This window comes from Rhamphochromis longiceps, linkage group LG9 (assembly GCF_057381845.1).
Source record: "Rhamphochromis longiceps isolate RC_006_pf linkage group LG9, R_longiceps_female_GT1.1, whole genome shotgun sequence".
NCBI lineage: Eukaryota > Metazoa > Chordata > Actinopteri > Cichliformes > Cichlidae > Rhamphochromis > Rhamphochromis longiceps.
The window spans coordinates 21070004-21341332 of NC_140565.1; the positions used below are offsets into that span (position 1 = coordinate 21070004).

The 271329-nt window shown below is 41.5% G+C and overlaps 10 protein-coding genes across 18 annotated transcripts; 8 read left to right on the plus strand and 2 right to left on the minus strand.

Annotated features, from left to right (window-relative positions):
- Positions 1 to 3812: 3812 nt before the first annotated feature.
- dlec1 (DLEC1 cilia and flagella associated protein) lies at positions 3813 to 14945 on the plus strand. Of its 2 annotated transcripts, none has more exons than XM_085418800.1 (38): positions 3813 to 4042; positions 4140 to 4280; positions 4378 to 4534; positions 5221 to 5334; positions 5415 to 5599; positions 5821 to 6038; positions 6570 to 6654; positions 6756 to 6843; positions 7134 to 7307; positions 7409 to 7545; positions 7649 to 7741; positions 7895 to 7985; positions 8068 to 8230; positions 8497 to 8689; positions 8801 to 8877; positions 9006 to 9168; positions 9262 to 9358; positions 9466 to 9596; positions 9679 to 9822; positions 9915 to 10045; positions 10175 to 10325; positions 10479 to 10595; positions 10672 to 10790; positions 10885 to 11064; positions 11144 to 11211; positions 11287 to 11438; positions 11782 to 11897; positions 12000 to 12070; positions 12461 to 12678; positions 12806 to 12967; positions 13049 to 13171; positions 13272 to 13366; positions 13527 to 13614; positions 13730 to 13927; positions 14016 to 14177; positions 14262 to 14412; positions 14528 to 14645; positions 14755 to 14945. In XM_085418800.1, the coding sequence occupies exons 1-38, from the start codon at positions 3926 to 3928 to the stop codon at positions 14867 to 14869; spliced, it is 5103 nt and encodes a 1700-aa protein (XP_085274926.1). In that variant the 5' UTR covers positions 3813 to 3925; the 3' UTR covers positions 14870 to 14945. The 2 variants fall into 2 exon arrangements, with proteins under 2 accessions (XP_085274926.1, XP_085274927.1); XM_085418801.1 differs by having other exon boundaries at positions 3905 to 4042; positions 4222 to 4280.
- A 3329-nt stretch (positions 14946 to 18274) lies between these two features.
- On the plus strand, positions 18275 to 60108 carry map3k22 (mitogen-activated protein kinase kinase kinase 22). 2 transcript variants are annotated; one of them, XM_085418804.1, is made up of 18 exons: positions 18275 to 18689; positions 32145 to 32228; positions 34201 to 34245; positions 39859 to 39968; positions 42451 to 42488; positions 46351 to 46450; positions 46729 to 46845; positions 47056 to 47170; positions 48608 to 48726; positions 49282 to 49355; positions 50944 to 51005; positions 52419 to 52490; positions 53017 to 53169; positions 54337 to 54485; positions 54591 to 54722; positions 55696 to 55825; positions 57081 to 57258; positions 57875 to 60108. In XM_085418804.1, exons 2-18 carry the CDS (start codon positions 32210 to 32212, stop codon positions 58101 to 58103), a joined length of 1842 nt encoding a protein of 613 aa, XP_085274930.1. In that variant the 5' UTR covers positions 18275 to 18689; positions 32145 to 32209; the 3' UTR covers positions 58104 to 60108. The 2 variants fall into 2 exon arrangements, with proteins under 2 accessions (XP_085274930.1, XP_085274928.1); XM_085418802.1 differs by having other exon boundaries at positions 48593 to 48726; positions 57875 to 60107.
- Positions 60109 to 61840: 1732 nt separating this feature from the next.
- cry-dash (cryptochrome DASH) lies at positions 61841 to 67393 on the plus strand. The gene is made up of 14 exons (XM_085418805.1): positions 61841 to 62064; positions 63268 to 63440; positions 63810 to 63903; positions 63988 to 64118; positions 64212 to 64360; positions 64471 to 64559; positions 64664 to 64737; positions 64851 to 64940; positions 65030 to 65109; positions 65203 to 65262; positions 65366 to 65523; positions 65636 to 65755; positions 65945 to 66121; positions 66748 to 67393. Exons 1-14 carry the CDS (start codon positions 62002 to 62004, stop codon positions 66853 to 66855), a joined length of 1566 nt encoding a protein of 521 aa, XP_085274931.1. The 5' UTR covers positions 61841 to 62001; the 3' UTR covers positions 66856 to 67393.
- Positions 67394 to 67540: 147 nt separating this feature from the next.
- Positions 67541 to 70932, plus strand: myd88 (MYD88 innate immune signal transduction adaptor). The gene is made up of 5 exons (XM_085418806.1): positions 67541 to 68000; positions 68413 to 68544; positions 69267 to 69444; positions 69993 to 70084; positions 70193 to 70932. Exons 1-5 carry the CDS (start codon positions 67691 to 67693, stop codon positions 70345 to 70347), a joined length of 867 nt encoding a protein of 288 aa, XP_085274932.1. The 5' UTR covers positions 67541 to 67690; the 3' UTR covers positions 70348 to 70932.
- A 546-nt stretch (positions 70933 to 71478) lies between these two features.
- On the plus strand, positions 71479 to 113190 carry oxsr1b (oxidative stress responsive kinase 1b). Its single transcript, XM_085418807.1, has 18 exons — positions 71479 to 71814; positions 80384 to 80496; positions 86655 to 86763; positions 93380 to 93521; positions 100666 to 100721; positions 100949 to 101058; positions 101412 to 101513; positions 101605 to 101738; positions 102039 to 102087; positions 103409 to 103474; positions 103553 to 103675; positions 106465 to 106500; positions 110035 to 110211; positions 110377 to 110432; positions 110522 to 110574; positions 110956 to 111024; positions 111928 to 111992; positions 112545 to 113190. Exons 1-18 carry the CDS (start codon positions 71745 to 71747, stop codon positions 112617 to 112619), a joined length of 1605 nt encoding a protein of 534 aa, XP_085274933.1. The 5' UTR covers positions 71479 to 71744; the 3' UTR covers positions 112620 to 113190.
- A 3023-nt stretch (positions 113191 to 116213) lies between these two features.
- slc22a13b (solute carrier family 22 member 13b) lies at positions 116214 to 120130 on the plus strand. The gene is made up of 10 exons (XM_085417790.1): positions 116214 to 116923; positions 117140 to 117243; positions 117679 to 117833; positions 118307 to 118478; positions 118571 to 118691; positions 118773 to 118867; positions 118955 to 119169; positions 119316 to 119424; positions 119514 to 119708; positions 119787 to 120130. The coding sequence occupies exons 1-10, from the start codon at positions 116549 to 116551 to the stop codon at positions 119860 to 119862; spliced, it is 1617 nt and encodes a 538-aa protein (XP_085273916.1). The 5' UTR covers positions 116214 to 116548; the 3' UTR covers positions 119863 to 120130.
- Positions 120131 to 128787: 8657 nt separating this feature from the next.
- Positions 128788 to 142755, minus strand: LOC146662278 (xin actin-binding repeat-containing protein 1). 4 transcript variants are annotated; one of them, XM_085418809.1, is made up of 8 exons: positions 142667 to 142755; positions 140032 to 140196; positions 139835 to 139922; positions 139358 to 139711; positions 138257 to 138335; positions 136589 to 136734; positions 136216 to 136263; positions 131118 to 135839 (listed from the first exon to the last, which is right to left on the minus strand). In XM_085418809.1, exons 2-8 carry the CDS (start codon positions 140157 to 140159, stop codon positions 131538 to 131540), a joined length of 5145 nt encoding a protein of 1714 aa, XP_085274935.1. In that variant the 5' UTR covers positions 140160 to 140196; positions 142667 to 142755; the 3' UTR covers positions 131118 to 131537. The 4 variants fall into 4 exon arrangements, 2 of the variants coding, with proteins under 2 accessions (XP_085274935.1, XP_085274934.1); XR_014913333.1 differs by lacking the exons at positions 131118 to 135839; positions 138257 to 138335; positions 139358 to 139711; ... (1 more) ...; positions 140032 to 140196; positions 142667 to 142755 and adding exons at positions 128788 to 129274; positions 129365 to 129548; positions 130978 to 131108; positions 137407 to 137555; XR_014913334.1 differs by lacking the exons at positions 131118 to 135839; positions 138257 to 138335; positions 139358 to 139711; ... (1 more) ...; positions 140032 to 140196; positions 142667 to 142755 and adding exons at positions 128788 to 129274; positions 129365 to 129548; positions 137407 to 137555.
- A 74028-nt stretch (positions 142756 to 216783) lies between these two features.
- On the plus strand, positions 216784 to 229486 carry csrnp1b (cysteine-serine-rich nuclear protein 1b). Its single transcript, XM_085418811.1, has 5 exons — positions 216784 to 217356; positions 223534 to 223732; positions 225484 to 225743; positions 225839 to 226135; positions 226240 to 229486. Exons 2-5 carry the CDS (start codon positions 223552 to 223554, stop codon positions 227230 to 227232), a joined length of 1731 nt encoding a protein of 576 aa, XP_085274937.1. The 5' UTR covers positions 216784 to 217356; positions 223534 to 223551; the 3' UTR covers positions 227233 to 229486.
- A 1950-nt stretch (positions 229487 to 231436) lies between these two features.
- LOC146662280 (elastase-1-like) lies at positions 231437 to 233111 on the minus strand. Its single transcript, XM_085417791.1, has 8 exons — positions 233078 to 233111; positions 232893 to 232987; positions 232645 to 232751; positions 232370 to 232498; positions 232111 to 232247; positions 231876 to 232018; positions 231616 to 231765; positions 231437 to 231528 (listed from the first exon to the last, which is right to left on the minus strand). Exons 1-8 carry the CDS (start codon positions 233109 to 233111, stop codon positions 231511 to 231513), a joined length of 813 nt encoding a protein of 270 aa, XP_085273917.1. The 3' UTR covers positions 231437 to 231510.
- Positions 233112 to 234606: 1495 nt separating this feature from the next.
- On the plus strand, positions 234607 to 240771 carry LOC146662281 (Golgi reassembly-stacking protein 1-like). 4 transcript variants are annotated; one of them, XM_085418812.1, is made up of 9 exons: positions 234607 to 234821; positions 235363 to 235443; positions 236206 to 236409; positions 237174 to 237260; positions 237373 to 237503; positions 237599 to 237743; positions 238097 to 238208; positions 238300 to 238422; positions 239787 to 240771. In XM_085418812.1, the coding sequence occupies exons 1-9, from the start codon at positions 234756 to 234758 to the stop codon at positions 240053 to 240055; spliced, it is 1218 nt and encodes a 405-aa protein (XP_085274938.1). In that variant the 5' UTR covers positions 234607 to 234755; the 3' UTR covers positions 240056 to 240771. The 4 variants fall into 4 exon arrangements, with proteins under 4 accessions (XP_085274938.1, XP_085274941.1, XP_085274939.1 ...); XM_085418815.1 differs by having other exon boundaries at positions 239823 to 240771; XM_085418813.1 differs by having other exon boundaries at positions 237599 to 237737.
- Positions 240772 to 271329: the final 30558 nt, after the last annotated feature.

Sequence of the window (271329 nt, forward strand, 5' to 3'; positions counted from 1 at the left end):
GTTGAGCAGTGGAAAAAGAAAAACAAGCAGGACCAGATTTTCATTCTCACAGAGTCAATCTCTTGTGCACGCAAGAATGCTCCTGATCAATTGTGTGTGGGGGTTTGGGTGTGTGTGTCACTTAATGTGGATGCTTTGCTTTGAAACATAGGTAAATAGTGTTTGCTTGTTGCACAGACTCCTTTTAGTTGTTGACAGATCTCTCTTTGTGCCGCTTTATTATGAGAGTCTCCCTGTTTTCTCTGGCCTGTGAGCCCTTGTGTTCGAGCATGTCTTGTGGGCAAAAAAAAAATGCCTGACAAACCACAAGGAGGTACAAAGCCAGCCTCACAATTGGCCCTTTGACAATCCCACTTGAGCACCATATGAGCTGATCGACACAGTGAAAGATTTTGTTCTGGAATCGTTGGCCTCTTCAACACAAACGACTTTCAAATGTGTTTAAATAACACTGCTTGGTGCAGCAGCTATTTCGAGTGACACAGACGCATGCCCACACTTTAATGCTTTGAAATGCAGCTTGCATTACACAAACAGCTAAAACCTGTTTGTTTTTTATCTGCCCACGTTGTACAATGACAGACAGCTTTTTTTTCCTGCGAAGTTTCTTGGAAAACTAATTGCATGTGTACAGAAGAGACAATATGATAGTGTGGTATGTGCTTGTTGTGTTTTGGGTATATCTGGTTTCATCGGGTGGTTTATTGTCTCAGACTGTTCACTGTATCAGAGCCAACTGAAAATAAGAGGGATTTTATCAAATTCATTCAACTTTATCAAACGCTGAAAGAGTCCTGTCATCTGGAAACTACTGCTTAGACTCTTTGAGTTTAAAAATGATGAGCTTCACACTTTAAGTTGCTTCGGTCAGCCATCCAAAGCAACTGACATTGCTCAAGAGAGGTGGAGAAGAAAATGTAGCCAGGGTGGAGTGAGTGATTGTCAGGGGTGATTTGAAACAGAAGTGAAAGGGCAGGTTTACAAGATGGATGTAGTGAAGACACCTGACACCTGACGCAGGTTCAGGTGTCACAGAGGAAGATGCTAAGGATAGGGCGAGATGGAGGCAGATAATATGCTCTGGCATCCCCTAAAGGGACTGTGGTCAAGTGAGCCTTCATATGCAAAGTCACCGTCAAGCTAGCCGCACCCCCAGCCACAAACACAATGTTGTTGCACTTTTCTTACGCATGTTACGGTACGGGTGCCAACTCCTGCCATTTTCACTATTTTACCTCTCAATCCAACTTCAAGTTTTGAAGTATTAGCAGTTGATATATATATAATATTAATTAATTTCTAATTCCTGCACTATGCATTGAAAATTAAAAAAAAAACACGTTTATATATCCTGTAAGAGTTGATAATATATTTCCAAAGCAATATCTTCTCACTATACTGTACATTCCTGTTCACCCTGACCTGATCCCCAACTAAGTAAAATTGCTGCACTGTATTTTTGATTATGTGTGGGGTTTTTGTTTGTTTGTTTGTTTGTTTGTTTGTTTGTTTGTTTGTTTGTTTGTTTGTTTTTTTATTACAGGAAAACTGTTAAAGGTGACACAAATATTTCACTGGATTCTTACTCTGGATCACCCTCACTCTTCCTCCTCTGGCTCACAGCCCAAAGAACTGTATGATTTCTGAGAAAATTACAGTACTGTGCTTTGAATATTCTCAACTTTGAACTGATATTAATAATAATGAAGTATATTTTATTGATCCCTGTGGGGAAATTACTCTCTCTGCATTTAATCCATTCACTCAGTGAAGCGGTGGGCAGCCACTAACCAGGCGTCCGGGGAGCAGTGTGTAGGGATGGTACCTTCCTCGGGGGTACCTCAGCGTAGCTGTTCAGTGGAACCGAATCCCCGTCCTTCAGATCGTGGGGCGACCATGCTATCTACTGAGCAATCCCGGTCCCGGCTTTAAACTAAAACTGCAAAGGGTGGCACAAATATTTCACTGGATTCTTACTGTAGTTTACCCTCACTCCTACCCTTCCAGCTCACAGCCCAATGAATTGGATGGTTTCAGAGAAATTTAATAGTAAACTCTATCCCAATTACATTGGACAGAGTTTACTATCCTGAAGTGTTGTTCGTGGCTGAAAGGGTGAATCAGTTAGAGGCAGAAGGAGCTCTGCTGCTTTACAAGTGTGGAATGAAGCAACTGTGATGAGTTGTCACCTTTTGTGGCATGCTCCACTCCCACTGGTAAGCAAACTGAAGAGGATCAACACTGATGCAGGGGCGGATCTAGAGAGGTGGCATGGGGTGGCATGTGCTGCCCTAAAATGATCTCTTAATACTCCTAATGCCACTTTAGCTTTGCATATGACAGTGTTCTTTATTAAAATAAGATAACATTAACACTTTGAGCCCAGCAACAATTACAGCTGAATATACATTCTAAAATTGAATATATTGCATAATTGTACCCCCCTTCCACCATTAACAAATGGTGTTATGAGTGTTGTGAGTGAGTGTTATTAACCCTCTGTGTGCTGCAACTCCAAATCACATGACCGACATGTGAAGCTGACATAGCAACAAGCTGCAGCCACCCTGAGTCTCTATTTTATCTCATGTTGAAAGTTCTTACTTCAAAGTACATCAGTTTTAAAATTTTAATGACAAGCCACTAAATCCAGAGCAATGATTAATTTTTTTTTTTATAAGCGGTTAAAAAAAAGTAAAGAAAGAAAAAAAGCCACCTCTTTCCTATTGGTGGAAAAATGTACCATGTCGACCTGTTAAAAAAATGGCAACATGCGGGATTTGGTTGTTGAGGAAGAGGGGAAAGTTTGGGGAGTTTGGGCAACAAGAGCTAACGAGTGAGAGAGTTTTGAAATGATAGATAGCTGTGGAGTTGTGTTGGGAGTGTGTAGTTAGTACATTGTGTTGTCTTATGTAGTCAGTGTGTAGTCTAAGGAGCTTCTTTAAGTTGCTTGAAGACTGGATGACTGAGAACCTTCACAGACATAGTCAGTGTGTAATGTATTTGCTGTTTTGTTGTGTGCCAGTGAGGTTATTAATGAAATAAGACAATTTGCAGGTGCAAAAGACCTCAGCCCAGCAAATGATGAAAAACATTTGTTCATGACAGTGCAGATTTCTGACATTTTGTGTAAATGTAAGCAACAATTTGAATTTTTCTAACAGAAAACAGTGTGAAACCCAAGTTAGACTTGTGTTTGTAAATGAATCGCCCCATGTTGTGTAGCTTTCTGGATTTTATACTTATTGGGATACATATTTATTTATTATTTTTTGTAACTGAGATGTTTAATTATGTGGGATACAGAAAATAATTAAGTTATAGATTACATTATGTGCTTAAAAAACGCTTTGATTTTTCCACCTCATTTGATTTCCATGGCACCACAAGAAAATTTCTCTAGATCCGCCCCTGCACTGACGACACTGCATTGGTTGGGCGTATTGCAAATATTTCAAAACTGGAAGTGGATCGAGTAGCAAAATAGTGATAAATGGCAGGATACAGAAGACTCAGGTGTTTTTAAGCCAGTCAGCACCCATACCGTAATACGCGTAAGAGGTACGGCTGGCTTGACCGTTACTTCACATGTCAGTGCTGCTCACTTGACCGCAGTCTAAAGGGAGCAGAGAAGAAGAAGATACTTAGAAGTGATTTGAACCGATTTCAATAAAACTAAACTAAACTGTCGTCCTAATATTAACACGAATTAGTACTACTACTACCAATAATATATAATTTAAATTTACATATAAAAATGCTAAAACGTAATTTCCTGTCTAGAAGGAAGTTTGGTTGTTGCTATAGCAACCCCATGTAAGAAAACATGGCTGACAAATTATGAAGTCGTCGCACCAGTTTATAAATTACTTAATCTAAGCTACGAATATATCTCTTTCTTACTAACACCTCTGTAACATTTGGCATGATCCATTTAGCTACAGTAGACGTGTCAGCTATGGAAGAGGAGCCGGAGACCAGAGGAAAGCTGCGGGCTGACCCTTCTGTGAACACTCACAGACCCGCGTGTGGAAAATCCCAGGTAAGATCCACCTGACACCTTTAAATGTCTAGGGAACATCAAAACTAATGATAATAATACTAATGAAAAAGCTAACTTCTCTTTCGTTGTATCCCAGAATATTTCTCATGTACTAGCAAGCATCTTTAAGCATCTTTACACAAACGACATAATTAGAAAAGACACTGTGTCCAACCTAGTTCAAACAAAACGTGTACGAGGCAGCTATCATGACAGATACGTTGAAGAACTCCAACAGGTAATCATATACACTCATCTACAACTTGTAAAAAAAATCACTGTCAAAAGTCAGCTGAAGAATAATACAGTGTTATTTTTCCCCTATTGCCACACAGGTTCATTCGGAGTATGAACAGCGTATTAAGCAGGTTGACATGCTGGACAATCACATGATTCAGGCCAGTGCATGTGCTGCAGCCAAAGAAAACCAGGCCTATGAGAGAATGAAGGCGACAGCAGGAGATGTCTGTGATCATCAGGAACTGCTTACAGGTGAGATACTTTTAAAAACTTTAAAAACTTTTAAAAATATAACTGTGTTATATTGCTGTAATATACTAGTGTTTCTGTCCCTAAATGTATGGCTCAAAGGAACCTAACATATAAGATGTCATGACGCTGGTGGCATTCAACAAGATTTCAATCATGAAATTACAAACAAGAGGTGGGAGCTCCGGCTAAAACAAAAGAAGAAGAAGTCTGTGAACCAACCACACAGCGGGCTATTGGATTCAGGCTTCTCTCCTAGTAGTTTTTGTAAACTAGAGTAATAGAAACGCAACAGAAAACAGGTCTGCTGGTAACTCCAAACTCAACTATACTTAGTAAACAAAGCTGATAACAGAAAGATAAAGTCAGTGCTCATGGAGTTGAGGGATGAGGAATGAGGGACCAAGACACTAGTTGCTGACCACCACTGCGTTGTCTAGGTTTATATGTGTGTGGTGAGCCTTCTGCAACCAATCGGCACTAAGAATAAATCAGAGAAGTGAGAGAGTAGTAATGAAGGTGAGAATAAGAACACAAAAAGATGATGAGGGTACTGATGCACTGAGATTGTATGTATCTCTGCACTCATGTACCAAAGAGCTCATCATGCTTGCTTAATCCCACCATCTACATGTGTTTATTTGTTTTCAGAATGCCTCATTTGATTCGATTTTTATACCTATTTTCAGTCAAATCAGCCTTTTCCTGGTGTGTGGATGAAGATCTTCTTGAAATGAATAATCTGATTTCCCCAAAGGATTACTTGGCTACACAAAAACCACATGTACGAGCACCAGCAGCAGGTATCTGACCCTCTTTAACATTTATCTTAAATTTATTAGTTGCCAGTGATTCGGTGCTACAAACTTTCTTTTCTTGTCAGAAAAGTGGAATCCTGCCAAACCGACCATTGCCTTCACCATGCATGTGTCCCGAAAGCCTCAGGATGATGGTTACACAGTCATTCGCCGCCCAGAAAAAACGGGCTTTGTAGACATCCAGTTAGACCACAGTGTGACCTTTGAGTCCTGCTCAGACACCCCAAGGAGGAAGGAAACTCAAAGGGAGGTGAGGAGATTGATAAGATCTTTATATATCGCTGCTGATCCCTTTTTCCTGGGCAAAGGTCGAGTAGGTATTTTAATTCAATTTTTGTGTTTCTTCTCCAAATACAATCAAAAATAATAATGATTGGATAAAAAGGTTGTTAAACAATAGCAAAAAAAGACAACCTGGGAACAACGTGCATTCAAATTCAAAATGTAATTCCATCAAAATCATCTTCCAAGCCAAACCAGACCAAGACTAAGCCAAAATGGAAGGGTGAGCCAAGTGTGAAGGATCGAGCGGATGGCTGGGAGAAACTTCTGAAGCTGAAAGATCGACAGAGCTTCCTTCGCAATCCGCGCTTCCTTCCCCTAAATTCACAGCAGGGCGGCACGTCCCTCATCAGGCCCAGAACCAAAGGGAAGGCAGAGCCTGAGAGCAAAGGCGCTAAAAAGAAAAGGTAATTAAAGAGAATAAAAGGCTTTTTAATAATTTCAAGGAACATCCTTATCATTTTGTGATAAGGAAGCATGTACAGTTAAGGCACATTGCTGATAGGACATTTTTGCATGGGAAATGCAGGAAGCTCAGGCAAGACAATCCCCTTCAATATCCACAGCAAACACGAGTATCATTTACCTCAGTGGAAAACAGCTGTACCCCCTTTGTGCCATAGCAGAGATGTGTAAGTTGATACTCTGAACATGATGTAGTCTCACATAATGCAGTCAGGCTGTTTACATCAAATGCACGTCCCCACACTCTACTAGACACACACAGAATCAATATGTACTGTACATAGATAAACTCTGCTGGTACAGCCAAGCGTCTCTAAAAAAAAGACAAGCTGACTATTATGTGTGTTGTGTATTGTAGTGTGACTGAAAGCCACAACTGATTGTTTCCTATCTTTCACTTCCCGTGAGCCTGTCTTTATTGTGAATACACACAATGCTCAGGTGCGGTTGTGTTTGTACTCTTACTTTGAAAGCCCCGCCGAGGAGCCGATTCCAGTCTTCCTAGCAAAACCTTCAGTGGTGGTTTTCACCGACTATAGTGTGGGAAACATCTATGAGGTGTGTTTCAGAGCTTTTATAACCAGACAAAAACGGAATCCTCCTTTTTCTGTGAATTGGTGCACTGTAACAAGCCCTTGCCCTGCCCTTTCCTGTCTCAGACTACACTGGAGCTTAAAAACGTGACTTCTTCAAGCCGCCACATCCGAGTGATCCCTCCTACCACTCCTTACTTCTCTATTGGCTTGGGTGAGCTCCTTTTGGTTCTGATTGGATGGTGCATATTTTCTTGTTGTTGATGTGGTGAGGAAATAAGCAAGTGTGTCAAAGTGTAAGTGACTGCATTAAACAGGAATGCCACAGAGCTTTAACCACAAAAAAAAGTTTTCATTTTGGACTACAGTTTTAGCATTCCTGTGGAGACAGCAGCTCCTCTGTATGCCAATATTAACCTCACGTTTTAACTTACACTAAGCTATCTGAAGATAAGCAGTACCACACAAAATTCAGATTGTTGTCATTGTGATACGTTTTGGCAGGGAGATTCCCAGGTGAAGGGGGCGTTGTTGCCCCGGGGATGAGCTGTAAGTACACGCTGCGTTTTGCTCCAGACTCCTTGGGAGACTACAAGGACTTTATAGTGGTGGAGACCCAGGCGGAGGGCCCATTTGTGGTACCGATTGAGGCATGGAGACCTCCTCCTATTCTCACCTGTATGTTTTCACTGCAATCTGCCCCACCAATTTTGTTGTTATTCACATTAGTTACTTCATTTGCCGATGTACTGCTGATATGCTTCCCTCTTATTCTTCAGTACCAAGAGTCCTGGACTGTGGTTACTGTCTCATTGGAGGAGTCAAGTTTGTTGAGTTTCTGTGCCAAAATGTGGGCCTCAGCACTGGGACCTTTTGCATTATTCCCAAGGACGAGTGGCCAGCTTCAAATTTTAGGGTAAAAAAACTGACACATATAAATATATCAATGTTTTAATTCAGTTTTTCTGCAACCAAACAGCTCAGTCTCATTCTCATTAGCTCCAATTTTCTTTATATAGTCTTTGGCCAGAACATACTTTTCTGAGCAGCCACCCTTTGCTGTCAGTCCCTCCCTTTTTGTACTGGAGCCAGGAGAGGCCACTGTTGTTGAGGTGAGTCTGGATTTAAAATCAGGTAGAGTAATATGTTAATTCAATTCTTCTTTGTTTTTTCCTTTCAGTTCCCCCACCTCTGACTTCTAATCAGCTGACTGTATCTATGGAAACTGAGCATGTAAAAAAAAAAGTGTTAATGTGGATTTACAGGTGGTTTTCTTTCCAACCACCGCTGAGAAGAGCTGCCAGGTTTTCACTGTTGTGTGTGACAACTGCCAGGTGAAAGACATTTCCATTGAAGGTAAATCCCAACAAGAGGCATTGCTAAGAGCTATGCTCCGCAATAAATTATGCATTGTGTGTAATGTGCGTTTGCTTCTCAGGTGAGGGCCAGCTGATCGCACTGGAGCTGGTGTCTGTGTCTGGGGGGGAGGAGCCTCCTGTGGTTGGAGAGGTGCATGACCTTACTGCAGAGCACTTTATCCGTTTCAGCCCATGCAACCCTCACTCTGTGCAACAGAAGAAGCTTGTCATCAGAAACAATGTGTAAGAGTCGCACGTCTCATGTGTTTTATAAGCAAATCTCTTCCTTTTCAAATTTTTGGCCACAGGGTAACATAAGATAGGGTTCAAGCACCCGTACTAGCTGTATTAACATTGCTGAAGTTTCCCGGATGGAATAATGAAATGCTAATAAACTCTGTTTCTGACTCTGTGTTGTTGTTTTTTGCAACAGCAAAATTCCTTTCAGAGATCAGTAAATAACACATTTTATGTCTGTTTCTTTCTCCTTTCTTCATCTCGGAATAAAGCCACTTGGAGCTTCCTTTTCACTGGCAGATCATGAAGCCCAACTTGCATCCTCTGCTTCCACGGGAAAGCCCTGATGCCTCACATATCCAGTTCCACTTGGCCACAGACGAGGTTTTCCATGTCAGCCCCTCAACAGGCATCCTGGCTCCCTGCCAGGACCAAGAGTATCTGCTCATCTTTTGTCCTAAAGAGGTAAAGAGGACTCGGGATAAATAGCTGAAAAAAATAAATAAATCCAGCAATCATTGTATCATTGTGGTAAACAATGTTGCATTTCTTGAATGAAGAATGTGTTTTCTCAAGTTAAAGGATTATCACAGTGTCTGCCACTTAGTCCTGAGAGACATCCCCCAGCTGCCACCAGAGCCTTCCGACAGCAGGTTGATAAATGTTAATATAACAAAATAAAATCACAAGCTCTCACACATGATGCTTACTAAACAATGCCTGCCTTGTTCATTTTTTATTTTTTTGTATCTAACAAATTGTATAATTTGGGGAGATATAGCGTCCTTCAGCCCGTGCAGCCTGGCTCCAAGGTAACAAGCGTCATCATCATGGAGATAGAGGTCAAGGGGTCAACGGAGCCTTATCAGATCTTGCTGGAGCCTTACGCCATTGTGATCCCCGGAGAGATTTTTATTTGCACACCCACTTCAAGGCAGTTCAAGGTTAGTTTCTAATAGTGGAGTTAAATCACTTCATTCTGCTCCCACATCGCTATTATTAATGAATTTATTGTTTCTGTGTTGTACGTGCACCAGATGTGGAACCACAGCAAAACCTTCATCTGTTTTCAATGGGAGAGAATTAACAGCAGCTGTCATGTAATAGAAGTGGAGCCATCGTCTGGCAGAATAGGTGCATTACAGAGTTGATCTGCTTAATGGTGCAAAAAAGTATAATTTTTAAATGTTTATATCTTTTTTGTTTTTTGGCTTGACAATTCTTTACTGGGCCGTATCCAGAGGAGAATGAATGTTTTGACTTCAGTCTTACTGTGACGGGAGGGAAAGCAGAGAATATTGTGACTAGTTTGGTTTGCCACATACAGCACCACCATGAGCCGGTCACTCTGGCTGTAGAAGTCTCCTTCAAAGTAAGATTGAACCACACAGCATAAATGCATTACTGTAGCGTCTATTTTTGTGACATTACTATCATTTGGTGGTGTTAAACAGGGCCCCACAGTGACTCTCAATGTGCCCAGCATTGACTTTGGACCCATAAGACCCAGAGAACAGACTCAGACTACCCTGCTCCTTACCAATACCACCCAGCTGGAAGCCTCTTGGATCCTGGAGAGAAAGCATCAAGACTCACAGGTACATAGGAAACACGATAAAATGAAAGCTAGGCTGACTGTTCATTCTGTTCATGAAGTGACTCCATATAAACAATCTGTGTTGCTGCTTAGATCTCAGTTGAACCCAGCAGGGGTCTCTTGCCTCCCTTGGCCTCTTGCAATGTGGACGTGCTCTTTAAGCCACATTCCTGCCAGCTGTTTGAAACTGAGCTGGAACTGACTGTGGAAAATGGGACAGGATGGTAAGGAAGCACAGTCACATAAAACAATGTGATTCCTCCTTTTAGTCTAGAATACAATCCACAAAAACCATATTAACCATATTAATAAGATGTGAGTAAGTAACAGCACTACCTGTGTGTTCCCTACAGTCACCTGTCAGTGCGAGCAGACGTGCAGTCGTCCCACGTCTGTCTTCTGAACTGCACGCTGTCCTTCCCTGAACTTTATGTTGGAGCTTCTGCCACAGGCACCGTAACTCTTTTCAATCAGACCCTGCTGCCATCACAGTTCAGTTGGCTGGTATGCAACACAACATTCACTGTATTAAGTTGCACTAGCGTATGCAGGAAAAGGTTGTTTCAGTACATATTATTAATGGGAAATAGATCTTTCTCCATGGACATGTGGGCTATATCAAGCTTGTCTTTTAATAGTTATTGTTGCTTTGAACAGGCCGAGCTGCAGGGCAAACAAGCTTCACTGTGTTCAGCCACCTTTGACCCCTCCTCTGGTACTCTGGGACCTAAAGTCAGCATGGAGATCACAGTGACTTTTACTGCTCACACAGACGTAAGTGCTAGTTTGCAGCATTTTTTTGAACACACCTAAAGTTTGAAAGAAAAAAGTCTCACCTTTTTTCTTCTAGCTCGAGCTGACCGAGGTTGCTGCTGTCTGTGAAGTCCAGGGAATGAACTCCCCTCTTGTTGTTGGAATTGTGGCCAAACCCAAGAAACTCAGTGTGTCTTACAGTGTGCCCGGTGTCTGGTAGTGAACTTGCCTTAAAGTCTTGCATCTAAAAATCCACTGCATCAAATAACTCCGTTTCAGATACTGAAAAAACTGTTTTTTCTCGTTCTAGTCCAAATGGTCAGAGTCCTTCAACACCAGTACTTGAGTTTGGAGATGGTGTCATTTTGAAGAGTGCTGTTAGCAAGCAGTTACTGATAACCAATCAAACTGCTATCCCGGCTCCTTTTACCGTAGAGGCAGAATATTTCACCTGCCATGCCTTGAAGCCAAATAAGCAGCCAGAGAAAAGGTGAAGGGAGCTGAATTATTGATCAAAGTATAACTCTGCTTTGACAGAAAATCTGACACTGGCTGCATCTTAATCGCAGATTTGCATACGTCACGAATCCGCTCCACTCTCTTCAAGCTAAGAAAGCAGAGGAAAAAGCACACGAGGGTATGCATCATCTTCAGATTGTGCTTTTGATATAAAGAAACAAGGAACTGACTCTGTTTGTTTGCTCGTTGCCAGAGTTTGTGAGTAGCCTGCTGGCTCATGGAAAAGGCGCCGCTTTTTTTGTCACGCCACACACGGGGACACTCGGAGCGTTTGAGAGTCGGGCTGTGGACGTGACTGCCTACACTGACATGTGGGGGGAGTACACAGACCACCTCATATGCAAAGTATGTTGCCACAGTTTAAGCTAATAAATGTGATGTAACTGATGTAATAAACTGGATATAAAACATGGATGTAGCTACTAAGTCTTAAAAGGTAAAGCCATTGTAGAACTACCTTAAATCTGCATTTCTTTTAATGGCCAGCAGGTGGCGACACCTGTTTTCTGCTCTACGATCTCAGAAAACATGTTCCTGATGAGTTTATGGTGTCATTTAGTACACACTGATGTTCATTTTGTAAACTGTGGATAAAGCAGGGAGTGATTGTGCAGTGTGTCTTGAGTTCTATGGTGAATCTAAATGGCCTCTTTCTTTATTTTAATTCAGTACTTTATTTTTGATCCAGGTGGGGGATCTCAAGCCTGTGCTTATTCCCATCCATATGACAGTGAAAGGCTGCCCCCTCTACTTCCAGATGACGGGCCCACGAGCACAGGATCAGAACCAGGGACCAATCATACAGTCTGTTCCACAGTCCTTTTCCCCAGCTATTTATACCTATATTTGTGTATTTTTAATGAGCGGCTATCTCATTTAATGAGAAATACCTCTCCTCATCATTAGGTTTGGCACTCATGTATCGGGTGGTGACACCGTTTCTCGTTCTCTTCGCATCAACAATCCCACCATGTTTGGTAAGTGTTCTCAGTAAACACTGTGTGCTGGAAAAGGACTTAATGACCCTGTCGTTTCCTGTCTGAGGGACTAACTGCATTCCAGCTTATTACTGGAATAAAAAATATCAAATGGGATTTATAATAGAGCTTAATAGATCAATATATATATATAATATATGTATATAAACAGAGCTTCGGCTTTACTGGTAGCTGCTGTTTTGGCGCTTTTAGGTGTTTTCGAGTGGCTTTCGGTGCTTTTGAGAGTGCTGTCCTTGCCATTGTGAAATCCTATTATCTGCTCATCAGTCAACTGGAAAGCACTTTGAATTGCACTTGCCCGTAGGACATAAATACAGCTTGAAGAAATAAGTTCTAAATGATATAATGTAAATGTCGGCTCGGTGACAGATATTCGTTTGGACTGGGAGACTTACAACGTAGATCAGAACGACGGTAAACTGCTGGACTTTGTGGTGGTGTTTGGAGACGCTTTCCCCCTTAAAGATGCTGATGGCAACGAGGTGCTGAGCAGCGCGCTGAGGCTTTCTAGCTTCAATGAAACAGCATGGGAAAAAACACGCACCACAGTTTCTGAGGAAACAAGTGCTTCTCTCCAAAGCTTGACTGTGAGTATATATTGAACACCATGATGCAGATGCTTAAAGATTTTACCACACATCCTGTGGGAAAACCTCATAAACGCACATTTTCTTCTTTGAATGGCTCGACCTAGCTTTCCTGTATTGATTTCAGGATGTGGAAGAGGAAGAATATATGTCTGAAGATGAGCGTGGGGAAGAAGAGGAGACTTGTCTTTATCCCTCTCTTGGAAAGAAAAAACTCATATCTGTCCACATCAGGCCTCACATGGGCAACCTCTCAGATTACCCCTTCTGCATCACACCGCAACAAATAGTACGGTCGGAGGATTTTAGCCACGTGCTTGTTGTCTGTTATTTCATCTGAGTAATGATGCTTTTCTTTGTAAATCTCAAGGTGATTCCAGCAAAGAGCAGCAGAGCCATCCATGTGTCTTTTACTCCTTTGACCCTTTCTGGGGCTGCTCGTAAGTCCAGATGTGTTGGCTTGGCTCTGGGTTTTATGAACCTAGACTCCGAGGTAAGCTGTTGTGATTCGATGTTAAATCCTGGGAAATGCAAACAGTAGATAACTGTGATCCAGCCTAAATCCTTATACTTTATTGTTGTGTGTAATTCAGCTGGCTGCTTGTGTTCCCGGTAAAGTTGGGAGGGCTCAGGGTTTGGATTTAGAGCCCGTCAGAGTGGATCTACTAGCAGCCGTTCAGACTGCAGCGTAAGCAATTATATTCCTGCTATTTATCCCCACCCGGACACGTAATGCATCCTGCTCGATTTATGTTTCTTAAATTAAAATAAGCTGAGGTTAGGTAAAAGCAGCTCAGAGGTGGTCTGATTAAGTTGCATATCTTCCTCTTGACTTCCTGTCGCTGCAGGCTTTTAGTGCAGGCGGAGGAGGACGATGGGGTGCTGGAGTTTTGTGCTTCGGCCGGTGATTTACTGATGGCAAACTCAAACAACGAGGTAGGTCTGAGAAGTGTACAACACTAATCACCAGTGCTCTGACATGCAAGTGCACACATGAGATGTTTGTCCCAAGTTAATTTTGAACAGTCTATTTTTCTTTTTTTTTTTGCAGATAGTAGTGCGTGAATTTGACATCACACAAAGCTTCCAGCTGAAAAACACTTCAGAGATGCCCCTGCACTTCAGCCTGGGGACTCAGCCTCCGTTTTCAGTGGTCAAACCAAAACCCAGAGGCCCGACCAGCACCTCCAGGAATCCTCCGTCTGGGGACAATCAGTCTTTAGTGCTTAAGCCACAACACAGCATGCGGGTGAGATGAGTCATGGATGCAGCAGCATCATTAGAATTTGATTTACACAATTATTTGTAAGTGTTGCCCTCTTTTGTTTAAATACTAGGTGAAAGTGGCCTTCCACTGTTCCCTGCCTCTTCTGGACCATGTGGAACAGACAGATGAGGAAATCCCTCCTGGGGTGAAGCTGATCCACGGTGCAAACGGGCAGATGAAGCTGAGGTTCGAGCAGAATCTCCTGATTCACTACAGCAACAACACCCTGCAGGTTAGGGACATCTGTTCAATGCGTGTATAACAGCTCGGTTGGGAGCTGCTATATGACCTCACATAGTCTATTTGCTCTGTGCAGACGGTGCCACTCTGCGCTCATCTGGATCTTCCAACACTGCGTTTATCTGCTGTCAGCGTCGACTTTGGGCTCTGCTATGTGGGCCAGACGCAAACCAGAGAAGTAAATCTGTACAGCTGTGGAGCCCACATGTTCTGGAAATCTATTACAAGTAATCACAAATCAATCAGTGACCTCTATGTTGCCTAGAAATCTATCTTTCTATGTGAAGCCCAAATTGCTTTGCATAGCATGTCAGCCTTACTCGTGTCATTCACCCTGTACAGAGTCAGTTGAAGGGGACTCCCATGTGTTCGGAGTAACACCTGACTTTGGACTGCTCGGGTCCAAGGAGCACCGCGTCACCAGCAGCAGCCAGTGTCTTCAGATCAGCTTCACTCCCGGGTAATGCAGCAAACCATTGAAAGAATTTTTACTATTGAAATCGTAAACAGTAAAAAATACCCAGCTAGCTTTATGTAACGCGTTCAAAGTGTGGTTATGTGTGTTTCAGTGACGACAGAGAGTTCAGCACTCTCCTGGTTATCCGGTCTCCTCTCATAAAGACGTCTGTCACGCTGCAGCTCCGGGGAACAGGATCCTTTGATGAAATGTCCAGGTCGAGCTAAATAAGCTAAAGGTGTTGAATCTCTTTATTTATAGTTGATCTGTAAGAATATAAATAAATATAAAAGGTCATTTCTGCTCTTCTTTTATTCTTTATGTACAGCGGCATTAAAGTGCTTGCAGCGAACACTAAGTCATGACTGTTTTCATAAAGACATTTAATTACGAAAAGATACAGACAGAAAGATGCAGCATGTTAAGACTCGCAGTAGCAAACTCCAACTTCCTGTGTTTAAATATTAATTAGTGATTTATCCAGTAAAACAGCAATGTGGCTTCTGTTGGCACATAGCCTTGAGGCCACTTCATTGTGAAATAGCTATATAATAGCTACATTCACATGTATCATACAACTCCAATTTTAAAAAAAAGTTAGTAAACTTCAAAATCTAAATAAAAGGAGAATTCAGTAGTTTGCAAATGTTCGAACCCATATTTTAATCACAACAGATCATAGAACAGTTATGAAATGTTTAAAACTGCAGCAATCCACAATTTTAAGAAAAATATTGGCTCATTTTGAATCTGATGTTAGCGACACACCTCCAAAAAGCTTGGACAGTGCCGACAAAAGGCTGAAGAATTAAGTGATTCTAAAAAGAAACAGCTGGAGAAACATTTTACAGTTAATTCGGTTCATTTACAGCAGGTCAGTATCGTGACTGGGTATAAAAAGAACATTTCCCAAAAGCCTTTCAAGAAAAACCACTAAACAAATTGCATCTACAAATTCTGAACACATTTCAGAATAATGTTGCTCAACTTAAAATTGTGAAAATTTTGAAAATCTCATCATCTACAGTAACATAATATCATCAAAAGATTAAGAGAATCTGAAGAAATCTCTTCTGTGTTTTTTTTAGATGTCTTATGCAGTCTGGAAAATTTGAGGCAGCAGCTAACCCTCCATTTTAGTCCCAGTGGACCTAAAAACCATGCAAAATGCCCAAGAGACAGTAGCCAGAGCAGAAAACTGCCAAAGACACTAGAAAAGCTTTGAACATTGCTTTAAAAAAAGACTTTCCCAGTATTTTAAGGGTTCCCTGAGGTGCTCCTCTTACTGACAGAGAGGCCTCATTGATTCCCAACAAATCGATATCAGCCACAGTTTGCATGTGCATTTTTTCCATTTTTCTAGGAGACCACTTAGCAAAATGTAAAAGCTAGAAGGATAAGCGCCAGTATGTAAACATGTTCATTAAACATATACTCTATTCTAACTGGTTTTCCCAGCACTCGTAAAGGCAAAGGTTCAATACTCAGCAATCAGTTTAAAATTCATTCTGCATGGTTTTTTACACATGAGACACATGAATATTAGTATGATTTTAATATTTCTGCAGATGGCCAATAGACAAAGGTTATGTTATATACTATGACCTATATGTAAGCGTATATGACTCAAGTATATAATGGTATAGTATGTGGTTTGTCTCTGGGGAACCCTCCTGATCTCCAAAATTCTCTCAGGTGATGCTAGAAAAAACCCCAAAACAAATAAAAAACATGTGAACTCCCCCACACTCACAGGCTGTGAGTGTTCATAACAGCTGCATGCCGTGTTCATCTGCAGCACAGTTTAGCATCTACAAGCACTCAAATCCATAGAGAGATGCAAATGTCCAATTGATATTCATTGCACTGAAGCAGTCTTACAGAGAGCAAGGGCATGTCTGATCACAATAAAACACTGCTGTTTGGAACTAATCTGATGCTGGGCCCAAGGTCAGTTAAGCATTCGTCATTCTGATTGTCTCCCTCCGGGTTTTGTTTTTATGCCCATTGTAAATAATTTTTGGTACACAGGTAGCCTTTTTCCCCCCAAGATACAAATGAAATGCACAATGCAAATGCTCAGCAATCAAATGAGAGGCAAACATAGTCAGTGATGTGTGGTTAAGTAGAGCATTTGATCATTTAGTGAGGTGTAATACTTATAATACAGTTAGCAATGTGCTGCCATGTGTGTGTGCTCCTATTAGCTGACATGCAGGGAAAAGATACAGATTATTATTCATGCTAATGGTAAAATAGTATCACAGTGTTTGCAGATGCAAGTGTTCGTGCTCTTTATCTGACAATTTAAAATGCTCAAATGGAGCTATGATGACAGTCAACAGGCACTGTCAACCCACTGAGATCAAGTGAGGGGAGTTAGAAACACTTCAGCTGCACTGATGAAGCAGGCATGTGTGGAGAACTGATCACTGCCCCACCACCACCAAAAAAACAAAAAAAACAAAACCAAACCTTTGCCAGATTGATCTTGAAAATGAGTGTTTTATTCTCAGTGGGATTTTTACCTGGATATGAAATAGTTCATATCATCCCAAATATCAGTGTTTTCCAAGTCTGGATGGATAGAAAAAAAGACTTCTAACAGCTTAGTATGGATACAATGAGACAAACACTGCTGGCCTGTCTGCACACCAGATGTGGAGTCCTGACAGAGCAGCATGATATGAAAATTTGACATATATCTAATCAGACTCATGCTTGCTCATCTTGCATAACCTTTAAAGTGGCAATCCTCAACCCATCAACAGCTGTGTCACGATTTTTGTCCTTTCTACCGCATGCTATGTATCGACATACGGATACAATTAAAATCACACACTGTAGTTAATTAAAGGAAACAAACAGGAGGGAAAAAAGCATAAATACTTCCCCCAAAAAACAATGACATTTGGATTTTAGCTCGTCTTCCTTTGGTTGGGATGGTTGAAGTTTGTCCAATCTGATTATGCCTAATGCCAACTTCATAACCTGCTATGTCCACCATATTGCTCACTACATGTATGAATCAATACCAAGGCTGGTATTGGTATCTGACTCAGTAGGATTGATACTTTGTTTCTATCGTCTAAGTTCAGCATGTAGCTTTAATTATGTCACAGTTATAGCGCAACAACACACAGCAACAGAAGAGGACCCACAGTGCTTTAGAGACAGGCAAAATTTAAAAACTATGTAAAATTCAGTGTTTTAGTGGTAATTAAAAATGTCTCAATTTGCAAATCGATGATGATTAATCTCACAAGTCATAAACACTGCCCTCCCCTACACAAGCTGCTTTTATACGTTAGGTTGGTATCAGATCAATACCAAAAACTTGCAGTATCTCCCAGCATTAATGTAAGGTCAGCTGCCTTTATAAGTTAAAAGTATTGAGATTGCTATCATCACTGTAAATGTGTTTACTTGGCATTGGATCGATAGTAGTATTTGCAGTATAGCACAGCACCTCCGTCCACCTGAACTTTGCGACACAGAGCGTAGGAGCACAGGAAAATACGTATTTGCCCCTGATGTCCACGGTGTGGCGGTACTCTCTGAGGTTTGAAGCCGCTGCCGTGGAAACGCACCACCGGACAGCGTCACCACTTCCTGGAGCTCACGTTGTTGCTGACATCAGAGGCGCAGCTCCGGGGTGAAACTCGGCTCTCTCGCTCCTCTCCGTAGTGTGTGTTGAGACAAGCAAAGCGCAGGGCGAAGAAGAAGAAGAAAAAAAACTTTACTCTGAAACACATCGGCCACTGCAGGTTATTCCCCTCTGTCCACTCCACTCTGGATTTATGCACCTCTGAAAGAAGAAGAATATCTTTGCGCCTGAGTGCAGCTTGTTCTTGTTGTTATTTCTGCGCTTAGTCCAGAGCGCAGTTTCCGGATATCAGCTCACTGCTTTTGGAAGATTTTCTCCGCATCTGTTAGGATTTTTCCGCTCTTCCTGTCGCGTGTCTGTGATAACTTACAGCCCACAATCAGTTCATTTTCAAAAATCCTGCAGCCGCAACTGGATCATGGACACACACAGATAACAAGGTAAGAACCACTGTGGGGTTTTCCCCCTTATTTGGGAGCACCGCTTGTTACTATTATTTCTCATTTATAGGAAATAAAACTCCACGACAGTACAGTAAACTTGCAGATATTAATTATGTTATTATGGGTTCTTTTTAAGTGAGTGCTCGTAACACAAATCACGTGCAGTGCATTTACAGGTAGGCCTTCCTGCAAGTGGAAAGTGTTAGTTGGAGAGCCTTCAGGTGATTTCAGTGCGGCTGTTATGATGCTGAATTTGGATTTGGACAAGGAAAGAGACACGATAAAGTTTTAAAGACACAACAAACTGTTTCTGTTGCAACAAAAAGAAAATAGTGGGGAGGGGGGAAGTTTGCTTTTTGCTAAGTGGTCGTTTCCAGTGCACAGCACAGCATCTAAAGACATCTAAATTGCATGTCTTTAGATGTGACTGATTGCTGGAAAGTCAGTGCCATCATATGTGATTGTAGAGTCATTCATAGCCCGTGTCCTTCCCCTCTCTCTGCTGTCAGTTTTCCAGTCCTCTGTGATTCACTGTGGTTACTTTAGCTGGTGTTTTTCTTGAAAAGAGGAAACCTCAGTGTTCTTGTCCTGAAAAGTCCTTCGTGTGTTACTTTTTTTTGTTTCCTGTCCTTTTGTTTTCGGTTTCGAAGAGATTTTTCTGCCTTCCTGAGGCGGTGAGAAAGCGACGAGGATGCAGGTGAGCTTCATCCAGAGATGGCAGAGCTCTGAGATGATGCGCTAAATTAGATCTAATGAGGCCACCGTCTTCATCAAATCAAATCAATTGGAAGTGCACTCACGAGAAGGAGCCTGAGCGGCACCCTGATGGATGAGTTCATCATCGCTGTGGCGTGCCCTGGAGCTCAGGAATAGCCTTAAACTGAGAGTCAAACTGTCAAGTGGAAACCACCCACAGATATGGCTGGCGTGCCTCTAGCAAAACAAACCACTGTGCTGATAAGAGGACAGAATCCCACAGTGAATGGTGCCAGACACAAACGTGCTGGGTTATTAATTGCATTTTGATGGGACTAATGAGGACAAAGGTCAGGGAGGAGGAAAAAAAACAGGTAGAAAGTCTGTTAAGCAGAGTTTCACAGCGTCCCATTTAATCTGAAAAACCTTTGAGAACTGCATGGGAGTATGTCATGTGCAACAGAGTTTGCTCATGCAGATTGTATTATTATTAATATTAAGACCCCCCCCCCCCCCCTGCAGTTTACTTATGAGAAAGTTATGTTCACTCCTTTTAACATCATGGTGTCACCTCTTAGTGTCACACGGGAGGCTTTGCCGGTCATTAGTTCAGCATCACGGCCTCCTTTACCCTACGCTGTCCGCTCCACGATGACCATAAACCCGTGCTATCATGCTAAATTCACGGGAGCTTCACTGCTTTCCAGATGCCCACTGAGGAAAAGCTGGCCTTTCAAAGATTACTGTGAGAGAGATGACAGAGTACAGAGAGATGGGAGGATTGGTTTCTCTTGAATCCTTGTTTTTTTAATATATTTTTTAATATTGCTTGATTACCAGCTGTGATAATATGGCTGCTGTTGTTTTCACCGAGTGTTCATGCATGTGCTATCGAGGCAATGTTGTCCCAGTGGCACCGAGTGTGGCGGGAACCTACTTAGAGCAAAATGGCCTGTCAGGGATTTATTGGTATTTTCTTAGGTGTTTCTAACAAGACAACTTTTCCCTTTGCAGACCATAATGCAGAAACTGATGCTTGTCGTGACAATCACATAGTTTATCCAGCAGAGCTGCTCAGAATCCTGTGTCAGTAATACTCTACAGTAGGGCTGTTCGATATAACGATACATATCGGATCAGTTTACGCTATCGTTTGTTTCGTTGTGTCGCAAAATAAACTGTTTACAGCAACATTTTTTCATCGTTTTGATGGTCACTGTAGTGGCTATATTCATTTCTTAAAGTTCTCTCTTTCTCTTATATTTAATATAACCACACTAAGGACGGACAAGCGCCTGTTTTTATGCGTAGCAACAACGACGGTAAAACCATCACGTGTCCGCTTGTTTATTTTCCACATAAACCTTTCACAATAAAGCTCAAGATCCTGTTGAGACTTTTCAAAATAAACTGAATCACGTGAAAGAGTATGTAGATTATTTATGGATGAAAAGCAAAAAAGAGCCGTCAGGTGCTAAAAAATAAACCTTAGACTCAAACGTTAGAACAGGCTTTTCCCCGCAGCACGCCTTGTAATAAATACTCACAAAGAAACGGCGGCCGTTACAACTTATGTCTAAAATGTATCGTTTCATGCATCGGTTAAAACACTTGACTCCAGGTACACGACGCCCAGCTGGAAACACTTCACACAAGTCGAGCTGCCAGAGGTTCACAGAATTTACAGAAAATGTTAAATTTTTGTGATTTATATCGTTATCGGGACAGTAGATGTCTTCTATCGGGATATGATATTTTGGTCATATCGCACAGCCCTACTCTGCAGTGAGTCCTGCAGCACATGTTGCAGAGTAGCGTCACAGCTGAGCAGACAGTGCAAAGTCAAACTGTCTTCATAGTGAATCGCAATCTATTTTGTGAAGTGCAGTGCTGCAAAGTTAATAGACAATAACTCCATTATTTGTTCCTATTTCTATACAACTCTTTTATACTGTATGTACAGTACTGTGCAAAAATCTTGAGCTACCCCTAATTTCTTGATATTTTGCAATGAAAGTGCGGCGGGGCAGCAATCTATTAAAATGCGCAAACATGCAAAAAAGTACTGTAAATAGTCACTGTTGTACCTGTGTCCTGGCCCCCTCTCTACATCTTGACAGTTTGAACCAGAGCTTTCAAATTTGGATTCATCACTCCATCAGACCTGTTGCCACTGATTTTTCAGTCCATTTCTTGTGTAACATAGCCTCTCCTCTCCGTTTACCTTCCTTAAGAATGGTTTCTTGACAGCCAGTCTTCCACTGAGGCCATTTCTGATGAGGCTTCAGCAAACCGTAGATGGATCTGCTCAAGGTCCAGATGCATCTCTGAGGTCACGCGTCAGGTTCTTTGATGGATTTGTTAAAGACGTGACTTCCCGGTCATGTTCATCTGCTGTAGATTGTTTTTACTTCTGCCGCTTCTTGTTTTGTCCTCTTGTTGTCCAGTTTTGTCAAAAATGTTTAAGAACAAACTGCGCAACATCCTGAATTATGCCAAGTTTTCAGCAAATGACTCATTTGGAATCATTTTCTTGGTGCCAAAATACTATTTTACGCCTGTCACACTGTGTTATCTTTGGCATTTTATTGTGAATTCAGCTAAAGAAAGGGGAACAAATTATGTTTTTCCAGTGTGCTGGTAGTAACAAAGTAACAGAAGATACCATTTTAAAATGTTTTTCAGTTATCTGTTATACTGCATGTATACAGAGTGATTCATAGGTCAGCGTTAAGTGATGTAACAAACAAAAAAAAATCTTCAAGTACAAGGACTGGACTGAAAATCTGTGAAAAAGCACCAATGTCGAAAGAAAAACTTTAAAAAGGCCTCCAGAAAGCCTGGAGAACTGTTGCTCAAGACCACTTAAAAATTACAAGAAAGCCTTCAAAGCAAAATATAAAGAAATAAGGGGTATTTTGTGCAGCACTGTTTAAATCTATAAACACCAGATGTAAACAGATCAGTTTCAGATGTGTTTCTCAAAAATCTGGTTTGACTACAAAAACCAACCTTTGGTTTGGCAGCTTTTATAATATACATTTAAACTTTGAATGTATGAAGTCAGAGTTTGACGAAGGTTGTAGTCTAAGACATGGATACTGTGTGAAGACTGATGGACCAAAAGAGAAGACAAAGAAAACCTTTTTCAGTTCAGTTAATGGAAAGGTGCAGTTTAAAAATGTGGAATTGAGCTTCGGCTATAGTTTTGTCCTTTTGATTTCCATCATTCTTTAATAGACTCCCCATAAAATCTGAGCTGAGTCCATGTCTGTCAGATTCACTTGAAAGCCAAAATCCTGGCTTTGATGCGCAGAGCAGAGAGAAAGTTTTCAGGAGCACTGCAGTTTTTATTTAAGGCTCATAATAAAAATGTTTAAATACCAACACTGTGACTCTTTCTAAAGAAGTTTAAGTGAACTTGTTGGTCATGTTGGTGCTGTGAAGTGCAAGTCACCATGCTCTGCCAGGTCTTTCTAGTAGATTGGTGAAAGACATCATTCAAAAGTAAAAGACTCATAAAAGCGTTTCAGGCTTTGATGAATCAGTCTGAGGTTGAATGAAACAGACTGTGTCGTCTGGTGTGACTAAAAAAGGGCATTGGCCTGATTTCTATGTACTGTATTTGCAAAGTGAAATAAAAGCCACATGGATTTCGCCAACTCTACGGCAAAGCCTGATAGTGGCAGTAACATATTTCCACAGCAGGAACTCGGAAGCAGATCCAAACCAAAGCAGCATATATTCAAATATACAAAGAGATCATGCTTAAGGAAAAATATACAGCCTCAGTGGAAAGATTGACTAAAAATGCTTTAGTGGTTTTGAGACTATTTTCTGTCTTTACCCAGCCAAACCCAGACATCCATGAAAAATCTGTAAATCGACTTCAAGATAACAGTTGTTGCACAGCTCGTGTTAACACGTCATGTTTAAAGAACACAGATTGACGCTGGACAAATACAGGTGTGTAGTGCTTCCTTTGCCACACATTGCTAAGAGTAGCATTACCATTACGTGCTGCTAGTTTGCATAGATAAATTTAAGCCTCTTTTCATTCATCTCGGACACAGTTGCAACATGTTAGGACATGTTCTGTCACGATGTAGTTGCGCGGGGGGGGGGCAAAAATACGACTCTGATCGAATGTAAAGTGAGCCTACGACAAGCAGATATATGGACAAAGTGGAAGGACTTAGTCTGGGTCAGCTTACTTTATCTGTGAAAGTGCAGTAAGGTCCGGCCCCCGCTGCTCCAGAAACCAAGAGGAAGTTGTCGTGATTGAGCTTTGTCTGCACGGCTTTTTTGACCGTAAGGACGATGCCGTCAGCAGCAGCAGAGCCCGAAGCTGCAAGGACAGGCGGCCAGAGAGCAGAAAGTCTACATACTAAGTCATACATGTTGAGGCTTGTGTGTACACAGTTATATAAAATGCTACACAAGGCAGGTGTCATTCTTTTCCATGTGTAATGGTTTATCCCTATAAACAGAAGTGAGGCCAGTTTGCAGTTTGTTGCAGAGACTTTAAATAAAAATGACTCGGGAGACTCTTGGAACTTAATTATCACTTTGCTTTTGGATTCTTCACTGTCGCACTTATTTAGCCTCTGTGAGCATCAAATGCCCAGAACCGAGACGCTCTTCATGGATAAACAGCTTGCTGGCAAAGCCGAAACGCTTCCTTTAGTCTTCCTGAACCACAGCTGTTTGACATTCTGTCTCGTGAAAGTCCACGAGCTGTCTCTGCATGACTGCCTGTGGGTGGAGAAACACAATGAATCAATGTGCTTGTAACAGCATGCCACCTCGTAACGGAAAATACAGCTTACTTTACAGATCGTACAGATTTCTCTCGGGTGGTGAGTAGGGGTCTGGTGATCCAGGGAGTGGATGCATTGTGGATGGCAGGAGAAACCACTCTTTCTTTTGGCTATTTTTAGCCACTGCTGTGCGGTTGATGATAATGGAGGGCAGATCTACTTATCTCCTAGCTAACAGAGCCATCACTATCAATGAGGAAGATCATCTTACGCTGGAATCTGATTGGTAGCACTGGACTGAGTGAAGATAAAACACTGAGCTCCAGTTCATACACCTCTTTAGGTTCTGGTTACACGCCTTTCTCCCAACATTTGTACCGTCTTCTCAGATTGCCGCAAACAGAAGTGATGAAATGAAAGTTTAAACTTTCAAGCCAGCGTTCGACCCGGCAAACATGCTAAACCTTGATTGGTTCCAGATTTATAAAGCCTGACGTTTGCTGGTAATGTCTCTTTTATACCATTGGAAACTGACAGTGTTAAGAAATTTGACTTCAGGAAATTGATATAATGTTGACCTTGCATGCTGAAAATGGTATGCTAGCTTTCGGTGGTTAACCGATCATTTTAACCATGCACATCATCTGTTACCTGTTGCGTTACATCAGTTTTCCCCAAGTTGAATGTTCCAAGATGGTGTGATAAAGAGCTGCATGACTTTAGAACAGTGATATTCATTCATACAATGAAAATCTATTGGTTCTTCTGGAACAAAGTGAGCCATTGCATAACTGAAGTAGAATAAACAAAGATGACGATATCAACGTTGGCTGTTGGCCAGATTTCTATTTTTAAGCTTCGGTGTTTGCCTAGAATTTCGCAATCAGTGCATTCCTATGTAGGATGAAGGGAAAGCTGTTGGGTTTTGCAGCTTAAATGAAACTTTTAAATGGTTGTGCTGCATAAAATCTGCTTGTTTTGGACGTCCTTTTTTATAGTGTCGATGTAAACGTTTCAGTCTCCATCTTAGTTGCTTAAAATCGTGTGCAATATGAAGCAGTGGGTCTGAATGTGAGACTACAAGCTCCTTGGCTAAGCACTTAAGTTAGGCTTAAGTTAGCCACCGATCATTTGGTTTCACACCATAATAATCCTTCGTTTTATAGTCATATGGTATGACCAAGATTTATTAAAAAAAACAACTTTTTGACCCAAAATGAGCAACTGGTAAGGTTCATACTTGGTGATTTCCCCCTACATTTTCCCTCTTAATAAACCTTCTATCGCACTCATTTGTGCAAAGAGATAAGTTTAGTCATTGACCTTCTAGTGCAGCGTCTCTAACTGAACATGCATTTGACGTAGAGCTGGGCGATATGAGATTTTTTCATATCACGATATGTTTTTTTCATTTCAGGCGATAACTATATCTATCACGATATAAGCCAAATAACTATATTTGTAAGATTTAAATGTGCCGTTGCTCACAAGTAAAATGTGAAATAATCAGCAGCTTGTTTTTATTTAAATATTTATTTCCCATAATAAGTTCAACAGGGTAGATGTACTTAAGGAACATGAGACTTTTTCAGATAAATAAAGGCAAATATTGCAAACTACACAAAAGGCAGCCGCTAAAGCGTTTAAGTTTCAAAATAGAACAAACGAAACAGACTAAATTGTCAATTCCACTTAGAAACAAAATATTAATTCTAAAAATAAATCTTAGTTTGTTTTACAGAAGAACAGACAAAACTGACTAACTTTTGTCAATATCAAATAAACTGAGAACTAAAAGGAAATTCTCAATCTCTCCTTGTTGTATAGCTGAGCTTTTCAAACAGTTTTAACAGTTACTTTAGTCTGACAAAAGCCGAATGACGAATTAGCGCTTCCAGTCAGAGACTGAGGCTACGTCCACACGTACACGAGTATTTTTGAAAACGGAGATTTTCCGTTTCCGTTTTAAAAAATAATCCCGTCCACACATAAAGGCAGAAATGAAGGAAAACGCTGCTATGAACATGCCAAAGCAGCAGGTGGCGCTAGATTCCTAACCGTGCAGAAATGTTGGCCAATCAGAAGTCTAGAAGCCTCGGTGGGAAAAAGTAAACAAAGCTGGGGCACAGAAGCAGAACCGAGTCGTATGTGTGGAGGGACAGTAACTGTGTGTATATGTAAGCATTTAAACACTGCAGAGAGTAGAATTAACAGTAACAGTCTTGTAGAAATTCATTTCACCGAAACAATAACGTGGCGCACAGTGTGACGCATGCACCAGTTTATTGTATTTCCAGACTTGCTTTCGGCACAATTTACAGTGCACGCTACTCTGTTTTTTGTCAGACTTGAAATAGCCGAAACACCTTCACACTACGGAACTTCTATGGCTCTTCCGTTCGACAATCTCTCCGGCATTGGAACCATCATCTGTTTTCTCTTCGGTCACGCTCGGTTGATTTTTCTAGTCGGCACACTCATTTCCTCCATTATGCGCTGGCTCCATTACCCGCTGGCTGCTTCCCAAACAAACACACGTGCGGCTTGGCACTTGTGCTGTACGTAACAAGTCACGCGACGTGACGCTGCGGCTGTGATTGGTTCGGCTCTGCGCTACTTAATTTGGATTGGCTGACCTTTTTTTTTTTTTTTTTTTTTTTTTTTTTTTTTTAAGAGGACAAGAGCGGCGAGGTCTATCGCGATAGAGAAATTAAGCTATCGAGTAAAAGTTATATCGCGATACTTATCGTTCTATCGCCCAGCTCTAATTTGACGTATAAATAATGGCTTCACATCCAACGGGAAATTTCCTTTATTTGAAATACACTGTAGATTTAGTGCTGGAGGACAGGAAAAATCCTCTTCATGTGCTGTAGGACACAATCATTAAGCCTGTTGTTCCACTAAAGGGCTTAGATCTCTTCTCAGCAATAACTCTCCTGAGACAAAGAAAGGGGAACCAAGGTTATGATAAAGCGCTTAGGCCCCACACAGAATGACATTCTCCCACCCACACGCGTCTTCCACCACCCAGAGGTCCTCAACTGTGTCCCTGCATAGAAATCCCTCAGTGGGCTTATTGAGCAATAGGACATAAGGTATTGTCTTACTTCCCAGAATCAGCAAGCATAACCCTCTGACTCATGCGGGGTGGCCACAACACAATCTTGGCAAGCGTTTAGCAGACAGGACACCCCTGCTGCTGACCTTTTTTAAAAAGCGTAAGTCACCTAAATAACCACGTCTCGCTTAATCACCCTGCACTTCCTGCGGGAGTTGCAATTCAGACAGTCCACCGGGTATTATGATGTCAGGCTTGCGATGCATTGTGCGGTTTCATTAACAGTAAAAGATGTTTGTTTTAACCTTATTTTGGATACAGCGATCTCCATTACGACCTTTGCTTTTGTTATAACAGGTAGTACTGTTGCTACACTGTAACAGGACCTTGGATGTATTTTGTCCACTGTTGCAGATCTGTTGGCTTCCAATAACTCCCACATGATTTGGAAATCATTTAGCAGACTCCTGAAACTTGAATGTGTAATTCATCACTGCCTGTAACATCTTGCCTGGATTAGCTGGTGTCACTTTGATTACTTGCACAACATAGGCGGTTTCACGTGTTTTATATCAAGCGTTGTTGGAACTGAAGGAAAAAAAACGGAAACTGTGGAGGTATTTGGGTTTAACGGTGTGTGTGTTATCGTTGGATGTCTCTTTCTCCCTGTTTCCATTCTTCAATCTGAACTGAGATGACCGTATGATGAGAAATATTACAGGAAGAATAAAAGGGACCAGAATAGCCTGGTGCTTTGCATATCTTCCACAGGTATACTGCCACAACATTCCTTTATCTCATCACTGATCACTTCCTCTTCTGATGTCTGTGGATCAATTTCTTGTTCTGTGATTGTTGGAGAGGGGAAACCCAGCACCCAACCCCGTCAAATAAGAAAAAAAAATATCTAGAGGTTGACCTCTGAAATGGTGATTTCTCTGGGACTCCATGTCAAGAGTGATGTCACATATGAGATCATGCTGCTTTGGCTATCAGGCAGCTGGAGGACAGACCTCCCACTTTCTCTAGTCTAAATTAGGAGGGTGTTTCCCTCAGAGATGTGGCCCACTTAGTTACTTAGTTGGAGAGTGATGTATAGACCTGTAGAAGGTTAGTGTACAGGCGTGCGGTTGAAGAGTTTAGCTCTCCTTTGTTATTTCTCTATAAAGCGCCGTTCTCTTATGTAGTGACAAAGGAGAGGTATCTAACAGTGAAACATTAGCCTGCCTGACTGCTGACTTTTCCCTCCATATCTTGACGGTGGAGTGCGTCACAGTGTTTCAGACACTTCTGGAGCATTTGCAGGCTCAATGCATGCTTTTCCTCATAGACCATCTAGCGCACAGACTTGACAGTCCCCTCTCGTAAGACACGTGGCTGCTGAGCAACAAGAGCGAGCGGCGATTAGCATTTGATCTTCAACAAGCGGGGCTGTCACATTACCCGCCTGCCAAGAAGTGTGTGGAGAACTGGGCTTGCGATCAGTGGGTACCACTAGCCTGGCATCATGCTGGGCAGAGGAGGGAAGCAGATGGCCCATCTGGTGACTTGCTGGCATAAAACAGAGGCTGTTCTGTTCCTGTGTGCGTGCGTGCATTTGTGTGTGGCATCAACAGACTGGGCGACGTGGTGTTAGGAGACCACCTGTCTCGTGGCTCATCGTCTCTTTCATGTGTGGTCAACGGCACCGTACAGGCGGAGCTTTGCTCGTATTCCCTTTCCTAATAACGTCCTGGTCTTTACACCAGATGTACCGAACACACTGAATTAGAGCTGGGCGATATGAGATTTTTTCATATCACGATATGTTTTTTTCATTTCAGGCGATAACGATATCTATCACGATATAAGCCAAATAACTATATTTGTAAGATTTAAATGTGCCGTTGCTCACAAGTAAAATGTGAAATAATCAGCAGCTTGTTTTTATTTAAATATTTATTTCCCATAATAAGTTCAACAGGGTAGATGTACTTAAGGAACATGAGACTTTTTCAGATAAATAAAGGCAAATATTGCAAACTACACAAAAGGCAGCCGCTAAAGCGTTTAAGTTTCAAAATAGAACAAATGAAACAAACTACTAAATTGTCAATTCCACTTAGAAACAAAATATTAATTCTAAAAATAAATCTTAGTTTGTTTTACAGAAGAACAGACAAAACTGACTAACTTTTGTCAATATCAAATAAACTGAGAACTAAAAGGAAATTCTCAATCTCTCCTTGTTGTATAGCTTAGCTTTTCAAACAGTTTTAACAGTTACTTTAGTCTGACAAAAGCCGAATGACGAATTAGCGCTTCCAGTCAGAGACTGAGGCTACTTCCACGCGTACACGGGTATTTTTGAAAACGGAGATTTTCCGTTTCCGTTTTAAAAAATAATCCCGTCCACACATAAAGGCAGAAATGAAGGAAAACGCTGCTATGAACATGCCAAAGCAGCAGGTGGCGCTAGATTCCTAACCGTGCAGAAATGTTGGCCAATCAGAAGTCTAGAAGCCTCGGTGGGAAAAAGTAAACAAAGCTGGGGCATAGAAGCAGAACCGAGTCGTATGTGTGGAGGGACAGTAACTGTGTGTATATGTAAGCATTTAAACACTGCAGAGAGTAGAATTAACAGTAACAGTATTGTAGAAATTCATTTCACCGAAACAATAACGTGGCGCACAGTGTGACGCATGCACCAGTTTATTGTATTTCCAGACTTGCTTTCGGCACAATTTACAGTGCACGCTACTCTGTTTTTTGTCAGACTTGAAATAGCCGAAATACCTTCACACTACGGAACTTCTATGGCTCTTCCGTTCGACAATCTCTCCGGCATTGGAACCATCGTCTGTTTTCTCTTCGGTCACGCTCGGTTGATTTTTCTAGTCGGCACACTCATTTCCTCCATTACGCGCTGGCTCCATTACCCGCTGGCTGCTTCCCAAACAAACACACGTGCGGCTTGGCACTTGTGCTGTAAGTAACAAGTCGCGCGACGTGACGCTGCGGCTGTGATTGGTTCGGCTCTGTGCTACTTAATTTGGATTGGCTGACCTTTTTTTCGAGGACAAGAGCGGCGAGGTCTATCGCGATAGCTTAATTTCTCTATCGAGTAAAAGTTATATCGCGATACATATCGTTATCGTTCTATCGCCCAGCTCTACACTGAATATATTAGTTCTTTGCAATCGTATTATCTGGTGAATTCAGCCAAATTTAACGCTGGTATCATGACACATTTAGAGCACCCTTGCTCTTCCACATTTCCTTTAAGTTTCAGCTTTCCAGCTTTTTAGCTCGTGTGATGCCAGTGCACTGACAGCAGTACCCTGTCTGTTCCCTTGTTCAAACTCTGTTGGCACTCTGTGACTCTACCCCTCAGGCTGTAAATTGCTCCAGTGGCCGCTTTTTATTGCTTTTATGAAAAGTTTTCTGGCTGACACAAAGAGAAAGTGTTTGTGTCTCTGCAGGCACGCCGGAGCATTTATCTGGGCTCAGTGGGGTAACACAGACTTTGGCGTAGGTGAAAACACACAAACTGGATTTCTTTTGTGTTTTAATTTCCTTTTGTGGCTTGCGTTTGCTATTTTGTTTTCCGTATTAGCTCTTCTCTTCACTGTGGTGTTCTGACTTTGAGCTGGACCGTCCAGTTAACCATGCGATTGCGGAGTTTACGGCAAGGAATTAGAGCAGCATTACTCAGGGATTTTAGCCAAAACTGACATCAAGTGTGTCACCGGTGACTCTGCTAGTGTCAGACTGTAGCCACTGACAACAGTAGCTGTGATTTTTGTGTTGTCTGTGTGTAGCAACGAGCAGCCATTAGCAGCTAGGCCTCTGATTGCTCAGCCAAAAGAACCTTTTAACCCTCTACTGCAAGAAGAACTTGTGTAACTAAAATGTAGTTTTGCTTCATCTAAATACCCAGAGCTGCTAGGTAATATATGGCTAACATTAGCAATCTGAGCTTCAATTAAGATTGAATTTCCCATGTAGCTAGCAATCACTCATAGCTAGAAGTGTATTTTAGCATTTACTAAAAATAATATCGCGTTACGTTTGAGCTCAATTGCTTTTCTTCAAGCTGCTTCAAGCTGTCTTTAAATGGATGTAAACATAGGTTTAAAAAGGTCTTGACCTTTTTTGGATTTCTGAAGTGTGCACAATACCTTCTATGGCTCTGTGATTGATGCTGTAATGGGGAACACACTGAAGTCCCAACCACTGCAAATATTCAAATACCACAACACCGTTTGGAGCAGCTGAGGCACTAGTTCTTGTTCCTCTTTTTTTTTTTGTTGTTGTTGCATAGACTGCATTCAAAGAACAAACAAATGCTTCCTGCAGTCTTTGCGTGAGAAATATGTGCACGTTGGCCTGTTTAAGGGGAACGCTTCAGTGGCCGTAAGCATGAAGTGGTGATGCACGAATACTGTGAGATGGATGTATTTGGCTTGAGATCTACCATAAGCATGCATTTTCACTCACTGTGCTGACTGCAACACAAAATACGGATGCGAGTACAGATTCTCCGCTACTTTGTTTTGGAAATTCTCATGGTCTTTACTTGCGGCAGGTGTTCGGGCAAACCCCCACGCCCGCCTTCACTGATGCCGTCTTGCGGTTTTTGTGGTGGCAGTAAACACACACCGGGGGCATTCACGGGACTATGACTAATGGCTTTCATGCTATTTTTCAGAGTAGAGGATATGTCAATCTCAGGAGACTAGTTTAAATTAAAAAAAAAAAAAAAAAAAAGAACAAATAAAAAACACAAGCAGTCACACCGTTGTGGAAAAATAACGCGCTGTGTTGATACTACCACCTGCGTCCTGTTTTGTCTTTGTTTTTGTGCACTCTCAGAAATAATGCTCGCCTCGCTGAAAGAAAATGGCACAGTTCTTGGATGTTGAAACCTTGTTGTTTTTTTTGCCTCACTCTCAGGGTGAAGTCTTCAGCAGCAGAGAGAAGTTGAGCTCCGTGCTCTAGTTCAACAGGGCCACTTCCTGATGATGACAGTAAACATGGGTGAGTAGCGTTTGAAAGCCAGTTGCTTTAGGCTGCACTGTGTACGTACAGAAACATGCTTGCTTACTGGGAATATACACACCTCTCGCTCTTCCTCTGGCAGGAACAGTGCAGAGAAAAACAACACATGTAAAAGCACAGTGTTAAAAAAAAAAAAAAAAAGAGGGAAAGAAAAGACAGTTATTTTCAGATTTTGCATTGTTTTTTTTTTTTTCTGTTGTTCCTCATTTTTAAACCTTTCCTCAGATATGAAGTCTTGATTTTGGCAACTTGAAGGTTGTAGAAGAGAAAAATAACGCCTTAAAACCTTTAACAACAGTGTGCATGTTTCCAGTGTACTGTGTTTATTTATCTCCTGCAAAATAAACTGTATAAGAATGTCTCTGAATGCACTCATGCATGCCTAAATTATGCAAAAAAAAAAATTGCTAGCTGTGGACGCAGTGCTGTAAAAAAGTATCCGCACCCTTCCTGATTTTTTTTAGTTATTTTGCATATTTGTCACAATCGCATGTTTCAGACAAAGTAAATTTCATGTAAATAATATTAGACATGAATAAATACAACATGCAGTTAATGAAGAAATGAAATGACCATTTTATTTACTAAGGGAAATAAGTCATCCAAACCTATCTGACCCTGTGTGGAAAAAGTAATTGTCCCCACAACCTGAGGAGTGTTTGTGCCACCCTTGGCAGCAAGAACTGCAATCAAGTGTTTGCGATAACTGGAATGAAGTGTTTTACATCATAGAGGAGGAACTTTGGCCCACTATTCTTGGGTTCCTGCTTCCAGAACAAAATGCTTGGATGTGCATTAGAAGTTAGTGAGGGTGATCTCTGCCTATGCAGCTTACTAGGGCTACCCTTGGAAAAAAACCCTGATCTGGTGGTTGTCACACCACATCCTTTTTGACACACATTGAGGTCTCAAAACACATTACAGGAGGTTTTCAAATGCTATCATTATGGGGGAGAAATTAAGGTTCAGCAAAAGCATTGCAATCAAATTTGAGTCTGGACTTTGACTAGGCCACTCCAAAACCTTTATGCTGGTTTTTTATTGTTGTTTTTTTAATTGTTTTTTTTTTGCGTCATTCAGAGGTGGACTTGCTGGTGTTTTTTGGATCATTGTCCTTCTGCATAACCCAACTTGAGCTTTAGAACACAAACTGATCGCCCGACAGTCTCGTTCAGGATTTTCTGGTAGAGAGACGAATTCATGGTTCCATCAATTACGACAAGTCGTCCAGGTCCTGACGCAGCAAAGCAGCCACAGACCATCGCACTACCATCATTATGTTTGACTGTTGGCTTGATGTTCTTTGGTCAGCAGTGTTTTTTTCCTTTGAACTCTCCCATGGAGGCCATTTTTGCCCATTGTCTTTCTTGTTGTTGAATCCTGAACTTTGACCTTAACTGATGCGAGGCTTTCAGTTCCTTAGATGTTGTTCTGAATTGTTTTATGACAACCTGGATGAGTCATTGATCTGCTCTGGGGAGTAATTTGGTAGGTTGGCCACTCACCACTGTGCCAAGTTTTCTTCATTTGTGGATAATGGCTCTCACCGTGGTTCACTGGAATCCCAAAGCCTTAGAAATGGCTTTGTAACACTTAACAGACTGACAGATGTCCATGACGTTGTTACTCAGCTGGTTCTTTAGCTCAAGATCTTTTAGCTTACTTCACTTTTGTCACACGGGTTCTTTTGGGGTTATAGGGTTTTTTTCCCCCAAAAAATGAAATCATCATTTAAAAATTTATTTTTTTTAATTTGCATTTACACATAAGTGTGACAAATATGCAAAAAATGTGGATGGGGATGAATGCTTTTCACAGCACTGCATGTTGTTGTTTCTCAACAGTAGATTCTCTGAACTCAAAGTATCAGCAGCCAGCATATGCTGTCAATTGTTTTATTTTGGACCTGCTTTCACTGTGATCCAAAATGATGATGTTTTTTTTTCCACAGATGACGGTCTCCAAAATGGATCTGGACAGCACAGAAACTCACAAGGTAAACACCCAGCCTTGATGGAGCTACAGGAATTGTATGACATACTAGGCCTGTTCTGTAAATGTATGTAATGCTTTCTGGACAAAAGAAGAAATCAGCCCCACAGTCACGTCAGTGTGTTACGTAAGGTTTTCCACCTGACATAAATGTTGCTGCATGTGGTTGTTCTTGGCATTGGGCTTGGCGTGTCCATGCATCAGTGCAACAACGCGAATGGCTGGAAGCGTTTCCTGATCCAGGTGTTATAAAGATGATTTAAGTTTTGGAAACGGGAGCAGGAATTGTGCGATGCAACCTCTACCCTCTGGCATTATGGAATTCTCCTGTAGATTTTTTCCTGCTCTTTTAGACGGTGTGCGTCTCTTATTTTAGCGTGGCTTCGTATGAAGTCTTTCAGCTCTGTCGAGAGTTCAGTAAATAGAGCTGCAGCAAATTTCCTAGCTGATTGTGAGCTTTGAAAAAAAAAGAACTCTGAAATTCTGAATTTTGCAAAATGTACATAATGCTAAAAACTACTCCCCATATTCAACACACATTAGACTGCTATTAATAGCTCTCCTCAAATAATTGCTTAACAGATCTTTCCAGATCTGTAACAGTAGTGGTGACACGGCTAAGCCAAGCTGACGCAGGCTGAGAGAGGAATGCCACGGCCTGCAGATACTGAATGGGCATATTTGCAAACATTGTCCAGTGAAAAGCCTTTAGCACAGACCTTGTACAAACATTAATTGCACAACCACTGTTGCACACCCACCTACATTACATCAGGGTCATTATTCTTGGTGAAAGATTAACTTCTGAGGTTTAAACATTACATCCATTAGGTGTCCAATTATATCTGCCACGGTTTCGATAAACAGCGAGGTGAGAGCTGGGAAGCCCGCCTTGCTTGTTATGGCTGACTTGTGTGTGTGTGCATGTGCTTGTGTGCTTGTTGTGCGTCAGAGCTCGAACCGTAGTGCTGCAGAGTGAGGACACGTTTGGCTCCAGCCGCTAATCCTGCCGGACGCCTTTGGCATGATGCGTCTCTCGGCACCAGGAAATCCCCTCAATGTCTTCATTCAGGCAGCCTGCATCTCTCACTCTCACACACACGCACACAGACGCTCTGCCTCGCTGGTCCTTAAATACTTTTGGCTTGCAGAAGTCATATCCTCTCGTAGCTTGTTCTATTTTGTAAGCAACTTTAGGGTTTGGGGGAGTTGTCTTGCTCTACCTTCATCTCCCAGCTTCTGCTCTGCTTTCATAAAACACTCAGCTCGAGCAGCAGTTACGAGAAGACGTCTCCTTTTTATTGTCACCCATCCTGAAGCAAAGTTCTTGCTTTATTTCGTCCACTGCCACTTTCGCAGTTCCCAGAGTTAGCCCGTGACGAGACGAAAGATGCTGGGCGATGATGCAATGGGCAGCAACCGGTCGACATTGTGTAATGTTGCTCGCTCTGCCCGGCTTCCTGGAATTCCCCCTTTTTCTTATGCGTGTCACATTTTGCGCAACACACAATGAGAGCAGATGGGGGGGAGCTGAAGGTAGCCCAATTTATCAACCCTCCCCTCCTCTTCTCAAAACATTTGCAACTATTCTGGGTCACATGTTGCCATGGGGTTCCTGAAGCAGTCACTGAGGCTACTTCTGGCGGTGATGTGTGTTTGGTGTATGTGGCAGTTGCTTTCCACTGTGCTGGTGGTTAGCCTTGGCTGGCCTCAGCCTGGCAGTGGCCGTGGATCAGTTGGGAGTGATGTAATAACTTCACTTATAGGCAGCCATCAGAGCCAGCTCTGTGCACCACCACACATTTCTCACATGCTCTCACTGCCCCCACCCCTGTTCCAATGAACCCTCTCACACTCGTTTCTCCGCTATTATCCATAGGCTACAGAGAGCACAAACACACACACATATGCGCACACACACACACACACACACACACACACACACATACACATACACATGCTGGCCTCTGTTTGTTTTGTATCCTTGACTGCAAGTGCACAGGGTAGTCTGGAGCTGTAAGCCTGTAGAGGCTGGACTCAAACAGCAGATTTCACAAGAGAGAAGCAGTGCAAATGAGAAACAATGACAGAGGTAATATTTGCAAGAGTTAGATTGTGAGATTAGTATTTGGATATTTAACAGTTTACATATTTATTTATGTATTGTGACTCATTTTCTCTATTTTAACAGAATATTGTTGGATTTGAGGGATTTTGTGCAAAAATTAGCTTATTCAGCAAATTAATTGATAATGGAAAACATTATCACGAGCTGCAGCCTTGCTCTCATGTAAAATCCTGTCACTACAGAAGGAAAAATAAATATTTTTGCATGCTTAATTTATTTTTTTGTCATATTCAGAGTTTTTTCCCTTGTGAGTCAGTCAAAAAATACATGAATATCCTGATGTGGAACAACATGGTTAGCACAGCTCCGCGTTCAGAACTTAAGACAGTGATTCAGTTCCTTCCTGTTCCGAGAGGACATGCCTGGTCGAACGGTTAGTCAGCCACCGCTGCTGACAGCATACGTCATAAGTACCCGGGTCTCCTATCGTCTTCTCAGGGCAGTTTACAGCACTTTGTGTGCGTTTGTGTGATGGTGGCAGGACACATTGTGTTGTTTTACAAGGTTATTTACATAAATAGGTGTTATTTCATCTGTCTTATCTCTAGAATCTCCTTAAGGGAGAAAACTACCAGAAATGACTCAGCTGCCTCATAGTTACTGTCCTTTTCTCAAAAAATAAATAAATAAATAAATTCACCCACACAGGTATTCATAAAGTTGTTAGAACATAAAGGAATATATATTTTTGCCTGATTTCCTGTTGGATATACTGACTTTGCAGTCATTTTAGTGCTTTCAGACACTACGCGATCCAATGTGCAGTCTGGACCATGCAAGAGTACTTCTTATACTGTTGTTGTTGTTTGCTCTGTGGGCGCAGTTTTTTTTGTAGGTGGAATTTTTCTTATCAGTTGACATTATTTAGTTTCTTTTTAAGTGGAGGGACTGGACCACACAGCAAAGAAGAGAAACATGTCATTCACACTTCGCTCATGTGGCTAATTTGGAAGTGTCCGCTGAAACTTAATGCAACTAAGTGGCAGATGATGGACTAGGGGTAAACATAAGTGGATAATGAGAGAGCTGCTGGAGCAAATGAGCTCTGGTTGAAATGAAGAATACTTTAAATTCAGGTCAGTTTTGTTTACATAGCGCCTAATCACAACAACAGCTGTCTTAAGGCGCTTTAGATTATAAGGTAAAGACCCTTGACGTCCTGTGAGCAAGCAACAGTGGGAATAAAAAAACCCCTCTCTTTTAGCGGGAAGAAACCTCTAGCAGAACCAGGCTCCGGGAGCGGCAGCCATCTTTTCAGACCAGCTAGGGCAGGGGTGTCAAACTCAAATACACAGTGGGCCAAAATTCAAAACTGGAACAAATTCGCGGACTAACTTTAATATTTATTGAAATATATTTATTCCTCCAGATATAAGAATGAATCTTTTCTTATGGACTCAAACACATTTTGCTAAAAAACTGAATATGGAACAAGCAAAGCTTAATACTAAACAATATATATATTAGCTGTATAATACCAGTAGGCCAGCTCTGATAGTAATTTGGTATGGTATGGCCCGCGGGCCAAATTTGGCCCGCAGCCTAATTACATTTGGCCCGCGGGCCAGAGTTTGACACCTATGAGCTAGGGTAAAGAGATGGAAGAAAATAGTCAAATTGAGAGAAAATAAAAAAAAAAAATGAGATAAAACACACTTTTAATACATTCTTAACTCTGATATTTGGTTGATACAGACTGTGTCATCTGTTTTCACCATTAGCTTTTCCTGGCTAACATTAGCTAAAATTAGCTAGCTGCGTGTTTAGCGTCAATGAGCCCAGTTTGTGATTGAATATCTTGTCTACTTGGTTTGCATTTTAATAATATCCCACTACTGTTACCTTGTTTCATTTTAAAGGGCTGGTTGGTCGATACATCTTCCCTGTTCTCTCCCACTTGTCCAGGAGTCAGTAGGCGAGCTTCGTGCCATTGGGGTTTGTGTAGGTTTTATTGGTTAGTCTCTGTGAGCAACTACCTATGCAAATAGATACAACTGCAGCACCACAAAACCAGCATTAGTCAGTAGAGTTGGTCTGTCACGCTTCATAACTGACACTACAAGCCATAGGAGAAATAAATAGGCCCGTATATGTTGGGAAAGATAGCATGTCATTAAAGGTGCCATTAGTATTAATGGCTGTTGCTTTGTACTCATGTAATATGAACCATGAGAAAATTTACCGTACAGTAAGGTATACCAATTTGAATAAGAGTTACAGAGCGCTCGGTATGAGAGGAAAAACGAAAGGTAGTCTGACAGTGACGTGTAAACTGATGTTTATGCATGAGTGCATCCTGACCTCTGAGTGAACCTGGTGTACTGGCCTACTGTCTGAGAACAGCTGGCCACAAGAGCCGTACAGTAGGAGCAAGATCAAATGCCATCCCAGACCCCATCTGCTCCGTGTGTTACTATGACTCTAGCTTTCATTCCCTGTGGTCTTTTACACACACATATAGACATCTATTCTATTAAAGAATGCGGTTTTTCCTGCAGGTGCTGTTTGTATTGCACTGCACACACCCAGCACAGGTGTGTGTGTGTGCCTGCGTGTGCATTTTTTAAAAATTATTATCATGACTAGACCTTGGATATATCTGAGAGACAGGAAGAAGCTGAGGTCAGCGACCTCTTTCTTATACTGTAATCACCCAACTCGGATTCCATTAAAGGCTTTTAATGGTAAAAGATGACCGGATGCCCTTTTTTGTGAGCACATCAAAAAAGGTGAAGTGAGGAGTAGAAAACTGAGAATTGTTGGCTTTAATACCTTAAAGGTTATTTTAATGACACAAACGGATGTGGCACTTTAGTCCCAAAATATTTCATATTGAAACGTTTTCGACTTTCTCTTTTACCGCGCAGTCGCTTTTTTATAACATTTGTAACTGAAGAAAGGCAGCCTTTATCTGAATTATGCTCCTGAAATATCTCCACTGATATATATGTATTAGACTGCTTAATAAACAAGCTGCAGGTGACCACGTCGCCCTTTTTGACAGGCGTGCATGAAGCCCATACACGTGTTCCATTATTAAAACAACTTTATTTTTTGTGGCTTTTCTATGCTTAAGTATAGCATTAAAGAATGGCCTGCATTGTTATGTTTACCCATATCATCAAAGCGAAAGACTTGAGTCACACATATCTCAGAGAAATATTAGGCAATATTTTTGTTTGTTTGTTTGTTTTATAGAGAGATAATTCTACCCTTATTAGGTATGTACCGAACATAAACTAGATTCTTCTCCATTAATGGAAACTCACACATGAAAACAGGAAGAGGCATGCCAGATGTTGCCTCACTGGCTCTTCTGAGCCGGTACAAACTAAAAACTAAGGTCATGCTAAATGTCAAAGAGCACTCGTGTGTGGCCAGTAAAGTCACCAATAAAGTGAGGTCATTTGAAACAGATAAGGTATTTCTGCTGTACTTCCTACATTTAAGCGCAGAGTGTAGCTGACACATTTCTTCTTTCTTCCTTAGACGACGAGGAGGCACTTAACTCCATCATGAAGGACTTAGCAGCCTTGGGCCGTTGTTACACCCAGCACAACAGCCACAAGCCCAAGAACCGAACCTTACTCTACAAACAGGTACTCGTCGCATCCACATGTGCTGTTTCTCCTTTTATACATTCAAAATTGTTGAAGTGCTGATTTGAATCTATAAGAACTTTTAAAATTGGCTGTAAAATGTGTCTAAATATCAATTTTTTTGTTTTTATTTTGATTGCTCTGTTGCCTGTGTAGTATGGGAATCAGTTTGCTTAGCCATATTTTAGTTAAAGAGCTGAGAGGATGTATAATGCTGCAGTATTTCTTTGGTTTAAAGCTGCCACACATCCTGCTTAGTTACACTACTTTAACCTTATCTGTCACTCTGTTTTTACTCAATACCTCAGCCCTGCTTCCTTTTTTTATTTTATTCACTGGAGTTTGAAGGTTGTGATCTAGTTTTGGAGATGATGAAACAAAAAAGCAGCATATTCACCGCCACAGCATGGTGCAAAAGTCTCGAGCCACTCCTCATTTCTTCATATTTTGCTTCCAAGGAGCCAGTCTTTGGATATCAGCTGCTTATTAAAAAAAAACCAAAAAAAAACCACAACTCCTTTTCAGTCCAGTGCATGACACTTTTCAGAGATTTGTTGTTTGTTTGTTCAGATATTAAACGCTGACCTATGAGTCATTCAAGCATAAAAAAAACGGAAGTGACGTCATTTTCCCGGAAATGTAGTCTTTTTTACTATCAGGCCCTCAGAGCCTATACTCGTCTTTTTAAAAGTTATCTTTGACTTTATGACTTTCTGTGTCGTTTTTGGGATGCTTAGGACTCATATTGCACTGCTGGAAATAGTTTATTTTGATGCATATGCTGCTTTTTTGCAAATTTGCAGTATAATATTTATTTTTGTTTTTCCTGCAGTGTATAAAAATTGGTGTATTTCAAAAATAAAACTATGAAGACACTCAAAATAAATTTCCTGTGGTGGGAAACTATTTTGTGCAACTTTTTTGTATTTACAGTTTTGAGGGATAAGCCTCTTAAATTTCTCTAACTAGAAATATATGTTAAAAAAGCAAAAACGATTTTCAATTTTTTTGTAGTTTATTGCACTTTTTTGCAATTTATGTAATTACTATGCACTTAATGAATACATATTATTAAAATCTGGGCTATAATGGTTGTATTGATGTATAGCAACTTGAAATGCTCCCAAAAATGGCTCCACAGCAGGTAAAAATATAATATAAGCTCTGGCGGACTTGGTTCTATGGTAGGTCTTAAAGGGTTAATTTCACTGTTAATTTTTCACAGTTTTTATTATTTTTCTAGTCTGATTTCTTCTGGCCCCTCCCTTCTTTGTTCTTAGTTAAAAGCATACCTGGATAGAAAAAACACACAACAAATAAGAGTCATGGATTGGCCTCCCCAGAGCCTATACGTCAACATTATTGAAGCACTGTGGGATGATATTGAGAGAGGCAGCAAACATCCAAACAAGAGCTTTAAATGTCCTTCAAGAAGCCTGGAGAACTATTCCTGAAAACTACTTCAAGAAATTATATCAAAACTTGACTAAGAGAGTTCAGGCTGTGTTGAAGAATAAATGAGGTCGTACCAAATATTGATTTTTAAGCCCATTAGAAATGTATAAACTCTTATTTTTGCCTCATATAATATATTTCCATATATGCTGACATGTGAATAATGAAATTGCTGGACTAATCACGTTTTCCTAGCAGAACAAAAAGAAAGGAGGTTTGGCTCAAGACTTGTGCACAGCATTGTCTTTCAAGCGTCTTACAGACACCGTCCGTCAGATTGACAAAATCCTTTCTTGATGCTTGGTGGGCTTTTTATATATCTATCTATCTCTCTATCTCTCTATCTATATATATCTATATAGAGATAGAGATAGTATTCCGTATTGGAGTATTCCATTCCAATAGTTTCCGGTATTATGTACATTTATGGCAGTTTAGAAACTAAACCAACACATTTTGGACAGCTTATCGTTCCCTTCAGTCACCTTGTGCCTCTCTGAAGTCGTTTCCTCGTGTATCTTTGCGTGTCTGTGGAATGATAATTGGCGAATCCTCTTAAAGCAGCAATGTTTATGATGAGACATAAACAAACAGCGAGGAGCAGAGAGGGTTTCCGGCCGTCACGGTGCTGCTTTCCTCTGCGAGTTGTTGGGGTAAACCCTTACGTTTTTTCTTCCGCACCGATGTGATGACAGCGTTAGTGTAACACCGTTACCTCATGCAGACATGCAGGCTCCTCCAGATTCCTGCTCCCATTGGCAATGACTACGAATAGAAAACAAAGATTTGTCGGGCCATCGTCAGTGTTGAAGGATAATGTTGTCTTTGTGCTGTAGAACAAAATCCGCAGCAAATCCAGCAACGTGGATATAAAACATGTATCATCATAATGCTTTTTGTCACCTCAATTCCTGGTCCAGCTTATCGTTTTCATTTATTAGGCAGGCCAAATCCCACAGACAACTATGAATCATTTTAACTTTCCACTTCCATAACTCCCCTCTGTTGTTATTTTTCCTCTCAACAGGATTTAAGAGTCAAGCTGGAGCATGAGAGAGAAAAACGGTATGTTTGAACCTCTGTATTGTTTTTTCTGCTCTTCTGTCCAAGCCTTTACTCTGTGCTTCGGATCTTTTTTGTGTGTTATGCTTTGCCATGCCTGGGACTTTGTGTCTAGAGGAAATCACAGTTACATGCCAGAGGAGCATAAAGAGAGGGAAAATTTCTACTTTGACATTTAGCCGAGGCCTTATGTTTCAGGCTCGGATGGGCTGTTTAAGAGGGAGGAGAGGGGGGAAAAAAGAGAAGAGGGTCAGAGAGAGAGGGAGATCAAAAAGATGCAGCGAGAGCCAAACGTTTGAGTACAATGCGCAGACTTCCAGGCACACCCCAAATTAATGCTTCATCTTGCGCGTTTTCTCCTGCTTTCCCTCCACATTTTTCAGTCACGAGACATTTGTACTCGCTCACACGGCCAGCTTTTCACTTACTCAAGAGGCAGAGCTGGTTACTCAAACTATTTGGAGACAGTCTAGCAAGCAGTTTTTTGTTTTTTTGCCTCATAGTTTGTTTACCCAATGGGATGTTTAAAAAAGAGAGAGAGAGAATTTCTGACACTTAACTTGGTGTTGGTCTTCATTTTGTCCGCACTGGGATCCCAGCTCTGTCATGCCACGCACGGATGCTAAGTTGGGTCTCGCAGCTCTGGAGGAGGTCCACTGGTTCCACTGGCAGACTCTGACACTCTAAAACAGGGGTCCCCAATCCCAGTCCACGAGGGCTGGTGTCCCTGCAGGTTTTAGATGTGTTCTTGATCCATCACAGCTGATTTAAATGGATAAATTACCGTCTCAACTGTCTTGAAGTTCTCCAGAAGCCTGGTAATGAACTAATCATGTGATTCAGGTGTGTTGACATCTAAAACCTGCAGGGACACCGGCCCTCGTGGACTGGGATTGGGGACCCCTGGTCTAAAACTTTACTCAGGAGCCCGCAGAGACTGAACTGAAGTGACAAACACGATATGTTCTGTTAACACTGGAGGGAAACTGACCAGAACCTACTGCAATAATTGCCTCGATTCATCAGAATATAGACGAGGGGAACGGGCATCGGTTCAGCGATACTGTGATAAGAAAGCCACAGGCTCAGAGGAGTGGGAAAGAGAAGGAAAGCGGCGTGCTCGGCCAGCAGAGCACTGCTTCACACTGGGCCTTTTCACTTTTTCACAGCCCTAATTGGCTACTGCTGAGGAAGAGACGAGTTTTTCATGTTCCTGTCTCTGTGTTTCTGCGCCCCCCCCTCCGCCTCGTCTCGCAGTCTTCCCTTTCTCACGAGCTCCCTTCACTCCACACTGCTCTCTCAGAAAAGACAGCCAACAGCTCACTTTAGAAGATGCCATTCATAGACTTGAAAGGAAAATCTCTTTTTTATTTAATGATTTTTTTCTTTCATCCGCTTTGTCGATTCACACCCTCGTCGACCTCTTTCCAGAACAGAAAAGGATCGAAATCACATTAAAACCTGTGTAACTTAAATATTTATTTAACGCAGCTTTAATCAATATTTCTGTATATTAACAGGGGATCGGGTAACTCGAGGTATGCGACAGTGAAAAGGGTCACTCGGAGAGACAAACCCTCTGAGAATTATTAACAGGCTACAGTCAACACCAGCTCTGCAGAGCGTTGCAGGATCTTTCAGCTCACTGTTTTGGTTTTCCACATCAGGTGGTCTTAAAAGCATGACTCGATGAAAGCTAATGTTGCGTTTATGACTAATAGCTGTGGGTTTTTTATTTAAATAAAATAAAAAAGCAGTTTTGCGATTGTGAACTGATTATTTAAAGTAGGGATGTCAAAGTCATTTTACATTGTAATTCATGTACATCCTACTTTGATTTTAAGAGGGCGGGATCAATGAAACAAAGTGATAAATGTGTGATAAAACTGTCTCTGGAGTCACTGTAAAAAAATATATATATAAAAGCTGTAAATATTTTTTTTTCATTTAATTGCTACTTAATTATTGTGGTGTAATATGAATTGCAGTAGGAGATTTGTATTATAAGAGTAGGTGTAAAACTGTTAAAAGTTCTTATATTCCAGAAGGACGGATTGAAGTCTCTTTTTGGAACGATTGTGGCCCTCGGGCCTCATGTTGAATACCCCTGGTTTAGAGTTAGCAAAACCTTTTTTTCCTTAGTTTAAGCCTCTAAACGGGGCTTAAACTGCAAATACTCTCAGCTAAGTAAGAAAGCAAAGCCTAAAAAAAAATATAACCCTCATAAAAAATTCAGTGAATGGAAACTGAACTGCATTTCTTCGATCTCGATCTAAAATCTCTTTCAGCACAGACCCTACGAGCCGGCTTATTAGATTAGAAGAAGAAAGAAAATAATCTGAACTTCCTTTCATACTCGAGCAGCTACTATCAAGACGATCTGACTGCACAGATCTAATCCCAGGCTGTGCGGTGAATAGCATTATATTTGAGGGTCCTCTACCTAACTCGAGGTATCAGGAGTCCCTGAGTCAGGATGATCGTGTTGTCCGTCCACAGTGGAATCGGATCCGATGGTCTCTCTCTCTCTTTTCATTGGCAAGCACTGAAGGTTTGGGGCAGGAAATAAGAGCTGTAGAGCGACTCGCTCTCCCCCCTACCTCAAGGTCTACAGCCAGAGAGAGAGAGCGGGAACAGAGCCAAACCTTTTTTTTCTCTTAGTGTTTATATTATTGTGATTTTTTTTTTTTTTTTTTTTTTTTTTTTTTTCCCTCCACGAGACAAAAGGGAAAGAGAGTGCGCTGGGACGTGTGAAAGCATTCTTCCAACTCTGCAAACCTCTGCGACTGAGTGTGTCCGCATGCAGAGGAAGAAAAGCCATATCTTTTGGAGCCGCATCCTTGTACAAGCCCCCCAAACCCCCGTCCCCACATCCCTCCAGCTCTTTATCGCACACATCATCACCAAATCTAAACAGAGACGAGGAGTGTTTAGCTGTGCCGCCGCTTGCCTCTGATCTGCAGCCTCCCCCCTTTTCCCAGAATCCATCCAAATGAGGGAACCAATGAGCGGTCATTAAGATAGGCAAAGCTTTGGCCTCTGATGAGGAAGTGATGGGATAAAAACAAGTCCCTTTTATCAGGATACTATAAAGAGATAGTAGCGCTGCAGATTCTTCAGAAGCAGAGAGTGAGGTGGGGGTAGATGGTGGTGTTGGGGGGAGGACAGGACAGGAGTCTCTCTGCTTCTCTCTCTGCTTTATTTTCTCAGGCTGCCTCCCCCTTTATTTTCTCTCACAGACGTCTGTAAATATCTCCATGTCTCTGTATCTTTCACTCTGTCACTCTTTAAAAGACGAGGGAAAGACACACATCCTGCTGCTTTTGCTGCCGCTCCAGATTTTTCCCCCCCTTTCCTCTCAGGAAGTTTCCCATCTGCCTTTGTGCTGGCTTAGCGGAGAGGCCCAATGGTGTTGAAACAGTGGCCGATGCACACACTGATTGGGAAGCACACTCATGCATGTAAAGTTTTACAAACACACATGCGTCTCATATACACACTCACAACAAGACTTTTGCTGATAAGGTCGGTCTCGGACGGGAATACACGTAAGCATACAGTAGATAAGCACAGACATGCAAGTGGAGAGTATGTCTGCACTTTCTGTTTTCACTGCACTGATTAATGCCCTCTTAGCATCTCGGTGGCTCGGCTCACTCCTCTCCTCGACCTTGCTGACCCCCCGTCCGTTTATCTTCTGTTTCCCGCTGCTGTAAAGTAAATGAAAACGGGTTCTTAGAGATTTATCAGGTGCAAGCTAATGCTACAAACCAGTAGCCAGCAGGCTGTCAGCTCAGCTGCAGCCAGACACAACATGACCGTCTTTCTCCCACCTCTGACCCGGCTGGCCTTCTCCTTTTTCCAGAATCATCCTGTTTCAGAGGCCGCTGAAGATCAAAGAGCTGCTGCAGAAAGTGACCGAGGCCTTTGGCCAGCAGATGGACATGTTCTTCATGGAGAAAGAGGTAAGAGAATGACTCGTGTAGCTGGCGTGTTACAGTTTTATCTGTTGTTTTTCGTGACAATCCTTCAGTATGCACTGCAGTACGCGTGTCCTCGAAGTGGCGTTACGTTTGTTTTCTCAAGCTGTCAAGATCCAAGAAAAGCTTTGTTTATTTACATGTTTTTTGTTTTTTATTGTGAAACCCTTGATGTCATACATGTGCTGCTGCATTCACGTGCTCGTGTTGCTGAACAATAGAGAATTGAAGCTCATGTGCTGTGTGCTTTCTTGTCCTATCAGCTGCTGCTGCCCCTGAAGACGCAGGAGGACCTGGATCAGGCGGTGCTGACGCTGGGCTGCAGTTCGGGGACCAATGGGCTGCTCAGGATACTGCTAAAGACTCCTAAAAACAACCATGTGAGTTTTTAAGATGCTCACTTTTGTGCAGTTAGTGGGAACAAAGGTGAATGAAGTCATCCTTTTTAGTTTTTTGGTTTTTTTGCAAAATGAGGAAACAAACTGCTTCCACACACGGTGATGTAACTGAACAATGAGGTAATGCTGTCCTCCCTTCCTCTGCTGAGCCGATTCCCTTTTTTCACTCTCTCCTACTTCCTGTGTTTCCAGTACCTACAGGTGAACAGCAGGGACAAACAGAGCGAGATGAAGTCATCGAGGTCACTGGGAGATTTGAAGGGCTCCTTGCTAAAGGGCTCAGAGAGGGTGCGCAAACACTCAACAGGTGAGCTTCCATGTTTTAAAAAAAGTGTTTTTATGCTGTTTTTATTAGTTGTTAAATGTGAGAGGAGGCAGAAAAGCACTCTGCTGATGCAAAGGTTTCTCAGTCATGTGCTAAAGCCTCAAGGATGACGTATCAGTGTCACCTGACGATGCAGACGGCCGTCAAAGTCGCAGGAATGTTAATGGAAAAGATGGGGCGCATGCTTTATCGGAGTAGAAAATGCAAACCGGAGGTGAAAGCAGCCAAGGACTTGTCATGTCAAAGCAAGGACAAACTCCTGCACTCATGCTAAGCAACTGTCTGGCCGCTGTCTTTGGCCTGTTAGCTTTTTGTCATGTTAACTGTGACCATACTTGGATGTAATATGTATAAATATATAGTAGCTTTAGTATTCAAAGCACATGCATGAGAGCAGTTTCTGTCTTCTCATCTAAAACTGTGCACAAAAAAAAACCTTTTCTTGTCACGTCACACTTTGTAGTCCCCCCCCTCCTCGTCCCCAGGCATGTTTGGTTTATTTTAATATCAGCTCTGTCCAGAAAGGTCAGCGTCTCGGTCGTATCTCGGCCTCAGACACGCTCAGAATCAAACCGGTGCTCGCTCCTGCCATCACGTTTGCATCTTTGCATAGCAGCTGTGATCGCTCTTGCGAGCCTATCTTCGTCATGTGGCCGCAAGCGCATAAATCGTCCAGAATTATCGGCCCTCCATCAGTTTTTCTCCCTGCCAGCAAGGCACGAGTGCGAGACGAGGCGAGCGGGCCGAGATAGGAGCGCGGGGAGTAGCGGCAGATGAGAGGTGACGGGAGAACGGTCACGGTGTACGGCTGAGTGAAGACGAGATGTGAACCCGGGTACCTCGATGACGTATGGGAGCAGACTGTGGCGTCAGGGGGAAAGAGGCAGAAAAGCTGAACAGTCGAGACAAAGCGGTTGTAATTTGCAGCCTTCAGTCAAACAACAAGACTTTGATCGTATTTCCAACGCTTCTATTCGTCTTAGTGCCTTTTAGCCTCTCTGCGCTGTTTCAGTATTCCTGTCAGCCCAGTCTGCGATAGTTTCAGTAGATCTTTTTACCGTGACAAGGACGAGCGCTCAGTCTCCGCCGCAGCTCAGCCAGGAGAGCATTCGTCACAGTAATTGAGGTTAGAGGTGGCGGCAGTGTAGTTTAGTAAATCATTTCTCGCAGTCCTGGCACTGCTGAACTCGTACCCATGAATAACACTGTGACGCCGTTTTCTCCCCTCTGTCCCTCGTTCCCATCTCTTCATCTTCCCGCACTCCCTCCACTTCTCAATTTCTCCTCTCGCTCTCATTTACCTCCCCCCTTCCACCTTTTGCATTACTCATCCGCTCAACTTTAATTGTTTCATTCCCCTCTCTTTTATTGGCCGCCCCTGGTGCTTCTTTTCGTCACTTTCAGGTTCCCTCCACACAGGTCGGACGTCCCCGCCGCCAGGCAGCGTCCCTGAGGAGCAGCAGCAGATCGCCCGCCAGGGCTCCTACACCAGCATCCACAGTGAAGGGGAGTTCATCCCAGAAAACCCAGACCAAAGTGTAAGAGTCCATCAGCCGAATAAATGCTTTATGCATTGTTGCTTCTTGAAAAAGTTTGAATAGACTTCAGAAAAAAGATCTTTTTGATGTCTTTGGCAGGTTGACATTTATTCAACCAAATGTAGTTAATTTATTGTAGTTAATGCACTGAAATGGCCAATATTGGCTGTTTTCATAGATTCTTTTCCCATATAATATTTTGAGTTCTTGACTGGAAGGCTGAACTCTTGGGCAGAACTGTGTTTTTGTCGAGATTTAATCATCTGAACAGTCTTCGGTGATTCATTGTTTACTCTGCTCGTATACTGGATTGCCCTGTATTGTTAGCAGCAGCAGAAGTACTAGCACTAATTTGATTTTACAAGGCTATATAGCCACATATAACATTTCTGTGCAGTATTTAAAGAGGATGTCAGACATTATTCAAACCCCTTCAAATTCTTAAGACGTGAGACAGTAACAAGCACAACTCCACCCGCACTGCTTGGTATGCTCTCTCCTGTATGATTGCATGCTCCGTGACCCTCGGTCTCCTTGTGTTATTGTATCTGTCAGATGTTGGATCCCTTTGGGAGTGCAGACAACTCGCTGTCGAGCAGCTGTCAGTCAATAGATCAAGCACTGGACAGGTGAGTCATCATGGAGCGGGTGATTTATAGCCCTCGTCGTTGTGGATTTATACAGTGGCTACTCAAGAACGTGCACTGTTTTCAGCCGATATAGCTGATAGCAGGCTTGAATTCTTTCTTCTTCTTTAATTTTTTTTGTTTGTTTTAAACCAGTGTGCTCAAAGTTTACTGCAGCTTTTTTTTTTCTCATGTGGTTTGTCATCCATGTGCATTACTAGAGTCACACATTTAAGAAAATGCATGACTAGTCATGCACATTGGGGAGTGTGTGTGATAAAGGTTATTTTCTGTAGCAGCACTAAACATTTATTGTTACGATAAACACCTCATTTGTGGGTTATGTGTTGATGTCAGAGGCTTAAAAGTGTTCCCCAGATGTCTGCAGAAAGTCGGTAGATTCTTTAAGTTCCTGCTGTTCCCTAAACGTCTTAAGTTCAGGCTATCAGTAGGAGCTGCAATTTATTGATGTTGCCTAAATGGCTCACATGCTGGTGATTGGTGTGATCAGCTGTTAAGTAGATGGGACGAGGTTGTCAGCCACACATAAACTGACAGATACGGATTCCTTCATTAATCTGTAATATATATATATGTGTACACGTCCTTGTGAGACATGGTTTGTATCACAGAGTGCTTGTGTACACACTTGGATGTGAGCGCCTGTGTTGCAACAGCCAGAGGCTTTTAGCAAAGTTTGTAAATGTGCTAAAGACCAGCGTAGCTTCCCTGCGACCCTTCCTCCGCTTGTCTGTGTGGAAAAGGAATCGGGTCACTTTGCTGTTGCCATAGCGACAGAACTCTTATCTGGACGCCTGGATTCCTCCGTTATCACGAGAGAGAGTGCGTGAGAGACAGACAGAAACAGAGACTGAGTGGGAGATGTGAGAGAGTGAGCAAGCAACATGCTGGAAAAACTGAGCCAGAAAATGAAAAGTGGCGAACGAGTGAGAGTAGAGTGGGAAAGGCTGAGGAAAGAAAAGAGTGAATTTGAATCAAAGGGAGAATAAAAGCGAGCAAGCGTGGAGCTGACAGAGAGAGAGCAGGACGGAAACAGTTCTACCTGCACGAGGCTTATCAGGGCTCCAGGCTGCAGAACAATGGCAGGAAACGAGTGCATGGAACTTTTCCCTGCGAACGGGCATGCGTGCCCCTTATCCAGGGGTCTCGTGGCCCCGCGCCGCCCTGCGGTCAACAGAGACGTCACTCTCTGTCGGTTCGTCGGGACGGGGCTTGTTGGAAATGTCCAGGGAGGGAGAGAGGTTGGATGCACATACAGACATTTAGTGACATATGTTATATTGCTGCTAGTTCAGTGGCGAGCAGTTTGACTTTGTGAGTCCACAAATCTTCCTAGAGCTCAACTTTTCAAATTTTGCCACTTTGTTGTTTTACATCAGCTGTGAGTGACAGGAAGATAGTTTGAATACTAAAGCCATTCCTTGCGTTTTGTGCCGCTTTGCAGTCGAGCCCCATTCTGATGTATCAGGCCAGCAGCTGTAGCCAGACTTTGTTTGAAGATAAGGGGAAATTAGCAACTAAAAGAGCAAAAAAATTTTCAACTTTCCCTTCATGCTTTCTGTCATTTCAGCCCTCCTTACTCACAGAACACCCGTGACAATAATTACCTGAACCTTAACTTCGAATACAAAGGTAAGAGGGGACAAATCTTGCAGCAGTTTCTCTCCAATTCTAAAAATGTCTTTTTCTCAGCCCCCAGCTGCCAAACAAAGAGAGGTGTAAAAAGCGTGTTCGTTATTTGGAGGCTTTGTCTGTTCTTACTTTTTGCTGTGGTTCTTATAGCTCCACATTCAGTTTTACAGGAGAGGCTCTTGCTTATCTAGAGTGTTTCCCCTTGAAGAGAATGCTAATGAAAGTGGAGATTATATTATTTTAGGGCTGTATCTGTAAAATGAACAATGGGTTGTGGTGAATCTCGGCTGTGTTTCTTAAGTTTGATGAGGCGGTGAAGTAAGATAGTACTGCGTCTCTTCCTTTGCTATCTTCCATACACTCCCCCTGTACAGACCCCTTTATTCACTGCCTTTTTCTGTTTTACCTCATCCCATCTTAATAGATGTTGCTGCCCTGCCGCAGCATGATCACTTCCCCTCTCTTCTCAATGGCCCCCTGCTCATCTCGTCTCTGTCCCTGGGGTCCCGGTCTGTCCTCTTTTCCTTCAGAAGGCAGATCAAATGAAGCAGGATGAGAGATAAAGCCAAACTAGCCTCCGTGAACAGAGAAGCTGCATTGGCTCTCTCAATCTGGCCATTTCTCTTTCCCCTTTCAGCTCCCCCCATGCTGTAAATGAAAAAAAGAGAGTTCTGCACATTGTCTGTGCCGATGAGGGAACGTCATACTGTAGCTGCAGCAGAACTTGAAGACCCACTTGGGTACACAAGCACGTGCTTGCACACACACGCACCACCCTCCCAGATGTAAAGCTGTGTGGCCCTTCTGCTGAGGGCTACAGTATTTGTTTACCATTCCCTGTGAGTAGATTTTTCCTCTCCATCCCACTCTGCCAAACACAAAAAATAAGTCCGGTATCCATGGGATACAGCCACAAAAACAGCATGAGGGGAGGCAGTCATCTGACAGAACAGCTGCTTTCAATTCCAAGTGGCTCCGCTCCTCTCCGTTTATTGTGTGTTTGCTGTGTGAGGGGGGAGAGTGTCAGTGCTCTCATGCGTCAGCCCCCCCACACCCCGCCTTTAGTTACTGCTCCACTGTTCAGAGCTAATGCTAAGCTAGCGCACGCAAGCTGCTTTCAGTTTCCGCATTGGCTGCAGGGAGGCGGCCCCGTTCAGCGTGCAAAGAGCCGCGTTCCATTCTGCTGCTTCACAGCTGGATTTGACACATCAGGGATGAGCAAAAATGGGAATGCAGTGTCTTGAGTGCCCGTCCAAGCATTTAAACCGCCATTATTAGACTTAAAAAGTGGATAAACGCATAACTGTGAATCCAGAAGCATTGTTTCTGTCATTTGGGTGCAATGCGAGACTAATTGTTGAGGCTTTATTTTACTTGCTGACACCTCTCTCTGCCTCAATCCTCTCTTTTCAGGTCGTCATGGAAAAGGAGGGACTTTCCCACGCCAGTTCCAATTGCCAAATCGCAGCAAGGATTACGGAGATAGTAAGAAACCAGCTTTGCTTAAACAATTACAACAGCGCTGTTACACAGAAATAACAACAGAACATGTCTATAGAACAACACGGACACAGACCACTCTTTGTCCTGCAGTGTGGTCACAGTCTTCTAACTTCAGATGCATATTTCTTACTTTCAAACAAGATATTTTGAAATATTATCCTCTTTTAGAGAGTTTCTTTGCACCTCGTGGAGATTTATTACACTGCTGGCTCGCTGTTTCAGGCAGCTGCTAGTAATTGCTTACTCAGAGGCTAACCTTGGCTAGCAGTGATTTACGTTTCCCTGCGGTGAACCCAAGCTTGTATAAAAACACAGCGCCCTGCTTCCTGTCTGAAGGGAAGTGGGATGGAGTGGCGAAAGGCAGTCTGCTCTGGCTGGCCTCACGTTTCGGCCAAGAGCAGACTTTATGCACTGCACCTGTGAAGTTAACTGTGTGAAAACAGATTCACAATGCAATCAAGAGTAAAGTGTATGACAAGTCTGATTATGTTCATTTATGTGTTTTCAGGACGTAGGACACTTCCGCGGAGCTTCATGCCGCAGGAGAATCTTTTTCAGCTGGTTCCCTCCAGCCGCACTCGAAGCTATAATGGAGACAGCACGCTGCAGTACAGCGATCTGCGCTCACTGGGCAAAAGCTCCCAGCGAGGTACAGCCAAGTGTAAGTGATTCACTTGAAATCTTTTGAAACAGGGGGAACGTGTGCTCGACACTGTAAAATAATCTGTAATAGTTGTGTGTTTGGCTCATGTGACCAATTGCTATCGATGACCTCAATATAAATACAAAAAATGGACACGGGCAATCCAACTGTTAGTGGACATGTGCTGATCATTCGCTTGATTAAATATTAGGCATTTAATCTTTGAAAACTAAGCAGCTACTTAAAAAAAAAAATACTGTACTTGCATTCTCGATCGCATAAAACAGAGAAAAGCAGAAACTCCTCACAGCAGAGAGGCTGAAACTGGAGTATTTTAGTGTGAAAGTGACTGAAAAATGTGAGAAAAATAGCTTCCACATAATTATGTGTTGACTAAACTGTTGATTTGCGGTGTTGTTCACTTCCACTTTGATCAGATGGTTCCTAATTTAAACAGAGGAATGACTGATTTCAATTATTCAAGATAAAACTTTTGCAGTTCCACTATTTCAGGGTTGTATCTTCCTTCTACAGATGCATTGTAATGTATAATATATATCAATGAGGATAGATGTAATGCACAGTCGTACTGTATGTCACAGGCAGAATTCCCCCCTCATCGTCCAAATTAAGCCGTTTTACGGGCTCACTAATCACATCTGTCCTCATTTAGTCTATACATCCTGCCCAGAAACTGTCTTCATCATAATACCAAAGCTTGGCTCATAAGTCTGTGGTCGATGTGTCCGTCTCTGGTGTCCGTCTCACCCACGCGCGACCAAACAGTCTAACGCAGCCACAGAGAAGCCTGCTGGTTCCAAAACAAAGTCCCGGAGTCTGAGCCTGAGAACGTGGGAGCCGCGCAGATGAGCTTTCTAGGCTTTCACAGTTTGTGTGTCTGTTGGTGGGTTGCGGTTCCACTGCTTGACTGTGATATCTGGGGTTTCCCCAGTCTAAGAAGGGTCTGCAGTGGGAGTGATTTAACAAATTGCGGTGCGCTTAACGTCTGGTCTCGGTGAAGTTGATGTGTGATCAGTGGAGTTTGACGTTTGCTTTAGTTTTTTTTATTTTTATAAACATGCTCTCAGATCCGTATATCATAGAGAAGCTGGCTGTCATAGGAGGCTTAGCAACACAATTAATTACTGAGGGGGGGACTCATAGTCTGGCGTTTCATTTCTGCAGCACCACGGGCGCCAGTCAACTGGAGACAGGGAAAGCTGCTGGGACGAGGAGCGTTCGGGGAGGTCTACCTCTGCTACGATGCCGACACAGGCCGCGAGCTGGCCGCCAAGCAGGTGCCGTTTGATCCCGACTGTCAAGAAACCAGCAAGGTGAGGGGAAATATATCAAAACTGTTTGGATTTGCATGAAGTTGATGGCATACGATGGGCTTTTTTAATAAATTGAAGACTCTAACTTTGGTTTTTCTGCTGCAGGAAGTGAATGCTCTGGAGTGTGAGATTCAGCTGCTGAAGAATCTGCGTCACGAGAGGATTGTGCAGTACTACGGCTGCCTTCGAGACCTCGACCAGAGAAAACTCACCATTTTTGTCGAGTTCATGCCCGGGGTGTGTATTCTGCGGGACATTTTAAGTAAATTTAATCACACTCGAGCAGCCCTTAAATTTCGAAAGAACAATTAACGTCTGAGAATGTGCGCGCCGGACTTGGTTTGGCTATAAAGATAGGTACTGAGACATTTTAACACAAACATTAAAATCAAACCCTTACCAGCCACATCTGCTAGAATCTATTTAGAAATGTCACCAGCTGTCAACAAACATGTCCTCCACGCAGTTGATGTCAGCAGAACAGCTCATTTTATGAGATCATATTCTCCCTAAATGAGCAACTTTAATGAGCTACTGTCGCCTGCGGACCCTGTCCCCGAGCCTGCTTTTAATATTTCCTGAGCTATTTTTTTTTTAAATTTCCCAGAGACGCTGAGTGTCTTAGTCACACATTGTCTGGAAATTGGAAATGTTTACGTTTCGCCAGAGTTGGCAGAAGCAAGACAGGAGGTGACAGAGCCAAGCTTTTGTGTGGCTGCGTGGCACGGCTTCACTGCTGCGCCTGACCGATAACACTTTAATGGCCCGAGGGAGGGAGGGCCGTGTGTCCCTCGGAGAGACCCCGAGAGCTCCTAAGGTGTCCCGTTGACAGCTGAAAGTGAGGAGGCAGAGGTTTTGTTTTCACCGCAAGTCCTAAAGTGCGTCACAGGTGTTACAGGATCAGGTCTTAGCTCCTGCCGTGTCCCCAGGAGGAGCGGAAAACAGGAAATTGAAGGAAATGCAGCTCACTGGTGCAGTTTGGACTCAAAGTCAGTCAACAGGCTTCTGTCAGCACGTTATATGCTTACATTCTTGGTTTTTGGCCTTGAGAATTGGCTTAGAGGCTGCTTTCACAAATAAACCCCAAACAAATTAGCTGGAACACCCACGTTTTCCAGAAAAATAAGTGTATGTAGATTTTTCTCTAATTTCGCATGCGTGTCCGTCCCATCCATTCATTCGCTCACAGGCTTTCTGTTTGTCTCTGTAGGGCTCGATAAAAGACCAGCTAAAAGCCTACGGAGCCCTGACGGAGAAGGTGACGAAGAGATACACCAGGCAGATCCTCCAAGGAGTCTCCTACCTGCACAGCAACATGATTGTACACCGGGACATCAAAGGTAAATGAAGCCGCAAGCTCGAAAAAGGCCAAGGTTGGATTTTAATTGGATTTGTAACCGGCAAACACTCACACTTGGAAATGCTTTTTTCAATGGGGTCCTATAGCAGTAGCTGCTGCAATAGGCGGGGGGTCAAAACTACAGATTCATTCATTTTCATTCGGGTTGACATTTCCTCATTTGGTCATTCGTCGTCTGCAGAACGTGCCTGGAAAAATGTGCTATTTTCAACTCCCCTTTGAGATATATTAGGCTTCGTGCTGGTGAAACTGGCTGTTCTAAAAATGCTCAGCACCGGACGGAAAGGTTTTGGTTTGGCTGCCCACAGCTTTGGGAGTTACTGGGTCGTTAAGCGGCGGCCAAGAAAGAGGGGAATATACTGTCTGGTGGGGGAAAAAGATAGTCGGTCTCACAGGACCAGGCAGGGCTCTATGAAGAGCACATGTGGGTGTGATCTTTCCACTCAAAAAGGCTCTGCACGTGTAATATACGGTGTGTTCATCTCACCACAGAACATTTCTGTTTTTGCAGTAAAAAAAAAAGGGACTTAAGCTTGGCACCACACGCACGTTCACATTCACTCCGGACCAGCTGGAAGTTTCTCTGAATTTATTTGCAAAGGCTGGAATTATCAGAGAACCTGTTGTCCTACGTACAGGAAACGTGCAGGCAGTGGAAGAAGCAGCTCGGGGCAGTAAAAAGTAAAGGTTATAGTTTGAGCCTCCAAGTTTCTTCTTTTGCAGCCTGCCAGTTCTTTGGTGGGGGTGGAGGGTGAGTGGCAAGTGGTGCACATTAGTCACTGATCAAACAAGCGGCGTGGCTGAAGGAAATGGGATAGACAGAGCTACATTCGGAAAATTACTAAGATAGGAGGAGAAAGGGTGTTGAGGTTCGACGTGTCTCTTGTGGAGCAGACAGTTTATTTAGTATTTCATTTTCTGAACCCAACGAGGCTTTTTCCTCAGTGTGAGAAAAGTGAAAGAAAGATAAACTTCCCTGTTTGGCGTAGCTGACTAAGCGCAGGATTTGTATAAAGACTGCTGAAAGATATGCTTTTTAAAAATAAGTCTGCCAGTATTCAGTTACCCAAACAGTCAAGACCTTTTGCCTTCTTCCGTCAGCTTGAATTGCTGGCACCAATCACTTTTTGCCCATAACAATAATTGCAACTCCAAATTGTCAGCGTCCCTTTGCGTCTGACAGCTCTCGGGAGAGTCCTGAATACTTTCAAGCTCGTTTTGTTTCGATCCACCAGGTGCTAACATCCTGAGAGACTCCTCGGGAAACGTGAAGCTGGGAGACTTTGGAGCCAGCAAACGTATCCAGACCATCTGCATGTCTGGTACAGGCATCAAGTCTGTCACTGGCACCCCCTACTGGATGAGCCCTGAAGTCATCAACGGGGAGGGATATGGGAGGAAAGCTGATGTGTGGTAAGGAAATTATTAGATAGAACTGTATTGATTGAAGGGGCGAACAATATCAGATTGCTGCCGTCGCTGTAAAAGCAAAAGCAATAAAATGACCTTGAGCAATAAATGATATTGTTATCAGTTGCTGCGATATGCACTCTGTTTACTAATACTGTTGATATTTAACACACTGAGGCGTTGAAATTAGAAATGCAGTCGAGTAATAAATGGAATAAATGAACTTTTTTAGTTACACGCTACTTCAGAAACTCACATAAATATGAACTTTAAATAAGGGCTGTATGTGCCGATAGATTAGAGCACTTTTAAGAGAGCGCGCTTACTTAAAGACTTGATAAGAAGCCAGATATACTAACGTATCATTGCATTGCCAAACAGTGTTAACTGTAGATTTTTGTGAGATTCAGCAGTTTTTGGGCCCATTGTTCTAGGGCGTAATTGGTTGCTCCAAGCTTTAGAGAAAGAGTACAATACTGGAATAAGTTTGTTTGGATTTGCGCTCGTGTCATAGGGTTAACTCTGGTATTTGACACAACAGTTGGAGGTGCAAGGTAGACAATAGACACAAGCCGAGCTCCATTCAAATCATTTTTCCTGTTGTGCTGTTTTCCTTCAGGAGTGTCGCCTGCACCGTTGTTGAGATGTTGACCCAGAAACCCCCGTGGGCCGAGTACGAAGCCATGGCAGCCATTTTTAAGATCGCCACCCAGCCTACAAAGCCCGCGCTTCCCGAGGGTGTGTCCGACGCTTGCAGGGACTTCCTGCGGCAGGTGTTTGTGGAGGAGAAGTGGAGGCCCACTGCAGACTTTCTGCTCAGCCACCCATTCGTTCAGGGCAGCTTCTGAGCTCCTGTGGATCCCCTTCCCCTTCCCTGCCTGTGAGGCCTCCGTGGCCCCGGTGCATCCCCTCCTCTCCGGCCCGTCCCATCCCCAGGGCCCCCTCCCCTCGTCACCAAGCTCCAGGGCTCAGTACCACTCCCAACTTCCTGTTATCCACCACTAGTGTCTGCCTTGTCGAGACTCCTGCATCCTACTAGCTCCACCTGGACTATTCCCTGAGAGGGAAGGGTGACTGCTGTTAAGACCTCCAGAGTCCTCTGAGGTTTTGCATGGTGTTCCCTCAGGAGGGCACTAACAAGAAGGCAGTCTCACAAGCTCCAGACTGCTGTCCTTTTAACAAGCGCAGGAAAAGTGACCAAGGTTAGAGCAAAGTGTCGCGTCTCAACCTTTAGGTATCACTTTACACCCACTTACTGCTGCAGAACAGCGTCTCGGGATCGAGGAGACGTAATTGTGATTACATTGATCACACGTGACCGTACTGTAAGTTTCTTATCAGCCTAAAGAAAGCTGTGGGCAGAATTTAAGATGGTAAAATATTTTTCTATGATGCATATAAAGTCATCCTAGCAGATGAGATGTCTATTGTCATTCTAGAAAAACAAAATGTAAATGTATTTTTTGCCAACGCCTTACAATAAGAATTTGTAAGTAAGAATGTCTTTTATAACGTCTGCGAGGGTCACCAGTACCCTGCTTTCATAAGCACTCACAAAAACAAGCCCATTTTAGGAAGGATTGTCAATGTTGCACTTTTTGATATCATGCATTGAAACATTTCCGACGTGCAGGATAATCAGCCGAGTAGATATTTTTCTATTTGATGCATTTTTTTTTTTATATATTATTGAGAATTGTGTTTCAGTGTAAAAGAAGAAAAAGAAAAAGCGAACTGTTTTTGCGCATTCGTGTGCAATGTCTCTTAAGCAATACCAACACTACTGTTGTCATTCCATCCTCCCATGCAGCGAGCCTTGTTCCATTCAGAAGTGGCCAAAGAAACGTTGCAGAGACTGAAACCTTTCGATAACTTTTAGAAAACGTGCAGTATTAGTCATGTCTGACTTTTTTTGCCACCTCAGAGCCCCATATAGCCTTTCCTGTGTTATGGCAGCTTTGTGCACAGACCAAATCGGACGCATTAACGTCACTTTTTTTTTTTTATAATTTTTTTTAAAGATTGTGAAATTAGACCGAAGGAAGCGTCTTGTTTATATTTTTGCTGTAACTTCACCCCACGCCTTTATTTAGCTTTCCACGCCATCTCGAATGGGTCTCTTAATGACTTTGACGGCACACCGTGGTCTCTGTGACGTCATGTGAGGCGGAGCTTATTATTACAAGTTGCCAAAAAAAACAAAACATTGAGTTGGAAGGATGGAGTGGAATGATGTGTTCTTTAAAGTGGAGATGAAATGAAAGTTTAACTGTGGGGTGGGGGGGGTCGATGTCGGAGGTGTCGTGACTTGCTGTAACACACAGGCACTTAAAAGAATGACGATCCAATCTTTTCAACCCTTAGTGCCTTACCTGAGTGTGCTTGCAAACACAAACGTTCACTGCCAAAGCAGAGAGCTTCCTTGTAAGGCGAGCGGCTGTTTAGTAGAAAACACACGCAGGATTAGCTGAAAATCTTTTATATGGAAAAACCAACAAAAGATTATACTGTACATACATATTGTTCTGCACTTTTGTATGAAATTTCTTTTTACATTATAAACAAAATCTATTTGAAATAGCTACGTTATACAGTAGATTGTACTGTGATTTAGACAGGAGAATGAATGGTTGCCTCTTTTAAGAGAAGGTAGGCAGGATGAACAGACTGGGAGGCTTTCGAATGGGACGGAGTTTGTTTGGTCTGAATGACAAAGCCTTGAAACATGAAATGTATCAAGTCATTGAACTTTTGTACATTTAACTTAATAAATTGAAGGTCTTAAGACTATGTTTCACAATGATTTTTTTATAATTTGCAAATTGAATTAAAAGTTGACTTTTATGACACTTTTTTCCCCCATTAATGTATGTATTTATAGTTGTGATCTCATGATTGATAGATGGATGGTTGAATGCTGAAATTGATATTTTCTTTTGGACTCTACCAACAACTTTCTTATTGGGCTTATGATTTGGCAGCTGTACCTCCATGGTGGGAATCTCCTGTTTCACCACATCCCAAAGGTGCTCTATTGGATTGTGATATGATGATTGTGGAGGCCATTTGGGTACAGTGAACTCATTGTCATGTTAGAGAAACCAGGCTGAGATGATCTGAGGTTTGTGACATGCTGTGTTATCCTGTTGGAAGCAGCCATCAGAAGATGAGTACACTGTGGTCATAAAGGCATGGACATGGTCAGCAGTAATACTCTGGTATCTAAACAATTCTTAAAAAGGCCAAAAGTGTATCAAAAAAAATCCCCCACACCATTACACCACGACTGCGCTTAACTGCTGGGCAGGTTCGATCCATGTTTTCATGCTGTTTACACCAAATTGTGACCCTGTCATCAAAATATCAACAGAAATTGAGGCACATAAGACCAAGAAATATTTTTCTAATCTGTTCTGTTTCAGTGTGCCTGTGTGAACTGCAGGTTCAATTTGCTGTTCTTTTTCGACAAGAGTAGCACTCAGCATGGTCTTCCATAACTGTAAACAGTAGGGATGGTTGTGTGGAAAAATCCCAGTAGATTAGCAGTTTCTGAAATACTCAGACCAGCTTGTCGGGCACCAACAACCATGCCACGTTCAAATAATTTAAACAGCCTTTCTTCCCCATTCTGATGCTCAGTTTGAACTCCTGCAGGTATTCTTGACCATCCTTAAATGAATAACAGCCACATAGCTGATTATATGTTTCCATTCCAAGCAGCTGGACAGGAATAAAGTGGCCATGAGTGTGCATTTTATTTCACCCACTTGCTTAATTCTTTTCTATTTAGATCACAGGTTCTCAAATTTTTCTGAATCTCTTACAGAGAAGAAAATTCTCCATGGATCCCTTCATAATCGTAACGTTAAGGGTATTACGCTTATTACTATTTGTGCTGTTTACATAGGTATTCTTACTGGGCACATGTGATGTGACCTATCAAAATCAAAAGTTTCTTTTGGCACCAAGATAAAGTGGATGGGAGTAAAGGACACAGCATGATTGTTTTTGTCATAGATTATCTCCAGCTGTTGATATGTACTTTTATATATTACAGAACAGCTTTATAAATTATTTTGTGGACCTAATGGCTATGGGTGTAGACACATGGGGGTTTTGTGACGTCATTTGTAAGAGGCTCGGTTAAATGACTGAACCTTTTGTAATTGTGCCTTACGTTTTTATTACTTTGTTGTTTTTATATGTCAGTCTAACTGAATAATAGTTAATAGTTATAACAGACACATCCCTATTACATGGTAACTCTGTTTTAAAGAAAAAATGGGATGTAATTTAAAATTGTGTATGTATATTCAATTCAATTAAGACTCAATAAAATAGCTTTTCTTCAACTCTGCAAACTCATGGTTAGGACCATATTTTCATAAGACGGTATAAGAAAAGGCAACACACAAACACACTACTTAGTTATCCAAAGACAATACGAAATATGATTTATTTTTTTAAATGCCAGTATAAAGCCTAATTTGAAAATAACACAATATAAATAGTTAGATAATTTTGACTAAAAACGATTAACACCAACACTGTCGGAGCAGCTGTTAGAAAACCACCTTACAAAACCTGCCGTTTTGTAACGTCGTGTCTGAAAACGTGACTGCCAGAGAGGAGCCGCCGAAGAGACAACTGACGCTAACCCGGGAGGTACAACTCTCTGACACCGAGGTCTCTCTTCCTCAGTGCTTAAAACAAGACTATTGCTGCTGTGGTGGAAACAAAGCAAACATGTCTTCCTCCCGTACAGTAATATGTTTGCTAAGAAACGACTTGCGTCTCCACGACAACGAGGTAAGAACATGAGTTTGTAGAAAAAAGTGCGACGTTGTTAAACTTAAATGTTTTAAAAAAACACGATTACTTCGCATGTTAATTATTTGATTTGTTGACGACATTAAAGAAATTGTTTAAACATGTTAACGTCGACATTAAAATTACAATAACTCCAATATAGCCTGCAGCCACGTTACAGCGGTATTACTACCGGTACAAGACCTCCAGAATAAAAGCATGTTCCCCAAAACTAATGATTACACACTTTTAATTTTTAAACTGGACTGCTTTTTAACCCCTATCCTGTTTTAAGTATCTAACACAGTGGTTCTTAACCTTTTTGGAGGTACCGAACCCCACCAGTTTCATATGCGCATTCACTGAACCCCTCTTTAGTGAAAATAAAATAAGATTTTTTTCAAATTCAAGACATACATATTTACTGGTGCACAAAATGAGCCGTGCATGTCACGGCGGAGGCTCTGCCGAACCCCTGAGACCGACTCACCGAACCCCTAGAGTTCGATCGAACCCAGGTTAAGAACCACTGATCTAACACTATCGAAGGTTATTTTCGTAGCTGCAAAAATTGCATAAATAAATCAAAATTTCGAGTTAGTATCTTGACTTAATAGCTTAAAAATTCGAGTTACGTATCTCGAAACTTCGACTTACTCGAAAATAAATTCCAAATTTTGACTCTGCCCAATGACTGTAGAAAACATTGGTTCTGCCTGGCATTCCCCCCCCGGTGGTGGAAACAAGCTTCCACAAACTTGTGACATCTAGTTAGAATTTAAAAAAAGAAAAAAAAAAAAGAAATATATATAAAACTGAACCAACCCCCCCCCCCCCAAAACAAAAGCATTGAGCATGCTTGCTAACTTTCAGGGAATTTTAAATATTAAATTCAATTTTCGTTTATTAGGTTTTCTTTTCTTTTCTTTTTTTTTTTTTTATAAAGTAAACCATATCTAGGGTGGTACTGAGTGGTTAAATGTACAGCAACTTAAGAAAGCAACAGCAAATAGAAAAACAATTCAAAAGCACACAAAATGTATTTATTTAACACAATTCAGTGAGTCACATACTCTACTCGGAGGACAGAAACAAGCCCACCTCTACCATCCATATCAATAGTCAAAGGTGTTTCTATCGTAAAATCAAATGTGCTGTTTCACATAATTGCTGCAGTATGTTTATTGTATGCTCGATATGCAGCTTTTCCACTGGGCCCAAAGAAACGCTGAACACATAGTCCCGCTGTACTGCTTCGACCCCAGACACTATGTGGGCACTTACAACTACAGCTTACCAAAGACTGGGCCTTTCCGTCTGCGCTTCTTACTGGAGAGTATCAGAGACCTCAGAAACACACTGATCAGCAAAGGCAGGTAATAAAACTATCACTCACAAGATTTTTCTTTACCTAACCCCACTGTCAAGTTTCGCCTTTGCTACACTGTCGCTAACTCACAGTCTCTATGAAAGGTTTATAAGAGATCAGTTTACTTTTCTATCATGTTATTGTTAACTCAGTGAAGACACTGGCCTTGGCTTTCTAGGATTGAATTGATACGTGTAACAGGATCAGGACGCACCTGGACTTACAGCGGTTATGTTTATATTAGCATTGCTTCTGCACACACTGTTCCCATCACTTTTTCCTGTCAACTAGCACTCTACCCAGGATGCAGCTTGCCTGGCATGGAATGAGGCTTATATATGTGTCTCTGTGTTTATTTTGTGTGTGTGTTTGACAGCAATCTCGTGGTGAGACGGGGTAAGCCAGAGGAGGTAGTTGCAGACCTCATCAGGCAACTGGGCTCTGTCAGTAGTGTGGCTTTCCATGAAGAGGTGCTCTCTCATATTACAGATAACAGCAAAAGTGCTGTCTGGCCATTGGAGCGTGGTTTTCACCATCATGTGCTTTTTCTACAGGTTACCTCAGAAGAGCTGAATGTGGAGAAAAGGGTAAAAGATGTGTGTGCACAGATGAAGGTCAAAGTTCATACCTGCTGGGGCTCTACATTGTACCACAGAGATGATCTTCCGTTCCCCCACATGTCCAGGTGTGAAAGCAGATACAGAGAGGAAGCTACCCTTTTTGTGAAAGATACACTGCAGGTTAAGAAGTGCCTTGTAATATTTCCCTCTGTTTTTAGGCTTCCTGATGTGTACACTCAGTTCAGAAAGGCAGTGGAGAGCGAGGGCAGGGTGAGGCCGGTCTTCTCAACCCCAGAGAAGCTAAATCCCCTTCCTCCAGGCCTCGAGGAAGGAGCCATTCCTACAGCAGAGGACCTGCAACAGACAGGTGAACAATCCACCAAGACACATGTCCGCGCATTTATTCTATGTGTTTATGATTCAGGATGTTTATTATGTCTAAAGAAGCCTAATCATGAAACACTTTTCCCCTTCCAGAGCCTGTGATTGATCCTCGCTCAGCCTTCCCCTGCAGTGGTGGGGAGAGTCACGCCCTGGCCAGACTTAAACACTATTTCTGGGACACTGTGAGTGCAAAATGTGTTTTACATTAGCTGCTGTTTAGAGAACTATGGAGAAAAAAAAATCCCAGATGATCTATTAAAGATCCTCCATGATGTCTGTTTTAAAGGATGCAGTTGCAACGTACAAAGAGACTCGTAATGGTTTAATCGGTGTGGATTATTCCACCAAGTTTTCACCTTGGTGAGTACAAATGTATCACTGCCTCTCTGCTCCACTTTGCTACATGGAGTTTAATGTTTCATTGAGGTAATTCCCGTGATTCTGTCTAATGGTGCGGCTTTGGTATCCTGCAGGCTGGCAATGGGTTGCATTTCACCCAGATATATTTATCATCAGATCAAGCAGTACGAGAAGGAGCGGACAGCTAATCAGAGCACATATTGGTGAGCACACAGGCTGGTGATATGTGAAAATCTATATTTGTCATATTTTATTTTTTCCCTATCTGATGAGCTTCCCTGCTGTCCTACAGGGTAATTTTTGAGCTTTTGTGGAGGGACTACTTCAGGTTTGTGAGTGTGAAGTACGGAAATAGGATTTTTCAGGTCAAAGGTACAGTAAGCTGATGTTTTTATGTTACTTTTATTATTATTGTTGTTGTCTGCATGAAAAGGTATATTTCATGTCACTGTGACTTCAACTCAGGACTTCAAGACAAATCTGTGCCATGGAAAAAGGACATGAAGCTATTTGATGCATGGAAAGGTTTGTGCTCTTCACTCATCCTGCATGAATTATTCTTTGAACTGAAACAGTACGTATAGTATATGAATATAAAGGTGAATTTATGTGCAACTGGAACGTACAGAGGGACGCACCGGAGTGCCTTTTGTTGACGCCAACATGAGGGAGTTGGCAGCGACCGGCTTTATGTCCAACAGGGGGCGTCAAAATGTCGCTAGCTTCCTCACAAAGGATCTGGGCCTTGACTGGAGGATGGGAGCTGAGTGGTTTGAGTCCCTTCTGGTAAGCAGTAGTTGTTTATTATCTTTATAAATTATTTCAAAGCTTAGTTGTTTAAGAATATAATATTCAGATATTAATACAAAACTCATCTTTTTAAATGTTCCTTACAAAGATCGACCACGATGTCTGCAGCAATTATGGTAACTGGCTGTACAGCGCTGGGATTGGAAATGACCCCAGAGAGAACAGGAAGTTCAACATGATCAAACAAGGCCTCGACTATGACAATAATGTACGTTTGACAAAGTAAACACCGTTTCATTTCCTTTTGACATTTGTCTAAAACTTTACCTTTTGCGCTTCAAGACAAAACTGCTGAGTCACCTGTTGTGCAGGCTTTGCTGTTTTATTATTGAGATTAAAAATAGGGCAAAATGTGAGGAAATCAGTTTTGACTCATCGGTTTGCGTTTGTCTTTCAGGGAGATTACGTCCGACAGTGGGTTCCAGAGTTGCAGAATATCAGAGGAGGTGATGTGCACACACCATGGTCACTCAGCAACGCTGCGCTGGCCCACGCTCATGTGACCCTCGGCGACACCTATCCCGCTCCCATTGTTACGGCACCTGAATGGAGCAGACACATTAACAAGAAAGCGGTGGGTGTCTGGGGGAAGGGAAGTAGTTAGTGTGATTGTGTAGTGCTGCTATATTAGTGTTTAATCCATAACTGCTGCAAATAAAAGCGCTTAGATATAAATAGACTTACTCCACTATTGTTTGTACGTTCTAGTTCTTGTACTTCTTATCTACTACAGCTCTAAGGCCTAATTGCACTTTTAACCCACTACATGTATCTGGCAGATATTACTACATGTTACTCTTCAGCTTTATCTAAACTTAAACTAAACTTTCCATAAATAATAATATACACTTATATCTCAGTAAATAGAAAGGCGTCTGCTGCTCCAGTCTATTTTGGGGCCCCTTGTCACGTTGTCACCAGTTCCGCAACAAGAGAAACACTTCCCCTTAAAGTGTTTCATTTATTAAAATCAGAAGAGGTCGACACTTTCATTGTGTTGTTTTAGAAAATAAAAAAATGTTAATATAATTTGTGACATAACATTGTTTTTGTGTCTTTTCTACCCAGTGAAATATCTTGCCATCCCTCAGATGTATTTGAAAACAAATTCTACATTTCTTTCCTTATTTTATTTTTAATTGTGTGTATTTTCTTTTATGCAGTTTTAAAAAAGTTTTTTTCTTTCTTTCTTTTCTTCAGGGTGGCACAGGACCTTCACCAAGAGGAAAGAAAGGCCCGTCTCACACCCCCAAACAGCATCGGGACAGAGGCATCGACTTCTACTTCTCCAGAAGCAAGAACCTGTGAACACGTGGACGCTCCACTGATTTAATCTTGAACTGTTTCCATGAAAATCTGTCTGGCACGTTGATGTATTGATTCAGGGAAGCTGAAGAATGAGGATTTGAGGAAGCACATGTTACGGTGCTTTAACTTCACTGATCAGGCCATCAGTTCTGTAGAAAATTGCCACATCAAGGGCCTTCTATGGATCCTTCGCTGTGTTTCCGGCTATGCAGCGACTGTGAAAAACCACAATGTGGTTTTTTTATGATTCAGAATCACCTGTAATGACCTCATATGATGTTTTGAACAGATTACTGTTACTTTGTTCTTGCAGGTTTTCTGTGCATTTATACTTTGTTTTTGCTTTATGTGTGATGGTTACAAAACGGCTATATTAAAGTTGCTATCTGATGCACTAAATCTTGACCTCCATTTATCAGAGCAAGGAAGTCAGTCCGCTCTTTCTGAGCAGCTATACAGATGAGAGTAAACGGGAACAGAAAACGTGCGTGTCTATTTATTTTCAGTGGAGCTCGCTCCTGTGAGAACTTTCATTTATCCTTGACAAGCTCTCTTCTCTTGTGGTCGCAGGAGTAATAGTAATAACAATAATGTCGGTGTTTTAAAAATAAAAAAAGAATCGCACTTTGGGTTGTTAGCTCCACTTGGTACATAACACATCTCCTCCCCCCGTCTGTGACGCACTCCGGCGCAAAGACTTCACTTCCTCAGTCAGGTAGGTTGTGTTGTAGACTTCCGACACAATACAGCATTTCAATCACGTCTATCTTTATAATGTTTAGTCTTTCTTACTTATACAAAAAACTCCGTTAACTTAACCGGAAACTTTTGGAACATGGCTTGCGCCGACTCGAAAGTTGACTTGGAGAAGATTCCTCTCGTTGCGCTAAACATGAGCGTGAGGAAAAAGCTGGGACTTTATCTGAACCCCAAGCACACGGTAGCAGCGGACTGGATGGCGCTCGCAGAGGCCATGGGCTTCAACTACCTGGAAATAAAGAACTACGAAGTGTCCAAAAACCCAACCTGTACGGTTCTGGAGGACTGGCAGGCCCGGAGCACAGACACGTCAGTGGGGAAGTTGTTGTCAATGCTCTCGGAGCTGGACAGAGAAGACATCGTGGAGGATCTGCGACCACTGATAAGTGCGTTACTGCCATTCCACTTAGATCCACTTGTCTTTAATAAATAAATGCCTGTCGTCGATTAGGATTGATTTTTTTTTTTTTTTGCATTGATTAGGACCGGTCATAACTTCTGCTTATTCTTAATGCATGCTTGCTTTTGTACCCCACCTTGCCCCTGTCGCCTGGTTCAGGAAATTATTAACAATGAATTCCAATGTTGCTTAAATAGATCTTACACTCGTGACTAAGAGAGTGTCTTTCGCAATATTTGCCCAAATGCGTAGGCGTTAGTGTAATAACCGAGTTTAAACACAGCTATATGTCCATCACATGGAGTCTGCTGCGTTTGTACCTACATTCCCAAGGCATCTCCCTGAACTGACTGCATGTTTGCGCTCATGTGTGCCGTTTTGCGCCGTTTTGTTCCCAGATGAGGATGTCCGGAAGTACTGTGAGAATCTTAAAAAGAAAGCTGAACCCCCGCTCCAGGTTCCTGAGGTCGACAGCTGTGTCCCTCGCACCCCTGAGAGGTCTGGGATCACTGTGGATGATGACCCTGAAGGTGAGCATTTGTATGAACTTACAATAATATATATGCATACACATATGCTCACATTATGTCGAAATATTTTATAAAGAACCTCCCATTAGCATTAACAATAGCGCTTCAAAGACAGCGTAAATGACTCAGCACATGTCCTCTAATCTGCTCATCTTCAGCATCGGTGCAGTATTACTGCCACTGTCACTGAAAAGCTCTCTTTGCTACATTTGGCTGATATGGTTCTGCAGCCCTATATGCATTAGTTTTAACTGATTGCAGCTTAACCAGCTACATAACTGTGTTTGCATAATGATTTCCTTCACTTTGTAAATGTAGGCTTCCTTCGAAATTCACAATACTTATTAATATCAACTTATTATAGTTTTTTTCCTTAATAAACAGCACAGACTCATCTGTTATATATTCGAAACTTCGAGACTTTGTAGCTGTTTGTTTTTTTGGGTGTTTTCTGTGGTAAACTATCACAGGGGAAAAAACACTCCTACTTGTCACTTGTCTCTTCATCTGACCATTTATCTGAAGCACTAATCGTGCACTGCTACACGGCCTCGCTGCTCCTGTTTCCTCCGCAGCCTTGTGGTTTTCTTATTATTCTTATGTACTTCGCTCTAGGAGTTTTATGTTGTGTCAGTGATGTCAGTTTCTGATTAATGGCCCTCTGTGTGTGTGTTTGTGTGAAACTTTAACCATTGAGTTGAATCGAGATGTTTTGAATCCAGGGGTTCCCGAGATGTTTGATGCCTTCATCTGCTACTGCCAGAGCGACTTTGCGTTCGTCCACGAAATGATCCGTGAGCTGGAGCAGACGGACTACAAGCTGAAACTGTGTGTGTTCGACAGAGACGTCCTCCCGGGCTCCTGCGTGTGGACCATCACTAGTGAACTCATCGAGAAGAGGTGGGACACTGACACATTTACTAACCTGGTTTTTGTTTGGTCTTTTCAGTTTTTTTGTTTTGTTCTAATTTTAACTTGAAAAAGTGATTAAGCGAATAACGTTATGGGGCCAGGTGTGAGTCTGAAACTCCAAGTAGGTCATTATGGTCCAAAAAAAGCAGTTTACATGATACTGATTTACAGTTTGTTCGTTTTTTTTTTGGTTTTTTTGCAATTCAATTTTGCATTTGTTAGTCAGATGCAACACGAATTCCAACAGGTGCAGCCATCAAGCATGCACTAGCGCAGGATGTGGTTCAGACTTGTTTGCCGTTTGGTTAATAATCTGTGTATTCGTGCCTGTGTGTGTCGATAAAATGTAGAAATGGAAAGTTCAGAGATGGTTTAGAAAGCCAGACATAACTAACGTCAGTTTCATCTGAAATTCAGATATTGAAAGTCACCTGACAGAAGAAATCCAATTCTCAGCCAGTCATGTTTCCTGAAATCTCTGTTTTCTTGCTCTCACAGTTTTTGCAACTGACTATAACATGTGACCTTGCACGCAGGTGTAAACGGATGGTGGTGGTGATTTCTGATGAATATCTCGACAGCGATGCCTGTGACTTTCAGACCAAGTTTGCTCTCAGCCTTTGTCCTGGTAATGCACACACACATATATAAATATTTTATATTAAACAACCCTGGTTTAATTTTTCTGGCTTATGCGTGCAGCTTAATCATTTATATTCTTTTTTTTCTATTTCAGGAGCTCGAAGTAAACGCCTCATTCCAGTGATCTACAAGCCGATGACAAAGCCCTTCCCCAGCATTTTACGCTTCCTCACCATTTGTGACTACACCCGGCCTTGCACGCAGGCCTGGTTCTGGACTCGGCTTGCCAAAGCTCTGTCGCTGCCATAACTGTGGAGCAGGTGGTTAATCATATTTCAAAGTGCCTTTTTGTTATTCCATTAAAAGATTATGTTGGACAGTGGCCAAATGCAACATTGGAGGAATCTCATGATTACACTGTATGTATATATTTTACTGCTTCAAATTGCACTTCCTTTGGAGACGATACAGATTCCTGCACACTGTCATTATGAAAGTGAGACTGGACAGTAGTATCCAACGCCAGCAAAGTTCTCAGTGCACAGAGTCATTATCATATTATGAGATTTCCTCTTCTAACAGGGGTTTTGTGTGGCCCTATTTTGTGTTTTATGTGTGTTGCATTGAAAAGAAGGGTACATTCTTTTGCCACTTCCTCTTTTGAGCAAACTTGTTCATGAAATTGAAGCTTAAAGAGGAAGAACTGTTTTGGCTCTGATACTTTCACAAGTTCAGTTCTACTGACAGCTGACACCTGCCTTTTTGTGCAGCAATTCTGTTACTGTGGGATCTCTACTTTTGAGTTTGTGTTTTTAAAATGCTCTTTTTAGACCAATTAAAATAATGTTGTTTTTTTAAATAAACGAATAAAGTTAACGTGGTGTATTATTCAAAGTCTTTGTTTGTTTGTTTTTTTTAAATAAAAAATTAATAATATGGAACTATAAAATTAAATATACCTTTAGTTTCCCTGCATTTGTTGCGACTGTGCAAATCCTGTATGGTATAAAATAAACCACCAGAGGTCTCTAATTTAATGCGGTAAGGAAAACTGTGGTCTACGCTTTACAGTAAACGCACGAACACCCAATCAGAAAGCAGTATACGTGGTTCTGTCCAATCAGAGGCAGGCTCTTGCTGGAGAAACATGCCTCCTCTCACAGACTGCTCTTTGAGAATGTTAATCCCTGACTTTTCCCTGTCAGGTGTTTCAGTTGCCTAGCTTGGTGGTTTGATGTTTTCACATTGTACGCCATTCAAACTATATTATATGATGAATCAGTAGAAGCATAATGTGCTAATTTTAGTGGAAAAGAAGTGGTTTATATTGAGGTAATAAGTTGAACCTAAACCTGTAAGGGCACACTCTGGGGCGATGTCGCGTGGGATCCGCCATTAAAAGTGTGGCGGAAGCACTCGGCTTGTTTCGGCAGTTTTCCGAACCGCAGCACTCAGCGTCGATAGTGTGCCACACTCAATATGTCCGCCAGGAAGGGTCACATTTTCTCAGTAGGAATGCGGTAGGCGGGGCTGCTAGGCTAGTGTCAAACTTTGGGAATGACAGGAGTGCTGCAGGATTCGCAAAGAAGGGGAAGTGTCGCTCTTGTTAGTCCTGTTTGGATTACTTTGACTAATTTTTACGCCCGCTTTTTGGATTCACCACCTTTCTACACACAGAGAGTCCTGCCCCAGCGGATCCCTCAGCCATGTCGGAGGACCTGAGCTCCCAACCCTGGTCCATCAACAAAGATGATTACGAGCTACACGAGGTGATTGGTATGTGATCCTTAGCTTGTTAGCTACGTGTAAACCGTCAGTTTGAATTTCCCCGTGAGCTCTCTCTGAACGCAGGGGTTAGGACGATGAACACAAGCTCGTACCATTCAGATGTTAACCGAACAGAAAGAAGGCATCCTCCTTCTCCTGAGCTGCGTTGAGTTCTTCGCCTTTGGTAAATTGGCCAATTCTAGCCGGGCGGTGTTGTGACTTGGGCAGTCAGAGGAATGCCTCCCCCGAGAGCGATGACCCCGTCCGCTGGGGCTATGACGAAGTCGTAAACGAACGTTAATAACGTTATAGTCTACGTTCTGGAAAATAACTGCTTTCATTGAGCAGCTCTTCATACATGTGAACAGCTAGCTTGATACTTTCATAAATGGACTTTAGCTAGAGGACGCCGTATCTGTGGATAGCAATAGTATTAATTGTGTCACATTTAACCTGCAGGATTTATTTATTTCTTTTTTAATAGAAGTGACAAAGTTATTTTTTGGAGGGGGTGGGGCAACTAAAAGTAACCCATGTAAAGATACTGTAGCTAGGCTAAAACTTAAACCCACTGTGTTATTATTCACTCCTATCTCATTTTGTAATACACTAAACACAGGAGCTAAAAGCCCCCCTCCTCAAAAAAATAAATAAAAAAAATACATAAAATAATAATAATGATGACAGGGCAGAATTTGCAGGCTGTAGTCCTCAAAGTTGGGTCAATTCACTGCAAGAGCGTTTACTGAGGACCAATCAGTATTAGAGGGCTTCACAATACTAATCTCATGGCTAACACAAGCAATAATCTTTTAATATTTGCTCTTGTTCCTCTGATACTATTCTAAAGTTTAAAAAAAAAATTCCTGGAGGCTTGTTTCACCTTTCCTTGCAGCGTTAAGAGGATGACTTAATGAGGAGCTTTCACTTGTGTAGTTATGAAAAGTCCAGCCCCACAAATAGATGACCTGTCCTACCTTTGGGCTGGCTTTGTTTAAAAAAAAAAAAAAAAAATCTCAAAGGGAGAAGGTGAGGAGAAGAGTGTGAAGAATATAAGCAAAGTATTGTTCCCCCAGACTGGTTCATTTGTGACTCTGGTTCACTTTTGCCCAGGCAGTGCATACTTCGTCTACAGGGGATCTGTATGTTTACAGAGGGTCAATTTTACAAGCCCTAAAGCACCCTTTTGTGTATTTTTAAAAGAGCTGAAATTAACTTTGACCCAGTTGTGCCCTCCCCAGTTTCTTGGAAAATTTGTACCGGGTCACCACGCAAGATAACGCCCTGAAATTTGGCATGCCCACAAAGATAAAGCCCTTCTTGTACAGCAATCAGCTCTGCTGTATTTTCCTATGAAGTGTTTTTAACACAAAATTGCTCACAAAAGTTTGAAACTAGTGAGACTGTTTCATTGTTGAACCGATTATTAACTTGGCCTCAGAAAGCGGTTGTACAGTGAGCCTTAGTTTTGTCCCCTCAGATTATTTTCAGGTTGTGCCCCTTAAATCTGAACATGCTGGTTTACTTTGCATGTCATCGAGTTTAAGGAGATAACCATCCGTGTGAGGCTGCATCCTCGGGCTCACACTTTAAACAAGAATATTCCTGTTCCTCCTCAGCTTCAAAATTACAGTCCCCTCTCTCTCTCTTTCTCTTTTAAAAGTTGAAGGAAAGATCTAAGATGCTGCAATTTCCTCTCTTGAGACCAACCATGAGAAGAGCTATTGGTTTCTTTTAAAAAAGCTAAATTTCCCTTTCTATTCTCAAAGCTTGTATGTTCTTCTTTAGTCCACGATTACGCTCTTAAAGACTTCTTATGTTCTTAGCACAAGTGGGAATCACATTAAAGCAAAGTCACACAGTCTTGCCCTCGGGAGTTACATATACGTTTTCATGTCATTGTGAAATAACTTGCTGAGTGTCTTCTTTATCATTTGTTTCATAAAACGTCAGGCAGGAAATACAGAAAAATCCTCATGACACCAACTTAAATCTTAAGGTTGTTTGTTTTGAGACAAAACCAAAGCGACTTGCTATTGCAATTACAAGGTTGAAAATGGAAAATCACAGGCCTTTTTCTTTAAGAACCTCATCTCACTTTCTTTTTAATTTAATAAAATAGACGCTGACTTCTTCGCTGCTGATGGACTTTCAATAGACGGACCAATTGGCTTGGCTTTTCTTTAGTTTGTAGCGCTCAGGTATTCATTAGTGGAGCTAAATTACTACTGCAGATAAGAGCAGGAGCAAGCCCGGCTCCCCTCTGAACCCTCCTCTAGTCCTCATCCTAGCAGAAAGTGTTGCATAGATACTGTATAAATGGTCTCTTTTCATGGAGATGCTGCACAGCTCTCTGCTCGGCTGAGAGGCTCCTGCGTCGAGGATGGCTCTGTATACACAGCGTGCCCATCGAAGCTATTGTTTTCTGTAACTTCCCTGGGGAAAGAGGACTTGCGATTACATGGTTCACACCCACTCTCTCCCTCTGTTAAGGATTGGATCATACTGGACATGGTCCATAGGAAAATAATACAGCTCTCTCTCCGATCCTGGATCATAATTTGGATCATTCATGTTGGCAAATCTAGACTGGAAACTTTCTGCTTCTAGTGTTTGTATCCACCAGCAACCATGTTTCCTCCCTAATGCTTGCTCTGTCCCTTAGATGGCTTTAAAAAAAACCTTCAGTAGATACCACAACAGGATCCAACCTCAGGCTAAGATATCTGTAATTTAATGCCATTTTAAGGCTTTAAGATTTAGTTTTTAAAGTAGTTCAAGCTGGAAGATGAACATGGAAGAGGAATATGCACTAAAAGGCTGTAAGTGCTGGACCGGTGCAGTTTCTAGTCATTTGTGACATTTCTCGTTGTACCTTTGAATAACTTGTGGAATGTCAGCCAGGTATGCAGAAGAAATGTAATAAAAGACAACTGACGTCAGGCACTGAAATGGCCTGGTGAGAGCAGGAAAGATATGGTGAGAGAGCCGCTGTCACATTGCAGGCCACAGCTGAAAAGTGACTCAGGCCTTATTTCGTGACATAAAGTATTCTTGCATACAAGCTGGATTATTTTGTATGTCATCGAGTTTTAGGATGTATTGTATACAAGTGCTATTTTGCACTTGTATACAGAGAACGCATAGGTACAGGTGAGAATAAGAAACCACAAAAACATCATCCATCTGGAAAACATTTTGAATTGACTTTTTGCACTTTCATGGACAGAATAACATAATTGTATGTTTAAAAATTGCTTTTAATACTTGGATGAAAATCCTTTGCAGTCAATCACTTCCCAAAGGCTAAAAACTATGGACGACATCCAATGCTGCATTTCCTCAGTTGCTGCTTGTTTTTTGGTCTTTCCACATTCAGTTGTATATTTAACAACTGAGCAGAGTGCTCTGTTGGGTTGAAATCAGGCGACTGACCTGCTCGTGCTCGTTTCTTTACCCTGAGAAACTCTCGGGTCGCTTTTGCACTGTGAAGTGCTTTCTGATCGATTTTGCAGCATTTGAGCTGAGAATGTCGCCCTGTATGCTTCGCAATTCATCCTGCTGCTTCTTGGGAGCAGTCACATCATCAATAAACACTACCGACCCGTTCCACTGCCAGCCATACGTGCCTGAGCCATAACATTGCCTCCATTATGTTTGACAGATGATGTGGTATACTTCAGATCGTGAGCTGTTTCTCTACTTCTGGATACTTTTCCCATCCAGTTATATTGTTAACCTTCATTTCATCTGTCCAAAGATTAAATTGGACTTTTTTAAGGACTGTGCAAACTCTTTAAGATGTTTTCTGGCAAAGTCTAATCTGTCCTTGACTGTAACCTGTGCTTTGCACCTTGTTGTTTAACACTCTGTATTTACATTCCATCACTTGAATTTAGACCTTGACAATGTTACTCCTACTTCCTTGAGCATGTTCTTGACTTTGTTAGACGTTATGAAGTTATTTTTCTTAACCATGGAAATAATTCTGTCATCATGCACTTTAGTTGTCTTCTGTGCTCTTTCAAGCCTTGGCCACTGGTTTTGCTGTCTGATAAGTTTATTATGATTTTTCAGTCTAATGACTGGCCTCCTTCACTTACATTGACATCTCTTTGGGCTTCATATTTAAAATTGCAGTGAAAGGCTATTAGATAAAACTCAACACTTTGCATCCACTTCAGATATTAAGGAAATGGGCCTCAGGTAATCACGAAACTAGTCGTGCCTCTAAAAATGGTGGACTGTACATATAAATGGGTGTAATTCCTAAACAGTTAAAACAAAACATTTGTAAAAACCCCTCGAATTAAAGCTGAAAGTCTGCTTTTCAATTGGCCATTGTTTGTTTAGTGGCAAAACTACAAAAATTCTGACCCCATGATCTGTATGTTGGCTCTCATTAAACCCTCATTACAGTATTTAGACTCAAATGGTAAATGCTGTTGCCCCAAAAAAAAAAATCTATAAACTTTGATGTGTCATTCACAAATAACAGGGTTATAGTATAATGCTGCCATGCCAAACTCAACTTGTTTTGAGGAAACATGCTTACTGAAAACACTTTCTTCTTCTTCTTTTTTTTCCTTCTCCAAAGATGCTTCTCTTACACAAGTTGTTTTCACGCTGTATGCAGCTGTACTTGCTATTTGGAGGCAAGCGGGTTGTTGCACATACAGTGTTTTAAAACTAAATGTGATGAATGATCTTAAACTTCCCTCTGATGGTAATTAAGACTCAGACAGCTTCAGACAGTAAATGGACCCTTTGGTATATGCAAAATCTGTAGGGATGCTTCCTCTTGACTCAGCACTTGGGTAATTATAGATCTTAATTACTGGAAACCAGGAAGAAGTATCCCCACTCTAACTGCGTTCATACAGTCATTTCTTTAGATGTTTTGGCTACAGTTCAGACAAAAAGATAAAAACAACACCTGAAAATCTTGATTTCTATTAAATCTATATGCGTATGAAAACGCATAGAAATAACCAAGGTAGCGTAACACCATGTCAACATGTCACATTTTCAGCTGCCGGCTGGATCGTCTTCATTTGATTTCGCCTAATGAATTAACTTAATATATGAATTTAATTTTGCCATCAACTTCCAGAACAAGCAAAATGTCGTCGTCGTCGTTGTTGTTGTGCTGCTGGAAATAGAAAAAAAAAATAAAAATCTGAGCCAGAACTTTTGAAGTATCTGTTTTCATTTATGTGGTTTGACAGTAAATAAAGTTGATTCATTTATTAATTAATTAATGCACAAAAAGGGGGGGGGGGGGGGGACAGAAGAAGAAGAAAAACTACTGCTTTATATCTGCAGCCTTTGTATCTGTGCCAGACTGCTTAGTAGATTAGATGCTTCAAAGCCCTGGCACTACTGCAGTGCTTGCCTTTTGTGAGTATGGCTCTTTTGTGTGCTCTCTCTCATTCGGGGAGAAAGGTTGGTGATGATGTGCTGTCTGTAAGAATGACGGTGATGTGACTGAGGCTTATTTTGTAAGATCTGGATTTTTTCTTTTTTTGACTTGGCTGTATTCAGTGAGTCATAATAAGGTCAGACTTCTTCTCAAATTGTTATTAGCTTGCTGGCTTTTACCTAATGCATTTCCCTCTGTGTGCATCATAGTATATTTACTTAATTTATGGGGGTTTTTTTTAGAAACTAAAAGATGAGGTATTTAAAAATCCTTTAAATGAACACGTAGCAGACACACGCCTGCTCTGTGAAACTTTGTGCTAAGGTGGGGGAGTTGCAAATAGCAGCTGATAAATTGGACTACATGTCCTGGTGGCTCTTGGTACCCTTTGACCGCGCCTGCTGTTTACCCAACAGCCTTCCCCTTTTCCATGCTCTCCACACACATGCTCTCCAGCCTGTCCAGCCACCCCTGACGACTCACTATTTGTTTGTGTGGAGGAATTTACACTCCACTGTGTACAGGGAAACTGTCTCTCTGTGGTTCTGCCAGGGGCTGAACTCCCATCACTGGCCAGCCTCCAGAGGTTTGTTTGGTATTGGTGCAGGGAGTGGAGGGGTCGGGAGGGGCTGGAGGATACATTTACAGCACTGTTCAGCCACCCCTACAGCGTTCAACGGTGGAGTGATCCATGATTACTTGGACGGTGCAGAGTTGTGCAAGGACAACCGCACATTATGAAGAGGTTACAATTAATAGATCGCACCCACCCTGTAGGAAGTAGGATTTCATATTTTGTGTATTCAAGATCAGTGAGCGCTGCTGTAGAGGGATGGAGGGGTGGCAGCGAAAGAGGTGGGGAGAGGACAAGCACTTTTAGTTAGCAATATTTCCTCTGTGCTACTGTTGTTTAAAATACAGAGAAAACATATATTGTAACTTTCTAATGTTTGCAGGTAACAGATTAACATTTGATGGGAACATTTTATTGGAGTTGCAATAATTTGATAAGTAGTCATCAGCTGGAATCGCTTTTTTCTTTTGTCCTTTTCAGTCACCACATCCTTTGCTCCACCTTGCGTTGTTGGTTTGAAGAAGGCAGATACATTAATTATGACAGAAACTTGTACAGGATAAATTGGGATACACAGATTTTGCCATTTTATCCTGTACAGAGCTTGAAAATACGCAGATATCTTGAACAAAAACAGCTGGATTATGTTAACTTCATGTCTGTCATGTCATTAGTTTTTAATTTGAAAAGAGTTGGGTTTTTTCCTGTAATATGCCCCCTTTTTAAACTTCTATAAACAACAGTCTCAATGAAAACTCCAAACAATGAGGACTTTGTTAATATTTGGGCATAGCTTAATATGAGGGCACTAGAGGTTAGAAAAAGCATACTGGGGGAGTGGGCCAACTCACCACTAACTCCTTCACTTACCAAAGCCTGTTGCAAGAGGAGAATGTGCTACTTGCATTGGCAGGCGTCACTTATACACGAGAGATCTTGTGGAAGCAACCTTGTTTGCGCGTGCTTGGTGCTAAATGAGAGCAGTGAGGGGGCAGTGAAATTACTGCGCACTATACAGGGGAACATTTACATGCTTTTAGTCCTAAAGTATCATGTTATTCAAGATAATGATCACCCACTTGTGTTTAATTTGCCATAAACTTTATTCAGATTGCAATCTACATTTTTTGTTTTATTGTGCATCAGATTAGTAGTAGGCTAAACAGATTTAAGGGTTTAACGTATGCATTACACTGAAAATGTTGTGTATTGCCAGCTAGAGTTTCTGCTCTGTAAGCCCTGGTTTTTCACTTCAGTAATAGAGCAATGTTAAAAAAAAAAAAGAGGGAGAGGAAAAAAAGGGACTTGTCAGGGATGAAGCTCTTAAGGATATGTAAGGTCAAGCAGTCACTGGCTCCGATCAAGCCTGCTTCATGAGAGAGGATCTGCATGAGCGGATTCATAATTGATGAAAAAAACAGTTAAGCCGTACCAAAGAGAATTTGGATGACATGTCGGAGTATAACACGGTTTAACCTTCTTGAACTCTGAAGGAATTTGAGGTAACAGATAAAAGTTATGTTTATTATCCTGCGGTAGCCGTGAATTTTGGATGTGCTGTGCAAAAGGCTTGAGCCACCGTTCTATTTCTTTTTATTTTGCTTCCAAGGAACCAGATTTTCTTGTAGTTTTCAAAGTGGTCTTCAGCAGTAGTTCATTTTCGGTCCAGTCTTTATATCTTTATACTTTATATAAAAACAATAAATAAATGATAAAGATAATTAATACTCTACTGTGAGTAATTTAACCATTAAAAAGTCACCTAACTCGAAGGATTAACCAGTGTTTACACGTAACGGACAACTTCACCAAGAACCAATTTAAACTATCTTTAGACGCTTTGTTACTAGCAGCCTGTCACAAAAACGGCTTATTTCTTTAGTTAATCTATGAAAAAATGCCAAAGATAACAGTTTGACGAGCATAAAACAGCATTAAAAGCCTCATCAGAAATGGTCTCAGTGGATGGGTGGAAGTCAAGAAGCCATTATTAAGGAAATGTAATGGAGAAAAGGCTGAGGTTTGCCAAATTACATAAGAACTGGACTGAAAATCAGAGGCAGCGAGTCTAATGGAGTGATGGAGCCACATTTTTGGTTCGTCCTCAGGCGGTGAAGGCTCTGTCATGGATATATATATCGGTTATTTCATTACATATAAACTCTATGTGCTTAACACAGAAGATAAAGACATCAAAACCTGTGTATGACAGTGCATTGAGGAAGCAATAACAGAAAAACAAAAACAAATCAATCACAAAACCAATGAAATCCCAAATAAAAGTTACTATAGGACAGTTTCCTCCACTGAGTGGCTTGAATCACCGTTAGAGTCGGGGTAAAGAGTTCAGACATCTGGAAGGAGCTTAAAATAAAAAGGAGATGGCTGATGTGTATCAAACGGTGATTAGGATTTCTCTTTGATGTCTTCTGTTGGAAGTTTTCAGGGCACATATAACTTTTGGAAAACGCCACCATCCATCGGGAGAGGCTGAAAAACATTGCCGGGGAGATGAACTATGACCCACCTTTGAAAGAATGACCGATCAAGGTATTAATAACTTGTTTTCTTGTGCATTTCAGGGAGTGGGGCCACAGCTGTGGTTCAAGCAGCCTACTGTATACCACGCAAGGAGAAGGTGGCTATTAAACGCATCAACCTGGAGAAGTGCCAGACCAGCATGGACGAACTCCTGGTAAGACACATGACACTGCTAATTAAATGTATGTCAGACTGAACATTTTTGTGACCTTGTTACCTTTCATGTGTGATCAAAGGCCAGCTACTCCCTTACAGCACAAGATTTCATTTAGGGCTTTGTCTCTGTGATCTGTACATGTGGATGGAGTTAGTTCCACCTCTGCTTTTCATTACTCGTTTTCTCCGAGCCCTCCTCCAATCATCCCTGTCACTTCAAACACTATTCTGATTGTTCTCTGAAGGAGGACTCCACTTATACTGCCAGGAAACTATTAGACCACCACGGGACATCTTCCTCAGGGCTGTATTGGAGCCTTCAATACAATCGTTTGCTGCCGCTCTGAACATTTGCTTTATGACTTGTGGTTCAGATTTTAACGGGAAAGGTAGAGTGATTAATGAAGTTCCTCTGCAGAGAGGGGGGAGGAAAAAAAATAGGATTCTTGCTCGTGGCTCCTGTTCTGGCTTTGTTGATGAAAAGAAGTTTCTCACGCAGCTTATGTATTTGTCTTCTTTTTACCTTTGTTTCCCACTTCATAACAGGAAGATGGTTTGCTGACAGTTCTCCTATTTCAAAGCAGGGCTTTTTAATAGCACACTACTTGGCTTGGACACAATCTAGGCCAAACTGTGTATTAACTGTCAGTAATGTTTTTACAGAGCGTGCACACACACTCCAGATTTCAGGTCTTTCAGGTGATAAATGAGCTGATGTATAGACCAGAAGTCTGCTCTGCTACTCATCCAAGACTCTGTGGGGGGAAAAAAACCTGTGGGAAATGAATATTGTGTAAACCTATATGTGTGCATAGAAGATCACGATAAGAGATTGCTGTTAGCTCACTTGCAATACAACCTGAAAAGGATCCTATCCCCCTGCTAGCCCTCGAAATTCTGGAGGATGAATCAGGGGAGTGTTGCTCCCGGATTCTCGGAGCAGGCAGTCACATGGAATACAGCAAGATCGGATTTCCTGCCTACAGTTTCTCCCCTAGCTCCACATCCAGCTGGGTGCCCAGTTAAAGGATTTACTCTGTGAAAGAGCTGCTTTAAATTAGGATGCAACAAGCGTTTGAAATTCTTCCTTTACACTCTAGATGTAGAAGGCCCTGAAGTTTATAATTGTTACTGCTTTTAAAGAGATGAACGTCTTCCTGTTGAGGTAGTAGCTGATTTTATGCTGCGTGGATGAGTTTTCAGCTTTTAAAGATGTTTAAACTCCGTTTTGCTCATTACGACCTGTGATCGATATTTTAGAGGTGTTAAAAAATATAAATTCCAAAAATTAAAAATTGGTATTTCTGACAACAAGCAGTCTAAATTGAACCATTTCTGAGAACTAGATGACAAAGACTGATTTTTGGTATATTTTGCCTTAGATTTGCAGTAGTTGTGTGTGCACGCTGTAGTGACATCGAGTCACAGTGAATGTGCGTGTGTGTAAGGTCCAGAGTCGCTGATAATGACGTAAACATTGCTTCTATAGTGGCTTCTCTGTGTGTCTGCCATCAGTGTGTTTCTGTGGCACCAGTTTGTGAGCCACCACTGTATTCAGTTGGGGACAATAGCTCATTTATTTTTTGCTCCGTTTCAAGGCCATCGGATACTGCAGATACTGAATAGATCATTCCTTATATAGAGAAAATCTAAGTGGCGTGAAGTGGTACTCTGTTTCCTGGAAAATGTAAACTTATTTCGAAGGCACAAGCTGGTGATCAGCCTGGCGTCATTGCAAATTTTTAGACCCATCACAAGATGGAGAGACGAGGTCGGTGTCACTTCCTTTCATGTTGCATCACTTGTGTCACAAGGTCATTTTAAAGAGCATCTTTGCTTCCCTATTTTACCCACTCGTGGTTTAGAAAAATGATGTGTAATTGGCAACCGCTGCTATTATTGCTCTATATATAAACAGTATAATTTCAGTTAAGGAGAGCAGCAGTTTTATTCTTCCGTCAAAGGAAAATCACCAGTATTGAAATTAAACTGTTTTAGCCAAGTTGGACTTAATTTAATTAAGAATTAAATACATTTTTGTTTAACAAATATCAGGAAAGTACGCAGACTTGCACTCACTGGCCACTTTAAAAGATCTCTGTTCAACTGCATGTTAATGCAAATATGTAATCAGCCACTCAGAGCAATGCAACTCTGCTTTGACCTGATAGGAAGGCGGCAGCAACTTGAATAACCACTTGTTACAACCAAGGTATGCAGCAGCGCATCTCTGAACACAACACATGGCAAACCTTGGAAATGGGCTGTAGCAGGAGAAGACCACCCTGGTGATCAATAGAAGTGTTATAGCTAACTATGTCCAAGCCTTTGTGGGTATACTTTGTGTACCCACTTTCTGATGGCTGCATCAAGTGTGCTAATGTGCCACAGGATAAGCTCAAATAATCTCAAACTGTTTTCTTGAACATGGCAGTGAGTTCACTGTATTCAAATGGCCTCTGCAGTCACCAGACCTCAGTGCAGCAGAGCACCTTTGGGATGTGGTGGAACAGGAGATTCACATCATGGCTCTGTAGCCAAGAAGTCTACAGCAACAGTGTGATGCTATCATGTCAATATGGCCGAGGTAATGAAGTAGCCAGTGGGTGTAAGATAACCTTAACTACATGCAGAGCAGTTGTACCTCCCGGAGGCCCATTGTGAGTCAGGGAAAGACCCCGGGCAGTCTCTTATTGAAAGATTTTAAAAGGAAAAACAAACCTGAAATATGAGAATTTTTGTTGTTGTCATAATATAATCTTTCTGTAGTGTTGAAGAGCGCATGTCGTGTTCAAAATTAAGGACAAATGCAGGCGAATTTTCTGTTAAGTGAGTAAATCCCAACACAGTGCCACACTACCAGGTTAATGTTTGTACCAAAATAATTATGTAATAAAAACAGAGTGACTAAGTGTGTTTTGGTGTCATTTACAAGCCTGCAGCTTCTGTCCTCTGCTGGCTCTCTGGATGTTTCATACACATATATACACAAAACGCTATTTATTTTTTCCCCGCCCACATTTTACCAAGACATGCCGCTGTGCTGCCCAAGCTCTGACCCTGAGCTTTTTGTTTAACTGTAATCATTTAAGCATAACGCTACCCAACCCGTGAACAGTAGCCAATCAAACAATGACAGTAAAGATGACAGTTTTTCCAGTGGCACCAGGATTCTGTCAGTAGCATTAAGCCAGGAAGTGAGGGGTCTCTGAGGAGATGAATCATTTATTACATATAAGCTAATGTACATACTCATGCAGCTTATGAATATCACACAGATGGTCATTAGTGTAGTTGATTCGACATTTTGTCCTATTTAGGATACCGAAGGTGCTTCTTCTAATTTCTTCAATGGCTTAGATATTAAAATTATAATTGTAATCTGGTCCAGGTGAACTTATTTGTTGTGCAGAGGTGTGTCAGCTGTGTGCTTTGCAGGTTAGATGCACTGAATGAAACGGCTCTATGCGCTGGCATGAAGTCATCGTAACACCCAACAAAGGCCAGGGGAAAGACTGGTTGGAGGAAGTAGTTTTGCAATTTTTATGATTTCAGCTTCAGTAATCCCTCAACAGAAAGCATATAGAACATGTGGATGACAATGAGGTCTATCAAAAAAAATGTCTGACAACAGTTAATGGTTAGCACAGTGACTACATTGCTCAATTTAGGTTTAATGTTTTGACCAAGTTCCTTTTATTAAGAGGATTGAAGAAGAATTTCACCTGTTGCATAAAGTACAAAGTCAAGGACATTGTAGTTTATGCAGGTAAAGTATTTGGAAGATACTTGAACTACTTTTAAGACAAAACACAACGAGTGAGCATCAAGTATTGAAGGTTGCACAGTTAAAAATATAAAAATTGTGTTTTGTGTCATGAGAGCATTTCCAGGATCATTGCTGCAGAATGGGTTTACAGCCACCTAATCCTCACAACAAAGAGTCTCCCTTTCTCACATCGTCTGCTGGAAAAGATGAGAACTGCCAACTGCCCGAGTACCATATATCCCCTGTTATCTCATTGTTTTTCTCTGCTGGGGTTACCCTGCCTGGTCCACAGAGCAAAGAAGAGGGAGGGAGAGCCTGTCTCACCCTGATGGGGAAGACGACTCGCATGGTTCACTTTCATTGACAGACTTAAATTTATTCAGCTGCTTGATGATCAAATATAACTTAGTTTAAGAAGCCAAGTGTGGGTATGTGGGCTCACCTGTTGGTTAGTAAACTCAAAACATCTGTGAGGTTTCTCAGTGTCTTTTTTCCTTGTTTATTTATTTATTTTCTGGGAAACTTGGGTACTACTACCCTTTACACTCTGTGTGCATTTAAACATAACATAATTTTTGTGGTCCAGTCACTTTGATGCACGCCTGTAGACTCCCTTATTATTATGTCACTTCACCTTCTTAACCCTCTTTTTGACTTCTAAGGACAACACGGCATCGCTCACCAACCCCAGCAATTCTTAGGCACTAACTGAAGGACCCAGAGTCAATAGTGATGACTCTGCAGCAGATGCTTGCTGCTGCTAATGCACATTGTGTAGCTAAGCATTTATGCTGATTGAATATTTGACTTTGATTGCTTACTCTTTGGCTCACAGGCATCTATTGATTGATACCTTAGCTTGAGTGTTAAGGCTTCTCCTTTAAGCACCTTACGAGGGGGGGAGCAACCTATCAACCCAATACCCTAATGTCGTAATTTTTGATAAAACCCCAAATCATCTTAAAACGTTGTTTGCACCTTTTGTATCAACAGTATATTTATACTAATAATATGTTTATACTTGTTTATACTATATGTTCAGATGAAATGGTGTCTATTCTGAATCAAAATTATTAGCCAATCACCAAGGGTTTTTTTTCCTTCAACGTGGCTATTCAGCGTTCTGCAGAAAGCATACATTATTTCTGTTTGCACACAACAACGGAATTATTTTACTTACTTACTTTATTATCAAGCCGTGTCACAAACCTCTGCTTTAATGATGGGCTTTAACTTTGTAATACTCAAAGACTATAATATTAAGTTAAAACTGAGGGTTGTCTTCCATTTTGCACACAGTACAGAAACTTTAGCAAAGGTTTGAGCTGTCGCTTGATAAACCAACCAAATTAAAAATATAATATAATATAAAATGCTTAAATTTCTTTTTATTTCTTTTTTGGACACAAACCAAACTTTTTGTAATTTTTATTATTTACTCAACACTCATACCAGGGTTGAATGGTGTTTCTCTTGCCTTTATCAGCTGTTGTGAAAGCCGATATCAACAGATGAACAACTGGCAGCTGATCATTTTGGCACTATTTAACTTAAAACTAAAAGGATTTTAAAAGTGGTTGGTGGTCTCCTGACACTCTTCTGCTCGAGTGGTTAATAAGAAATAAGTTGCGGTGGCTCTGCAGCTACAGGTTCATTCACTTGCCGAGCCTTCAAAACCTGCGTGAATCAGTGGTTCCACCCGCAAAGTCGGACAGATTTTATTCCTCTGAGGAAGCTTGTCTGTCCTCGAATGAATTTGGGACTGGTGCTGAAGTGATGGATTAGACCTCTGTGCCAGCATTACCTCAGCTCCCTTCTTTACACACACACACACACACACACACACACACACACACACACACACACACACACACACACACAGCTTTAAAGCTGTATAAAAGGCTGAGTACAGACTGCGTTGTCTTTTGTTTTTAATCTTTGCAGGGATGTGCATTACACTGACTGTGCCTGTGTCTCTTGTGAATACTGACATCATTAAAATTTTAAGGATCACGCTAAATTGAAAGAATAGCAGCAGCATCAATGTATTTGTCGTGACTGTTCAAGCTTTTCTCATCCTTTTTGGATGAAGTGAAGTTATTATAATTAGCTATTAGGCTCTATTTGTTTTGGTTTTGTTTTTGAGATGAAATCACAAGTAAGATGTATTGAGTCTTATGATAGCTCATCTTAGAGCCGACAACTCTGTTAAGAGCTCTAAAAATGTTTTTCTTGCTCTTCAAATCATCGGTATAGAACCTTTTGGCTCTGAAAATTTCAAGCCATTTTAATGAAGTGTGTGTGTGTGTGTGTGTGTGTGTGTGTGTGTGTGTGTGTGTGTGTGTGTTAGCAGATTAACATATATTTCATTTTTCTTCCTTTAACAGAAAGAGATTCAGGCCATGAGCCAGTGCCACCACCCCAACATTGTGTCTTATTACACCTCCTTTGTGGTAAAGGATGAGCTGTGGCTGGTTATGAAGCTGCTCAGTGGCGGTAAGTGATGCTCCCCCCCTTATTTATAATCTGTCAACACCTATCAATTTAAATATTTTGATTCCCCTCGGGCAATTATATGTAATCTTGTTCTAGAAAGAAATTACTGTCTGAGAGGAAGATGCAAAGGATCCATTTGTTTGTCCTGCCCACTTAAGTTATGTTATCGGGGTCCACAATTCTTTGGCAAGAGTGTGAGTGTTAGGAAAGCTGGGCTTCTTGCTGTCGGTGATGTTAACTGTGATTGTGGGGAATGTGACAACACTGATCCTCATTGTGTCCCCTGTGAGCTGCAGTTCTTTCCGGGCTTTAATTCAGTACAGTGCTGGAGCTAATGACAGAGCAGAGGTAATAACAACCCACAGGCTGGCGTCATGGCATCCATGTGGCAGTGCTGCAATTAACTAGTGAGAGGAGCGTGAAGAGGAGGCCACCATGGAAGAAGAAAACCTCAGAATACAACTGTTACATCTGGAACTGATTATATTGTTCAGGTTTAATTTCATCAACAACATGTATTTGGGCTTTTCCATCAGGGCTGTGAGGTAGTCGAGATTTTACCTTGGACCTTGCAGAGACAGAAAAGGCATCCAGAGAAATGTGTTTTCTGCCAAACGTTTGTCATCTATGAGAGTAATGAGAGTGATGGTGATTTGTTTACAGTGATGCAGAGACCACTCATCTGCCTCTTCAACCTGCTTTCCATCTCAAACACTTAGCTGTTCAAGCACAAATGTACACAAACACACTAACATACTAAACATTTACACTCCCTTGGTACTCCAGTCCCCCTGTGTAAACAGCGTCCCACTGTAACGGATAGTGCCCAGGTGGCGTGCTTGGCGCACTCAGATACTCGAGTCAGGAGTCCCCTGGCAGCCGTCTTGCAGCTGTGCCCAGAGCACTGTGCCCGCCAAGCGACGCTTAAGCAAACGGCCAGCTTCACAGCAGGAGCAGACACCACTCAAGATGGGCTCTCTCGTTCCCCTTATCCCAGTTTAACAGAAGGCCTTGATGTTGGGTTTTATTGTGCAGAGTAATTAAATGATAGCCATGGCGACGTCTGCCATGGAGACGGACCTGAAATGAGGTCGAGTTTATAGACCATCACTCCACAGGCAGAGCATACCAGCCCAGAGGAAGGCAAGCTTCTGTCTGCAGCTGCTGTGGCTTGATGGAGCGTAAGAAACCCTCCACCCTACAGCTCCACCCTGATTTCTTTCTTATGCTTCTGGAAGATAAACACTGGACATGTTTTGGATATTTTTTTAAAGACATTTTAAACAGTTTTTGGCTAAAAAGTCAAGTTCGTCAGGTGTCATTGCTAGTAGAGAAAAATGTTGTTTTACATACTGCAGCACCTATTCACACTTTCAGACATAATTTATGTTTTCTGAAACTATAACATTAAGAATAAGATGATTTCTGACTATTGCTTATGTTGACTAACACAAAAGGAACTCTAAACTGAGGGTACTTTTAGCTATGGAATAACTTGGTTACTTTAACTATCTTACAGTTAGAATTATAATGGTGTGAGACTGATAATACAGACAAATGTAATCAGCCTCTCAAGTGAGTCTCTTATCCTGCTGACAAACTCCACGGTCCCCTTCTTGGACTGCAGGTGGTGATTATAGTTTTTGTTCTCTGCAGCGTCAGGCAGCAGAGCCCATGAACCAGTTCTCCACCTGTGCAGTTTCTGATTAGTGCTGCCTGGCTGTCCGTACTAGTGCCCGACCACATTAACAGACACTAAAGTTTGTCTGACTACAGGAGAGGATGCTGTCTGAACAAGCAGCTGAATAATATTGAGGACCTCTTTGATAGGAGCTTGGCCAATAAGGCAATAACTTAAACCAGAAAGAGCTGGGCCTAGCTGGTTAGCTTAACTTTATTCATGTGTGTCTCTTAGGTAGGTGAAAATGAAAATGCAGAACATCTGGGACTGAATGCCTTTGGAAAATCTGTGTATGGGAAAAGGGTACTGGAAACTATAAGAGACCTGTTGAAGTGGACACTAATCTCAGTAAGTCGTCGAGATCATAGACGGTGATTTGGAGAATGTAAAAGCCAACGAGCACAGAAGCAGAAAAAATTAGATCACTAAAAGTAGTTTGTAAATTGAAGTCAGTTCTTAGAAACCTTTAGAACCTTTTGAATGCCAAGTGTCTGACTTGGCATGTTCAAGTGCCATTTAGGGGTTTTCTACTCCTAACTGGCAACACGCCTGAGGACTAGCATGTGCTACTGGGATAAGAGTGGCACGCTGTTAGCCACCTTTTGATAAGTAGTAAGTTGGTGATGATGCTTCTTTAGTATATGTGCCACAGTGTTGTAGATTTAATGTTCCCTTTAATGTATTTGAGGTCTAACCCTAACACGGGACGGATCTCTTATCTGACTCTCCCATTCAAGGCTTAACTTGCAGAGTTGAGTTTCAAAGTAGGTGCGCTGCAGGCATAGTTTTTCAGGAAATTCCTGTTCTGAATGTGACATGTGAAGGACTGTTTCATTACAGCGTCGCTTAAGCTGTCACTGACTCAACTCTCAACGAAGATACATCTTCGGAAACCCACAGGGATGGAGTGAGTCGTGCCAAAGCAAGAAAAGGAATGCGTTTCCAGATCAAACGGCAACTTTTCCCGGCCAACTGTACCTGCGCTGCTGCTGAGCTCAATGCACTGCCACCCAAAGTAGAGCCCGGCTGACAGCAGATATGATTGAATTTAGCACATGAAAAAGCTCTGCCGAGTTCGGAGCCGGTGGATTTCTCAGATCGTAGTGTGGTCCTCAGCTGCTGCTAAAAGCTGATGGGGAGCTTTTCGAGGCGTCTCCAGGTTCACGTAGAGAAGACTATGAAATCCAACCCTCCTAAAATTTTGCATCTTATTAAAAGTTTCTGACAGGCTTCTTTCAGTCTGAACCAGTAACCATATTTTTACACCACCCTTGCCTTGCTGCAACCCCTCCCATATGCTGTCGTCACTTTCTTCCTCCAACTTTACTTGGCATTCCCCATTGGCCTTTAGCACAGTTGGCAACAGCTCTCACTTCCCCATACCCCTCCTCCCCCTTTTTTACTCTCTCATCCTCTCTAGATCTCAAAGTTCCTGCTCTGATCATAAGAATAGTCTGCAAAGGTGACGTTCATAGATAAAGCAGAGAAATGGAAAAGTGCTGCCGCTTAGTCACTAAAAATGTGCATGAATTGAAATAATTATTTTTACAGTGTTTATATTCTCCACAGTGCACTCCACTGTGAAGGCTTAATTTATTCCATGTGATTTGTAAGAACTCGTCCTCTGGATTTCTAACCCATCAGGTGTCTTTCCCATGCAGAATAAACCTTTGGACTGTTAACCTGTCAGTCATTGTCAGTTTGCTAAAACAACCTAATGAGGCATGAAGAGTTCGATCAGATGAATCTGAAAGAGGCTGACAAGGCTGGCATTTAGTAATCCTCCAAAGCCTGCATCATGCTGTGTGTGTTTGCACTTGCGGGACCTTTTCCTCGGGCCACTTTAGTTTAAAAGAGACTTGTCAGCAGCCTTGCCAGGCAGTGGGATTCTTGCACAATTCATGAGATCACAATCACAAGAGAATCAATCTCTCCAGATTTCAAGCTATTCACTTGTAGCCAAGCAGTCAGTTACTCACCAAGCAGTGTTCCATGAGAAACTACTGCCCAACACCTGAAACATGCAGCTCTGAGCATGTTATAAGTGAGATATAATAGCTGGTTTGTCCAGTCACTTGCCAAGCAGTTCTGTGAACGTGCTTTCCTGCAAGAATCTTTTTTTAGGTGCAAGTTTTCTTTACAAAAACAGCAACAGTTGCCTAAAGAGATACGATCAGCGCGGACAGTCGCACAGACGGTGCTCGAGGCCCTTGCGACCGATCAGTTTAAAGTTAGCCCACTGTATGGAGTGAATGACAACTCGTACAATCATCAAACCACCTGTCAAGTATTGTTTTGAATGTATGTGGTGGTTTTTCTTTCCTCTGTAAAAAACCATCAGGTACCATAGGAGATTATTGATATTTGACATCTTTAACAAATAAATTAGATCAGCTGAAGTAAATGGACCGCTACTTATAAATTGCTTTTCTACTGTAACTGCACTCAAAGCACTTTTTTACTACAGCCCAATCAAATGCACTCATCCTCATACAAGTGCTTTTTTAAATACTTAAGTGCTTTGTCTAACATTTGCACACACATTCGCACAGGGGGTAACCAGCTTGCCCAGGAATACTTCAACAAGCAGACTGGGGAATTGATCCTTTGGATTGGTAGACCCTCCCACTCTACCTACTGAGCCTCAACAGCCCTGTTAGTGGACTTTAGAGGTTCTGGTCGGTGTGTGTTCTGAAATAAAGACTTTTAGTAATGATCTTTTAATCTACCTCTTGGCAAGAAAGTGAAATACTACATTGCCTTATAATAAAGTGATGCTTTTATTTAATAGTATAAAGATCAAGTGGAGTCATGACTTTTCAAATTCTCTTGCGTAAAAAGCCTGTAAGGTCTGCCACATTAGCTTCATAATCATCCTATTATTCATCTGCTAGCTCATTTGGACTACATAACCCCTGATTTGGATTTGGCTCTGTTCACCTAGCCTCCTTTTCCGCAAAGCTTCCCTCATTGTCAGCTGTCACCTCTTTCCTTCTCTCCTCCATCGAGCCATTTCACATATGGAGATGGAAAACAGACTGAGCAGAAGCTCTGCGAGAGGAAGGAAACTATCTACGAAGGAGGGGAGAAAAAATCAAACCGGCTGCCTTTTCTCAATGAGCTTCAAAGAGCCGTCACATCAGAGAAGCTGCACTCTTCTTTTACTCTCCCAGTTCACTCCTTCACATGCTCACGTACACACCTATTATTTCACACTCAAACACACATCTAGGATGCATTTCCTGCTGATCCTCATGTGTTTTTTTTCCTTGAATTTTCGTTGTTTCATTCCCTCAGCGCTGAATCACATTTTCTGCTTTGCACCGTCACTGCGCGATAAACCCGTTGAACTCATCGCCTCTCCCTCGCTCCCCTCTTCCTCTGCCTTTCTGTCTCGCTGTGTGTACGACTCTGTAATAACACTGTCTAGTCTCAGGTGGCCCATCATCCTCGGCTCCTCTGGGGTAATGCAGCGAGTGCTCGACTAAGTGCCGCAGGCGAAGACATCCTGAAATGATTGAGCAAATAAATATCTTTGCACCTCTAGTCTGGCATTGTTTGTTAAAACACAATCAATTTAACCTGGAATTGTCATGAGCCGTCGCCAGACCTTAAAGGGACCTTTTTCCAGCTTCTGTTTTAGAGTTTCAGGGACAGATGCACAGTGTGGCTGTGTGACGTTTGTGTCTCGCTGCAGCACAATAAAGGTTGTCAGGCAAGTGGCTTTCTTTTCGCTTCTCTGCTTTGTTACCACTCACCAGTGTCGCCCAATTTTCTGTCACACAGAATGCAAATAACTCGACTTCTTTTCAGAGAGGTATTTGGTTTTTGTTGTGTGTTTTTTCTTTTTTTATTTTGTGGAAAGCTGCACAAAGGAGCTTGTATACTGACAGCAGTCAGTTATAGCACTCTTTTATGTAACAGGAGCAAAGCAGTTGGAGACACAGTGACCTGTCTTTTTTGCTCTAATCAGGGCAGGTCAGTTAACACAGCTACTCTGGTTCTCCATTCACTGAAGACAAAAACAACTGTTTGACTCGTACCCTCAAATGATGACATATCCCCCCCCGTGTGGATTTTGATCCATTTCCAACGCATTCACGTCAGGTTGTGCTTAGTTTTGTCCCCTTTCATATAAGATCAATAATCAAGACTCAAATCACTGAGCTGTGCTGAAATTGATCTTGAAATGTTCTGTAATTACTTGCATCTCTGAAAATATTCTCTGCATATTTTCTGCACATGCTGTACATATGGTGTTTACTTATTGTGATTTGCTGGCCTTTTTTCCAGCACCAATGTGGGGCCGTATTTAGTTGTACTGTTGTACAAAGTATGACTGTGCTATGGCAATAAATAGTTAAAGTTATAATGTGATACTTTACACTTTCATCAGAAATTCAAGCGTAGCTGCTGTTTTCTTATTTGATCTTAAAAATCCTAGCACAGTAGGGATTCTTCTAAAAGTTGGGCTTACCCTTTGGTTATTAATGTTCTGGCTTGTTCCAGTCTCCCTCCATTTCCCCATCTATTGTTTGTTTTGCCATTGCCAAATTAAAAGGTCATGGAGCTGTTTATGGTTAAAGTGCTCTATTTTAACAAAGCTGAATGATTTGTTTTTTCCTTTAATTAAATCAGTTTTACTGGAGCCGGGAGAAAGATCCTTGTGTACCCCAAAATCTAATTTGTCCAAACAATGTAAGATTATACTTTGAGTTATCTTGACTGAATGTCTGCCAATCCATGAGGAAGTATGTGTTTTCATAAAAAGGATTTGGTTTGGAGTAGACTTAACAAATGGTACACGCTGGCCTGCGGTGACTCTGGATCATCATTTACAACGAGAAACGATTTTTCTGACCAGTCTGAACATTGTTGAAAACTGATTGTTAGCAGTAAAGTAAAATGAAGAGTTGCAATGTTTTTGCTTTCCAGGCTCAGTGCTGGATGTGATCAAGCATATCATCTCACGAGGGGAGCACAAGACCGGCGTCCTGGATGAGGCCAGCATAGCCACAGTGTTGAGAGATGTTCTTGAGGGCCTGGAGTACCTACACAAGAACGGACAGATCCACAGGTAACCAGGCCTGTTGTGCTTGAGGGTTTATTGAGCAGAAACGCAGCCCCTGATATTCTCTCCTCTGTCGCTAATAGTGTCATGCTAATAATATGCCTGCTTTGCTACCCTAGGACATTATGTTTTTATGCTGGGCAGTTTGTATTTGTATTGAAGCATATGTGTGAATATGTGTGTAACTGCAACATTAAATCACATCATGCTGTCTGCATAGAAGAGATTCCTGTATAAATTTATGGTAGGCCACCAAAACTTGATGTTTTTGACATGCAGATTTAATTATTAGTCCTTAATATTAATGAATACATAAATCAAGCTCAGACGTCTTTCCTTAAAAGCCATGGTAATGGCTGCTCTTACTGGGCTCATTAAAGGTTTTTATAATGGACTATATCAATCACACATGTGTAGTAGAGCTGTTCTGGTTTAAGTTTCTTAAAGAAACAGAAAAACAAACGTAATAAAAAAACAGGCCTAAACTTTGACTTAAAGTATATTAATAAAATTTTAAACAGCCATAGCTGAATTTTGTGTGAGATGATTAAGGGGGTTAAAAATATTAATAAAAAAAAAATTAAGGTTGTGCAAATCTGGTAATTGAACTCAATGAAGTCATTTCTCATAATATAACAATATTGCTAGAGCCTGCTATCCTCGTGCTTTGTTTTTGTTTTTTAAACCACAAGTGGCACAAGTTTATGCCCCTTCTCCATCATCATGGATTTCCAAGCTAATGGGCTGTTCAGAGTCTTTGTACACTGCACTGTCTGAGGTAGCTAGGAAGAGAAAACTTAAACTTGCAAATGCTAGTTCTGTTTCCATAAACACGCAGATGGTAACTGATCTCAGAGCATGCTAGTCTTCCCATCGATCTTCCATCAAAGACCAGAGGTTTATCCACAAGGGGCATGAATAAAGAACCAGAAAAAGCTGGTGACATCACAGCTTGCCCAGCTCCAGCCTTTGTAAATCGGACACTGCCATGAAAATGACACATGCTACAGATTCCAGTGGCTCATACTCAAATAGTTAAATTAATAGCCACCAACTGATATAAATACAGATATAAATATAAAAAATATATTTATATCTACATTGATTAAATAGTTTGTTAAAGGTTGCAGCCACCTGCTGGTTGAACCTTCTGTTTTGAGGGGCAGCCAATCAGGAGAAAGTTTTCTAAGTATGGCATATGAGTTGAAATGGTTTCTTTCCCACAGGATAAACAGATATGCTACAATAAGGTCCAGTGCTTTAAGATAAAGAATCATTTTGAACTTGCTTGATTTTGTTTTAAGAAAATGATATGTTAGTGGTTTGTATCAGATTAGTCATCAGATGAGGCATTTGACTGCGCACTAGTAATGGACACATTCACTTCTGAAGGTCAGGGTCATTGTTATGTATATTGTGACGTGGCAATACTTCACCAGTGGGATGCAACAAATGGGGGGGGGGGGGGGGAAGCAGCAATGATTGCTTTGTGGCTTACCACTTAAGAATGATTGTGAATGAAAATCAGTCTGTTCAATTTAGATGTATCATCTTAGTTTAAAAACTGTGAACGCGTAATCACTGTGTTTTTAATAGGTGCTGAAAAGCATCTGAAAGCAGACTCACAGCTTTCACAGGCTAATGATGATAAAGAGTTTCTCTATGAATATGCAAGTTAAATGTGTCAATGACAGATTTGCATGCCACAGGAAATACCAAAAGCTCCCCTTTAAGCCAGTTCAAGACCTAGCTAAGTCCCTGCACTCAGGCTGTTATAATGAACTCTAAGCCACCATAATATTTCCTACGTATGTAATATTCATTGCTCACTTATTCACACTCCTCTGTTCTCCCACCGGCATTCGCTTAGCCTTGGTCAGGCTACGTGCATAAATAATGCATAGCTTTTTGCCATGGATAAGTGCTCAGCAGTAATCAGAGTAGAATGCCAATGAGAAACGGAGAGAGGCTTGTTCGACCATGAGCTCGGATGAGGAATGTATTGTCAACAGCTGTGTAGCTGAACTAATAGACAATGATATCATCAGCTCATTAAGCTGCTAATTAGAAAAATACTCTGTCATATAGAAACTACAGATGGAGGTAAAAGGACTTACAATAAACACTGTTTAAATTAATGTGTTAATTAAAAGAAAACTCCACCGCAGCGGTGCCTCTGCTGCAGGATGCAAGTGTCAACTTTCAGCATAATCTGACAGGGTTATCAGTCAGTGCCAGAGAGGGGAAAATGTTTTTGCCTTTTTTACTGGTGTCTGTTGGAAGGAGACAATATAGAATCGCGACTAGATCGTTAATCCTCCACGTCACTCCAGCCCTGGACTGCAAGGTGTGATTTGTGAGAATGAAAATGTAACGTAACTCCAGCGTTGAAAGTTCTTGACGTGAAGAGAGTAAAGGGTGACGAGTTGACGAGCGCTTGCTGATGTAAATATCCACATACGGCCCTGTTTTCACCCCGTGTAAGCTGGATCATATGAGTCGGAGCCTCGGGGCAGGGGTGAGGAAAGAGTCAAGGGGCTGAGGCTTTATGAGACAGGAGGGGAAAACAGAAAGTGTCACATGATACGTTCCATGCAGGCCAGGACTGCAGGAAAGCAATTAGAGTCTTACGACCTGAGCTGTGGGCTGAAGCGGAGACATTTATCACAAGACGGTGAATTGCTTCACCTTCTCATTCACAGCAGTCTGAAAAGTCCCTGATTCAAAGGTGACACTTGTCCTCTAATTTTAACAGCATTCAGTCACCAAACACATAAGAGAAGAATAAAACTTGTGCTTGACTTTTTTCCAAGTTGATTTGTTGGAGTTCAGTAGCTAAAGCCTCCTGGGCAGCAGCGATCTTACTGTTGTGGTGAGCTCTTGGTGTTACGCATCTCTTAAACTTCACTAATGAGGTACATGAGAGGGCTTTGCCGAGCAAATGACTCACTGCGTGGTTTGGGTATGATCAAGTCATGGTGGTCTCTGGTTTGATTTCAAATACAATGTGAAATTCAGGGATATGGAAACGGCAATTAAAGTGGATGCAGAAGAAAAATCATTTTGTTGGGATGATGGTATTCTGGAAAGAGGGGAGGATGGAAAAATCTGCAGAAGACCCACAAGGCACCTAATAAACCTTCTTTTTACTGCCCTGTTAGGGCCACTGTGTGCCTGGCACCGGGATGTAATGTCATAGGAGGTGACCTGGTGGAGATGCAAGGTGCACAGTCTGCCAGATGAGAATGATAAATCTTCTTGACAGTTTCATACCATGGCTGTTCCCACCTGACTATTGCCCGGCTATAATTTCAGCAGGTCATAAATGTGAAAACACCACATGTATCTTGTTCACCATTTAGTATCTTTTGCTCAGATAACACCTTTTAAATTCTGGAAACATTTTAGAATTTGGTTACACTGCATATAAGGGGGCGAAACACTCTACTGAACATATGTCTCGATAACTCTAAGAGTTCTTTTTTTTTTCTCTTTAAATTTACTCCCCCCACCCCATATCTGCTCCAGTATTTCTTTGAACTTGCATGGTGCATTGTGTCACCAGCTCCTCTCTCCTCCTCCTCCTCCTTTTCCTTTCCTGTGAATCTTAATGACTGGCCACACTCTGCAGCCCCTTTTCTCAGAGCATCACAATCTACTGCAGTGAACCACAGCCTACACAGTTCCTGAATGAATGCAGGAGGTTCAATTAGATCGTCTTCATCACGCTTTGTGAATGATGGAGAGCTTCACGTGTTTTTCTTTCACAGCAGAGCGTGTTATAAGTGAAAATCCTCATACAAAATTATTTTCGAGGGATTATTTGTTTTCGGTCAATTTCAACACGCTGAACAGGAGCATGTCACGACTGCAGTGGTGATGATGATGTCATATATGGAAATGTAGATGCTGAAGTCACTCTGAGGACATGAGAGAATCATTGCTAACATTACGGTTTCTTTATAAAAGAAGCATTAAAGTTAGGACTGATGTACCTTGAAAAGAAGCTGTTTTGAGAAACAAAGAGTATTTGTCCATTGGTATCAATACATCAACAGTGTTTTTTTTGTTTCATTTTTTCCCCTGTTTGAAATACCTAAGCAGCTGTATAATATTACAGTCACACAAGGAAAAACAGTGGTTAGTGGTTGGAGAGCTAAATTATTGCAATCATGTGTAATAAACGTGCAGTCTCCTTGCCTTTTGAAATTGTTGCTTTGAAGACAGGGACCAGGTCTGCGATCAGTAACGGTCAGTTGTTGTCTTCAAAGTGACTTTGGTGCATCAATACTGCGATAAACTGGCACTAACACTGACTCAATCTGCTCTTAATTTGCAGTTGAATGTGTTGAAATTGGGAAATTACATGCAATCTGTTTGTGATTAACTATGATAAATTGCAAATTTGTTGTTGTCTGCATGCAGAGAAATCCACATTAACTCCTTACATTCAACCAGAACCTCACAGATTTAAGACAAATTCAAAAATTCTGCAAAATGACATTGCATGGCAAGGCATGGTTGCCCTTGTTTTTATGTAATAACTGGTTGCCACCTGGTTTTATTGAGTCGAGTCCCCTGTTGTAAAGAGACACAATGCAGACGAGTTTGATTCACTGCACATAATGACTCAGATTGCAACTTCTTGCGGCCCTCAAGTACTTCTTTAAAATTTTCCAATCCTCCAATTTTGAATCCTGATAACTTTTTTCCCTTGTTGCCTCCAGCAGGTTGAAATTTTAATGTCCAGTGAAATGTCAAAACAGTTAGGCGACGTTAATGGCTACATATAATTTAATGTCACGTGGAAAGAACCATTTAAAAAAAAAAAAAAACTGCTTAAAAACCCACCTTATTTTAATATAAGGAAGTACAAGTAAAAATGTAATCTAATTCAAATATAGTTTTTGAACTAAACACCTCTGTTTTGCTTCTTAGGTCAGTCCTGTCTGCTTTAGCTGTAGTCTGTTTTTTAACTCAGATTAGCAAATGTAGCATGCCAATGCAACAGTCAGCATTGCTAGCACCAACATATTTGACTTGTAGCTGTGAACATGTTAGCTTACCAGTGTTTGTATTTTGCTCAGAAGACTATTGTGCCCAAACTACTGGCTGTACACTCTTAGGCTTAGACTTTAATACTAAAAAGAACCTACTAAGATGGCTAGAATAAATGCTGAATCACAAGCATGAAAAGACACGACTGGACCTTCAGAGAAAGACGGTGACTGTGCAAATGAGGAGAGGTAATCTGAGGATACCTCCAAACCTTCCTTTTAGCTTAGTTGGTCCACTCAGCACCACCTTTCCAGTCCTGTTTTAAATAGCAACATCTAACTATCAGACGTAAAATATTCCTATCCTAATTTCTGAAGTAAAAATGGTCGTCTAAGAAAAAGTAACAAGTGCGGGGAACTATGAGATACTGTGACCTGATGTCACCGAGCTGTTATGTCAGGGCGGCGAAGTGACAGCGGGACAAGCTGGAGAACCACGAGCTCAGACACTTGTATGACAGAAGACATTTCTAACAGTCTGTCTCAAAGCCAGTAGCAAACGCTGTCATGTTCACTTCTCATCCACCCTTTCTGTTCCTCTGCATCTGTGTCCCTACAGTGACTGTTACATAATTGGGCTCCCCTAGATATAAATTCACATTAAAGTATTGAGCACAATCAGCTCTTTCTGCCTCAGCTGTAGCTTAGAGAAGACATTGGTGCAACCAGCATGCTTAGTATCCCAGCCTGCTTCTCGAGAGCTGTTTAATCCATAAAGTCATTTAGCCCTGAAGTAGGGATCCCCATCTTTAACATTCCTAATGTCCTAATATTGTCACGTTCGCTGCCTTCCTTCCCTCTGGTACTCAGCATTTACCCACTCCCTGTCACTACAACATCTTTTGGCTGTGTGGTGTTTTCAGTGAAGCACTCTCACTGAAAGTGGCCTCTACACTCAAGTATTCATCAGCATTTGAACCAAAAATCTAAAGCGTGGCCTACAAACTCTTGGCTCCCTTATGCATGCTTTCTTGGGTAAAACTGTGCACCGAGCTTGTAGCTGCAGGAGAAAAGGCCTGAAGCCAAACTGCCTTCTCTAGTTCCTTGAGTAGTTTTTGATAAACTGGAACCTCTGGACAAATCGGAAAATCTAAAGGTGTAAACGTGCTTCAGCACTCGTCTTGTCTGACTATCTTTCATCAAGAATCATAAGAATCTGTGCAAACACCACATTTCTCTCTGCAGCATTTTCCCCTCCACATATTTGGTATTTGGCTTGTTCTTTTACAGTCTTTCTGGATTGAATTATATTCCTAATTAAGTGGTGAAGAGAGCCTTTGTTTCTTGGAAGCTGTGTCATTCTCATCTCAAACACTGTGCTCTGAAGCCTATTCTATTTTTACATTCATTCAGATGCATTTTAGTTTGCAGGCTGGATCCTACAGCATTCGATTTCCAGGCTTTTTACTGCACTGCCTCCATCTGGTAGCAACATAAACTGCTCCGTGACTCCGATTCTGTCTCCTTTGAATCGTTTGTCTGCTTGCCGATGCAATTTAAAGTGCAGTCTTGGGGTGATTTCTGGAAAGCAAATCTTTCGGGTGTAGTAATCTGTACTTGGCATTCTGTGAGCTTTTAGTGTTACAGTGTTAAAATGTACATTGATTTCCTGAGAGGCTGGACAGCACAGAGCACTAGCTGTGGTCCTCAGTGACACTGCTGCTATCCTTTATTTATTTTTATTTATTTTTTTTTATATCCTCGCCTTTAGCTTGACCCTTCGTCATTATCTCTGTTGCTATGACAACTCTGTGTCTGGCTGGTGAGGTGGCAGTATTCGTTCTGTGTGGCAGACAGGCAGTCAGGCAGCCGTCCCTGCTGAATCCTCTTATCGCCACCAGGGGAGGCTGAGCAGGGATGAACAAATTAACCACAGACTGTGTCTGTAATGAAGTCTCTCAACAAAAGAAATGGTGCTAAAATTATAAGAGCTAGTTGCTTGATGATGCCTCCTACAAATTGTAAGTGCTTTTGAACTGAAAGAATTCCTCAATACTCAAATTATTCAGACTTTAAATGTCTTTGCATTTTTGATGTGACAGCTGTGTGAGAAATGTTCGTTTCATATACAAATTCTTGTCTTGTCTTCGCAGAGATCTTAAGGCTGGAAACATTCTCCTCGGGGATGATGGTTCAGTGCAGATTGCAGGTATTTACCCAGAAGGCAACAGCGCCTTTCCTCTGCTGTCATTAGTGATTGGAGTTAATGTGCCGCAGCCTCATTTATTGCTCCCCCGTTCGACATCTGAATGTTTCTCGGTGTATTTATGCGCATGAGCTGCAGTCTGTGGAGGGAAACACGCTCTCTCGACAATAACATTATTGACTCGCTGCTTTGGGCTATTTGTCTGTTTGTCTCACTTTCTTTTCATTCAGACTTTGGCGTCAGTGCCTTTCTAGCCACGGGAGGTGACATCACTCGAAATAAAGTGCGCAAGACTTTCGTGGGAACGCCATGCTGGATGGCCCCAGAGGTCATGGAGCAGGTCAGTCCTCGTCTAGGAAGGAAGTAGCCGAGTTTCTTGGAGGCACAAACAGCCAATTGCACAGCAGATATTTTTGTTTTGACCTAATTTTAGACCGTTTTAGAAATCTGCCATTCTGCTGCACCATCACCAGTAAGGCAGGAGGAATTAAACTAGCAGATTATTATTATTATTATTATTATTATTATTATTATTATTAAACAGTCTTATCTTGCATTTTATTTTATTTTTTTTATTTTTTTTTCTACTGCAGTGCAGAACTAGCTGGAGCTAGTGAGGAGTCTGATGTATCTTTTGACTTGAATGAGGTGATGCGGTACAAAGTTGTAAATCACTGTGTCTTTCTTGAACAGGTGAGGGGTTATGATTTCAAAGCAGATATTTGGAGTTTTGGGATCACCGCCATTGAGCTCGCTTCAGGAGCTGCACCTTATCACAAATACCCACCGATGAAGGTACAGTTTAATATGCCTAACAAGCTAGATTATTACTATTTTACCGTAACGATGAATAGACGTGAGTCAAAGTCTTTCTCGTGTCTTTTAGGTCTTAATGCTGACACTGCAGAATGACCCTCCAAGTCTGGAGACCGGCATCACAGATAAGGAGATGGTAAAGAAATACGGCAAATCCTTCAGGAAGATGATCTCACTGTGTCTACAGAAAGACCCTGAGAAAAGGTGCTTTTATTATAATTTACTTGTATACATTTCTTTTTTAATCAAATGCAATTTTTGCTCATCTGCGGTAATTACAAAATTGATTTACAGTCTGTCAGTTTACACTGAGTAGAGCGGATTTACATGTGAAACAAAGCAACCTGTTACTGGAGTCATACTGAGCAGACTTGTTGTTCCAGCGACATTGTTTCACTAGATAAAAAACCTAGTTGTACAACATTTACAAATTTATTATTGGCAGCCGCAAAGCCGAATCAGTCAGGTTAACAGAACTAATTCAGTGTCGCTGTTCTTTTTCAGGCCAACATCATCAGAGTTGTTGAAGCATAAATTCTTTCAGAAGGCAAAGGTAGGTGTTTGAGCTGCCTCCACAACTTAGACCGAATCTTTTGCACAGTGAGTCAGCAGCATCTCTGCTTCAGGCAGCTCTCGAGGCGGTTGATGAGTAAAGGTCTGTGTCCGCTCTAGTGTTTGTGTGTGAATGGCCTCAGCTCAGACTGTGCTGTTCATGACTGGATGGATTGTTTGTTGCTCGCAACGTTTTCAGTTGATAGAAGCAGGGGGTGTAATTGATGAGTCACAAGATGAAAATAAACCAATAACAGTTTGTGCACTTTGTGTACTTTTTCAACTTGTCAGTGTGTCTGACCCAAGCTGAGATCATTGCAGCCTTACTCTTATTATTGTTATGTTTCTAACAAAGGCAGGGATAAGCGGTCTAACGCCAGTGTATGGCTGCTCAGTACCCAAGCAGCTGGAACAACCAGAATGCTGGCTCAGCAAGTCACACAGCCCAAATACAACCTGGTTGGTTTTCTAGCTGTGATCCCTGTTCGCTGTAATTACTACAGTACCGTGAGTGGACAGAAGAGGGCAGACTTTGTCAGTCTTTTATAGCTGGTGTGCTGTTGAGCATGCAGGAACTACTTTTAAACAGCCATTTATGAATTTCTTTTCTGTTCATCTTGTTAAATGTTATTTGTTGTTATCTTGCAAACAAGGATACTTAACAAACGTGCTGTAACTTCAGTCATCAGTAAGGCATCTTATTGATTGAGGCTTAGTATGAGATTTAAAAAGACTGACTTGACTCTCAGAGTGAGACTTTGATAACTTGGCAGCAAAACGTTGCCCAGTAGAAGTCTTGAACTCATCAATGTAAAATTAGAGGCCCTTATTTTGATGACCTCAGTGGACTCGTGTGCCATGTTACACCGCACTAGTAGGCGGTTGAATCTCCTTTTGCCACCAAAACTTACTCAGTTCTTTGCAGCGTAGATTCAATAAGACAAGAAGCAGTTTAAGAGGTGTACTTAATAAAGTGTGCATATATGATTCAAATCTAGGTCAAGCTGTCATGTTTAAAGTAAAGTAACTGCCCTTTCATGTGCAGTCTGTAACCATGTCAGAAAGACGGTGGATACTTCCCAGCTTTGAATGCACAGTTGTCTTAGTGATACCTCTGGAGTACCTAATGAATTGACCAGTGAGTGTATACAAGGTCATTGGATCCAAGTGTTGCATGTTTTTAAGACGGGTGTGAAAGATTTTGAATTCAGTCCTAAATTTGACCAGAAGTCAGACCGACCAATGATAAGCTTCCGTTTGTCCTCGTCAAACATGTTTGAATAAATACAAATGTTGATGATGGTTTCTTTCTCTCCTGGCAGACACACGAGTATTTACACGAGAAGTTGCTTCAGAGGGCGCCGACAATAACGGAGAGGTCAAAAAGGGTAAGGCAGCAAAGCTTTAAACCCGCTTCTCTACTGCTATGAAGATCAGCTCAGATGTGTTACATGTGAATGCATCAGGTACGTCGAGTGCCAGGCTCCAGCGGTCGGCTGCATAAAACAGAGGACGGCGAATGGGAATGGAGCGACGACGAGCTCGATGAAGAGAGCGAAGAAGGCAAAGCAGCTGCTGCAGCCATACGGGTAAATGGAACTTCCTCCTTTTTTTTCCCCTCACATGCACATATTAACACTTTAGCTGTAGTCCACGTGTTGTGTTGTGTCCTTTGACCACTGTGCTCTGTCTGTGCAGTAGCATGTTTGTCCATGTGTCTCACCTATATGTGGTGTGTGTGTGTGTGTGTGTGTGTGTGTGTTCTGTCTGATGGCCAAGGAGCAGCAGGTGAAGCCTGTTAGTGCCCCCAGGCGACAAGTGCGCTTCTCCTACCCTCTCGAGCTGCCTGCACCCAGGGTTGTTCACTTGTCACCCTAATACAGATGGCATTCCCCTAACAAGGAAGGACTCTCACATGTTAGCTGGGTTAAGCCTGATGAGGGGAAAAAAAGCTGGATTATAAAGTTTATCTTTAGAGCTGTGATGAAACCGATTAGCAGGTCTCGTTTGAATAGAAAAACAAATCTGCACATAAATAAGCTGTTATCCTTGAGATAATGCTTGGTTTGTTTTTAGCTTTCTGTAACTTTACACCAGTAATTAGCAGACTGCAGGAAAACTTTACTGCTTTGTTTCTGAGCTGAAATCTGGACGTGCTGTAGATCATATGTTTGTAGAATTTGACCCACAAGTCATTCTCATCAGAATCTATTAGTCAGGATTGCAGGTCTGTCTTTAAACAGGGAAAAAAGATATATATTTCACAGGGGAGGAAACCAACTGTAGCTCTCACAGAAGTGTTAGATTTTAATTGGATTCAGAATATCAGTAGCGCTTTGCTTTTGGAGAGCATTATTTAAATCAAAGGCGTGAGAGTTACTGTTCCTGGAAGCCATCTGTATTTTTAATCTGTCTTTTTAAAGTAACTTTCTTTTGTAATTTCTACTGACCAAATCACATTTAATTAAAACAAGGCAGGTAACTTATTAGCCGTGAAAACGATCATTAAGTGCACTAATAACCATCAAGGGAATAAAACAGTGTCTACTCCTTTCTCGCTGCTTTGTAATTGGCTGCTTGATGGCAAACTGAACTTTCACTGGCTCTAAAGCTCTAAAGCTCGTTATATCTACAGACTCCATGAATTGGGGGTCAGTTATTTAAACTCTGCATATTTTTAATACCAACCTGAAAAACTCCTCTCCACAGCGATGTAATTAAAGATTGTTTGTGCTGTGCAGAGTGGCTTTGTGTGAGTCCGAACACAGAGCAAATGTGATTTCTGGCATCAGTCCAGTCCTTATCATGTCCTCCCAGTGAAGTCTGTTTGTCTTCATTTGGTCTGCAAGGCTTTTGTTTATCGCCACATATTTTTTGGAGTTGGATTAAATATGAGGTTTTCCCCTTTATTATTCACAGGTATGCAGTTTGACTTTTAAAAACGTTTTTTTTTTAATTAACTTATTCCGCTTCTCTGCTTTGCAAACACTAAAAAATATAACTGTGAAATATGTTACCACTCGTTTATACCTCAGTCATGTTTCAGTTTAATTTCATGAGGTTTATAGTGATGATGTAATCTTTCTGGGAAATTAAGCTGAGAGGATTTCTGTGGATAACACAGGTACAAATTAATTTATTGCTGGGTGTAGCTGTAATACAAACCGAGATAGCAAAGTGTGGACAAACTTGCCCGAATCCAGACTTTAAATCACTCTGCTCCACTGAGTGGACTGAAAGTTTTTTGTTTGTCTGGTTCAGGCAAAACGGCAGTTTCTAGGTTTAATAAGGAGTGACGGGGAAAATCAAATCCACTCTTCAGTGTCAGACTTGAGGAGTCAATAGAAGTGAGACAGAATACGTGTGTGAATGAGAAGGAGTCAGTGAAGCTGCAAGGAACAGAGAGAGAATACCTGGGATCAACAAGAGACGAGTGTCACGGGTGATTTGTGACAGACAGACAGACAGCAAGAGTGAAAGGGAAGGTTTACAAGATGGTAGTGAGACCTGCTATGATATGTGATTTGGAGGCAGTAGCACTGACAAAAAGACAGGGGGCAGAGCTGGGAGCAACCGGGATGGGCAGAATTAGAAATTAGTACATCAGAGGGATGGCTCAGGTTGAGATGAGAAGTTGAGAAGTTGGAGAGGCAAGGCTGAGATGGTTTGATGTGTGCAGAGGAGGGATAGTGGATATGCTGGACATTGCATTGGTTTTCGAAAAGAGGAAGACGACATAAGATTACAGGATGTAGTGAAAGAGGACATGCAGAAGCTTGGTGTGACGGAGGAAGATGCTAGGGATAGGGTGAGATGGAGGCAGATGTGGCAACCCCTAATGGAAGTAGACGAAAGACGACAAGCGTCAAACTGAGGAAGGATACTGAGTGCAAGGAGTTTAAAAATTCTGTGTGATAGGAGGGAGGTTGATGGGTTTCTGTCAGCTTACCTAGAAAACAGAAAAGGCTGTTTTCAGTATGTCTGAGATGGGATTAAAAGTCCTACAACTCATTCCCAAAACCTTGCCTGACTAAAATTTGAACCCACCCTCTCCTTCAGTGTAGTCACTGTTGCTGTTAGAAGTTCTGCTTACTGAAACCAGATAAATCAGCCCTTTTAGCATCAGCCACAATTAGCAAGTATTGTTAGCACTGGTTATTGCTTTTCCCAGTCTAATGATATCTTAAGAAAGTTATAATTAACTGTGCGGACACAAAGGAGGAAAGTAAACGAGTGAGCCTTTTTAATGAGTTTACTTCTTTTGCTTCCAGTGTGATTATTTGCATCCATGTGTGCTTTTATTCTTTTTAATTAATTTAACTCCATCTTGATGAAGTTGTCATCCTGACTGTTGCTTTCTTTTGTCTATTTTTAACAGTCACCAAGAGTGAAGGAGGGATCACAGAATTCGGAGGTGAGTTTAACCATTTTACAGACTCTTTAAATGACCGTAACTCTGTTACCATTTGTGCCGGAGACACAATTCTAACGGTTTCAGAAAGAAGAGAAAGACAAGCTTTTTAAGGATATTCACTGTATCATGTTAGCTGTTACGTTCCCCTGAGGGGTCTAGGCAGGGAGGGGGAAGTAACAAAAGTGACCGGGTCAGAAAAAGGAGTCAAGGAGGCAAAAGGGTTAAATTAAAGAGTTTTATTAAAATAGCTCAACTAAAAGAGACTGACAAGCCGCTATCACCATTTAAGAAAACAAACGAAACTCAAATGTTCGTCAATAAAGCACAAAGAAAGTCAAAAAGAGTGCAGCTCACAAGCTGCAAACACAGACACGCAGCTCACTAGCTGAAAACCACACTAATGGCACTCTGGCCCAGAGCTCACCTTTCCCTGGGCTTAAATCTCCTTAATTACTGACGTGAGTCAGCTGTGTAAAAGGGAAAGGTGGCACCTCAGGCAGAAGAGGTAGTGTGACACGCCCACACAGGCACCTTCAGGAGGAGAGAGGCCCTGCTAGGGCCGTAACACCCCCTCCCATAAATACAAACCCATGGTTTGTCAAATTACGATAACCAAAACAACTAATCAAGTCCGTAACCGTCGCATCAACAAATTGCAGGCTTTCCACCTACCAAACCCCATAGCAACGGTTAGGCATTTCCTGCGGCAGCTGCCAATCCCATCTCAGTGGGTTCACAACATTGCTAGAGAGTGGCCCCAGACCCTCAAAACAGTGTCCCATGTGATAGCCAGGGCTTCAAACCATCACATGTGGAGAACCCAGCAGGCAGCTAGCAGGCTTTACTGAAACACAGACATGATTGTTAGCAAGGGGTGCAGGTCTGAGTGGTGGTTTTAAACATGAACTTTCTCCCCGCAAATCATTTTGAGGACCGGAGAAATGGTCAACCAGCGGCAGCTCAGGGTTAATTGACCCCTTACACTGACCACAGGAGCCCCTTACACAACTATGCCCCAAGTGTGGTCCTTTGCTGGGCCTGACAACCTTGTTAGTTTGAGAACCATGAGTGACTGTTTTCAAATCAGGCCTTCTTCCCTTTCGATACGCTTTCCGCTTAAGTTTCACACAACCAGCAACCACATGGCCAGGCTTGTGGCAGAAGAAACACAGTTTTGCTTTGGAACTTGAAACCACCACTTTTTCAGCCTCGTTAGCTGGCTCCCTCCTAGCTCTCCAAGATGTATTGTAGTGAGAAGGGATGTCACATTCTACAGCATTTGTTTTATGAGTTGGGGTAAACTCATCGGCCAGTATGGCAGCCTGCTGTAAAGTGGAAACCCTCTGTTCACTTAAATAAAGAGCAATACACTCAGGAACAGAGTTTTTAAAATCCTCCACAAGCATGAGCTCACGTAACGACCCCAAACTGTTAACCTGGCTTGCAGAGCACCACCTACCAAAAAGCTTTGCCTTCTCCCGAGAAAAGTCAAGGTAGGACTGACCCTGTGCCAACTCCAAACCTCGAAAGTTCTGCCTATAGGCCTCAGGCACAAGTTCATAGGCTTGGAGGAAGGCACTTTTGATCTTTTCATAAACTAGGCTGTCCAGCCTAGACAGACCAAGCTTCCTGAACCTTACCTGTGAATTTACACAGCAACATCAACCCCCACACGTCTTCAGGCCACTGTAATGCAGTTGCTATGCTTTCAAACACACTGAAGAAGCTCTCAACACTGGATTCACAGAAAACGGGAACCAGGTGGATGTTATTGCTTACAAACGAGCTTCTAGACACCTGTGCACTGATGGCTTCATCAGCCATTTTGGGGGCCGGAGAAGGCTTAGCAAACACACCCTAATTAAGACACTACGACACCCGTCTGCCAACTCACTCAGCGACTACTGAACAATTAACAGAAAACTACACAACTTACTTTAACTGACCAACTTACCTCTTGCCACACACACATATTAACAAATACAACTTACCCAGTTCCTAAGCACAACAACCTTTACCTACCTATCTTCTGGAGCGTGCTGGGCTCGAGGCAACTTTAAAGGCAGAACTTCAGCGACCGGAGCCCTGAATTGCCTACCCCCAACAGGGAACTAATCCCCGCCCAGGATTACTCCGAAAATAAAAAAGGCAAAATAACAAAAGAGTGCCCGAAAGAAGAACTTAAAACGAAGCTCAGCTGGACACTCACCTAACTAAACTGGGAAGTTGAATCTCTAAAGGTGAAAAAAAAAAAAACCCCAGATAATCAAAAACCAATTCCAACTCAAAACTCCCTTTTCAACAATCCCGGACGAGCCCCCACTTATGTTACGACCCGGCTCAAAAGCCGCAACATAAAAAAGGAGACGAATACCAGCGTGTAGGTGAAAAGAGGCTTTATCTTAAAATGGACTATCAGGTTGTCTAAAATGGCTGGTGCCACCAAGGCAAAGACTAGTGAGCTCCCTGGGAAGCTTGCCTCAGGTATGCTTTTATCCACACCTGATTAGGTGTGGCCAATTAGCACCAGCTGAACACACTGAGCAGATTAGAGGCTGCAGAGGGACGTAACATTAGCACAAAGCATTCACAAGGTATTTGACAGATTACAACAGACGAGGTGAAGAAAATGAGTTTTCTGGGTATGTGTGAGGTGGGTTGCAAAGACTTCAATTTGGAAACCATTGCCTTCACTGTAGTCATCTTGGGAGTCCTGCTTTATTTGGATTGCTTGCAGAGTCCTGTTCAGTTGCACAGACCACAAGCTTCAACATCCAGCACATTAATCTGACTCAGTTTCCCGTCAAAGCTTATCCCTGGAGGTGAGAGTTGGGCTTTCACCTACAAATCAGATCAACCAGCAGTTTTCGGTGGGATACTCTGCAGATTCCAAGCTCAAGGGCGTTATCACACTAGGTCATACTGTCAGTGGATTTTTCTCATTATCTTCTGAGGCGTCTGAGGGACGAACATTTTGCACAAGTGATTTAAACTTTGCCCTAAGACAGCTGGGATAGGTCCCGTGATCCTGAATATGGATAAGTGGAAGGAAATGGATGGCTGGTTTTGGCCACATCAGGACAACCGTTACTCACTACACTATAGACTCGCCAGATTTGGCTTCATGTAAGTTTTCTTGAAAATGAAATTCATAGGGTCGCCGTCGTGACACAGTGGATGTGGGTATGTGTAGCTGGTTAATAAGGGGCTTCCAGAGAGTGATCCAGGGGTGCGCGAGAGGGCCGCCTAAAAGCGGGGTAGTGGCCGAATTTTAATCGGATAAGTTTCAAATTCCAGTATTGACCTGTATATGACACAAAGGTTTGAGATCATCAAAAGTTTTGGCATGAAATCATCCTGAGAGTGACAAATCTTTGTAGCCAGTTTGAGTATGTCTAGTGGGTGTTAACATTTTGACTTTAAACTAAAAATAAAACCTCATAATCTTCCTTTAATAATAGTCAAACATCACCAAAGTCAGCGACTATCTTAATATACAGACCAAAAAAGTCAATCAACCAATTTTCCCTTTAGGTTTTCCAGACTCCTGAGCCTTTAAGTAGTCATCTCCAGCCTATGGCCGCAGGTCTGGCTGAACTACCTCAGGCTGCAGGTCAAGTTCCGCTGCAGCCCACACCAGCCACCGCTCAATCTACTGCCCAGGCTGCATCTCCCCCACCAGGAGTACCTGCTGCTGCTGTTCCCCCTCAGGCTAGTCTCCCTAACTAATACTTCCCATCATAAGCTTTTATTTAAATGCTACATGTTTACCTATCATTTTTTTTGTAAAGAGGTAGTTTGCTCATCTTTCTTGAAGGTATCAAAATATAGTGTGAAAGTGCAATTTTAGTAAGATTTTTCCTTCTGTTTCCACAGATTTCAGCTGCCTCAGGGGATGTTCAGGCTCCCATTAGTTTGGTATTAAGGTTAAGGTATGTTTGACTCATTTCTCATTGTATTTTTACCTTTCGGTAAACTTTGCGCCTCTCATTTGCATTCTTTCTTTCCATCATCCCTTCAGAAATTCAAAGAAGGAGCTAAATGACATCCGCTTTGAGTTCATGCCAGGGAGAGGTAAGTGTGGCTGTCACAAAGCAGTATACAAAATGTCCTGAGGCAAAGAGTTGACTGTTCGGGGTGTCACATTTGTGCATAATCAGTAGGAAAACCGACAGTTTAACAAATTGCATGAGCTGTATTTGGTAAATTGGCTTTTTGTCATTGCAGCTAGTAAAGCACATGGGTGCAACAAAGCACAAACGAGCTCATTTAGAATGTAAAGTGCTGAGAACAGAAGGTGCTTTTTTTGGTTTGTTTGTTTGTTTAAGCAGGAAGAGCGTGAGTGTTTTGAAAATTATTAAGCCGCGGTCGTGTTCTGTTTAATATTTGCTTTTATTAAACTCTGTTGTGTTGGTCCACCTGTCACAGTCGTCGTCTCATGCTCTGACTTTTCAGACACAGCAGATGGTGTGTCTCAGGAGCTGGTGTCGGCAGGCCTGGTGGACGGGAGGGACTTAGTAATAGGTCAGTGATTTCAAACATTCCCCTGCCACGTTAACAAAATCGCCTTTTCTCACTCAGCATGTTTTTGCTCAAGGCTGAAAACGAGCCTTTTAAAGGGGGATATTTTTAACTCAAGCAGGTCTGCATTACTGCACATTTACTGCATTAAGCAGGCATAATAAAAGCCTTGCTGTGCAGCCACACAGGCCAGGGATTCAAGAAAACCTAAAAACAAATAAGGAATATTCTCTCATGTTGAAATGTAGTTAGTTGTATGATTAGTTAGTCTAGTTAGAAGGTTAGACACTGAAGAATATGTTTAGCTTCTGCTTCCACTCCGCTAATTCATATTTATGTGAACAACTGATGTAGAGCCTCTTGTATTCCTAGAGAGATGCAGGTTACAGCGCAGGGTTACAGAAGGGTTTGAGATTACAGCATACTTGTGGTAATTGATACAGAAGTGTAAGATATTTAAGATATTTGTATTAAAACACTCCAAAAAGCAACATAACTAATTCAAATGAAGTCTAGTTGACAGCAATACTTGGCTAGTAATGTTGGCACCCATCTGTGGGTCAGATTTTCAGTGTTACAGCAGTTTGAACAGACGAGTTATTTAAAAAAAAAAAAAAGAAAGAGACAAAATATAAACATAGCTTTAGAAATCAAAACTGTTTTTGATAATTGGGTATTTTAACACGGCAAGGTGGAGTGTGCCTCAAGTGGCTGTTCCAGGAATTGCCATTTTTGGCATTTAACTCAGTTTTAAACTCCAAAAGTTGCAAATTAGATCAAAGAAATTGAGCAGGTAACAGCATAATGTTAAATCTCACAAAGGCCTATTCTTGGTTTCCGGGTATAGACAGTGATGTTAGGATGTATTTCTTTTCATTCAACTTAAAGATTTCTTCTCTTTTTTAGTTGCTGCAAATTTGCAGAAAATAGTCGATGAACCTCAAACCCATAAAAATGTCACTTTCAAACTGGTGAGTGTAACATTTTCCATACTGGTTAGAGATCTTATAGAATTGAATCTAAATAAACTATAGAAGTTGTGTTTCGGAAATAATTTTCAGCTCTGTGGTGTAGTGGATTACACACTCGCTTGTGGGTTAGAACCTGTGAGGAGAACAAATCTCCTAGCATAGGTTTGGGCACTTAATAAGAGACTGGGACTGTTGTGGATTGCCACACTAACCGGCTTATAAAGAGATCAAATGAATTGGTTCGGCCATCCACAGCAGTCCTAGTCTCCCATTTAGACCTCTTGAAAAAATGTCAGAGATCAAACATTAGAAGCTGCCTCACTTGATATAATATAACAAATGTTTGGAAATCTGTTCAAGTTTCTCGTGCGGGAAACAAAAAAAAAAACGTCTGCTATGTCTGCATATTTTGGTATCGGTCTTAAAAATCCTGTATCGGTCGGCTTTAATTTATTAAAACAAAAAACTCTTTAAAGGAAAACAACGTTATTGCTTTTCTGCTTAAAGATGTTTCTGCTCATCATTTTAAATCCATGTATTTATCTTTTTTAGGCTTCTGGAATTGAGGGATCTGAAATACCAGACGACATCAAGTTGATGGGCTTTGCCCAGCTCAGCATTAGTTAGATGTTCTACCTGGGACCGTGACTTGCCTAAAAAATGTGAAATTAAAAAAAAAAAAAAAAATAGTTTGAATGCATTTTTTTTCTTTCCATGGCTGTAAAGAAACCACTACTGCCAAAGAGAACAGTACCATTATTTTCTTTTTCTTTTTTTTTTTTCTTTTTTTGTCACGTATAGGATTATAAAATGCCACCTGTTGAATTTTAGGTGGTCAGCTGAAGTATCAGAACGTACAGTATGAGAATCACTCGAAAAAGTTTACAATGTACATGTAGAAGGATGCAATTATCCACAAGAAATGTTTTCATGTCCAATCCCGGTCTCCCCCCTTTCCTATCTCTAATGTGACGCATTTGCACAATCTGAACTAACACCCTTGAACCCTGACAAGTGTAACAATGCCTTATATATTCATCAGAACTACTGAATGCACATTTTTTTGGGGGGTGGGGACATCCCCGGTTACCGTATGGAGCATTACGTTGTCTGAAATGCACAAGTGTGCTTTCAGGTGCAGATGCCAAACTTTTTGCTGCAGCTTCACACGCCAAATAGAAATAAAAAGTTTCACATACTCTTGTTTTGACGTTGCAAAACAAATTACTTCCTACAGAAAGAGATGGACGCATCTTAGTGTCTCGGAGTCTTTGCATTTAAAGGTTTTTCATATTCTTTATATTTTCCTATCATCAACAAATCCCATGAAAGACCAGTTACTTCCTGAAACATCTGAGCAGCAGCTTTTTTTTCAACAAAGTAAATGATACAAGTCTGTGGGGACTATTCAGCACTTAACTGATAGACATTAGCTCTCTGTGTAGCATGTTTGCATTGATTTAAATTAAATACCAGAAGCAAAGTATGCGTAAAACTTTGGATGTGCAGATTACTATTATTATTATTATTATTGTTATTAGTATGATCACGTCTTGGGTTATGTTATGGGATTTAATGACAATAAATGACCCAATAAATTAAAAATTAATGCCCTTCTTTAAAAAAAAAAAAAAAAAAAGCATCAGTGCTTTCCAAAACTCCAAACCGGCCTTCGTGTTGTGATTGATTGAAATACGTGTAAAGTAAAAAGTTTTGCAGCAGCTGAAACCACATGTGCTCTCTGAGCAGATGTGTCCCTCTTGGTGTTTGTTTGTCTGTTTGGAATTGGTTTTAACAAATTCTCACAAAGAAAGAGAAAAAGACTAAAGTGTGTATTTGTTTATGTGAATGGATTCTGAGTACTTGATTTAACCTTTAGTATGTAAATAATGACATTTGGCTCTGATTGGTTTGTTTTTTTTATACTGGGTGTTTCACTCTTGGCCTTCTTTCTCTTAAGACACGATTGGGGTTGTTTGGCTGCGTGAAGGATGACGACCATGACACTGCACATCAGGCTTTGAATTTGCTCGTTTCTTTGCAGGACGTATTATTGCTTAATCTGTCACGTGTGATCATTTGCGCATCAACAGTTTTCAGCTTTTAACTTTCTCGCCTTTTGAAAATATATATTTTCCTATGGCGCTGTCCCCATGCAACATTTCCCCCTTCCAAAAAAAAAAAAAAAAAAAAAGATCTTTCGCTGGGCAACAGAAAAAGTGTCTCTTAGTAAGCACCAAGTGTGGGAGCTGTTTACAGTAGCTAGTCCTTTTAAGACGCATCTGAAGTAATACAGCTGCTTTGCCATCGTTTCTGAAAGTGTCTTTAATGAAGATTTCCGTCACTTTTGAAGATCTGAGCCGTGATTGTAAACGTGTTGAATGATCAGAACTGTTCGACCGCGCTCTGGATAATTTTGTGCATTTATGTCCACCGATGACGTGGCTCGATGATGAATGTGCATATCACAGTTATTTGGCACCGACGGCTGCAGAAGGTTCATTTACCGCTCTGCTCTGCTCTTATGTGTGGATCTGAAACGCCAGCGAGGTTTTAGTGTTTCATTTGATGATGTGACAACTTCGTAACCAGATGCCATAGTGAACCAATCTGAATGCATTCGTTTTTCTTTGCTTGCAGATGAAATGTTACAAGGAAATATTTGAACACGTTTATAGTCAAAATACAATTTTACGCTAGCCTTAAATTGAAAATGACCAAGTGTAATTTTTTTTTCTGTGTGTGCGTGTGAAGTTTCTCTCTGGTTTTGAGTTTGACTTTCGCTGTCTTTGAAATGTACTTCCTGTTACTTGTGAAGCTACCTTAAATAAAGATGTACAGGCGTGTCGACCCAGGTTTCCCCCCTCGGAAGGGAAGCGACGAAGTCAGCCACGCAATGTTGTGCATACGTTTTCAAACTGCAGTATTTGGTGCCATTCTCCCGTTATAGTCTGCAGACTGCAGAGAGGATTGGTCTGTATGAGCCCTGAGAGACGTGTGTGTGTTACATAGATTGAGCTCTGCTTTCGGCAGAGTTGAAGATCTAATGGCTTTCTCATCCTTTCTCCAACAGTCCCACTTACACGCAGTCTAAGAATAAACTGTAGCAAATGAACAGATGACCGGTTAAAAAAAAAAAAACTAAAACAACCCATAATACACTTTTGTCCAGGCAATAACTAATCAAGGCTGTAATATATTTGAAGTTTGCACCTGTTTTCAGTTTAGTTTCTTTCCATTTCATTTCCTCTGATTTTAATTGTTTTGGAGTTCAAAGCATGTTTCTCTTGATTATTTTTAATCAATAAAGAATGAGCATATCAGCCTCCTTTTAGAGGTCTGTCGCTTCTTTTAAATGCACCATTCGCTGTGATTTTTGCAGAAGATGTGGGCAAATTGCACACAATAAACAAAGGCATCAGAACTGATTCTAGATCTGTGCATTGTCATTTTCCTCACGTTGCACCTGTTTCTGTTTCAGACTGAGCTTGCTCCTTTGATATCAGTTCCTCCAGATTTATTGTCCTTACTATCAGTTTTATTGTGTTCACTTTCTCCTCTCTCAGCATTAAAGGGCTGCATCAGCAGACATGTTTAAAGCAGGAAAGCAGGGGGAGACGGATTCTGTAAGGCTTTGAAAACTTTTTACATTTAGCATAATGAGTTGACCCTCCTGTCTGTGTCTGTAACTACGAAAATACAAATGCTATCTTTGACCTATGGAAGGGAAACACTGTTGAAACAAGGGTCTGACTGGGCAAACATCCAGGTGGACTTTGTCTCTAAATCGCCACTTTGCCAGTTTGGGATGGCACATTGTTGTGTAGGATGAAAGGCAACAGAAGTTATCAAATTCTGCATTGCTTTCTTTTGAGGAAAAAAGCAAGAAACTGAGAATAAACGTGCTTTTTGCTCACAGAATTTCATCATATGTGCATCATTATTAGCCCAGAGACAGATCTTGCCCCCCTGTGACCATTTATTGGATAATCAGAAGAAAATAAATGGATGTTAAATGTGAACTGTTAACTGTCCTGAGCTATATATTTAGATCATGACTTTTATAATAGACCTTGTTCAGTTTTTCTGTCTAATATTACAGAAGTTTAATGAGTTTTAAGAGGCTAATGCTGCCATTAGGTGACAAATAAGATGGCATTACTACTATCAAACGTACTAACTAAAAAAAGAAAAACTAATGGAGTGTTGTTATATACCTTTATCAGATGTATGCAGCCGTCATATATCTCTTAAAGGGAAAGCGACATTTTAAAAAAGATTACTACATCAGAAGAGATGGGAGATTTAATGAAGTTAAGAAGTGGATTAATCAGTCTAACCAATGGCCTGTTTTAGTGTTGAAACATAATCAAAACCTGATACTAATGGATCACATTTGGCAGTGTACAGTACATCAGCAGTCTGTTAGCGAGTTGGGAGGTCGTAAAAGCACAGTGATTATCAGTTTAAACATTAACCAGGTCACGTTGATTACTTGTGGCTGAACCAAATCTTTTCTCATTTTCACATGAAGCTCTGAGGACTTAGATGTAAATATGAGCAACTTTGGGGAGATTTTGAAGGAGATTAATTCATTTGGTTTATTTCAGAAACGTTTGGTGGTTGCATTATGCATCCCAAGCATATTTCTAGCTTTTGACGTTATTGGCCAGGTGTTTGTCGGCATGAGCTTCCCACACAACTGCAACACCGACTGGATCGTGGAGCGTGGGCCCAACCTGACAGAAGAGAGGCAAAAAAATCTGACCATCCCAGTGAAGGAGGATGGAGGATTTGAGAGCTGTTTGATGTTCACGCCGGTGGATTGGGATTTGGAAATGATTGAAAAATATGGGATCAACACCACAACAGAATGTGTTAATGGAACAGATTTTGAGGCATCTGGTGGTGCCTCCAGCATTGTGACAGAGGTAAAACGTCCTTAGTGTTCGCAGGAATGTACCTAGTTGTTCCAGGGATTCTGTTGGCTTGCTCTGTATGAGCTGATGACCATCAGAAGAGTAAATCACAGCAAAGCATTTCAACATCTTTTTTTTTTATATAAATGTCTCCTCTCGGGTTGGTCCTTTACAAAAGAAAGTTGGTGTTTTGCATGACAATAAAACCGACTTCTTCTCTGCTACTAGTTTGACCTGGTGTGTGACAGGAGCAACTTCATTGAAGCATCACAGTCCATCTACATGGCCGGTCTTCTGGTTGGAGCACTGGTTCTGGGCTCCATGGCTGACAGGTATGGATCATTATCCTTATGTAATGACACTGATTAAATGCAAATCAACACTGAATAGTTTTAGTGTTGATCTTTTAACCCATGTAAAAAATAAACTTGCAGTAGCTTTAATAGTAGTCAAACTGTGTAGTTGTAACTTATTGCTTTGATTGGGACGTTAATGAGGATGCACAGAAACGGCTCATCCCAATGAGTATGATTTGTTTTTCATTCTTGTCAACAGATTTAGTCCAGATTCTTTTTACACGCAGTGATTCAGACTATATCTACACCGTTAGGGTTGACTGCCAAGTGCAGCATATTAAATCAGGTCACCCACTGGACATAATAAACATGATGTTGGTTTATTTTCTAAATTCTGAGGAAAGACCATACACATCATGCTTGCATATTAAAGTCCAGGATCAGTGAAACAGCTCTATCTTGTCTCTGTAGGTTTGGTCGCCGCTTTGTTGTCCTGCTTTCACTCCTCTTGCTGATGGTTTTTGGTGTGGGAGTTGCTTTCTCACCCAACATCTACGTTTTTATAGTTCTCCGATTTTTAGGCGGAATCTCGGTCTCTGGCATTGTTGCTAATGCATTTGTAATAGGTAGGTACGATGTTTAGTCACAGCTGAATTTAATGCCACAGTGTACCCCTGCATCCTCCCTGGTACCACTGAAGAGTATCTACACAGCACTGTACATGCAAAAAAAACCCAATAATTTCTTGTTTTTTTGTATATTTTTTGCACAAAGTTAAATGTTTCAGATCATCAAACAAATGTTAATATTAGACAAAGATAACGCAAGCAAATACAAAATGCACTTTTTAAATGGTGATATTCACTGTTTCTGCTGCAAATCATAGTACACACACACACACACACACACACACACAAACATGCCAGCAGTGAATCTAATAGATTTCAGCTTGTTAATTTAATTCTATCTAATAATCCAGGAGTATGTTGTGTACAGAAGTACAAATGAGTTTGGCATGATCTTGTCAGGGGACACACGCATGCTAAAGAAGACTGTAAACCAGAAATCATCCTTTTCCACATTTTCTGTTGGGCTGAAGGAGGAGAATGGAGTGATTCTTCCAGGTTTGCATTGTGCACCATTATCTGCCACTCCACTTTTCCTCTTGGACTGATGCTGATGTCTGGTGCTGCCTATTTTATCCGCAATTGGAGGATCCTGCAGCTGGTGCTCTTCTGCCCACTTATCCTCGTTCTGGGTATTTTCTACTGGTCAGTTGGCACTCCTGTCACATTAAATATTATTACCAACATCGTAGAATAACTTTATAAATAAAATGACAGTTTGTGATCCTTTTAACCAGGATTCTCCCTGAATCAGCTCGCTGGCTCATTACCCAGGGCCGCAAGAAAGATGCTATAAAGGAGATCCAGAGGGCAGCCAAGGTGAACAAGCGAAATGTCTCCAAAGACCTGTTGGAGAAGGTGATCAAACTCTTTGGCTTCAACCAAAATCAAAGAAAATATAATACTGAAGCACACTCACGTAAAAATGTAATTGTTTAGCTGGAGGATGAGACTACAATCAAAAGAGGAAACATGTTGGACATCTTCAGGATATCATATCTGAGAAAACGTGCTCTCATCATGAGCTACGTCTGGTGGATATAATTTTTACCCTCTAAAAGCTGCCACATTTATTTCCTCTCCTTTTTGGGTTGACTAAAAATATCTCTCATGCTTAACAGGTTTGGAACTAGTCTGATGTACTATGGACTGAGCCTGAACGTTGGCAGTTTTGGTCTGGATATTTACCTGACACAGTTCATCTTTGGTTTGGTAGAATTTCCCGCACGTCTGGGCAGTCTGCCTGTCCTCCAGCTCATTGGGAGAAGGATTGGTCAGTCAGTAGTGTTACTTTTTGGAGGTTTAGCTTGTCTTGGGATCCTTGTCATACCAAAAGGTACTTATATGCTTTTTCATTTATAATCTTGAAGATTAATTTTCCTAAAAAAATAGTCCTATAAAAGCTAAATCTGTTAAATGCTATGTCTAGCAGGAAATGTACTCCACAGTATATGTGTAACTTGTTTTTTGTTTGTCCATCAGATCTTCCCATAGTAATAACAGTCATAGCTGTATTGGGAAAATTTTCTGCCACTGCCAGTTTTTCCATAGTCTATGTTTATACGGCAGAATTATATCCCACCAATATAAGGTAAGGCATTATAATAATGAAATGCTCAATTTCATTTATTTATTTTGATCCAGTGAGTTTGATGATTGGTTCATCGTCTGTACTTGCAGGCAGAACGGTGTGGGTCTGAACTCCATGTTGGCTCGTGTGGCAGGCATCCTTGCTCCTCTAATCAGGCTTCTGAGCACCTACCACTACACCATTCCCATGCTGATCTATGGAATCATCCCCCTTGCTGCTGGGGGTCTCTGTTTACTACTGCCCGAAACCCGTAACGTTGAACTTCAGGACCATGCCGAACTTACGTAAGTTACCAAACTCCACTTCAAAAACCAAAAAATCTAAAGGGTTTTTCATAAATATTGTATTTTTTTTTATTTCAGCAAACTTGAGGATGGGGCTGCTGAGGATGGGTCTTCGACTAAAGTGGACAAAATGGAAAAGAGCACAAAACTGTGATTTATATGGTGAATTTATATGGTTCACACCTTTTTACACTCATTTTCTAAACCAGTGCACTGATAAAAAGATTTTGTATACGGTTCGCTAAAATGAGCAACTTCAGCTGAATGTTTTTGGTAGTTACAAACTGTTAATGAATCTTGTTCTTCCAAAAGTTATATAATATTTGATAAATTAGATGTATATGTATAGTAAAAGAAGTATAAACTGTAATTGTTATAAACTACCCCCAAATAAAACTCCCAAACACCAACCCCCTGAAGACTATGCCCCTCCCCCCCCCCCAATGTGTGTGTGTGTGTGTGTGTGTATATATATATATATATATATATATATATATATATATATGTATGTATTAGGGGTGCAACGATACACAAAATTCACGGTTCAGTTCGGTTCGATACTTTGGTGTCATGGTTCGATATTTTTTCGATACAAAAAAAATGTTCATGCCTTTTTAATTTGTCATTTATTAAAATTATAAATATATATTTTAACTCAAAAGTACAGTTTTTTAAATTTAACCCTAACCCTTGTGCGTGTTTTTTATTTTGACAGCGAATGCGCACCTGCGGACCACTTATGTGCAGCCCTGGTTATTTAGCTCATCATATCGCAGCCACAGAAATTATTTTGTCCATGAAACCATAAAGCTGCACTTTCTTTTTGCCTTATAGTCTGATTTGTCATAACTTCTCCGTTTTGTGGTAAGCTTTTCTTTGGCTGTCACTTCTTCACCCTGACCTGTCTTATTTGGCTCAGCAGAACTAAAATATAAATCCTGCTGCTTTTACACACTCACTCACATAAGCTCAGCGATTCTCTGCGCGATCAACCTCTCACATGTTTAAGCTTGCTGCGGGAGATTTCACTTGTCATGTTTGCATAGTAAGCTAACGATTAATAAGACGATGTCAGAGGAATTGGTGCACAAATTATCATCACTCACAGATCAGTGCTGTCGCTCTCTATACACAGTTCGCACGATTGCAAAAAAACAAGCGCAAATTCAAACGTGTATGAATTGTCACATATTGACAGTGGCTCACCGATGCCAATGACATAATTACCCAGCTACATTTCTGAAAGAATGCAAAAGCATTGACATATATTTTTCCTTCCTACAATAGCCCGACGGGCAGGGAAGAGATAGATTTTGGTAGCCCGACTGAAAAAATCGCTAGCTCCAGGACGTCGGGCTAGCGATTTTGCAAGCCCTGTATCTGATTGAGGAATCACTCATCTTTGGAAAAGAGAGTTTATTACAGAGAAATGTCTCTTTCCAAAATAAAAGCTATACTATCCGCTTCTTCTGGGCTATATTCTCAGCAGCATAAGGAGAATCATGTGCTAACAGCTGTCTAAATGACTCGGCTAAAGTTAGTAGCATGCTTGTTGTTTTTGTCTTTGCACTAGGATGATGTCGGCGTAAATGTGCAGTCATATTCGTTGTGTTCCCACTAGTGCTTTCAGGTTAATCTCGTTGAAATGACCTTAACACCACAACACGGCAAATCTCCGTTAACGAGCTACCGCCGATCACCCCGTGCATGGGGCTAGACGGCCAACACATTAACGAGCTAACTGCGCTAACACACTAGTTCCCACCCATGTAATTGAGCATTGCATGGCACATCCAACATACTGTTTTACTTTAGTCCATGACTCGCTTACCTTCAGGGTCATACGTCACATGAAAACCAAAATAATTCCAAACGCCAGATCTGAATGAGAGTGGGGGAGGTCCATGTTGCAAGGAGAGCTTAACTTCTGTCTTGCTAGCTTGCCCTGCACTCTTCCTTCTGACTATGCTGTCTGTGTGGAGCGCTCAGTGGATCTGCGCTCGACAGTGCAGCCTAGGCGGAGTAGTCGAACGCAGATTCACTGAGCGCTCAACACAGACAGCATGGTCAGAAGGAAAGTTGATAAAATAAATTACAAATGTTGTATTGTTCGATACATATGCGTACCGAACCTAAAGCACTGTATCGAACGGTTCAATATCGATACGAATATCGTTGCACCCCTAATATGTATATATATATATGTGTATATATATATATATATATATCTCCAGTATGAAGAGTTGGACAGCACCAGGGCCCGACATGGTTCACGCCTACTGGCTGAAGAAGCTGCCTGCACTCCACGAGCGTCTGGCAGCACAAATGAACCAGCTGCTAGTTAACAAGAGACACCCGGAATGGCTAACCGAAGGCCGGCCTGTCCTGATCCCCATGGACCCCAAGAAGGGACCGGTCCCCTCCAACTACCGACCAATAACAATATATATATATGTATATGTATATATGTGTGTGTATATGTGTGTATATATATATATATGTATATATGTGTGTATATATGTGTGTATATATATATGTATATATATGTGTGTATATATGTGTGTATATATATATGTATATATATGTGTGTATATATGTGTGTGTGTATATGTGTGTATATATATATATATATATATATATATATATATATATATATATATATATATATATATATATAATACAAATACAAAGAGCCTGTTTCATTTGTTGTTATCTATCAGTAGTCTTCCCCTTATTGAGTTTCTATCTCATTTCTTATAGTTTTTATCTGATTTAGTGCTCAGTTTGTATAAAGGAATCAGTGAACTTTTATCTACATGTTTCAACACTGCAATTAATTTATTATTAGACTCAGCTGAGCCCACTCACAGTCCTCAATCCCCTGCGTCACTAGTGAAGGCTCTGAAAAACCTCCTAATGGCCTCTGGTAGGAAAAACATCTCTGTGCTTTTCCTGCTATCTCAATGCAGCATTCAGTATTGCTGATCATAATATTTTACTAAAGAAACTAGAGTTCATTGTTGGTATTAAAAGAGGTGCACTGCAGTGGATTGAATCGTAACTGTCTGCTTTGTGCATCTAAATGGGTCGTCTTCTTCACATGAACTTAGTCATGCAGTTCCACTGGAGTCTTTGCTAGGAGCAGTTTTATTTACATGATACATTCTTCCCTTGGGTAACACTGTTGGAAAACGTAGCATACATTTTCACTGCTATGCAGCTGATTCTTTATCTATGAAGCAAGAGGGCACAAATCATTTAATATAACTACAGGTATGTATTAAAGACCTAAGGCTTGGATGTCCTGCAACTTTCTTCTTCTAAATTCAAACAAAATTTTATTTGAACCTAAAAATCTTAGAAACATGACGTCTAAACAAATACTTACTCTGGATGGCATTACCTCAGCCTTCTGTAACACTGTGAGGAAGCTTGGAGTCTTTTTTTTTAATGAATATGTCCTTCAATCTGCATATTAAACAAGTATGTGGGCCTGATTTCCACCAACACTATATTATTCCAGTGGAGCACTCAGACTGTAGGCTCTCTTGTGGTTTCTAGAGTTTCTAAAAGTGGAATAGGAGGCAAAGCCTTAAGCTATTAGGCTCTTCGGCTGTGGAGCCATCTTCCACTTCAAGAGACGCACATCCTCTCCAGTTGTAATTAGACTCAAAACTTTACTTTTGATAAGCTCATAGTTAAAGCTGGATCATGTGACCCTGATCCATCCCTCAGTTATGCTGCTATAGGACCAGAATACTGTGAGACTTCATGAGCACGTCTTCTACACTCGTCTCTAGTTTTGTTGAAGGTTTTTCTTGTTAAACGGGAGTTTTTCTTTCCCACCTTTGCAAAGTGCTTGCTCATAGGGGGCCATTTAATTGCACAACAGTGAGCATGATACCTGAAAGTATTGAAATGTTAAGTTTGTTATGAGTTCTCTCTGTGGCAAAATTACACAGTACACATATTTGATGATAGTAGCTGTATTGAGTAATGTGGCACACTCACACAGACTGCCCTGCCCCATCTGCACTGCAGATGTCACCGATTAGGCGATTTGATGAGAATTTCAATAGTGGATACTGTTGGCATTTTTTGAGTAGGGTTTTCATAGTAGCTTAACAAAAAAACAAAATTCAAGTAGGAATATTAATAATATAATGTATAAGGGTAGAACGGGATCTTTACTAAACTACAGTTTGTTTAGCAAAGGTCCTGCAATGCTAAAGTGAAAACTCCCTAAATTATTCGCCTTCCTGTGAGCAAGCACATGGTGACAGTGGGAAGGAAAAACACCCTTTTAACAGGAAGTAACCTCTGTCAGAACTAGACTCAGGAAAAGGATTTAAAAGCCTATGAAGATATTATTTTTACTTTTGATCCTTTCAGCAAATTTTGTATTTTTTTAATGTTACATATTGTAACGATACACTCAGTGTGTGCTGTTTTTATATCCAGTTGAATTGTTGTTATCTTTGTTGTGCCACTAATTTAACTGAACTTCTTAGTTTGGATTAAGTATGGATACTCGACAGCCTGTGATTGTCGCTGTTAAAGCGTTCTTAACAGAAACTCTGTAATGGAAACTTTCCAAAAGATACAGACATTTTATTTTATAAATAGTACTGAGAATTAATAAAGCCAGTTTTACTTTACATAATTTGCTGTTGGCTAAAAACAACACATTTTGACATAATCCCTATTCTAGGAACATATTTCCTGGTGAAGATGTTTTTTTTTTCCTTCCTGTCAGCACTTGAGGTTACCAGGAATCTTTTTCTTGCCATTAAAAATATGTACCTGATGTATGTCAAGTTATGTTTATCCATGGCAGTGATATTTATGTTGCCTCTTTAGTACTTTAGAAATATATAGGATAAAAAGTTTAGCGTGGCTTTACGATACTAACAAAACAACAACAATAAATTAAAAAAAATCATTGATGTAGCACAAAACATTGAGCTCTAAATAAAAGCTGTCTCTGATCTTTCTACTTTGAGCTTCATCTCTCAGTTGAGCCAATGACTGTACAACAAGCTGTTTTGGTTCTTATGTGCACAGTAATGAACTGTTCACATAGCATAATTTATACATTTAAGATATGTCCATAAATCAGCGCAGGCTGAAATCTCACCATTTTTCACAATTACTGTATAGTTATGTGAGGGTTTGCTTGAAGCATTTAAGTGTATGTTATTTTCTTCATTTTAATTTAAGTATGTAATGGAATTCTTAGTTTACTAATCCTTACATTAAGAAACTGTTAGACTACTCTACTGCATAAAGACATCAATTGTATACAGAAAAAAATATTTAATTAGAAGAATGTTTGATTTGCAGAAAGAGACAAAAAAGAAGTCGCTTTCTTGAACTACAGTGTAATGATTGAAAAACATGAAGGCCGAAAAAAAAGATCAGAGAGCCTCCATATTGTATATACAAACAATTTAATTGTGACAGTTTTTACTTATAAAAAAATAAATAAAATCAAATCCATACTTTTCAGTCTCTCTCCTCTCTCACACACAAACACACCAAAACAGAAAAGTAATATAAATAAAGTGCAGTATATCATAAGGTTTTTACATTTTTTTTGCATTAAATGTTAAGCAATACTATCCATTTTTATTCAGTCTTGGTAATAATCATTTGACAGTTGACTAACAATCAGTTTAACCAACAGGCGGGACTTGTCCCGTCGATGTTCAAAGACACATGAAGTACATAAAACATCCAGAGTTGATTTCCAGTGTTGAGCTTGTGTCTGATAGCTGTTCACTCCAACTCTCAACATGACAACTAAAGACATGTTAGTATTCATTAGGATGAAAAACCACATTAAACCTATCAGAGAGATAAAAAAACAAACAACCCCAAAACCAACAGTCTGGTTCTTAAAAACACTGAATGCACAGAAGACCACTAAAGTGCATGATGCCAGAATTATTTTCATATTTAAGGAAAACCCTTGCACAACAACTAACCAAGCCAAGAACACACATGCTGTAGGTGTCAATGTGAGCATGAATGGTTGCCTGTCTATGTGTTAGGCCTACAATAGACCGGCTCCCTGTTCAGAGGGTATCCCACCTCTCACTCTATGACAGCTGGGATAGGACAGACTACAAGGCATTTTTGGAAAAATCCCATTACAGCACATCTCTATCTACAACTATAGTAACCAGTCATTATTTAGATCAGTTACTGTTCACTGGCTGCCAACCCTAAGACCATGTACTTTGTTACAAACAAATTTGTGTCATGAAAATCTGAAATAATTTAAGGTTCACACAACCATGTTGTCTCTGTAAGCATTGAATGTTTATAGAGACAATTATCAACTGCAATCACACAACGTTATTGGGATGTGATAATAAAAGACAACTCGTACATGGACATGTGGCATGAAGGATTACAGATTAGAGGAGGTTTCCATTCAGCAAGGTCAGGTTGATGAATGGTTAATGTGTGGCATCTTCTGTCACTGTATAGCAGCTTTAGAAATATCCATAAGATTCTGGAAGGAATGGCTTGTCAAAGGCATACACAGGATAAGTGATCTTTACTCAGGGGGAGTGTTTATGTCATTTGCTGAAATAACCCCAAAATATGGTTTGATAAGAGAAAATAATTTTTGGAAATATTTACAAATAAGGGATTGTATTACCAAAGGAAAATTTACTCAAAGCTCAAATATGGTGGTGGAGTTTTTAGAATTGTCCAGTACAGCACATAGAGCAGCTGTTTTCTACAAACTGTTTAACAATCCCAAAAAAGAGATATGTGAAAACTTGAGGATTATATGGCAGAGAGATTTGAGTTGTGCAATTTCTAAAGAAGACTGGTGTAGAATTTTGTCATTCTCTGATAAATATATAAGAGAGGCCAGGGGTAAATCTACTCAGTACAAATTAATACACAGATGGTACTTCACTCCGTCCAAACTTTATAGAATGGGAATCAGTCCCAGTAATATATGCTGGAAATGTAGTTCAGATCCAGGGACATTTATGCATGCTATTTGGAAATGTGGGAAAGTTGATCCCTTTTGGCAAAAAGTATTGGACAAAATAGGAAGGTGGATTGGTTTGATAATACCCTTGTCACCAAGACTGTGCTTACTAGGGGATCGGTCGGTGTTACCTGGGGTTTCAAAATATGACTTTGTGGTCATAAAGGTGGGGGTGATTGCAGCGGCTCGAGTTATTCTCAGTGGAGGAGATGGTTCCTTCCATATAATAGGTGGAAAGAAAATATGCTGAAAATGGTGTTGTATGAAAAATTCTTGGCTAGGATTAATGATGATAGGTTCCCCATGTTTTGTCAAAACAAATCAGAATCAGAATACTTTATTGATCCCTGGGGGAAATTATTTTTTGTTACAGTGCTCCATTATAAACCAACATAAACCAACATTAAGACAAGATAGACAATACGCTAACTAAGAATAGTACTATATATATATATATACATATATATATATATATATATATATATGTATATATATATATATATATATATGTATATATATATATATATATATATATATATATATATATATATATACATATATATATATAAAAAAAACAAAAAAAACACCCAGCACGCCCCTGCGGGCGGTTTATCCTTCAAGCTCGGGTCCTCTACCAGAGGCCTGGGAGCTTGAGGGTCCTGCGCAGTATCTTAGCTGTTCCCAGGACTGCGCTCTTCTGGACAGAGATCTCCGATGTTGTTCCTGGGATCTGCTGGAGCCACTCGCCTAGCTTGGGAGTCACCGCACCTAGTGCTCCGATTACCACGGGGACCACCGTTACCTTCACCCTCCACATCCTCTCGAGCTCTTCTCTGAGCCCTTGGTATTTCTCCAGCTTCTCGTGTTCCTTCTTCCTGATATTGCTGTCATTCGGAACCGCTACATCGATCACTACGGCCATCTTCTTCTGTTTGTCTACCACCACTATGTCCGGTTGGTTAGCCACCACCATTTTGTCCGTCTGTATCTGGAAGTCCCACAGGATCTTAGCTCGGTCATTCTCCACCACCCTTGGGGGCATCTCCCATTTTGACCTCGGGACTTCCAGGTTATACTCGGCACAGATGTTCCTGTACACTATGCCGGCCACTTGGTTATGGCGTTCCATGTATGCCTTGCCTGCTAGCATCTTGCACCCTGCTGTTATGTGCTGGATTGTCTCTGGGGCATCTTTACACAGCCTGCACCTGGGGTCTTGCCTGGTGTGATAGACCCCAGCCTCTATGGATCTTGTGCTCAGAGCTTGTTCTTGTGCTGCCATGATTAGTGCCTCTGTGCTGTCTTTCAGTCCAGCTTTGTCCAGCCACTGGTAGGATTTCTGGATATCAGCCACCTCCTCTATCTGCCGGTGGTACATACCGTGCAGGGGCCTGTCCTTCCATGATGGTTCCTCGTCTCCCTCCTCTTATTTATATATATATATATATATATATATATATATATATATATATATATATATATATATATATATATAATCAGAGCAGTTTTCCACAGATTGCGTAACTTATCTCAGTTGTCTGCATGTACAGAAGTATTTTTTTCTATGTTTTTGTCTCTTGCACTAAGGTGAAACCTTTTTTTTTTTATGCAAAGTATTTTGTTAAATGCACTGGATAAATAAAATATTGCAAGTTACCGCCTGGTGTTTTGAGTGATGTGTCACCTACTACGATAAAGTGAAGTGGGAAGGAAGTGAGAGGACTGTTTTTACAGCCTTTGGTTGTATTGGTTTAAATATTAATTAGATGTATTTGTGGAGGTAAGAGCTGGGGATGCAACGCTTCAATGAGGAGGCTCTGCTGCCAGGTAGAAATTTAGACAAATCCCAAAACCAGAGGAGAGTCAAGATTTTGGTTTTATTTGGTTTCTTTTTGCTCTTTCCGTGCTCGTGTAAAATTTAATGCAGTTTTATTTTCATTCAAATGTTATGTCACAGAGCTAATCACAGTTATAGTGAACAGAATCATTATGGCACCTTTAAATGTAATTTATGAGCACTCAGGAAGGAGAATGGAGCACCGACAATTCAGCAGTAATGGAAAGTGAAGGAACGTGTCTTCTTTATTATGATCTGTACAGACATAATAATCCTAATGCATTTGCCTTTTCATAGTTTGTATTACCGATATAAAACAAGAACAACAAAAAAGTCCTAAGTGTTATTGCTTTTATGCAATAATAATAAAATCAAGCTAATTTCTGATTTATTTTTTTATCGCACTTTAAACAGTTTCTTAATTTAATGTTAATCTGTTTAATTATTTGCATTTTACAACAGTATTTACAAGAATTATTTTTAAAAGCTGTAAAGTTATTTTGTAAATTCACTTTTAAGTTAAAGTGCATTTACATGTGTGAGTATGTACAGGCCCTGCCCAGTTTCTAAATTTAGTTACCTATCGTTGCAATTAAGTTGTAGGTTATGTCTCGGCACGCTATCATTCATTAACAAGAAGCACATGAACACACTGCAAAGCTTGGACAGGATGGCCTCAAACACAGATTCTGTGCCTTCACCGTCTCATCTGAGCTGAGGATAGAAAGAGAGCCCAATTTTATAATAATCAATCAATGGAATTAGTCAAACATTCATAAAATCAAAATGCCTTGTGGTACTTACATGTCTACTGACTGCTCATGCCTCAGATTCATCATGCACCAAATCAGCTGCATTCTTCAAAAGCCATCGATCCTTGTGTTGAGCGTGTCCAAATCCCTCATCGTAATTCCCCTTTCGTCTGAACAGTTGTTGGTAGTGAAATATGCAGTAGAACTCACCGTTTAAAGGCGCGTAACTGTACATGCTATAAATGAGCACAAGGTTTGTCAGTCATTGTTCAAAATAAAGAGAGTAGTGGGGACAGTTTTTGATTAACAGTCGATGTAAACATCTTTCAGCTACTTCTTAAACATATTCTGGCATATCTCCACTTTTCTAATTAATAGTGGGAAACTTACAGGTGGTCCTAATCTGTACATTGAATCAAATTAGCAATTGCTATGTTATCTGCATCACATATTGGACTAAATAAAATGTTTCAAAGATGAAATGTTTGGTGGCAAATGATAACGTTTAACTGCAAATGTCTATCTATCTATCTATTCTAGTAAGTTCTTATTTTGTGTTGTTTGTAGCCTTAGCTTTGCTAGTAGTTTTATCCTGTAGCCTATATTTTAGTAGTAACCATTTGCCAAGTGGTTCAAGTTAACTCTCAGCTTTGTGAACGGGAGATGAGAGAAAAAAAGGAAAGTCTAAAAGATGCCGACTATAAGAGCACATGAACAAAGATCAGTTAATCACCATCAGTGACACAGAGCAGATTGATATATATGATGTAGCATGCAAAACAGGGCTAAAGTCTTTAAGTTTTCTAAAATTTCACAAATTCTACATTAGCACACAAAAAACAGATTTAATCTATCTTTCTTTATTTTTTTGACGACTTTTTAACCTGACAAAGTCGAACTGAACGGAGTTCATTGCTTAGTAATGATGCAAATGGAGAAAAACATCATTTGTAGCATGTTAAGCTCCACTATATTTACAAAAAATTGTTGTTTGATCACAAACCAACAGTCTTACCAGCACAGGCTAAATATGGAAAAAATTCACAGGGCCACTAAGAAGACTTTCTAACACCCCCCCCCCCCCCCCTCCCCCCTGGCCTGTTTGTGGCTCAACTGCTGTGAGCTCGTTTTTTTTCCCTCATTCCCTAGAGGCTTGTTGAATGAGGATTTGGGGGAAAACAGTCTGTTGTATATTTACAGTTTATGCATCAGAAGACATTTAATAAAATACATTTCCCTGACATAGTTTTCAGAGATATGTGCAGACATTGCAGTTAAGATAACAAACACTGGAAATATGGGAAAGTCTTTGTGTTTGTTTCTTTTATTTTTTGCTTGCCTGGTTTGTGTGCAGTTGCATTTTGGCCAAGTTTTTACATGCTGCAGCATCACATATCTGCAGATCACAAAATACGTGAATATCCAGTTTTAACATTCATAGTTTAGTATGTTTTTTTTTAAATATTTCAATTTAGTAATACATATTAGATATGTTAGATATTTACATATCTAACATATCTACTTACAGTTATAAAGTTATAAAGCTGGAAAGTTATATATATAAACAATATAAAGTTTTTAAAAAAGGACAAAAACACTAATCCATCAGACAAGAGGAATCACTGATTAATGTTGCAGGTTTTTTGTATAAGTCCAACATCCCACCTTAATTTTTTCTTGCAATGTTTGCAGCAGAAGCACGCTTTGTGAAAAAAGTATTTGTCTGCAGTTATTTTTTCCATCTGATAGACTGGCTTCAGACATGCTGAGCACATCTCTCGAGAAGCCGGTTGAAACTGAAGAAAAAAAAACAAGACTGACCTTAGTGGAAATGTTGTTTTTTTTTTTTTTTTTTTAAACCAAAAGCATTTATAGTAAACCACAGTGAAATGAGAAGTGAAAATCAAATATATATTTTGATTATAATGCAAATCAAAGACAGTTTTTAAGATCAAAATAGATACAAAAGCAAAAACCCAAACTTTAAGCCTTATAATTGATCTCTTTTCATACACAGTCATATATGTGACAGCTTTCACATAACGAACAGGTAAAACGCTGCCAATGTGCTCCTATTCAGGCACCGATTTATCAGTCTGATTGATTGGCAGCTTCACTTCTGGGTCTGTGGTGACCTGAATTGTAGATGGACTGATTATGACATGCCTTGTGGACGATGTTACTGTTTCTGTCTGAGAGTTGACCACAGTGGAGGTCCTGGAAGATTAAAACTTTGTTCCGGATCCTTCGGTCTTCTCATGTTTGTCGGTGACTGGTTTTGTTCCTGTGACACAGTCTGTCTGAACCTCGAGCGTGCTGAGCTGTCGAGGACTGAGTGGGATGGAGGTGGATTGTTTCTGACCTTCTTTTCGTGGGTCATTTCTGTTTTGAGCAGGGCTGTTGCATATCAGCGTCTTTGTCGTCCGAAAAGTCTCCTCCAACTTTTGGCTCTGCTGACACGTCGGGCAGATCAAAGCTTCTGGTGGTGCCAGGTCGGTTTTATTTGTCTTTCTAGCTGCTGATTGGATAGTGATAAACGCAGGTGAAGGTGGAGGATTCGACTGAGGTTTCCCAGAGGCTTCATCAGTGCTCGCATCTTGCCTTGCTGAATTAGTTGTGTTTCCCTGCATGGTAGCACTTTTCAGTGATTTTGTTCTGCTTGACCCAATGCTAATTTTATTATCACCGCCAGAGGATGGGGATCCTTGTATAACCCCAAAGGATTCTTTGAACAGACGTGATAAGCCAGCAATATCTGAGTCAGATTTCAGTGTAGAGACGGCATAAAGTGCCTTCTTTATGGCTTCCTCTACATCGAGGATTCTTGCTAAAGTCTCCTCTTTAAGAGTCGTGATTTCCACACTCGCTCGCTCAAGATCTCCAAAAACGTGTGCCATCGATGACTTGTTTTCAGCGCTTTCTCTTGATACTGGCAACCTTTCGTCTTTGTTGTCAGCTCTGACCTTGTTTTGTTTCTTTTTGTTAGAGCTGACAACCCAATCGGGGACGTTCTCAAAAACTCTCCTCAGAGACCTTACATCAACCTCACTTGTGTCTTTTTCAATTTCTTCAACTCGGCTCAGAAAGCTCTGCAGTTCCCGCTGTTTTCGTAAGTTGTCAAATATTTCCATTGCTGCTGGTATGTTCCCTCTCACGATCTCATCCATGTGAACTGACAGTCGCTGTCGGCGCTCGTCGTCAGTCTCAGTTCGCCCTTTCTTTTCCCTCATCTCGACTTTGCTTTCTTGCTTCTTGATTTCTTTCTCATGCTTGTCTCGACTGTCAGTGGTTTCTCCACAGGTGTCACATGATTGATTGCTTGTAATTTCTGCCACATCTGGATCCACATGTGCAAGAACAGACATTTCTTTATTTCCAGCCACTGGTTTCAGGTTTTTGTTGTCTGGTTGGGGGATTTTCAGTCTTTTGGGCTTTACAGGGGCAGTCTTTGTCTTTTTACCTCCAAATTTCTCAAATGCATCATGGAAATCTATGTGACTTTCATCTGCTTCACTCGTATCACTTTTGGCTGCTAAATCCTGGGTTCTTTTCTCCTCTGCCTTGATATCAGAATTATTTTGGGTTGACTCGTTATTGCTTTGTTTCTCCTTCAGATGTTCTGGTTTAGGTGGAATGGCTGGTTTTGGACCAGTAGGCTTTTTGCTTTTCTCTAAAATGAGTCTCGTTGTTGGGTTACTCTGGGTTTCGTTTTGGTGTGGAGGCTCTGGATTTGCTGCAGTTGCCTCTTGTTTCACTGATATTTGACTTGCTTCATTTTCAGTCACAGTGAAAAGCTCGTCAGCACTGGTCGTTTGAATAGACACCACATCCACGTGTTGAGCTTTTTCTCTGTGAGGCTTTGAAGAGTTTCTGTATATCATAGCTGCTTTAAAATCTCCTCTTGTGACATTAACGTTAGATCTTTCTAAAGATTGCAAAGCTGCTTTAATTTTACCATGAAAAACAACTTCCTCATCCTCCTGTTGTGCAGGACTTGTTTCCAAACTTTGTGTAGTGACCATAGGAGTTTCTAAAGGTTGTTTCTGCGCCCCCCTTGCACCTTCCTGACCTTTGTTGCTGCATGATTCAGGAGTGTGTGTTTCCTCAGGAGTAGCATCTTTGTGGCTTGTTTCTATATTTTTGTGCTGGTAATCTGTTTTCTGTGCTGAGGTGAAGTTTTCTTGAGGAAATTCTTCTTCTACTCTTGAGCGTTTCACAGTATCTGCTGTAACCGAGGGAAAGAGCTCCTCAGATGATTTCTGAATAATAGTCTTTTGTTTTTCTTGTGATGACTGATGCAGTGCAGTTTGGAGGTTAGAGATCTCTTCATTCTGATCTACCACCTTGACTAATTGAGCTTCGTGGGCACCAAGCTCGTGATCTTGTTTCTCAAACTTTTCATAGGACTCCTGCGTCGCAACTTTGGGACATGCTTGCTCTTGTGCTTCATCAGTGCATTCACTGCTTGTACTATTTTCCTGCACATGAGATAATACCCCAGAACTGCATTCTGTAGAGACATTTTGACCTGCGTATATATTTTTGTGGATCTTTTTCTTTGCTTGGTGTTGACTTGGGTCTCCAGAGAACATGCTTTTAAGCCTCTTTACATCCACGGGTACCCACTCAGTAGTTTCCTGCACTTGATCACTTTCCTTTTCATGAAGAACTTCCTGTCCAGCCATAGTTTGGTTTTCAGGGAGTTCTTGAACTGCTTCTTCAGTCTGAAGACTTTTTAAATACTCAAAATCTCCCTTTTCAATGCAGCTTTTGAATAGTTTTACACTCCCCTTTACTTTCCTTTCAGGTGTTATTGATCCTGGGCATGTTTGTTCTTGAGAGAGTTCAAGTAGATCACCTTGGACTGACTTAGTAGCAATTTTTATTTCTTTATGGCCTTTTTTACTCATGTCACCCCTTTCCAGCTCTGATTGATCACATTCAGCACATTTTGGAGGGACGAAGCTCTTCACATCCTTCTCATTATGGTATTTGTAGAGGGAGTAAACAATGACTTTGGCACAGTTGTTGTCATCCTCTTGGATTACCACTCCTTTTCTCAGAGAGTTATCTTGATTGAGAATATCCTCAACAAGCTGAACCACACTGGCAGTTCTGAACTCCGTGTCCTTGTTCGCATTGAACTGATGTTGTTGAACAGGTGCCGTCACCGCCGTGGTCTCGATATCCCCTTTGCTGTCCTCCTTTAGGTAAGTGACCTGAGGTTTTAGGTTTACCCGTGGTAGCAGCTGGAGTATGAAGTTTTGGGCACCGCCTTCAGCCACCTCGTCATGTTTTATCTCAGGCCCACTCTCTGATAGTGTAAACTTAGCTTTTTTAGCAATCATTGTCTCATTGACCTCAATGATAAAGCCAAACGATTGGATGACTCTAATCTGGTAGAGGAAATTCAGCGTTTCCTTGATGTTCTCCACCATTGTCTCAATTTCATCCTCGTTCTGACGTCTAATTTTGTCAAATGGCATTGATTCAAAAAGATGGGTTCTGTTTTTAACATTGGTGGTCGTGTTGTCCTCACTTGCACCGCTACCGCTTGTGATTTGAGTTTTTGATGTATGCACAACGGAGGGCTCTCTTTGTATGTTGGTGGAGATAAAGGGGTTGTTTTGAAAAAGAGCTGCCCTTGTTTTAATAATTTCATCATTCTTTTCCAAATCGGATAAGCTTATAGACTCCTCTTCAAAGAGTGCTTCCTCAGTGGAAAACTCATCATTACATGAGAAGTCGCGTTCAGTTCTTTGACTGACATGAGGACATGGTTGTTCACGGGGCTCTGTTGCTAAATCATTGCTTGTGCTTTCATTTTTTCTGTGTATACTCTCACTGCAAGCCATTTCAAATAGCTTTTTTTGTTTTTGGACTTCCTTTGTCTCATCCCCGTTAATAGAAACCTTTCCCTGGATTTTACCCAGATTTGGCCCAGACATGTTCACAGACTGACTCTCAAATATCCTTCTGGTAGCCTGAACGTCTAGTCTGACCGTCTCTTCCTCACACTCTCTGTCAGTGTCTGGACTAATACCAAGAGATTTTTCAGCTTCCATAACCTCTTTAGCACTTTCTGCACGAGGCGTTTCTTTTGTTTCCTCCAGAACAGCCAGCGTTTTACTAAAATCACATTGTTTCTCACGTCCCCCTTCCATGTGCATCTTGGGGGTGTAGTGAGACACTTTGTTACTCGAGCCACAGTTCTCAAATATCAAGCGTTTCGAAAGGACCTCTCCCTCGTATCCAGTTACGTCAGCTGTCATCCTCTCTGAGCTCAAAACTTCAGCAAGCTCTTCATCTACAACATCATCCAGCATCTTCACCTCTGGATGGGTGTGCTTCAGGAGACGCCTCAGTTCACATTTCTGCCTCTGTTGATATAACATTTCTTTGGAAAGCTGGGGCAGATTAGGTTGCGGAGAATTTGTCCTACAGCTTTCTTCTAATTCTGGCTGATGTCTTGCTGAAGGAGGTAATGGTAAATCCTCTTTTTCTTGGACACTTGAGTCTTCTGACATCTTAGAAGAACAAAGGAATGTTTCTTACTGTTTCATCCATTCAGAGAAATTCATGCTCAAGAGCAGTCACACCTACTCACAGGAATGAGAGCCATGCCAGGTGATTTGTTTTCCTCATGCCACGTGTTAGCTGCTTAGCTGAACTCCAAAGCAACCAGCAAGTACAACCACAAATGCAACCACAAAATGAGTAAAAAATAAAAGCGTGTGGAAGTCTGTGAAGGGAATCTGTTTCTTTATTTTGCAGGTAAGCAGCATATTTTGGATTTTTGAGCCAAAGGGAACACGATACTGCTCGCTGTGCAAATCCAGTGTGCACAGAACAATGTGCATCAATCACAACATCATGCAACACCACAGTGACATTGCACTTTACCTTGATTTGGTTTACTCTTTTCCCAGACTCACGTGACACTTTTCGTTCCTGCAAAGAAATAATAATAATTAAAAGAATTACATCAGCATTATTGTTTGGCTGCTGCCAGAAATTCACTTATCAATAATTAATTTATGATATATTATGATGACATATAGATACCAAACTTCAATGTGTAGCTGAAAATCTACACTATAAAGGCTGGTGGAATAAACCTTTAACTCTTTATTTTCATTGCCAAAAAAAATTTAGATTTTTTTTTTTTACCTTGCATAAAAATCTCTGAGATAATTCTTTCAGTGTGTAAACTTTAAACAAGTTTACTTTCTATAGTTAACAGTGAACTAAAAAGAAGGGGAGATGTGACATGTACCAATTTTACAGGACTGTTTGCTGATTCCTTGGTTCCCGCTTTGGACAGATAGAGAGCTGATATTGCTTTCACCGAGACAGAAAGTTTCTCCTTGGTTTGGACAAAAGAGCTGTCTCTGAAGTCTGCAGCTGACCTCCTCTTTTCATCTGCAGAGACATCAGACACGGGAGCTTTAATGTTAAATTTTGTTATGGCTCTGTTAAGAAGTCAAACTGATCAGGGTTGTCTCGTGACATTTTCATCATCGACACGCAGCCAGATTGGAAATAAGTCGTGGCTCGTTTAACAACATACGGCTGACATCTGTGTTATTAACAAACGGCTCGTGCTATTTGTTAATAACACAGGTCCCAATTCGGGGTCCAGCACTTTCGAAGCTGATATTAACAGCTGTCATGTGGCCGAGTTATAAATGTACTGCTTGTTGTGGAGCAGGAGAGATACCCGACTCTGCTGACACGCATACTAGTTAAAACAGGCAAGTCACTGCAACAACGGTTGACTAAGCATCGAAGTTCAAAGGTAAACAGACGTGTCTCAAAGCTGTTTATGAAAGTACAGATACTTTATGAAATCATGAGTCCACAAGCTGGAAAACACTGCAAAAAAGGCTCTGCGACCAAAGAAGAAGAAACATAAAACTCATTGCAGTATCAGTTAACTAATATTACTAATAGCTACTAATATTTCAGATTTGGGCAACTGTTAAAAATGTGAATAATAGCCATTAGTTTTCAGCTTCTACCATACATACTGTATTAAGCTTCTTTAAGTGCATGTGCCACTCCTTTCATTCAAAAATACAAATCTCTACTCACAGAAGAAGAAATATTCCCAGTTCCTTTCTCCCTATCTTCTTGGTTTCTTCCAAACTTTAGTTGTCTGTTGGTTTGTGTCGTGTCATGGAGCCTCTGCCACTCGCTCCTTCTTTCTGTCCCATTCCTCTCCCGGAAACAGCTGACCCTTTCACCCTCCTGCACTTATTCTGGTCTTGTAGCACACCAGCTATTTCTGTCTGGTTGTGGAGTGGCTTACTATTCCTACACCAAGTTGAGTCATCCAAAGCTTTGACAGAACTCGCTGAAGACAGCTCTCCAAGGCACGTCTAACATCTTTGTTTATTTTTGTTATGTTTTTGTGCCCAAAGATGTTTCTTTCAGAACAAATTTTTGAAAGAGCCACATATGTTTATTTTCTTTCTGATATTTTCATCTTAAGCTGAATCGTCTTCAGCAGTTTGTTATTTGACCCTGAATTTATAGAACCAAACCATATTCATCATAGTTCACTGTTTACTCATTACCTAAATCAAGGCGCAGTATTTCCCGGTTTTATCAGCCGGTCTTTTACCTGGAAGCTTGCACTTTGAAGCTCGCTGTAGCTGCTTTCATTATTGCAACGTGTAATTTATGACATGAACTCGCGTTGTTTGTTTATGTTGCTACTCACGTATCCCTAATCAAACTGTAAAAAGTTTAAATCCGAGCTCTGCTGATAACTACTCAATAAAGAGATAGTCCTTTAATCTTAGAAAAGTGAAACTATTGTTCTGAATGCTTTAAAAAAACATTAATTTTGTCCGTTTCTTTAACATGATAGCAGGCAGGGTAATATGATATTCAGGCTGACACAACCAAAGCTTTGCTGAGCTAGAAAGAAGATACTCACCAGCTTGAGATGCTGCAATTTTTTCAAAATCAATACCCCCTATTGTTCTTTTCCTCTCTGGCCAGTGCTGATTTACTACCTATAGAGAGAAACAATAAAACATCACTGCTGCTAAGTAAACTCATTGTGCATCATAGTTTCTATGTGTCAATACAGTTGCAGGAAAAATCTAAGCATTACTAGAAAAAATATGCTATTACATGAATGAGAAAGAAGTAAGGATTCATTAGACCTAAGGCAGGTCAAGAACCACTGAAGTGTGTGATGGATGAGCCGATCTTTTGTGAAACAAGTGCTCAAAACGATGTTCAAAATGATTTTTCTCACAAACAGCTGAAAACACCTTATTAACTATTAAGCAAACGGGAAAATGAAGTGTTTTCAGTGTGTGTGGTAGTTCTTGGCAAGGGAAACGCTGTGCAGCTAGGAGAGAGAATGGATTCCACCAAATGTTGGGAAATTCTAAATGCGTGTGTCTTTTTCTTCTTCTTCTTCTTTTGGCTGCTCCTTTTAGGGTTCTCACCGTCTCTCTAACATCTTTCTGCATCTCATCCTTCACTGTATCCATGAATCTTTGGTGGGGTCTTCTGCACATGTCCAAACCATCTCAGCCTTGTCTCCCTAACTTGTTTCCAAAATGCTTAACCTATCCACCAATGAAAGTCTTAGCATCTTCAGTTTTGCCAGCTCCAGTTTTTTCCCACTACCACTCTGTAAACCTTCTTTTCCACTCTTGCTACTATCTTTCTGTCACAAATGACCCCTGCCACTCATCTCCACACAAAAGATCACTCCAAAAGTTCCAGCTTCAGTTTCTTAAAGTATTTAGCGGCAGCATAATACTGAAAGTGAAAAGGTGGTGGTGCAAAATACTTCAAGATGACTGAAGCTGGAATTTCTGGAGCGAAATCAATGAAAGCTTTGTTTATGCATCTTTGCACTTCAAGAAAGAAGAAAGGAATATTTGCTGTATTTACAAATATATAAAAACCCTGATATTTTTCACACATGCTTTCATCGGTAAATATTTGAATTTTTTACCCTTTAAACTAACTGTGGGTCTATTAGGGAATCTTAAAGTAATAATGAGGTTGTATTTACCTTTCGAGTTACACGATCATCCTTCACATCAGTTTTATCAGCGCATGTTTCCATTCCCTGTTCCTCCACAGCGATCTGTACATCCTCAACCTCTCCGTTCATCTTTGACACGTCTGTCGTGTAACTTGATGTGAAGTCTGCAGCTCTAAGGCTGGTCTTTGCGTTGTTTTTAAGAGAGGCCTTTGACTCAAACAGAGCTCTCAAGGCCTCTATGGACCCTGTGCTGCTTTTAAGGCTGCTCATTGATTTGCTGTGGGTCAAATTGGTTTTGGCTCGAGACTTTTCCTTCTCACTGTTTTTCCTCATCAGAGACTCCAGATGAGTCTCTTTACTTTCCAGTCGAGATGGCGTTATCTGAAAAGGATACACAAGGGAGGGAAGTGTGTGTAAATCCAGCTGCAGTGATTATTCTTTTTCCTGCTATGCCATTGATGCTTTTCATTAATTGGACAAACAGCTAAAAAAATCAGAAGTTACCTCCTTTAGCACCTGGTTTGGCTTTCTGTCATCGTTATCTACTGAGGGTCCTTGAATGGATTTGTTCCCTTTCACAGCAGTTTGATATCTGTCACAAACACAAACACCACATTAATGATTTGATGTCACTAATGACCTACAAGTAGCTTAGAGGGGTGCACAGATACAGAGAGACTGATGCTTTTTTTTTTTTTTACCTGGCCACCAATTGGGACACTGACGTCGTCTTGTCCCGCAGCCCCGCATCCGTCCAGACTGGCTTATCACATGACGAGCTGAGGCTCTTCAGCGATTGGGTACGCCTAATATTGCTCTTCCATTCCATGATCAGGTCACGGGTGCACACAGTTTGGATAAATCGCCTAGAATACAGATGCATAATCAATAACATTTGATTATGTTTACATTTCAAGTCCCATAACAAGCATTTATCTTCACTTCATTCAGCTCCACTATCTCACAGGTATGAAATGCCTTGACATCAATAATGCATAGCTCTCAGGGAGTGAGAGAGAAGGATTTGGACGTGTGCCTTTCAATTTAACAGCGATGCAGAGTGCAGCAACTGCTCGATGTAAAGACACGAACTCGAGTTTGATGAAAGCAAGATGACGGCGTAAGTAAAGGAAGTTTTGAGAAGAATAGTTACCTTACAGATGTCGGTCAGTGTCTGCTCTCTGGGAAAATCAAAACACTTCCGCAGCATCACAAGACCTGCACACGGTATAAAGGCTCTGCGAGCAAAGTCCTTTTTCTTCCTCATTACCTTCGACTGTAAAATGTTCGATGAGTAGCAAACAGGGTGTACTCTAAATCCACTGACGTTATAAATTAGGAAAACTTTTATCCTGCAATCCTCATTTTGCTCTGCTATTGCATTGTGTTGTGGCTCCTGCGCTCTCAGGGGAATCATTGATGTTAGATTTCAGATTAGCCCTCTGATGTAATTGTGTGATCTTTGAGCAGCAGTACTCTCTCTATTAAGTAAAAATTAGATGTACTTTATTGATCCTGAGGGCGCCTGGGCCATTACAGCAGCAATGTGGACAAAGGAGAAGCATAGAAGGCATTATTAAATCAAAGGAATTATGATGATACTCATCTTTCATGCTGACAGAGCGACCTGGTTACAGATTTACAGATTTATTGCTATGTGAGAGTAGCAGTAGTATTGTGACTGTCCAAAGTTTGCACTGTTGTGTTCAACTGAAATTTTCTTAAGCAAAATAGAGAATCAGGAAGGAAGAACAATAAGTTAGATACAAAAAACAAAAACATTAAAAAAATTCACATGTGTGCAGAATTCCTAACGTTAACACACCATTAAAGCAGTTTGGCTGTTCATGGAAACGGCTCATTATGAGGTTATGAGGCCCTTATACTTTAACTGTGAACAGTTATGCTTGTTGAAGACAGGCCAGTGTGTAGATGTGAATGTATGCAAATCAGCGTGGATCCGAAGTGGGCCAGACTAGTGAAATCCCCCCTTTCTGTCACTGCAAGCAAGTTTAATGCGTTTAATCCCCGAAGTGCATTCTCAACTTAGTTTTTCAAGAATTGCTCTTGTGGTAAAGGAAATAAGTCTTTGAGCACTACGCTTGGAAATGTAAGAAATAAATGTGTAGCTCATTGATCAGACTGACGTATATTTCTAAAACATGTTCGTGTTAATTCACCAAAATATTTTTTTTATAGATAGTGAAGGAAAGGGAAATTTTCTGTCATTTAGTTATCGATGAATTACTGTGGTGTCGTATGAATGGCCAGGTAGAGACGTTTAAAAACTGTAAAGCTGTAAAAATACAGTAAAAATTCCAAAGTTGATCCAAAGCCATCCAGTGGGCCAGATTGGAGTCTTTGCCAGGGTCAGTTCTGCCCCCCAGGCCTTATGTTTGACACCCCTGATTTAAATAATTTTAAGGAACTTTTTAAGCATTTACACCGTTGTCATTTAAAAAAAACATTATTTATAAAATTAATTTATAAAAAGTCATTAACTTTGTAAAAACCTCTTTGGAGGCCCCATTTACAAGGCTCTTATTTTAAATCAGATTCCAAGTTGCTGACTTTCCTTTGGTTTTAGGAAGCCAAGGGAGGAACAAGTGTTGAGTAAATGTGTCTCCACCCAAGAATTCCAAGAGCTCCTGACCCCAAAGTGTCAAATGAGAGAAGGAGGAATCTTGCTGACAGCATCAATACTAACGCAGGACCCCCCAACCAGAATTCACTGCCACACGCTGCATTATAATGTCTGTGAAATGTGTACGCAGACTGCCAACCTGTGAATAAAGCCCATATAAACCACTGCTGGCTTTTCCTACAGCCATAGCCACAGTGTGTATGCAGACACAGCAACTCCCCATCCCCCTCATGTTAAATAATGCGCAATTTTTGATAACTGTGCCATCTTATGGTGAGATATATTTACTGCAGTAAATCCATACGGGTTAAGTAATGTGTTTAAAGCTGCATTTAAGGTATTGATTTTTTTTGGCCACTTGGGGGCAGTGAAACAACCTGAACATTTACATATTATGGCTAATTTATTATTTGCTGTTTTTCTGTATTTTTGTGAGTCTGCGCTGTGAAACACAGAGCAGTTACATTTTCCGTCCACCTATATAGTTAAAATATACACAAATTGCTTTGATTTTTAAGGTAATCTGACTGCAGACACGTCTTTTAAAAAATAATTTAATTGTATTGAATTAAGATCTTCTAGTGTGTAAAATTTAATTTGAATGTGGTGGTATTTAGATTCTTACCCGATCTGAGCACATTTTTCGTGTGTCTTTTTTAATTAATTAATTAAATAAATTATTGATTCATTACCTCCATTTCACCAAGTAGATGTTATAGACAATGGAAGCTTTTGTCAGAGCGCACAATTCATATTCCCCCTCTTTAGTCTTGCTTTCTGCTAATCAGTCTTCAAACAAAGAGAGAGCAACAGCAGCAGCACACACCCCTGGGGCAAAACTGTGAGAATCAGCCTGGTTGTCTCTCCCCCCCGCCCTCCCCCTCTGACTACAGCCCTCATCCCTCCCATCTAAAACCCACTCCTGTCTCTGAGGCACCAGGGAGATGAAAGGGAATATGCAATGCGCCGCCTTTGACTGCGAACTGTGCGGCGTTATTAGGGGAAGTTTACTGGCCTTGTCTGCGTTTTAAACACACTTGCTTACATCAGGCAAGTGTTTACAGGGAGGTTCCGTGGTTGATTGGTTGGTGGGAGCCTTTTAGTACATGCAGATTACACTCCGTGTCTGATCCGGGGCTGCAGAGAGCACCAGCAGACGCACACTGAGCTCTCTCTTACTTACTGTCCTTTCTCACTGTGCACAAGCAACTAGGAGAAGAAGCTCGGCCATATTTCAACCCGATAACATTCGTAGACCAGCAGAGGGCGCAAAAGACCACCGACAGGCACAGCTGTGTATGTTTCTCAGCCACATTCGGGTTATGTGGGAACATTACAGTGAGGCTATTCAAGGCCAAACTAGGTTATTGCAGTGCACCAAAATAACTCACAACATACAGCAGCGAGAACAGACAGCAGAGAGCTGTGGAAGATAAGGTCAGCGCTGCTCAATAAATTACGTCGTGCATGAAAGTATTTAAAATAAATAAATAAAAATCCCAGACAGTGAAATTCATTTAGATGCAGGGTAACTCTTCGTGTACCAGACAAATACTCCCCTAGTCAGGCGTTACCTCACTTAAACCTGCTGCAGTCGTGCATTTCTGATGGGCCCTGTCTGCATCACAGAGGAGCCAGACTGTGGTGTTTGCTCAGAGGCTCGTGCACGAGAGTGACACACGCGCGCGCGCGCAAAGACACATCACGCACCTCATATGGCCAGCTGTCATGAGTTTGGATAATATGCATGCATTGTGACACAGCGTGTGTGCGTGACTCAGTACTGGCCTGTGTGCGCGTGTGTGTATGTGAGTCATGCTGCCGCTACTAGTGATACTGCCCAACATGTAATTGAGGTAATCTAGCTGCTGTTCATTCAGAGTATTCATGACATATGTGGAAAAAAAAACAGGCTTAAAAGATTAATTATTAATCATTAAAAATTAAACAAGTAATTATTGTTACCACAAGCTTCTGCTAAGCAGTGTGCTGCACCTTGGATTATTTCTTTAAACACACATTCTTTCAGATCATTTTTTGGCACATGTTGGGATATCTTATTTATTCAACAGTCATTTCTTGGCCAGATCACTTTGATGCCAGTAGGAAGCCCAATTAGTTAAAAAAAAAAGTCCCATCTGTAGTTTAGATCTCAGTCTTCCTTTTAGACTCAGACCACCCTTGAAGAGGCTGAAACAGACAGCTACAAAGAGAGGTAACTTTAGTTTGCTGGTTTTTCTCTCGTGGTCAAACATTGATGCTGTGTTGTTTTGGTAGTTTTACATTTTCCGTGGCTTTCGTGTTTAACTTGTTTGTTCTGGCTTTTAGGCTAAAGGTGACTGCGTCGGGCTATATGAGTGCATTTCTTCTGTGCAGTATGCAATCAAAAGTCTCTGGATTAAATGTAGTAAATGCAACACATTCAGATCACTTTGATTTCTTTTTTCTTTCATTTTAATCTCATGCAATAACTTAGTTTGCTCAGTGTGTTACTGGCTTTCCTAACATTCAGACATTTGAGACAGAAATCCAACATTTCTAACGAGCTATACAGCACAGATTTGTCAGCATCTTTGAAACACATCTGCTCCGCCGCAATATGCATTCTTGTGCGTTCATCTGTTATTCATGATGTGTTTTTGACGTAAGAGCAAATGTTCTGTGTGTGCATCCAAAACAGAAGTATTCACACAGAGAAAGAGAGAGCAGATGATGGTTTCCGGATCGTGCTGCCAAATGTGTAAAAGACGTGGAGGATGCACTGTGTGATGATTTGGCTAAAAAATAAGAAATGCAAGATTCATTTTCGTACTAACATGACACTTCTAATCTAATGTTTCACGTATAGTGCTGTCAACCTTTAATAAATGAGATTAGTCATTGATCCAAAATGCTGCAGAGAGAGTAGTGTCAGGGACTAGAAAGGGAGAGCACATTTCTCCCATATTGGCTTCTCTTCATTGGCACCCTGTCAAATAAGAATCACATGTAAAATCCTTCACCCCTCATACAAGGTCTTAAATAATCAGACCCCATCTTATCTTAAAGACCTTGTAGTACCATATCAACCCAATAAAGCACTTTGCTATCAGACTGCAAGCTTACTTGTGGTTCCTAGAGTATTTAAAAGTAGAATGGGCGGCAGAGTCTTCAGCTGTTAGGCCCCTCTTCTGTGGAACTGGCTCCCAGTTTGGATTCGGGGAAACAGACACCCTCTCTACTTTTAAGAATAGACTTAAAACTTTCCCTTTTGATAAAGCATATCATTACAGCTAGATTAGGTGACCCTGGACCCTCCCTAAGTTATGTTGCAATAGGTTTAGGCAGTTGGGGGCTTCCCCTTTCTTGTTCACTCACTATATGTTTACACCCTCTCTGCATTCAATCATTAGTTATTATTAATCTCCGGCTCTCTTCCACAGCATGTCTTTTGTTCTGTCTTCTTCACCTCACCCCCAACCTGTCATGGTAGATCGTTTTCCTCCCTGAGCCTGGTTCTTCTCCAGGATCCTTCCTGTTTAAAGGAAGTTTTTCCTTCCCACTGTCGTCAAGTGCTTGCTCTTATGGGGTCCTTTGATTGTTGGGCTTTTCTCTGAATTATTTTGTCTCTGCCTTACAATATAAAACAAATATAACTGACCTTGTTCTGCCGATTCATGTACATGACTAATTGTGCACTCTGGATCGTTTTCTTGGGCCTGTGAAAGCACAGGTAGAAAAGTCACACAAGCACAAATCAAAAATGACTGTTTTTTTCCCCCCTTTTACACTGATCACATATTCATAAGCAACACCAGCACCTGACAATTAGGTTTCGTCTTTCATTTTTTGACTTGATTGATAGTGAAACTTAGCCTACTGCAGTTTGCAAAGTTGTTGCCACAGACAGGTTTACGCTGAAGAATGGGCGGAGTGTTGAAAACACTACAGCGGAACTGATTTGTCAGAGTTTTGTGGAATATATACACTCAGCATATAATGAAATTTATATTGGTAATGATTACGATGCTGGAAACATATTAGAAGACAAAGCATCATGAAAAGAACTTTATAATATTAATGTCTGTGTCAGTAATAAGAAATTCCCTCTATAGATTATGTCAACTGCTTTTGTGATGTTTTGATTCCACATTTGAGCATCTTTGTCGGTTTGTCTGCCACTGACTAGTTCCTTCATTCTTCTCTCAGTAAAGAAAGTGAGGGGGAGGAAGAGAGAGGGACTGCAGGAGAAAGAATGAAAGAAGCAAGATAAAGGTGTATATATTTATTCTTCAGCTGAGTCACAAATCAAAGGGAGAGCTGGAGAGGAGCCGAGGCTTAAAAGAAATCTTATTTTAATGCAAGTGGAAACATCAATACCGATCTGCGGCTGCTGAGTTTACATTACATTTTTACAGTTTGAGTCTTAGTTATTTATGTGCTTCTTATTAGGCAAAGTGAAAAACTATTTAAAAAACAAAACAAAACATAAAGAGCTTAAAAAGCTTTTGTCCGCCATAATTGCAAGGAGCTTGTAGTAGGAGTCGATGCAGTCACTGATAATATTTCTGCTTCTGCGGAGAAACAGTACAGGATAAACACGATTTTCTTCTGTTGCCAGAGAAACTCCACACGTGTTTTTTCTTGTACATAATGGATTCTAACTATGTGTAGCAGTTTATTCAGGCAAGCATCATGTTTTGGAGAACGGTGAAGGAAACAGAACAAAAATAAAACTGAGAGTTACCAGAGTATTTCACAGATGATTTGTTTCCAGTGCCTCAGGACCTAAGTGGGAATCTATGTGTCATTAGGAAAGTCTTTCCAGTGCTGAAAAGACAAAAAAACAAAACAAAAAAAAAGTTCAGGGACAGGCTGTCAGCTTCTACCGACACATGGCTATGATTTGCAGGAGCACTCAACCCCCTCCCTCCTCCCCACCCTTTCCAAAGGAGAACATGAGCAGTGCTAAGAAGCAGCACATTGTGTTTGCGTTCCCTGCCCCTGTCCTGCATGTTTTCCTGCAGGTGTGTAAGCCAGCGTGTTGTGCTTGAGAGAAAACGTGCGTCAGTACAGCTGAGTGGGAGTGACTATAACCTTTTTTTTCCCCTGTCCCTGAACAAAACCCCGCCTATTTCAGTGTGCCCGCGCACATGGGTAGTGCCGAGCCCGCGTGCGTGTGTTTTGTGTGTCAGCAAGAGTGTATGTTTCACACGTGTGACCACTGTGGAGGAGCCTGGTGCTCTAAGCTGCTTTGCAGAGCTTAGGAGGGCAGGCGCTTGCTGGCTACTCAAAGGGCTGTGCTTGCTACATGCCTGGAGGGGGTGACGGCATAGCTGAGCACTGGAGCATGGTGCCCAGGGTTTCACATAACAATGCTGGGTCAGGGGCAGCCCACAGAGGCCCTGCACTGAACTGTACATGGCCACAAACATAGCTCTTGTTCAGCAGTCGGAGAAAGTGGCAGCAATTTATCAGTTAATGAAAGTCAAAGTACTTCCTGCTCTTTGGTGCATTGGTAGCAAAGTACTACTTTTTAATCACGAATGATGTCTTTTCACAGCGTGTGATAAATGTGATATCGTTGGTGGTATTTTGCTGCTCATATCTGATGAAGCAGGTAAAAACTGCACAGTTTGCACTGCTCTACATCTTGAGTTAGTGCAGATGTACTTTATGCACACACAAACACATAAACACAAACGGACAGCACGCATGCAAACATGTACGCATGCAGTGTACACTTTTACTGGGAGCATGGAGTCCTGCAGGACTTCATGTTCGCTGCTGTTGATAACACACACACACACACACACACACACACACTTTTTCTGCCTCTCCCTAGATTCAGTTCATGTGGGGAGCTGGAATATCAGGTTTCCTGTCTGTGTGCACAGTTTGTACTTGCAGCGTCACCTTTGCTCCTCCTCCGTCAGCACAAGGCAGCACTGCATCGGGGCACTCTATGCAACTCTCCAAGGATATGGCAACCAAACCACTGGCGGGCCCTGTCACCAGTGGGAATAAAGGGTTGCCAGGAGATAATTATCACAGGGAGTTAAAACGGGCCTTTGTATGCATTTGGATAATTGGTTGCATATGAAGAACAATGAATCCTAAAAGTGTTTAATGAGTTTTTATTGGTCAGTGCTGCTGGGCTTTTGCTGGCCAGAGTATTTTGGGGCTTTGTGTGTGGTTCATTCATGGTTTCATTCTGTAAAAATGTGCAATTGTTGTTTCTGCGCATTCCCCTCTTCTGCGGAACCCCAGACGACCCTCCGGTGGCGCCAGTCGAGGCTGGGCCCTGTGAAAGAGGATGGGAAAGAGGAGGAGGAAGACAGGAGACACGAGTATGAGGGAAATGAAATATATTAGGACAATAGAGTATATTAGGAAGCTGGAAAAAAGAAGACACATAAGTGCTTAATACTACAGCACAAAATTTCAATACTAGGAAGGAAAATCAAGATGCATCTGTTTGGTTCCCTTCTAGTTTCTGAGAAATGAATTGCTCCTGTGTGTACGCTCGCTTTTATCTAATAAGCCAGTCCCGAAGTTAGTTATTGTTAGTTAAGCAATCAGCTGCACCGGGAAAGACTTCTGTGGTTTGACTGTGGGCCCAGTGGAGCCTTGCCTTTTGAAATACGATCCTGCACGAGAGACGTCACACGGCGCAGCTCCTGGAATGTCCTGCGTAGACTGAACAAACACAAACAGAGGCCTGCTGTAATCTCTTATCTCTGCCTGTGACACTTTGTACTGCAATACCATTAAATAGGCAGATATCTCAGAGAAGCTGCATTATTGAGCTTTTATAGCTGGAGAGGATCATATTATCTGCATATGCAGGGAGGTTTTGTGATGACACGTGACACTCGTCCTTTTAGCAGTTCTTTTACACTTTATATACAGTCACTGGTCATGACCAGATATGTAATTTCATTCTTACAGTTTTAAAGTCATCTGCACCAGTTTTGTCTTTGTTTATGAAGCATTTGAAAACTCTTCTTTTTTTTTTTTTTTAGAATTTGACAAATAATATCTCCTGTTTATGTCTCCGTTTATGTCATCAATCTTTGATTTATTTTTGGGAAAACTGTGATAATTTTAACAGAAACCTTGAGTTACATGGATTTGGAGAATGGTGACATAATGAGGACTGTTGGTCATGATGTCACGGCCTTTGCTGCAGAGATCTTTTGAAGGATTGTGTAACTGCACATGCAGAATCCTTCTGTCTCACATATGTTGCTTCTTTGTCCTATTTGCACTCGTATCACGAGCCTATGAAATTATAGGACCTCTCACGTATAACAACAAGTGGAATCGAGGTCTTTAGTAAACAGTTAACGGTCTCGGTTAAAAAAAACAAACAAATATTACAATGCTCAAAAGCTTTGATCTAAAACCCATTCTACACAATGCTATTCATGCTGTTTTGTTGTGGTTGGATTTGCTGCAGCACTTCCTTCAGGATCTGTTTTGGTCATACCAACCCTCTCCACTGGAGGCACTGTCCCACAGGCTCTCTGCACAGTCCTTGCTCATGAAGGGCAAGATGCTGTATACAAGATACTGTAAACATGATGCAATCATATTGAATGTCACCCAACTATTGCAGTGTATGCTCTCATTTTATGTGCATGTTTTAATGACTGAAAGAACAATAATGTGTAGCAAAGCTTAAGAGGTCTTATTTTTTTGCACAGGAGAATAATAGAGGAAACAAAATGTAAATTCAACAAAATGCAAAATGCTGCATATATAATCCAAAACGTGTCCACAGATTGGCAACTGGGTTGCCTTTTCTATTGTGATTAATACTGCATCTGACCTCAGGTTGTCCACTCGGACATGTGACGCTTTGAAACTGCACATGCAGAATCCTCCCCTGTTACACAAGGCAATCACCAGATCTGTGCATGTGTTTGTGTGCGAGAGTGTTTTGAGGGCTTGGGAGCACATGACCAGTACAGATATGATTAATTACTGCAGCTTGAATGGACATTCAGACAGAAAATGGACTTTATTTGCACATCTGTGTGTACTGAGATAAAACTCCTCTTTACACATTAACACACCCAGTTTATATCAAAGTTTAACATTTACACTCAGGGCAGCTTTTTTAATACTTGCCTCATCCTTATACTCACCTTTTTCTCCTGATTTATTTCTCATATTTAAATCACGCAATCTGAGGGTTTATCTCACAATCTTTTATTTCATATTAATAGTCAGCCTCCAAGGCTGATTATTAATATGCTCCTGGGATATTAGCGGGCTGCAGTGTAATTAAAGCACTGCAAAATCCAGCCTTAATTCATGACTTCTTGTGTGTTTGTGTTTTTTGTATATTTTTTGCATTAGATTGCATAGGATCGACTCCATGGTCACTACTATGCAAAACTACTAGTATTTTATGCAATCTTTTATGCAATCTTTTATGCAATCTCCTTTATGCAATCAGTTTGCATATTGTTTATGTTTTGAGAGTTAAAGCATAAAATAATCATGCTGAAAAGGTAATGTGACTCGGGACACGTCTTCCTTTGGTTGAAATCATGCACAAAGATGTCAGAGAGTCAGACATAAAGACGTCATTGTTGTTGCTTCAGTCAGCAGAGGGAAGTTGGAGAAAAGATGACAGACTGTTGGTTGTGTGTAGTCTTGCTGAGCTCTGGCTGTATGTCCCTCGACTGCCGCTCTCTTTTTCTCTCCCTCTCTCCACACACCTCCGCACCATACTCTCTCTCTCCTGAGGCACGACTCTGGTCACCGTGGATATTAATACACTGCTCTGCCACTGAGTGTGCTCAGCACAGAAGTGAAAATATCTGACAGGCACTATTTATAGACCCTGCAGGCGGACAGGCAAAATCCACAGCAACACGATCCAGCCTATTCTGGAGTCGTGTTCCACAGAAATCGCCTCAGCAGAAAGGAGCTGCAAAGCCTGGGGGCCGGGAGCACAACTTGGCCATGGTGGGGTTTTTTTTTTTGTTATAGAACGGTGGTGGCAGTTATGGGTGGGGAAAGCTGTTGTGGAGTGTACAAATGAAAGTGACACATTTGACTGTAAAGAAAAACAAAAAAAGTGAAAATGCACGCGCATTCACAGGTGTGTACTTTTGCTTGCTTCTGTGCCGTTGCCGTGAAGTTGTGCAGACATTCATACAACCTTGGTGAGGATTTACACAGTGTACAGGATGCACGTGTTAATGATGAGGACTGTGTGTGTTCCAGCTCATGCTATTTGGCTCACATTTCGATGTTACGCATTATTAAAGATGAATCACACACACCAGCAGCATGAGAGTGTAATCTGAGGCAGGTCAGCTTGGTGGACAGATCTGCTTCAGGCATCCTGTGTCATCCTGAGAATTGGGACACAAGTGGAGAGGCGAGATAGATGAATAATGAAAAGCAACTTGGGTGCATGTTGTCCTCTGTCACCTCCCTGATTATGCAAATCTGAGAAAGAAAGCGCTAATACACAGGGACTGAGGAGAGGTACAGTATCTCCTTCTCTTCTCAGATCTACTGTGGAGACCTGCGCAAGGCTGATCTAGCCTCTTTCATCACCTGTGACATTTTAATAAGAGGTTCTTATGATGAGCCTGCAGCTCTGTCCCAATAAAACTATTTTATTTTTTCTAATTGGGAATCTTTTCATTTCAAAACATCACCATGCTAATCATGTGGCTGCTAGACAGTACCTGCACTCTATTGTACCAAGGCTCCCTGCAGCTGCCTCGGGATAGTTTGAGCGTCATACCCAAGCACAGAGTGAGGAGATTTTCTCCTCTTATCTCCCTAGAACAGGAGACAACAGAGGAGAACTCACAGAACATCTTTTTTTCTTGCAGCTGAGGTACTCTGAAATGTTAGTCATCATGAAACATGGGAATCTTTATGATGCATATATGTGATTGTGAGACACTGACTCTCTAATTGCACTCTGTCTAATGATGGGTAATTTCTGTCTTTCTGCAAGCGCTTTCAAGTCTGTCTTTACCTCAGATTTTTCCAGACTCTCTCTGCGGCTGAGGATTCAGTGCACTGTGGGCTTAACTCAAATCTCCAAAAATGTACAGATTGATTGATAACGTACAGAAATGTATTGTTTCAGAGGATGAAACCATATGACTGGCGACTGCACTGACATCGACTGCCACCGGGGGTTGGTGTTTAAGGTTCTCAGTGACACGCTTTAAACACTATTTTGCAGATATGTCAATATGCTCTGTATCTAATAGTTTTCTTACTCTCTGCATGTAAAAACTTTAAAACTCATATACTGTATATAAAAGATGGAAGTGGCCCCATTCAGGTCATCCATCATGTTTGAAGCCTCCAGATGTGACCCTCACCATGTTTCTTTTTCTTTCTTTTTTTTTTTTATAGCCAAACATGTCCATATGTTGAGAAGAGGCTAATGCTGCAAATTATTAGGAATATTAGCACAGGCTAGCTAGCTTGATAATTCACTATTATATTTAATAGCATAATTTTTTCCCCCACTTATCCAGTCCAGTTATTCCAGTTATCATAAGGCAGAGCTGGAAACACTCCAACAGTCAATTTAAAGTCAGTTAAGTTAACATACATGTCTTTGGACTGTGGGAGGAAGCTGGATTACTCACAGAGAAAAACTCCACACACAGAGGCCCCAGCTGGTCAGTGGGTTCAAACCATGGACCTTCTTGGTGTGAGGCTAGCTGCTGGAAAATATTCAGCAAAACAAATTAGCATGTTTTATACGGCTGAATGCTGAATAAGCTGAAATAGCAGCCAACTGGCATTCAAAGCAGCTTTGTCTTTATTAGTAGCAATCGTCAAGTCTCAATGGGTGATTTATTTAAAAATAAAAAAACTGTCCCTATTTGTTGTTAAGTTAGAAATTATTTGTCCATGATTTTTCTCATTAATAAAGGTGGGAGTTTATGGAAAATATATTACTTTTAGTGCTAGCCTGAAGACCCACTGCTTCCACATCAGCTTTGTCTTTTAGCAACGTGTTATTTTTTTTCATCAGCTCACTGTACTTTATGTCTAGCGCTAATTAGCATAAATAAGCATTTTTTATGTCTGTGATGACAGATGCTCTGACAGTAAAAAAATAGTCAGCACTATGCCTTTATACATCAGCACCAAGGTTTACCTTAAATCACCCCACAGTCTCACTGACCTACTACCATGCCTGAGACTAGCGTTGTTTGAAACTGGTGCAACATACTGTAAACGAATATACATCTGGTCACACACAGGTTTGTTTTCTCAAAGTCTATTTTTTTTTATTTGTCATCAGAGGTAATCTTCCTTCTCTTCTCCAGACATTTGTGTAGCTTTTTTATTCTCACCTCCTCCTGCTGCTTTATCATCTCTCTTGCCCTTTGTCGCTGCAGGAGAACTGAACTTGATGTTCAGAAGTTAAGACACATCTCAGTTTCCCCCCTCTCTCAAGGGCAGCGTCTTCTTCTTCTGAACTCCACAAAACGATGTGTTGCTATTTATGTGCATGCGTGTGTCTGTGTGTGTGTGTGTCACGCAGGGAGATAGACAGGGTGGCAAACAGATGGACTGGCAGACTGGTCGTCTGCTTGTCGACTTTCAAGACTCACCAAACATCGCCTTTTTGTGACTACACTGTGTACTTGCAAGTTTGAAAAAAAAGAAAGAATGAAAAAGAAATGGGAGGGAGTGAGCCTTCTGTTATCTGAGAGCGTGTGCTGCCTGAGCATGTGGAGGGAGTCACATGTTCCTTGCCGTGCTTTCCAAGCCTGTCTGCTCACCTGGTGGTTGCCATGGGAACAGCCAGACAGCGGCAGACTTTGCACCAGCCTCCTTGGGGGGATTGTGAGAACAGAGAGGAGGTTTAAGAGCGAGGAATCTCTCCGAGTCTTTAAAAAAAAAAAAAAAGCTTCGGGGAAAAACCTCCAAACTTTTTGTTTTTTTGATGCTTAAGGCTCTTAATTCTACAGGAGTTTGGTGTTTTTGAAGATTTCAGCAAACCTGTTTTAATTCAGGTTTTAACAAGGACCTTTGTTCTATATTTTTTTTCCTTCTTTTTGTGCAAGCCATAAAGTTTTAAAACACCTTTAAACGATTGACTTTATATGAATATCCCACTGTGTGCAGTAGCTGTTGAGGAATGTGAGCTTTTGGGAATTTGTTTTAGACAAAGGGAGTAATGTGTGCACACGCTGATGCATTAGACCTCCCTAACACTATCATCTGAGGTTAAAACACACATGCTTTGTCGTCACTGCCTGATCATTTGCATTCTCAAGACGGGGGGTGAACAGAACAGCTCTGTTGTCCTTTTTTTTCATGTGTCCTAAAGACAACTCGCAGATGGACTGAGGCGGTGAACGCTGCCGCAGCACTGAGCACTTGTTCTTGTGGTTTGGGGATTTTTTCCCCCCTTAATTGTGCCTCCAGTTTATTATGCTGACACTTGAATAGCAAGATGTTCCCAGCTTTATCGCACCAGTTGCACACTTCTCTCCTTTGTGTTTTGCCAGCTGCCCTGAGCGAAAGGAGACCGGTGAGGGGTGTGTGTGTGGGGGGGCTGACTGTAAGGATGTGTCTCTTAATATATATATATATATATATATATATATATATATATCACCATGGTTCTGATCACTGCTGTGTCTGAATGGAAGAAGAGTCAGCACCAGCACCTTTGATCCTCTTCTCACCACTACCAACCCTCCCTCCCCTTTTTTTCTTAGCTTATTCCTCCTTCTCCCAGCTGCGAGCCCTCACAGCCAGGAGAGGACCACAAAGTAGCTGTACACGTAAAAAACCAAAAAAAAAAAAAAGAGCAAAAGGAACTTGCAGAAGATGATAGAAAACCAGAAGACAGACTGGTTGGACAGACAAGCAAACCACCAAATACTCATACTTGGGGAGAGATAAATGATAAGTGGTTTGTGATAGGGCACTCTGTGGCACGGTCCAGCTGAGCCCTTCCCGTCTGCCCATGTGGGATTACCGCAACACAAACATGTGAGGCTGTCCATCGGTCCCACAGGATGCTGGGAGACACTTACATAAAGCAGCTCCCGTTCTTGGTTGGTGCACTCTCACATGAGGGAACATGTGATACAGGCGCTCTGTGTCGCTTCCGCTGCTTTCACCCTTTTCCCTCTCCTTTGTCTGTCGCTCTATCTGGGATGGCACTGCGAGACTACAGCACAGACATCCAGACGAGCACCAGTCATTTATCACTTAGTCTCGTCGCTCACTGAACAGCCAGTCTGCTGTCTGCAGAAGTTGTCTGACCTTCCAGCCAAAAGATTTAGCTTTTCACACCCGTCTCTTCCAACCTGTGCCTTCAACCCCTTCCCCCTGTGCCTCACAGAGGATGGCCAGAGGTCAGTGTGCGATGTGCAGCTGTAGGACAACAGAGAGGTTGAAGAGGAGCAGGGGCAAAAAGTGCTGAGTGCAAAGGAATGGCCACCCACATGACGTCACAGTCACAGTTTGAGCTCACAGCATTGTGCCGGTGCCAGACTCCCATGCTGCCTCACTGGTGTAAGCGGCACAGCCTCAGATAAACACTGGAAGCCAGCCATGCTCGGGACATAACACAAAGCTGCTGTATGTAGTACTCATAGTAAAAAAGGGATTTTAAAAGATTCTGAACAGTAGTAAAATGCTTAATTATTGATTTATCTCTTATTTTACTTTTATGAAGTCACTCATATGATGGTTCACTAGTTTATCTTTTATATTATGCAACCTAATGCATTAAGGAAATTGCAAAAGCCAAGCCTTTTTCAGTTCAGTACGTTTTTGAATTTACACTCATGGCAGGCAGCGTTTTTGAGTTCTTCTGTGACATCATAGATCTAAGCTCATACCCATCTCTATATTTTGATTCGCCTTGAAGTTATACACTATCGCAGCAATCAAAATTGGCTACGTAGAAGTTCCCCCACATACTTTTTTTATTCAGGACTGGAGCTCCTCATGACCCGCACACTCCTGCTACTTTAACTTGTCTGAAATTGTTGCTATAGCAGCCACTTCACATTTCTAACATCATGGGCAGTGAATTTTGAAAACGTATTTCACAGCTACAGAAGCCACATGCTACCCCGAGAAGCACTCTGGCAACCTGCCACGCCACGACTTGGCATCCCGGCTGAGCTTGTACCTTCACATGCAGCATCAATAGCACGTCCAGACCGAATTAATCCTCGGCTCCAAGAAAAGCGGCTGCATCGCCTCCTGTCACCTGTAGAGACACTATGCTGTCACATTCATATCCTGCTTACTTTGCAGGGGAAAGATCCCTCAGATAGTTATCTATCTGTACACATATTCTGGGCGTGCTTCCCAGTCGGCAGATCGCCCTTGGCACAGGCACAAGCAGTGATGCCTCCCTGTCCTTTATCTACTTTCCTGCAGCTTTGCTTTAGTGTGCCACCATGAACTGAAGACTGAGGCTCCCGGGCAAACAGGCACAGTACACAGTGAACTAGACAGATTATCTTTGTCGAGGGAAGAGATCGAGACAGATTATCGCATAACAGTCATCACCATCACTATTTCACTCCCTCCAGGGAACCCAGCAAAAGTCTCTGACTTATACAGATTATTATCAGCAGAAGATAGTGGTTAGCTCATTAGGAAAATGCTTTAACAAAGGGTTTATTCAAGGCATCCTTCCTATTTATATGTTGTACACCAAGTACATGCCACTGATCTGTCTCTGACAGATTCCAGACATATCACACTGATAATCTAATTTCTGGTTGTCAGACATAAATTGTTGGACTGGCACGAAACTATGAATATTTAATGAGAAAGTCTGAATTAGAGCATCAACAGTCTCTGGCTCACAAGACAATGTGTGCAGACTTTTTAATCCCAGCACTGCTGCCGTTGCTGTAGATTTCGAACACTCAGCATTTTTTGCTGATCGCTGTCACATCTGTCTCGCAGAGTAAACATGCTTTCATTGTAGCTGTGATTATTGACACGTATTTGCTTTCCAGGCTGCTGCTGCCTCAGGGCACTTAGAGGTAAGAGGTTGTAACCTCTTCAGGCTGAGTGATAGGCATGGAGAGAGCTGACCGGACTTGATAATAATTTATATAACAATGCTTTCCAAAATAAGTTACAAAACTGTTCATTAAATCTATTATTTAATGTGAAATATTAAGAAGAAACTGCTGAATTAATAAAAAGCAAGTCTAAAGTAATGGGTTTAAATAAAAGAACCTAAAACATGGCAAAATGTTAGCTTTCCTGATCTCTTCTGGGAGTTCTGTAACTGATTCAGGACATTAATAGCAAAAGTGAGAAAAAAAATGGGACTATTGTACAAGATCCTCTTACTATACTTTAAATGAGTGAGACCCTTTGGAGTAAAGCCTGCACTGCTCATGACCTAACTGAAATAAAGTGTTACCCTTGGCTTTGTAGCTGACTCCCCGGAGGCGATACCTTCCTGAGATTACCGCACTTCTTGAGTTTCGGCAGTTGCCATCTGCAGATTTATATCAGAGTATTAATCATTTGCCTTCTCAGAGGTGGATTGTCGTTGGATATTTGCCAGAAATTCAGAAGTGAATTTACAAGCTGCACTATAGCTGTCTGTTTTAAAGAAATCATAAGCGTTCATCCCCATCGCTGCCAGCTGGACCCATATTTAAGTGCTTCTGTTTTCATGCTGTACTTTAAAACAGAAATGGAGGGGAAAGGGGGGCAAAATCGGCTTATAGATCGTTAAGGGCGGCAAAGAGTCATGATGTCTTGGTTGTATGGTTGCCGTGGCAACCGTGACATCAATGCAGACTCGACAGAGGAACTGTGGGATTATTTTCCACTTTGACGGTTTTGATGTGTGAGCAAAATCTCAACTCGTCTTGAAAGTCAGGGTGAAATGTACACTTTCAACACCGCATGTAAGATGAGCACTATAGTGCGTTTTTTTCTCTGTGAGTTACTGAAAAGTCTGAAGGAGATAAGGACCTCAGCACCGAGAATGCTTTCCTTGGTGAGCTGCATGCGTTCGCAGTTCTTGCAGTAGAACAACCTGACTTTTTACTAGATCCCAGCAATCTAAATGAGGGCCAAAGAAAATGTTTCCCTCTCCACAGTATTTAAGATTTATATATATATATTTTCTTTTACAAAAAGAAATAATAATTTAAAAGTTATGTAACATTTTACAGAGACAAAAGTAAAATAATTAATAAAATAATAATATCACAAATATCATAATATCATAAAATAATATCACACACATGAGTTTCACTTCGTGAAAGCAGTCAAATTCTCAAGTGGTGGAATTCAGACTTGTTGATCTTGAATCTTGCTGAACTCAGTGGTGAGTGAAAGCGTAGGATTTATGACTTGTGGATGAGCTCCAACATGTCAGAGCACTAATATTATGACTCGGGATGAGATCACCTTCACAATGGAAGATGGATTTTGAGGTGCTGTTCTCTCTCCCTCTCCCTCTGGTATGAGTCATACTCTACAGGAAATGTGTGCCATTACGAATGAAGGCTGTCAGAAACCTTCACCATTAGCTACCTAATTAGAAAAAAGAATCATGCACACATTACAGAGTCCCTGGTGCTTCTGTGATGATGAAAACTTTAGTCATAGCAATGACGAGACCCAGAGAACTCTGATTAAAACAGGAAAAAAGTGATGCAAACAGGTGCTTCAGCTTAGAGAGTGATTCAGTCCCTAAATTGTATAATTTTCTTTACCTTCTAAACTTTGATTTTACTGTGATACCAACATTGTAACCTTGAGTTATGATATTGGGATCTAAGCTGCTTGTATTAGGATGAAATTGGCACACAGCAGAACGTGCTTTCCCCCATATGTGGTAATGGATAAATAGAGAGAAGTTAAAAAAGGAAACAAGCTGCACCACTGTGGTAGACTGAGGTACTTATGTCATCCCAATGGCCTGGGGTGAACCTATTTATAGGAAGTGTTGCCTTTTATATCAATGCCAGCAACAGTGGCCTTTTATTTTCCACAGCACAGCATTAGTTATTGCTTGTTGATGTGGCTGGAACTTAATGACTCACATGCCCCACCACAAAAACATGGCAAAATAGATCTGAACACAAAGTTGCAGTGGGCAGTCTTTCAGCTTTTGGATATTTACTGTAAAGATTGCAGCACCTCATTTGCCTTTGTGTTGATTGTTTTCATGGTTCACAGAATGCAAAAACAGGTAGGCTTTCATCTTTCCCCCCTAAATACCAGAAGCTAAAAACCAGAATCACATTTCCGAAAATACTTTTTTCCTGGAAAAACAGGCCACCAGCTATAGAGCCTTTGCAAATGAAAGGTTTTTCAATGAGGGATTCTGTTTGCCTGAGACTCGTCTGCTTGTTTTTCCTCTGAAATGTGATAACCCCTCGGGATACGCCACTTAGTCTTCACCACCTTGGGACTTCCCGGGAACAGAGGGCTGCATCTGCAGAACAAACAGAGTGCCATCCTTGCTGTCTTACTACCATCCTGCCAGCTGCCCTATCTGAGGGTTTCCATGACAACATGGGGACATATCCTCAAACCAAAACACTGCTTCACTTCAAAAACAGTTCCTCCTTACAAAGAAAGATAATTTCCTTGCAAGTAACAGCCAAGTATTGGCAGCATTGTACTGTCATTTTACAGTGTGTCTAGTTTTATCTACTATAATGGATTTGTGAAATTAATATAAGCTTTACAGTAGAGCCTGACTGATATCTCAGCCAGTCAGCATTATCGGCCTATGCTTGCTATTAGCTCGTTAAATAAGTCTCAGCAAATATTTTTATTTACTGGCCAATAATTTTAATTATTTCAAAGATTTAAGACAGGGGCTGTCTTGTATCTGCATCACAGTACAAATGTGTAATTCAGAACCTGTGTGACAATAAAGTCGATGTCAAACTCAAATTTATTTATATAGCACATTTAAAACAACAACCATTGACCAAGGTGCTGTACAATTAAGATAATTAAACGAAATAAAAACATAGGGAGACATGATAAGAGTTAAGAAAAAGAATCATAAAATTAGAAGATTTGAGTAAGAAATAAGTTAGAAATAAGATAAATAAGTAATACAAACAAAAAAATGAATTTATTTTGATCCTGCATTGTCATATTATCTTAGTATACTTTTAAATAACTAGAAAGAAATTCTGGGGAAATCCATTTGTTTTGTGTGACTGAAAGAGAACAAAAATATTGTAGCGAGCTCAGACAAGGAGGAGACGGAGGTATCGTTTGGTCTTGCTTCCCGTGAGCTAGCCAGGGAGCACAGCCGTTTATTAACATCTGCAGAAGAACACTGCCGCTAGCTAACTGCTCAGCGCGGCAACAGCATAGCAACAACAACACACAGGGTGCCCTCTGACCCCGGAAGGACACACCGTCGCAGCCAGAGGGCGTCACCCGTCACTATGGTAACATAAACAAAACATCACAAACAGAACCCCGAACAGCCCTGACCCGCTACATAGCCCCCACCTAAGGGGTCAGTCGTCCCCGACGACCCCATTACCCCACACAAAGTCCTGCAAATGTCCAGGTGCCTTCTTTTGGCGCACCGGCCGGTCTCGACCGGCGGGGGGAAAGTCACTCGGGTCAGAACATGGGGTTCCACCATCATCCCCTGCCCCAGCGCCTGCCAGAGCGAGCGTTCGGTACGGTGAGAGCCTGTCCCGGTGCAACACCACCATGCGCCCCAGGCCCGGCATGCGGATGCGGTAGACCACTTCTGTTAGCCGCTCCACGACCTCCACCGGCCCTTGCCAGTGACTGCACAGTTTGGGGGACACTCCTCTCTTGCGGACCGGGCAGTACACCCAAACTCCCCTTCGGCACTTGGTGTCGTAGGCTCTTTTCTGTTGTACTCCGGCGCTGGCCTGGGCCTGGCGGGTGTAGTCATGAACCACCTGCAGCCGCTCCCTCAGCCTTCTGTAGTAGTCCATCTCTGGCCCACCATCAATCTCCGGCTCGGGGGGGGGACCCGAACACCAGATCCACAGGCGTCCGGAGCTCCCGTCCAAACATCAGAGCGGCAGGTGTGCACTGCACAGTCCGGTACGACCAAAGGACCAGGGGGCAGATGTCGGTCCCAATCCCGCTGGTGGCGGCTGGTGAGAATGGGGAGCTGGGTTGCCAGCGTGCGGTTGAAGCGCTCAACCAAGCCATCGCTTTGTGGGTGGAGCAGTGTGGTTCTCGTCTTCTCCACCCCCAGCCGCCGGCAGATCTCCCCGAAGACCTTCGATTCGAAGTTACGCCCCTGGTCACTGTGGAGCTCAGCCAGGACCCCAAAACGGGTGAACATCTCCTCCACCAGCTTCTCGGCCGTCGTCGTTGCGCTCTGATCCGGCACCGCGAAGGCCTCTGGCCACTTCGTGAAATAGTCCATAGCCACCAACACATACCGGTTCCTTGACTCTGTGACGGGGAAAGGCCCTAGGACGTCCACTCCCACTCTTTCCATTGGGGCCCCCACCAGGTACTGCTGAAGGGGGGCAGTGGAGTGTTGAGTTGGGCCCTTCTGTGCCGTGCAGGTGTCACAGCAGTGCACATGAAGTTCCACATCCCGTCGACAGCCAGGCCAGTAGAACCGTCCCCTGAGGCGGCGGAGAGTTTTGGCATTCCCATAGTGTCCTGCCCCCACCGAGCCATGGACCAGCTCAAGCACCTGCGACCGCAGCGACTGAGGCACCAACAGCTGCAGGAGATCTCTGCCCTGACTGGGGGCCCGCCATCTCCGGTACAGGAGGCCGACGTGGGTCTCCAGATTGTTGTGCTGGGAGTAGTAGGTCTTCACCTCGGGCTCCTGTCCTGACACCCCCGTCCAGGCGGGGCGTTGCGCCGCCTCCAGCCAGGCCCCCACCTGAACCAACGTCGCGTCGGCCTCCTGCTCCCGCTTCAGCTGCTGCATCAATGGGAGCCACCCCCCTCCGCCGGCTGTGGCCTGAGCAGTAGCCACCCCCAGCACCTCCTGGGCCCGCTCCTCCGGTCGCAGGCAGTAGCGGCACTCGACGGCTACGCAGGGCAGCCTGGAGAGGGCATCAGCGTTGCCATGCTGTCGACCTGCCCGATGCTGGATCTCGAAGTCATAGCCCTGAAGGACCTCCAGCCACCTGCCCTTCTGGGTGTTTGAAGTTCAGGAGCCAAGTCAGAGATGCATGGTCAGTGCGCTGGAGGAACCGGCAGCCGTGCAGATATTGCTGGAAGTGCCGCACCGCTAGCACTACGGCCAGCAGCTCCCGCCGGGTCACACAGTAGTTCCGCTCATCTCGCCCCAAGGCACAACTGAAGTACGCCACCACCCATTCTCCAGCCTCGTCCTGCTGGGAAAGGACTGCCCCGACCCCTACATTGCTAGCATCAGTGTCCACAATGAAAGGTTGCCGGATGTCGGGGTAGGCCAGGACTGGGGCTCTGGTGAGGGCCTCCTTCAGCTGTGCAAAAGCCGCAGCACAGGCATCCCCCCAGCCAAACAGCTGTCCCTTGTCAGTCAGGCGGTGGAGGGGGCTGGCCATCGTCGCGAACCCTTTGATGAACCGACGGTAGTAGGAGGCTAGGCCCAGGAAGCTCTGCAGTTCTTGGACATTCGAGGGAGTCGGCCAGTCCCGGACCACAGCCACTTTTGCGGGATCAGTGGCGACACCTCGAGCGCTGATCACATGGCCCAAGAACATGGTCTCTCTCGCCAACAGCCGGCATTTCGCGGGGTTGAGCCGCAGCCCAGCTCACCGGATGGCACTCAAGACCTCGCTCAGGTGAGACAGTGCACTGTCGAAGTCGCCACCGTGCACCAACAGGTCATCCAGGTACACAACGCAGTGGCTACGAGGGATATCCACGAGCACCCTCTCCATCAGCCTCTCAAACGTCGCTGGCGCATTGCAGAGCCCAAATGGCATGACCCTGAACTGCCACAGCCCCTGTCCAATGGTGAATGCAGTCTTAGGCCTTGCTTCGGGGGCTAGCTCCACCTGCCAGTAACCGCTGCATAGGTCGAAGGAGCTGAACCAGCTGGAGCCGTTAACGTAATCTAGGGCCTTGTCGATCCGCGGAAGCGGGTATGAGTCCTTCTTGGTGACTGCATTGAGACAGCGAAAGTCCACGCAGAACCTCGGGCTGCCATCCTTCTTCCCCACCAGAACCACGGGTGCCGCCCATGGGCTATTGGACGGCTCGATCACCCCAGCCGCACCCATCTCGCGGATCTTCTCTTCCGCTACCTGCCGTTTTGAGAGGGGCAGCCGGTGTGGGCGCAGACGGATGGGCTGAGCAGAGCCAGTGTCGATGGTGTGTTGGACCAGACCCGTCTGCCTACTGTCTTTGTCACTGGCGGAAAAGATGTCCACATTCTCGTCCAGGAGGCACCTCAACCGCTGGCGCTGGTCGACGTTGAGGCCTACGCTGCTGCGCTACCAAAGGTCATCAACAGCCTCGATGGTCTCGGTTGAGGGAGGTTTGTCGGGCTGAGAGGCTGAGGCTGAGGCGAGTGGAGATTACCCGGAGCCACCGGCATCCGAAATCTGCTGAGCGGCAGCTGCCCGACGCCTGTCTCGTCTGGTCCCCGCTCCCTGCTTTTGGCCGCGCTGGAGGGCAAAAGTCTCTGCGCCAAGAGTGATAGCCAGCTTGCGGTGTCGACGCAGGCCCCCCAGCGGCTCAGCAGATCCAGGCCAATGATGCACTGGTCTTGAATGTCGGCAAGCCAGAAGTCGTGCACCAGCATCAGCTGGGTGTCTGTGAGCAACCAACCCTTCACCAGTGGCCCGGATGTTTCAGGGAGCACGCCAGGTCGTATCAGGGAAATGGTAGACCCCGTGTCCACCAGGGCCTGGCATGGCTGGTCCTCAACACAGCAGCTCAGGTAGAGTCCCTTGAGGTACCCAACTTGGCCCACCACTGTGCATCGTCCTTGGAGGGGGGCAGGAAGCTGGAGCGATGGTCCCCTCGCTACACTGCTCCCTCCTCGAGGCTGCGTAGTTCTGGTCTTCGGGGCTGGTGCTGGGCAGTCACGTGCCACGTGGCCAGGCTCATCGCACCGGTAGCAGCGGTCGGTCGGTCGACGAGGATGCCTCCGGGGCACCGAGGGTTGCAGCTGGGACATCTCGGCGACCTCCCCCTCCCCGTCGCAGTCTGCGGCTCTGATTTGGGGGTAGTTTGGGGGGGCACCTGCTGGTTAGGTCGCGAGGTGAGCACCGGCTCGGCCCTTTCAGCCTCAAGGAGCGCCTCACGGAGGGTCTGAGGCATGGCCAGGTGGACGTGTTTGCGTAGTCGCTCTGGGAAAAGTCCTTGCAGAAAAGCATGAAGGCTAAGCTCCTCACGGGCTGCTGCTGGAAACTCCGGGTAGCCACGACGAGCATACAGCAACACGTCTGCTGCAAAGGTGCCCAGGCTCTCCCCCGGTCGATGGCTCCGGTTGGTCAGCTGCTCTCTGCTCTGATCAGTGGAGTGCCGCTGCCCGAATCGCCTCTTGAGTGCCGCGGTGAGGGCCTAGAGCTCATGCTGCTCTGCCGGGGCTAGGTCAAGGAGTATCTGCAGTGCATCTCCCTCTAATGCTAGCGCTAGGTGTGTAGCAGTCTCCTCTTCGCTCCAGCCACTATGTCTGGCGGCCAGCCACACTTGTGAGAGGTAGGGCTCTAGCGGGGTTAGCCTGTTGTATTTCGGTACCTTAACTGGCGTGGTAGGCATAACTGCTCGCGGTTGGGGGCTCGGCGTGTGGGTCGACAGCGGTAGCCCATAAAGCATTGCCCTAGCATCTGTCGCGACGGGCCGCCACCGCGGTGCGCTCACGCCATCGGGACCCGTCGGGGGACTTACATGGCCGCTCACATCCTTTCTCTTCAATCGCGAGTTTCCCAAGCGGGGAATGTTCTCCTTGACAGCTTGCTCCAGCCTCTGAATGTCTCTCTCCATTACAGCGAGGGTGAGCTATCCCACTTCTGACACCAATGTGGCGAGCTCAGACAAGGAGGAGACGGAGGTATCGTTTGGTCTTGCTTCCCGTGAGCTAGCCAGGGAGCACAGCCGTTTATTAACATCTGCAGAAGAACACTGCTGCTAGCTAACTGCTCAGCGCGGCAACAGCACAGCAACAACACACAGGGTGCCCTCTGACCCCGGAAGGACACACCGTCGCAGCCAGAGGGCGTCACCCGTCACTATGGTAACATAAACAAAACATCACAAACAGAACCCCGAACAGCCCTGACCCGCTACAATATCGACTGACATATTGGATTGTAAAAATACTAGTACTGGTCTTACAAATCGTATATGATCCAGCCAGTGTTATTGGCCGATATTAGCCATTTCCTTATAAAGTGGTATCAGCAAATAATTTTAATTTAGAGAAGAGACACTCCTCAACCATGCTGTGAGTGCTAATGCTGCATAACTTGTTCACCAGAGTAATCCACAACACAAATTTGTTTTACCCTGCATTGTCATATCATCTTAGTAAAGAATCAGAAATAACCACACATAAGAAATTCTAGTGATATCTGCATGTTTTGCGAAAAAAAAAAAAAACAGAAAGAAAAAAATATCGGCCCACATATCAGATTTTTATCATTAAATATTGGTATCGGTCTTAAAAATCCAATATTGGTCAGGCTCTGCTTTATGATAGCATATAGTGAGGTGATTCAGGTCCAGCTCTTATCTCCATAAATAGCTTACTAGTTAATACAAAGAAATGTATTAAAGTTGTGTACATTAGATATACTGTATCTAAATAAGCTTTGGCAAGCTTTCCTACTCCTTCAATGCAACTACAGGAAGCCAGCAGTTTTCAAGATTTTAACAACTTTAACTTCCAGACTATAAACGTTGTCCACAGGTAATTAATCCCAATGAGAGTGCTGGAACAATGGAAACTACATCCCAAAAGCAAGTTTAACATAACTACGATAAGCATCTGAAAACTACTCAGTTAATAATTTAAACACCAACATTAACATTATCAGGATTCTTTGATTCTGCTTGCTACATTACTTTTTACAATCTTCTTAATTTATTTACCTAGGCTGTGTGAAAAAGACTCGATGCAACATCATTTTGCTGACTTCAGTTACAGGTGGAGACTGAAACTGACTTAACTGAAAAAGAAAAAAGTACCGTATAATACTGCAAATTGCTTGTTATGAGTATATTGTCAAGGATATCCATGTTTGCAGTAATTATCTGTATTAAAAAAAGAATATCACGCTAATCCTCACTGCACTATATAGTATATTCACTTGGAAAAACCCAAACAAATACTGCATTGCTTTCTGTCTCTAAGGATACAGTTAGTATAACCCCTCCTTCTTTTATTCCCAAGGACGCCAGGTGGGACCATAAGGTGGAGGATTTTAACGTATAATAATACACAAAGGCTCAGCTGCTCCTGACCAATTGTTGCTAAACCCTGCTTCCTTCACCTACAGTAGCCCCCCCACCCACCCCCACGCCACAGAGAGTTGCTCAACACCGCCTGGCGAGAGTGTCAGTCACCATGGTGATAGGACATGCACCAGCAAATATTGTTGGGGGAGATTGCTCGAGGTTTTTTTCTTTGCACACCCGCTCAGACTGGGGAAAAGCCTTAACACAGATTGACCGGGGAGCCTCCAAGTCTTGCCAAATATAGGACACGGATCAACTAGGATTTTTCTTCTTACAAGTTCGCAGAATAGACTCAGGCTTGAGAAGAGCCAGTGTTTCTGTGTAGCTCGAGCTTATCCTCAGAATTTGTGTTTTAGATTGCTATCTTTGAGAAATACAGAGTAAGATACAAGGGCATAGAGAATGAGGATTGGAGGGATCTGTGTGCTTCAGTACAAAGACAGTAAAACTGTGTCACTCTGCTCCTGCTCAGCTCAGGGTTTATTTCAAGTTCAGGCTGACGTCAGAGCTGCTGACAATCCGACTGTGACGACGACTGACTCTGTGGAGCTCGTGTACGACTGACCCGACACTGGTTGTGCTCTTTCTTTGTCTCTGCAGCATTTTGTGACTCTTTTTCTCTTTTCCATTGCACTCTCTGTCATGACTCATATATGCCTCAATCTGTACGCCCAAACACAGACAGATTCATGACTGGATGATTTCTAGCTATGCTGTGAGTCAGCCTCAGCACATGCCTCCTCCGTAGTGGTGTGGGCTCAGCAAGTGCTGGCGCATCTCTGCTTTTGTCATCAGTTCTGCGTGTGCCCGAATGGACTGTACTGCAAACTCGACCATTGAAAAACATTTTTCAAAAGTACCATTGCAAAAGATAGATTTTTAAAACTTTAAACTTTATATTTTTGTATGGTGTGATTATAGCCACTTGTCTTGTTGTCATCTGATTTACGCATTAAATTTTTTGTACTACACATGTAGCTGATATTTGCACTACAGCTCATATCGCACAGCATAAAGTGTATCATAATGAAAGCAGCAGGCACTACACCCAATAATAAGGTGAGGTACTTAAGTGTTTGGCAGAGGGCAGCATGTGTTGCACAATGTGAGGACCAGTGTTGGTCAAGTTACTTGAAAAAAGTAATCAGTAATTAATTACTGATTACTTCCCCAAAAAAGTAATCCAGTTACTTTACTGATTACTTATTTTCAAAAGTAATTAATTACTTAGTTACTTTTTAAAAACACGATTTACAACCTGAATCGGTGATAAAACGATAGATCTTTCAGCCCAATTCTACTTTTTCTGCATAATCCATCATACAAAATGTAATCAAATGGAAAGGTCTCTCTGCCCATCTCTGGTGAGGACATGAGACCTTTGACCCCTAGCATAAATTGCATTAACTGAAATTAATGACACAAAACAGATGTAAAATCAAGACCACCTCTCTTCCTGACCCAAAGGCATGAACTTTACAAGGTGTAACAGTCTGGTGGTATGAGGCTCCAACACATTAAATCCTGCAAGTCCTGCAAGTTGCGTGGTGGAGCCTTTGCAGATCCACCCGGCTTTTCCACCGCATACCACGGATGCTCGGTGACACCCATTGCGGCAGCCAGCTTGCGTTATTCTACTGACAGCACTCACTCCCATCAGGCAATATACAGGAATGTGAATGATCTACAAAGCAGCATCACATGAAAGAATCTGTCATGTACTATGTGTCACCATAAAAGGCTTCAGAAACTTGTTTGTTGGATCAGCCTTTCTTTCCCAAGCACGCCAGTCAGCTTCGGGTCCCCGAGAACCTGTCACTGGTTGTCCTTTTATTGATGGGTACTAACCGCTGCATATCTGGAACAAGCCAACGTGAAATGTGATTGTGGAAATGTTTTTACCTGCTTCTATCATATGAACTTCAAGAACCCGTGAATTCACTCGCTGCCTAGTCTGACAACCAGCATAAAAAATGTTATTCACTTAGTCTGCCAGTGGCTGTAATGGTGTAAGCTGTAATATACACACACATGCTGTTGCGGTCTGGGTTTCTCTGTGTGAACAGACGAGAAATAGGAATGGAAAGTTTTAGACCAGTTGTTCAACCATTCAGCTTTCAGGTTTTGTTTTTTTCAGTGGGTATTTCATGTTTGAGTCAGATGTTCCTAAGACTTCCAACACTCTGTTTTCCTGCACCTTATCTTCTGTACACTGTACTGAGGATGCTCTGTTATAAATACATATCACATGCAAGCAGCAGCGAATCAGAAAGCAGTCATTTTAGCGCCGAGAGCTGCAGAGAGGAGTACGCTCCGTTTCATGCGACACTGAGGCCTGAGGCTGGCTGGCGTGCACGAAGCAGGTCAGGCTGATTGTTACGTGGCCGGAGCTCAAAGGTCAGAACTTTCGTAGTTTTCGCTGGTATCAGGCTCCAGCTGGGTGTGACGTACGGAGCGCACACACGCACGCTTTCTGTTGTTCTCTCATGTCTGCAAGTGCGTCTGCACACACGTGGTACAGGACGTGCACTCAGATCAGAGTTTTCTAGTTAATGAATGTCAAAACCTGATGCGGAACAGCTTGCTGGCAGTTTTTAGCTAGAAGTGATTCAGAGTGGTTTTTGGCCACTTTATCTTAAATGCACATGAAGTTTATCACCACGTAGTGTGTTTATGTGTGTATGATGCCAAACTCCCACTTCCCTTAGGCTGCTGTGTTTAAAACCAAAAAAGGACAGATTAAGCACAACATGTTGCTGAATATGACGCTGTAGAAGAGAAGATATATTGATTTTCCACTGAAAAGAGACTCCCCCTTCTCTCTTATCAAATATGTTTGTTTTATTCTGTCCTGTTGCAAACAGAAGAAGTAAAAAAAGCAAAGAGCGACTGTCAGAGTAAATGCAGTAACTGTGTTTGAGCCCTTATTTGTCTTTTAAGTCACTTTGTTATTGCTGCCAGTGTTAAAAATGGAGGTTTGATGTTTTTCGAGTGAAATCTGATAGAAACAAAAACTCAATGTTAAACTTTCAATTGAGTGTTTTAATGCCACGTATTCATTAAAGACCAAAGAGAAAGAGGTTTTGCATAACGGTGGTTTTCACAAAGTACCAGCAGAATATGCTTGCACATAAATAGCTTCAATTATAGATTTAACATAACCCAAACTGTGCAACAGGAGCTCAAACAAGCCAAAGGGATCAAGACACAGAACTAAAGCCACTGAAAAGAGTCGGAATCAAATTAACAATGGAAGCGATTTACATTCTTCTCAATACTTTGCTTAAAAGTTGCCTCTCTTTGCTTTAGTAGCAAGGCTTCTGATTTCATAATCATCTTTCAAGTAACGCGGTGGGAGGTGAAACAATGCTTTGATTGCATAAGATTTCTCCCGGCATCGCCGCAGTATATCAGGTCTCCCTGAGCTGATGTAAAATATTAGTGAGCCATTACCCAAATGGTGCCGTTACCTCAATGAAGCCGGAGAAGAGAAGATCCCATTTTTATGAAGCGCAGGCACTACAGACCAACCCCTGCGCTGCAAATAAAATAAGTTTATGGTCGGCTGTAGATGGGCTCATCAAAGATGGTCTCTGTGTATTATTCATAAGATAACTGCTCGTGAAAGGTATTGCGATCTCGTGGTTCATAAATCTGGGCAGACTGTCTGAATGCTGATGACTGCTCTGTTTAAAACTCGATCGGCTGCACGTGTTTTATTGACTCATCATGTAGAGTCTGCGGCAACACAGACAGACACCTGTCTTGGGAATTTTCATGTGTGTGCCTTCAAGATTGTGTGCGTGTAGTCAGTGGTGTTCCTGGTGTTTTTCATTTCCCACACACATGTTGTCAGAGTGGCCTCTACACAGACATAATTCAATCTCTTCTCCTCAAGTAGCTTTCTCCCTCTTTCCCCAGTGGGCTTGGTCCCAGCCGTTGGCTCCTCATAGAGAGCTTTTAGGCTCCTCTGACTCGCTCTCCCCTAATTAGCTGATCACAGGGAGGCAGGTCAGAGGTCAGGCTCCAGGGGAAAGGTCTCCCGTCTCCGCGAGGGGCCATTCTATCTTTCAATAACCCCCATCATGTGGGAACGGGTATGGTTTCTGCGACTGATTATTTGACAAGAGGCTGGCTACAATTAGATTTACAAACCATAAGGGTGCTAAAGTAAAAGCAAGAGCTTTGCTAGCTGTGAAGATGTCAGCTCATATCAGCTCTACAGCTGTGTGTGCTTTTTGAATTTTCATTATTTAGTAAGCAAGTCACTGCTTTGCACAGACAATCATTTTATAATGACATCAGTGCTTCACAGAAGCAACAGCTTTCCCACATTCAGAACCAGAGCCTCATGGCTATTTGTGAATTTGTTGAGATTTTGTGATGTGGTGGAGACATGCTGTGATGTACAGACAGCCCAGGAAAGCTCATTGTGTCAGTCGCTCCGTCTCCAGGGAGCACGTCTGGTATGTAAACAAAGAAGTACCGCACGATTGTAGAAATATTCTCATCATGACCTCTCCTTAAACCTGTGGCATGTGTGAATCGCACAAAGGCACACACATTCACACAGGAATGTGCAACTACACCCCTGGACACACACCCATGCACAAAACAAAGCGTCTCTGCCTAGAGACAAAACAAAAAGAATATATAATTTGTTAAAGAAAATCTCACTGTAAAGTTTACACATTGGCTTTGAGCTGAGGCGTCAAATACTGCTGCCTTGTGAAAGCGGCTCGTTCCTGAGAGACAGTCACAAGATGTCCTTTGGTGTCTGTGTCCTAGTGGGTTTATGAGAAGCATGACTGAGACAGATATTTGTAAAGGACCACTGGGTGTCACGTTTAAAGGTCTTCAGTGTACATGGTTAATGCTGGCATACCAGAATTCAAACCAGAACTTTTCCTGAACCTAACTAGGTTCAACCTCTAAACCAAATGGTTTTTGGAACCTAACCAGGACCAGCATGTAAAGACAAAACAAAAGAGCAAATGCAACGTAAAGTACTCAGAGAGAGTGAAACAAAAAAGAACAAAACACAAGCTCCCAGTCCTGATAAGAACTGCGGTCTCCTGTCTGACACGCTTCTCTTTCGCCAACCGGTCACAGCAGATGGCCGCCCTCCCTGAGGCTGGTTCTGCAGGAGGTTTCTTCCTGTGAAACGGGAGTTTTTCCTTCTCACTGTCGCCAAAGTGCTTGCTCATATGGGTCATATGATTGTTGGGTTTTTCTCTGTATGTATTATTGTAGGGGCTACCTTACGATATAAAGCACCTTGAGGCGACTGTTGTTGTGATTTGGCGCTGTATAAAAACAATTGAATTGAATTATAAATAAAATTGCATTGAATTGTTCTGAACTAATACTTTACAGTTTTAAGAAGAAATAATAATCACTTCCAAAAAAAAAAAAAAAAAGAAAAAAAAAAGAAAGAAGAAATAATAAGTTAAATGCCTTGATGTTATAATAAATGATGTAATTATCTCACTTAGTATTAATTAAATATGTTTGAATTATGTTTAATCTTTTAAAGAACAAGCCATTTTATAATAAACATTTTAATATACAATACTGTTCACAAGTCTAGTTTTCAAACATAAAAACTCACCAAGCTCAACAAAAAACCCCCCATTTTAAATGGTATCTTTGGACACTGTTGCATGTGCACTGTCACAAAAATGCCTAATTTGTTCCCATTTCTTTAAATACCAGAGGTAACACAGTTTTACTGGCATAAAATAATATTTTTCTTGTACCAACAAGGTGATTCCCAAAAAGAGATATTAGCCAAAAATAGCATATTTCAGCTCAGTATAAAACTGTACAATGTGTGCTTTATAAAATTTGAGGAAACTGGACAACAAAAGCAGAAGTGGCTCGCCAAAAAACTATCTACAGCAGTGGAACAGTATCTCTAAGTCATGTTCTTTAGAAATAGGAAGAAAGCCAGAAAATTTGCTGAAGTATAATCAGAAATGGTCTCAGTGGAAGGATGGTTTTCAAGAAGCCATTCTTGAGGGAAGGAAACAAGAAGAAAAGGCTGAGGTATGCCAAATTACACAACTGGATTGAAAACCAGTGACAACAGCTCTGAGTGATGAATCCCGATTTAAAAATTTTGACTCAAATAGTCGTCAGTATGTGCCAAGGAGGTCTGGAGTAGATACAACAGTGAGTGTCTACAGCCATCTGTAAAACACGGTGGGAGGCTCCGTCATGGACTGGGCTGCATTTCAGCCGTTGGTGTTGGTTCTTGTCAAAACTGACAGAAATATGAACTCAAGTATATTACTGCCAGTGCAGTAAAAGCATATCCAGAAATATACATTTTATATACATTTTTTATTTGTTTGGATTTTTAATTAAATGCATCTATTAGTTTATTTCTATTCTTAAAAAACAAAAAACAAAACTGGAAGGTTGTTGTTATATCTATGATGTTTTTCCCGGAAGAGATGCTTTCTGCACCTGAGGATTCAATATTATCAGCTGAGCCCTGTGATGTACCCAGAGGACCACAAACCAGTAACCACTAATGCTGAACAGATGTTCATCAGCTGCTGAAAAGAGATGAACTCTTCCCGCGTGGTGGCTGGTTTCACCGGGGCTTTAGCTGCATTAAGGCGTCACTGCAGTTTATTCGCTTGCTGCCGTATAAAATCACACAATAACAAGGTAAATGGTCATGACCTAAATTCAGCGCCTGTCTTCACAGCCGGGGTAATATGTTTGCAACATATGAGTCAAATTCTTAAACTGGATATGTGCATGTGTGGGAGGTGTATTGACACTAGCCTGTGTGATGTCACCGATGTTGACCGAGATCTGGTAACCGATTCTCTTCTTGCTCTCAATCACAGGGCAGAATTGCTCCTTTGACCCAAAAAGAGATTGAGGTCCATTGAAAAAGACTCTCCTGTGACCAACTGGGCTACACAGACGAGCCATGTGGGAGGACAAGGACAACAGATTTCTGAAAAATAAAAATAGATAGCGAGATTGGGTTTACAAGGAGCAACCTTGTTTCATTTTTTTTATTCAGTTTGGATTAGCATATCATTGGCATTTTTCAGAGGAGGAATGATTTATCAAACTATACAGTAATCAGGGAAGGTGAGAAAGGAAACCTTAATCAGCCGGTGGATAGGAGGACATATGGATGGCTGATTAGGAGCATTCACCTGCTGACTGAGATCCACATCCTGAATTAAGATGCCTTGTGCTCAGCAGGCGAGGGATAGCATTCAGTAGTTAAATGCTTCTATAAGACATGCATCTTCTCCACAAGGTGGAAATCCAGCCTAAAGTTCAGGGTCATATGATAGGAAGGAGACAGCTCAGATCTACAGAAATGTAGGTTACAGGATGTGCGCTACTTTTACACAACAGGCTTGTTATGTTGTGTTTATGTAAGTGGCCCAGGCAGTGTCGGTCAATAGACCTAATCCTGTATGTGGAGAGTGGCTGTCTTATCCAGAGCCATTTGATTGTCTTAACGCAGGTCATTTGCTGAGGTGACCCACAAAGCAGCTCAGACCCAACTTACTTTCTCTTATGAACTTACAGATGACATTAATAACAACTGACTTTTTTTTTCTTTTACTGTCACTTTAAAGCCGCAATACAGATTTGAAAAGACTTACACATCGTTTCTCTTAAAAATCAATAACTTTTGAGGATTAAAACAAACTGTTGCTCAGTTCATTGCAATCAGTGTTTTTGCTTTCGCAGCTTTTCTTCATATGGCCACACCATCTGCTTGCATAGCCTCTCTGGCAGAGGTCCAGCTCACTTGCAGTTCTGCTGCCGTTTCATTGTCCCCTGGAACAGTGTTGGGAACATCTGTGCAGCAGCAGCTACATTTTTATATAGTTCAAAGCCATTTTCCTGCCATTTTGCTCTACACATTTGCAGCTCTTTTGGATGCCTTTTGGTTGTACTGGAATTTGATTTTTGTGTCTCTTATATCACTTGTAATATCTGTGTACCACGTATTTTAATACCAGACAGTTTTTGTTCATTTAAATCATCACGAACTTTAGTGATGATTGTTGGCTGACATAGTGATGCTTTTATTAGCCTCTTCGGACATCCAACAAGCAGAAAAGGAAATTATGTAAATGAGAAGTACTGTGTTTAGTGAATTCAGCTACAATAAAATGCAGTATAAATGATTATAAAAAGCAGCACAGGGAAGAACAACATCTTTGATTGTCACCAAGATGGTGCCGCGGATGGCTGCCTCGAGGTACTTTGCTCTTTTCTGCTTGTGTTTCTGTGTGTTTACTCTGTTTTTTGCTACTATCCTCACGTTACTTTTGGACAGTCCTCTCTAGGTACCCATTGACTCCGGTCACCGATCTCCGATTCTGTTTCCCACCAGTTATCTCTTTCCTATTAATTGCAAACTACTAGTACAAGCAAATGCTACTGTATGTTGGTTTTAATTTGTTTTTGCTAGGCAACATGATGATGACATAAGTTTGTGGATTTAAATTATATGTTAGTAAGTGAAATTCAAATCATACGAAGCTTTCATAAGGCGCTGTATGTGCATAAACACCACAGATGGGGAATTTAAGCCTGTCGGTAGGTTGTTGCTAGGCAGCACGATCATGTCATAAAATATCACCCATAATAAGTTTTGCAAAGATACATGAGATGTCATTGTCACAAAATTAAAATGATACAATGCTTTTATAAGGCGTCATGACCATAAATGCTTCAAACATTTACCTTTAAACCCGTTGGTAGGTGGTTGCTAGGCAACATGATGGCGATATAGATAAGAACCTTCACAGGCCAGAGATGTACTTATGTGCCAAATTTGGTTGCTCCTGGTAATGCCAAACTGACAGATATTTTATGAGGCAAGCTTTGCTGAATCTGTGTTAAACCTGGTGAATACTCACTTCCACACACCCTGGATGCCAGAGCAGGGATTAACCCAGCTCCATCATTGCAGGTTTCTTTGACTATGACCACTAATGATGGCTAATGTTAGCTAACTTTTATTTTATGATGTCACTAATGTTTCTAAGGCACATAACAGAAGTGATTTCATACCATGTGTTGTCCTCCAGCATTGTTCTATAAATGCCACTTGTGGTCAAAATAGCCACTGGTCAACAAAGTGAGGCTATGCAACTTTGCAACAGCACGGTTGCTACAGGATGATTTACAGTTTTTTCTGAATGCTTAAACCCTAACTGTGATTCCTGTAGCACAATCTCTAAAACTATTCAGACTTATAGCAAAACCACTCACTGAGTTTGCAAAACTAAAAGCACAAAAACTGCTTTGCACTCAGTTTGCAATTTTGTAACACACACTTTGCAAAACTGTAGGCACAATTCACTGCACAACACTCAATTACCAAATTTCCAACACACTCCTAGCAAAAGTATACACATGTATGGCTATCATTAACACTAATTTGCCAACTGTCTGGCACACTTTCACATGTGAAAACTTTTTTAGATAATTAGTTCACTTTGCAATCAGCCTAAGCACTATAATACAGGTAAGCTGTGTGTGCGGAGTACAATGGAGGGAGCAGAAAGAGTGAGAAGTAGAGGAGGCCGAGGAAGAGGACGTGGAGGTGAAGAAGTAGGATGAAGAGGACGACAAGGACAAGGAGGAGCAAGAGGAAGACGAGGAAGGGGGAGAGGAAGGGTAGGAAGAGTAAGAAATAGAATTGCTGATGACATCAGAGCTACAATAGTGGACCATGTCATCAACCGTGGAATGACCCTGAGGGTAGCTGGCCAACGGGTCCAGCCTAACTCGAGCCGCTACACTGTAGCAAGCACCATAAGGACATCTTGAAATGAGAATCGGTTAGTACAGTCACTTCGCACAAAGATTTGTAGCACTGCCATATGCCAATGAGAAACACACCAATACCATTGATGTAAAAATACTGAAATTGTTACTTTACAGAATTGCTAGATGACCAGATGCTGGGGCAGAGGAAGCATGTTCACTGCAGACCAAGTAACCCATATAGTCATTATGGCGATTGCAAATAATCCTATACTTGGAAATAAACACTTGTGTTTGTTTTGATGTACTTGAAGTTTGGATCCCTCTATGCTTATGGATCTATGACAGAAGTATGAGCTCAAACTGACATAGCCTACCTTGTGCACAGAGAAAGCAAAAGCCAGATGTGTTTTGTATTCATACCATCAGTGTGCAGTTGGCGCATTGTGTGCTTAGGAGATGATGGCTTGTGTGTACTGTTTGATACGGAAACACCATTTTTACGAAGGTGTGAAGAGTTAATCTAGCTGTGTTTGCTTTTGCAAGAGAACTACAATGTTTTGATTATTGGGTGACAGGTTTTCTTATTTGTGTGAAGAGTTTTGCAAAATTAGCCAATAGTTACAAAAAATGTGCTTAAGCAATCAGAAAAAACTGTAAATAACACCCTGTGTTCTAACACTAAGCAGACATGACTGGTAATTTACCAATTTTGTCTCAGTATGGTCACACATACTGCAAATATCTAGTGAAACCTGAGTAATTTTAGCTAATATTAGCCATTATATGCTACTTGCCATACCATACCAAGTAAGGCTGGAGAAGCAGCTCTTCTTGGTAAAGGCTACTCAACTGAGCAAGAGCGATTTTTTTCAGCTTTTTGTTTTCAAGAGAATTTTTTTCCCTTTTGTTTTGAAAGCTTAGCAGTGCAATTTAATTTTTAATAGAGTCTGTGCACTTGCTTTCCTAAATAATAAAAATTCCAAATATTTTATAGTGATTGCAAAAATCTTAATTCAATATATGTGTAATTTTCTATCATGATGTATTTTGGGTTTTTGTGCATTCCTGACCAATTCAAAATACTATATTACACTGATGTAAACATTTGGGTTTTTGTAGCATTGCCCCCCAAAAAACATCATACAACCAGATATATGAAATGTGTAATATCTTAGTATAAACTGTATAGCACCTGTGCAGTCAGCTAATCTGCCTGTTACTCTGCATCTGTAGTGGGAGTTGTATCTGTCCTCCTCTCACTTTGACCCTTCCTCTACATGGCCTCCTCACACTCAGAGTTGCATTTCCTTAAGAGGACATGCCATCACAACTTATTACACACACAGAGAAAGGCAGTGGAAAATAAGTAGGCCATACTAGCATTATCTGTTTTCCATGCAATGGTTCAGAGCAAAGCTGACAAGGGCTGTATGTGCAGAGGGGGATGTCAGAGGTGGTAAATAGACAGTGACTTAATTTACACAGAGCCGAAATAAAGACTCCCTACATGCAAAGTTGTCATGTACACAAACAGTGTTAGCTAGTATATTCTGGTTGCATTTATATTTACTAGTCCTTCGTGGTTTATATTTGGTTGTATTCTTTAAAATTCTGAGCAGTGTTACATCTTTATCAGCCTTTTATTTTTCCTGTTTTCAGAGTGGGTTTATTTTTGTATTAGTGCATAGGGGGATGTCTTCAGTACGCTGATGTTCAGGTACGGTGAGAGCTGTCCAGGATAACAATCAGGTAGCAGATGGTCCACTGACCTCCCCATATGTGATTAGGCTTTTTAGCACAGGCTTTTCAGAAGATTTCTCATTTGCTGCTTATTATACTGTCCACGGCTCTGTGTGTATTAGAGTGATAGGCACTGGCACAGATTCGGCTGGCTGCATGAGGCAGTGCATGCATCTGTTGTTCACTGATGTCGGAGAACCTATAGTATAATAAAGGAATATTGAAAAAGATGACTGTAGTTTCTATTTCTCTTTCCATCAGCTAACAGTGGTGGTGGTGTGGGTGGGGGTGCTGTCTATATTTGTCATGCACATATCTGTAAAATATGTGGGGGAATTTCAAACAGGAAGGGACACTCTTTTGTCTCCTAATCCTGATAATCTTAGTGAAATCCCTCAGTATCGACTTTGATTAAGTATTCAACTGAATATCCAGCTGGCCGTTATTAAATGTTAAAGGGGCGTAAGCCTAATTAGGCGAAGAAGTCCACTCCTGAGGCAATCCTGGTTGAGAAGCCCTCATGCTGGCAGACTCCCGACCACCATGCACGAACGCTATGGCTCCTGTGTAACTCAGCCTCTCTTAACCTCTTCCAGGACTCTTTTCCCAGGGTTCAATTATTTAACAAGCACCAGCTTGGTTCAGGGACCGTGTGACTAAATGTTGCTTTTGTTGCAGTCTGCTGCGGCGCATACTTATGCACACACAGCTATTTTGTCAAGTCATTTAGAGTACGAGACTCAACGAGCGCTTGTCACCAATATGTAGCAGCTTCAAACTAGTTGTCGCAGGGTTAAATGAGCAATTGAATCCGCAACTGTAATGCATGAGCTTATATCTGTGCCTCGGGGTCAATCATGGTGAAAGAACAAAACCTGTTTATTTTATAGTTGAACAATCACTGTTACCGTGGTGCTGTTACCCTTCTCTGCATAATCATAAATCCTCACGCATCCCTTGTTTCCAGGGAAAACTCTCAGACAAAGACAAGAGAATGATGAAATGCAAAACAAACAACCTACAAAAAAAACTTCACTTCATGTCCTTTTTATTTATTATACCATAGATACAATGGTGCATTCTTTAGGCTATGCTCAGTTCTAATTTCCCTGTAGGCAACATGCTCCATTTCACTCTGTGTCTGCCTTTAAAAAAGGCACCCTCCCTTACACCCCACACCACTCCTCTGTAACCCCCTCTTCTTTCTCTACTTCCTCCTGTTCAGCAAAATGCTGATATGTGCGTTGGAGTGCTTATTTTTCTCATCCATTACCAGATTAATTAAAGTGTGGCTTTTGCCAATGCCCAGATGGATCCTCAATACTCCAAATGAGCTTAATCACCATGCACTCCCTAATCTCGTGCTAATTTAAAGAATTGCCTGGAACATACTGATGACTGGACTCTCCCAATTTTATACCAGAAAGCGTTATCTGGAAAATTCCCTGCGCCGACTAGTTCCGCTCTGGCACCATCAGCCGCTCTTTGGTATTTCATGTCGAGTAGAGCTATTTGATGGGGCTTTTTCGTTTGGATATGGTGCTTAAAGATTTCACTGTGTTCTGTGACATGTAATGCTCCCCGTGCATGGGGATAGGCTTGTGTTCTGGGGAGATAGTGCACTGTGCGCAGCCTTCTAAGACGCCGTGTGGTGCGTGTGCACGCTAAAGCGGGCATTCTTGTAGCTCTTTGTTGTCCACATGTCATGATGGATTTGGTCATTGCCGGCAGTGAGCAAGACTGACACGAGAGCATGCAGCATGCCTCCAGGAAAGCACAAGCTCAGCCTCTTTCAGAGCACTCATATCCCTCTGTCTAATATGCAGCAGTCACTGTAGAATAATAGAGATTAAATCATAACCTGCCATGCTTAAATCATATTACTCCTCAAGTGATGCACCACTTCCCTCCCCCTTTGTTCATTTTGATTAATTGGTAGTTTATCTCCTCATTAATTGTGTACCATTGTGTATTTTTTTAGTATTCCCATAGATAAATAATCTGAATGTGTGCTTATTTAAATAAGTATAACGCTTCCAGGCAAATTTGTAATTCCAGAGGGGGACGTATGTGCTGAGCGGATAGCTTTAGGATAACAGAGATAGCAGTTATAATAGACAGATAATATTTTTTAAGTAAATATATGTAAAACATGAGGACATTGTTTGTATCCAGGTGTCAGGCTACTCGCAGTTTTCCCCTTGCATTCCTATCTGGAGACGGGCAGCTGATGCTCAGGGCCTTGACCCACTGTCCTCTGCTGCTGTGTTTCACTGCCTTCAGAGTGAGCCTTTAATCCTGCATACTCTCAAACCGCCTGCCTCATATTTGCATAAAGATATCAAAGAGACTGAAGGGGAGCAGCCACAGGGCTTAAGGTATATAACGCTGCAGTGTGCTTCGAGTCTAGCCTGCTTAACAGTTTCCTTTTTTTCCACCTATTTTCTCCCTTCGTTTTTTTTTTTTTTTTTTAATTGTTAGGGCTTCTAAACAGAGGAGGTCCCTGATTCCTGCGGGTGTGCTTGTGCTTGTGGATACATTTGTTTAAAGTGGCAAATCACCTGATTCATTAACAAGGACAAAAGCCCTATTGGTGCCATCCATCTCTGACAATTGGAAAGCCCCCCTGAATAAATCATTCATCCCTCTGTAACATGTGAACAACATGCGTGCACAAGACACCTAATGGATGTAGGATGCGGATTGACCCATTCTTGCTGCCCTTGTGTTTGTGTATATGGGGAGGGGGGAGTTGCATGTTTGTCTGCATGTGTGTGAGAGAGTGCTGAGGACGAGAAAGGCATTGGTCTTATCTTTGGTTTATGCGTGGATGACCATGTTCAGGCCTAAGGGCAGTGCGAGAGAGTGAGAGAGTGGGGTCACATTCTGCCGCTGTTGGGTGGAAGCCCCTGCCGTGCCGCAAACACCCCCAAGGCTCAGGCAGGGGGACAGGAGTATGTGTGCATGCATGCTTCTCCCCCCACCCTCCACCCCCCCGAATACACCATCTGCTAACCCACTACTGAGCCACCCAGGATGGGGCCCGAGGAGGAGCAGCTGGGGGTGCTGCAGGGGAGGAAGGACTTAAAGTAGCCTCGGCACTGGCTCTCTCCCTCTCTCTCTCCCTCTCTGCTTCACGTGTATCCTGCAGGATTTTACTCAAAAAGATGCGCTGAGATCTGTGCAGACAACCCAGAGTGTGCAGCTGCAATATTGGACATTAGATCCTGATTAACACAATGTGGAAAATGAAATGGGCTGTGTAGACTCCTGCTGAGATCAGGATAGAATTACTAAGGAAGGGCCAACGCGATGTAATCCCGCTTTCACAATATGGCCATGCGCTGGTCCTTTACAACAGCCGCTGGGGGAGTCAGTGATGATTGTTCATTAGCAAACTCAGTAGGAGCTAGCAGTAGACCAATCTCCTAAAGATCCTGAACTGTGCTCCTGCCTGCAGCCTAATCTGATGCACATTCACTGGTGAAATAAAATTAAGAGAGAAAAAAAAAGCGACATCAGTATGAAGTTGACGTGGTTGTGAAAAGGAAACCATTCTTTCTTATGTTTGTAAACAATGTTTATTTCATGGCATTTGAGCAGCCGGTTCTGTCTTTCTTTCTTTTCTCACAGTTTCATGTGTGAGTGTGTCTGTGAGCACACAAAGCTCATGAGCAGAGCCTAAAGTCATTAATGTTAATGTGTGTGTGCATCCCTCACTATTCCCTGTGCGGCTCTATATATAGGGCTGTAATGATAGCCAGCTCGGGGAGATGAGAGTAGAGAATTAATAAGCCTTGGTAGAAGATCTCTACACTGTCTCTAGACAATGCCGAGGCTCTCTGTGGAAAAGCAGCAGAGATGAGATGTTAAGAGTTTTTTTTCCCTCTTATTTCTTTCTCTGCCATCCCACTGAACGAAGAAAATGAATTGATTTCTGGTGGAGGCGTGCACGGTCCTATTTTAGCTGGAAATTCATTTCTGTCTCAGATTCATCTTGAAATTCTGAAGCGAACGTCTGATTTATTGATGAGATTTGGGGAGCAGCGTAGCATGGGTCATGTTATAAAGGAAAGGGTTCCGGGGTTAAATTGAGGATTAAATCGGAGTGCCATTACACATTAAAAACGGCTTTTTCTTCTTCTTATTATTATTATTAAATACAGGAGAAAAAGAGGATAAGACAAATTAAATAATTAGCTTTTAGCTGACAACATTAGGGAATTATAGTGAAGTCAACAGCTCTTTAGTGGCTCAAAGCATTTCAGAGATAGAGAAAATCTTTCTTTCTGTGCCCCAGTGTTACCTTCAGTCAGTGTGATTTGGGGACAGGACCCCTCCCATGTTTCCAGTCCTGTGATCCAAAGCCAGATGAGCCAACGTCCAAGCAGCGAGAGTGAGCTGGGGATAAGATGCCCTAGTTGCTATCAGTGATTGACTGTCTCTTTCTCCCTTGGGAGGGTGTATGTGAGTGTCTGTATGAAGTGAGGATGAGGCACAGCCCTCTGGTTCCCAGGGCTATATAACACGCTGCGTATTGCTCCTCATCTTAGGGCAGCCACAGCCCCGCTTCCAGCGATCTGTCAGCTGGGTGGAAAATGTATAATCTACCCTTTGACAATAGTGTCTGTGGTGGTGCTTGGTAACTAAGCTATCACTTTGGAAATTGTTAGTGAAGTTGCAGAATTGCTGCACGAGACAGTATCGATGTCAGGGCTGGGATGGGATGATTCATCCTCACAAACGTTGGTGAGCTTTAACCAGTGGTGACAGGTTTTTATTTCTTTCCTGCCAGTGACCTTTTCTAACCCAGCCCTGGACAATCATGGCATAACCACTGCAAACTCTAAAGTACGGAAGCACAGATAATATCTTTTTCCTGTCACAACTTAGATTATGAAACAATTACACAAATTAAAGATTTTCCACCTTCAGTGGATAGCTACAGCAGACCTGAGATGTGAACGCTTGATGACATTTGTGTTTTGCACATGGCAATTTGAAATGCTGCATTAAAGGTGATTAAGGCATTGGGGATGTAATAAGGAACTTATAAACAGGGTTAAAAAATAGTAGCACATAATAAACAGGAGTCATATGAAGCTATTTCAACAGGAGAAAAAATATCACATCATTTAATTCATATTTAATATATGAATGAATGGATCAAACCGATATTAAACAGTAAAGTTGAAGATTTTTGGCTGCCCACCAGCACGAGCTGGGAGTTGGCTTTAGGTGTTTAAATTACACCCACGTAAAACTCCAAACCTTATCTTAAAATGAACTTTTTAGTTGTCCCTCTAATCCTTCTCTTGTTAGCAAAGAATATTCTGTCATGTTTTCTGGAGTGAGCTCAGCACTTGGTTTGATCTTTAAGGCAGCATGATCTTTTAACAATTGTACTGGGAAAGAGTCTGACCTTTTTTTTCTCTCTTGTCCAGCCTCAGTTTTAAGTGCAAACTAGACTGTCCCCTGTAGAGGACATGACCGCTTTCCTGTCCACTTCAATCAATGAATTTGCACAGGTCTTTAATCCAGACAAAACATTTTTTTTCCTTTCATTTTTGTGCCAGTGCCTCTCTCGGCATCTATTCAACCATTATCATTCAACCGAGCAAAGTCACATTCAAACGCTAATCAATTGATTAATATTTGCACCCCTGTTGGAATTACTGCGAAGCAAGTCTAACAATTTATAATGTAGCCGACTACTTTTTTTTCTTTTTTAAAAACTATAGGCAGTTTGTCCTCAAATGTCTGACACTGATGCAGAAAGTAGTGATGGCTCATTTGTTTCATGTAAAGGTTCAGCCATGTAAGGTGAAGAACTGTTTCCAGTCAGAGATAAAGTGAGCTGCACGTGCTCCTGACGACGTGAGGAGAGCGGGCCAGAACAAACAACCATCACCTGTTTGCTTTCTGTACATCGCACACTGCTAAAGAGTGTCTGAGCCTCAGGCAAACATCAATTTGAAACAAATAACGGCACGATCGAGTATGCCTTTTGCGTGATGTTTCATTGTCGTCATTACAGAAACACTAGCTACCTGAAAGAGAGCAGAAGCAGCACCGGGAGACTAAGACCCGCCACGTTGCCCGCTCCCTGTAAGGTATTTAAGCCTCATTCTTCTCTTGCCACAAGAGCCTTTTATTCCAGGCCTCCCACCGACTACAGCCACACCAGCTCTTAGTTTTTCAAAGAGACTTTAATCATTTTAATATGAAAGCTGCTAAGTACCCCCAATAATCACTTTGATGAAATGGAGGACATTTTGAACAGCCCCCCCTCCACATTTCAGCTTTTCACCCCTGCCTTTCATCATTCTTTTCATCATACCAGCTCCATTGACTAATGCTGGATCATGATATGCTATGTAATTTACAACCTTACAGCCATTCCTAACTCCATCTCGATTCATCTCTGTCTTTGGCTTTGTCTGCCTTTTCAAAATCTATGCATATTGTTTTTTCCTGGAAATTTGTTACATGCAATACTCAACAAACGGAATTCACGGAAAGTAGATTTTAATTTGTTTACCCCCTGAAAAAAACACCCTTAAAATCCACAGAAATGTGGCTGCTGGAAATGAAAGAAGAGATTTGTTTTGCTTGATAAATTGGTGGCGTTTGAGTCTCATGCAAATTGTGCAAACTGGATCACATAATGGCAGCCTCGGGTTTGTAGTATTAACTTCTGTCCAGTTCACTGTCCTGTAAAAAAGTGACAGTCAAGAATAAATTCACCTACTTTTAAAGTCCACTTTGTACCAGCTTGAGCTCTTGCAGAATCTAGGACAAGGTTTGTCTTTATCTGCAGAGCAGAAGTGGAGCAAAAGTGGCAGTGACAGAGTTGGAATATTAGCTGTTCTGTTGCAAAATACTGCTGTTTTCTCAGAGTTCAACACTGTTGTTACAATTTCTCCTCATCTGCCAGTTGAAAAATATACTTATCAGCTGTTAGGTAAGGCAATCATTTTGACTAAAGCTGATGGTGGTTAACTATAAAGAGCATTGTTGTTCTTTTATATGCATAAATAATTTGAATGAACATCTGAAAAAAGTCTCTTGTGAGTCGCTTCTTTTTTTTAAATTAACCATTTTGTCATCATGGCATGGTTTGTGTGTCTATATTTTACACCATAGTAAATGTTAAAGAAGGGAAAATAGGAGCTTATTTAGGTTATTTATTGTGATGATTCTCCCACTGTGTTGTCAGCAGGGGATCCTCTGGGTCTGGTGGGTTGTGGGGGTCCCTGGATCTATCTTGTTTTGATACATCCCACAGATGCAAGATGTGATTGTGTTCTGGAGATTTTTGATCAGCATTTTTTTTGTTTGTTTGTTTTTTTGGTGAGAGAGGTGTGTGTCAAAGTGGAATCCACGTGAATCTCACGACTCAAGACTTTCCCAGAACTCTGCTTCCCAACAAGACAATCGGTGTTACTCACCTCACCTTTCAGTGGTTTAAATGCTGCGACTAGTCGGTAGACATGATTTGTTATATGGTTGTTGTTTCATTCACTTTGTTACCAAACAGAGTCCAAAGTCTCATATTTATTCATATCCAATTAAACTTTTAATCGTTAATACATTATTTTCAGTCTTTTTTTTAATCAGGTTTTTCTCTTACCTTGAAATAATACAATACTCAAGCTTTGTATTATTGTGATGAAATCTCATTAAAATGGAATAAAGGGGGAAAAAATAATAAAGCCACTGAGAGTAGCTGAAATTGCTATTCAGCAGAATTCTGTGAAACCATATAAATATCAAGAAGCTAAAGCTGTTCCCATTAGAGTTATATTTAGCGATCCTATAAAAGTGATGCACAACTTGGTTGCTTTTGTTCCAAAAGGAATTTATGCATAGACAGCGACATACGGTGCTTGCTACCTTTCACATATCATTTTATGTATTACTGCAATTACAGTGATAGAAACCAAGTAGTGCAAATGAGTCTTTGTTGACTTATTTATCACCTCTTGTGTGTTACCTTGGTATCTCTCTTTGCCTTTTGGCAGTTGCACTGCCTTGTGGTTTATTTATACCACATCTCATCATTTATTAAAAACTCAGTCAGTGGGGCAGGCGGAAAAGCATTAGGGAGTGAAGTCGACAGGCTGCTAGGGAATCGTCCTTCCCGTGTGCCAAGTGGGGCTCCTCTTGCCCTCGCACTGTGCGCTTGGCGCCAAAAGCCTGCAGAGCCAGAAAGACAAAGGGAGGATGGTCAGGAGTGCCAATGAGTGTAAAGACTCTTTTAAACAATGAAAAATTGTCCCTTTCAAATATGAAAAGCATGAAGGGTGTCAGGAATTTCAGGCCCCACTCTACACATTTTTTTCAAAATGTGTTTTTTTACTCTCCTCGAGGGGCTTGCAGCCACTGGCATCAGATGAGAAGCTGAACAAACACGTCTTTGCCAAACAGACAAATGACCACATCTGCTCTGCTAAGAATGTGAAAACTATAAAAGACTAAGAAAGTCCGGAAGTGTGTATCAACAACAGTAGACATTTATTGTATGCAGAAGTTCCTGCCTTTTGAGGCCCCTTTTTGAAAAAGCTGAAGTTGAGCCGGGGCTTGACATCTTATTTCTGTTTAACAGTGGAAGAAGTTTCTTAATTTTGAAACTGCCTTTTGAGTAACTCGCATTATCACAGACATTAAGACATCTACATGTATTGAACAGTCTAAATGAAACTTGATCTCAAGTTAAAATTTCCCATCTTCAGGTTGACCTTCTTTGCAAAGAAGCAACACTGAGGAGGTAACAGTAAGTCTGAAATATTTTGCACCACGTGAATGTCATTGAGTGCTCTTTAAACTTCCGCATGTCGAGCCAACTTGGGTTCTTTTATGGATCAGAAGAAAAATATGTGCTCTTTTCGTTTCTGTGAATCGACCCTTTAATGATTCATGCATTGCTTTTTATGACTCCCTGCTGTCGAAAAAGCAGAATAATAAAAATTCTCAAAATGTCCCAAACAGCACTGAGAAAGGACATAACCTCAGCGAGGAATGTCGCGCAAGTGTAAGACATTATATGGAGACATGGAAGGGAAAACGGGAACACCCAAAATTACCAGCCCTGCCACTGCAATGCCAAGTGCGAGCTCAGAAGTGCAGCTGTGTGAAGGAACGTGGCTGTGCTTACGTCTGCTTAAACACAGGTGTAACCTGGGATTGTGTGTGAATCTGTAACACTAGTGCAAAAACGTCACTGCTAGCAGTATTAAACCAACTTTGATTATGTAATTTAAGCTGTGTGGTTCAGTGACCTTTGGCTGCCTGTGTCCTTTGGACTCCCAGAGCACCTGCCTGCAAGCTGCCGACTCACCGTTTGAGGCACGTCTTTCCTGTGGTCTTTAACAGACTGCTTTTCCTCTGCAGGTGCAATCAGCTGTCATGACTGGCAGAGAGATAAGACCCTGACACAGATAGCGTAGAGAAAAGATTAACACGTCGCCGTGCTTTGCTCTGCTTCTTTTGTTGGCTTTGTGTCGCGTTTCAGCCAAAACCTCAGAATTTTCAAGTCAGTTGACTTGAAAGGGTGAATCGTGAGTGCGGCAGCTCAGTAGATCATAACCTCTTTTGATCGAGTGCGATATTGAAAGCAGGTGAAAGGTAATGGTACTGAAGAGTTCATTAAAATAAATAACCTGGCGATGCATTCATTTAGTCTGTAGATAAGCTTGTTTGCCCCCTGTAATGCATGAATGTTCAGGGCCCTTCTCACTTTGATCTGTGTGAATAGAAAGGCATCAAAGGAAACAGGGTGCACTGTGTCGGTGTGCATAATGACTGGGGAGAAATCTCATCACAAGGAAATTGTTTAACACGTAGTAGTGCTGCAGATTGATGGATGTGCCCTCTGCATAAATTGCCGCACTAACACTTCAATAATCACTGGCTGCTATCTTAAAGGTAGTCCCTACGACTTTTCTTAAATGTCACACTATGTTATTGCCACACTGTCAGGGTGTTGGCAAAGGATATAATGGAGCAAGGCTGTCTGTTTTCATTGCACAATGTGGCTGCGAGCGAGCCAAGACATTCCCATTTGCAATTGAGAGTGCTTCCAATGTCGTATTTACATATAAAATGGCAGGTCGTGTCATCTTCCCTCGCTGTTAAGGCACTTGAAGACCTACACAAAACCTCATTTGAGGGCATTTACAGTAGAGCGTGCTGGATGTTATATCACACGAGTAAATGTGGGGAGTGCAGGAGCAAAATTGGCTACTATGATTTATAGATGCAGGGATTTTTTTTTTCCCGCAGCACTACTCACTCCCAGCTTTGCTTTTCTTTGCAATGTAAACAATTAATCCTGTTCTTAGAATATGAAAACTGCAGCTTACTGCTCATTGGGTGGAGAGAATAGTCGCTGCTTTTACAAAGGAGGTTGCTCACGAAAAAGCTACTGACTTTTTGCTATGTGTCGGAAAATAAGGATAATGTGAAGTGTGGACACGTTCTTTAAATTTGTTATAGAAATAATGATATTTTTACAAAAATGTTTTGCAGGACAAATACCAAATTAAAAACTGGTATCATATGAGTCTCACTTTAAAAAAATATATATATATATATCAAACCTCACAGTATGTGTGATGCATGGAATAAAATACGTTTTTATCCTTTTTTTATAGCTTGTGCGCAGCTGTCCATGGCCTCCTCGCTTGGGAAAGTTGAAATTTCAACCCCTTAAAATAAAGGTATGCAAATGTACTCATCACACAGTTGTGGTTAAAAGTTTTCATACACTTATCAGGGCCATGCATGTCATAGTAATTTGAGGCTTTTAAGGATTTCTTTGAATGCTGTACATCACACATCTAGAATGACTTTAAAAGACAAGAATTGGGTGCACAGGTTTGAAATGAATTTGAATTTTCAAAAGCATTCATACAGGCTAAAATATATACATACACCCCGTTAATACTTGTTTAAAGCTCCCTTAGCAAATTGCACCTCAACCACACAATTCTGGTGTCTAGCTTCTGGCACAACTCTGGCTGGATTTTGGGACACTCTTCTGTGGTTGGTTTGCCGCTGGAATACCACGTTGTGTCTAAGTTTCAACTTTCTAGCTGTTGATTTGAGGTGAAGTGAAAGAATTTGGTGGTACTCATCCTTGTTTATTATTCTGTCAACTTTGTTTAGTGCACCAGTACCACTGGCAGCATAACAGCCCCAGAACGTAATGTTACCACCACCATGCTTGACAGCTGGTACGGTATTCTTGAGTTTAAAAGCCTCACCTTTACTCCTCCAATCAAACCTCTTGTCATTGTGGTCAAAATAGCTCAAATTTTGTCTCTGAAAGGCACTTGGCTTGTCCTTGTGGGCAGCTGCAAATTCTAGTGAACCTTGAAAGTGTCAACATTGCTTCACCATGGACAGTGATGCTGGTGTTCTATTCGTTTCCAGTTTATGGCAGGCTTGAGTCTTGTTGGTTCCTGGGTTGTTCCCGAACATCATCTGAGTGTGACAGTCAGCAAAGCTGTGACACATCAGAATAACCTGAATTTATGTACAATCCTGGAATCTGCAGTTGTTTAAAAAGGGTTCCCTAAAGCTTGTGGAGCCCAGACTTTAGCCCTATTAAACTATATGAAGAAAATATTTGTGGATTATGCTTAAAAGCTGGTTCTTTGTGAGGAAAATAACTAATTTTCATGAGCTCTACCAACTGTCTTTTCATTGCTATGAAAACTGGTCAAATATCCATCCAGAATTATGCCCAAAGCTTGTTGATGGCTACCAAAAGTGTCTGATCAAGGTGCAACTTTTTAAGGTATTTATCCCCAAATTTGCGGGGGTATTGGTATACCTTTGACCCAGTATGTACACTTTTAAGTCTCTGTGTAATCCTGCATTGACTAAAGAAAATCCTAAATGTTTTCTAAGTTATGCACCCAATTTTTTTTAAGTCATTAAAGATGTTCTGTAAAGAAAGAAATCCCGAAAAGCCCAAATTTACCAATGCATTCATGACCACGGTGAGTCTATGTAAACTTACCACAACTGTACACCAAATGACTGTTTTTCATGTGTGCGCTTGTATTTTTTAGAAACTTGCCAAGATGAAATTCCTATCATGTTGTCACACGTGGATTTAAGATGGCAAAGGTAGATAGTTCATTTACATTTTAATAAAGTGTCATTTTCTTGTGTGTAAATGAACAAAAGAAAAGTGATGAAATCACGTTTTGCTTGTGATTTACTTGATAAAAAGTCCTCCAGGATCATAAAAGGATTGAGGATACTGAGCTTTTGTTTTAATAAAATGTTACTAAATCTTTTCACTGATTCTGACATATTTTGGAATCTAAAGTGAGGAGCAGTGAGCACAAACAGTCTTCACCATACACAGACACATAATTGATGCTGTTTGTATGGTTTCACTGCTTAGACATTTGATCTATAATCCTGATTGCCTACAGCCTCGCCGCTGATGTCAGACGATATAGATCAGGACGTCAGTGGTTGTTGACGAGGTGTTGCCTCCCGCATTGCTGGCTTCCTTTCCCTGGATGTCCTCCAAGTTACCAGGTAGCAGGCAGTGGGAAAAACAAAACAGATCCCTTTTCCCTCTCCTCGGTTTCTGACTTCTTTGAAAATTCCCCGGCATCAGCAAGATTGTTTAAAAAAACATTACCGTGGGAGTGTGCGCTGGAAAACACCACCCTCCTTGTCACGTTAACTTCTCGCTAATTTTAAGGGCTTGGTCTCGTATTTTCCTGTCTATGGTTTTTACCCTCAGTTTACACACTGATGTCGTGCATTCCATTTGTAAGAATCACCTCCTGAAGCAGACGTTCTTGCTTGTGCATGTGTGTGGGTGATGTAAACCTTGCAATTATGTGCCAGTGACACACACTTTGTCAAGAAGGAGTCTCAGGTCTGGGTTGTTAGAAAGCCAGGACTCATCAGTTGTTAGATCAACATGATGTAATTGAGCTTTTTAAAGCGCTTTGCCGGGCCGCCTGTGCTGAATCTGTTACAGATTTGGTGTTTTTCCTTCATGCATTTCCATTGGACATCGTGTTCTGATGAGTCTGTTGAGTGGCTTTGATATTGCAGCTGAAATAGCCAGACTAATGCCAGTAATAACTGGGGGAAAATTGAGAGGATAACATTGGGAAAGACATCTAGTGTGTCTTCTTTGCCAAAGGGAAGGGGTCTTGGAATAACAGGCTTAAGATTAAGGAAGAAATATTTTCTCTTTCTGCTCACTCTACTGGTTGCAAGAAATATTCTGTGGGAAAAAAGTCAAAATCTTCATTATGTTTGGTGACAAAAAATAAAAAAAAGCATACTGTAACCTTTCCAGATTGAAATATGTTTTTTCTTAAAATTAAAACTTCAGTTTGTATTTTTTATTTTTGCACAATTGAAAATCTCTCCCTTTTAAAATGTTTGTTTGTCTTTAAATCAGATGATAAAACTAAATCATGTTTTGTATAGACTTCCTACTCCATACTCCACTTGGATGTTGTGGACTCACTTGTTGCTTTTGAAATGGTTGCTTTGAAGTTGGGGGCCACGAATAGTGGTGACAAATAGTAATGACATTGTGCTTAATTACAAAGTGATGTAGGCACCTATCAACCTTGCTTTTATATAAGAACATAACCAGTTGGCAATCAGCTGAGTTGTTATCTAATGCAAAGAGACAAGCCGGAGATGAGGTGCAGTTATCGGTGCACCCTGCATTTAGTCTGCAGTTATTTGCAAACCTTCACCAACCTAACTGAGAGCAATTGCAGTCAGTCCGAGTGTTTTGAAGGAAGGAAGGTTCAGGGCTTAAGCAATCAGCATCATGGGCTCATCCGGTTAGAATAAGAATAAGCAGTCATCTAATTCAGAATTATTCACAGGGTTCGCCTTTTATTCTTAAATCAATAAGGCAAAGAAGGAAGGGTAGAAAGACACACATGGACTGCCAATGCTGAAAGAAAACAGATTTAAGTTACTCATTACCTTAAACAATACATAAAATAAAAACCCAAACAGAACCTCACCTCAGCTGCCGCCCCGTGTGGAAGTGAGGAAAGAGTGAGCCAAAAGTGAATGCAGTCCTTATATACTGTGTGACATATAATGTGTGACAGGTGAGTGCAATCAAGGACAAGCACCACACCCAATCAAAGGTGAGAGTAATAAACAAGGTGCATCTGGTGAAGTGAGTGGGTGTGCTGGGATGTGCTAAAAGGTGGGTCTCTACAACACCGAGTCAGACCACAACTGGTTGGAGACAGGTTGCCTCCCACCAGACAACCTATTTAATCACCTTGTAATCAAAAGTGGTCGCCCAGACGTTGAGCTTGCAAAAAGTTTGCATTAAATTCAATTTTATTCATACAGCGTCAAATCACAACAACAGTCGCCTCAAGGCGCTTTATATTGTTAGGTAGACCCTACAATAATGCATACAGAGAAAAACCCAACAATCATATGACCCCATATGAGCAAGCACTTTGACAACAGTGAGAAGGAAAAACTCCCTTTTAACAGGAAGAAACCTCAGACAGGTCTGAGAAACCTCAGGTTCAGGGAGTGGCAATCTGCCATGACCGTTTGGGGTTGAGTGGATGAAGACAGGACAAAAGACATGCTGTGGAAGAGAGCCAGAGATTAATAACAAGTACCAATGTACCAATTCACCAGGCAACCACCAATTTATCCTAGTTGCAAAGAGGCTGCTATCATAGTTTTGTTCTAGAGTGAGCAGTTAGCAGCACTCTACTGTCTGTGCCTTATTCAGACATGATCACAGTGAAAGGATCTCGCTGGCCTTGAGATTACTTTACACGTGTGAAGTGGTAATGTGCAGTAATTTGTAGTGTAACTTGTGTAACAGTTAGTCTTTGCACCTTACTTACAAGATGTCTTTCTAAGAGATGCTGTGATGTGAAGAAAAGAGGTCATAAAGTTCTGCAACGCACCCAAAAACCAATCAAACACCATACACGACTTAAATTTGGCTGAACACCCCTTGGAGGTAGTCTCCGTGGACAGCTCTGCGGTGCTTACAGTGGGGCTTCTATTTTTTTAGTCAAAATTAATATTAGGGGTTTTTTTTCTTTTTAATTTTTAGAAACATATTGTAACTTTGTGATCAGACCTTTTATTTCATGCTCAAAGGAGGTCTTGAATATGCACAAATGTCTTGGCAATCAGCAATCAGGACAACAGTCCAGTCTAGACCAAAGGTAACCCATCAATACACCACTTATTCGATGAACAAGTCCACACTGTAATATTGTGTGAATACCACTAATACTAATAGTAAATAATGACACTGATACACTATCTGTCATGAATCGCTGTGCGGCAGGCGGGAGTTGGACCCAAAATGCAGGACTCACAGACTCGAGGGAATGAACTCAAAACACAGCTTTATTTGCCGGTAGAACAAACATACAAACTAAACTAAACTGGGAAGCCACAAACTAAGAACTTACAGCGAGACACAGGGAGATCCACACACAGCATGAGGGACAACGCGACACTGACTCAGAGAAACACAGGGTTTAAATACACTGGGAAGTAACGAGGGGAATGAGACACAGAAGGAGGGCACAGATGGGAGAAATCAGGACTGACGAGACAAGCAAAGCAGGACGCATTCACATGAGACACGGACCATCAAAGTAAAACAGGAAGTATCACACAGAGACGCGAACTAGACACAGTGGAGACAGCAACTAAGAAATACAGAGACATAAACCATAAGGCAGAGGTCTAAGAACCAAAATACACAGGGAAATACTCAGCTGGGAACACAAGAGACTAGACTAGAGAGAGTAACAAAAAACCAACCTTGAGAACATAATGCACAATGCAGAGTGACAGAAAACAAGAAACTCAAACATGCAAAGACACACAATTACACAGAACAGAGGGGACACAGAGAGACATGAAGGGCAAGGGATCAAAACTAGAAGCCATAGAATAAATCACACACAAGTACAATAATACAAAAATCACAAAGAACTAAAAACGCTGGGTCAGGAGACCCAGGACCGTGACACTATCATTGACAGATTTTTTTTGTTGTTTTTTTAAACCAAACTGACCACAGAGCCAGCTGAGAGGAAGCTTTGTAATGTTATTAAAACCCAGGGACTTTCCTCAGTCTTGTTTTTGAAACCAGTAAATGATGTTTGAGCTTTCCACCAAAATTTTTATGTTTCTTCTCTTTAGCTTATGGAAATAGAGTCATCCCATTGAAGTGTCTCATTGTTATAGGTTGTTATCATTTTTTTTATTTACTTCTGCACATCCCCACACAGGGGATTTCTGGTAAAGGGCCTGACCCTGCAGCTGGGCCCAGTTTATGCGATGCTGACTGCCAGGTGGCAATGAAGCAACTGGAAAACCCACAATAAACCCACAAACGCTCATTCCCACAAGAAGAAGAAGTTCTTTATGAGCCGTTGTCAGCACATCTGCCTTGTGCTCATTGAAAAACGCTAGATTTTCTTTTAATACGGTATCTGTTCTTACTCTTTTTTGGCTTTTTTGGTGGGTGGATGACACTATTTTGAAGATACATTTCACCCCAAAAACAAGGATGCATGAAATTGCTTTTTGTTTTTCAGAACATATGATGTAAGTTAAGTTTTGTATTGAACCAAGAGTAACTATTTCTTCATCCAGCAGAATCCTGCCAGCAGGGTATGTGGGAGTTGAGTCAGTGTCACTTTGCCATAATCACCATAAGCTAGTTTAAAATAACATACAGAGCTGAAAACCCCCAATTAGAGGGGCCCTCTTGTCACCGTGAACTAAATCTGTCACGCTAATCACAATCTTGTAAATTAGGCACGCTTGTTTGCCTGCCTCTTTTGCTGCCTGACAACTGTCTGTCTGTATCATTTGATCTCTTCTTTGAAATAAAAAGAAGAAAAGTCTGTTTTATTCCCAGCACCTGCCTCAGTATATTTGTTGTTTTCACTACAGACTTCAGCGTATCTGCTTCAATTCTTTTGTGTATTCCAAGGATTTCAATGAGTCCTTCCATCCATCCAATCTCTTGCTGAGAGTCGCTCCCAGGGCTGGTCTGATGCAGACCACACGCAGAGCTTGTGCATGACGGCATTGACTTCTCATTCACTCTGCTTACTCTCCCAGGACTTCCCTTGGAGAGGTAAAATAGGGTCTGCAGCGTTATTTTGCCCCTTCCAAAACCTCACAGTGAGTTTCGGCATGCAGGATGGATGCATGGATATGTTTTGGGATGCGAATTTTGAAAATTGCCTACAACAAAAGTACAAACAAAACCAGCCTGAGGTCTACATTGACAAGTCCGCTTTGATGTTGCATACTCTCCCAGTGATGTCAACCTGCCTCTATTAATGCCGTTGTCATCTACAAGAAAGGGCTCGGTGCTTGACAGAGAGTATTGCCAGCAGAAGACCGTCTAGGAGCCAGAGCATTAGCATAGAGGCTAGACAGGTCCACTTTCAAACCCAGTCACCCGAGCTGTCATCTATCAGCTACCGCCGCTTGTTGCTGTGAGCCCCTGTCATGGCTGGGTCTCAAAATAACTACAAAATAATATTCAAAGAAATGCCTGTATTCTGTAAAGATATTTCTTCTGCAAAGCTCATCTCTCTGCCGTGCTGTAATTGGGGTGTGACCTAAATATCTGACTGAAGCTGCACTTGAACGAGTCTGCAGCCTTATTGACCTACATTCGAGGAGAACATTGGTAAAGCTTTGCAGGAATCGATACACCCCAATGTCCTTGCACTGCACAGCGGGATTGTCTGTCTGAATGCAATTCATTTTGTTGTTGTTATTTTTGTGTGAGGCTAATAACTTTGATTAATTTACTGTGTTGCTATGACCACATGGTGTTTGTTACCAACCTGTTGGCCAGCTGAAAAAAAACAGGAAGTGTTTGATTTTAAAACCTTTTTCTCATACAGCTTTTAATTTTTTAAAAAATAAAGAAATAATTTTGATTTTAAGATTTGTTTGGGTTAACAGAGACTTTCCCTTTTGTCCTCTTTGTGTGGCTGTATCAGCTGCTATTCATGACACAGTCGATTTGATTGAAGCCTTGAGTTTTCTTTTTGGCGTGTTTATGCTTTGAAAGGAATCTTTCCCCCCCAAGTGTTTCACTCATTTTCATGTGGTCAGTTTTTGTCCCTAACTTTGTTTCGGCTTAAACCCTCTGTGATCCTCAGAGATGGTGTCTGCAAACAGCACTGATCGCAGACAAAAGGAACAGAGTGGCAAATATAGCCGTTCTGCATTCATACTGCAAATGTTTAATGCTTTTCATTATTTATTTAGATCGCAATTTAGTCTTTAAATGGCTGCTGAACTTTTGCACTGTACACTTTATTCATCTGTACAAAAAAAGGGTTCAATTACATAAGTAAAATAAATTTTATTAACACATTTACATAGTAATGAGGTGTCTAATCTGTTTGGGTAAAGGGATTTACATAAATGTAGCGTTGTACGTGTCGATATTCAGACAAGCAAAAGACTTTTGATGACATAATCACAAAATCTTAGATTTTGTGGGGGGGAAAAGGATTTATGAGGCTTTAAATGTATAATCTAACTGTTAGGAATTCATCAGTGCAGAAAAGGTCTAAAATTAAAACAGAAAGACAAAAGCTTGAATCCGAATTCATTAGGGGTATTCCCTGTGGCTTTGTAATTGATCGTGACAGATCCACCTCCTGATGATGACAGCCTCCTTCCTACTGTGAGCCCTCACTGAGTGGGATTGATTTAGGACTTCCTCCATGCTCTTCTCTGCCTTGGCAACAGCAGTAAAATCGGCTCCAGCCTGATGTTTCTGTGTTCTTAGCCCTCCAGCTTGGTTTGGTTTGCACGCGCCCTGTAATTAGGAACATCCTCCGGGTCCTGTAATGTCCATGAATTAGGAATTGTTCTTTGAGGAGATGGTCAGCAGTGGTCCATGAGGTTGGAGACACTGTAGAAATGTATAAATAAACCTTTGTTCTGTGCGGATTTTAAATTACAAGGCTGTTTTCAAAAGCATTTATCATCTGGAAGATCTAAGGTTGAGACTAAATAGAAGTTTGACACCTTGAGCCTGTCTTGAATGAATGCTAGCTGTTAGAAAAAGTAAATAAATAGAAACGTCAGAAGCGCTGTTGTTTTACTCAGTCTGTATTAAAGTGTCACTTAGCAACTCTTTTAATGAAGCAATAAAAAAGCAACTATCCAAATAGGACAATGAACCCGATCCAGTTCCTCAGTGAAGTTAGCTTTTATAGTTGTGAATAAAATGTTACTTGAAGGACTGCAATCAGAGTTGTCAAGAACAGCTGGAACAACTTAATCCTCTGACTTTTCCTGCCGTGTTATCATCACGTCTGAATTTTGGGTTTTGATTTGTATGCAAAATTACTGCAAAGTGCTATTCCCCATCAGCCTCACCTGTGCTCAAGGTTTAGCGCTAATTAGCAAGCGTGAGCCGGGTAAGGTGATAAACTGAGATGGAATACATGTTAAACACGGGGGTGAGACTATTGGGGAGCAGGCCGGTGGTGGTGGAGTGGTGTCAAACTAATGAGCTAATAGAGAGATTACGACAGTTATGCTAGTTCAAAACAGAAACATTTCAACAAACGCTAACTGTATTTAAAGAGAAAAACACTGTGAAGTCGAAATGAAAATTATATTTCTGATGGGTGACACGGTGCACTAGTGGTTAGCACTATTGCCTCACAGCAGGGAGGTCCTGGGTTTGAATCCATTTGCTGACTGAGGCCTTTCTGAGTTTGCATCCTCCTCCCGGGTCTGCCTAGGCTCCCTCTGGGCACTCTGGGTTTCCCCCCACTGTCCAAAGACATGCATGTTAGGTTAACTGGTTATTCTAAACTGGCTGTAGGTGTGAACGTGAGTCTGAACAGCTTTTTTTCTTTCTGACAATAGACTGACGACCTGTCAGGGTGTACCCCGTCTCTTGGCTAATGACAACTGGGAGAGGCTCCAGCCTCCCCTACGACCCTGAAGTGAAGAAACGGGTGAAGATGGAGGGATACTTTCAGCTTTGGTTAACAGACCTTTACTACCTTTTCCTACCTCCTCCTACCAGGTAGGAGGAAAAAAAGAAGACCATAGAGAGGATTCGTGGATGTAGTGAAGGAGGAATAAGATACAGAAGAAGATGCTGGTGATGGGGTGAGACAGAGGTAGATGATCCGCTGTGGTGACCCCTAAAGAGAGGAGCTGAAAGAAGAAGAAACTATAACAGAGCTCAGCACTTTCTGACTCTCTGTAACAAAAGATTTAACAGTAAAACTGAAACCCCTCACCTTTCTACAATAAAATAAAAAACCGATTGTGATCTGTGGACTCGTAAAAAAACCGTCACTTATTTATCATTTTTAAAAATGGCATGTTTGAAATCTTTTTGTGTGTGATATGTCCCTTTGAATGTTTCTTTAACTGCACTTTTCTAAAATTTGAGAAAACTCTTTCGTTCACCTTTCCTCAATGTCACTAACTGTTCTAATCAGATTTCCCTCTCACCCCCTTCCTGTGCGCTTACGTAACATCTCTCTTGAACCATTATGCATGATTATTTACACGTGATCTCAACAGTGAAACGTTGTCCGGGCTCTTCCACTGTTAGGAAGTCGCTTTTCTCTGACCAGCAGCCAGAATTACAGGCAGGAAATTGAGAGCAGAATCGGTGCCAGAGGGTGTGTGTGTTTTGTAGCAAAGGGTGTTTTGTGGAGACAGCAAGTTGGATTGTGGATCCCTTCCCCCGCACGGCGCCATGAGGCCCACGCACAGGAAGCTTCTCCTGCTAAATACAGCCACCCCCCACCCCACCCATCCCCTCCGATCTACAGGTCTGCACACACAGAGAACACGCAGTGAAAGTAGCCTCCCATTTGCCCATCCTGCTAATTTGCCATCCCCCATCTACCCAACAGCTGTAGCTTGTAATGAGCTCTCAGTTTTAGGATTTCTTGCACCTCATTGTTTTTGAGATGATGTATTTCTGCGTGTTAACGCACATGACCGCGATCTGACCCCACTCGGTAATCACACAGACACAGCTCCGGTAGAGACCCTCTGACCCTTTGTGCCAGAGACCCTGTAAAAAGGCAGACAGGGTCTATGGTTTCGGAAACAGGATTCTTTACGACCTTCCTCTTTTTTCATGGTTTGCATTAGAGTTACACCCTTTGCCTTTTTGGATTCTGTGCAGGGCCTGCTAATCAGCTTTTAACATACTGCTAAAGACATAGGCGCTGCAAAAATGAAGCCCTAAGTACATCTCTGTACCAACACCTTGGTTAATAATGTTGTCTCTGTCCACACTAGAACATTTTTCTAATCTTAAGCACCGGAACAGACTGGAAGAGTAGCTGTTATCTCAGCAGAGTGCTGTCTAGCTAGCTGCATGTCAATCTCTTCAGCTCTGGGTGAATAAAAGAGAATACTGTGCATCAGCACTCTGCAGCCAGCAAGTAATTTAGAGGCATGACATTCTGGATTTAGTGTCAGACAAATGAAACTTTTTTCTGGGAGATTTCAGGCAGTCGAGGGACCTGTTAGCAATAATTATGGAGCATTCACGGCATTTACACCAAACCTACACCGTAAATTGTTTAATTTAATCCCAGAGGTATCCCTATGATTTATATCCTTTTTGGATGATTTACCTTTAACAGCAATCTTTACTGCCTCAGGAAGAAGTATGACCATCAAAGAAAGTGGTGGAAAGAAAGGGTGTGTAAATTTCATGTAGGGCACTAAATCCAGTTTAACTCCAGTTTAAACCATAACAATAACCTCTTCTGATTTTAAATCAGATCTTAAGAAAGGTTTTTGACTGCTCAATGAAAGCAGAGAAATCTAGTAATAAAACACTGAGTGGGCAATTCATTTTCCCACAGAGCCACAGGAGAAACTGGAACTGTTGTGGAGGGCCACACCAATAAGCTCAGTTCTGCTCAATATTATTTTTATTTCTCTGTAAACTGCTCCTGGTAAGGGTAAATGTTACAGTTATGCCCTAAAGATGGCCCCCTGGGAAAGTCAATTGCCTCCCCCTCCTCCAGGCTGATCTAACAAGTTGTTAGTGAGTGGCTAACAGTTTCTCATTGACACGCCCAGCAGATAATGAGCAACATTAGCATTAACTTCAACAGGTGTGATCACTAGATGAATGCATACAAACAGGTTTTCAGAAAGTTGGCTTCAAACTATGCGTTGAGGACAAAGGTATGGAAGCTTGTTTCAGATGCTGGGAAAAGAAGGAACGAAAAAGATATCCAAATTTGCTGGTTATTAGCTCGAAATTTTACTTTCCTAACTAAACTTGTACTACAAGCCTCATTTAACCATTCACAAGCACATAAGCTCTTTTTTCTATGAATAAGCATATTCAGATACTTTTATTGTTCAGTGTCTTTGTTAGTGGCCATTTATCCTTTATGTTTAAAATATGCTCAAAAATCGGAGAAAAATCTGATCAAGAACATAACAGCCTTTTGTTTCGTTTTGTTTTTTTGTATAATGAACCCTTGTTAGCATCTTTGCTTCTGGTGTTTGTCTTTTTTTGAGTCAAGGGGAAAAAAAGATAACTTTAATCTCTAGGTACGTTCTGAGTCACTGTTCGAGCCTTTTCTTTTAGGCAGTCTTTGGGTTAACCTGTGTGTAATGTAGGCCAATGTGGCTTTACCGTTTAAAGGAAATGACTGTGCTTCTACTGTAGCCGCTGTGATGTGGACAGAGGTTTTATTCAGCGATAAAAGTGTTTCAGTACCAGTAATAAAATCTCCAGGAGAAGGCAGGTCCGTGAACGTTTGTACAGTAAAGGCTGTTTGGCTTGTTGAAACTGGCATCCTACAGAATTTGAGAGTCGGTTATAGACCAGTCACAAACATTTAACTGATTGTTGATTGTCAGATTAATCTTGTTGCTAGGATGTCTGCCTGTTGGAAATCTCACTGCGGGTTTTACATTTATGCTGTTATGTGGCCTGAATGGCCTTTTAAAATTCATTCAGCTTAATGTGCTCCTCAAAAAAACTACGCCTTTCTATGGCTAGGAAAAACCCCATGTGTTTGTATACCGTTTAGTGGTGGGCAGGTAGCATACAGTGACAATTTAGAGCCTTTTCCCTGAAAACAACTGCCTGCTGTGCCTGGAAATTATGCTGATGTGTGCAGTCAGACTCAACCAAAATAATTAAAATGCAGGGCATAAAACCTAAACAACAAGCTGAAATATACTAAAACGACACGCAGAGCAGAGAGGGGGGCCACTGAGTTAATGCTGTGTGTGTTAATATGAATGATCTCTTTAATATCACATGCAGTCATCTAAAATTAATCCCAGGTTTTGCATTATCTTATCTAGAGATACGGCGCATGTTCAGCCCAGATTATGAAGTGATAGTAGTAGCTGTTGACCTTACTACCCAACCTGTGTTTTACTATCTACCACTACTGTTTGGTGACTGCACAGTCAAAAAAATACATATATGTGGGTTTGTTCAATCCAGAGCAACAATATTTGTCCTCAGTGATCCTTCAGTCCTGTACAGTATGCCTAGCAGATGCTGGCTGAGATGTAGCTGGCAGATTGTGGGTGATCTAGGCGCTCTGCGGGAGGTTGCAAATGAAGGAGATAAGCAAAAAAACACTTTAGGATAAGATGGGACGGATGAGGTTAAAGCCTCAGAAGACTGGGATAATAGGAAATGGGAAGAAATTTCAGCTGAGTGGATGACTTGATGGCAGACCGCTTCTGAATCAGTGTGTGCAGAGCTAATGTGAGCGATGTGTTGTATGACTGCTACCATAAGGATGTGCTAGAAGTGATACCAGTGGATCAAAGTGAAGCAAAAAGACTCTGATGAAGGAGTGCTGCAGCTGCCTTCACTGAATGGCTCGGGTGGCCTGATCTAAGCTCAGTTTGTCGTTACATTGAACTCAGCAGTAAGTGGCTTGTCTTAATGTGATTAGAGCTCTTTGAACCCTTGCAAGACCCCCCCCCCCCTCCCACACACACACACACACACACACACACACACACACACACACACACACACACACACACACACACACACACACACACACTTGTGTAACCTTTCTCCCTTCCTCAGGTGATAGTGTGGGTGGTGAAGATTGCCACACGCAAACCAATTGACTCAAATATTAACGGTCCCACTTTTATTAAGAGCTCAACAATGATGCCTTCATGATTTTGTTATTAAATATAACAGCCTGAAGTAGCAAAGTAGATGATTTACAAAAGGATTTTATCTCACAAATGAGCTCAGTTGCCACTTATCTGTGCCATTAAATCCCTCCTTGATAACTGGGGCGTTTGGTGTATTTTCCATAGGGCATTCCTGGTTCTGAGCATTATTGACCAGTGGCACACAGGCATTGACAATCAAACATGAAGAGAGTAAGCTCAGCTGTTTAAGGTACTCATCTGTGCGGTTTCTGCTGGTGTGTATTAATGGGGCTTTGGAGTGCTCCTGAGCTCCGCAGACTCCTTATCCCCATCACTGTTGTGTAAAGAGAGGGAGCCTAATCCTATCTGGCCTGCAAATCCTCCTCTGGGGCCCAGACTGTGTGGAAACAGGCAAACCAACGCACAGGCGCCTGGCTGGCCCACTCTCTGTGTCTTTTGTACACTTAGTCACACAAGCACAGACGCTCGCGCACACATCTGGATAGCAGCCAATTGCGCCGCAGTCACAGGTGAGCGCTGTAGATTACCGAAAACAAAGAAAGGGATTGTCAGGATATCTTCCGCATCACCTATACGCTGTGGTGGAAATTGTTGCCTCTTCTCTGTGCGTGTGTAATGTTATTGATGCTATAAATAGAAACGTAAATCAGCAAATTCAGGACTCTAAGCACCTGGACTACATCTTCCAGCTTTACATCAAGGTTTTAAATGGATAACATGTACATAAATATGAGTCCTAATTTCAACTCTTTGGTGAGTGTTCTTTTACTGTAAGACAGTCGATTATTACACTGCAGCCAAGCTAACCTGACCAAATGAAAACAGTGACCTCCTGTCCACAAGCCGGAGAGAACAGTTCTCTAATTGTTGCTTTGCTGCTCTGCTCGCCTTTGCCAGCCAGCTACATTATCCCTAAATGACAAACACACAGTGTTATTTCGGGCAGTCCGCAAAACTGCAGGAGTCAGTAGGACTCTCCAGTAAAACACAGACAAATGATAGTCTGCCAGGTTTGGTACACAAATCATCCAGTAGAAATAAGCAGTGTGCGTCCAAAGTATCCTTGTGTTGAGACAAAAGTGCCTTCATTTTACAAATACAACTGAAAAAAATCTATGCTTTGATTCTAAATTGTAGGCTATCATGTGTGATAGGGTTTCGCTCTGTTTATTTTAGTCCCTTCTGTGTTTGTTTTTGAGAAAAAAAAAATCAAGCTCATTTATTTTTAACCGGAGCAGTCGTGAGCATCACTCTGATCCTCTCCGATCAAATGTTTGTGAAGTTTTGTTTGCAGAAAGCTTTGCTCTCTAATACGATCAGGTGGAGCAAAAAAACAAACAAACATCCAAAACGTGTCGTTTTCAGCTGAAAAAAACGTTTCCTGGGAGAGCGGTCACTTTGTTTTTATATGACAGTAGGTTCTACTCGTTTAGGAGAATGGAAATTACAATGGGAGAAGGGGAAGTCTCTTCCTCATTTGACTGACAAACATGACAACCAAAATATCCAGTTGCTTCTGCGTCATCAGCGAAAGCTTGCACAGTTCTGAACCCCTTTCACCTGGAAGAAATTGGCATAAGTCACGCAAACAACTAGTTTCATGTTTCTGCTTTGAAATATTTTAACTGGGGTTTTTTTAAGAAATGTGTTTAGGTTAAATATTTTCATGTCAGACAGAAGACACATTAAATAAATACAATTAACTTTACTTCATTATCAAGAAATGTCAGCTTTTAGATCCATTGTTCTTATGGAGCATTAAGGCAAATCGAGCACCCTTGACTAAGTCAGTGTGCAGCAGAGGTTCAGAAGGTGAGACTTCAAATTGTTCTAGCAGATATTGTAATTGATTTACAATATTTGCATACCATATACAATTGTGTATGTTGTTACATCAGTCTATAGGCTTATTAGCTGTAAAGTATGAAAGGATTTACCTGAACAGTTACTGTTACCCGCAGCTGTTGAATGGAATGTATTGAAGTCAATGTACTTATCCAATGTTAACTTCAGCTCCACAGCAAAAACACAGGTAAAACTTTTGTAACAATTTTTATTATGGTTCTTATCAAAAGTTAATTTTATCTGTGTGTACTGAAAGCATAGAGTTTAATTTTTAAACATCTTGCCTTAAAAAATAACAGCTTAATCTTCTGTGCCATTATATCACTATGGGGTGGCTAGCATATGTTGCTAACTTCTGGAACTATAGCGAGGCTCTGTGATCTGCCATTACTGTAAACCAATGGTCCATTAGAGTGAGATGACACGAATCTTCCATTCAGCAACTCTGGGGAAAACCAAAGTTAGCCAATGGATTCTCATGACCCTCTATCACTTTATGTTTTTTGTATTTTGCTTTGCTTTGTTTTAACTAACTAGTCTGTTGTGTTGTAACTGCTTTTACTTTCCTTTTCTGCTTAGTAAGATTCAGAAAAATGTTGTGGGTTGAATTAACATTCATGCTGCATTCCTTTTAACTTTCAAGTCAAATTTCAGAGGTGGGAGTGACACTGCAACGGAGCTGTCATCTATCCGCTACCACTGCTTGTTATTTCAGTATTGGTAGCTGAAAAAACAGGCTTTGTTCGCAAGGTAGACCCATTTAAAGATCTCTACTAATACCTAGAGTACAACATTTAAAGCTGAACATTGGGAAATACCCAAGTTTCGAGTGGGATTGAACTGAACTCCAGATTTCCTTCTTGAAAAATCAGACAAGCTCCACTAACCCCTGATTTCAGCGCACATAAGCAGTGCTAAAATTGTAAGCTAGGCTACTGCTGTGTATTTGTGAGTCACTAAATTAGCCGCACACAAGGCGCGGACCAGGTTCTATCCATGAATGTGTTGCAGTGACACTTTCAAGTTACAGACATCGCGTTGTATTGCTAAGAGGGGATGAATGGCTACATCAGCTTGGGAGCAATGCAAAGTCTGTTTTTCCATGCATTTCCGACAAACACTCCTGGAATGCAGTCAGCTCAGGAACAACGTCACTTTCAGCTCTGACAACCAATTCCAAGGTAGCGTAAAAACACCACTGCACGGCATTTACAACTGAAGGCCGGTTGGTTTTCTGTGTGTGCCTTATATGGGAACCACAAGTTCCTACAACTGTTTTCCATCTTGGATAGCAAAATCGGAGTTGGTGTTGTGTAGTAACACAGAATTAAATGTAACGCCAAGGGTCTCGAGCTTCCACATTTGAAAAGCAGGGAGTGTCATGAAGCCACCACGTCACAGCATGGCAAACAACACTTTGTGCGTATCCCCGGATGACTGTGGCTTTGACATAATAGGAGTATTTGACAGCTTAGGAATGAAAACAGGTTGGGCCAGCTTTTTCCTCATATTTCAGAATGAACTGCTGTGACACCTGGTTGCTTTAGACCAAGCTAAGCTAATGAGGCGTCTGCCATTTTTAAAGTTCTATCCTACATGAAAAAGGTGTCATGTTTTTCTGACTGCGTTTTGCTCTTATTAAACAAGTAATGTGGCGGTGAATGACGAAACGGCAGGGGCTGTACCGCCGAACGGGACATATCTTTGTCACAAGATCGAGAGATCATCAACAGAGAAATCATTCCATCACATCTGAGTAAAATTTGCAATTTTATTAATCCCTAATCGCTGCCTTGAATTGGAATTATTCCTCGCGGATTAGCTCCCCTCTTTATTCCTCTGAGGCTTATACTCCAATAGTCAATCTATCTCAGCTCTGCAGAGCCCATAAATTGTGGCTAAAGAGGGTAGACAAACACAGTGGGCTGGCAGTGTGGGAATCAGGCGATTTAATCCTTTGTCATTATCTGGCAGGCCCTGCCAGCAGACATCTGCTTGTGAATGCATTTTAAAGGAACACTGAGAAAACTGGTGTTACTTAGGTTGGAGGGGAAGAGACACACCCTGGTCTCTTTATACCACTAATATGCACTTCATTGGGTTTGGCTGTTCTTCTCAACAATGGAGAACGGCCCCAGTCGTTGATAGTTTTATCTCCGAGTGGCAAAACAGACGCCAGAACCTGCCTGTCTCACTGCCAGCCTCAGCAGAAAAAAAATATCACTTCCTGTATCCTGCCGCGATATGGTGGGCAAAACTGATGAGTCAGGTTTGTGGAAAGGTGAAATGATTAGTCATGCTTGAAAACAAGAATCTGGAGCAGTGAAGTAAAACGCTATGCGGGAAAAGTTTATTTATTTCATTTTCTTTTTCGTTGACAGCAGCTGACTGGGCTGTTTCGCATTCAACAGCACACAGGCGAGGTCCAGAAGTCAATTTGTGAAAGTGGAACTGAAGCGTAATCTAGTTGAGAAGGTGTATTTGACAGAAAAACAACAGCAGGAAAAAAAACAATAATGTATGAGTATAAATTAAAAAAAACAAAACAGGGGAAGCTGATCCTGTTTGTTTCTTAAAAATGACCGTTGGAAAGGCAGTGTGGCAAATAGAGGGAAACAGAGTTGGTGGAAAGGATACTAATCTAGACGTAATCCCCTCAGCATCTGCCGCTGATGCATTAATCAGACAGAAAGGAAACATGTTATTCTGTAATGCCTCCTCTTATCTGAAGCCACTGTTGTTGAATTTTGCGGCATGGATAAGGGTCACGCGTTTCTTTATTCCAGAAACAACAGCAACAACAACATTTCACACTTTCCCAGCACAGTTTACACAAGCTGATCGCATTTATAACAGCACTTTGATTGAAAACTATATGTACATACATTTATAGATATATAAATGATTTGCAAAGGATTTCCAAACAGCTTTGTTGTTAGATTATAAAAGATTTAAAAGCTCGCTCCATCTTAAAGGAGTCTTATTAAATTCACTGCCTCTGCCATCCTGTCAGCAGCAGACCCTGTGCGCTGATCTGACACGTATTTGCTTGTGAAAGTTTAACAGCGCGGAGGTGATCAAAATACACGGCGCTCTCTAATCACACCTGTAAGTGGTAAGCCCTCCTTCCCTTGGTTTAATTGAAGCAACTCCCTATCCAAATCAGTTACAGACATATTAATAAATGTATCTAATGATTGTTTTTTTTCCCCTCTGACTGGAATGACCCAAGAGGGTTAATTAGAGTATCAGGGCACCATTAGCACAGCGATGTTGATCAGCTGGTTGTCAGTGTGCCTATCATTACACCTATTCTCACTGAGCAAACACTTTTCATCAGCAATATCACAATTGCTATCATAAATGGGCCCCGCACTGCTGATACCAGGGCTGATGCATTCATGGCTGATTGCCTGTGCTTATGGATCCATTGTGTGAGAGGTGGGAGCATCATATTGTTTAGATGATTAACAGTACCTGGGGTAGGATGCCTAGTCACTGGTGGGATCTTCGCTCAGTCTTTAATCATCACGAAACACACGCTGTTACTCCCCCTCCCCTTCCTGTGCTCCTGTTAGTTGGAGAGGGGCTTAAGTGGGGGGCCCGAAGGCGATACGTATGCAGAGAACGCTGGTAGTGTGTGATGTCATGTTGGGGCTGAAATGATTAAAGTAGCCGCAATAAACATCGACTCTCAAACACATCATGAGATCTGGTGCCTTAATCCTCCATCAACAAAGACCCCGGGCTCCTTCTACAAAAAAAATAAATAAAAAAACACAAAATGTGTTTACACAAGCTGAGGTCAGCTGCTCGCTGCTGATTGGATTCACTTTGTTGTGTGTTTTTCAATCTAGAGCTACAGACACGAGTGTTTACAAAATCGATGGGCAGTTAGGTCCAACGTGCCGACCTCGATTTGCATTATAAACCTCAGCACACGCAGGGCTTCAGATTAAGATTAATCCACTTCATAACGACGTGCCCATTGATTATGTAACGACATAATTGGGATGATGATTTACTCTGCCACCGTTGACCATTAACGCCTGCGCTTAGAGGGCAAAAAATGCCCGTTTTGTTTTCCGTTTCATCTCGCCTTATCTTGATTAGTCTCATCGAGATCTTAGATCGACTGAAGCTTTTCCCATGCAAGAAAACAGTAACCAATACATACTAAAACAACAACAGCAACAATAAAAATTACAGTTTTCGTGTGGTCGCTCGCGCAAACAAAAACACATTACACAGGAGCTCGGTAGCTCTTGATAAATGGAGTCCTGCGTCTGCATGTGATGTGCAACTCCCTCTCCATTTCACCCTGACGACCTTCCTCCTGGTACACAAATATTGCTCATTACACGGAGGTTTATGTGCTCGATATAGCCATTGACCCTCAGCCTGCCTCTGGCTCCTGCCTTTCCTTCTCTCTTCCTCATCTCCTCACTGTCGATGGCTAGTTACCAATGGGGCAGTAAATTACAGCGGCTGGGCTGGGATTAAGTACGAGAGGGGGGCTGTCTGCGAGGCAAGGTGGAAAAGCAGCACACACACATATCCACACACAGATGATTGTCTTTTCGTATGCCAGACAACTCCACATTTTTTTACTGCTCCTCCCTCCCTGCCACCTGCAGATTGTGCTATCAATCATTCCAGTTTCCTGTTTTTACTTTTATGTTTGCAGATGCACACTTTGGGGTAAACATGCAACACTCTTTAGTGGCGAAAAAAAGACTTTTGTTTTGTGCATCTGCTCAGATAATAAACGTGGTGGAGAATGAAGCTGTGTGTACTTTGAAGAGACTACAGTTTGTTAAAATTGAAAAGAAGGTAATGTATTGCTAAAAAAGATTCTGCAAGTATGAGGGAATTTGTTTTTTGCTTTTCTTAAGGGAAAATTTTACTTTTTTCACATGCACATTTCTGAAACAAGTGCAACTATCTCAACAAATATCATAGTTGACTTTTTTTTTTTAAAGCTGCATGTGAAGATAAGCAACTTGTTATTGCGGCTATATTTATATTTGCCTCTGCAGTGCATGTTTGTGGTAAGAGGAGCCTGTGGTGTTAATATAGGGGATGACCTCAGCAGTGTCCTCTTCTCAGTTCCTACTATAGACCGACTGTACACACATGGACTCGAGCTCAAGGCAGCTGATGGAAATAGAATTGCTGCAGGGATTTCTCCACCAAATGACCTGGAAAAGCCTGTTTGACTTGCGGGGAAATAAAATATACGTACTTCCTTTACGACTTTGCGATGGGCTCTTAATATCTCTGGAGTCATCTTTGCAAGATTTCTTGCTTAATTAAATCTGATCGTGTTGTTTTTTTAAGGAATAGTATGAAATGAGAATTGTCGGCATCACAAGATCAGGGGAGCTTTAATGTCTTAAATATCAGGACTGTGCAGCGTTGTAGGAACAAATTCACTCCATGACTAAATGCTAAACCAATTCAAGACTGCTCTCTTGGTGTGACTCCAAACTATTTGGCATTCCTTTCTCAGTTTTCTCTGCTGAGCTCTGCCAAACATTTTAGAAATAATTACATGTACTTCTGTGAATACTCCTAGGATTCGCTTTCTCTCTCTCTCACTCTTTCCTTCTTGCTTTCTCTATATTCTTTTTCCTCACATGCACAAGACAGATATGCAAGCATTCATTGTGTTTGCATGTTTTCATGTGCAAGTGTATGCAGTGGAGTCGGCGTGTGGGGTCTTTGTGTCCAGGAGTGAGAGACCTGCTCCAGTGATTAATGGGGTTCCTGTGTGAGGCACCGCAAGGCGCCGTACACAATCGCTAGGCCAGACCGCAGCCCCGCCAGGCTTGTCCTTCACATGAGAGAAGAGAAAGGCGGGAAGGAGGAAGGAGGGAGGGTGGAGGGGAAATTTTTTTTCCCTCGTTGTCCTTTACTCTCTCTTTCCTTCCTTCTGCCCATCCATCCTCCTTTTTTCTTCCCCCTCCTCCCTAAAACTAACCACTTTAACCACCCACTCCCGCCTTTCCTACCTCTTCCTCCTTTCCGCTGGACCCCGTCCTGGGTTTAGCTCACCCTGTGTGCACGTTAACATGAGTTCTCACACGTGCATATACGCATGATGTGGAAAACATTTTTAAAAGACAAACATTTTTAAAAGGGGGGAGGGGGGGCAGTGAGGGGGAGAGAGAAAGAGATAAAGTGAAACATTGGCTTTTGAAGACGACGCTGAGGTGGAGGGTGAGGAGCCTGCTGTGAATCCCTCTCCCTCTATCCAACCTCCCCTTCCCTGTGGTTTTGAGTATGTGGCCCCTCTTCTCAGTGTTAAACAAGTCTTTTAAATAGGCTTTAACCTGGGCCCACCCTCAATGGGGCCATTGTGGGAGCGGATGTGTGGACAGTAGTGCTTGGTAAACACTGCTACTTGTCCCTTTCTCACATTCTGAAACCATTCAGTGCCGGCTAGCCCGGAGGTTGTGTGTGTCTGTGCGTAAGTGTCAGAGTGGGAAAGGGGAAAGCAGAAATTCACAGATTGACAAGAAGCTTTACTTGTTTGTTTCTGTGTATGTGTGTGTGTGTGTGTGTGTGTGTGTGTGTGTGTGTCTAAAATTAATCACATACAAGTCCTAAATTTAATCTAAAATTCATATACAAGACTCCACCAAGTCCAGCAGGCTCCTTAATTTGGCAGTCAATAAATCTGAATGACCATCAAGGGGTCTGTAACCAATTTTCCTGCCCCGAGATCCACCTAGTCATCTTTTTGTTAACACTAAATGACTCTGGACTTATTCAGTTAACCCACGTCAGTGTGCGGCTGGATTTCATTATCTCTCCTCTCCCAGGGTCTCTAATTGGGCCTCACTGTTGTCGGCCTGGCACCTGCAGTTGGCCTGCATGTCACTGTAGCCCTGGTAACAACAACGCGCTGTGATGCTGATTCTCCAAGCTTCAGCGACTTGCACATACCCCCCACCCCGAGTACCCCCCCCCACCTGCTCCTCCCCTGCCGTTCCCCCATTACCAGCACCACATTGTGCTCCGTCGCCTCGAGTGAAAAAACTGCCACTCGTTAGGAGTTGTGTGGTGATTTTTGTTTGACGACAACCAAGGATGGGATCTAGTTAAGTAACTCTCACAACGAAAGCAAGCGAGCTGCACTGCTCAAAACACACACACACAACACACTCAGCCTTTTTTTTGTGTTTTTTTTTCAGTGGGCTCGCTCGTTTTTTTTTTACTTCCTGGCACTGATGACTTCATAAAAAACAGTGCACTCTGACATTGCTACGCAGACAATGAGAACTGAAGAAAAAAAATAGAGGAAGTGTTCCGTTTGTGATGGGAAACACAGCAGAGTGTGATTTCCTTGTATGAGCGAGAGTTTGACGTGACGAGAGACTTCCATTGCGTTCTGCCCGTGTGTAACCTTCTGTTATTGAGAAACAGCAAATTTTTAACTCATTCAAAGCCAAACGGTTTCTATAAAGCATGCAACTGCTGTAAAATAGCAGAAGTAGAGTGTAAGAACAATCATAATGATAGATAAAAAAAATTCCAAAGAGTGGAATTTTAAAATGATTTTACGTTAATCTCGGAAACCACAACCGCAAATTCTAACAATTGCTATCAGCTCTGCATCAGTATCAGACGAGTCACTGGCAGCCGAGCGCTTCCTGTGCTTTAGAAGCCTCTGTCTTTTTCTTTGAAAGCACGTGTGCTGCATGTAAACATTTCAATGAGGAAGTACTGCAGTCAAAGGAAAATAAGCTGATGAGGGGTTTCGGTTTTGTTGTCTGGGCACTCAGTTGAGCTAATATCTGTGCGTGCACTCCCACACTACATCTTCTGGAGCTGTTGCGTGTAAGCCATAAAGCACAAGTTGCCATGTATTGATTTCTGGGTGAAGCAGAGGAGGAGGAGAATCATCCAGAGCTGTAAATTCTGGGAGACATGTGTCCCGACAACACCGCTGTCTGAGTAGTTTTCACAGCAATCGAGGGGAGCGCAACGGCAGCTCAGAGGTCTGCAATGATCACGACGTCTTTGTGATGAAGTGGCCAATTGAGGGAGCCCCGTGTGGAAGTGTGGTTCGGCACAGGTGTGTGAATGTTGACCTCTGACTACTGCTGAGTGATGTGATTTAAATGGACTCTTGTTCAAAGCAGGAGACCCTTCATTTCTACCAGTGTCAGTCATTCTTAACTCTTTCAGCACCTGTTTCCCATGCCTCATTTTCCCGATTTTCTTTTTGTGTATTAACACTTTCTCCAACCAAAACAAATTACTTAAAAAAATCCCACAGCCATTCACACGACTAATCACAACAGCATGTTTAAGCTTATCATACTGGAAAGCTCCAAACATGAATGCATGTACTTGAAATCCATTTTTAAAAAAAACGTGGACCTGTTTTAATTTTTGCTTCGTCACTTTAAAAAACTGTTTACACCTGCATGATTACTGCCTCTGCTGCGGCTCTTCTTGCTACGTAAAGTTTATCTGTGTTGTGTGTAAATATTCATTACTAGAGCTCAAACATTCAGGGCATTCTTTTTAAACAACAGGACATTTTCAAAACACACTAACCTAAATTTAGTTTCCCCATAGCAGAAAACGGATGGATGGATGGATGGATGGATGGGAAGCCTAAACAATTAGTCAAATGATTAAGAAAATTAAGCTACAGAATAACAGCTAAGGATAATCACCATTTGGCGCTTCCCTGTTGTTTTTCCTAATCAGGTATCTACAAATAATAAAGGCACTCTCGACTCTTGAAGTGGCTGATTTAATCAGCTCAGTGCAGCCATTCTTCTGATAGCCTATTAGGCAATCAATATTATTATGTCAGGAGGGAGTCTATAGCACATCACACAGATGAATAAAACATAGACCGAACATCAGGGAGAGACAATCCAGGGTGCATTAGTCAGACAGCGCTGTGACGTTGCCAAGTAAACAAAACACAAACTGGCAGGTTTTTGTTTCTTGCCCTAAAGCTAAAGACACATAGTACACAAACAGCATAAGAGCACACGCGTATACTGTATGCACTGAGGGAATTCCAAACATAGTGCTTGTTTGTTGGGGAATGAATGGAGGCATTGAACGGCGAACATTTCTTGTCACAGTGCAGTGGTGACAAAGGAAGACGGGAGAGGCAAGTTGCTGAATTAATGAATTGTGTCTGTCTCAGAGCTGAACAACTGAATCTCATGAATATTGCGTTACTATTCAGTTCACATGGCCCTGCAAGGTATAAAAGAAATATAATACTACGCAAACTCATTTTATGTAAACAATTAACATCAGTGGGTTAAAAAAAAAGAAGCAAAAAAAGCCAACACACACTTGGAGTTGTCTTTATTGCATCTCCACACTCATCGTCATTAAAGGTGGAGGGAAAAGGAAGAAAGAAATAGTGACCACTCCTTTAATGGGCAGCTGATGATGTCATATCACTACACAGATTCTTTGGTCTCCAAGTAAACCAGCTCTTCTACTTGCTGATTGGCTGACTGGCTTTGAGAGGGGGAGGGTGGTTTTCTTCCCCTTCTTCTTCTTCCTGCTTCTGGATTAATCCCTTTGCCAGAGTGAGCTCATCTCTCCACTTCGTTTTGCTGTCTCTCATGTAACCTCAACAATTATTCTTAATGCAGTCATGTCCAAGTGTACAAAACTGGATGATTTAGAGGGCTGTATTGTCCCTAGAAGATGATGAGGTGTGCTTTCTGCTCAGGTTTTTAAAGTAATCTTATTAACTAAACACTTAGGTGGCAAATTGCGCCTTCTGCTTGAAATCCAATAAGTTTGCCTCTTGCAGGCTTTTGTTGGCAAAGTCTGCTTCCTCGAGAGTTCCTTTCACTACTTAAGTCTCATCCCCTGTAGCCCTGCCACTTGTTTTCATAGCTGTGATGAACGGCGCCCTGAACTCTTGCACTGGTTGCCCTCTGCAGTGAAACACAATGCCATGTGCCTCTATCACACTCATGTCTGGGGCTACAGGTGACCAGCTGTCTGCTTGTATTCCTCTCCTCTGGGACAGCTGGAGCCATCAATCAGCTCACCCCCTCCAACCCCACCCTCCCCGAGCCCCATTGTGCCCGTCTGCCCGGTCTGACCACCACAGCAGCACCGTCAGACTCATCTCATCTGCTCTTTCGCTCCTCCGGGGAGCACTTCTCAACTTCCACGTAGTTGCGAATTCATGCTTGTTTCCAGGCTTTCAGGACAAGCTGTGCAAATCTCTCACTGTCTCTGGTGTTGGTTTTTGGTTTGAGTACTCATTGATGAGTTTGGCATTTGGCTCCCATGAACTTGCCCTTCATCTAACAGCTAGTTTTATGATGCCTCTGATGGTCATAAATTGATACATTGTTGAGCCCACTCCACACAGCACGTGCAGTCACAGTCCTTTCTCCCTCTGCAGATGGAAAGCATTGAAGCCCATTATTGTGTTCTTGGAGGGGCGTCTTCCACCATGAACTCTTTGGCACACTTTTAAAGAGAGTGGCCTTAATGTATTCAGGCCTGATTCACAGTGGCTTTGGCACTACCGCTACCATCCCCCCAGCCTACACACACACACACACAACTCTTTTTCTTAAAAGAGAGAGTAAACATGTGTGAGTCGCACTGTTCCTTGGAACTTTTTCTTGTTTATCGAAAAGGGAATTGATGAGCCTGACAGGGGACTTCAAAGGGGGACATTAAAAAATTCAGTTTACCTCAGGAGAACTTTGTGAAGGACACTTGATCAAAGAGCAGAAGGACCCAACAGTTGCACACTAAAACTTTTTATGTGACCCAGATTTGCCTGTTGCATAATGCTTGTCTGTCGGAACAACATTGTTGAACCTGTGTCAGTTATCTGAAGTTTGCCAGAACTGCTACTATAATTAGGCTAAACCAAACCATAGAAGTGGCTGAGCAAGCATGTCTCCAAGCTCTCCGAGCCTTGTCAAACAGAGGGCTAATTGTGAATGTTGGTAATTATTAGCTATTTTATAAAGAAAGAAAGCAGAATTCCTCGGTAATGGTGACTGCTGCTTCTGCTCATGTGACTATCAGTTTCTCCCTCTGGTCTGTGGACAGTTCATTGTTGTGTCTTAAAGAGCTGCAGGGCGACAGGGAAACTAATTGGGTGGAGCATGTCTGGACATACTGACTCCCAGGCTCTCTACTGGAGCGTCGCTGTGCCACACACGCACACAGACACACTCACCTTACTCGATTATACACCTTTGACGTGTGAAAACAAAAAACAATCATTACTATAAAGCATGCAATCCAATCAGCGATAACAACAGAGACTCTCTGCACAGATGGCACTATTAAATGTTTATTTACATCCTCAGTTACTTAACCTTGTGCTTTAGAAAGATGTAAGTTAAAGGTGCCTGATATTTCTTTCTGATATTTATTCACTTTTATTGTAACTGCGCATGCCCTTTTTTGTTTGTTTTTACAAACAAGCTTCGTGATGAGCAGTTATCCGTGGTTTTTACCATGTTTATTATCACAAAGCCATTCAGTCCTGATCCAGCGCTAATTTACGGCTCCAGTGAAACTGCTGCCTCCAAAGCAAACGACGTCAAGTAAATCTACGTGTTTGCATTTGTTGGGTGTTATTTTAGCACCACTTATTCTAATTTGAATAGAGAAACTCTGTGTTTTCAGCGAGAGCTGCGGAGGGACTGTTTCTGCTGCCATTCGGCTTGAAGTGCCTGTTTTTGGCTTTCAGGGTGGGTCTCTAAGGGAGGCCCTTGGGCACAGTAGGTAGTGAGAAAGGGGTCTTCTTTAAGGAGGACACAATTTGCATAGGTCTATGTACACAGCTTTCGGAGACCTCTCCCCAAATATCTGAGTCGAGCACCTGTATTGACATTGGCAGAACACTTTGTCTCAGGATTCAGGTCCAGCTAGGAATGAAAGCAAACCACCACAGCGCGCTCGCCGTGGGCAGCTAGACTCGCAAATACCTGAGAGGACTTTATCAACTGGGGTGGGGAGGGTTCGTGACGCTGCTACTTCATGAGAAAAGGGTTGCAAATGAATCCCATCAGTGATTACGACACATAGAGTTGTGTTGTAATCCAACAACTAAAAGAGATGATGTAAAAGAGTTGATGATACAGTCTTGATCCCTGGGGACAAAAGACAAGGTCAGCAAATGAAGTTAAATGTATTTAAGTGGGGCCTTTCTGCTGTTATAGTTTGTTTTATTTAACTGAGAGAAAGAAAACAAAATTCAGAGAAAACTATGGTCCTAAAAAGTAAACAAATGAAAGAAGGAAGGAAAGTACAAATGAAGTTTAGAGGAAACTATTGCACTGAAAAAGACTTGAGGGAAGAAGAAAGGAAAACAATATGGAAATTATGAGGAAACTACAGCCATGAAAATGTAATAATAAAAACACCTATTTCTTTTCAAAGAAATAGGTGTGTACATCCATTACACAAGATGGGCATGCAGTTTCTGGGGCTTTCAAACTCATCTCATTGCCCTAAATAAACATCAAGCCACTCAAGTTACTTTGTTAACCAACTTAGTTAACTAAACTGTTTTCACCATGTAATTTAAAAAAGAAAAGAAAAAAGAAAGAAAGAAGAGAAATCATTCCAGGACAGTAGTTGTGATTGCTTGGTTATGATAAGAGGTGGCGTTTCCTCTAAAGCCTACTTCACTTTTGCGTTCCATGTAAAAAGAAACTGAGTCAGAATTTCATGCAGCTTACTCAGTGTTTTCCTTTAACTGGAAATAAGCCACAGCGTATACAACATTTAGGCACCACCCACGTTACAATAGCAGGACTTTTATCTGCCTGGTGATCACACAGTTTGTGACTGCTCATCAGCTGCTAATATAGAGAGGAACCTGGGGATTCCTATAACTGCCTTTAGAGTGTATAATAGTGAGTATGTATTTAAAAAGGGTGATAAAAAGAAGAAGAAAAACGTATTTTATTGTGTTTATTTCATCAATCTATTACTACTACTCCCAGGCTATTATTATTATTATCATTATTATTATTATTATTATTAGTGACCAATTGAGTTTTCTCACGCAGGTAGTAAGGGCTCAAACCAAACACAGAAGGACGGGCAGGAAGCGGCGTGGGCAGCCTCCTTGTGTCACCGCCTGCGTCAGACTAGACGCCAGGAGGGAGTTTTCCACTGACGAAAAAGCCTGCGCTTCTCGGCAGTCTGCTACAGACAAGGGAAGCGCTTCAGCTGGTACGGACCCCGTGCGGCAGAGAGGCACAGACAATAGGAGAGAATAAAAAAAAGGCTGTGTGTACGCGGGGGATAAGCGCTACGTTTATTCGTGCCATTTGGATTACTTCCACCGTTAACACCCGTCGGCTGTTTTACCCAGCGTGACTATTCGGTGACTGATGGTGATCGGATACTTGAACTGGTGGTGAGTACAAACAGAATCGGGAGTTTCGCTGCTGGGTTATTGAACACCGTAATTTACGCGTTCAACCTCAGCGGAGGGAAGCAGGGGGGAAGCCAGATAGTTTGACTGTTTATTCTCGTGTGTCAGGAGTCGTTTAAATGCCCTGTGCGGTTTGTGTCTATGCGTGTCATCTCTGGTAGGGTTTTATTCGCTTGATTTCTTTTTGAACACTTTGCCTGACGCTTTATTGGAAATGGACGCGGCTGTGGTGGCCCCCGCTAGTTAAAGTTGAGTTTTAATGAATTGTTTTCTGGTGGCAGCACACGGGTGCTGGTATTCACGGTAACTGGAAAGAATTAAAGTCATTTAACTGATTTTCTTTTTAAACGCGAGATTCCACGACCCGCTTCATTCACTTGGTGATTGATTGATTTATTTGTTTTTAGATCGATCGCTGATTAATCAGCGTTTTACAAACTTCACGGCTCACGCCGGGAAAGCCGTGCTTCCCACCGCTGTGGGTTTTCGGCTGCGGATTCATTTAGGTGATCTGAACTGTTGATGAGGTCGGCTTTGTGTATTCAGCCCGTGCGGAGTTGTTCTTGTTCACCTCGGCGGCGCTGGTGCGCCTCTTGTAACTAGAGCGACTCCTGAAGGCACTACATCTGAGCACACAGCTGACAGGGCTGCTGTCATTAGAATTAGCATTAATCATGAGGCATGATCGGGTCAGCTGGGGGAGAGAGCCGGCTGGACTCGTACGACGTGCCTATTCGACCCGATATAATTATAGGTTTTTAATTTTGGGGGGGGGAATTTTAGCGATTTGCCACATGCAGGTAACAGTTCAGTCTTTGAGCCAGGTGTGGACAAGGAATGCGGAGCTCCTTCATTGTTTGATCAGTTTTCCATCACGGCATGTGGACCTTTCTCTTCTTTCTTTTAAAATGCGTAAATGACTGAAGTTTCTAATTCATTTAAGTACTATAAAGAGAAAATGATGTCAATGTGGTTTATTTTTATTGTTATTCTCATCCAAAGGTCTTGATTTATTAATGTTATTATTTTTTCCAGGTATAACACTGCCCTCTGGGGCTTTTATTTATTTATTTAATCTCTGGACAGTGTCTGTTTTCGATAAAGCGCCTGAGTCGATTTAATCGTCTCTAGCGCGACCTCACCCGGATCATTTTTGGAATCATGTTTTTTGGAATTAGGCTACAGAGAGCTGAATGATCCTTTGTTTACTGAGAAGGAATACAGCACTCGGTGCTGTGCATTTAATGTCCAAGGAGGTTTCAGATGTGTTAAATAAGTCATTGTCTCTGCTTATTTAACATCATTTTCCATTTATAGCACACATTTTGCACCCACGTCCCTCTTTAAAATAACAATTGACCTGTTTGCTGCCTCCTTATTAAAACTGCCAATGCACTCCCAAATCCTCTCAAATGATTTGAAGGAATTCGCAGCACAGCGAATAACATCCCCACATCCTAACTGCCTCATCTCCATCGTGTGATCCTGCATTCAGTTTGCCTTGTGGTGCCTGCAGCTGTCAGACACAGCACAGATAATCTGGATGGCCACTTCCTGTGCACTGCAGTGCATGTTTCACAACCTCAGGAAGCTCATGCACACTTTTAGTATCTGTCTCCCCAGCTGGGAGAGGCAGCAGCCGCATGCTGGGTTCAGACAAGGTTCTCTGTGCCTGCTTCATTTTGGTCACGCAGGATGGCCCCACGCTTTTGTGCCTGGAGACGAGGGTGGAGTTGTGTTTGTGTGTGTGTGTGTGTGTGTGTGTGTGTGTGTGTGTGTGTGTGTGTGTGTGTGGAGGGGGTAACACGGAGCCTGCTGACAGCCTCCAACACAGCAGCCGAGAGCTCCCATCTGCTTTGTCCTCTCTCAGCATTCCATACAGCAAGTGTCCCAGACTGGAGCATGACCCCTGAACCCGAAGCCACTCCCCCTCCCTCCACCCAAACACACACCCAAAAGCTGTGTGTTTTCTGCTTGTGGACTGCTATTCTAAAGAGGTTTTCTCAAAGTTTGCTGCTGTGCACTTGGCACAGTTTCTGTTATTTGCAAGCGTGTTACAGAAAAATCAAAGCTGCATGTCATTTTGTCTGCACAGTGAATGCCATTCGAGGTAAAGAGTGGAAAAAACAGTTTTAGCCTTCCCTTTAAAGCAGGAGTAAAGCAACCCAAACAGTGGGTAAATAGTCCTCTGCAAGCATCACCTGGACATTTAGGTTTGCTCTGCATAACAGATTAATGGCAGCCTGGGGCGTGTGAAGTCCACGTGCAAGCTAATACCCTGTCAGGTGTGGCTAGGAAAGGTGGCTGGCTCAAGTGTCTAGTGGGAGTAGGACTTTCCAGTGGTTAGCAGTAGAAAACACATCTGGGTTAGATAGAGCCTGTGTTCTTCTTCCACTATTACTGCGGGAGCAGTGCTGCCAGAATGGAATTCCTGTGGCTTGGAAACATGACATTATTTATTTGTTTTGTACAGTCCTCCCTCCTTCTTCCCACTACCTCTCCTTTTTGGAATCGCGCTGTGCACGGGTCAAGGCAGAGGAACAGAATGTTTCTGTGGCACAGTCACAGCAAGCTTTGCGGCTTCGGTGAGAACAACAGGCTTATAGAGGAGAAAGCGGGAGCGCTCCCTGCATTGTTCCAGCAGGTGGAGCGCTTCTGACTAACAGCTGACTTCATAAGAAATGAGCCAGTGTTTCCCCCAGCTGTGCAGGAGCTGGAATCCAGCCCATCCGTCACCTTGACGGCTTTGATCAATTATCTCCCGTCCTCTCGGTGTCAGAACTGGAAGTGAGAGGTGCAGTACCTTGAAAGCCTGCAGGGGCTGTCCTGCCCAGCCACGGTTCTACACACACGGGAAGGCTCCCAAGCTTATCATTATCACATTTTATGAGCACTCAGTCAGTCATTCAGACACTGCACAAGGCTGTCAGTGTGCCATGTAAATGCTCCCGGCTGGCTAAGATTAGTGCAACTTGTCGCTCCCACCCACACGGTTATCAGCTGCAAAAGGGCTGGACAGGCGGTGCGAGGGGGCAAAGTCAACTGTGACTTGTCCTGATGGCTGAGGGGCAGACGGGAGCAGTTCAAACAGGGTGAAAGTTGATATCTGTGCAAAACCAAAGATGTGTATAAGAAAGCTTTTATGATTTGGTTCTTTTTTTGTGATTCTGATTAAACTAAAGCTTTCCGATAAGTTAGTTTGATAAGATTTACCGTGGCATTTTGCCTTTTAAAAGTAATTCAAACTCTTTTACATCCTTCTCAAATAATTGAATACTCTTTTATAAAAGGGTTTGAGGGGCTGTCTGCAGATTTAAAATCAAAATGAATTGAAATTCTAAAGTCGTACAAACAGCCCCGTAGCTGGATGTATCAAGATAATCTTATTCAACTGACATAGTTATGCATCTGACTTGAGCTGTGTAGTGCTTCTGGTGACAAATCTCCTCGCCAGAGATTTATCTTTCCAAGTCTGTGACAACTGGCTGGGGAGCACCTCGGTGGATGCGTCCTTTATCTGCCTGCCTGTGTGCGGTTGATGGAATGACAGTGATGCATAATTTAGCGCACGCTGAAAACATGCTGCGCTCCTTCTCTGGCTCGGCTGTCCGATCACATCCATTCTCCATTTAGAGCAGACATCCACAGGCACCGCTTTCTTGACGAGCCAGCGCCGAATTCCTCTTTTTATCTTTGTCCCACCCTTTTGCAAATGAGTCACTACGCAATGTCTTTTCTTTTTTTTTTTTCCTTTCTTCTTTTCTTTTTTTTTTTTTTCACCCCGGGTCCCTTGTTCCATCCGCTGTCTGTGCTCTCTTGGCCTTGTTCAGTGGGTGCAGCGGCTGAGCAGGCTGAGAAGCTCCAGATTGACTACAAGCCGTCCCCTTGCCAGGATTAACCTCTCGCCATTGTTTCTGCCCGTTGAACAGGATTAACAAATCAATGTGTCAGGTAGACTGCAGTCAAGAGACAATGACCCAGTTCTGACACCACTGCCCCCCCCCCCCCCCCCCCCCCCCCACCACCTCTCTCTCTTTCTCTCTCTCTCTCCCTCTCCCTCTCCCGCACCCCCCCCCCCCCCCCCCCCCTCCCCCTTCTGCCTCACTGCAGCTTTTAATTAAAAAGACTTTGCTTAGCTGGCGCTATGCACTCCCTGGAGGATGCTTCACAGCTTTGTTTTTTTTTGTGGGGTTTTTTTTTTCTGGGAACTGGAGCTGGGAATGGTGGCAGAATTGTAAGGTGAACCCTCGCGTGCTCTGCGTGCACAGAGACGTGAGCTTTGTGGTGTTTTTCAGAACACACATGTTGTCTGATAAGGGAACACACAAAGCAACAGATGCGGCACCCAGGTGTTTCTAAATGGTTTCAAGACAAATCCCATCATCATGTCATAATATTAGTTATACGTGTACAAGGCATTTTGAGATTATTTTTTTTGCACGAGTAAGCTGAAGGATAGGATGGGGGGGATTCAGTGCCCCCCTCCTTTTTTTTTTTCCTCCACTCTTATTGTCTGTGTAATGTGAAGGCTACAGTGTGGAAGGGAGCTTTTTTTGTTTGTTGCAGCGACAGTGTGAGTTGGCTTGACCTATTGCAAGGTGATTCATTCATCAAGCGTGCACTGGGGACAACAATATCTGACCGCAGCAATAACAATAACCCCCTCCCTGTACATCTGCAAAGATGCACCCACTGCCTATACGAAGGTGTCAGCCTCTTGCCCTTGACTTTGCCTTTGTCCTTGTCATAAGGATTTTTTTTTTCATAACTGCTCTCTGTTGCATGCAGAAAATGGCTCTTTTCCTTGTACACCAGCTTCCAGATCTTCTTCTTTTTCTTCTGTTCTTTGAGTAATGACATCCCGATGAGACAAGCAAGACATGCAGATCGCAGATGGATTCAAAGTTCCTATAAAGTCACTGGAGCATTTCTGACAAATTGGCTGTGTGCTAAAGAGCAATGGTCACATTTTAAGCTGTTGGAAGGATGTTTGGGTGTTTTACGTGTGTGCAGTACTGTGTTTAGTAAGAGTATGTTTTAAAAAATGACGAAAATCAAAGTGATTCAGCTGCAATGTTGAAAGATTTGTAAGCAGTTTGACGGTGAAACGAGGTAAAGCCTCCTTTTCCCATTCCACATCATCATCTGAGGGAGTGTCTGTGCTGGAGCACGGCACGGTTGTGTCCTACCTCTCCCTTCACTTCCTTCCTCCCTCCCTCCACCCTCTCCCTCCCTCCCTGGTTAAGATAGCAGGGGCTCGTCCTCGCAGTGATGATAAACTGTGCCGTCTAGCAGCAAGCATCGCCTGCTAATCTTCCCAACTTCTCAAAAGTTGGGAAGATTAGATTGTTTGGTGTTTGCTAAGGTCACGAGACACATTTGTATCCCTTAACCATAAAACACAAAAGCAGCAACCTTGCTTTTCATCAAATCTGCTCATTTGTCATGTCAGCGGTTGCTCTTTTTGAAATTTTGCCTGGAAAAAGACGGGGATTTAGTCGAGCTTTGAAAGTGTTGCTGCCCGACAAAAAAAAACATTAAACACATCGACAAATCTTATACTTGGAAAGGTGATATTAGGCAATATTTTTAAAGATTAGAGGGCAGACAGCACTCCCTCCCACTGAAAGCATTATTTTTTTACTTTTCTATCTTTTACTCAGCTCTGGATATGTGGACAACAAAACATTCTGCCTATGCGTAGCTGCGCATGTATTCAATGACTTCTATGTGGACACGTTACTTATGACCAGTGGCAAATTGCCCTTGCTTTCCTTCGGACTGCATATTTGATTGCAAGGGCTGCTTAAAGTGACTGATTAGAAAATAAAATGTCAGGTCACCTCTGTTTGGTCGTCTCTCTTAATTTATGCGTTTGCTGAGCCGATGAGATTTAGAAGAGGGTGAAGGGTTCGCTAATTGTTGACTTAGGCAAATGGAACTGATTGATTGCTTCCTGTGCCATTGTTCTCAACTGAGAGTAGCAGGAGACTGGTATGCATACATGACTCACTTGTACCATTGATTTTGTTTAAATAAAAGCCTGACAATGTACAGTTGATAATTTATTGGGTTAATAAAATAAAGATCCGGTGATGATTTGTTAAAATAACTGTTAGTAATTTGCTAATTCGTCTCTTTCTCTCCTCCTTGCTGCAGATCTTTTGCGCTAACGCCATGAGTGGGCTTCTCAAGAGGAAGTTTGAGGAGGTGGATGAGGACCCATGCTACTCCTCACCGTCGCCCTCTTCCCTTTCCTCTGCCTGCTCAGGCTGGGACTCGGAGGCGGAGAGCTGCTTCTCGGACACCCTGGATTCCACCCCCAGCAACCCCAGCTCCCCGGCAACAAATTTCAACAGTGAGTATCTCTCTCCAGCGATAATAAATCACAGAAAGAGCTGATGGCACATGTTTTTATAATGCATTCTCTTGCCTTTAACATCCGCTGAGACTCTGATAACAAACTTAGATAAATGGGGGAGAGGTTAAGGAATTTAGGCAGCTGGAAGGCCATGAAACACTTCACAGAAATGATTTCAGACTTCTGCAATGAATACCTCTTTTGATTTCATGCCCTAAAGCTGCAAAATGGCTAATCACATTATGCACTGGCTGCTCACCTTGGCTGTGTCGCCACCTTCTTCTCAAAGCCCCGCATGCAGGCACAGCCTCACCTTTTCTTGCATGATGTGGGTCGCGCGGCCTTGGGCCGTTTTGTGTCTCGACCTGGGTGCGTCTGCTGAGCTTTAGGGGACGGACCGGCTTGGAAAGGGATTGCAGTGTACGGGAGAAGGGCAAACAGTTGTGAGGTTTCCAGGATGGTGGGGCAGGCAGCCAGGAAGAGAAGCATGGCAGGTTGCCAAGGCTGGGAACACACAGAGCCTTGTCTGAAGCCCGGGCGTGCACCCAGCACAGGTGCTGAAAGTGAGTGGGTGAAGGGATACAAAAAAAAAAAAAGGGGGGGGGGGGGTAGGACAATCAAGAAAAAAAGGCGTGCAGACACATCTGAAGGAGCAGATTGGCTGGATCATTATAATCCAGTGTTTACACAGAAATTGTGAAGTGACTGCTAGACACAGCAGAGAAGATGATGGATGTGAAGCTGTACCTTGGTAGTTTATTTTTATGTGTATTACCCCAAGCAGCAGATCAGACCACATAGTAGAACTATTGTGTGCCGCTTACCTCTATTAAGGTAAAAGGTTACTTTTCCAAGCTTCAGGTATCACACCAGCTTTCTGTGTCTTTTAAGGCCAGTTCAGGGCGAACTAGAAGTCTACAAGGATCTCCCCACCAAATAATAATTGTAATGTCCGACACATGTGGCTTGTAGATTCGAAAAGTTCTGGTGACTCAGGCAGAAGGGAAAAAGTTGCTTGTCTCTAAAAGAGTCTCTAAAGTTTTGTTGAATATTCCTGGGTGGAGGAAGTGGAATATATAATAAAACTTGAATAATTGGGCTTTTTTCCCACATATGGTTCTACTTTGGCTCCCATATGGTTTTATTGTATTTGTCTGGGTATAGAAAGATCGTGAGCACTTTTTAACAGCGAGAGAACCTTTGACCCGTTTCAGTTACTGGGCCATTTGTGGGGATTGTCAGCTAGCAGCGAGACCCGGGTGGGCAGGTTTTATTCTTGCCCTTAGGGCTACACTTCCACCCTTCACCCCCATCTGGAAGCCTCAAGCATTTACTCCCCACTTTTGTGATCCTGGCGGCTCTGTTTCCTCCACTTTCCTGGCCAACAAAGGGAAATTCCTGGGTTGGGTGTTTTGTTTTTTTGTTTTTTTTGTCGCACAGTAGGGCAAGTTACAAAGCTAAATGGATTCTTGGGTTAGTGTAGGTTTCACTTTACAGGATGTAAGCATGTTAGAGTCCTGTTAGCAGTGTCTTTTAATTGGGTACATGATAAGGCGGGAGCAATGAATCAGAGGGGTGTCCTTTTACAGTCTGTTCAGCAGCATTTATACACCTCTCAAGTACAAGTGCTGGGGAATTATGCCATCTAGTGGCACGAAAGTAAGAATCCCCCCTCTTTAGAGCATCCTCTCTTACTTGTGCATCATGTATTCTAATCCTGCCTCTTTTTTTTTTTTTTCCATCCATAGCAACGTCCATCCTTAAGAAATCCAAACGAGCGCGGCGGGGCAATGTGACGTTTGACCAGGTGACGGTGTTCTTCTTCCCTCGGTGCCAGGGCTTCACCAGTGTTCCCAGCCGAGGAGGATGCACTCTGGGCATGATGCAACGCCACAGTGCACTCCGCACATATTCGCTCGCAGAGTTTGCCGTGGAGCAGCGGCTCCTGCGTCGGGAAAAACTCCTCAACAGACTCAGGGAAGAGAAACTGGAAGCTCTCAAACTGAAGGTGTGCACCATAAAAGAAATGCAGTGGTTAAGGGATCTATGAAACTGTGCCTGTTCAACATGACAAATAAACTTTGTTCCTTTTGTTGTGTTCAGCTGACAAAAAATGGAACCCAGGAGAGCGAGGAGGCCGAAAAACTTACAGTGGATGACATCCCAGAGCAGGATATTGACATCAGTGGAGCCAACGTCGACGAGGGCTCTTTTCTCCAGCCTTACACGTCCAAGCGCCGCTATGCGCTGCTCAAAGCGGCTGGTGTGAAGAAGATCGACAAGGAGGAAAAGAGGCAGCTGCACGAGCTGAGGCTCTCCAGGGAGAACTGTGGTTGCGACTGTCAGGGGTTCTGCGAACCTGAGACTTGCAGCTGCAGCCTGGCTGGCATCAAATGTCAGGTAAGAGCCCCAACAATTTCATGCTATCAAGAGCACCCGGGCAAGACACAGCAACTTAGGAGTTTCTGTTGCATGATTTAAGAACTTTTCTTTACTTCTTGCAGATGGACCACTCCTCTTTTCCATGCGGATGTACCAAGGATGGATGCGGAAACATGGAGGGCCGCATTGAGTTCAACTCCACCAGGGTACAGACGCATTATATCCACACTATAATGAAGCTGGAGCTGGAGAAGAGGCTGGAGGAGCAGTCCAGCACAGAAGAGGATGAGGAGAACACAACCGGTGCCACCCCCTTACCAGCAGTGCCCTCCTTCCCCTTCAGCTCAGAGATGACAGCAGCTGGGGAGAACAGCTGCAGCAGCGATATGACAGACTTGTCGGACTCTCAGAGTGAGGACTCGGAGGCAGGCGAAGGTCCGTGTGAGCCCAGCGCCCAGCTGGATGTTGATGAGAAAGGCCTGAGCCGCATACTGTGTTTCAGTGACACAGAAAACTGTTCGAGAAGTAGCAAGGACAGCGGCGATAAGAGCGACAAAGACACTTGTTGCCCAGAGCAGCAGCAAGAGCAACAGCAGCCATCTACGGAGGCGTTTAGTAGCTTTAGTATGGTGGACTTTGCAGATGAGAATGACAATATAGACGCTGCACTGCTGGACTCTTCGGACGATCAAACAGACAATCGAGCAACAGCCATTTCAGAACTTTTGGATGAGAATGCCAACCAGGGAAACGCTCTCTTCCATAGCTGTAGTGTTCCACACACGCCCTCTCCCACAGTCGATCGCTCAGCTAGCTACGACATGGAGCTGAGCCTCTCGTCTGAGTCAGACCTGGAGTTTTTCGATGGCTTCCCCTGTTTGGGGCCCACCTCCCTCTACAACTCCCTCAAGGAGTACGAGCACATGGACAACTTTTTTCAGTTTCAGTTGCCTAGTTATCCCAGTTTCCCTGCAGCCAGTGACCCAGGGACCTGCCTCCTGGAGTCGCTGATTGGCCTTTCAGAGTCCGTCCCAGAACCCCCCGCCACTTTTACAGACAATCAGCTGTTGGAGGAAGCCATGAAATTGTCTGTGATGGAGTCTGTGAAAGTTTGACCCACGCAAGGTGAAAAATTTGTGGACAGTGCAAGAAAAACGCAGGTTTGAAAATGCACATAAGATGTCAAAGTGTTGGAGGAAGCTGTGATTGCGTTTGATTTTTTTTTTTTTTTTTTTTTTTTTTTTTTCCCTCTCGCCTAATAAACGTTCAAAATTCCAGACTTGCCTTCAAAATTGTAAGCAAAGCAGTTTGGAATGATTGCTGTGTGAGACGGCAGCTAGTGTTGAAAGAGATACTAAACGTATATCAATTTGATCAGGCATATTAAAAATAATAATAAAAAAGATGTGGTGGCTCTCAATTCCTAAGAAAGCTTGTTTAACCAAACCAAGATCACCAACCATACGCTAAATGGGAATGAACCCTCTGGGGCCAGGTTGGGAATCTCAACACAGCTGAATGTGCACCTCAGGGATTTTTTTCTAGCTTTTGGAGGCAATGTACCTTTGCTGTGATGGCCTTCATATGAAAACCAGAGTCAAATGGTAACCTGTTCGCGCCCTAGATTTTAGGCTAACACCCGGACGACTTGAGTAGAAGGGGTCCTCCTCGTGTTAAATCCTAAAGCTAGTGGACTCTTTCTCCTCAAGATCTCTCCCAAGGGTCTTTTATGGTACAAATAAAATCCCTCTAAAATCTCCTTGATCAGCACTTTATCTGTGAAAAAAAATAGTTATGTATGAATAGGCATTGTTTTGGTCGAACGGGATCGATTCAACAGTTAAACGCTAACATGACGGAGTTTCATATTTATGAGCAGGGTAACTAGATATAATGCTCATGCCATTTAAAAGCTGTAGCTGTATTGTCTTTTTACTTTTGTTTTAAATTATTTCCTTTTATGAATTCCTTTTATTTATTTCTGATGAAGCCTACTTTCACTCAAGCAGCACTGTGGTTTGATATTTCACCTGAAAGTGCAATCTTCCTTCCTGTTTTTTTTTGTTTTTTGTTTTGTTTTGTTTTCCTTGTCCATATCACATTTAGGCATTGTTATGGGAAATGGGATCACAAGTCCATCAGCAAGTATTTAATATCTATTCTCTTTTACAGTTTAACTATTTTCTTTTTTTTTTCTTTTTTTTGGATAACTTATTATGTCATTATTTCACTAGTTATTTAATTTAAGACGCCTGGCAATAAAATGGGGTGTTGTAAAGTTTACTGGATGTGCCTGCTTATCGGGGGGAGCCATGCATGCTAATAGAGTGTGCACAGCGCTTCCATTTAAGCTTTGGGACTGAAAACTGTGGAATCTCCCTAATCACTGAAACTAAATTATGGTTCTGTTGTATTGCTGCCTATAATGTAAACATAGAAAATTACACTAATATTTTCTAACTAATTTATGTAGAATGACAAAAGAATTCTAATCACTGACAAATTGAATATTTTATTAAGCAAAAGCGAGTAATTTTCAATCTGGGTCGACCTTTGTAATATATGAATTATAGAGAAATGTATACTTATGAAGGTTATTGCTCTCCAGCATTCTGAAGTATTTTTCATAGGCAGCCTTATGGTTCAATATCTTAGAGACATGCCACTAAAACTAAGTAAATTGCGAAGATCAATTTGATTGTACTCTGAATTTCTTTGGAAGTCTGTGACTTGGCTTACGATATGTTATGACTTACACATGTAAAGGGTTTTTGTGCATAAAAACTGCATATATTATACAATTTTTATCGCACGCGCAAACCCTGAAAATTGAAGAGTTGCCTCATTAATTATTGAACGAGACCTTTCAAAGGTGATTGTGCTGTCACCTGTGTGAAGAGCCGAGGGACACTAGAGAGTCAATGTACATATCTCACCCTTTCTACAGCTGTTTCAACAGCCTTTCTGGACCCTTTAGAAATTATGCATGCAGGTCCTGTTTGTTAAAACTTGTTCTGATTAATTGTATACTTTGAAAAAGTGCCGAGTGCACATTTTGGAACTGTATTATTCGCTTTTTTGCCTTTTTCGATTACTTTGAAGTCCATCCAATATATGTTCTTATGCCATGAAGAGGGCACTCATTTTTTTTTTTTTGCAAGCAGGCATTTGATTCTCTTGTATAAAACATCAAATCTCATGAAGAAATGGCAACAGTGAGTGTTCAATGTAATGTATTACAGTACAATTTATATTGTTTTCAAAGAAATTGTCTTACTTTTTTTGCCTTTTGTGTTGTACATATTTCTGCTTGAATGGTCCTGCAGAGCAAACAAAGCTGCTTTAATTTTTTTTTTTTTTTTTTTTTTTTTTTTTTACATACTCACACATTAACCTGCTGTTCAGAAACAGTGTCTTTCATCTACGCCATTTTGACAGCCTGTCCCTCCAAATAATAATAATAATAATAAAAAAAATGTTTTCTAAATCTTTGACTGTTTTTTGTCTTTGTAAAATGCTGAAAAGTAAACTTTTTGCATTGTTGGGGGAAAAAGCATGGACAAAAACTCCTAGGGGTATTATTTCTAGCTTTCTTTGGTGGGAGGGGGTATACTTGATATATTAATAATATATTTTAGCGAATAAGCCAAAAATATGTTATAATTGGTTTAACCCTTTCTAGACCAGCAAATAATTGCAAGAAGTGTAGCGGTTTGCACATCTGTTTGCCAAGCAAAGGGTTTCTGGTTCAATTCCAGCCAGAGACACAAACCCTTCCTGGGGTCAGGGTTTACATTAAACATGTGAAGCTAAAAGTAGCAAAAGTAAAATAAGCACACTAATGTACTTTCAAATTATGTGTAGCTCAGGTAATCTACAGTACACTGCTACTTTACACCAGTGGTGGTGAAACCTCTAGCAAAGGAAAAAAACTAATTGTGCTCTCCATACTGCAGTTTTTACCACTCGTTACAATAAAAACACAGGATCCAAGTTAATCTAGTTGTTCATTAGAAAAGAACAACGATTACATTACAATTGACAATTTGTTACTAGATCTGTCAAACAGGACGTATTTGGTGTTTTACACAAATGTGTAAACCCTGGGACGACCGTAACGTTTAGTAAAATGCTTCTGTGCGAAAGTTCAGGGGACAGACGCCATCTTTACTTTTAAGATTAGACTTAAAGCTAAATCTGAAAGGACTGTGATCCTGTAGTATCCCTTGGTTATGCTGAAGCAAGCTCAAACTGCTGGGGGACTTCCCACAGGTGCTTATATGCCACGGCTGCATGCCTTTACATTGTGTCATCTCTCTCCCATAGTTTGTGTTTTTTCCTGTCTTCCTCTTTCCCAATACAGCTGCTCTTCCCTGAGCCTGGTTGTGCTGGAGATTTTTGTCCTCTTAAAAGGGAGTTTTTCCTTCCTGGCGTCATGTAGTGCTTGTTCATAGAGAATCATATGACAATTGGGGTTTTCGGGTCTTTACGTTAGAGTAAAAAGAACCTTGAGGCCTTGTTATGTTGCCAAATGAATAAACTTGAACTGAATGAAAAATTCAGAGGGATCTAATTGCTTACTAAACTTTTTTTTTTATATTAGTTTAGCTTCTATTTGGGAAACCATTAAGACCATTTTCTTCTACTGTATTAAAGAAAATTGACATTTCTCCTTAAATCTATTGAAACAACATTCCTGTTAGGTTCTAATGTAAACCACTGGAATGTATCTGTGGTTTTTGGTCTCCATGGTGAGGAGAAAAACACTTTATATGATGTCATGCAGAAGTCTCCTGACTACTACCACAAACATATGGCCAGAAATTCCAGACAAGAAGGAAATGTTGAGCCTATGACTACATATAGCATTTGGCCACAATTAAAAAGAGAGGGAAAAAAAGGTTTTCTGCTTGTTGGGACAGGGTGTTCAGGTACACCATGCAAGAATATTCCAGTTGTCCTTGTAATTCACTGCTACTTAAGCCTGTTTTTTTTAAAAAGAGGTTCTCAGTTTGAAACATCCTTAGAAATTTTCCATCAACTAAAACTGTGGTTCGGGAGGTCAGGAGGTCACAACCGTAGCCGCTGTGTTGGTATTCAAACAAAAACTGTGGCACATGTATGGACTGGTCGCAAAAGGAGTACACCAACAGCAAATGCATTCAGTAGAAAATGTGTTTCTGAAATTGTGGGAAAGTACCGGAATGCCATTAAAAGGATCTGATTCTGAGAGAAAAGCAGGACGTTGTTTGGTCAGAACATGAGGTGGTTTTGCCACCCTTTGGCAAATTCAAGAACTACAGGCAAATATCTGCTGCGCAGAACATGAATGAGATGCACATCAATTTTATTTTGCAGGTTGCATTTGAGAATTGTAAGGAATGCGGTGCCATTTAAGCAAGACCCATAACCTGAAAAAACAAATAGATAAAATAATGAGTCACGCTTTATAAGATTATAGTCGCCAAACAAAAGCACAGAGGCATCAAGAGACTCACTGAAAACATCCAGTCTTCAAAGGAAGAGACTCTGGTGAAGACCGTGGGTTTGAACACTTGGTTGCACATACCAGATGGGCCGTAACTGACAACACCGTGGACTCTCCAGGCTCCATCAGTAAAGCAGTTCAGAGGACCTCCAGAGTCGCCCTGGGACAGATAACAATAAGAACATAGCGTGCAATGACTGTGAGAATGTCTTAACACAGTATTGTTGTTAACAATATGATAGTTGCAGCATGAGGCGAAACCTCCTCTACCTGGCAGCCTGCTATGATCCCATCCCCTCCGGCACACACCATGGTTTCTAGAGCAATGCTGCCCCACCACTCGGGCTGGGAGCAGACCGAGTGCTCCACCACATTGATGGGAGCCACCTGTAGGATGGCAGGGCTACCTCCATCTGATTCAGTGGAGAAAGAATGCAGGAACCTTTTTATTACATCCACATATAGGGTGTGTATATGTGTACATTTAGCACCCAGGTGTACTCACAGTCTACTAATCCCCAGCCGGTGATGTAACAGGTGAAGCCATGAGGCAGTGTCTGGTCCGGGTAGGGGAGATTAGCTATAGCCACGTAACTACTGTCATAGATGGGACCAGCGAGTCTCAAGAGAGCAATGTCATTTCTAAGAAAAAATAACCAAAGATAGAGTTGTATAATTTTAATAGTTGCTTGTTTGCTGAGATTAACATTTCATATTTAAATGAGGCTTAATTGAGAGAGGTGATCTGACATGCTGCCACTTACCCATAACGAAGATCACCATTCCAGCCAGGGTGGACTGTAATTTTTTCCACATGGATGAACTGCTCACTGCCTTCTAACTTATACAGGTCATACTCACCCACCACTACACGGTACTGACTAGCATCTGGGCTGAGAAGGACATGGAAAAAACATAAGTACAGTGCTTACTTACACTCTTTTGTTCAGCCCAGGAGACACCAAGATCGACTTTAAAATATTACAAAATGCACAAAGGAAATGGTGTCATTAAGAATAATCATGGTCAGAGCCCAAACCTGAGGATGCAGTGAGCTGCAGTCATGATGTGGAAGCTATCAACAACAGATCCTCCGCACATGTGGTAGAATGAGCCATCATAGAATTGATCATACTGCACAGAAACCTGTGAAATATTAAAGATATATGAAAATATGGTGGAGATGGAGTTTTTTTTCTAAATCTAGTATTTTAAAACTACAGTACAAAACCTATTTGCATCAAAAGATAGAAAAATAAAAATATCATTAGTGTTCAGAGGATTTACCTGCCATTTCCATGTGTTTGGTTGAGCATTATTGCCGCCTATCACCCTCTCATTGTCAACTTTGTAGTTGAGAGGTTCTTTGGCACAAATCAGCCCTTCAGCACACACATGGACAGATGTGGTAATATAGTTTTAACGTTCAGAAAATATAGGCACAGAAAATTATTTAAGTCAGGTGGGCTTACCAATACAGGACAGAAGAAGCACAAGCCGCATCATGTTGGAGCACTGATGACAAGCTGCAGTTTGCTTTTATACCCATTTGAGATTGGGAAACCGGGCAGATGTTAAGTTACCAGCCAGTATCAATAGTCCATGTGGATCAATTCACATTAAATGTACTGCTATGAAAAGCTGAAAGTTTGAGAAGTGTGAGACTTTGTGTGGCAATCCACCACTGTGTGAAACTCTTACAAATACAGACTTATGTACATTTGCATTTCATTCAACTCAGAAAACTTTAAGGACAAGAGAACTTTATTAATTAATTAATTAATTTATTTATTTTATCATGGTGGGAAAAGAACAGGTGCTGTCTAGTGATGGCAGAGTCGACCAAACCATCTGTGAAAGGTGTGCATTCAAGACAAATATTACAGCAGATAAAAGTCTGAAATGATCGACGGCCAAGGTAAAGAAGAAAATGTTCCGCTGCCTTCTGTCTGTACACTGTACACTCAACACAAAACAGACAAAAGCAGAATATTCAATGAAAAGTTAAATCATAATTCAATAAAAATACACACGTGTATTCATTATAATAAAAAATGTACAGTATAACTACCGTATACAAAAGTGTATACATGAGTTCTTTTTCTTCTGCTTATCTAATTCTCGGTCATAGGGGAATTAGAGCCTATCCCACTTGTTATGGAGCAAAAGGCACAGTACACCCTAAATGGGTCAGTCTATCACAGAGATACAGACGTCCATTAACAGTCACATTCACATCTATGGATCTAACACATTCACACATGTATTTGGACTATGAAGCCAGAGTGCCCACAAGCATGCAACCTCACATGACCTTCTTGCTGTGAGATAACAATGTTGACCATCACGATGTTTTTATTTAAAGATAGAATAAATATATAAATGGCTTCTCCATCTTCAAAGGAAAGATGCCATACAAAGTTAATTGCATCGTTCATGAGGTTCACTGTAAAAATGTTTTTTTCTTTGTTTTAGACTTAAATAAAATACTCTCTCTCTCTCTCTCTCTCTCTCTCTCTCTCTCTCTCTCTCTCACACACACACACACACACACACACACACACACACACACACACACACACACACACGTGTGTGTGTGTGTGTGTGTGTGTATTGAAGCTCCCAGGACCCGAACTTGAAGGACAGACGAGGGGCGAGAGGAATATGAATAAGAATAGTATTTCGTTTTCATAAATGTTGTCATCTTTAATTACTTTTCCCACAGACATGCGCAGTAAGGCAACAAACTGTCAAATCTATGTAATATTTATTTATTTATATATTCGGTAATTTATTGTTTTGTTTTTTTATTGCCTAAAATATCTAAATACTTAACAGGAAGTGGCATTTTTTTTTATGAATGAGCATGGCGTTATGTTTTGCTAAGCAACCGCGTAGAACACCCTGTAAAGGACGGCTAATCGAACTCAGCTTGTTTGCTGCTGATATGAAAATCGGGAAGAAGAAACTCGATTTTTCTGTCATCATTATTTATAAGCTTTGTCTGGCTCTCCAGCGCCTGCTGTCAACCTATCTCAGCTGCTGGCTAGCTAGCTTGTATGCGGAGTGTATGTACCAGTAATGACTCCTGAAATAAGTCTGCTTTAGTGACATTTAGTCAGAACTAGTAAAACGTAACTGCTGAAGGCAATGGGGCTACCGCAGAGCTCGTTACTGTCGGACGGAGGAGCTAATTGTGGATATCATGTCCACGGGGTACGTTAGAAAGTAGTGCAAGGTTACACGTCACGCGGTTTGTTAGTCCCTATAGCTCACTTTTCATACATTTTTTGCTTAGTGACTTGTTAACTGTGCTTTGAACCATAATTGCTGCTTTATCTATCTACGCAGAGCCTGACTGTAATTGACAGGTTATCGTGTAACTGTAGTTACTCGTGAGCTCAGCTTGAATGGTGTCCGCCCATGATGATGTTGAAGATGAGGTGGCATTTGGCACACTTCCAACCCGCGTGCCTTTGTTGGGAAATGGAATAGTTTAACAGTCACTATAGAAACTTTCTTTAGTTATGGCACGTTTCAAAGTTGCATATAACATATTAACCGCGCGAGAAAGCGGGTACCTCGTCTCATTGAGAAGTCCCAAATTTTGGACACTGCAATATCTTAGGTTGACACACGGGGGGCGATAATATCACTGTGCTGTTTGTCAGTCAAACCAAATGTCAAGTTTTCTGTTCTGTGTTTTAAATTATTATTAATATTTTTAATTATTTAAGTAATTTTCTTTTATTCTCAGGTTCAAGAGGACTCTCCTGCTCTGAAGGCTGGTCTGGAGCCTTTCTTTGACTTCATTCTCTCTATAGGAAACGCCCGACTTGTGAGTAGACTCCTGTGTCACTACACTCCTGGTTAAAATGAGTAACTAGGTGTCAAATATTGACTTCTTCTATCTTTATGACATTTCAGGTATGAATTGTAATTGAAAATGACGAGTTGAGGACAAAATGAAAATGCCAAAAAAGCCCTGCAACGTAGCTGTGAATGTGGCATATATTCAATTGTATTTGAAAGTATGCTAAAAACTAAAACATTTTTAAATTCTAAACTTATTTTAAAAGGCGTTATGAAGCTGAATAACATATTTATAGATCTCAATCAACTTAATAGGACAAAAGCAAGTTGTAGTCTGTTTTGAAACCATCTTCAAGACCCATTTTTCTGTATATAAAGCAAAGTACTCGGCAGGTAGGACACAGCAGGCAAACACCGATTTCCATAATTTTGAGGTACTGCCTTTATGAGATAATCCAGTGTTTTTCAGTGCTTTATTAATAACCTCATTTGGAAGAGTGGCAGTAATTACATTTCATGTTCTTTTTCATGAAAGAAAACGCATCTGCACAGTTGCAGCTGGAGTAGCCCTTTTTCTGAATTTCTACGAACATTATTGCTAAGGATTGTCTTATTGCATTGGAGTCACACTGGGTTAAATATGTACACTTGGGTTTTAAGGGGTATTTATTATTTTCTTCTTTTTTTTGGGTTGTATGGAAGCCCCAAACGCAATTTCATTGTTCTTGACAATGACAATAAATAAATAAATACTAAATACTAAATACTTTTCCTTTTGTTTCTCCAGAATAAGGAAAACGACCTGCTGAAGGATCTTCTGAAGGCAAATGTGGAAAAAGCAGTCAAACTTGAAGTGTATAACTCCAAAACCCAGCGTGTGAGGGAGCTGGAGGTGACACCCAGTAACATGTGGGGCGGTCAGGGTTTGCTGGGGGCTAGTGTCCGCTTCTGCAGCTTTGAAGGAGCCAATGAGAATGTGTGGCATGTCTTGGTAAGTTAAATCTACCTGTCTTCGCTCAGGTTGCACCCTTTGCTGGTTACTGTAGGTTAAAGGCCTTTGCACACCGAATGTATGCGGAAAAATGGCTAAAATTCTGATTTTAGCCATTTTTTCTAAAAAAAAAAAGCCTGTTTTGGATCCAAACCTGCCGTATAACAGATAAACACAACAAAAGTCTTGCTTTGTGTGAAAAAATGAAGTTGAAAGAAATGATGAGATGATTCTGATGTTTCTAAACAAAAAAAAGAAGAAAGTGAGAATCCGGGTTCATCCAATTCTCAGGCGAGGACAGCAGCAGGGAAAATTTCTTGGTTTGATCCAGGAGTTGAAGCTGTATCTCGACTGCTTTCTCTTTTTGGCAAAATTGCAACCACATCTGAGGACGTACAGAAATAATTTTAGAGAGCTGATTTAGCCGGAGCAGTGTCTGGCTGTCTGTCTGAGGTAAAATAGTATTATTTTTACTATTTCCATATCATTGCACATTCAGTACTGGTGCATACGCTGAGCAATGAGCACACTTGTTGCCAAATGTAGTGGTCTGATTGGTCAGATCTGTTTATTCCTATGTGGAAAAATATGAAAAATCGAGCTTGATCCGAACTATAAAAAAAATAAATCCTGCAAATTTGAATTGAACAGTTGCCTTAAGAATAAGTGAGTCTGAAAAATCATTGCATTCTGTGTTCAAAGGCCTTAAAATCGCAAATGTTAATAATTTTGGTAGATTTTAGAATTTTTAAAAAAACTTTTAGGAAGTGGAACCAAATTCTCCCGCCGCTCTCGCAGGCCTGGATGCATACAATGACTTCATAGTTGGAGCTGACCAAGTGTTACAAGATGTAAGATTTCTTGTCTTTTGACTTTTATTCCAAATAAGAAATAATTGTTTTAACTAGCAGACATTATTAAAAGAAATAACAAAAACGTTATTTTTGTGTGAAACGTCTGCAGTCCGAGGATTTCTTTTCTTTGATTGAAGCCAACGAGGGGAAACCTTTGAAGCTTTTGGTGTACAACACTAAGACGGATCAGTGCCGAGAGGTAGTGGTGACTCCTAACGGAGCGTGGGGAGGCGAGGGAAGGTTGGCATTGATTTTTTTTTATCTTTATTTAAATCAAAGCATGTAGATAAATATTGCCATGTCAACACCCGTGGGTTTTTTTCCCTATTTTTTAGCTTAGGCTGTGGGATCGGCTATGGATACTTGCACAGAATTCCAACTCGTCCAGTTCAGCCTAACGCCCAGAATAAAAATGTTCTTCAACCAGTGCTCACTGGCAGCAGTGAAGAGGTAGCTGCAACTGAGCACACTGAGGTGAAGGTTGTTGTATCTTATTCTTGCTTATTTATTAAGCTGTGCAGGATGTAATGGCATCTATTGGTAGCAAGGGATCATGTTGAGAAGTACAAAAAGAATAATCTTTTTTATGGCTTAAAATGAGACCTACATATCTACTACAGGAGGGATTCACCTTCTACACTAGCTCAGTTTTTTTTCAGTCGGGGGTGACGACCTAGTATTCACTTACATTTTTAGAAGCGGAAGGTGAGGCCAGGTGTATTGACTTTGTTGTAATCTGCAACCTCACCACTAGATGCCACTGTATCCCACAAACTGCTCCTTTAACTGTAACTTGCTAGAGGTATTTGTGACCTCCAGTTTTCTCTCCTTAGGTGCCTTCTACCGATGAATGTAGCCCATCTACCGAAGCAGCACTGAATCAAAATGAGAAAAGCATGCAAGATCAGTCTTTAATCTCACCCACTCAGCAGCCACCAGACCGAGGTAACAGGATCACTTCAGGACATTTTCATCCATTTGACACATTATGCATTTTCACACGGAATAATGGGCATTTGCTTTGTACTTATTTCAGATGCTTTCACCATACTCGATGCACCGACTTCAGATTTATCAGCCACTGTTTCCACTAACGAGGAAGGCAGCAGCTCCATGTTTGCTAATTATGGAGATGACTCAGGTGATCAGAGTAGCTTGGGTAAGTACTTCATACGTGATTAAATTGTGTGGCTAAATAGAGCAATTACGTGTTTATGATGGCATCCCGATTGAGAAGAAAAATAAGCACGATTAAAACCAGCTATTGTTGATACGCCTCTCAGTTAAGGAGTCATTTAATGCAGTGGTTTTGTATTAGTCTATTTTACTGCAGAATAAAACTACTCCAGCCAAATGTGTTAAGTGTTTTTTCACAGATATATGTTTTACAGCAGGTAAAGTGGTCTATACTGAACACTTCATTAGGTAATGGATTGGACCCCATTTTACCTTGAGAACATTTTTAATTCTTCATGGCAGAGATTCAACAAGGAGATGGAAACATTTGTCAGAGGTTTTGGTCCATATTGAGATGACAGCGTCACACAGTTGTTGCAGAGTTGTGAAGTCCCTTCGACTAAGATCTGGTGACTGGGGAGGCCATTTCAGTAAAATAAACTTATTGTCATGTTCAAGAAGGGAGTTTAAGATGACTGGAATGGCGCGTTATTGTCTCAGAAGCAGCCATCAGAAGGCGGGGTACTGTACTGATACTAACGAGCCCAAAGCGTGCCAAGAAATTTCCCCCACCGTCACAACACCACCACCACCAGCAGCATGAACAAGGCAAAATGGATCCAAGCTTTCATGTTGTTTGCCCCAGATTCTGACCCAACCAGCCGAATGTCACAGCAGAAGTGGAAACTCATCAGACCAGACAATATTTTTCAAAACCTCTATTGTACAGTTTTGATGAGCCTGTGTGAATTGTAGGTTCAGTTTCCCATTCTTAGCTGACAAGAGTGGCCTTCGAAGTTTGACACGTTGTACGTTCACAGATGCTCTTCTGCATACGATGGTTGTAACAAGTTATTTGAGTTGCTGTTGCCTTCCTGTCACCATGAAGCACTTTAAATATTCTCATCTGGCATCAACAAGGCATTTTCAGCCAGAGAAGTGATGCTCACTGGGTATTTTCCCTTTTACAGAGAGTCATTTAAATCACCTTTCTTCTTCATTCTGATGCAGAGCTTGAACTTGAGCATATTGACCATGTCTATGGGTCTACATGCACTGATTTCCATGTGCCATGTGATATCAGTTATCAAGAACTCAGTTAGCATTTTAAACAGTAGGTGCAGGTCAGTCCTTTCCATCAGTGGTCACGGTCTGAAATGCAGCAGTCTGAGCTTTGGTTATGTAATCTATTGAAGTACAAAAGTCATAAAAGGATGCTCAGGAGATTTGATCTTAATTATTGTTAAATATCTCCTTACAGACCAAGGAAGTTGAGCAATTTCCCATGGTTTCACCATCCATAACCTTAACAATATTGTATTATTCTTTCTTTTTTTTTATTATTAGATTATTCATCTTTTGACCAAAGACCTTCATTTCCAGAGAAGCAAGGAGAACCAGACATCCAGGAACCTGAGCAGAAGCTCGGTATAGACCTGACTGCCAGCACTTCTCCTATCAGAGAGACTGCTGAAGACATGGCTGGCCTCAAAATTACCACCGAAAACCCGAGTATCACAACAATCCCCAAGGTACCAGATGCTAACTCTGAGCCCTTAAGCTCAGTTGAGGTTGTGAGCGAAGAGATGTTTGAGCCTGCTGGGCCAGGCAGTTAGCTGACTTTCATAAAGAATATTCAAGAGCACACCATGTTACAGAAAAGCTGCCGTTAATGATTGTAAGCTGTTATCACTGGGGCTGTTTTTTTTGTTTGTTTTTGTAAAAGAATTGCATTTGCATACCAGTGCCACTGCTGCATGCTAAATTGCACATTTATGTTGACTTGAAATTCTAGGAATGCATACAGTTAATACACATGAATGTATTCTGTAGTTTAGGCGTACTGTATGTTTCAACATCAAACAAGATGAAGCCTTAGTTAAGATGTCATGCTGCTTAAAACCATCCTGGTGTGCACATTAAAAGCCCAAGGTAAAAAAATAATAATTACCCTTACCTTGTTGCTCTTACCATAACCACTGTAACACAGTACACACACTGTAGATTAATGATGTTTGACTTAAGTGTCACACCTGGACTTCTTTTCCCTTTTTTAAAAAAGAGGTTTTAATTAAAGTTTGTTTTTACTTTCTCGTGGTTACTCATACAGAAGGATTTAATCGCAGGCGTTTCCTATTTAAGCCTTTTTGCCTTTAATCTTGGTCAAAATCTTCTGTCTAATGTGAATGAGTGGGCCGTGTGTGACGCAGCTCTCTGATTGTTTTCTGTTTCTTCTCTTTTAATCGATTTTAGTTAGATCATGTCTCTGATTTGTATGGAAGAATTGAAAATATACAGCTATTTATAAATATATGTTCAAGATGAACCTCCATGAGTCTGTTTTGGTTTCTGTTCTTTCTTTTTTTGGGCGGGGAGGTCCATGCTGTTGTTAAATCAAAATGTCATTAGACATATTTCCTGTGTCTAATATGAGTCATGTCCACCCAGCGGAGTTCATATTTTGAGGCAGCAGATGTCAGCAAACACCTCACGATACTTCTCCACTGAGCTGGCGCCAGTTTATCTCCCCTTGCAGCTCCTAAAATTCTGTCCAATCAGATTGCACATTTTCATATATTCAATGAGTCATAAGATGTTTCTGAACTTTTATTTTAATAAATCACATCTCATTCTTAAAATTATGCAGGAATTATTTATATTTGTTGTTTGATCCGGCTGCTTTCCTCTTCCTATTGACTTTGGATAATCCAGTCTTGCCATGAACAAATACTTGGTCAGTTTCAGGAACCTATTTAGCTGGAAAAGAAATAGTTTGAGGTTTCAGATATTAAACAATAGAAATTTACTGATGGGAACTTGAATGGTTATGTAGTCCATTATTTACATTTCTTTAAACTGATCCTATATCCAGCAATCCGTGTGTGATCATACGTGGGCTCCAGAAGCTATTGATCAGAAAACAAAGCACAATTTATTTTCATCACTTTTTATTGCTAGATCAGGACAACCAAATATTCTTTGGAAGTATGCCAAAAGAAAAAATGTAAATAAATAAGCATTAGGGGGAAGCTACAGTAGCAGACAGGGAATATGCCTCAATTATTTACCAGGGCACTCCAATCCTCCGCTGAAGAGGGGGATGGGCATGAAGGGAAAGAAAAGACTGTGCGTGGGGGGAAGAAAGACGAGAAGGAGATGGATTTGTCTTTTTTTTTTTTTTTCTCCCCAGAATGAGAGCTGGAATGGCGTTCCTAAGGAAGCTTTCCTCTGGCACACCTGTGAATCTGTTGTATTTCTTATATAAATAGGAATTAACTTGGTGGCTTTGGGTCCACTCGCTGTTGGAGATTTAATAGCAGCAATGTGGACATCTCCCAGAAATGTCAGGCTTGTCAAATCAGCACGTTTTAAGTGCAGGGTTGGATGGTGTTTGCGGGTGTCCATTGTAAGTCTCACTCAGGAGGGGGAGATATGCTATTTCTTCTCTTCTATGTGAGGTTAGATGAAGCAGCCCAAGGCAAAAGCTAGCAGCTGCATGCCAGGAGGAGTGTAAGGAGGTGCCACCTCTGGAGGAACATGCCTTGCCTTCCTTTTTTCCTTTTTTTTTTTTTTTTTTTTTTCTCCCTGAGACTGTTTCAAAGGACGCTGTGACGCAGCTGAACCCACACGTCAGCTTAACTTTATCTCAACCCCTAAGAGGCTCGGCTCACAGGCACCAGCATAGTGCCCGTTGCCTCAGCCTATCGTTGCAGCATGACAAATTGTGAAACAGAATAACTACAGGGAAGGATGGATGGAAGGAAAGGATGAAAAAGGTATAAATACAAGGGGGAAGAGAGTGAACATACAATTGGTGCATGCACGTTAGTCACACGTCTCCACATAATGCTGTTCCTGTGGCTCGGTTAATGTGCGGCGCTGTCACATGAAGTAGGTCAGATTTGGATGTGTGGATGTTCAAGGGATATAAAATAAAGTGTTATAGTGACTTCTTAATGTAAAAAATAAAGATTAAATACTAAAAACTGCTGCTTTTCTGTTCACGTGTGGTCACAAATCCACACCACGAACACGCTCGTCAACTTCTATTTTCTGCTTTCAGCACCTTCCCACCCTAATCACAAATATTTTGTCGGGATGGAGACTATATTTGGAAGTGCTGCGAGGTGTATTTGCATACATGCATCACGCGGTGTTCTTCACAGTGTGTTCTCTCAGAGCCTGGGAATAATCCTGGAAAGTGCCTGTGTGTCAGACCACCAATGTACAGGCTGTAATTACATTCATTCATGCAAGGGGACTGTCACTCTGAGGGGTTTGAATTCATTAGGAAGTTGTTTCCACCTCTTGCCGTCATTATCAACTGGCTTTATGCTTCTAATTGAGCAGGAGATTAGAATTGCTTCCAGTAAACATTACCGTAGATTTGCTTGTAAATTGTTGTTCCACACATACTTTAGCCCTTTGGACTGAAAGCAATCTTCTATAAACAAGTGGGTTATATTTCTTTAGTCTGCACTGTGTATATACCAGTCTTTGATGTGTACTGTAGAAAACTGACTAAGAGGCAATACTTTTTGGGGAGAAGTGGAAAGTAGTTTGGTTAAATCAAGGTACAATAACTACATGCAGAAGAAAATCCAGTATACTGCCCCAGTTAGGTGTCATGTCACACCAAATCTCCTTTAATGCACTTTGGAATTGATTTTTCAAATCCCTGGAATTTTACTAGAAGGGTTAAACACCTTTCTTCTACACAATCCCCTCATTATATGCTGGTGATGGAAAATGCCATCTATCACATTGGTCCAAACTCTCTTAAAGGTGTTTAATTGCGGGGCTACAAAAGCCGTACCATATTAGCCGCACCATTTGCATTCTGATCGAACCATTCAGTCAACCCATTGAAGAGACCACTCCCCTCAGGGCAGAAATGCTTCATCACTGGGTAAACATGATCAATTATAACAACTTCAAACTGATTCACAGTGGCTCTTTCCTTCAAGGAAACAAGACATCCATATACGCTAAACTGCACGTGAGCTTGAATTCTTCCCTTTAAAACTGCTGATCGTCCCACGATATGTTCCCATCCCTTTTCTCTCTGTTATTGTAGGGTGACTTCAGGTGACTGTTGCTATGATTTGGCTCTGTATAAACAAAAGGGAATTGGACTTAACTGAATCCTAAGGCATTATCTGCTGCCACTGGTATCTCAGAGATGCACATGAGGCGATGTAGAGGAGCCCTCGTTCTTATTGGAAAGGGAGAAAGACTGTTTGTTGGTGGTTGTTGGAGAAAGTCACAGGTTTTTCGGTCAGGTACCAGTGATATGTGCCCTGTTTGTTTTCACTTGTATTCCACTTTCACTCGCTAATTAGATGTAGGCACTATTTAGATAAGCCTGGGCACTGAAAACTACAAGATTGGTTTAGGAACACAATATTATCTGGCCTATAGAAAAATAACATTTACCCAGTTTTAAAAATTATTTATATCAATTTTTGTAAATACTTTTTAAAATGTATTTTTTTATTATATATTTTATTTTTGTATATTATTTTTAAATACTTTTTACAGTTTTATTTTTATTATTTATTTTATTGATTGATTTATTTTTAATGATGATGATTATTTTTGTTTTTTTTTAACCCAGGGGGTTTAAATGTGAGGGGGGTTTAGCTGGGAGTGAGAAACCTGTGAGAATTCGTCCTAACACCATTGCCACAGGAAACCACGTGTGGAATAATTTTGAGACACTGGTGGTTTTGACAATCGGCAGCATTTCACACCTTTTGAATGAGACCAGGGTGATTACAAAGAGATGTGTGTGCAAATTTAAAAAAAGCTGCCATATTGCACCAAAAGTCAAAATATTTCACTTGTGATATTTTCCCAGTTTATGTGCACTAGATTTAGCTCAACATGAGTCTTTGCTGTTCTGAAACACAAGCAAAGGAAAGTAGGACAAAAGCAACTGACTTATTGTTGCATATTACAGCATATAATGCTAGTGAAAATGAAAACAGTGAGTGTTAGAGAGAAAAATCATGTCAGCAATAAGAAACCCTAACATCCCTTATGTATGACTCATAACATCCCCTATGTTTTTGGTTTTAAGAACTTTTGTGGAATTTTACCACCAGCCCCGTACTTCTACCTTGTTTCTGAGAAATGACAGTTATTGGTCACATGAACACAGGAAGTTGTTAGTCAGAAAAAAATAAAATAGCTGTTTAAAGAATTGTCAGTTTCACTGTTTTTCTGCTGAATTCCACAGACATGCTCACAGCTCTGTGTGGCTGCACGAAGCTCAAATCAAAAGTGCAGGTGTAATAGTACGGTCGCCATCTTCATTCAGTGCATTAGAGTGCTAACCATTCCTGCAAAATGAAAGCAAATTTAAAAAATGAGCTTAGAAATGATTATAATATTATAGCCAAGAAGCACTACGAGAGCACAAACCTCCTCCAAGACAGTTCACTGTAAAACTCTGTATATGTTAATTTTTCATTCATTTTCTTCTTTGTTATTGTAACACGTAGTTTTTAGAAGTTCGAGGTGGTGATAGTGCAGTAAAAACAAGCAAAAATGCAGGTTTGTGTAATTTTCCCTGTTGAAACCAGTTTTTAACATGCTCGACATAATTATTATTATTTATACACATGGATATGCTACGTGTGTAGCATTCCTTTCATTGTTTAGTACAGTTCATTTAAATGCTTAATTAAAAAAAAAACTTTTTGAAAAAGTTTGTTTTGTTTTCCCAAAAAAAAGCTTATTCAGAAACATACATGTTATAACCTGTTACTGTAATTCACACCACAAAATGGATAATAGGCATGTATTTGTGAATAACAATAAGCTTTTTACATAATAATTTTATACCACAGTATATTTTTAAGTAACTAGGCAAACAATGACAAGAAGAGTGGACACACAAGACAATATAGATGACAATAACAGAAACACATCAATTATATTGCACAAACCCTAGTATTGCACATGCCCTGACTGTCCTGAAATTGCACTGACCCATTATACTAATAGTTGTTTCCCTTTTTTTAATACACTAACTCTTTTTCACCTTCAATATAAAGCATGATTATTAAATATGATCACATGTTTGTGTGCCCCTCAGCCACCCTTTTAAGTGACTCTTAAAGATGGGGAGACTTGTACTTTCCCTCATTGACAGTAGAAGACTATTCCAGAAGCTCACTCCCTGATATGACAGAGCATTCTGTGAAAAGGTGGTCTGTCTAAATGCCAATTCACAATCACCTCTAACAGTGGCCCGGCAACACTGCTAGACTTTTGTTTAACAAAATCACTCATTGGTGGAGGCGCCAGACCATGTATAACTTTGTATATTAGACAGGCAGATTTAAATAATTTGAAATTAGTAAAATTTAGAAACTTGTATTTATCGAAAATATGACAATGGTGATATGAAAAAGGTTTCTTATCTAATATTTTCAATGCTCTTTTGTAGCATACCTCGATTGGCTCAATAGCAGCAAAGCTCTTATAGGACCAACTTGTAATACAATATTCAATATGAGCCAGTAATCGCTGCTGTGTCTGTTAATGATGTGCAGATATGTCTAAAGTTCTGTATAGGAAACATTCTTATTTCCTATTGTAAATTTTTAAGCATAATTTTAAAGATGAATTTTTTTTTTTTATCAAAGTCTAAAGTAACAGGATACTTAACCTCTCCATATATCATTCCCTACATGCCTTATATGGATTATTTCTATGTAGGACTTTTCCACTTGAAGCACTGCTTTCATTTTTTTTTAATCATCTAATATGCACAGTGATGATGATGAATGCAACTTGGTGTTCAGGATCTTGCCGAAATATCCTTAGGTCCAAGGATATTTGGGCAAAATACTGGCATGGAGCTGGGAGCAGCCAGGGATCGAACCGATCTTCTCCGATTTGTAAATGACCAGCTATACCTCCTCTTTTAAAAAACTTTTTTAACAAACAAAACACTACTAAAAAAACCCTTCTCGGTTAGAGAGGGAATGATAAAATGACATGCAATCATACCACTCCATAGTGATGCCCAGTGAAAAGTTGGGGGCCTTCTGAGTGTTTATCAAAAACCTTCTGGACACCATAAAATTCTGCAGCAGTCCTTTTGGGAGTAAACAGATATTTAATCTTGTACAATTTCCAATGGTTTCCTGATGACAGCAGAACTAGAGATAAGGCAAAAAGGATGCCACAGCCATTAGGAAGATAAGTGAGGATGCCCTGCTTTATTTCCATTCTAATTGCCACTCAGCAGGGGTGAGGAGCTGGCCACACAAGACAGCACATGTTGTTCTTCCGCCAGGATGACCCCGCTGATACCAGGCCTAGACCCATCTGCTAGTGTGCCCGTCTCTGAACCTGGAGAGGAGATGCCACCGTTTTTGTTAGTCCTGCGTAAATATCAAAGACAAGACAATTTTTCAGTGCTTGACTTTTTAAATCACTACCAAATGTCTCCCTCAGGTGCATTAATTAGTTTTTCAACGTACTGAAAGTCCAGCTAATTTGATGTTAAGCCATAAGTCGTTCTCTAGCGGATGCTCATTCCATTTCTTTTTTAAATGCAAATTTTGATTTTTCATTACGTCGTAATGATGTAACGTTCTGGGGGCACATCTTCAAAATTACTGCATCTGTTTTCATCATGCCAGAACATTTATATTTATAAAAATAGAGATTTCAGAGTCTGCAGCTTTTCTTGCTCCCGGTTTTCTCCCTTTCTTGTCTGACTGATCAGGAAGCCCATTTGTTCTGGTGAGCAGCAGATGAGGCAGAGGGATAAAGGTTTAGCTCAGCCTCTCACTCTGAATATGATCAGATGAAGAAACACGCCTTAGCGCGTTCCCTGCTGCTTTCCTGTGCCTGTGACATATTTGCTGTGACATCCCCACCACCACCCAGGCTTAGTTTTGACCCGATGGGGAGATGTCTCTTAGTGTTACGCTCATTTATATAGTTAACTATGACCCCACATGGTAATGCACGCAGAGTTTTGGCCTCCTCAGTCACAGTATATAAACGTGGACATGCACACAGTATAACATACCATTTACAAATGCATGCATAGCCTGAAAAGCTATTTTCCGAGAATTAACCGGAATGTCAGAAACATAGGACAATGTTTTTATCATTCAGAAAATATAATATATCATCATAGTATTGTTAGGTAAGGGTGTGACACAACGGCACAACACAGCCTTTATCTAAGTGGCCTGCAGAGCTACAGACATATTAAAATCTCCTATTTATGTAAAACATAACACCTTCAATAGCATGATTTATCACCCTCTAACGCAAACATCCGTTTTGGCCCTGCTCAGCATGTATGTGTGTGTTCACACATGTAAAAACACCACAGCCTGAGTATGACAGCAGCAGCATTTGTGAAAAACATAAAAGCATCAATCTACCTGATAAAATGGGGTATGGGAAAAATAAGTATGTTCCTGCAGGGAAGAGCTGGCAGTATGATAGAGAGGAATGAAGTGTGTCAGCTTTTCGTCGCAAAATAGAAGCACCATCTTACTACGCCAGGGAGTGGGGGGATTAGAGGGAATGGTGACGCATACAGATTAAAAAATGTGGAAAAATGATTCTGTAGCTCTGTCAGAGGTGTGACGCTGAGTGAGGGCAAGCGAAGAACTGCCTATCTGCCTCTTCAATTCTAAATCTTTCATGTTGGAAAATAAACCAATTTAAATAATTCACTTTGCACATAAAATATGAAACATTCAGCACATTTATTCTGTTAAAAAAGAACATTGCTCGGAATCTGGTAGACATACATTATGTTGAATGTGTCATAAATACACATAAAAAAACCAAAAAAAAAAAACCTGTCTTGAGTTCTCTGATCTCTTGGCTCGTTCAGTAGCACAGGATCAAACAGCAGAATATCTGAGAAATCCCTTCAAAGCTTTATGATTATTTTTGGAGTAACTGTTGTTCAGTAATGCTGGGTTTTGCTTGCTGTGGTTCTGTGTGCCACATTATTTTCACAAAACCTGAGTCCACAGATACAGAGGGTGTAATAACATTCATACAGAGCGGGGAGGGGGTGAGAATTGACAGGGGACGTGCAGAGGAGCATTTGAAAACAATGGCAAAAAGTGGAAAATCGTTTGAGGGAGTGTGTGTGTGTGTCTGTGTACTAAAGTGAAAATGTGCTGTTATCAGGTTAGGCCAGAGCCACATTCCCCAATAGCAGCTGAGCTGCACAAACACTCGGCACCCCCTTGAGATTCCCTTTTTTGTAATCACTTTGCAGAGCAGGGCGATGCTGCATGTGCTTTTCTCCCGCTCTCTGAAAGCTTTACGTCCATCTTCCTCCTGCGTTTAAATGGTCCGACTTCTCTCAAGAGCTTTTCCATTAAACGTTTGTTCGGGTTACTAATGTAACCATGAATTTCATTTGTTATGCATCTCATTAAGCTGCTGTTAGAAGAGCTATCAGTTGATGACATTAACCATCTGTCATAATAATAGTCTCTATGAATGGGTAGGTTTTGCATTGGCAGATAGTATTATTCAGCTTTCCAGAGTCCATGGGGGACAGGAAGAGGCCCATATACACCAAAGGCTATATTTACCCAGTGAAATGCAAACAGAAATGGCAGTGGGTTCAGGTTGCTGCCTCCACCTGTGACTGCAATTACTGTGGAAGATAGAGATCAGTGCACTCAGGTGACTCAAAAACAGCTGGACAATCACTTATCTGGTTGTGAGTCATCAGGAGCCCAGGCTGTCAACACCAGTCCATCAGCTGGAAGGAACATTGCGTTTATGTTTGTGGCTTCTGGATGCGCATGAATCTGTGTTTGCTTGTGTGCACATATGTGTGGGTGGGATGTTTCGAAAGTGCTGATGGCAAGTTAGCACAATGGTTATCTAGTGTCCTTTGACAATGTGACTGTGGTCTTTTTAGTGTTTTCGCCCTGCCTGGAGATGCATGTGTCTCACAAAAATGAAGATGAAGACACAAAGCTCTGGCAGGAGTGTTACATTGATTTAGAGGTGAATATCTACTTAGTACATTGTGTTCTCTGCGTGCACTTTAGTAGACAGGACTCCATCATATATAGTGAAAAGGTTAATTAATACCTTAGCATTACCTTAATCACTCTTTGTCATCTTAATTAGTCTTTCTGTCTTTAAAAGCCAGGAAACTCAGACAAGCTGATTTAATTATTCAAAATTTATAAAAGAAAGAATGCATGGTTCATGCATAAGTTCAATATTTTGAATTAAGTGGAGCTTCCCAGTGCAAAAACACTGTAACAAGCCCTCTCTATAGCATAGCAATACTGTGTTCTGTCTTTATTCTTTTGAATAATTACTTAAACATTACTGCTTCCAGCAGACCAAAATGCGTGCTTTAATTGATTACCTTGTCCCTGTCCCCATGGCAACTAGAAATTACCAGAAGGACATAATCATAGGCTTCTGCAAGATATCTTGAAATCTATGGAACTGCTACTTTTTTTAACCTTCCCTTGTTATATCCAGTTACACTGGTTGAGCAGTTGCTTTGTTTTTAAGGTTTGACCTGTACTGCGCTATATCAGCAAAGTACACAACCTCCTGAAAGCAGAAGAAAAAGATGGAGATATAGGTGTTGATGGGGTGTCGCAAGTTTTTTTCTTTCCAACCATAATGTAGCTCATTTGGTAGGCGTGACTTCAGCACTTTCCCCTGAAGTTAGCCAGCTGGCAGCTGCTGATTTTTCTCTTCCTTTCTACTGCTAAATTGCTGCCCTAGATTCCCACCCTGACATTTCAAGCAGCATAGAATTCCAGTTTGATATGTGAAACCAAACCCATACTCATGTATGCAGTCTTTACCAGCACTTACAGTGTAATGATGTCTGATGATACATTTAAATTCATAAAGTGAGGGTAGAGCACTTACACAAAAGAAAGCCTCACAAAGTAGCATTCTTCTGTCCACAAAAGCTGACAGAATAATTGAAGACCTTGTCTTCCCAATATCTGAAAAATTAACTATTTTGCTTTTTGTCTTGTGTGTCATAAATTGATGTTAAGGCATTAATAGCTCCAAAATGCCGCATTTTTCCAGACTTAAGCTTTGAAAATCTGAAACAGTAGAAAAGTATTCAATATACACAACATAAACTGCTACTTTATTAAAAATTAATTATATTCAGCATTACATTTCTAATTCCATCCTTGACCACATTTCCCATTGCACTCTGGTTGCATCCAACTCCCTTCCTCTCCTGACCCACTGGTAACCTCTGAAGGCTGTTCTTGTCTGAAACAATCAACTGATCGAAAAGGATAAGTAGGATCCATTTACGTTCAAGTAATGGCCTTTGGCAGATTAAAGTGGTCTTACTTACTGCATGCTCTACAGTGGTGAGAGGCTTTTGGACAAGACAAGTGAACAATCATGTGGCTAAAAATGGAGCATAATGAGCTGGATGAGAAATCAGAGGGTTCGAAGCTTCTTAAATGAGGTGCTAAAGATTCTCTATATTTTATAATACAAATGTAAATGCCATATATCTGCCACACATTTCACATTTGGTTTCCTTTACAAGAATCAGATGAATGAAAATATTACTATCAATACACTAAAATCCAACATATAGACTAAAGACCAGCTAGTTAGTTTAATTTAGCACATGCATCAAAAATAGTTCCTGGTATCAAAGTGTCTTATGTAATTCATGTGCTTTAAAAGAAATTAATCAACATTTTGGGAAGATTTTTAATATGAATCATAGTGTTAGACCAGGGGTGTCGAACTTCAGACCTTGAGGGCCGGTGTCCTGTAGGTTTTAGATAACACCCTGAGTCAACACACCTGAATCAAATGATTCGTTCATTAATAGGCCTCTGGAGAACTTCAAAACATGTTGAGGAGGTCATTTAGCCATTTAAATCAGCTGTGATGGATCAAGGACACATCTAAAACCTGCAGGACACCAGCCCTCGACACCTGTGTGTTAGACCATAAGATAAAAACAACTCTCATACACAGCTAGCAGTGTCTTATATATAGCTAGCAGTTGACCAGCTTGGCTTGCTCTGGGTGACTTTTACAGAAAAGTAAGGCACCTGTCTGCTTGCACAGCTACAGCCTTTTTTTACAGAAGCATGGGCACACCCATGAAAACAGCAAACGCTATACATCTTCAGTGGTTTGTCAAACAGACAAAAACAGAGAAAGCCCAGAGACGATAGCCAACTACAGCCATGAGATGGCAGTTATTTAATGGATGGATACAAACAGGCAATACATTTCATAACAGAGCTTTTTCTGGCATGTGTGGAGAGAGATTGTGTTCACTTTATTAGTTTTGTACTGATGTTTATTTTTATATTTCACTGGGCAAGCACTGCCTGCCTTGCTTGCCCTAAAAGAATGCCACCTGCACAGCAGGAAAACACAATTAAAGGCATTACAAACTCTGTTTTTTCACCTCCATCATACAATTCGATAAACTGTTTCTTCATGCAGATAAATAGTAGGGGTGCAACGATACACAAAATTCACGGTTCGGTTCGGTTCGATACTTTGGTGTCACGGTTCGATATTTTTTCGATACAAAAAAATGTTCATGCCTTTTTAATTTGTCATTTATTAAAATTATAAATATATATTTTAACTCAAAAGTACAGTTTTTAAATTTAACCCTAACCCTTGTGCGCGTTTTTTATTTTGACAGCGAATGCGCACCTGCGGACCACTTATGTGCAGCCCTGGTTATTTAGCTCGTCATATTGCAGCCACAGAAATTCTTTTGTCCATGAAACCATAAAGCTGCACTTTCTTTTTGCCTTATAGTCTCATTTGTCATAACTTCTCCGTTTTGTGGTAAGCTTTTCTTTGGCTGTCACTTCTTCACCCCGACCTGTCTTATTTGGCTCAGCAGAACTAAAATATATATACTGCTACTTTTACACACGGACTCACATAAGCTCAGCGATTCTCTGCGCGATCAACCTCTCACATGTTTAAGCTTGCTGCGGGAGATTTCACTTGTCATGTTTGCATAGTAAGCTAACGATTAATAAGACGATGTCAGAGGAATTGGTGCACAAATTATCATCACTCACAGATCAGTGCTGTCATTGCAAAGTGAAAGCAAAAAAACAAGCGCAAATTCAAACGCGATTTCAATATGTCACATATTGACAGTGGCTCACCGATGCCAATGACATAATTACCCAGCTACATTTCTGAAAGAATGCAAAAGCATTGACATATATTTTTCCTACAATAGCCCGACGGGCAGGGAAGAGATAGATTTTTGTAGCCCGACTGGAAAGATCGCTAGCTCCAGGACGTCAGGCTAGCGATTTTGCAAGCCCTGTATCTGATTGAGGAATCACTCATCTTTGGAAAAGAGAGTTTATTACAGAGAAATGTCTCTTTCCAAAATAAAAGCTATACTATCCGCTTCTTCTGGGCTATATTCTCAGCAGCATAAGGAGAATCACGTGCTAACAGCTGTCTAAATGACTCGGCTAAAGTTAGTAGCATGCTTGTTGTTTTTGTCTTTGCACTAGGATGATGTCGGCGTAAATGTGCAGTCATATTCGTTGTGTTCCCACTAGTGCTTTCAGGTTAATCTCGTTGAAATGACCTTAACGCCACAACACCGCAAATCTCCGTTAACGAGCTACCGCCGATCGCCCCGTGCATGGGGCTAGACGGCCAACACGTTAACGAGCTAACTGCGCTAACACACTAGTTCACACCAATGTAATTAAGCATTGCATGGCACATCCAACATACTGTTTTACTTTAGTCCATGACTCGCTTACCTTCAGGGTCATACGTCACATGAAAACCAAAATAATTCCAAACGCCAGATCTGAATGAGAGTGGGGGAGGTCCATCTTGCAAGGAGAGCTTAACTTCTGTCTCGCTAGCTTGCCCTGCGCTCTTCCTCCTGACTATGCTGTCTGTGTTGAGCGCTCAGTGGATCTGCGCTCGACAGTGCAGCCTAGGCGGAGTAGTCGAACGCAGATTCACTGAGCGCTCAACACAGACAGCATCGTCAGAAGGAAAGTTGATAAAATAAATTACAAATGTTGTATTGTTCGATACATATGCGTACCGAACCGAAAGCACTGTATCGAACGGTTCAATATCGATACGAATATCGTTGCACCCCTAATAAATAGATCAAGTCACTTGTGCTCATACATTAAATGACAAGCCATTAACTTCAGTTCTGTCATGTTTAGGTATATGAGAAGTAATTAAGCATTAATAAGAGGTTTGCAAACTCAGGCAGAAATAGATCCAGGTGTAGAAAAAGGTTCAAAACAGATGCTTTCAAAGTTGTATTCCAGTAAAAAAAACAAAACAAAACAAAAAAAGCAAAGAGTCAGTTTCCTTTTATGATGCAAAAAGACCTCAGCTGGCTTTCATGTAGTTAATTATGCAAATTATGATGTTGTTTATTTACCTTGGGAATTTGTTTGTAATGTGTCTAAAACATGTAAGATCTTTTTGACATGTCATCTTTATACTCATAGCAACCAAACTAATTAAACTAAAAAACGAAACTAATTAAATTCATATATGGAAGTTATGCTCTATGAAAACATCTGGGTTATTTACCCCCTGCTTATTTGCCCCTATGATTGGATTTGTCTTCTTTGATAATGTTGCTTTCAGACTGCTGCCAGGAGCTTTAATCTATCTGCAATTCAGTGTGGACTAAAGGATCCTTTTATCTTCCCTGCTGATTTAATAATAACATGACTGTAATGTCTACTCATCACCACACACATGAGAACACTGACATGGAAAAGTTAATCCATATCTTTGGCTCAAACGTGTGTAGTGTATTATATTGTAAGTATTGTTTGGGACAAGAAGCCAAAGATATGGTCTTACTATGAAGCAGCAAAAGACAAACAATCTGAATACACTCTTCCTTTAAAAATGCTGGGATAGCTGAATATGTTTCTGCAGAGTTTGGCATTTTAACTCATGTTTTAAGCAATGTCTCAGCAGATGTATATCTAGTGTCCAATGATATCCCTCAAGCCACGTTTTCCCATTTTTTCCAGTCCTCATTGTCAGTTTTATGTCTTTGTCAAATGCAGAATTTATTTAAAATCGATATTATTTTTTAAATGAGCATGTAGCAGTGTAGCATTATGGGTAACACTGTACAATAATGCCTCTTCCAATTCAGATATTAATATCTGACTCACAGTCAAGACAGAAACACCCAAACAAATAGAAATAACAGAGGAAGTATACATGAATTTATAGACTCCATCTGCCATGATGCTTTGCTCTGCGTGAGAAGTCCTGTGCCAAGAATTAAAAAGCTATCATAACACCGCTGCAGAAGAACATATAATTAAGCTCTTCTTTTCCTCTGATTCGGTACATTAGATTCAGTGCGTTTGTCAGCTCCATTAAAAACCTAAATTCTTTTCCCATTTTCACACATTCACTTTTTGTTTCCTTCATCCCTGAAGATCAGGCAAGGATAATTGAAAGTGAGTGGAGGCTATACTCTGTTGTAAGCATTTCTTTTACTAAAAAAAGACAAACAAACAAACAAAAAAAAAAAAAACAATTTTAATAATGTTCTAGGCTTCTTTGCCTTTACTTTTGTTTTAATTAAACAGGGGTCCTCACAGGTGTTCTTCTAGTTTGAGTTACAGCAAGGTGGAAACATAGTTGTGTAATGGTGTAGGGTCTAGTTTCTTGGCACACTTTGGGCCTATTAATACTAAGCACCAAACTCTACCTGTGTGTTGTTCTTGAGTCATTATGACTACACTGTACCCATCTTCTGAAGGCTGCTTCGAGCAGGATAACACACCGTGTCAGAAAGAGACAATGAGTTCGTTGTACTCAAATGACCTCCACAGTCCGCAGATCTCAATCCAGTACAGTCCCTTTTCGATGTGGCGGTGCAGGAGATTCTCATCATGGATGATGGATGTGCATGCAACGCAATCATGTCAGTATCAACTGAATCTTCTGAGCAATGTTTCCAGCACCTCCCTGAATATGGGTCATAAAGAATCAAGGCCGGATCCAACCCAGCACTAACAAGGTGTACCTAATGAAGTGTCCAGACAGTGTACACTGTCACCTTATAAAGTCGATCTGGTAAACATTTTTGGACAAATGGCTGTTTACGCTTTATTTTTTTAGCTCAATTTTTGCTCCTGACATTAATCACTTAAATGTCTTTGGAGGCACTAAAAGCTACAATTATTAAGTAGTCATTAATTCCATTGCTCTATCTTTTGGTGCTAAGCAAGTAGCCCACAATGGATTCAGGAAGGATTTTTACTTTATTTTATTTTTGTTGTCAGCCATCTCAGCTGTGATTTATAAGAGCTTTGAGACAATAAAACAGTAACATAAAAGATGCAAAACATTCCATAAAACTGAAGGCAGCTGCAGTGTTAGAGATAATTCTCTATGGATCAACGTAAGCTGCTTTTTCACAGTACATCAGTCATTTGATTCACTGTTGCTACTAATTGAAGCTGCTAACGAAACATTTTCAAGTTACAGTGTGTTTCTATCTTAATACTATACTACACTCCAAGTAGGTCTAACATGAATTTTTAGGCTTCAAATAATTTCTGATTGGGGATAATGCCACATCAAGCAGCAGCAAATATACCATAATGCAACAAAAGGAGGAGAGTTACAGCACTCACTGATTGGAGAGTCTTGCTTCACCTTATTGTTCAGATAATGTGACGAATCTCCTTTCTGCCTGCTGCCTGTGGCTTCTTGTTTACATGGCATGGGTGCTGCTTACCTGACCCGTCCATCTGCGTCACCGTCACCATGACTCATGTCTCATTTTGTGTGACTATTCTGCCTCCTTCAACCCCCTCCTCTTCATTGCTCTCTCCCTCCCCTTCTCTCCTCACTCAGTCCCCATGCCTCACAAACACATTATTTGCAGGCACAATGCTGCACGTGTTGACACGACCTTTGTTTTTCATTGTATGTCTTTGATAAGGCCTAATAAGGAAAGATGAAGACACAACTGTGAATTTGAGGAAAAATAGATGCACTGAAATGAGACTATAATAATATTTGATGACATTTTTAGAGGGTGGGTTGTTGCCTTATTAGTGAAAACACAATAAAGCAGCATGACCTGATTACACATCCACTGAGCATATGCTGTTCAGTACAGTGGCATGATTTACTCCCTCCTGAGCTTCAATTTTTTATTCTGTAGAGTCCTAGAAATAGCTTTTTTACATTTCAGGGTGCTTTGCAGTCTGCCAGGCTGTCCTGTTGACAGCTGCCTGGTCGCATAAATAGGATCATTCAAGCCAGACCCACACAAGAGCAAGCGAATAACAGACAGAGAAAGAGGATGGTAACTTTTGGTTGGGTATACATCTGTCTTATTTTCACATGCACTCGGGTCACTTCATGATGCAAAGAGGACACGGGCTGGAAATGACAGCAGGCAGTACTTCAAAAACATTTTTTAATAGAGCACAACACCTCTCTGTGTTTGAGTCTGCATCAGGAGAAATGTCTCTGCCAAAGATCTATCCTCTCTAATGAAGCTATCTTGGGATAAAGTAACAGATGAATCAAAATCCCTTCACAACCAGCAAATACTGTTATGTTGGATCCAACAGGAACTTCAGCAACAGTGTGTCTTTTGTAATATTCCATGTGTCACTGTGAAATACCCTAAATTTCTTCTTTTTCGAGCATATTCTAAAGTATTTTTTCCAGCGATAACAGCACCAGGCAGGAGTCCAGACATGGTTTTCTGTGACTAACATTTTCAATTAGTGACAGGTTTTATGTGAATGAGTGGGAAGGAGCTAATCCATTACACAGACACTGAGACCTACAGACTGTCCTTTGGTGAGTAGACTCAAGCCTGTGAACAAGACTTCTTAAAAACCAGAAGATGAAAAAAGCAGCAGAAAGATACTAATAGGAATAGAAGCAAATAGATATTTATTCCGTAAGTATGTTTTGTTACAGCATAAGTGGAAACCTAAAGCTCCTGGCAGTAGTTACTGACTTTTCTTTTTCTTTTTTTAAAAGCCAAAATCTACAGCATCCTGGTAATGGCAATTATAGGCACAGTTACACTGTGAGCTAGCATCAGCTCATCACATTATACTGCATTAAATCTAAACACATTAGAGGAGGATTTCACAAAGGTCCTAAATCAGGTGATAAGTATGGTTATTTCACGGGCATATATATATATACTGATCAGGTATAACAGATGACCATTAATTATTCACTGAAGTGAATAATACTGATTATCTCTTCATCATGGCACATATCAGTAGGTGGACTATACTGGCGAGCAAGTGAACATTTTGTACTCAAAGTTGATTTTAGAAGCAGGAAAAATGGTCAGGGATAAGGATCTGACCGGGTTAGACAGAACAAGAGTCAGAGCATCTCCAAAACTGCAGATCTTGTGAGGTGCAGTGGTCAGTATCTATCAAAAGTGGTCCAAGGAAAGAACTGTGGTGAACCAGTTCCAGGGTCATAGGTGTCTAAACCTCACTGATACTCATGTGGAATGAAGGCTGGCCTGTGTGATCCAATCCAATAGATGCACTACTGTAGTTAAAATTTCAGGAGTTCCTGCTGGTGCAATGCAAAGTGCATTGCAGTTTGTTGCATGTGGGGCTGGATGGCTGCAGGACCAATCAGGGTGTGCATGCTGACCCCTGTCCACTGCCGAAAGTGCCAAGAATGGACATGAGCATCAGAACTGGATCACAGAGCATTGTAAGAAGGTGGTCTAAATAGCTATGCAATCTTTTAACTCACGTGGATGGCCGGGCGTGTTTACATGGGGAACATCTGGCACCAGGAATGCATCTGGCCATGATGGTCCGGCCATCCATGTGAATGTTACTTTAAGACTGGTAGGCTTTGCACATCTTTTATATAAAGTTTATGTAATTAATGCTCAACACTGAGCGGAAACTGATAGGAGTGTCAGTATCAATTTGGATATATTGGAAAATTGTATTGGAAATATATAAACTGTGGTGAAAGGTCGGCCAGTTCAGGTCCTCCTGGAGAATACAAATGACTGCACCAAATTCCACCTGCCCAGCATGTAGCCTTATCCTATCAGTCCTCATTTGAACAGGTGATTGCAGCACATCTATTCTCTCCTTTTCTCATTGTGCTGCCTAGTTACAGCCAACAAGCCTTCCTCTGTAATTTGTGCATCCTTGCAGCATGTGATGCCACCCATCTGTTCACACCAAGGCAGTCTATGTTTTTCTTTCTTTTTTTTGTGAACACCGGCTCCATCTGGTAACCATGCAGCCAGCAAGAAAGGTAGCCAGTCAATAGGGCTTGTAGCTCGTTCTATGGGTCGATGAAGGTTTTTGGCTCTTTCTTTCTCTCGCTTGGGAAGATGGCGCATGAGCAGTGACACATATTTAGTTAGTGGGGTGGCTCTCAAGTGATTGATGGCAAAACTGCAGAAAAATGAATTGCTGGAGGGCATAAGTGGCAGTTTATTCAGACTCACATAATGTACAGATACTATTGAAACAAATCTTGGGTGATATCTTTATTTCGGTGTCGAATTGACTTGACAAATTCCCAACAAAGCTAAGAAGGAATCAATTAGGCATGTGAAAAGTGCTGCTGAGACTCTTTAATAACACCTATTTTTAGTCTCATTAAAACATAGAAACAGTCTCATGCTGGCGGACTACCTCAGAGCGTTTTTCACATTTTTTCCAGTCCATTATCTTGTGGCGTATGCATGGAAACCCTGCTATTATAAAGCACTAACATTTACTCAGTATGATTTATATCCTTGCCCCATGCCATTATTCACTGATTAAAATGCATCGGTGCACAAAGCTATTGTGATCCGTTTCAGTTTGACATACTCATAGCATATTTTGGCAGTATTTTATTCCCATATATTATGCCAGAAGCATCCCTGAAAACAACAGATGCTACATATTCTTGCCACGCCTGACTAAAATATCGAAGTTTTATGCTGGTTGGGTTATTTCACATCGTTATCTGATTCTTGTCAACCCTTGTAGCGCAGATACAAAAATTAGCTCTGCAGTGGCTTTTACGCCATGGCAACTGTGTTTGCAGAGATAAATGTAATGGGTTGAGCTGCTTAGATCAATATTCACCAAAATCAAAATAGAGTGTCCCTGGCCAAGGTCTAATACACGGAGAGAACATCTTCATGGGTGTTTCAAGCAGGCGGTCCAAGGACAAGAAGTTTTGCTCAATTTAAGAGCTTGATTGAAAATGAGTGTAGTCAGGGGTAATGACAAAAAGCCCATATTACAACTTTATCTTTATTTTTCTTGAAAACCAAATAGCCTGTGAAATGGCAGATAATTGGGTTCTTCTGTTACACATTTAATTACTAAGTGTTGAGTTATTTTGTGCTGTCTTTAAATCTCGTGAAAAAACAAAAAAAGCTGCACTCTTTTTGTCTGTTTCTCTGTATTTTGTGACTCCCGAACTCATCTCTGACCATCTCAGCCCAAATCCTCATTCGCTGCTTCAAAACCAGCCACAAAAGACAAACAATACAAATAGTTATTTTTTTTAAAGGTCAGCGCCAGAGGACAATCTTTGTTTTAAACTAAACCGTAAGGCAGAATATAAACTGCAGCATCCATGCCAGTATCCATAGTAATAAAGAAAAGTGTTACTCCTTTCAAGCCTGTGGCTCATTTGTGTATTACTGTGAGGTGGTATTGCTCTGTGGATGGCAACACAGTGCAGTTTTCAGACTGAAAATTGATCTTCGTGACATTTATGTTCCTCGGAAAAAGATGCTAAGTGACATTTTTAATCTCCTCGTGAGATTCGCATTTGTAGTTTTGAGTGATGTCAGTCCCTTTTAGATTAAATAGCAATAATTGAGGTGGCATGTAGTGTCATCATCGGGTCAAAACCAGTTTCTACAAAAGTGGTTTATCATTTATTTCATGTCATCATCCATCCATCCAACCTTCTTCACAGCTACCTCCTTCAGCTCTATCAGTGGAGAGCTATCCAAGGGTGCTCTGCATTCCCAAGCCATCCAAGAGCTCACCATTTTTGGGGGGGGTCTATCCTAGGGCCTCCTCCAAGAACATGCCCAGAACACCTCACCTAGGAGGTGCCCAGGAGGTTCCTTTCAATGAGCAGCGGCAGCTTTACTCTGAACCCCTCTGGATTTATCCAAGCTCTTCACTTTATCTCCAAGTACGCACTTTAGAAGAAGTTCTTCCACTTGTATCCCAATTCTTTCAGTCACTGCTCATAACTCGAGGCCATAGATGAGAGTGGGACCACAGATAGACAGCAATCTCTTCATCAACATCACAGCAGGCACTGCATCAGTACGACTGGCTATACATACATATATATTCTTATAGTTTTACATGTCAACTATTTGCATAGTAACCTCCTAAATTAAGATGATCAACAATCTTTTGGTCTACTTCCTGTGAGGGTTGGTAACATATTGATATCAGCATTTGAATGAAAAATCTATATTACTCTTTCAGAGCCCCTGGCTATTCAGGCAGTGCTTTTTAAAAGGACTAATTATTGTTTTATTTTGGCCTTTTCATTAAGATACATAGCAGAAGAGCTGATCTTAAAATAAACTGGTTACCAGGAATCTAAACCACTTTCTGAAAGCAGGCTTCACTGCCAATCCAAGTTTGGCTTTCCCATTTTGAGCTATTGTGAACATATTGTATATTCTCTATTTATAGAGTGGCAATATCAGTGAGCGAGCATGCACTGACGAATGGAAGGATTTCTGGCTTCACAAAGGACTTTGAGGGAAACATTTGTTCTCAGGTGCTGCAGTCAATCTAATTTCCATTTGCTGTTGTTTGACATCGATTTTACGCAGGCCCTCGGCAGTGGTGTTGTACGCCTCAGTGGACTTTTCTGTGAAACCACTGAGGTGTAAAACAAAATATCCTATTGATTGAGTTCCTTTTTAGAATAGTGATACTGCTTGATACCACATAGCACCAGTAGATTATAAGCAATTTCTGCGAATCTGACTCTGACTGCTGGTCTCCCAAGTGGCAGCCTTTTCACTTTTTAAATCCACCTCTTCAACCCAAAAAGATTCATCCAGTGTCAGTCTGCAGCCATTAATGTGCTGAATTTTATCCCTCGTTGTAGGGAATTGTAACAACAGTAGAAATCTCTCAGGCTTTTGCCCATACCATTGAAACTAAATGTTTTATAATAGGTATATTTTCCACTGCTGCCTTTGATGTCAGGCTCAGGTGAAAACTGTTGGACCTGTTAACGAGATTCAAAAGGAAAATGTTAACAGTCTTTGGTGTTCTCACCTTTACATAAAGCAGTAAGGCAGAAGTGTTTCAGATAAAACCAGAGATCTTGATGTCTCTGACTAAGGAACTGGATGCTGTCTGGTGTGTGAAGTGTTCTTGCCAAAGGCATTTGCATACCACTCACGTCAATTTCACAGTTTCTTTCCAAGTCAAAAAACCCAAAATGAAAGTGAGTGAAGCTTTCTAACAGAGGAATGTTTTGAATTCAAATGTCGTAAGGGTAAAATATTAATGTTATGGATTAATTACATTTTTACTAATGTGAGAATCCTATCAGCCTGCTTATCAGTGGGTGGGTGGGGGTTCTGGGTGGTGGGGGGTTGAGCCTAACTTTGGTTATAACTAGCTTGTGATGTCGTAGCTTTCCCTTTGTCTGGGTGTATAATCGGCTGACCGCTGCAACAATCTCAGGAACACATAAGCATGTTTATACATGTTTATACATGTTTATGCAGCCACCTCATCTCCTGTCTGGTGAGGAGGAAGATGATGAGGTGGAGACATAAATTGCAAAAATATGCAATAAACAACAAAAAACTTGAAAATCGCTTTTGTTTTTTTTAACATATAATTCTAGTTAGAGAAATTTAAGAGGCTTATCCCTCAAAACTGTAAATACAAAAAAGTTGCACCACAGGAAATTTATTTTGAGTGTCTTCATAGTTTTGTTTTTGAAATACACCAATTTTTATATACTGCAGGAGAAACGAAAATAAATATTATAATGCAAATCTGCAAAAAAAAGCAGCATATGCATCAAAATAAACTATTTCCAGCAGTGCAATATGAGTCCTCAGCATCCCAGAAACAACACAGAAAGTCATAAAGTCAAACATAACTTTTAAAAACACCAGTATAGGCTTATAAGGCCCTGATGGTAAAAAACAAAACAAAACTACATTTCCGCGAAAATGATGTCACTTCCGGTTTCGGGCAGGTAATGGCGGGCATGCGATAGTTCGCGCTGATGTCTATTCCCACTAGGAAGTGTTACCAACAGCTGATCGGATCGGCAAAGCTTGTTTCTGGAATATTGTGTTTTTGTTGCTGCAAGTGCTTTATATGCAATTTTTGCAAAGCTATATGTGGAAGGAAACCGTGACCTAGGACAAGCTGATGGCATAAGATGTAAGTACAACTCCTCCAGTTTCATATACAAAAAAACTATCGTGCTAGTTTACGTGGTTGCAGTTCTACAGGGATTTAAAAATAGTTATGCAAAACGGAGCGTGCCCGCTCCGATAGGCTTTAAAGGGTTAAACTAAATTTAGGTTTTTAGCGAGTTCATCAGATTTCCCATTTTTTTCTAGAAGACTTCGTAGAATTCCGTTGGGGTATAGAGATTTAAATAGAACTTGCTTGTAGTAATTAAGAAAATATAATTAATAGGAAAGTGTTTCCCAAGGTCACATATCACGTGAGCAAGATTGTTTTCTCACAGATGTCTATACAGTTTGTCATCTTTTTTTGCAAGCGGAGGAGGCATCCCTTAGTGGAAATGAAAATGGATGCTAGTTTATAGTGCGTCTGCATTGGCATTACCTTTCCAACCCAAAGGAGTGTCCATCCTTTACATACAGTCTACAGCTATTGCCACACATGCACTAACTCATGAGAGATGAAGCTGGATTAGACACTAAATGGTCTTTATCCTGGCAGCTCCTTAGTACAAAGTCCATCTGATGCTCATTGTTCTCCCTGTGAGAATACTGAAGGTAATTATCTAGAAATTCACAATGACCAAGTCCCACTATGTGTCCTGCCTCCTGCACGCTCTACGCAGAAAGCTCACTCATCTAAACCGAACAGAGTATTTCCAGCAGTGACAATGTGTCTGACACAGAATATCTCCTGCTGTGTGCTGTATGAGTGAAATGGACAGTGTCCCAACCTGAGAATCCCAGCACTGCGTGGAGTTCATGCGTGAAAATGACTTAAGATATAAAGATATCTTAGAGCAATGAAAATGCCCCTAGACATGGTTTGTTTTTGTGTCTGGAAATGAGCCCCAGATCCAAAGATATTAAGCTCTCTAAGTGGTATTTGATCTACGGAGCTTCACGAGTTCCTTCTGGCATCAGATTTATATTTTGTATATAAATACTGTTTTTTAGGCTCGTAATCAATACCACTGTTGATTTAGTTTAATCTAGTTTGAACTTAAGGTGCAACTTGCTAATTTACAGCATCACACTAGAGCAGCACCACTGTTGCAAAACACGTTAATCAGTGGTGTTATTGTTCTACCGCCTGTAGTGCTCTCTCACACAGCATGTGTGATTTGTGCTGTCACAGTTTGCTTCATTTTGCACTTCATAATTTGACTGAAGCGTGTTCACCATAACTCAGTGGATGCACTCTAAAAGTTGCTGTAGTTCCTGCACGACGATGAAAATAAACACAAAACAGCATCCTGTAATCATCTATTGTGTTACTCTCTCTCTCTTGTTTGCTTTGAAATACGCTGGGAAACAGACAGAGTTTTAAATAAAACAGCATCTCTGGCAGTGCAATCCATTTACACATTTTCATAATTGTTAATCTAATAAATTCAGTTGAGCATTCGCTTTTGATATGGGATCAGAGGAGATGTAGCTTTCTATTGGGTAGACAGATGCAAAGAAAAGGGCTTTCTCCAGGGAGGGGGATGTCTAGCAAAAATCACCGCATGCATTATTGATCAGTGCACACACACACTGGTACACACAAAGGCTGCTGCATCAGGCCTTGTGGGACAGTGTGTGGCAGCAATCCAGGGGGTTTGAGGCACAGGCTAATCAAAACCAGAAATGACCATGTCTTAATCACAGACTCTGACGTAAGGTCGAGCCATCTGGGGTTAAAAAATAAAATAATGTTTCTGTTCTAGTCAGGCTTTCCAATTATATTTTTTTCAATGAACTTTTCCTTTCGGATGCGGTTGTTCTTCTGTGATGCTTTATTTTATTCTATGATTAAACTGATTTGATTCTGTTGATCGTAAATAAGGGTCCTCTGTGCAGCCAGACATAAATATTCACTGCGCTGCACGAGCACAGAGGCCACACGCTTAGTCATTCATATGCTTGACTTGACTTAACTATTTCTGCCCGTGATGAAAACTGAAGATGTCTCATGCACCAAGATAGTGCAAAATGATGCTTCTTCGTGTGTAGTCAGGTCCGCCACCGCTGGACACTCTGTCTCACCTTAAAATCTCTCTAAGCACCTCTCATAAGATTCCTTTCAGCTTGAATCCAAGATGACAGGTGCTCGAGAGATTGCGTCATTTTAGCTAGTTGATCAGTGTGTTGCATATTTGGTTTCTGAATGAGAAAGTTTTCTGTATTGCCTTTAAACTTTTATGTTTCCCTTGCAGAAACATTATCTCATAAATTCCAACTTAGAAACTGTATAACTTGAAGCCATTTACAGCTTGGAAACCAATTTCCTCTCATGCCTGCAAATGAAGGTGTTTCAAAAAATGAAAACTGTGTAGTAAAGTTGAAAGATGTGTTCATTTTTTTTGTCTCGTGTACTATGGGAATAAAAAAAAACTTGTTGACTTATGAATTTATTATTATAGCAGACATGCATAGCAGGGAACCATTCAAATATGTAATGCGTGTGTTGGGAACTGGAAAGCAAATTCCTCTGAACAAGAGTAATGGGGGAAAAACAGCAAAATGTCTCCCAAAAGGTTTGTATAGTAGTCTAACTTTGATGGAAACAATGTCCCAACACCATTTGGTTGCATCCAGAGTTTATGGTCTCAAAGTTTTGAAATGGCTATTTTTTATTTATACCAGTTGTAAATTAATTTCACAACAGCCACTGTTGGACAAAAGATTAATAGAAGCTAAATAATCCTTGACTTGTTTGGATTAGACTGCCTGCATAGAAAATACTGTTTATTAAATGTATAAAAGAACAATTTGTTAAAGCTCAAGTTCACTTGGGTTTGGGTAGAGGTAATATCATGTGATATTCTTGGCACAGCCTGTATTAGCACCACATTTTAGTCAGAAAAACATGGTCAGCTTAACCACTTACCACAAGGGTGGTAAGTTGTAAGTGCTGGATGTCGGGGCATATCAGGAGTACATGAAACACACACAAGAATACATGAGGCACTTATATTATGCACTCAGCAGAGAAAAGCATGCAAACAAATGATAATAATAATAAAAATAATAATAAACATAAAGTGTACATGAACTTGAAGATTCTGATCCGTCATTGTTTGCATGAGGAGTTCTACTCTGAGAATTAAAAATGTGAAGATGTTCGCCTGCCAATTTATTAGGTACATGTTGCTAGTTCTAGGTTTGGATCCTGTTTTGCCTTCTGAGCTCCTTTCATTTTTCATGACATCGATTCAACAAGTTGCTGCAAACATTCCTTAGAGATCTTGGTCCAAACTGACACGATAGAATCACACATTTGCTGCAGATTTGTTGGATATCCATGAGTTCCACCTGATTACGAAGTCCTCTGTTGGATTGAGCTCTAGTGACTGTGGAGGCCATTTGAGTACAATGAATTACCATTGTCTAAAAGCTAGTTTTGGGCTGTGGTGTTTAAACGATGCTCAGTTGGTAATAAGAGGCCCAAAGTGTGCCAAGAAAATCTGCCCCACATCATTACACCACCACTGGCAGCCTGAACTGGTGATACAAGATGGAGCCATGCTGTCATAGTTTAGTTTCCTGCTGCTCTAACTCATCTTAAAAGTGGTTATGTGAGTTACTGTTGCCTTCTTATCAGCTAGAAACAGTCTGCCCATTCTCCTTTATTTTCACCCTGATGCTCACTGGATGTTTTACAGAGAATGGTTCAAAAAAGCAAAAGTATTTCAGAAACTGCTGATGCCAGTAGAAAAGTAGTTTCTCACATACTTTCTCTCAGCCTGACACCAGCAACTGTGCCACGTTCAAAGTTACTTAAATCAACGTTATTCCCCTTTCTAATACTCAATTTGTCTTTACTATTTCTACATGCCTAAATACACTGAGTTGCTCTCATGCGACTGTCTAATTAGATAATTTGGTTTACATGCAGATGAACAGGTGTACCTGATAAATGTGTTTGACGCAGCTTTCCACATGACAAATACTCACAGAAAATAAACTTGTGAACTTTAAACTTACCCATCTGCGTCTCACACACATCAACTCTAATCAAAGTCTCAACCTACAGCCACACAGTGTACTAGCTATGACGTAAGCTGGCTGCAAAACATCTGAAAGTAACGACAGGCCACAGCATCCTCCACCCAAATTATGCAGAGATTAAAAATTCCCATAAGAAAGTCATCACAGCTTTCTTTACTGGCTATTTACTTAGTAGGTACTCGCACTGAGGGATGAACTCTTAAAAAAAAAAAACAGCTGCTGGAGCTTAAGGACCCAATTATTCTCAGCCTCAACTGCTCTGAGGATCTAATAATAACAGAGCATCCAAAAATAAATAAATTAAATGTGTTAAGTCTCATCATCTGCTACAGTACATACAAGAAGTGTAGAAGACATGTGGAAAAAGTCCAAAAAGGTTCATTATCAAGCTGATGGTTTGAATAATATTGCAGGCTATTATCACATGAATAATTGCTGGAATATCTGCAGTGATGAGTGCAGCTGATTAAGTAGTGCATCATTGTATCTGATCTCTGGCAGATATGAAAAGAATAATCTTCAAAGGTACAGTATGAGCTCATTGTGGTGACAGATTCAAATGAATGAAGTTAACTCCTCCATGCGCCGTCTTCCCCCGGTGTATGTTTGGCTTCCAGGTGAAATTATACCTTTCTGAGATGAATAAGCTTTCCATCCCAAGAGCTGATGGCCTTTGGATGAGCGTATGGCAATCTTTTCTTCTAAAAGCATATATGAATGTTCATGAATAAAGATATTATTTTAATACATATCAGATCAGGGATAACTCATTCATAGTTGAGGTGTGTGATTAGATAATTATTACATCATTTGACTCAGAAAAAAATCACAATTTCTCTCTTGTTTTCTTTCGTTTCACGAAGGGAAACCTCTCCTGCTCATGCATAATTTAAAAGGCTTGATTTAGAACAAGCTGCTGAGTTGCCCTATTTGTGATTCATGAAAGTATGGGGCACTATTTGATTTTGGGTTCAGTACATAGACAGAAAACAAAACCTGCAGGAATCTCGCTGAGCTATTCTCAGAGCAATGTCTGCAGGTATCATTATGCTGGTAACAGTTTGGCTTGGTCCTTGACAGCTGGCTACACATTACCAGTGCGTTCTCACAGTCAAAGTGAATTAGGAGCAAACAACACCGAACCACAATTTGCAACATTCAAAATGTGTTTCTAGCAACAAATGGATGAACTAAAATTGCTGTTAATGTGTTCATAAATTAGTGCATCATTATGCATGTAGATAATTAGCATTAGTCTGGCCAGTTAATGCAAAACGTTTGGGCCGAGCATATAGTCTTTACTGCTTGGTTTGCACAATCCTAAAAGATCCTAAAAGGACTACACATACACCAACTTCAGCTCATTTCATTGGATGTCAGTGACAGGCCAGCTGTTACATTCCCCATAACAACTAAAGGGATTGCTTGTCACCATCTTCTCCTGGTCTCGGGAAACAGAGATATAATTGCTTAATCAATAAGAAATTGCTAAAGCCCAAAATAGAAGATGAATGAGAAACACGTCCTTTGTTGATTTTTTGTGAAATACCAAACGAGGAAGGTGGAGGGAGGGGGGTCCAGTTGGTGATCAACACAAAAACACCTCGAGGCTCTCATTTTTTCTCCACTATGTTCAACAACAAGCAAGCAGGGGTAATACAAGGCTCCAGTTTCAGTAGAGAACACTTCTCTGAAGGAAATAAAAGAAAGATGGATATGAGGTGACAGCTGTGGAGTCAGGTAACATATAACAGCTTGTGCAACTGTTGCCAGCACTGAAATACTATATGTGAAATCATTTTTGATATTTTTTTAGCAAATCTTGCCACATTTCAGTAAAACACAATTTTTGCAATGTCTGTAAGACTTCCAGTCACTGTTCATTTGCATATCTCGTACCTGGCTGGGTTTCTATGGACCAACGCAAGCACAAGGCAAATCTAGTTAAACAACTGCTTAAAATTAACTTTAAAAAAATGTAAACAACTTCTTATGTGTATCTCTTGAGATTTTTGCATTGATTAACTGCATGTGGTGCCGGCCGAATATATCATTTTTTATGTTGTCTTGAAATGTTTGTGTGCATGCAAAGACATTGGACTGAAAACTGCTGCTTCACCTCAAATAATAACAAACATGATTTGCTATCGCCACCGAGGTCTTGTCATTACGTGCCCATTGTTGCCTAAGAGTCTGATTCATTTACAGAATGTTCTCCGCTCAGGGCATCAGAGGAATAGGAATTACATGAAAAGACCTTACAGAGGGCCGGTGCTTTCTGTAGGTGGTATAATGCAATCAATAGGCTTTTATTTTAAAGATACCTCTGCTTGTGAGCTGCCTCTTCAAAATGCCAGACATAAAATTGGTGCAGTCAGGATTAGTGGAGCTTAACATGTTGCTATCTCCCTGGAGATATTTGATAGAACAAAGCCATTCCCCGGTTAAATGAGACAATAAAAAATCCTCCAGGATTTCACTTCTTTCAACGCCTCCCAGTAGTCCAAATGTTCCATCTCATCAATGTTTTTGTTATAAAATAATGCATCGCTAATAATAAAATGAGAGGACGTGGCAAAATTAGCTGGGTGCAAACACATAATTAGCCTTTTTAAAGGGGTAGAAACACGCCTGTGTCGCCTTGTTTCATGCCTAAAAATTGCCTTAAAAAAGATTTTAAAGTAAACATATTTTGCTTCCAGTAAACATTATGCAGTAATGAATAATCTCCTGAGTGGCACTGCGTGATTTTACTTAGTTTGTTACTATTTTCGTGACTGTTTAAGATTTGGTTTAGCTTTAGGCAGACAAGCATCTTATTTAAGCTTAGAAAAAGATAACGATTTGGGACCCTTTACAGCAGCTGCCACATTAGAAGCTTCTCTTCCATTTTCTGGGTTACCACGGTGAGGAATCCAACCCTATTTAATACAGGACTGGTTGCCTGATAAGGAGCAATAATGGAAAAGCAAAGAAAAGATATGTTGATTAGCAAAGAATTTTTGATACACCACATGACACGTAATCTGGGAGAAAATAAGTTGCCTTTGTGAGATAATGAGTTTGCAGTTGCAGCCCTTCCTGAAGATGAATGTTTAACCATATATGAGGTGGTAGGTAGGCTATAATGTGTACTCTTTATATATTAAATTATTTATCAGTGCAACAAATTTGGACTAGTTCTACCTCATCAAGAAACAAACTTTGTGACATTAGTGTTTATGTAGTGTTTATGTATGCAGCAATTTGACCTTTTATTCATATGATGGACAAACATATGAGCACTATTAGGTGACCTGTTCATTCATAATAATTGCTGCTTCTATACAGCGACCTTTATTGGCTCCCTTAATAGGTTAGTTATAACCCCTAAAATGACAGTTCCCTGCTGTCTGATTTACGGTGACTGTAAATAGCTTAATGTAAATGTTGACACAAAGTTAATTGCCACAGCTTCACAAATCACCTTCCTCTGTGCACGGTACCAATTAAAATCCGACATGTTACACAGGCAGTGGCAGCTAATGGCATTATGATCTATATTACCAGCTGAGGCTCCTGTAGCATTGCCTGTGGGAGTAAAGTCGACAGTCTAATTTAACAGCTTTCAACTTCCTTCATCTTGAGGTGACTATAAACTACAAATTTACTCTTACTTTTCATCAAGTTCCAGCCACCATATGTCACGCCTTAATTGTCCTTTCAGGATGTTTTACCTTTTTATATGGCATGTTTTTGGGGGCTTTGGTCTTTATTCCCACATAGAATTATCAAATCTTATTATGGTATCCCGTGGATATGGGATTATAGGGAATCTCAAGTCCGCTTATAATGTATATGCTGCATAGTAGCAGTTTGTAAGAGGAGCATGTACATTGAGAGGTACAACCAAGTGGCAACCTCTAGTCCATGCATCACAGATATTTCTAAACATAGTCCCATGTTTAGAAATATCTGTGATGCATGGACTAGAGGTTGCCAAGTCCTGATTGGAGACACCACCAAAGGTGGGTGAGAACAATAGGGCTAGGGTCTTCTTCAAGACAGGCAACCACCTGCTGGACAGGGACACATACTGATGGTTGATGAAGAGTAGAAGACCAACGTTTTGATAGAGGTGGCAATCACAGAGGACAGCAACATCAGGAAAAAACAGCATGAGAAAAGAGGCAAGTACCAGGAGCTGAGAGATGTGAAGTCCAATAGGACTCCAATAAGAATTGAGTGGTTCCAGCAGATTCCTGGCACAACATCAGAGGGTTAGGGTTAGGGGGTTAGTCTAGCAAAATATCCATCCATCCATCCTCTTCTCCTTATCCTTTGTCAGGGCTGCTAGGGGGCTGGGCCTATCTCACCTACCATAGGGCGAGAGGTGGGGTACACCCCGGACAG

Excerpts from the sequence above, each read along its gene's own strand:
- dlec1 (XM_085418800.1), top strand. The coding sequence starts at position 3,926 with ATGATCCATTTAGCTACAGTAGACGTGTCAGCTATGGAAGAGGAGCCG. Across the intron at positions 11,065-11,143 it reads AATAAGCAGCCAGAGAAAAG|ATTTGCATACGTCACGAATC; the intron begins GTGAAGGGAGCT and ends TCTTAATCGCAG. Across the intron at positions 13,615-13,729 it reads TGGCAAACTCAAACAACGAG|ATAGTAGTGCGTGAATTTGA; the intron begins GTAGGTCTGAGA and ends TTTTTTTTGCAG.
- map3k22 (XM_085418802.1), top strand. Across the intron at positions 39,969-42,450 it reads GAACCTTACTCTACAAACAG|GATTTAAGAGTCAAGCTGGA; the intron begins GTACTCGTCGCA and ends TCCTCTCAACAG. Across the intron at positions 46,846-47,055 it reads AGACTCCTAAAAACAACCAT|TACCTACAGGTGAACAGCAG; the intron begins GTGAGTTTTTAA and ends CTGTGTTTCCAG.
- cry-dash (XM_085418805.1), top strand. The coding sequence starts at position 62,002 with ATGTCTTCCTCCCGTACAGTAATATGTTTGCTAAGAAACGACTTGCGT. Across the intron at positions 63,904-63,987 it reads GTGTGGCTTTCCATGAAGAG|GTTACCTCAGAAGAGCTGAA; the intron begins GTGCTCTCTCAT and ends CTTTTTCTACAG. Across the intron at positions 64,941-65,029 it reads GCTAATCAGAGCACATATTG|GGTAATTTTTGAGCTTTTGT; the intron begins GTGAGCACACAG and ends GCTGTCCTACAG.
- myd88 (XM_085418806.1), top strand. The coding sequence starts at position 67,691 with ATGGCTTGCGCCGACTCGAAAGTTGACTTGGAGAAGATTCCTCTCGTT. Across the intron at positions 68,001-68,412 it reads GGATCTGCGACCACTGATAA|ATGAGGATGTCCGGAAGTAC; the intron begins GTGCGTTACTGC and ends TTTTGTTCCCAG. Across the intron at positions 70,085-70,192 it reads TGCTCTCAGCCTTTGTCCTG|GAGCTCGAAGTAAACGCCTC; the intron begins GTAATGCACACA and ends TTTCTATTTCAG.
- oxsr1b (XM_085418807.1), top strand. The coding sequence starts at position 71,745 with ATGTCGGAGGACCTGAGCTCCCAACCCTGGTCCATCAACAAAGATGAT. Across the intron at positions 102,088-103,408 it reads AATTCTTTCAGAAGGCAAAG|ACACACGAGTATTTACACGA; the intron begins GTAGGTGTTTGA and ends CTCTCCTGGCAG. Across the intron at positions 110,212-110,376 it reads CTGCTGCTGTTCCCCCTCAG|ATTTCAGCTGCCTCAGGGGA; the intron begins GCTAGTCTCCCT and ends CTGTTTCCACAG.
- slc22a13b (XM_085417790.1), top strand. The coding sequence starts at position 116,549 with ATGAGCAACTTTGGGGAGATTTTGAAGGAGATTAATTCATTTGGTTTA. Across the intron at positions 117,244-117,678 it reads CTGGGCTCCATGGCTGACAG|GTTTGGTCGCCGCTTTGTTG; the intron begins GTATGGATCATT and ends TTGTCTCTGTAG. Across the intron at positions 117,834-118,306 it reads TGCTAATGCATTTGTAATAG|GAGGAGAATGGAGTGATTCT; the intron begins GTAGGTACGATG and ends GTTGGGCTGAAG.
- LOC146662278 (XM_085418809.1), bottom strand. The coding sequence starts at position 140,159 with ATGGAATGGAAGAGCAATATTAGGCGTACCCAATCGCTGAAGAGCCTC. Across the intron at positions 138,336-139,357 it reads ATGATCGTGTAACTCGAAAG|GTAGTAAATCAGCACTGGCC; the intron begins GTAAATACAACC and ends TTCTCTCTATAG. Across the intron at positions 135,840-136,215 it reads AAAGAGTAAACCAAATCAAG|ATGTCAGAAGACTCAAGTGT; the intron begins GTAAAGTGCAAT and ends TGTTCTTCTAAG.
- csrnp1b (XM_085418811.1), top strand. The coding sequence starts at position 223,552 with ATGAGTGGGCTTCTCAAGAGGAAGTTTGAGGAGGTGGATGAGGACCCA. Across the intron at positions 225,744-225,838 it reads TGGAAGCTCTCAAACTGAAG|CTGACAAAAAATGGAACCCA; the intron begins GTGTGCACCATA and ends TGTTGTGTTCAG. Across the intron at positions 226,136-226,239 it reads TGGCTGGCATCAAATGTCAG|ATGGACCACTCCTCTTTTCC; the intron begins GTAAGAGCCCCA and ends TACTTCTTGCAG.
- LOC146662280 (XM_085417791.1), bottom strand. The coding sequence starts at position 233,111 with ATGATGCGGCTTGTGCTTCTTCTGTCCTGTATTG. Across the intron at positions 232,499-232,644 it reads GCAGCTCACTGCATCCTCAG|CCCAGATGCTAGTCAGTACC; the intron begins GTTTGGGCTCTG and ends TGTCCTTCTCAG. Across the intron at positions 232,248-232,369 it reads AATGGTGATCTTCGTTATGG|AAATGACATTGCTCTCTTGA; the intron begins GTAAGTGGCAGC and ends ATTTTTTCTTAG.
- LOC146662281 (XM_085418812.1), top strand. The coding sequence starts at position 234,756 with ATGGGGCTACCGCAGAGCTCGTTACTGTCGGACGGAGGAGCTAATTGT. Across the intron at positions 237,261-237,372 it reads CTGACCAAGTGTTACAAGAT|TCCGAGGATTTCTTTTCTTT; the intron begins GTAAGATTTCTT and ends AAACGTCTGCAG. Across the intron at positions 238,209-238,299 it reads TCAGCAGCCACCAGACCGAG|ATGCTTTCACCATACTCGAT; the intron begins GTAACAGGATCA and ends TACTTATTTCAG.